We start from the raw sequence: 286,963 nt of genomic DNA, 5'->3' as shown, positions 1-286,963 counted from the left end.
ATTTTAAAGCAGCTTTTTGCTACGGTTACAACAAAAATTTAACCATATGAAAGAAAACACTACGATATGTTTACTGTCATTCTTCATACGGTCCATCATGCTTCCATGTGATCTAAGCATTCAATAAGGAATGAGGAGAAATAGAATAATTTAAAGCTATCCAAAACTACTTTATGACATGATCCCTCTGTAAGTTGGACCACACGATGCTAGGAGTTTGATGTTCAGCTCTTCCATCTCCCCCATCTTCAGGGGCTCTGAGTAACTGCAATCCTAGGCGAGGTCTGAATATTAACATTCATTTCCTAAGCTGTTTATGATGACAGAGCAACTGAACTTCAGAGTGCATCACAGAAATAACTGAAATTCTACACTAAACTCTGCCACTATAATTTTATGTTATTTCATAATTGAGAAAAAAAAAACCTTAGTAAATGATTTCCAGCCTCTTTTTTGCCCTTTTCTTTTTTTTTCCTCCTTCAAACATACCTCATGGTCTTTCAACAAAACAAAACCAAAACAAACATCCCAAATGTTCATGTTCATGCAGCGCTCTGGAGATGTAAAATACCATACATAGTTATGGAGAATCACTTTTCAAAAGGAATAAACAAAACAACCATGACCAACTGTTCTGCAAACATTCAAACTCAGAAGCCAAGTAACAGTGATGGTGATGAATACAGTACATTACAGTACCTGCCACTGGAAAAGAATGCTCACCTTCTCTTCTCCAGCGGTGACGACGGATAGAAGCTGTTGTAATGGCAGTTCGAGAAATCCTCGGCACTGTTGGAGTAACTTCTACTTTAAGTACCTTCTGGCCTTCTTGGGATGCATCAGGAGCATCAAAGGGCAGTGAGTTCTTCATGGCATTTGCAACCTAAGATGAAAGTAAAATGCTGTACTATTACCATCAGTGACCATGCTAATGACAGTACTAAATCTCTTTGCTGGATCCAGAAGGAGAAATAACCAAGAATTGTTTATTGTGTCAGATCCCATCCAGATGGACAGACCCATCCCCAAGATAACTAAGTTGAAAAGACCATCGCAAGCCTACTCCCAAACTTACAGCCAAATTCTCTCTATTTTTACTTTTTCCAAGTAAGCCATTTTGTTCTACATTTGACACCTGTACTAAGAGTAACAATCATTTTGTTCTACATTTGACATCTGTACTAAGAGTGGTAATAATCTACATTATCTACAATATCTACAATAACTCTCCATCCAAATGGTTGCAAGATAACAAGAAAAATACTGTTTGTGCAGTATGACAAGAACAGTCACAACACAGGAGACACAAGACCAGTTTCCACCCTCCATCTCCATAGGTCTCTACGGAACATAGATTAATTAGCAAAAATAAAGCTGTTGGACACAATGTTTTAAAACTTCAGAAAAAAAATGAAAGAGAATTTGCCTTCATTTTCATAATCCTATTGACTTTGTACAGCCAATCAGCAATAAACAGACATGTTTTAAACCTAACACTACAGCTTCTTTTGTGTATCTCTTGTTACACAAATATTGGACCTTCTGCATGGCTCTTAGTCTTCACCTAATGAAGACAAATAAGTAAAATAAGGAGGCCATAGATAACTAGACATAAAATAAAACAAGTATGGAAAATGTATCTAGTTAATCCCTGTAAAATCCTACTTATCAATTGTTTCTGCAATAATGTAGGTGGTCCCCATTACAGCATACAGTAATCACTTTGAAAAGTATGTTTACATTTTCTCCTAATGGATATTCTCTCAAATTAGAAAATAAAATTTAAAAATAAAACAATTTTGTAGAGGTGCAACTTCAGAGGTCAGGACGCACTGTATGACAAGAGAAACATCTGGAATACAGGTGCTCTGCAAGTCTTAAATATACACAATCTACCTGGCAAACCTACAACAGCAGGAATGAAACTATTTACAATACAAATAAAACTATAAGGTGATAATTCTGTCCACTCAAATGAAACACGAATCTGCTTTAGAATACACCACTTTGAAAGACACTCCACATTTCTAGCAAGGCACACATATTTGTTTGCAAATTGCTCTTCTGTCATCTTTAAACCTCTCTGCACTCATATCCTTGATCTCATTAGAGACTCTAACGCTCATTTCTGCTGTGCTGACCCAATGCACATCCAGCTCAATCACACAGTGGTTTGCCTTCCTATCCTCTACCTTGCTAGAGTTCCAGCCTCTTTTGAATACGTAACCTTTCTCATATACAAGATTAAAATCTGAAAATTAGTAGTAAAAGACTTTTGCAGTAGGAGCAGAAAGTGACACAGCACTTTTACTCGTGGAGCTTTTTAACAACTGGCTCCTTTTAACATCACAAATTGTACTTCTGGGGGTCAAGGAGAAATAAAATTAAGCAACAGTAAAACCTGGAAATAATCCAAACAACCAGAACGAACAAAACACAGCCCTTCACCATCAGATGGGAAAGGGGGGGAAAAAAGGGACAGAGAGGGAACCCTTTGCCTTCACCTTTCTTAATACCAAGAGCCATTAATCCTGCACTAAAAGGTGTGGCGTGTCTCGTTATAATGACTGATCAGTACATCCATAAATTAAACAAACAGCCCTCATACAAAAATACGACAAGACTCCTACTATGGAAGACCACCTAACTATTAAATGGATTTCAAAGAATTTGCTACTGCAAGGCAACTGTAAGCAGAGACTTGAACTTGCTCAAACTGGATACACAGATGATATTTTATTTGGTGCAATAGTTTAAAGTGTTTTAAACAAATACAGTTTTATGCTGCTTAATGATTTACACCTCCTGGAGACAACAACTAGGTGAAGGGACTACAACCTTTGAAAAAGTCAGGTGGTTTGAATATACAGTGTGTGGCCAAAGGAACAGAGCAAGAAGAAAATACACAGACGTACCTGCACAAACATGCATGAAAAACTCAACAATTAGAAAGTAGGAAGGGGGTTGGAATTGGTGATGTCATGACAGCACCAAACAATGGGTTGGAGCAGCAAAACAACTGTTGTTTAAACAGACGTTCTAGAAGATTCTTAAAAGTCATCTCAAAAGACAAAATGATTAAAAACGAATAATCAGGACTGAAAATTGTCCTGTCAGCAATTGAATTATGTTCCAGATCCTCCTACACAACTTTTCAATATTGTATTTTGATAAGGTGGTCTAATTCTGCAAGTTCAATATTTAATTTAACACTTTCAATCTGATGGAGCTGTGAGTCATTTGGAAAAGGAACCAGCTGTTATAATACTTCAGTGGATACCAACCATTTAAAATGCAGGACTCTCAAAAAGCCTGTAGATAAATCTTGTAGCCAATATTAATTCATCAAGAGAATATTTTTTCTTAATTTGTTGGAGGAGAGAGTGATGCAGAGTGCCATAGGAAAAAAAAGCTTTTCCCAATCCACTTTTTTTTCTTCAGTTACGTAAAAGTAATTCAATTTACTTTTGTTATTTCAGAAGAGAACCAAATTCTGGCCACAATTCAGGGAAACTGAGATAACACTCTATTTTACTTACTTTATTTTCTTTAACATTCTTACTTATTTTGAGCCTTGTTCCTATATTCCACATAAAATAAAAACCTTCCATTCCTCCTTTTCCTTCATCAACCTACTTATCCTCCATCTGTATCCTGCACAGTTTCACCTCTTTCCTTATTTCTTTTCCTAAATGATCAAAACAATGACTCTACCGAGAACTGAAAAAAACCCAAACGACTCTAAGAAAATCACTCTATTCATGGTCCACTGAAGAAGGTAAAGATTAAGATTTCTGTAACTTAATTAAAACCTGACAATGAATCTAGATAAAGCTCCTCTTCTCTTACAGCTCTATTCTTCTGCTTTCCTAATAAGTTATTAGTTAAACCACACAGCATATTCTAAAGTCTTCTGAAGGTCTAGATGCAAAGAATACACCTTTTTCCAACCTTTGTCCTGTAACATATAATCATTCAGTTAAGCTTTTTTGAATTAGTCATCAGTAGCTGGTGCCAATACAAGAAACATTTTGATCCAACTGTACTACATTACAAAATAATAGATTTCTGCATCAACAAGTACTAGGAGATCCCAACGTTCATGCAGAAAACGCATGGTGTAAATAACTATGTTGAAAACACCAGCTGTTAACAACCACTCGCATTTGGGAATGCAGTAAATGGCCACAAAAGCTTTAATTAAGAGTCCATTTCTGAAACACTTCCATATTCTTCATAATCAAGTCCATAAATTCCAGTAGATTTTTTTCTTACCAACAGAGGTTGTGAGTAGAGTTCAAGCTGTGCTCTGTAAATTATGTCCTCCAATACCTCCTGGCCGAGATCCCATTGACCATTATATCTAGATGTAAAGAAACAGATTTATCTTCCACATCTTAGGAACTCAGATTGGCTTTTATTTTTTCCTGTCCAAATTCAGCTCATTCCTTATTTCTCTATGTAAAATGCTCATCAGTTGCATACACACCCAGACTGTTCTCTATTTTGTAGTATAAACAGGTAAGTTTCGCATTACTCTTTTTGGTATAATGAAAAAAGATGCTCCCCGTCACCTCAAAGTGACACAAAGCTGACACTAATCAGGACAAACTTAAAGAATGAAAAATGGGGTCGTAATATAAAGGTTTACTTAGTTCTTATCAGAAATGGATTTTTGCTGCCTTAGTAGCTACTGGCATTCAAGAGGACTGCATTTCATCAGGTTATCTTGGCATCCAAGCTCATTATGCTTGTTAACAGAAGCTTATCCGGTGGTAGTAATAAAAAAAATCAGGAGAAGATGAAGCCAGGAGCCTCCTCCTCCCCAGTACCTGGCGCTGGTCCTTCACCACCTACTCCAGTGCTGACAAAGATATTTTCAAATTATCAGTTGGCTGAGTGAGTAAGTAACAGAAAATATGCTAACTGAGTTAGATCCCTGTATCGTATTGGGTTAAATTCACTAATTCCAATATTAAAACAACAAGCATTGATATTTTAATTCATGTAAACCAGTCACTTCTACTACCAAAATAATATCTACTTACATAGCATAATAGACACCTGTGAGCAGCTGCACCATGAAGTCAGGGTCTAACACCACTCTACCACAGTGTTCTTTCCAGCGTTTCTCGTGCTGCCGTGGAAATCCGCTCACACACAGCCTGAAAAAATATACCATGGCACCAAAATGTGAACCCCACCATTACTTCAAACTATAAATGATTGTCTTGAATTTTTAAAGCCTGTTTTTCAAAACATAAACTCACAATGTAGAATATCTTTACGCTGTTGCTCTTCCAATCATTAAAACAGTTTAACAACAATGCCTTGAGACATAACTTGCTGATAATCCAGCGTATTATTCCCATAAAGCCATTAATTCTAGAGAATTAGAGTGGCAAGACTGCTAATATACTAGGCATAACACTCTTCCCGAAATTCAGTTAACAAACAATTTTCTACAGAGGAAATATTTCAGTGGTACAGAACAGGGTCATATCACTTCCCATTTTATGTACACTGCTGGTTAACAAATATACCTTATTTTTGAGTTACTGTCAGCTGCCTTCTATTACAAATAAAACCAAAATCAATTATGGCCCTTGACAAAGGGCCTGCCTCGCCACATACTGCATAGCATTGACTCTGCTGTTAAAAAAAACAACATACCAGATACATTTATTCAGAACTCTGACATTCAAAGCATACGTAGAACATAGCAACAATGCATGGATATTAATACATTCAATGTAAATGTATTATTTGTTTCTCTAATCTAGTAATCCAGTACTGCATACATTAGTTTTCTCCTTTAAAACTGGGAAAATTATTGCATAGACTCCAAGAGCACATACTGACACCAGGCAAAACAGAGAAAAGGAATGAAAATACCAATTATCCACAAAAAAAAAAAAAAAAAAAAAAGAGAGAAAGCAACCGAAAGCCTTCAAGAGAAAAACAAAAGCACAATACAAATAAGTATTTCACTGTGTTAATTGTGCTCTTATCAGAAAATGACAAAAAATGAAAGCTAATATCTAAAAGCTCTATCAGCTTTAAACTGAAACCCATGCAACCTATTGTTTTGAAATATGTTCTGCTGCCTCAGTAACAAAAGTTGTGGTCCAAGTTCATTCTGGAAAGCAGACAGTACCACAGAGGGAACAATCTGCTGACTAGGTATAGTCCAGTCTTTCCACCAAGGCACATAGACCAAGTAAGTATATTGATGGCTTTTTGGGCTGCACTGCAGACCAAGAGCACCAAAGCTTTCAGAAGAAACCACAAGGTGAAGCTTGTATGCAGTTACACAAGGTGGATCCAGGATGTTTCCTTTTCAAGATCATTCCACTCTTAGTGGAACAAAATGATTCCTGCTCTGTGTGTCCACAACTTAGACTATAAACCACTATAAAACTAGTAAGAGTAATACTCAGTTACAGTGGAGTTTACTGTACAGTTCCATCAACATGTGCTCAAATGAGCAACATCATTATTTGTTTTAGCCAAATGAATAAAGCTCTGGAAAGTTAAATTTAGAAGGTTAAGGGAAAATGACTGCAATTTATAATTCAAGTTGAAATGAGAATGTTGTATTACACATATTACACAACTGTGATGGCAATGATGGAAGCACGCTGAGAAGACCAGCTCCCATCATAAATGTGACAAGAGAAACAGCCATTCATCTTACCTGAGTGTGTGTTACTACAGAATACACGTTTGTCAGAAGCTAGTCTGATCCTTAATAGTTATGTAATGGAACTGCATGTAATTAATTTCTTTCATGGCAGTATTGTGTTGAAGAAAAAAGGCTAAATTAAACATTTTTAAAGAGCTCCGTCTGTTTGGAGATTGGAGTGAATTGATTTCACTTCAGGCAAAATTGCTGGGAGAAACTGGCAGATGGGAATATCAGAAATACTTCAGATTTTTCAGAGCATAAAGCAGGGATCTTTGCCAACCAGATGCTTTTATGGCTGCTCAAGCAGAAGATTATATAAAGGACGTGTGTAAGAGACTGAGAAATCACAGCACCGAATTCTCCAGAAAATGGGATATCTTTACTGAGGAGGACAAAACAAGAAAAAAAAAGATACATAACCTAAAGCATGGAATACTGTGCCAACACTTCATACAACCTATCCTGAGGAACAAGAGGTCAATATTTGGAGGCAGAAGAAACTAAAGGTATCCCTCACAATATTTGGAAGCTAACCATACTGAAAAGTGGCAGAATGACACATAAATCCAATAAATACAAATCAATCTGAGTAGCTTCAGAAGATTTTGCCCTCTCCCCCCCCCCGTTTTTTTTTTCTCTCCACATAAACAAAAGGCTAAATAACTGGAACAAAATCCAATGCAGAACTAAGATAATCCAAGCATGGCATCAAATTTCCAATTAAGTTGCAGAACTGACCAAAAGTTGCATTTAGTTACTTAAAACATGTAACAGGTTTGTTCATTCTTTTCTGCTGCAGGAATATTTAGAAACCTAGATGCACCCTGCAAGACTTTCAAAGGCAAGTGTCTCACCTGGAACCCATCCTACAAAGCGATTGGTAAGAAGAGGCAGGCATATAGACAATAGCAGAATTGTAGCACAGCATGAGAAAGCTCAGCACCTCAAACCTGAAAAGAGACAAGACCAAAATCTTGCATGGTTTAAATTCTTAATATTCCATCCAAAATTTAAAATATATCAAAAACCTCTACAACTCACTTTGAAAGTCACCTCAAAAGAAAAAGTGCCGGAAACAAACACACAAATCCAGAAACCCTCTTGCACTATAATTCATTAACTTGAAACGGAGTATTAAAGGTTCACTTTAAATTATTACTGATATGCAGAAATTGTCAAGGAAATGACAGGTCATAAAATTTGTCCAGGCTGCTACAGAGCTGGACAAGTCTGCAACATTAAAAATAAAATAATTTATTAGGTTTCCCAGAGCCAGTTCTAAACACAGGTAAAGCTGAGAGTTGCCAGAACAGCAGAGCAGTGAACCACTTCAGAATCTGCTCTTCACTGTGCAAGAGACTTCACTAAAAAGGCTGGTTGCAGTTACTATTAATGAGTAAAGCCCCAGTCTACATGTCTTCACGCAGCAGAAACAGGAAATCTCATTCCTGAAGTTTTTCATCCTCACTTTTTTCTATGCACTTGGCTCCATCTTTTTCTTTCTTGTGGCAAAGGCAATGCCAGACTTTTGTTATGCTTTCGGTAAAATTCAAGTTGACAGGCATAAACTCAAAAGATATTCCTGACAGACACAGAGATGACAGAGAAGTTATTCTCATCTGAATGAACTAGTAACACACAAAGTTTGAAGCAAAACCAAAAATATTCCCCAGGTTCACCGGTCTGCTCTCTATCTTTACTTCCACACACAAAAAGGACTGACCACAGTCTATAATGTTTAATCACTTTCTGACTGTCTAGTGAAGCACCACAAACGTTACAATGCATCCAACCTACCTGTTCTGTGCTGTGAAAGTTTCTCTTTGAGGATGAAGATCACTGTAAACTACTCTGATGAGATCATGCTGACACAGAGCTCCTTCAGTTAAAGCCATGGATCCAATAGTAGAGGGCTAGAAGTACATGATGAGAGGGAGGAGAAAACAAATCATAAGTAAAAGGTCTCCAAAAGCATTGAAACTCCTAATAATAGAATCACAGTACGGTTTGGGTTGCAGTGGACCTTTAAGATCACCTGGTTCCAGGCCCCTGCTATAAGCAGGGACACCTCCCACTCAAGGGGGCATCCACAGTCTCTCTGGGAAACCTGTTCCTGCATCTCACCACCCTGACAGTAAAGAACTTCTTCCTCAAGTCTAAATCTACCTCCTTCCAGTTGAAAGCATTTCCCCTTATCCTGTCACTACCCGCCCTTATAAAAGTCCCTCCCCAGCTTTCCTGTAGGACCTGTTCAGGTAACAGAAGGCCACTATAAGGTTCCTCCTGGAGTGTTCTCTAGGCTGAAGAGCCTCAGCTCTGTCCTCATAGGGGAGTTGCTCCAGCTCTGTGCCCATCTTCATGACTAAACCCATTTCAACAGCTCCATGTCTTTGATCTGCTGGAGCCCCAGAACTGGACACAGTGCTTCAGGTGGGGTCTCACAAGAGCACAGAGGGGAAGAATCACCTCTCTCGACCTGCTGGTCAGACTTCTCTTGATGAAAGGACCCAGGATACAGTTGGGTTGGCCTACTGGGCTGCCAGTGCACATTGCCAGCTCACGTTGAGTCTTTTATCAACCAGGACTCCCAAATCCTTCTCCTCAGGGCTGCTCTCAAACCATTCTCTGCCCAACCTGTATCTGTGTCTGAGAATGTCCCAACCCAGGTGTGTGACCTTGCACTTGGCCTCAAGTGTTGTCGACTGCACTATTCAGTTTGGCGTCATCTGCAAATTTGCTGAGGGTGCACTCAATCCCACTGTCCACATCACCCTTCAAAGATGTTAAATAACACTGGACGCAGCACCAATCCGCAAGGAAAGCCATTTGTCATCCATTTCCACTTAGACACTGAGCCATTAACCACGACTCTCCGAGCGCAGCCATCCAGCCAATTCCTAAACCAGTGAGTGGTCCCGCAGATCTATTTTTCTCCAGTTTGGCAATCAGGATGTCATGTGGGACAATGAACCAAATCAAAATACACGGTTGTCTTTTAAAAATGAAAATAATGACAAAATCTAAAAACACGACATAATTGCACTATCATAAAAAGCATCAGAGCAAATGAAAGTCATTTTCAATTTTGATTGTTGCATAGTCATCTGAAGGAGGTTTGTTCTAATTGCACAGGCCTTTTGTATAGCAACAACAGAGAAAGAAAAATGAATCCCAAGTTCAACTTGTGTTACTGAGGAGTTACAAAAGGAGATGGGCTACTTTTACCCTAACACTTAAGAGGCAACCCATTTGCTACTGAAACAGAACTAACAAAACTAACCTCTATACAAAATGGGCACTGTCAGCAGTCATTTTACAGCATTTGAACTTCTACTATTGCTACCGATTTAGATTAAACCATTGTTTGAAGAAAGTAACACTGAAAAAAGCATGCATCAAAATGGACTGTTGCTCCAAATGGATGCAGTTTTCATTGCTCTGATAGACCCAAGTCTAACTTACCACAGCTGCTGTCTTACCTCATGATATATCGAGGGTTTAGATAATGAAGGGATGGTGAAAGATAAAACTTTGTTGTTTCCATCTTTGTCAGCAATTTCCTGCATTTAAAACAAACAAAAATGGAAAACAGGAGAGAGAAAATAAAAAACAACAATAAACAACTATGAAAAAAAATACACCAAAAAACAAAACAATGAAAAAACGCAACAGAACTAAGATAGGATCTGGAAAACTCACAGAACTCCTAAAATGTATTTAGAAAGTAAGCAGTTAGATGCTCTGATCTGATAAGACCTAATGGGAAAGACCTGCATCATTGACTGTGCTTAGAAAAGAAAAAAAAAATAAAAAATCACTGGTTCCTTGATCTTTATGGCTTTGTCCAAAACCAAGAAGTTTCTCTAGCCCAGTATTACATTATGACATTTATGTACAATAGAACTGCATAGCAGAGCAATGCTGAACTTTAAACCTAAATCTACAGATGCATGAGGGCTGATGAGTCACTTACTGACAAAGGCAGTACTTCAAAATTAACATAGTACAGAAAAAAGGTGAAATCAAGGAGTCTGGTGAAGTCTCCTCAGGAATTCTATTAGTAAGAAATACACAGTTTTCTCAAAAGGCTTTCAAACCAATTAGATTTTATGGTTGACAAGCTACTTACTATATAAACAAAACCAGAAGTTTTTAAAGCCAATAAACTAAAAGCAGTCACACAGGAATGTACAAGAAAGCAATCTAAAGTCATGTTGTGGTGGGTTTTATGATTTGTGGCCAGTATTCCACTTGATAACACCATGCAGTGCTTTAAACTGAAAGGAGGCAGATATATTGTTGTCCTTTTAAAGGCTGAGAAAATAACTTCACTCTTGCAGTATCTGCAGATGAGCAGAAAAATATCAACAACAGAACCAAAGAAAGAAATGGAGCTAGTTATTGTCCATTTTGAGATCTCTTTCTTGAGCATCCCTAAAGAATATGAATCATGGGTTTCAAAGGAACCACCATAGGACTTCTATGAGAAAACTGATGCCAAAGATAAATATTCAACCTAGCAAACAGTACTGAAAATCAACACAAAGAACTGGACTTTCCAGTTGTTAGAAATGATCTAGATATATAGCACTAGTTAATTTATTTTTAGAGAATCGGTGTCTCATCAGTCTCATCATAGGTACAAAGAAAATACAGTTAAAGGAAAAAGTTTACTACAGTGTGTAGAGTGAAGGACAATACTTTGGTATTAAAGGCTTTCTAGTTACATAAAATGGAAATTCCTATCAAGGAATGCCTATTTTAGCTATATTGCTGAATTTGCTGAACAACCTCTTAATACAAGACTAAAAATTTGCAGGAAAAGGTAAGAATATAATAGAATTAATAGAAAGGACATAATAAACAACTGTTAATTCCAACAGCCAAACCTAATCACCTACAGTTTCTTTTACTTACTTTAAATTTGCACTTCCACTCAAGACAGTGCCTACCTCAGAAGTACATCTGCATCTGAACACTATAGTAGTACAACTACTGCTCAGTAGTTTCAGCTTCAAATTGCCATTAAAAAATAAACAGAGTAAGACAGGAGGGAATAGAGAACAGTGCAGGAGGACTGACCAATTGCATAGCAATATACATGTAAAAATTGTATGTTTCAACATTTAAGAGGGCTACTTCATCTTTGTATGCACACAAATATGCAACACTAAGAAAAGCCACAAAACGATTCTTTTGCTTGAAAATGTTTGCTCCAAGTGAATTTACAATCAATAACAAATACTTGTGCAAACATGCTTTTGCTGAACCTTCACAACAGCACACTTCTAAATATGCTTTCATGCAGTCATATTACAATTGCATGTACACATTTTGCTCTAATAATTTTATTCACATCAGTCAGCGATGCAAAACTTCAGATCAAAGCTTTCTTCAGCCAACCCCCCTCACCTCACTTACCAAGTTGTAAATGCCAAGCAGCAACGCTTCAATGCAACCATTACTTTGCCTATCCCTGCTGGCAGTAAGACGCAGATATACCCAGATGAGCTCTGGCAAAAATTGCAGTGTGAATCTCTTCAGTCGAACTTCAGAACTACGGTACAGTTCAAAGAGCTGGTGGCAAACAGGCTCCAGGAGCTATGAAAAGACAAAAAAGGGTAATAAGTTACTCTTAGGCTTCTCTAATGAAAGAAAAGACAACATCAAATATATGGGCTATACAATGCAGCTGTTGTAGTCAGTAAAGACAACACCCCTCAATTTCAAGTAAATGAATGAAGTAAAATAATATTTGTGTTTACTTTAAGGAGGTCTGTAAGTATAGATTTGAGAGGAACTGGTATGCAGAGTTGGGAAATGTGGCCTTACTACACAACCATCTTGTTCTTTAAGAATACTGTTTTCTAGGTCTGTGAGTATGAGATTCGTATACAGACACTAATCTGAGGTATGTGACAGATTAACGGCTTGAACTACGTGGAGCACAGAAGTTCAATGGCGCTGTTAAAATGTTTAGAAAGGTCCAAAGGTTTGAGATTAGTAGAAGCTGATGAAGACAAGTCCACTGATAGAAGCACAAATTAATTTCTTACCTACTCCTTTTTAGTCTCAAGCCCAACAAGTACCTGTTTGCTCAGTATAATACAAACAACACAATAATTTGTCTAGTCATCTGGATCTTAGCACCCAGAATTTCATACAGAATCCACCATAACTGCTCAGCTGCACTGTACGAAGAAAGACTTTGGCTTGTTGTGAACTACCTTCTAAAACCTTTTTAACAAGTCCCTTGCTACCAGCAAAGGTTAGGGAGAGGCCTTCCTACTTGATCTGAATTTTGGACAAACATACAATGCCATGAATCCGTACGACTGTAAAACTTAATGTCTACCTGTTTAGACTTCAATATTTTACTCCAGTACACCACAGACAGCATAAATTTTGACAGTTTCTATCAAGATAGCTGCTTTAAGAGCAGCGATTTTACAGAGTCCAAGAAAAGGTAAACACAGTTCCATTTCTAAAACACAGTATCCTGGTCAATGAAGCATGCTATTTACATTACTGATTATGTAAGTTGTAACATCACATCTGAGTAAAACAAAACTTTGCTAGCAGTCAAATCTCTTATGCTTGGTGTAAGTACCTTGTGTAACAAGGCTTCTGGATGGACAGCCTGGTTACTCTAACATAAAAGCCTGTTTTTACAGCAGAAACAAAGGCAGACTCCTTAAACAGGGGAAGAAGAAAGCTGACACTAAGATTGCTGATAGCCAAGTTCAGTAGTCTGGAGCACACAGATTTTTCTTGGCTCTAAATGTAAAATGCCTCAATACTACATTTTTTTAAATTATTATTTCAGATCTAATGAAAATATAAGCCTTCTACTGCAACCATTTGGACAGGACAGGCCCTAGCATTCTTATTGAGTACAGATCAATTTATTTAGTGTATTTATTCTAGCATTTCACACACGCACAGCACCTTGAGTTTCAAAGATTTACAAGTGAATTGTTCTAACATTTAGATAAGCATTTGCACTGAGTAAAAGCAACACTAATTATTAAAAGCATTTGTTAGAGTAGACGTTTTAGTGCCCAAAGACAAACCATATTCTCATTTTATGAAAAGTCTATTGCTGTTTAGATGCTCAATCAAACAAAAAAGAGAGGTTAACAAATGATTCAGAGCTCACCGAACACATGCTTATGTTTTCTTTAAAAGAAAATAGGAACAGGAAGCTAGTGTTAGAAACAAAAGAGGAATCTCTATGGAAATAAGAAATACAAATGCATCTGTGAGGAGGTAACAGGTGCAAGACGAGCTAAACAAACATTATCAGAAACTAGATATATACAGTGGCATTGCTATTAATAGTACTTCTATTAGATTAGAGATGACAGTAGCCCAGAGCTGTTTCCTATTTGAAATTAGTCAGTCTAATCCAAATATCATTAAAAACAGTGCAAAAGAGTAATTTATTATAGATGAAGTCTGACCAGACTTGACCAGAGTTAATTCCACTTAGTTACTGAGTTAATTCTACCTCTCTTCCAATGAGAGCTTTATCAAATCAGTCTTAATTTAGATCGTGCTGCCTAGAGAGTTACAGGAACATCCCAGTCCGTGATACTGCAAGCCTGTAAATACTCTTCATATCTCATCACTGTGACATTAATTGTGCAAAAGAGTTAACAACTGCAGCAAGGATTTTTCAGCAAATTCTCCTAGTCCAAAGTTCAGAAGACTTTGGATAAACAGAGGAAATGGAACATTTGTCACCAGTAATGAATGTATAAATGAACAGGCATAAACTTTTTCAATTCCAAAAGGTCTTTCTGTACAATATTAAAGAAAACTGAATAGAATAGCTAAACAAGCAGAAAAGTCTATTAGAATCATCTCTCTTTTCTGACAAACCAAAAGGCTCCATTAGAAGAGCTCCCCTAGTAGCATAAGGAGCAATTAGCATAACAAACAAAAACAGAATTTCTACAAACAAATATAATAAGTGGCAATGATGTGAATTGCAGATCTCATTTTTGCACCTCAGGGAGATGCACACTAGTTGTGTTTTAAAGAAGCTGACTATTCACTTTCATGTTTGGCTTGTTTTACAAGGCTATCAAATCTTAAAGAGACATTACCGTATCTTGAAGTTCAAAACTCAGTATAAAACGCATGACAAGGACTGGAAATACTTGCTTTTTAAATTAATTCAGTCACAACAGAAAATACAATGCCCATATGAGGTATAAGCATATGACAGGGAATGAAATCAGTTGTTATTCGAAAAGTACTATGTTGGGAAAGTGCTTGGCATTGCAATGGTGATCATTTTGTTCCAAGGCTGAGCTTTCCAGGTTAAACTGAAATAGCCACACATGAACAGTCAATATTTGAACTTAATTACTACATTAATTTAAGATTTCTATAAACATAAGCCAATTTTAAAAACTAAGGAACTATATGAAAGTAACAGTACTTCAAAACTACTTTATTCTAGAAGGCAAATATTAAGCAAAAAATAAAATAAAATAAAAATACAATACTCAGTTAAATGAGCCACTCATGAGCAAAAAAAAAAAAAACACTCATCTTTAACTTCCTGTTCCAACCATTATCTTTATAATATTAAGAAACTTTCCTAAGAGGTACAAACTAACAGTTGTATTTAACTTGACAGTTCACTTGCCTTCAGTTGTTAGCTCTGAAATTGGTAGACAGGTAGCAAACAAGAAAAAAACCTTAGTTGCTCGCTATGGATCTTAAACATGCTGGTTTCATGCTGCATCAACAGTTCTAGCCTTACCAAGAAAGTATGAACTGATATTGGCAAAATTCATATTTGCCCCAAACAGTAACCAGCCCCTTTTCAAAGCTTTTAAAGTAGGTCAACTTTACAATTCATTCGTACTAAAAAGCTTCTTGTCCATCATGTTTAAAAATCCACAAGTAGTTTTTGTAGTGGTTTACCCCATAAGTACCTTATAAAGCACCTGAGAAAAAAATCTCACTCAAAGCAAAATATTACCACAAAATTACACAAAGTAATGAATTTATTATATACTTTCGTGAGAGGTTTCTGTGTGTGGTTGTACTCCTCACATGTTCAGAACTACATACTGCCTTAACAGGGAACCAGAACTTGAAGTTAGCTGCCAATTTGGGATTGTGCATCCTATACTTGAGATCAGAATCAGGTCCAAACAGCACGAGCAGCTCCAAAGAGTAGAATTAGACACCAATCAGTGTGCAGTAGCTTAAGATCACTCTCAGACCCTTAAGAATATGTTCTTTTGACAAATCTGGTTCTTTGTAACATAAAAAGTAAACCAAACGCTTATTCTCAGAGAAAAGGACAGCACTTACATACTATGAAGTCTACGGGCACATACACGTGAAAGCGCATTTATGATGCTTGAAAGTAACAGTAGCAATGGTGGCTCCATTTCAGAGAGTAACAGTAGCTTCAGTACAAAGAAAAACGTCACTATGCAAGTTATTTGTAACACCGAAATGACCTTAATACCTAGGAAGTGAGGCTCTTTTTGCATGAGAATTGTTTAACCTACTCTAAGCTCAGTCAAGCATTCAGCTTCCTAAAACAGCTGAGCTGTATTCAGGAAAATAAAAAGCTTCCTTATTGTGCATGATTGCCATTAAATCTATAAATACACAAGAGATCACAGATGATAATCAAATATTTGATCTGAAACAGTTTACGCAGCAGAGCAGTATACTTGCTCAATTCATTTAGAAGATGCATTTCAAACACTTTTCCAGCAATGATCGTAACAAAAGCCATTGGAATGGAAAGCATAGCTTTAGCATCATTTGCAAAATGAATTATAGACAAAGGAAATATTTTTTTATTGTATATATTTATATTCTGGGGCCCTGTTTCTGCTCTTGTTTACTATACTGTAAACCAAGTTTCACAAACATCATACTAGTATAAGCAAAAGACCTGCTTATTTTAACTGTGTATGGTGAGTAATACACCAGTTCTTTCTTCTACTCTAATAAGTCACTGGATATGATGCACATCAGAATACTCAGGTTTTCACTGCAAGTCCTACTTTGTTGCACTTGAAAGGTGCTTTTTGGCTAAAGAAGCAACTCAGGAAGTCAACTGTAACTGTCAGATGTGACAAGTAAAATTTAGCAGACAGTATAAACTGTATTTTGGGGAGATGAGGTTGTGCCTTATCAGAAAAGCACGGAAGCGAACATCAAAACTGAAGAGAATAATAAGAGGGATAGCACCCCTGTCAGATCACATCAGAGAGAACATTCTTCCTCTCCAAGTTCTCTACGTTGATTTATAGAGGTGGAAGCCATACAACAGCAAACGAATGTTTATGTAAGTCTCCTACCTCATTATTTGGATCTTGAATGACTTTATAAAGAGCTGGTACCAGTGGTTTTTTTCGGTGCAATGTAGCTGCATAGCTGGAAATCTGAGTGTCAGGTAATGCCTAAAGAAAAAAAAAAGTTTCTCTGATAAATCAGTATTCACAAGTACAGATGCATTTGTCATCATCCCAATTCCTGACCTTGAGTAAATTTTGGGACCTGTAACCTAATTCATTCAGTACCATTTACAATGCATTTAGGGGCAACTCAGCGACATTCAGGGTAATCTTCAACAGCAGTTTCAGATGTACCTTTCATAAAGATTATTTGATCCCACTTGAACTGAAGACACTGTGTTTTCTCAGTATTCCTTATTGAATGGGCACTTCTCAAAGACTTGATTAGTCAACTATAGCCTAAAGCTCCACCACAGAATTATGTCTGTACATTTTGCATCCCTGGCTCCTCAACAAGTTTCCTAATAACACTGTATAATGAATTTTTAGGTATCAGTGATTAGAAGAATTAATATTAATTTAAATAACCAATAAATATTATATCAATCACGAAATCCCATCTGGCCTGCTTATGCATTATCCGCTACTTCATCCAACATAATTATAAACATACAAAACAACTTAAAAATACTTCAGATTCCTCTTGATAAAACAACTCATTTCATGCAGACTATGGGAATAAGCAGCAAACAGCTTCTTTAGTACTTTAAAGGCAAATTAAAGAAGTTGCTCAAGCAGAAACATAGGTAGCATTATCCACCTATCAGTTACATTCTGTCAACTTGATTTACACTATCAGATATGCTTTAAAAATCCCACTGTTATAACAGGCTGTGTTTGACTGTGTGATACAAAAAAAAAACAATTAAAAAATTGCTATCGGGATTATGCATTGTATATAGGTACCAGCTGACTTATTTACATAGATCTTTGCATGTGTTATTACTTATAAGAACTTGAAAGATAAAGTAATCATAATTAAAATGTTACCAACGGTACAGCTATCGTTCCTCTCAGCTCACCTTGAATTCCGACAGCCATTCTTCCACCACACCCCGTTCTGATCCCAGCATTTTCTTACTTCTGTATCTGTCCTCTTACCTTTCCAAGAAAAAGGAAAGAAAAATAAGAATTCCAGTACAAAAACATGGTTCTGTAAAACCCTAACACAATGAAAATCCATTAACAAATTCCCAACAGACTTATGTAATATCCAACAAGATGAAAAGCGGCACTCCTGACAACCAGCCCCATTTTCAAACAATGACAAAAAACTGCTACCTTTGGATTCTTCTTTTAAACTACTGCACTATAACAGAGGAGAGGGAAAAAGAGGGACTTGGTGCTTCAGGCCAAAATGTACATTATTTAACACAAACACATCATGCCGTTCTTGCTCCCTTACCAAATATAGCACAAAGAAAAGAGAAGCAGACCAAAGTCAATAACATCATGGAACAAACGATGTGAGATGATGTAAAGATAGTTCTAGACGCACGTAGTAAAGCAGTTTCATAATAACAGTTATTAGAATTTCTAATAGTAGAATTTCACTCCCTAAAGCTTATTCTTAAAAGAAGGGCGCAGCTTGAAAGAAAAGCTTCAAGGTTTAGCTCTTCTAAAAATATGCTGGAATGCTCAGGGAAAAAAAAAAAAGAAATTAAACTGTCAAGGACAATTGCTGCTATTGTTTGCCATTTCCATAATGGTAGAAGTCTAAAATGGTTCCAGTTTTCATAAATTCCTGGCTTGCTTTCTATTTTTTCTCAGTCATATTCTTACCGGCTCAAACCTACTGCACATATATAGCTTCTCTTGTAAAAAAAAACCCGCTGAGAAACCTGTCCTAAATGGGAAAACATAAGTGTTCTGCTAATACACAAGATCAACACAGTAAACACTGGGCCTAAACCATCCTTTCTTCAAGTACAATTTGAGAAAGAAACTCAGTTTCCTTAGTTCGCAGCAGTATTATTGCACAACTTAATCCAAGAAACCAGCAATATCTGTTCTGACTACCTTAGAGGCAGAACAAAAGACATGAGTAAAAGCAATCCTTTGGCAATCCTTCAGCTCTTCATACTGTGCTGCATAGGAGAGCCTCTGTGTGCACGTACAGAGAAAAACACCAGGAAGAGCTGTGGTCAGGAATAGCACCTGACATCGGCATTTAGAAGACCTTCAGACCCAACAGGCAGCAAACAGAGCAGATAAAGAGAAATGAACTGTAACAAAGATGACGTTATTCTATCTGTACACATAGCTCCCTTCCAGTGTTCTGTGCTGGGTGATTAATTTGATGATCCCAGCTAAATAATAAAGAGTTCTCCCAGCTCCTTTAGATTACTGATTAGATCTTAGATTTTGATGTGGCATACAAAGATCTTGGCATTCTGATAACCAAGTAAAGAAAATACTCAAACATGAAGAAATTGGAAGAGCATCTTAGAGAGAGAAAAAAAAAAAAAAGACTGTTACAGAGGAACTACTTTGTGTATGTCTACAAGTTAGCAGGGTTTTCTGTTTGTTTCAGGTTTGTTTTTTTTTAACACTGTAGTGCATTCCTAATCACATAGTTAATTTCATTAGTTATATTCTGGAAGTTTGAAACACATTTAATTCTTTCTCCTGGCTTTACTAAAATGCTAAGAACCTAACAGGGTTTTGAGCTGAACCTAACAGGGTTTTGAGCTCATTGCGTATATTAAACAGTCTCCTTTCATCCACTGTTGGTGGGTCACAACAAAGAGATTGGGTTAAAGCTCTTACCCTGAGTATGAAGTGACAGGGAAAAAAAATAAATCTTAAGGGGATTGAAGCTGTAAGGAATTCAGATGGACTTAAATTACATCTCCAATCTACTGAACTTCTAATTGCCCCAAACTAGGAGAGAAAAAACAAAGAAAAGAACACAACAACTACTTTTCACGCTCACAATTAATTATTGCTATATCCTTCAGAGAAGAGCTTTGATTTGCTAGCCAAAGGACAGAGGAGAGCCAAATAAATTGCTATTCAGAATGTTCTGAGGCTTTTCAAACTCAACTGGCAACACAACACGCTTATTTCGGTAACCTTTCATCCAGAAAAAAAAGTTACAGAAAACTACTTTAAAGTATCTAGTCACAACTTAACTAGTAATGACAGCACAAAAACTTGCAAGCAGGTCAACCAGAAGGAAAACCTCAAGAAGAGTGTCCTGAAAAGGGAAAAACTGAGGAGACAATAAAATGTAAGGACTTCTTGAAGCCATATTAGACACAATACAGTGATTCTTAGTTAAGGTTCATCAAAAGTTTGGCTTCTTTAGGACCAGCAATTAAACAGCTGCCTGAACAGAGACAAGTAAGTGAAGGGACACTGTGTTTTCAGACATATTTTAGTTACTTCTTTGTGTTTTTTTTAGAAGATGATCTAGGAGTACAACAGTCACGTGCAATAAAGCTGTCACACATTGTCAGATATATTTATCACATTTTTCCAAAAATCTATAAATAACCATCAACTCCAAGGCATTCCTTTTAAAAAGTAACAATCAGTAATAATACACAAACTTCATTTTTCACCTTTAATACAGTCACCTTTCTCTGAAGTTTTTTCAGCCTGAGATGGGAAGAAAAGAAACCCTCCTAGAACCAGTTCAATTTTAGCTCACTTAGTCTTGAAATAAGTCTACCCAAAATGCAACTTCCAACTTTACCTCTCTTTAAAGAAGTCAGTTTTCTAAAGGAGGAAGAGGAGGAGAAACACAGCAGTTTTTCAGCCTGGGATGCATTTGTCAAGCCTTCAAATACTGTCCAGTCTTCTGAAAGATGAAAACAAACCGATTATCACAAAGTAAGGAGAAATACAATAAAGCAACAGCAACGTGTAAACATGATTCTATGTTTTTTCAACTTTTAATTTTATTTTTTTTTAACAATTTTTATCAAGCCTATGAAAAACAGGTAGGTCTTCCTGTAACAAAGCAATTTGCTCCCAAACAAAAACCAAATGACAACAATAAGCTCTCAACTTTTGAACAGGGGGAAAGAATGAAAGAATTGCTTAGATGAATTACTAAAAGACATCTTCCCTATGTGGAAAACCTTTACACCTTAGCCAGTAAGGCAGTAGTACAAGAATACTACAGAAGGAAAACTGAAACATTATTTCATACAAAGAACAGTGCCAGAAAGATTCGAGACAATTGAAAAGAGAATTACATTATGAAAAAGTGAATGGAATCAGTTTTATGACCTGAGAGAACATACTCCTCTTAAAAAGGTCCAAATCGTAACTGGAATGTATTAGACTCTTCCTTACTGCAACTGTTCTTAATACGTATTCCCTACAGAGACAAAAAATCCAATTTCATTGAAAAAAATCTTACACTACACTAATATTCACATTTCACTGCAAGACTCCTTCATGCTGAGCAAAAGGTGAAGAGCACACAGATAAGCACAGTCTAAATCAGAGGATTTCAGTGTCTAGAGACCTCTAATAGAAAACTGAAGTATACAAACAATGAGTATATTCCATTCCATACTGCTTTTCCAATTAATTACTTTCCAGCTATGAAAAAGGTCTCCCCTCCTCCCCCTTTTTTTCTCCATGCTAACTAGAGATTGGTACTTTCTGTTAGCCATTCTTTTCAGACTAAATTGCAATTCAGATGCAATTCAGTTTCTGGGCTGCATCAAGAGTCGTGGCCAGTAGAGGTGGTTGTTCCCCTCTACTCTGCTCTTGTGAGGACTTGTTAGGAGTACTGTGTTCAGCTCTGGGGCCCTCAACATAAGCAAGCTGTGGACTCGTTGGAGTAAGTTCAGAGTATGGACATGAGGATGACCAGATGAGCACCTCTCCTAGAAAGATAGACTGAGAACTGGGGTTGTTCAGCCTGGAGAACAGAAGGCTTCTGGAAGAACATGCTGTGGCCTTCCAGTACTTAGAGGAAGCCTACAAGAAAGCAGGAAAGTAACTCTTCATCAGGGTATGCAGTGATAGAACAACGGGAAGCTCTAAACTAAAAGAAGGGATACTTAACATTGGATACTAAGAAGAAATTCTTTACTCAGAGAGTGGTGCGATACTGTAACAGGCTGTCCAGAAAAGCTGTAGATGTCCCATACTGGGAAGTATTCAAGACCATGTTTGTTATGGCCCTGAACAACCTGATCTAGTAGAAGGAGCTTTTGTCTGCAGGAACTAAATGACCTTTAAGGCTTCTTCTAAGCCAAACCATTCCACGATTCATTCCACATCTATTTAGCCTAACACAAAATCCCACAATAGCTGTTTGCAAAACCAGTTACATTAAGCTGAAAACTAAACCCATGTAGGTGTCAAAATTCAGGTGCAACTTCATATTAAAGTTAAGCTCATCTAGTGGCTAGATTCTACAAAAATAGGAAACGTCCACCTTTCCCACCAGAATCCCACATACTTCTGTTCCAGAGTTTATACCATATATCTGACCTTTAAGCAAGCCCTGTTTGGGGGAACTAGTTTAGAGCACATCAGCTTTACAAGCATGGCCATGCCTGCTGCCCAAAGGCAGGGGCTGTCTCAAAAGTAACTGCTGCAACAGAGCTCGTGCCATGCCCTGCAAAAGTGATGCCAGTTACGAAACTCTATCTGTGATAGGGTAAGATTTTAACAGTTACATTAAGCATAGAAGCACAGTGCTTTTTGTGCATTCATTTATCCTAGGAGAATGGGGGAAAAAAACAACTTCACATAACAGACCTTTTATTGCGTCATTTCTACCGTATGGTCCATCCACTTTCACTCAGTGAAAATTTCCTATGCTGCCTCAAGTGGTTGCTTCTATAATAAATACAGCCAGTTGTTCTGATCCTGCCAGACTGTTTTAAACAGAACACACATTAAAGACAAATAATATGAACTATATCCCAGGATGTAAAGCACTTGATCTATACACCACTCTCACAACACATTCGCGAGAAAGTGTGAACACAAACCATTTGTTTCTCCAAGGCTCCATTTGCATTCCTCTCAGAAGACTTCTTCAGATGTTAAGACTTGCTTTGCTCATATGACTTAAAAAGGATGCAGACAAGCAGTTCTGCTGTATCACTTCAGAGTAGCCCACACCTGTTTCAGCTAGGATTACTATGCCTTAGCACAAATGAGCTTCTCCCTTCAAATGACCTGGATGTTACAAACAATTGTGTAAGGACTTGAATTTTCGTACAAGTCAGCCAGGACAAAGCTTTACAGCTCTGACTTCCTATGTGAGCAGTGAGCAAAAGCTCAGTGCCCAGTGGCTGTCCCTCCCCACCGTCAAGCCAAGTTGCCCTGGTGGAGCAGCAGGAACTTCCCCATTCTACTCAGGCACCAGCCAGGCTGCACGAGGCATACTTCGTCTACAGAGGAACACATGCAGAGCAGTTGTGTGGCTGCTGCTACATGACATGCAGACATGCTTTTACACCAGCATCTGTAAAGCATGCCTCACAGTTAAATTCACTTCTAGGCTTGCCGTGCACAATCTTAGATTTGGAGAAAAATAAATATATCAGACACCATGGGGTGTGTCTAAAATAAACTGGTTCAACAGCATTAAATCCAGTGCGTATTTATTCAAAGGTGAAGCAGCCTCAACTAAGAGTACTGAATTTCACTTCCAGAGTGTTCACGTCTCTCCCAAAGCAAACAAAAGACATGTTTGTTTTAAAAGAACTCGTACTTTTCCTACTATCACTCAAAAGTCCTTAAGCAAGAGTCGCAATATCTAAACAGAAATTTAGTTATTAGGAACTGCATTGACTGAACATACTCAAATATTTTGACATGGGGACTGATTGTTCAGATTCCTTTAATATCACACAAACAAGCAAGTTTGAAATCACATTAAAGCAGAAAAGTTCTAGATGGAAATACAGGCACTTGATGTTAAAACCAAACAAAAATTAATTACTGAAAAGCTTCCCATAAAAGCACTTATGATCATCATTATCATCTTCTCCTGAATTGGTTTATTCAGCATAAAAAATGTCAGGGCAGGACTATGGCTATTCAATTAGACCTGGAACCTTCAACACTGAAGCTACAACATTCTGCTCTCAAATTAGACCCCAATTACAGCTGGGATCTAAACAGCATTATATGAAGCCAAAGCATTCTCCAAATTAGCCCACACTATGCACAAATAATTTCAAAGTAAGAATCCACGGCTCCAGTCCTGACATTAATACATAGCAGCAGACAGATATTTAAGAACTTAACTTCCATTGGGATATATGAGACTGCGCTTCACAACTCACACCTTGCCAGATACTCTCACAGTGACAGTTTGCAGAGGATCAGACTAGTTATAAAATACATATAAAGCAAGAGACAATGAAAATGAGGTTATCAACTGACTGAAATGCCATGAGATGATGCTATTTCTGTTCAAATGACCATCCTTCTATTTACTTACATAGAAATAGGTTCCCATTTTAAAGAGTCCCTTGTCATCCTCTAATCATCTTGAAAATATCACAGCTGGAAATAGAGTTGATTACAGAAATACACTATTCAAACAGTGAAATATAAAACAAAGGTAACTACCTAAAAACTTTTTCATTCCACTTTGATGGAAATGAGGAAGAGTTTAATGAACTTCTGTCATCAGAAAGCATGCGTTTCACTTACATTTGAAATACAAACGTACCAACTCTGACTACGCTACTACTTGCAAGTCCACTACAACACTAACCAAGATCTATTTGCAACAGAAGAAAAATTACTCAAATAATCAGAGCCAACGGCACTGGCACTACAGATGAAAGTAATTTTCAGAAGTGCTACCAATGAGACATTAGGAATTGTTGCCATCTAAGAAGATGTGACTACTCAAGTGTGGAGGATTTGGGAAAGGCTGTTTGTAGGTGTTCTTGTTGCTGCTGTTTTTTTACTTATTTTAAAAGGAACCTGGATTTTATATTAGCTTCAAAACAAAGGGGGGCACTTACATAAACAGGACATGCATTTCAAAAAATGAGTATATTTCTTGACATTTATATGCTAGATGTCACAATGAATGTAATCTATTTGAGTCACAGCTGCATGATGAATAAGAAAATTGTGTATTTTGACCTCGAGGTCTATGACTAGAAGATTATGCAATGAAAATCTGGAGCAGGGAGGAATCTGAACAAGAGCAAAGCCTTCAGTAGTATGATCCCTCACCAGTGCCACTTATGCAAGAGAGCATTACTGTCTGATTGTACGCCTACTAGAAAGAAAAACAAATATCATTACAGATTGCTGTTCCAAGCTATATATATACACTCCTCTCATACATATAATCCATTATTAAACATGGAAAGAAGTGTACCTAAAGGTTTTTCCATGCTACACCTGTAAGAAAGTAGCATGGAAAGCATCAACGCAGCACCTCTAGTCTGAAGTAAATCTGCATGAAATTCCCTGGATTCAGAATAACTTCAGAACTAATAGCAAACATCCTCCATTCCTCCCTCCCCCAACCATAAAGCTGTAATGAACTCCTGAGAAAGGAAACGGGGCAACACGCTGACAAATACAGATAATAGAAGCCAATCTGAACTTCTCATGTTGAGTTACTCGAGTGCAGAGGTTTAAAAGTCTGAATGGAAAAGAACAGATAATACACTCAACTACTTAATGAAAACATCTGCCGAGGAATTTAAAAGCAGCCGGAAAGACAATCAAGCTGTTTAACAACACAAGTGGTACAAAGTAATTCTGAAAATAGCTAAGCAGAGCACGCAAGATTGATAACATCGTCTTACTTGAAATACTGGCCGACATTTGATTCAAGAAACCTGAAAAAAAAAACACATATATTGAGCAGAAAAGTGTTTAAGAAGCAAATCATGAAGAAAATGAGAGTGAAAAATAACTTCTAACCTGGTATTAAAGGTATAGGATTCATTTCAGATACTAACAAAAAAGACACACTCAGAATTGAGTGGCAGAGAAGGCAGAATGGAATTTTGTAAGAGAATAGTACAGAATAAAACAGTAAAACATAAGGTAAAAACAAAAACAAAAAAGAAATTAAGGCTCCTAACAGTGCACTGTTCCTTATACTACAAGCAGGGACTCACAATAAAATATCATGAATGCAGCAGGAAGAGATTTTACATAAATATTTATAATACCTGTTCTATGCAATTACTTCTTAAAATATAAATAAGAAGAAAGTAGAAAACAATGGTGTAAGCTAATACTTCACCAATTTGCTTCACAAAAAGTTCTCCACGGGCATCTCCTTCCTTAGTTACTCAGCACCAACATCTGCATCCAGCTGCTGTTGGATTGACAGACTGATTTGAACAACCACAGTATGCTCTTATTTCCACAATGGAAAAAGGACAGTGTGATACCAAAAGAACCAAGATCATCCTTTACAAAATGGAGCTGAAATGCCAGTTTGGTAATGCCTGATGCGATCAGCCACAGGCCTCTATGCTGAGGATAGTTTGTGGATTACTTCTCATATTGATTTTGAAGTGTATATATTATTATAACAAACATATAAAAATAACATTATGATTGCCTTCAATTCACCTACATAAATACACTACTCTATGGCAGTTGCATTAAACATACACTTATATAAGCTGTCATTTTGATAAAGACATCAAAAAACAAATTCAAATCCTGTTGTAATCAACAAATCAGAACCCTGTGCTGGAACCAGTACAGAACTCTCTCAGTTGTAACAGCTCCATCGCACAGAGCAAAGAAAAAATTCAACAAGGTAGAAAATAGATAAAGGCCAGAAGAAAGAAAACATTCACTGGACAGCTAATAATCATCAGCTTGAGTCTTGCTTTTTGTTAGAAAGAGTCCCTCTTCCAACTCCACTTCTTAGGTAATTTCTCAGCTTAGCAGACAGATGCATTTGAACACCAAAATATAGACTCTGTGTATTCTACACGAAGGATTTAGGCTGCCAGCCTTATTAGATGAGCCTCAGTCTCACAAAACACCCAGAGAAGACATCAATTCCAAGCTTGCTTTGATACATCAGCAATATCCAGACTAAACCAGCATGTCATTGCACAGTTTTAACCCAACCCCCACCCATAAATATAAAGCTGATATTCACACTGTATTGCATAGAGCAGTTATAGAAAGCTGCAAAAGTGACTTTAGAGGAAAAAAAAAAATCTTATTTGCCTCTCGAAGTCTAAAGACCTGAGGGAAAAAACAGAAACTAACAGCCATACCTCGTGCACTTGCAGCTACGTCTCTCTCCTAGGAATTCATGCAACAAATGTAGCAGAAAAGAGTTGAGACAACCCAGGTTGTGGAAAGAGACACTGAAAGTACTGTTCTACTTTATCTACTTGATTTTGGTGACAACAATATACCAAAGGAATTATCCCGCACTCTTAAATACAGCAGCACACGTTAATTTTTCTATTATGAAGACTGAACATATTAAATATACACACACACGTAGGCTTGCCGTAGAAATTTCACCTCATACATCCTCTCAGCAGTAGTTTCCTTAGAAACTACTTGATACAGTCATCCTACACTAAATCCTCTTCTCAGGACCCTGTGTGATAACCCCTCCTGTGCTAAACCATACAGTCTTCTCCTCTACTAGCATCAGTTCATATGTAGCAATTCTTCCTATGCCACTTTGTCTGCAACTCATGAATTTCTTCACATATGAAATCATTTCATGCAGATTTCTTTCTATGTAACCGGACTGCCTTGCTACACAGAGAACAAGGAAATGTTCTCTAAAGACAGAAAAGACAGAGTAAAAATGCAGCCTAAAACAAACAAACAAGATCTTATCTAAATCCTATGCAACACAGACCCATTAATTGCTGCTTTGACATGAACAATCCACGCAATTGACCCAACTGGTCAAGGTGACTGTCCTGTCCAAATGGATACTCGTGACCAACCCTACTAACTTCAACAAGATTCCTCCAGAACTGGAAGTTTATTTTTTGTTGGACTGTCCCCCATGGAAACCTGGCAAAGAAACGATGACTCTAAAGAAAACACAACTTTAATCACCATATTTGAAGTCTTCATTAAACTGAAACTCAGCTTACCATTTGACCATTCTGCAGCCTGTCCCATAGAAGTATATGTTAATTCCCTGAGAAATAACTTGATGGGAACTAAAACATTTCTAAATACAAACAAGTGCAGCCTCTACAGGAGTTTCCTCTTTTGCTTTGGTATGAGTCTAATTATTAATCTTCAGTGCTGACTAGCTAAGAACAATGCACGTTGTTTACACAGCTGTTATTCTTTTACTCTCCAGCTAATATTAGAACGTGAGCGATTGACTGGTCAGAAGAAAGGATGAGCTCGCATCTTAGTGTGAAGCAACTAATTTCTTCTTCCTTTTTCTTTTTTTTATTAATAGTGAGGGGCACAAAGTTTACTTATTTACTTACTTGGGTTTAAATCCAAAACTTGTCTTTTTTATGGCAAATTTTTGCATGCAATCTCTTCAGGAATGCAACCTAAACCCAGCATGACTGAAAGCAGCCGGACCTTCTGTGTGCTCTGTTAGGCAAGACTTTCCACAATGCTTTCCATTTATCTAAGCTAGGAATCAACACCAAGGGGAGCAAAGGGGAAAACGGGACTTCCACAGGCTTTCCTGATGGAATACAAAGCAGTCAAAGCCTCAGTGCTATCAGCTGAAACACACCACTATACGTTCCCCACATCAGCCACTGCTCAATTTCATATAGGAGTGATGGTGAAATAGAGAAAAGGGGCACGACTGCATATGACTGTTTCTATGCACACCTTCCACTCACAGCCTGAACAAAGTAAGTTTTTGTTAATTACTGTCTTCCAGAAGGTAGGAGGTCTTCCAAGATTACAATAGCTACAGGTTTAACTGAAAAACCACACAGCTTCCCATTGTGGTTGGTACAGAGGGAAGAACTAATTTTACAACGTTCTACAATTTCATACGTACATTTTCTTGTTAATAACTTCTCCCATCCAACCCTCAAAAACAACAACAGAAATCCTCGCTGAGTACTCAATGTTCTAAACTGAAGCCATTTTTTGCATAACCTCACCCATAGACAGCAAAGCTCTGGGGCTTTGTTTGTAATACTAAATAGCTTTCCTGATTAAAACCAGCTCCAAAAGCAGTCAGTAAAACGCTGTTTTTTTTTCCCTCGAGTCTCCTGAGCAAACTCACCTTTGGAAGAAGACCAAAGATGGCCTTAAACGCAAACACGTCACAGAGTTTTACTCCTGCTTTTTCCAACATTAATCAGAAATGACCTTCCTTCAGAAGTTCTATTCTGCTCTGCAAGTAGCAATGGGATACGGGTGGGAAGGTTCAACTTCTACAGCCATACCCCCAACATCCCACAGTGTGAGACAAAAGACTAACATAGGAGGTGTTACTTTCAAAGCAGCCCTCTTACACCCACATGAAATACACCCACCATATACAGGGCACAATTCTTTGCTGCTTCTTCTTTTTTTTTTCTTTAACAATAGTAACTATTGCTGACCTCACATTTTCTTTTTGGAATAAAAAATAAATAAAAAATGTTGGCAACAGGGCAAATTCAGCTCATTATTTTCAAATACATCAGCAAAGAAAAAAAAATAATAATCAGAGCCTGATTTTAATTAAACAGCCTTTCAAATGTCCCACTGCACTGCTTCCCTATGGATCTGTGCCAGCAGCAATCAGGAGTATTTACTGAAGCATGAGCACCAGGCACTTGAGATTTTTTGGTTCTACACTCGTGGTGTAAGGAATTATACTCTTTTAATACCCTTGATACACACCACGCTTCAGAAAACAAATGCAGATGGTCTTTCAAGGGCAACTTAGACAGAATGCTTAGGATTGCTGAGGTTAATGGCGTGCAGGCAGCGGACCTGCACAGCAGCCTCCTGAAATGCAAGGCTGACCAGCTGCACACACATGGACACCATCACCAAAAGGAAACCCACACACTCCACATGTGACAGTTTCAGTGTGCAAGAAAACCGTTCTGAATAAAACACAAATTTAGAACCTGCAATTATCTGCACGTTGGTACTTAAGATGATTATTCAGTAATTATTTCTTATCAGTGAGCAGCAGGAGTTTCATACTTGGGGCAGAAAAAGCCCTCGTGCTTTTTGCATTATCTGACAGCTGACGTATTAAGACTTTTGTAACTGTATTTTAATTATTTTGTTTCCCAATCCACCCTGTTTCATTTGAATAATTAAAACCAAGAAATAAGATTCTAATTTCAAACATTTCTCAGGCAATGAAAAAGTAAATGCTAATAAAACCCTTTTTCGTTTCTCATAGATGCAAGGCACATGCAGAATTTACTAATTGCAACATTATGCATTTCAGAAAGCTGAAGGCCCTGCATTCGTGGAGACAAAAAGATAATTATCACCATCTACAAAGCTGTTCAAAGCCCACACACATTGCTAAGGCAGAATTTCCCACTAGTTCACAGAAATAGCAGTAAATAACTATTACGAGAATCCTGCGTAAAGCCGGGTGATGCAGGAAAAGTATTTTTGTATGTCTCAGTCCGTCCAATGGAACATGAGTTTGAAATACCTCAAAATTCGCTAAAGATAAGAACTCTCTAAATCGTGATTAAGGCTTCCTCATTAGCACAATAACATTCTTCATTTAAGATCTGTTAACTCCTCTCTCCCGCCTCTCACAAGGCTGAAAATGCTGTATTAGAAGAAGTCAGCAAACACAATTTCTGGCACATTACATGGAGCATCATGGGCAGAGATGAGCAGTTGACTGTCAGGCCCACACGTGCTTCCAGCAGCCAAACACGGTGACGCTCCTACAGAACACTTCAGCAGAATGGCACACAGCAGTGCTAAAGGAGTTACTTTCCAGCAGCCGGCAAGAAAAGCATCGCAGCATCCTCACTGACCAACAGATCATCTTACAGCTTTCTGCAGCAGACTCCAAACCTTGGCTTGTTAGAGGAAATAAACACCCAGAGCCATCCCCTTCTCTGTATTTCTCTGAACCTCCTCCTGTTTTTCTCACATCCAGTCCAGCGCTTTGGTCTTCACAACTGATAACCACTTGCCAGTCAGAGAAGAAGGGCACAGAGGAAACAAACCAAAACCAACCTTTGCACGCTTGGTTAATTATACACTGCTAAATAAAAGTGTGCGGACAGGACAGAGGACACCCAGCGATGATCAGCACAACACCAACCGCCCCATCTCAGCAGCAGTGCCAACCAGTGCCAGCCAGCGACCCCTAGCTCAGCCTGGAATCCAGGCACAAACCTTAACCCGATTAGGAATTTGAGCGCAACTATTGTGAAATCCTATAGTTGCACATTTATTTTTCTGCCTTAGCATCACCAGGTTTACGCAATTAAATATTGAAGTAGCTGGGGAAAAAAGAAAACAACAGAGCAAACGTAAAGTGAGCGTACAAACATTATCATGGAATTGACAGGTTTTTGTTCAGTTGGTTGCCTTCTACATTCCAGACTTGAAATTTGAGCTAGCTCGACAAGTTAAAGAAACTCGGTATAAAATGGCAACATTTTAACTCCAATTACAAATGGAAAACTACTAGTGCAGTCACTGTAATTGCTTTCTTTTTCATGTAACCCGTAAAAATTAATTGCTAAAAACCACAACAGACCTGTAAGCTGGGCAAAAGTGTTTTACCTATACAAAAGGGGGGAAAAGGGAAGCACTGCTGGGTAAAGAGCTCACGCAGTGACTCCTGGAACACAAGGTACGCGTGTGTAACGCTGCTGCCATTTGAATGACTTCAACACCCAGACGTCTCCAACACATTTTCATCTTTCTCTGGCTGAAGTGACTAAGGATCCAACAGCTTTATGTTTGCGTGCACAAAATGACTGCAGACGTACTTTCACCGCTGATGCAGAAAAAGCAGACTTGGGGATAGACGTAGCAGGTATTCTCACACAGATTGCCATGGGTATTAATAGTCCACTCAGCATCTGTACAAAAAGGGGATCTGACTTATTTCTCTAAGTTGCCCTTTGGAGATCTGTGGACAACAGGCTGTGTCTGAGATGGATGCACTGCAGCAATCAGATGAACAGACTAAGCTAACAGTTGGGGCAAAACATTTTCCAAGTTTGATTCTCTCATGTTCTAACATCAGTTTTGGTGAGGAGATAACGAAAATCTTGCTTCAGTTCTCACCCATGAAAGAAATGCCCCATAGAAACAAAAAGAAAGCCAGAAAATTCTCCTCTTCCATAGCTAAGCAGAGGTTGCTCAAACTCACCTGGTGTTTACAGTTACCTGGGTGAAGGCAAAGCTGAAGAATCGCAGCAGATGAAGTGCAGCAGTGCACAAAGCGAAGCAAACAGAAGAGGCAGCAGCCTGCTCCTAGCTATCCTGCTTGCTGGGAAACGCAGGCGACACTTCCGAATGACAAGAAAGGTTGCTGTCACAGAACTGTTGAGAAATTAAACAGCCCAGAAAAACAGTCATGTACCCTTAACTTAAATTACTTCGGTATTCCAGGTTTTACTTTGCTTTCTTCGTTCAACTGAGCCTCCAGCCCAGGACTCCCACCCCTACTTGTGTTTCCAAAGGTCACACTGAGCTGTTTAAGAGATTTCCATGAAGCCACCACTACTCTGACATGGCAAAGGTTTGTGCTGCTATCTCCTGCAGTTCGTTAACGTGTATTCAGTTATAAGAACAGCTCACATGAAGCCGGACAAAAAACAGCATCGCGTTCCGTTATCTACCCAAGAAATTGCCAGAAATGTAGTTCAGTAACTTCCAGAAACATAAGGATGTTACTATTTGCAACTATTGCGCAGATGCATCATCGACAAGAGCAGCTTACCACACACCCTGCTTTGTCAGTTACACAATTGCTAAGCAGAATGGGCACATAATTAACAATCTAGAAGAAGCTTTTGAAGCCCGGCAGTTTTGACTCAGGCCTGCTTTATGCCAAGAACAAGAAGCAAGTAGCTTAAAAACAAACAAACAAACCGGCATTAAAGCTGCTCGCATGTAAGGAACTACTCGTTTTTCCATTGCAGACCTAAACTCTCGCTCTCCTCTGTGCCCATATTTAGCTCTCGTCTCTACGCTGTTCCGGCTCAGCTGAATTTCTTTCTTTAAAAAAATAAAAAGGAAAGAAAGGAATGGAAAGATGTAGAATAATTCCCCCTACCCTCAACAGTTACCGAAGTAGGGCAGAAGAATGGAAGACAACCCCAACTTCGACATTTGAAAGTTCATAAACTGCTAAAAAAGAGAATAGAAATAGAAGGAAAAAAACACCCCAGACCCCAAGTGTTCCAGCATTGCCCTGTATGAATCAGCAAACCACCATCACACAGCCTGCGCAACCAGCACACCTCACTGAAATACTCCTGTGGAATAGTGATGTAGAACTGCTTAAAGAACTCACAAACCATACACGGTGAGTACTGATAAAGAACACCTAACTATTACAACTAACTGAAGGATCACAGTAAAACAAAAGCATAGCAAGAATAGCCAAATTACTGAGATTACACAGAAGAATGTAGACTTGACACTTCTGGGCTGCAAATATCAGTAAGCCAAGTTGACTGAATACACGTAACACTACGGAATAAGCACACCGTCCTGCAGTAAGACCCTCGAAAATAAGCAGGAAGAGTTCAGTCTTGGTAGAGAATTTTAACAGGCTTGAACTGTTGCAACTGCATCTGTCAGGACCTCTGCTGAACAGTATTGTGCAGAAAGGGGATTTGGCAACGCCCAGCATTCAACTCTGGGAGACAGACAGACAGACAGACAATGCCTTTGCAACATACATCCATCTGACACTGCAGTTCACTACCCCAGGGAGAATTCCTTCCAGATATCTGTGGTTCTTTATTTTCCACTCTAAAGGAACATCATAAATTTCAAGTATAACATTCACGTTACTCTCCAGAACGATACCAAGGGAGCAAACTGACACAAATGCTGGGAAACAGGGGCAAGCCACACAGACCACAGAAAAACAGAATGAAATCAAGGAAAACAACAACAACAACAGACTTGTCAATGACTACTTTAAAAATCACATGAATTGTGACTCCTGGTTACACACCTGTTGAAGCAAATAATAACTAATTTTTACTGCCACGAGCACTTTCAAATAGAATCCATAATGTGAGAAACGCTGGATTTGAGAGAAAAAGACCATTTCACAGCATCAAGGTAACACTGCTATAGAACTCAGCTTAATACTCCAGAACGGCACAGGAGATCCAAATTATATTACACTGGTATAAAACTAAAAAGATGCCAATGAGTTTGATAGTAGCTCCATGGTTTGTTAGACGTATCTTCAACCAACACATAACTTATTTGTAAGATGCTATTAATGAAGAGAAATGTCATTCAAAAAACATCTGTAACACAAGTTTTCTAAGGCTCTAAGGAAAACAAAACACATAAAAGCCAATGCCCAAATTGTTTACAATCGACAGAAGTACGATGCTAACAGAAGAATGACTAAGGGCTGCACTGCAATTCTTCTTACAACACGAAACTTCTATCAATTATTGATGACCTGCAGCACGTGTTGGAACAGTCTGCAAACTGTGTGTTACCTTACCCAGCACCCGATCCTCATCTAGCTTTATACCTTCTCTTCTCTGTTGTGCCGCTGGCAACAGACACTTCTGTTTTACTACATAACAATGTTTTACTTTGTCACAAGTTGCCCCTCTACCCCTCCACCCTGGATTTCAAGTTTAAAACTAAAAGGTCAGAATTCCATTGGAGAGAGAAAGTGGCTCCCAGAAGTACGGCCTCTGATTAAAGCTGCTGGTTTTTTAAAGAATAATAAGAATTAAAATTATATATATTAAAAACAAACAAACAAAACCGATCTGTCTTGTTATTAGGAAAGGAAAAGAGAAAAATGCAACTATTTGAATAGTTTACTTTCTGTTAATGACGCAACACAAATTCAGAACACTGGCCTGCTGTCCAAAGAAACTGCATCTGTCTGGTCACATCAGAATGTAAGAAATTCTATTTAAACATCAGTAAAATCTCCTCCAGGGTGAGAGTATTTAAACACTAGGACATGTCACCCAAAGAGGATGTGCACCCTCTTCCTTTGGAGCTATTTGAAACCTAAGGAACCTGCCCTAGCTGACCCTGTATTGAGCGAAGGACTTCAAGTACATGATCTCAAGAGGTCCCTTCCAGCCTTAACCAGCCAGTAACTCCTTCATTTACTAATCTGCATTTCTGCCAAATAAAAGTGATAGAAGAAAGGGTCAAGAAAGAAAACAGATTATTGATACATGACACCACCTAAAGACATTTGTCCCTACTTTACTCTTCCTTTACACCCTACATGAAATGTCTGAACAAGCCTACATGACGCAGAAGTGAACGTTTTCTTGAACACAAATCCGCCTGAAACTTTATCTACCATAAGGAAATAACTGCAAAGCAAGCAGAGTGAAACGCAGCACTAAGTAGGAATTACTTCTTGTAACTGTACCATCCGTAAATGAAAATACCTGACCGAAGCAGCAAGTCCAACTCTGACCAATGACTGCACGTGCTCAGATCACTTTCTCTGCCAGAGTCACAAGACTTCTACCTAAAAGATAATTACTATGGCAGACAGCCTTCACTAGGTGTCAGCTGGGGAAGCCTTCAGCTCCACTGCCAGATACTAGTTCATATCTTAATATAAAGGAACAAAGTCTACAATTATTTTCAAGCCCATATCAGTGTTTGACTGGACACATTCGCCTGATTCTGAGCTCATATCAGTCTGCTTGGGAAAAAGCCAAACAGTTCTGTTCCTCCTCCTGCAGAAGACAGGGAGTATCATATGAAGTTCTCAGATGACACGTTCAGAACAGAGGAATGACTTATTCACACAACATGAGAAGTTCAGTGGTACCTGCTGCCAGAATGGCGGTCGATTCCAAAACAATGCACAGACTCAGGAGTTATAAAGAAAATTAGTTACATCCATGGAATAAAAAGCCATACAAAACATCATCCCAACAGAGAGACTGGGAGAGCTGATCTAAGTAGTAACCCAATATGCTTGCCTAGAAAAGAGCACAAGAATAGAGCATCTGCTGTCAACTACTGCTTAGTTGTGCGGCACAAGCAGGATTGCAACAATGGTCCTGTCACATACCGGGATCAAAGAGCTTTATGGGGATTCAGGATGGGATGGCAGATGAGTCCAGCAGTATAGTTCTTCCTGTGGAAAATGATCTCTGGATTGCCAAAAAACACAGAAAGGAACAGTGCTGCTCCAGCACACCACTTCTCCTCAATAGAGGTGAAACAGTGGTTTGAGACTGTGATATAACCCATAGAACATTCAGCTCAGTCTCAGCTTGAGAAGATAATTTGCTTCCCCATCTTCCATAGCAGTTCTTAAAAAATAAAATAACATATAAGATCCAAAGGAACCTAAGCAGCTACTGGAAAGATCTTTAATTGCAATTTAAACAGGATTGATCATTTCATTCAAATGACAACAGGCTTCTAGTGAAGTATAATTAACTACTGATATAAAGCCTGAGAAAGTAACACACAATTGCAGGAGAAAAACACGCAGCGTTTTACTTCAAGTGGCTCAAATATGTATTAAAATAGCAAAAATAGCCACGGAAAAAAAACAAAACAGAAGCACCCTCAACACTGAGAGTACTTCAAGGCACCGTCAGTCTCACAGCTCTCTAAGGTAGAAAATAGTCACAAAGAGCATATTGCTAAACACCCATCGCTGACATGGAAACTACTAGCATGCCTATAGAAGAACAGTAACAACGATTCATCTGGTAACCTAGAATATGTACTGCCAACTATTTCTGCAAACACAGGTTTCTGAAAGCTGTCAGGAAAGCCCTGCCACCTTCCTCCAGCCTGACATCCACAAGCAGGAATCCCAACTAATCCTAAGTGCCATGGCTAAGCACGTGTTAATGTAACTGCAGCCTGGGACCTAATTGTCAGAAATTGCCACCACCACAAATAGTACAAAAAAAACCACCACAAACAACTGAATAAACCATAAAGAGCACTGATTATTTTGACACTGAATCCCAATGACCTTCTCTCCCCAAAGGACATCCAGTATGTTCTACACAAGATGGAAACTTCTCATGTTTTAACTCCTTGTGCATATTATTGTTACAGTCAGAAAAAAATAACACCAAAAAAACCAAAAAAGGTAACTCGGTAAGGTAAAGTTTTCTTCCTTCTCAATAACAGCAGGCTACAACAAGACCATAAGGCCCCTTAAAATTATCCAGACTCACTTATTTGGTGATGATGCAGCTTTGGAAAAGCTCCCTACATCACTAGAACACATCCCCCATGTTTAGAGCCTTTTATTTTGGAAAGAGAAAGGTCCATGCTGAAATACAAAGCAATTTAGAAAGCAAGATGTTGAGCAACCTCACTGCAAAAAGTTTGCCCCATTAAGAGGTTTTCTGTACTTAGTTTTGAATAGCTGTTCTCCCCCACCCTTGTTCAATCCTGACATTCATAGAGTGTTTGAAGGGGAATCTTGCAGAGTGTACTCCTCTGTTATAGCCCTGTTTGACCACAATGGGCCCCACAAAGTCAATCTTCTGTGATCAGTACTGAACACTGAGGTTGATAGACTCATAATATCAGTGTGGCTTCATGGATAGCTCACCGGGCCACAAAAAATACCCAAGCAAACAAAATGAAACACAGATCTAGGAGACCTCCCCCCCCCCCCCCCCCCCGCCAAAACCACCATCCTGTCTGGTACCCAACAAGTTCACAGCTCACTGAAAAAAACATTCTGAGAAAAATATCAGCATTCCACAGCAAAGCGGAGCTGAACACATACTCTGCAGCCTTCCACCACCGTGAGAAACAAGGAATACTTCACAGGCATCAAATGGAACTTAATTACCCAATAAACAGAATCTGCAATCCTTGGTATTCAACAAATAAAGAACCCATCCCCGGTTCCACCTCCTTGTTGCACTGAAGAACTATCGCGCCTTCTCCCCTCCTCACACTGGACCTCACAGACTGTCTCACAGGGAAAAACATTCGGTGCTGAGACCAGACAGAGGCAGTCTGGGTGAAACAGATGGCACTCCAGTTAGCACAATTCCACTGTTCATAGCCCGATAACGGCACTCTTTCTGGAACACTTCTCGTCATCTCCTAATATCACCATAAAAGCTCGAAAACGAGAAGCAGCTTCACACCAGGTATTAGTAAACCAAACCTGCAGTCAGTCCTACTGAAGCAGTACCGCGCTCCTACGGAAGCACACAGCGCTGCCCTCTGAGGACACACCCGCTGTCAGCCCCCCGGCTCAGCCCAGCGTGCCGCTCCAGCTCCCGTTCCCCGCCGAATGCAGCCCCGTGGGCAGGCAGCGGCCGGGCCCCAAGCTTACATAAGCGCGGGGCCGCCGCCGCCCGTCAGGTGTCCGGGAGTTACCGTTGGAGAGGAGAAGGAGGCGGCGAGGAGGGCCCCAAACCTCAGCGAGCGGCAGCGGCGGTTCGCGCCCCCGCACGCAGGGACCCTGCGGGCTGTCGTCCGTGCAGGAGCCGACGGACAACGGCCGTACCGGAGGGAAGGAGGCAGCAGGAAGCGAGATCCCCCCGCAGCTCCCGCCCGAGCCCCGCCGTCCCGCAGCTCGGCGCGCACGTTCCCGCCAACCCCCCTCACCCTTTGGCTCCGGCGCCGCCGCCGCCACCTCCAGCCGCCGCTAGCCCGCAGCCCAACAACGCGCCCGCCCATTGGGCCGCTCCCGCCCCAACAAGCCCCGCGCTGATTGGCCGCGTGCGTCCTCGTCCTTCGATCATCCCCCCTCCCCCTCTCTCGCACCTCCGCTCGGACTGTCGGTGTCGCCGCGTGTGCGCGAGCCGCATCGGTGAATATCCGCCAGCGCAGCGCAGCGGGAACCGGGGAGCCGAGGGCAGCATCAGAGCTGACACTTGTACAGGGCGGCGGTGGGGGGGGTGGGAATACAGCGGAACGGAAGTTACGCGGAACGCTTGTGCCCGGCCGCACTTCCGGTCGCGGCTCCGTCCGCCGAGCCCTGCTTCCGGGTGTCCGCTGTGTCCCGGCGGAGGGTCGCGGAGCAGGCAGGTACTGCGCGCATGGCCGGGGGGCGCGGGGAGGAGGCGGGACCGGCCCGGCACAAGGACAGCGCGGCCGGGGGAACGGGGCCGCCCCGGGACGTGCCCTGCCAACACGGGTCGTCCTGCGTTCCGTGCCCTGCCGCTGAGCCCTTCGCGTGCCGTTAGGCCGCCAGTTGCACCGACTCTGGGCCGCGGCCCTTCTCGGCGCAGAGGGCGCCCGGCTAGTGCCGCAGTGCGGGGCTGCTCGGAACCCTGCCGGTGGTAAATGCCGGTCGGACAGCAAGGCCGGGGAGCTGCGTGGCAAGGTTATGGACAGATGGGGGTTGTGTGGGGTTTATTTATTAGTTATTTCTAGCAGCAGGAGATGGTTCTCAGGCAATGACAGTTAGTGCTCGTCCACAGACATGCTGTTTCATCCCTTTGGGTCCCCACAGCCGTTGATGCTGTCACTTTGGCACGGTTGCATTCCAGGCAATTCTCCTAAACACCGGAGCATTCAGGCTGCTCTTTGCTACCAGATACGTGCTACATTGGGAAGCTCCTGTTGAAAGGAGCCTCGCTGCATTGTGACAATAAAGACTTGAAAGCCATCACTGAATAAAACTGCAATTATGTGAGAATCTTACAGCAGAAATGAAGTTAATGCCTTAAGAAACGTGTCTTTAAACGGCTTCCAGCTTACATGCCTTGTACAAGGGAACAAGATTGCTTTATCAGAGGGTAGTTCAGCTGATGATCCTTCTGCTGGATGTGTGTAGTACAGTGTTAGGAGTCAATGATATAATGATGCTAATCTGTGAAGTGTTCGATGTGCTATTATGGATGTTTTCAAGCTAGTAGTTTTGCCCATTTTTTAATATTATCAAATGCACATAAATGTTTTTAACAGGCTGCCATTTCATAAGAATTGTAACATTAATCTAATGGCCTTTTCTTTTGTGTTTACATTTAGATCTTCCTCTGTTGTTTCTTTTTAATTTGACAGTAAACTGCAGAGAATAAACGTAGATTCAGTTACACTGTTTGAGTAATTCACAGCTTTTCACCTCTTGGAATTCCAGTTATTTGAAGGTGCTGCTTTAAGTATAGCAGTATTCTATAAAGGTCACCAACTTGAGTTTAATTTATGTTACATTCTGTACAGTGACTCATAGCCATGAAGTTGTCTCTACCTCTCAAGCCACATCACTATTTATAAACTCTAACTACACAAATAGGGATATTTGGTTGACTTAGCATGAGGAAAAACCCATAACATGGTTTCTTTATTGGTATATTAAATAAAAAAGTCTGGTGTGGAATATTTAAATGATTAGTCAGAGATATTCATGTGTAACACTATCATAGCAAAACTGTGTTAATGCTGCGTATTTCAAGATCTGTGTTAATGGTCTGTCATTATTAGCAAAAATTCTGTGGGCTTTTTTCTTTCCATAGATAAGATATTATTATTTCTTTGGAAATAGCTTTATGTAGAGACTCTTGCCTTTAGACACATGGCATGTTAAAGAAACCATGCATGATTTCACACCAAATAACCAACTGTTGTTATATATGGGAAAACACTTAATAAAATCTAGCACAGTTTGCTTCTCTATCGCCAACATCACAATGCAGTATAAAGTCTCCCAGCACTTTTTTCAGAGGTGCACTGTTCACAGAGCAGAAAAACACCCTGTGTGCAATGTTATTGTTTTGGAGTATGTTTTGTATCCACCTCGCTCTTCCTGTACAGGATGTTGGTCCTTCTGAGTGTGTGGAAAATAAGCTGATACTCCCTGAGAACTGAAATTTATCTTTGCTTGTAGGTATGGGGCATGGGAGTGAACACGGCCATGGACATGGCCACGGCCGAACAGAACTCCCTGACTACAGGCAGTGGAAGATAGAGGGTACTCCACTCGAGGATGTCCAAAGAAGGCTGGCTAAACGGGGTCTCAGGGACCCATGGGCTCGGTAAGCACAGAAGCTTCAAAGTTAGTACTGATGTGTCATCTTACCATAGTTGTGTTCCCCCCAACCCCCCATTAGGAACTATGTAAACTTTGCTCAAGTACTTTTCAGTTTTGGTTTCAGAGTCAAATCAGAAGATCTAACAATTGTGTAACTAGTTTAAGGAACTGAGTCTGATATGACATTGATGTTGCTTGCATCTCCTGTAAACTGTAGCCGTATGAAGAGTTAAGAGCCGCTACTGTTACTTGAATGTTTACATGATAGAAATGTTACCATCTCAGCGCACATTCAGAAATAACTTCAGTTTTTTTCCCAGAGAACTTTTAATCATGTTTATCACGCTGTCTCCACTGATCCTATTTTATTCTTTTGGTTTTACTTGCCTTTTAGTAATGAAGCCTGGAGGTTTATGGGTGGCTATGCAAAACCTGTCACCTTAACAGAAGTCTTCACTAGGGGACTCAAGTGGGGATTTGCAGCTTTCGTCGTTGCTCTTGGCATCGAGTATGCCCTGTTTCCCCCGAAGAAGAATGGAGGACATCACTGAAGATCAAACATGACAATTCTTTTCACTACTAAAATGTACAAAAGCCTGCTGCCCACTGTACTTATAATACGCTTATTAAAGTCTATCACAGGTAAAAGCTGTCTTGCTTTGACTTTATTATACTTGTGTGAAAGGATCAAGAAATGTAACCAGGGCAATTTCCTTGACTTCAGTCTAGGGAAGGAAAACAAGGTATATATACTTTTATATAAACTCATACATATACATGTATGTGTATATATACATATATACACACACACACACATATATACACACACATATATATGTATATGATGTATATATATATATATATATATATCAACGTCCTGCTGAATGAAATTGAGAAAGTGTGATGCTTTTGAGAGAAAAATTCTACTTTTCTTCTTACAGATTTAGTAGCCATTATTTGCTGGTAAGGGATCTTGAATTACTCGTTATATTTTAAAAGTATAAGTAACCCACTTTTGTCTCTCAGTGAGAAGAAATGCTAATTTAAAGCTTTAAAAAGTACCCCAAAGTTACCGAAAACTGCCTAGAAGTGTGTGAAAATACCAAAGCTTATGCTTAATCATATTGAAGGCACTAACTTACAGATAGCATACACCAAAATTATCTGTTATTTGTAAAATCCAGAAATCAAAACTCATGTTTCTACTGCATTTACTAAGCAAAGCAGTGTAGGTTTCACTCAGCAATAGCTGTACCTTCTCTCAGTATGACCTCCAATATACGAGTGTAAATTAAAGAAACTGTGAAAACAGATCAGTTGTTTTTTCTAGTATACAATTCCAGTTATAATTTTGCATCAATACAGCTTTCTTATACTATTTTTAATTTTTTGTAATATTATTTTTCTTTGCATTATTCCTCCTGCAGTGCTTTTTGGATGCCTGGGGTGAGGAAACAGTAAAAAACAAAACAAAAAAGGGCCTTTTGGCAGTGCACCCTTTGCAGAGCTAGGAATTAGCACTGGCTGGATGTCCTATTTTAAGTCTTTGTTATACCCTCAGTAAGGACAGAAAAGGCAGTTATACTGTCTACGTTTTCAATTCAGACAATAGAGTAACTGTGTCACTAAAAAGAAAAGCAAAACTGATAAATGTTACATACCAGTAGACAACTACTCTCGTTCACACTGCTGTGTGTGCTGACACAGCTTTCCACTGCCTCCCAGTCACGCTGCCACATTGCATATCGCTTCTGCAAACTAAGCAAGAGATGCTCTTGATTTTAGTTTCTTGTAGGTAAAACTTATTTTCATACTGTTCTATAGGTTCACAATTTATTGGTGTCCTACACTGAATGCTTTGGAGTCTGAAGCAAGGTAGCTGCAAGTTCCTGTGGGACGAGTCTTTTAAAATATTGCTCCTGCTGTTTCATTGACTCTTGCAAACAAGTTCACCTTTAAAGGCCCCTTCCAACTCAACTGATTCTACTCTGTGATTTACAGCAGCTGAAGAGATAAGTTTTGTTTTCTTATCACTAGCAGCTGGATGCAGACTCAGAAGTTATGGTAAGCACGTTTTCAGAATGTGTAACATCAGCGCACTGCTTAGTTTAACTGGGCAAAAAAATGGTAAAGGACAAAGATACAAACTAACATCTTCCTCTATACCTTTTCTTAAGGGATCATTTGGTTTATCAAGAGCTTATCACAGATGACCATCATTTTACATGAGCATACTAGGCATATCAGCTGTCACGCTGGACTAGCATCAGTGAAATGCCTGAATTAATGAATCACCATGGGATCATTCAGTGATTCAGGCAGCATTTCGGTCTCAGCCCTTATCAGCTGCCTTCATTCACGATGAACGTATTTTGTCAATTTTGCGGAATATAAAAATACCACACGCAGACAACTCCTATCATAGATAGGAAATAAAAGTCCGTATCATAATACTAAGCTTTCCCGGCAGCGGGTTCCTACCTGCCAGCCTCTCGGACGAAGAACCACGAAGGTAAATCTCGGTCGGCGTCAGCCTCGCGGCGCACTCGCAGCAGGAGGAGCCGGGATCCTTTCCGCCAGCGGGAGGCGCCGCGTCCTTTCGCACGGCCGCGTCCGTTCGGACCGCCGCTCCTTTCGTATCGCCGCGTCGCCATCTTGGTGGACGGGAGGGGGCGGGATCGCGCAGCTCGGTTCGCTCTCCCGAAGGTGACGGGACCAGAAGGGAAGTGTTTGCCTCGCCTCGCTCCAAAATACACAATAGCCGAAGTCACGATAAACCGTGAGGGCTGACGAACGTGGCGCGGCAGAGAATAACAGAGGATAAGGCAACCGGCAGCGCTGCCCTCGTCCCCCAGCGACAGGGATCTCGACTTTGCACGGCTATCCACGCTTTGGGAACTATGATGGAAAAGCATTTAAGTCACGCTCTGACACATAGAAGGGCGTCCCTCGCCGCCCTACTCGAAGCCTCGCCCGTCCCCATTCCGGACCCAGCCACGCTGCTGTAGACGAGACCTTCCCTGCTCGTTCGGGTGCGTTATACCTCCCGCTCTTCCTTTCCCCGTGCCCTTCTTTCCGCACGTCCTGCGCGCTCAAGGCAGGCGCCGCGGCGCCGTGCTCTCCCGGAGCGGACCCTCCCCTGCCCCGGCTGTGGGGTGCGCGGCTGCCGGGGAGACGGGAAACACAACGCTGCCTGCTCCGGCAGGGTTTGCCTTGGAGATTCGGACATTCCTTTCGCTTCGTCTTTCCATGTGATTTAACGTGACTAGTAAGACAGCGGAGCGGAAGTCTGCGTAAACTCCCTGGAGTAAAGCCAGCTTGACTTGATGAGGAAGACTGGGGTACTTGCCGTCTGTACAGGGAAATTTGAAAGCCAGGGAGAAGAGTAATTTTTAAACACTGAACAAAGCCAGACGGCAGATTTGAAATGTAGGGGCTTCCGCATGAGCTCATCACATGAGGGAAACAAAGAGCATTTTCTACATAAGCTTGGCACCGATATCACATCCTGTTTTTGCTTCCGCAGAGAAGGTTACGAAATGTTAACGAGACAAGCACTGTCCGAAATAACAGGCTTGCTTAGACCTAGTTTAGAGCATGAAAATGCTTCTTCGTTTCTTTTGAAAGGCTTTCACGCTGCGAGGCTTGAGATACATCCGTGTTCTGGTTAGTGCGGCACGCTGTTTGCCTTGCTAATCGCACCAATATTTGAATGTTGCACAGTGTTTGCGTTGCAGTCATGGGAGCAAAGGGTCCAGCACGGCGTTAAATCTCAGAGTCAACTTGCTTGAATCTTGTACAGACACAGCAGCTCCTGCTTGTTAATGCCGGCAGGGAGCGACGGTAGCCTTGCGTCTGAACATTTAATATGTTGTTACTTGCTGTATGGACTGTGCACAGCCTGAAAAAGGTCAAAAATAGGAGTATGATTAAGCTTATTAGCATCAAAGAAGCTGATGAACATAGCAGTGGGGTTTCTGGCTGCTTGTCTAGTGTGGCCTGGAGATGACTTGTGCTTTAAGGAGTAAATATGTTTGCTTAGACTCTGAAAAAGAACAAAAAAAGCCTGTTCCTTGTTGGCACAGTCACAGGCCGGCCTGGGCTTAGGCTAATAGAACTGTCAGCAAGGTGGTTTCCCATGCAGTAGGTGAGAAATTAACCAGTAGGTGTCAACTCTGCTTTGAAATCTTACATTTTGTTCAGGGAAGCCTGAAAGTTAATAAAGACCAGAAATCAGCATTCAGGTGCACTTGGATGTTAACCTCCTTGAGTTTTTCCTCTCAGCCTTTTTAGGGGACAAGAGGATTGGTGAGGCCTAGAATTGATGGTTTTATTTCTGGAGATACTACAAGTATTAAAAGAACCATTTTTCTGAGAAAATTTGGAGTGATAGCAAACTAAAAGAGCCAGATTTAGAGAAAACCTGTTCCCCCTAGCCCCACGATTTGTTTTCCCTTACTGAGCCTGGGGATTTCCTAGCTTATTTAACAGGAGGAAAGAAAATTATTTCTGTGCTCTGTGTAGGCCAGCGACTTTCATTTACCACTCCCAGCATGACCTTTCAGTATCGGTGGTGATGTTAGCCTTGAGCTATTTGGAATGATTAACCATCTTCCTGCTCCAGAAGCTTTGCTTTTACCTCTTTAGCACAGCCCTGAACAGAAAATTGTTCAGTATTTTGTTGTGGCAATATTGGCAAATCACCTGTGCACAAGAGCATGCAACCTGCTGGGGTGTCTATGAACTTTTATCTTCCATGTTGATAAGATCTACTGTTTTTTTTTCCTCACCTCATGTTTTTGAATGTAAAAATAAAAATGCTGTTTCAGATACTGAAGCTCTTCATGTTGCTTTTAGTCTTCGCCCACTGAGAGCCCTCAGGGAAGGGGTGCTGTTAAGTCATATATTTGACTTCCTCAAGTGCTTTTGAAAGTCCTGGCTATAAGTGCCTGGGGGTTGCTTTCCTGTAGGAGCATTTTGTGCATCCCCTTTCTGGAATAAACTCCATCTCACAAAAAAAAAAAAAAAAAAAAAAAAAAGTTTGATTTTTGTGTGGGACATCTTACAAATACTTGATGCTAGTTTTAAAATAATCAGAAGTTAATGGCAAAAATGTTTTTCCCCAATAGAACAGTGCACAATACAGATTACAGTTCATGGGAGTGGAATTCTTGCTTATGAAAGGCCTGAAAATTTTCTTATCTTACATATAATACTAAAATAGGGTGACAAAGTCTTTGGCTAGAGCATACAAGAACAAGCCCAAGTGCAGCAGCCACACATGCAGAAATCAAGTAAAAGAACTGCTTACCTTTGAAAGGACACAGGTAGGCAGGGATTTCCAGCATGAGATGCTTTCACCTTCCCTGCCAGCCCTTAAATGAGGTCTGGAAAGGGGTGGATCCTGACTCCATCCCTTCCGGTCATTCAGGTGCATTGCATTGTCATTACATGCACCTGAGCTCCCTGGGTTGACCCTGTCTTCCACTAGGTGCTCAGGCACTGCTTCAGTCCATGTATTAGCATTTCCACTACAACTGTGCTTCTCCAGTTATACCAAACAGATCCTTGTGTGAAACAGCATGTTCAAATGTACACTCATTTTGTGTATGCAGCTTGTTTTTGTTGGAAACACTTTAATTACTTTTCAGCTTGTTCCTAAATGGTGTGATGTGAAAAAGAACACCGTGCCTGTCTCCTTTGGGGTCTGAAGAACAGACTCGTGTCTGAGGATGTTCTGCTTTTTCCTGGCTCTGTGCTGTAGCAGGAGCACCATAATCATGCATTTTCTCTACGTGTTTAGAAGCACGTGTTGAACACACATGATACATGGTACATGTAGAACTGACTGTTCAGGAGACTGATGAGCAAAGGTTATCCGCAGCCTTGTTACTGTCAGATGCTTTTGAATACTCTGTGCTTCTGAAAATGAGCTTAAGTGGCCACGATGACATTTGGAGTATTGGAGATACATTAGGTCTCATTGGTGGTACAGAAGCGTAGGAGTTTTTAAACTGAGTAATACTTGGGCCCTCTAATGTGGTGAATTTATGGTATTTTACAACAGAAACTTCTGTTTTGCTTCTGAAGGCGGCACCTTGGGGTCATACACATAGCAGCTGCTTGTGTTAAAATCCCCCAGCGGTTTAGACATGTTACCAGAAAGATGGTTTTTTATGCTTTTTATTTGTTTATTTTTAAAATTCTTTAAATAGTGATGTCTTTTCCTGCTATTGTGCTGTCATAAGGTGGAGGAAAAATCCACTGCAGTCTGATTCCATGGGAAATGTGGCTCACAAGCGTGTATGTAGATAAAACCATATGCAGTGTATTAACTGAACTGCTTATAAGGGCTAAGATTTATCTTCAGATTGCTCATTTCATCTTTCTCAGTATACGTAACTGGGATCAGAGAGGAACGGATAGAATTTCCACAGTTAGTGGCAGTGGAAATTGATCATAGCACCCTAGTTACTTTGTTAATCATGAGGGTTTTTGTCTTCCTAGTTTTGAATTTTTATTTCAGTTTCCAGTACGGGTATCACGTGAAGAAAGAGGCGGTCTGTGGCTTATCTGTGCCTTCAGAGTTAAACACTTGACATACTGAAGGCTGGAATTTTTTCTTTGAGTGGTTCTTTGACGTTATTGAGCGTGGGGGAGGAAACCTTCGAACCCTGGTAACTCATTCAGAGTGGAATCACTTAAAGTGGTACTAATAAATAAGGCAATCTGCACGTTCCTGAATTTGAAGGTAACTAACATGTAAAAATGTTAAGCTGTTTTTTTAAACTTTGAAATGCATACCCGATAAGCGTTTCTGTATGTGGTTTGTTGTTGCTTTCATTGTTTTGTCTACAATGCGTGGTGTGGTTACACTGCCTCTTAACTCTCAAAATGCTTACTCTAAAATGTCTTGAGACGTTTGGGCAGGAGCCTGAGTGGTGGGTTGTTGGAAAGAGATCAGGGCTTTAGACTTCAATTGCAGTGGAACTTAACTCAATTACCAACTTAACTTCATTACCAGAAACCCTTGAAATAGAGTCTTCTCATCAGCAAGCTGATGACTCTTTGTTTCACTTCCTATGGAATTCACAGGCTTGTATCAAGGTAATTTTACTTTAAAAGAACTTCCATTTTTTTAAATTTTCTCTTCTGATTAGTATGACCTGCCAAGTACTTCTTGTTCTGTAATGAACATTTGGGAGAACCCCTTGAGAGCAGGAGGTCCATATAAACTAAGTTGGCATTTTAGTTATAACTGAGGTATGACAAATATGAGAGTTAACTGTGATCTTGTGCAGTAGACTTAGAACCTTTATTCCTTTTCCACAGATTAATTACGTCAAAATGCATATAGTTATAACTGAACACCAGAGACGTGCTGTAGCAGAAATGGACTTCATGTCATGTGGGCCTCCTGTATGAAAGAAGGAAGGCTGGCCATTTTAAAGGGACAGCAAGAAAGTGATGACCAAGTGCCAAGTACCAGCCGCCCTTATTCACCAGATTGAAGAAGAATTGGATAAAGAAGAAGATGAGATGATGGTTTTCCTGTGCCGAGACCTTGCTCCTGACTTGGCTACTGCTGGCCTTAGAGAGATTTTGATGGCTTTGAATGACAGGGATAAACTGTCTCTTCTTGGTTTGTGTGAGCTGTTGTACAGAGTTAAGAGGTTTGATTTGCTGAGGAGGATCTTGAAGACAGATAAGACAACAGTGGAAGCTAACCTTACCAGGAATCCCAGGCTTGTCCCTGATTACAGGTACCTGCTTCAGAAAGCACTGTATTTTCTTCAAAATACACGTTTGTGCACTGTTTTTGGTTTGTTTGTTTAAATTGTCTTGAGAGTGAAAGAAAAGCAGAAAATAACATCATATAAGAGATACAGTGAAAAGATTGTCAAATTTAACCCCTAAAGTAAACCTTAGTAACTTCTTGACAGTCAGGGCATTGGAAGCACCTACCTTTAAAGAGTTTATTTATCTTAATTTATGAGATCTGTGACAATTGTGCCATTCTGTATTAGATAGAAATGATGCTCTATGGAAGTGTCACTAATTAGATATATTGTTTTTTCTAGCTTACTTTGGGCACATAGCCTCACCATAGCTTTTCTCAGGTGACCTGTCCCTTACTGCTCTCTTTAGCTTTAGTAAGTTTTAATTAAGAGAACATAGTGATCTTCCCTAAAAGATTTCAGAAGAAAATATATACAATTGAAAGGAAGATTTTCCTATGGAGACATCTCACTGAAATAAAAACCCAATCATTACTAACTTTAAAGTCAAAGGGGTGTTATATTGTCCTGCATTCTCTTTCTTAATCTCTACTGAAATATTAAGGAGACTTTCTCCAGCAGTCTGAAGTAACACAGGTGCTGACAAGCACAATAAAGTGTTTTGTAGTTGAATATTGGAGCAGAGTAGTTTTGTGTGTGTTTGTTGTTGGTTTTTTTCCATGTTGTTGATCTGGGAACGTTACATTAAGACTGGGACATGGGAGAGATTGGGTTGTTGAACAAGGGTAAGATCTTGTTAAAAACCAGTCCTTTAGAAATGTCTCAACTTTATTTCAGGGTACTAATGGTAGAGATTAATGAGAATCTGGAAAAAGAAGAAGTGAGTTCTCTTGTTTTTTTACTCAGAGATTTTGCTCCTCGAATGAAAATGGCAAAAGATAAGGTAATACCTTTATTCTTATCTTTTCCTCTAGAGCAAAGAGATTAAAGTAAAAAGGGAGGTGGCTAGAAGAGGTTCTACCACAGTGGATAGCGAGTAGAAGTGTGAAAGGAGAAGTGGCTTGTATTTCATTCTTTTGATGTTCTTGTTTTTAATGCAAGAAAAGAAGCTGAAGAAATAGTTGGAGGGAACTCAGAACAGTTTCTGTAGTGAATAGGGTTAGCATGAATCTCACAGGCAGAAGACACTAAAACCTTTCTTCAGTGTTACTGATCTGAAAATTCACATCTGTGAGATCTCAGACCATCGATCGTATTAAATGTGTCTTGATGTATAAGATCACTTTTTATGTTCGTGCTTTCATTTACAAAGGAATAGTGTTTTCTAAGTAACATCATTCTTTGTATATGTGCATTCTGAATATTTGTTCCAAGTGTCAAAGAAAGTGAGGATTCAAAAAGCTTGACCACTGTGCACAGAGCACTGAAGGCTTCTTTTGAATGTTTCATTTTAACCAAAGAATGGGAGAAATCCTGGAAATTCCCTAAATTTTTTCTTATCTACTGCTCTGTGGCATGTGAAGTGACATTTTATGTGGCTGGCCATGTAGTAACAAGGAAATGGGAGGCTGTGTCCTCAAAACCTTTGAATTGTTTTGAAGTCTATCAATCTCTAATAATAATAATAACAATAGTAATAATGCTAAGAAAGCTTTAATATTTTCCAGGTAATCTCTTCTTAGTGTTTCAGCAATATCATGCCTGATTCCTGAAAATACAACCTTTACCACCTGCACATACTATTTAGAGTCTACTTTTTAGTGATAGAGATCGAATGACTGATACGGATTAGGACTTGAGAGAACAGCATGAAGCTGTGTTGGTGAAGGCTCAGGCTACGTGTTAGGAAAAGGTTGTTCACTGGAACACACTATGCAGGACAGTGGTCATGGCACCAGCTGCCTGAGATCATGGAGCATTTGGACAATGCTTTCAGAAATATGGTTTGGGGTTTATTGAGGGGTCTTGCGTGGAGCCAGGAATTGGACTTGGGAACCCAGGATATTCTATGATAACAATTTGGTTTTCTGTTGTTGTTACAGAGTTTTCTACGTCTAGTTATTGAACTGGAGAAACTAAATTTGGTGGCTCCAGATCAACTGGATTTGATAGAAAACTGTTTCCGAAATATTCACAGGATAGACCTGATTAAGAAGATTGAGAAGTATAAGCAAGAAGGTACGATACTTTTGCACTGCTTAGTTTTGATAGTAAGGGTTAGATGCAGTCTTACTAAAGACAAAGTTAGAAGTCAGACTATTTGCATGCTCCAAGGAATTGTCTTTTTAACACATCCTATATCATCATGTATTTCTGTGTGTTCAATTTTCAGCTTACATATCCTCCATTCATTCTCAGCCTGTGTATGTAAATGCCCTTCAGGCATCTCTCCCTAATCTCAGTCTGATTGATCCTCCTTACAATTCAAGGGTAAGTATATAATAATTCAGATCCTTTATATCTAAGTATTACAAGAAATTAAAAGAGGATTCATCATTGCAAAGCCTAAGGAATGAGAAATGGCTAGTAACAAGAATACTGTTTGGGTTATCTTTATGGTTTCTGTTATGTACCATGTTTAAGGCCTGATAGAAATTATCAGATAGTCAGATCTGTTTTTGGTAACTTCTGTGATTTTCATTTATATATATTTACCTATTAAGAATACAAAATCTTTTATTGTAAAAGTTTTTTTCTACTGCTCTGGGGAGTTAAGGGTTTTGTTTTGAGTTTTCTTTGCAAAACACAGCGTTCTGAGTATTTGTGGGCTTGGCAGAACCCAGGAAAATAAGCTTTTAAACTTTAGAAGCAGAAAATTGTGGCTTGCTTCAGCTGTTTTCTTAGCTTGTGTTTATTTTAATCTGATTTTAACCAAAGTCTCTCAATACATCAAAAGTCACCCACTCAGTTACTTCCAGTCAAACCATATTGTGTGCAGCGCTGTTCATGTTTGACTTAGGTCCAATGTTGTAATAATAATATTAACCTTTCTTGAAGTCTTTAATCTTGCATGGAAGTGTTTTCTGATATGTGTTTAAAAAAATATCTATCAAGCTTACATTCAAAACACCATTGATCCAATTTGCTCTTAAGAACAAAGCAACAGCTAATGGGAAAGAACTTGCACTGAATTTCATAAAATTCAAAAGGAAATAATACTATAATTTTATAATAATATTATCACAATATGGAAAGTTTCTACTTTCCACTACGTAGGTAAGAAAACCTGTATCCTTAGAGGGACTTTTATTTGTTTTACTACCATAGGAAATATCTTTCCTTTGCTGCTCTTAGAGAACTGATAACTTTTTGGGGAGGAAAGCATTTTTCTCTATTTTTTTTTTTAAAGTTATTGTTTTAACATTCAAAGTAGGGGATAGGTTTGAATCCAAAAAGCTGTAATCCTTTTTTTGAGGAAAAAGAAACATTACCACGTGGTATTTTGAAAGCATGATTACCAGTTTTGAAAGCAGACAGGGAAAATAAGACTTTTGTTCATTTTAGTTTCAGAATGTGAACAAAGAAAAGTCACAAAACGGAGAAATCTTCTTTCAGGGTAAGAATATTTTATCTAATCTTTGCCAGATCCTCACCATTTGTACTGTATTCCTTTTTGGGCACTCACAGTGCCTCTCAAATAAGATTTGAAGTTTTAAAAGCTTAAGTTTGTAAAGAGACTAGTTGACTGAATTGTCTCAGAGTAGGGGAGATTGTTTTTATTGCTTATTGCTGTGCTGTTCTCTAGTCATAAGTAACATTGAGTGAAATCCAAATAATGTTCTAGTGTGAACATTTTTGTTGTTTTTCTACCTCAGTACCATACATAGGAGGACTAGGTGAGAGAGAACTTGACCAAACTATATAGGTTCTTTTTTATCTGTTTCTATGTCAAAGAAATAGCACCAATGCCTACACACTGAAATTACTTCTGTATGTTTTAACCACAGGAGAACCAGTCCACATGTCCATTCAAGAATCAGGACCAGCATCAGATAAGGTAAGTGCTTTAGCATTTGTGATGCATGTATGCACGTAAGTTAAAATAACAACAAAAACTAGTAGATATTTGCCTTAGTTTTCCTTAGGTTTTAACGTTTCCTTTAACTGCACACAACAAGAACTTTATGTACACTCATAGCTGCATTGGCAATGAATAGATTCTGTGAATTGCTCTATGCAGTTTTAATTTAAAATATTTGCTGCTGATATTCAAGCAGTAGCGTGCAAAAAGCATCTATGTATGGCACGCACATATAAGCAGAGTAAAACCTGTTGAAAATAAAACCTCTTGTATCTTCTTTAGAGGTGACAGGGCTTCTTTGTGTGCAGTAAGTTTTGTTCTTGTTCTTTTTCATCCTCCTTATCTCTAAACAGGACAAACACTAATACACATGGTTTCTGTAGTAGTGCTATGGATTAACTGCTGTGCTGTTTTCTAGCTCTGTTATATATCACAAACAAGGAGTTACCTATAGCAGATCGATTGTTAGCTCGTTAAAGGAGAAAGGAATTGTGCAGTCAGTGTCCTGCTACTGTGTCCAGTTCTGGGCTCCCCAGTACAAAAAAGACAGGGATTTCTTAGAAAGAGTCCAGCGGAGGGCCACAAAGATGGTGAAGGGCCTGGAGCATCTCCCCTATGAGGAGAGACTAAGTGAAGTGGGTCTGTTTAGCCTTGAGAAAAGAAGGCTGAGAGGGGATTTGATCCAGGTTTATAAATACCTGAGGTGTGGGGGCCATAGTGGTGAGGCTGGTCTCTTTTCAGTAGTGCGTGGGGACAGGACTAGGGGCAATGGGCTGATCTCTAGAGGTCCCTTCCAACCCCTACAATTCTGTGATTCTGAATCATTGCAGATTATTGAATGGAGGGGCTTTACACAGTGGGACTAAATAGGGAAATGAATATTGTCTTGACAAGCAGTGTCTACTGCATCCCTACAGATCACAGAAGTTATCTACTTTTACTATTCCTAACGTCATGTTCACAGTAACACTTCAGGAAAATAATGTAGAAGTACTGCAGGGGGATCATTGCGCTCATAGGTCACATCTTTAAAAAGTCTCTTTACCCCATCTCCACTCTCAAACTTCCTGCTTTCATTTGTGGTCCAGTCTTAGTTTATGGGTCATTAATATAATAAGATAGAATAACAGAAGGTGGAAATTAAGGCCATACAGGAAATAGGAAAAAAAAAAAAAAAAGAATCCATATCTCCTGAAGTTTTGTTATATAGGTAAAAACATATTGAATTCCAGTAGATGTGCTTCTACTCTATGGAAAAGCAACAGAATACAATTGAAAGATCTAAAGTGATTAAACTGGACAAAAGAATCAAGTCTATAAGCCAAGAGAATTACATAACAATTTGGTATTTATCTTTTGCTTTCCCACAGGTGTACAGAATGCAAAGTCATCCTTTAGGAGTATGCCTGATTATAGACTGTATTGGTAATGACACTGGTAAGTCTCTGGAAATTAAAGTTTTACTGATCTCCTTATCAAAAATAAGAATCCAAAAATAAGGTCTTTACATAAGCAGAAAAAAAAAAAAAGCAACTCACAAAAAACAACCCCACCCTTCTTACCACCCCCTAAGAAAATCATTGGAACACATGAGGCTAAAATTAAAACAGAATGCTTGCAGCAAACTTGTATTAACCTAGGAGATACAGGAGAAGATCAGTGAAATGTCTTTTTTCTTTCTTATAAGGACCACTAGTGGACAGATCAACTACAACTATTGTTGCAAATAGTGAAGAGAAGTCAGTGCTGCACACAAACACAGAAAGTAAAGTCTTGCTGCCTGCTTGATAATGTTTTAGGTAACAATATAAAAGAATACAGTTTGCCAGTTGGGTACAAGAAACTGAAAATAATTCAGGATCCTGCCAGGCGTGGATGAAGGACAAAGGAAAACACTAAATCACATGCAACTGGAAAACATCCTTTGGAATCTATCTAGCTGGGGTAGGCAGAAAGTTTGTGAACTACCTTTGTAGCAAAAATAAATAAATTTAAAAAAAAAAAACTGCACAAGAATGTATTTACCATGTATAGAAACAGAGCTCTTCAATCTAACATACTTCATTTTACCCTCAAAAAGTGTTATGCCAACTTTGCCCCAAGAAAACAAGGCCTGCCAAGAAGCGAAGGACAGGGTGAGGGCTTTTGTGACTTTAAATAAACAAATAAGTAAATTCTGCACTGTGAAGAGGCCTACTTCTGCATTTCTCCATTCTTCTCTCTTTTATGGTAGCTTTAGTGAACAATCAGACTTTTTGATGCAAGAAAAATATTAGGCATCTGGAAGGCGCTAAGGTATAGTCTGCTCCAATACCAAAATTGGTTACTTAAGAGTTCTATTTCTTTAAAATAAAAGTATTGCTTGAGAAACGTCACTACAGGGAGCTGAAGAAAACATGAGGTTTAAAAATGGTCTTGTTCACAAAGGTACCTCTTCAGATTTCCTTGTAATAGAATGTGAGCAAGAATTGACCTGAATTATTAAAGAGGAATATTTTGCTATGGCAGGCCTGAGTTCTCTAAAAGAAGTAAGTATAAAAGCAGAGAGGGCGCAGATGCTTCAGAAAACAGGTAATAAAGAAGGAACTACTACGTCAGTTCACAATCAGGGGTGCATAAATTTAGATCTACTCATCATTTGAAGGCACAAACCTTTCTTACTGGCAACATAGACACCCTTGATATGGTAACTACAATTAAATACAAATACATGCACAAAACCCACAATGTGCTGTTCTTGTGCTCATGTGAGCACTTCAGTATTTGTACAAGAACAGGGAATGTAAATACGAATGAGAAAATCCTGCTGTTTCGAAAGGACAAAAACAGATTATTTGTTCAGCGGATTTACCTGCAAATAGTGGATTTTCTACTGTTGTGCCTGAATTACCCAAAGCAAGCCTTATTGTGCCTCTGTCTCCATTTGTCTGTATAGCACACGTAAGGAATTAAACCATGTCTATGTCTCAGATTTTTAAAGTTGCCAGCATTAAAACAAGGATTTTAACATGATAGAAAACAAGACAAGCACTGACATAGATTACTGTTTGTGAGAGGTGGAGGCCATCTAACATTGTTTCAGGGTATGTTTAGGAAATGCGTTCGCTACTAGAGAGTTCTCACGCCACACTGCTTCTGAAGTCTGAAAATATCAAAGAGAGAGAAAAAGACAAGGAGGATGTGAGGAATTATCTGTGGCATGCATTCGAGTCCACAGCTATCCCAAGATTTAAACGAGGAAGCTGAACCAATGATAAATGCTATGAGATCAAGCATCACAATAATGAAAAACAGTCGGTACAAACTGTGTGAATTCATCAGATGCTGATGAAGTTCAAACCTTAGTTGCTCTTGTTGTTATTAAAGCAGTCATTGGTTTCTCTTGACTTTTTAATTTCCGTTTGGACATCAGGTTTTATCCTTGTGTTGTAAACAGAGGGAGAGAAAGGTATTTTTTTTTTTTTTATGTAAAGAAGGAAACTCCTTACATTTCACTGGTGGTTTGTTGGGGAATTATTGCTGATCTGGGATTGCTGCATGTAATCTCTCATTTTATCTTGCCTCAAAGTGAAAATGCTGTATCTCAAACTTGCCATATATAACTTCTGATTCTTTTTTAAGCACTAGTATCAGCTTTGACAGTTTGGGTAGATTATTTTTAATCATGACTCCTGGTGTGCATGTATGGTCTGTATAGTTGGAATAAAATAAGGGTATACTTGAAATTATAGATTAAATAGATAGCCAGAGATACAAGAAAAGACTCACCAATGCTGAGGCTTTCAGTCAAGATGGATGCTCACCAATGTTGAGGCTCACCACAAAAACTCCACAAAGCAGCAACCTCCAGAAAAAAAGCTACCCTAGTGGTGGTCAGCCCTTAAATAGGATCTAGGAGAGATGGGAGTCAAGCTCCATCCCTTCCAGGAGCACAGCTGAATTACCTTCACCTGTGCTCCCGCAGCTGACTCGTCACTTGCCTCAGATGGTTAATCAGAGGTTCAGGCTGTGATCAACAGTTCCCCTAAAAATGGTCCAAGGTGCTACCAATGTTTGCATCTTTGTTTATGCACCCGGTAGTAAGATGAAAAAATTAAGAGCTCTCCCCTTGCTGTATCTGTCATTTTGCTTATGTCCTACTGCCCTCTAATGGATGAAGTGCTTCATCAAGCACATAACTTCTGAATGGTACTGAGTCACTCCAGGGTAAAAATATCTTTTGAATTGACCATATCTTCCACCTGAATTTTCAGAGCATATTTTATCATTTAAAATAAAGCATACTTCCCTTTCTACTTAGAAACACACAAGTCTAGAGTATTTTTGAAATACTGTACAAAACTGAATCAAAATAAATGGACTGGAACAGAACCCTATATGTAGCTCCTGTTCATCACCTCACTGTAGTGCACTGTGTATTTCTACCCTGTATTTCTTGCTTATGTTTATTAAATCTCTTTCCTGTTTTCACTATGTGCTTTTTGAGGGCAGCAGTGTGCTAGTGCAACTCCTGCTTTGCTGCTGGTGACCTCTGAAATTTTGCTAATAAGCCTTTGCTAATTAGGGATTGTTAAACTTGGGAAGTCAGAGGACAGCCTAGCATTTTGGGACTGTGAGGCATTTTACATTCAAGTGGTACTTGTTACATTCCGTCACAAATGTCAGAAACTGCATGTGGGCAATGTATATATTATTCCTATCTAAGAATTCAGTTCTACAGTTATAATTTGTAATAATAATAATCTGGTTTTCTGAATGCTTAAATACATTTGAACTTAACCAACACGGATCTGGTTTCACTTCTATATTAATAAACATCCCGAGTAGTTTTTCAGAACATGGCACGCTTTCCTGCAGCAAAAGTTAACGTGAGTAAAACAGACATGTATAGTCTGTCTACAGTTTTAATTTTTAGGATACTGTTTAGCAAGTTATTTCTGAAAATACCACTTTGTTGTCTGGCTTGTCACAGTTCTCCACTTGGAGCTCATCACTTTAAAGTCCATCTTATATAATAGTAAGCATACATGAATGCAGTAGGTTCACTTCCGACTGGTGACTGGTGAAACCCTGTTGAATGACGTACTTCTCTAATAAACATTCAGACTAATTTTGAAAAGTTAAATAGCTGAAACAGACTTCCCTTGCTATCCAGCACGTGCCTTTTCATATCAAGAATCTTCCACGTGAAGCATTTTCTAATGTCCTCCTGCCCGATATTTTAAGTCCTAGAAACTTGGGCTACTGGTTCTAAGTGAAAGCACACTGCAGTCTGTGGAATTTAGAAAAAATTGCACGCTACAAAATAATGCCTTTGTCAGGAAGTGCATAAATCATACCAAAAGACAGTATACATATAGGATGGTATGTCATGTACTGTTTGACCAACACTGAATACTCTTGAATTCTTTAAATTACTGTGATGAAATAAGCACCCTATTTCTAGTAATGAAATATTATAAATTCTGTAACCCTTAAAGATGGACTGAGTCTTGGTATTGTGACTTAATCACATCTTTCATTTTCCAGATGTGTTGGAAGAGACCTTCAGAGGCTTAGGCTATGATGTTCATTGTCACAAGCACTTAAATATGACCACCATGAATGAAACATTGCTTCAAGTCGCAAGGTTACAGAAGCACAGGACTTGTGACAGCTTCGTTTGCATATTGGTCAGCCGTGGAAATGCTCAGAGCATCTTCTGTACGGACCGCACCTCTACTGGATTCCCTTTGGAGCAAATAAAGAAATACTTTATGGCAGATTCATGTCCTGAACTCCGAGGAAAGCCAAAGCTCTTCTTTATTCAGAGCTACATTGTGCCAGAAGATGAGCAAGAATGTACTAGTCTGGAAATTGATGGAAATGACAAGAAAATAATCTCTAATGCAAAAATGCCCTTGAAAGACACTATTCCCCAAGTTGCAGATGTCTTTTGGAGTCAGTGCAAGGTGGATGTATCTACAGTAGAAAAATCTCCAAGACCATCCTCATATTATCTGCATTGTCTGGCTGAGCTACTCCGCGATCCTCATAAAAGGTGAATAAAATCAGGAAAATGAACCTTTTTTCTAGGACAGCCTACAGTCTTAGATAAAGAGTTCTGCCTAATTTCATCCTTTCTGGTCCTGAGAAGTGCCTTCGGGCTATGTCATAAGTTAAAGGACAAGCGTACATGGTCCTGGAACAATGTCACAGGAAGGCAGTCTAGAGTGAGAGTGAAGCGTCAGATTCTAAAGGGTAAAATAAGTTTGTTATGGCGCTGGGATTTGTAGAGTAAAGAGGGAAGAACCTGGGTGTAAAATGTATCAGTGCTGTAGAGTTGAGCGCTTTAGGCAGGATTTGAAATCAATCTTCTCCAGCTTACCAAGTACAAACCTGGCTTCCTGTCAAATTGAAGATTGCCTTTTAAATTATTAAGAATGGCCTTGCTTGCAAATAAAATGCCAGTGTCTGAGTTTACTCAGGGGAACAAAAGGCAGTTGGGAGGGAAGGATTTTGTTCTCCATTTAGGTATAATTCACCCACTCTTTAGGAAGCCATGAGTTTTTCCATTTTATGATGTTGAATGAAAACTATCAAAGACATTAGTCTGTCCAGAGAGATTATCAAAAGAGATTTGGGCAGAAGTCAAATATGCTTGGATATATAAATTTACCAACAAAGGTTTTCATTGCCCAGTTGATCTACGAGAGCTAGCAAGCGTTTTTCAGTGTAGTTGTGGGTTAATATTTAGTACTTTTCACAAACCTTGAGATCTTGTACAGAAAGCACAGATCATCGTTTCGTTAAAATCAATATCACAACAGTGATTTGGGATGTACTGAATTTATCTACAGAATGCATATTCTATCCATTTTAAACTTTCTCCTCACTGAGCCTATAGTTATCTTCCATCTTGTGGATTCTTAAATAGCATCTTGCTTCTTTGTCTAATAAAAAGCTTTTACTTCTGTTGCTGCAGGAAACTCTGTATATTAGATATCCATACGGAACTGAACAGAAGAGTCTATGACTGGAATAAGACAACTGACCCAAGTCAGCAATACTCACTTCTGCTCCAGCACACATTGAGGAAAACACTTTTTCTCTCTCCCAGTTAACTGCTATTGGAATGGACGTGTCTGAAGTAACTAATGAGTAGTACTTCCTCTGACTCAGTTTCAACCACACTTTTACTTCAGACATTATTACAGCACATGTGCCTATTGCTTCCAAACCCAGGTATTTAGAAGCAGTTCATAGTGTTTAGGCACTGTAGATTTTAATATGAAAGACTGAAAGCCCGGATGGTAACAGCAGCTGTTGTATAGAATGGCAACAGATCTTACAAGCAAGTGCAACAGGTAAACAGTGTGGAAAGAGCTCTAAACTGTATGGTTGTTGGATTTTCCAGGGTTCTGTGTTTTTATTGTTGGGTTGTTTGTATTTTAGCGTTCTTGATATCAGCGCACTGAACAAGGCTTTTCTTTTGTTGCTTAAAACAAAGACAGGCTGGCGCAAATCACTGAAACTTAGTGTGCATACCACTGAAATTCTCTGGGTACTTCCTCATCACTTAAAAGATGTCAGGAGAAGATGCTTACTCAGTGTAACTCCATAGAATTAAGCAAAACAGAAGAGAGGGGTGATCTTTTTAAATAATTTTGATTCCGTCTGCCTTGTGTATTAGAAGATTTGGGCCTCTCGATGCAAGAAAGACATTGAGGCCCTGGAATGTGTTCAAAGGAGGGCAAGAAAGCTGGTGAGGGGTCTGGAGCAAAGGCCATATGAGGAGAGGCTGAAGGAGCTGGGAATGTTCTGCCTGGAGAAGAGGAGGCTCAGGGGAGACCTCATTACCCTCTTCCTGAAGGGAGGTTATAGTGAGCTGGGGGTCAGTCTCTTCTCTTGTGTCATTAGTGATAGGACCAGAGGGTATAGCTTCAAGCTACGACAGGGGAGACACAAGCTGGACATTAGGAAGTATTACTGCTCAGAAAGGGTGGTCAGGCACTGGAATGGACTGCCCAGGGAGGTGATGGAGTCACTGACCCTGGGGGTGTTCAATGAAAGACTGGATGTTGTGTTGAGGGACATGGTTTAGTGGCAGCTATTGGTAACAGGTGAATGGTTGGACTGGATGATCTTTTAGGTCTTTTCCAACCTTGGTGATTCTATGATTCTAAAATCTAATTCATACAGAACCCTGCATTGTCAGTACTATCCATAGCACAGAAGGACTGTGTGCTAATAAATCCAACAGTCTGATGTGCTTTGTGCAAAATGACTCTATTTGTGGCAGGGTTTTGTAGTAGTTTGTGCAGTTGAGAAAAATAAATAGTGGGATTTTGGCAGGTGTTCCAAGGATGCTGAAACACAGTACACTGGGTGGTACCAGGCCAAGTATAAGTTTAACACATTTGAACCAAAATGTAGCAACTGCTGCTATTAAGAGCAAATGAAATTATTCCCATGCACACCTCTTTTAATTATGGAAAAGCTTTGTCAGTTTATTAACTGATTTTGTTTTTGTTTTTGTTTTTTAAGTTGCTCTACTCTGTAAAAAAAGGCAGTGGTAAAAGTGTAGCTTTTTTTTTTTTTTTTTTTTTTTTCCCTTCAAGAGAACATATGCCTAATACAAAAGGTTCAGCTGGCCTGCATGCTATGTAACAGTGTAACCTGGATGACTTATACTGGAATTTATTGATGAGTTTATAGCATTCTCTACCCCCTTATATAGCCTACTTGCAAACTTTTAATACTACTACAGTTTCCTATAGTAGGAAAAAATACCTTTTTATTTCTTAATATTATGTTGTACTTCCAGATGTTGGATTGACATCATTTTTGATAACCCCATGTTTTATTTTTTTCTTTTAAATTAATCTTCTTTTATATTAATTCAGATAAATAGCAAATGAGTTTTCAAGTAGCTTCCATAATTGAAAGTAAAGTCACATTTATCTGGCATAGTAGATGTCTAACTCTATTAAGCTCACAGAAGTCCTTCCTTGTTACATGGTATAGGTCCAGTTTCTTCCTGGCTTGAGAGGTTCCTAAACTGCTGATTGAGGAGAAACCCACTGAACAGGTTTTACCTTACAGTCTTTCTTTAGCCATCTATATAAGATGTTAAGATCACAATCTGTATTTATTTGTATTAATATACAATTTTGTATAAGATATATAAAGTACATTTTATGCCATTACTTTGAAGTCTTTAGTTGTTGTCTTTTTAATTTTGTAAATTTTAGAAATCTGTTTTTGTATTCGTTTTTTTGTTGATTGCAGAAAATGAAATATATGATACATGAAATACAAGGAGGGCAAGAAAGCTGGTGAGGGGTCTGGAGCAAAGGCCATATGAGGAGAGGCTGAAGGAGCTGGGAATGTTCAGCCTGGAGAAGAGGAGGCTCAGGGGAGACCTCATTGCTCTCTATAACTTCCTGAAGGGAGGTTATAGTGAGCTGGGGGTCAGCCTCTTCTCTTGTGTCATTAGTGATAGGACCAGAGCGTATAGCTTCAAGCTACGACAGGGTAGACACAAGCTGGACATTAGGAAGCATTACTTCTCAGAAAGGGGGGGTCAGGCACTGGCATGGACTGCCCAGGGAGGTGGTGGAGTCACTGACCCTGGGGGTGTTCAAGGAACGACTGGATGTTGTGTTGAGGGACATGGTTTAGTGGGAGCTATTGGTAATAGGTGATGGTTGGACTGGATGATCTTTTAGGTCTTTTCCAACCTTGGTGATTCTATGATTCTATGATTGTGGTGAAGAATGTTTGCACAAATTAGAAAAATATTTTGCTGTATTACAGACCTATGTATAACATTATCTTTCTACTTAATAAGGTAGTTTCCCTTTAAAGAAAAGTATATGAAAACATTTTAATGGCTTTGAATTGAAAAACATTACTCCTAACTGTACCTTAAATTAGGGGTACATGTATTGTCAGTGTTATTGTAATTTTATGTAGGCCTGGGTATAAGAACAAAAATGATAGTGAAAGCTTGTTCACTGTAAGCATTAATGTAGAAAATACTAAATCTGATTTCATTATGTCGTAGGTCTGGAAATAAATGCAGTTTTGAGAGGGAAGGTCAATTCTTCCTTTCATTTTCTACTTTAAAATAAAGGGCCTGTTAAACCAGATCTTTACATACACTAATTCTAAATTGCTTCTGTCTTTAATGCTAGTTTATGTCTTTAAAAATATGTTCTGATGTATTTCATGCACAAAAGTAGAAAATGTTAGGGCTTTGCATCAACAGAAGGGTCTATATTGTATATGTCAGTTAATAAAAATAGCCTTCACTTTAACTCTGAATATTTCATAACTTACTAGATTATAATAAAATACAGCATGAGTATAATTTTGAAATTCTGCCTTGCTGATGTTCCTTTCATAAAGTGAGAGAAGGATTAAAAGGTGACAAATTTGGAGTCTTACTAGTTCCTACTGTGACTGTGCAAATGGTGTGGCAAAAAAATATAGACTCTTCTGTGGCTGTGTAAATCGTGTTTGATTCGTAATTGTCATATATAACTATGAGATATTAATAAGTGTTATTTCCTTCACAAATTAACTTTATTATTCTCCCATTTTCCTTACTAGCTTTTGCAAGTGATGAGTACTTCTGCTGCCATATAGACAACAAATGTAGGGAAAATGGAACCAAGAGGAGACAGAGAGATGAGGGAAAGAAATACTAAAAATTCAAGCAGAAATGAAAAGGGGAGTGGTAGGGATAACCAAGAGAAGAACACGTAAGGAATAGAAGATACGGAGATGTACAACATCAATATTGGAAAGAGAAATGAGAAACGGTAGAGAGGAAGTAAGAATAACAGTGAATATTATTACAATATCTGGAAACTTTTTTTTTCTTTTTTTGATTGATGCTAAGTCCAACTATTTAGTAAAATATTGGCAATAGAATATATTCTGTTTCTGGAGAGTTTGTGGCATGGATTTGTGTTGAAGGTTGAGGTGTATTCTCTGCTGTAGTGTAGTCTCTATCCCCTTTCTTAGGAAACAAAGGAAGAAGCACTGTTTTGAAAACAGTGGAGATGCCTGTAAATAACCCTTGTAGTAAAGAAAGGAAAGGAGTTTTTTTGTGTTTGGCTGCTTAGATCGGAATTGATCACAGTCCTCTAATGACCAAGGTGTTTTGGGGACAATGTCCTGTATGGTCTATCTGAGTTCCATTCAGCAGATGAAAGAAAAGAGGGAAAACAATCCTGGATCCATCATAACTGTGTTAGCATAGGAACACAGAAAGTGGCAGGTGCCAGTGGAATTTAACATGCTGCTAAACATCTTCTTTTCTGAACCTGCTGTTGAACAAAGATAAGCAAGTTACACCTCCTCTGCTCCTGGCATAGTTTTAGTTTTGGTTTCTGAGAGCTGGAAAACAAATGTAGTGTACTTCTGTATGTGTTGTATATGTGGAATGGGGAAAAGAATTATCAAATATGAATGATGCTTTCCTGTTGGATCAGAAGATGTAAACCTGAAGCAGGAGATTCTTTGGTGTTTTACTCCAGTCTTGAGTAGCATGATTTTTCTGAGCTTAAAATCAAGTTTACTTTATACCATTACATATTTGTGTCCTGAATTACAATCAGTGCCAACTCATGAGTCAGAAAAAGTTGTACTGAAGAAGAACTTCACAGTGCTCACAGTTGAGGATACACTACCCCGTCTGATACCCCTTCAATTCTGCATGACAAGTAACAGTGACTCCCATTACGTATGTTTGAGTCAGAATCTTCATATGATGCTTCCTGAGAAATTTTTTTTGTGATATGCTCAGCTTTAAATTTCTGACACGCAGCATGACGTTGCTGAGAAGATGCTGGCTGTGGGGGGATGATGCGCAGACTGTCTGCTGTGTATGTAATTATGTTCTATTTAAACTGTACCTTCTGTGCTGAATTATTTGACAGCTTGTCTCTGTAGTTATTACTGAAGAATTATGCATTAATTCAGCCTATATCTGTAGCATGCTTTCTCCTAGCGGTGTGCAAGTGAGGTGGAGCTATCCCCCTAGCACCAGGGTGTATGCGCATCACTCATTAAACATACCTGCTTTATAACTACTTTGTGATTATGGAGTTTGCTTCCGCAAGTCAGTGTGCTTTATTTTTCGTTTGTGTCACCCTGATAGTGTATTTTCAAGTTTTAATTTATATAAAGAATGTAAAGATAAATGTAATTTCAGCTATTGCCGTCAGTAAAATGCATGAGATTTTTTGGTCTCCCTTCAGCCCAGAGTACTTCTTGGAATTGTTGGCCTCTTTTAGACCTTTAGTGCTTGCTAAAGATGTCTGTGGAGTTACCAAGGTTCTGTAAAAACGAATTGAGAGCAAGACGGCCAGAGAACCTGTTTGTTTCACAGAAAATTCACCTCCTGGCTGTGTGCTGGTCAGCAATACGCGCACGAAGGACTCATCCCGGAGGTGTGCAGTGGCACCACGTTACGTATGAAGGCTGCGTTGGGCAGGGCACGCTTCCCGTCCTCCCAGCAGCAAAAGGCTGGAGGGACGGCCGCGAGTAAAAGTTGCATTGAAGCCGTCTCCCATTGAAACACTGATCTCCAGTTGTACGTGCGTGAAAAACACGTCCTCTGCTCCTTTTTTTTTTTTTTTTTTTTTTTTTTTTTTTTTAATGTAAACTGTTTTAAAAGGGTCTTTATACCAAAAGTGAAAGCAGTTAAAGAGTTACTTCCCGCTTCTTATACTCCGCCTTGGAATCGTCGCCGTGTTTTTTTTCCCTGATTATTTAGCATATTTCCTGGGCTGGGGCCAGGGCGGGGAGTTCCAAAAGTCCCGAGGCCGACTGCGACGCGGCACCGGGCGGAGGGCGCTGCCCGCGCGGCTCCGCACCCTGCGGGGAGGAGAAAGGGCGGCCCGGCGGCCGGCTGAAGCCTCCGGAGCAGAGTCGCACGCTGGCAGCTCGTCGCGCGTCCCCAGAGGCTTCAACCTGTTGGCTTTGTCCCGCTTCCCAGTCCCGTTCCTGGGAATTCCGCCCCTCCTGCAGAGGGTGCAGGGGCCACGCTGCGGCGCTGTGACTCAGCACGAGGGGCACAGAGCGGGCAGCGCTGCGCACCACGCGCACGGCGGCCCCCGGGAGCGGGGACGGGCGCGAATTTCTTCCGGAGGTAAGAAAGGAGAAACTGGAACGGAGGGGGACCGAAAGAACACGCCTTCTTCCCGCTGTTGCGCAGCTGCCGCCGGCGGCCGGTTGCTCCCCTTGTTTGCGGGGCCGCGGGCTGAGCTTTGCTATTCTTCTGCCGTTCGTGGTTTTGCGTTCTTATAAAATCTTTAAGTCAGGCAGTGTGCCGTTCTCTAAAACGTAAGAGGAAAAAAACCCCACTAATCTGATAAGCTTCATTGCTTATTCTATGTGCTTTTCCTTCCCTATGGATATTTTGCAACACGTAGATCCGAGCGGCAGTTCCACCACCTTTCTGCTTGTGTCAGTTTTGTGCTTGTTAGCGCCCTGCTGGCCGAGCGGCAAATGATCCGGTGAACCGTGACAAATCTGAGGAGGCCCCGGCCCTTGAGTGTTGCTTATAAAATGCATAAGCGGTAGAGGGTTCCAAAAACACCATTGCTGTAAACCAAGCGGGGGGGTTCCAGCAATGGAGTGGTGGTGTCTCCTCTTCCAGTGTTGCTAGGAGGGAGGTCCAGGCCTTGTGATGGACAGAAAAGGACTTATAGACAACTGGTAAATTCAGCACAGGTTTAGTGGGTTTAGTGTCTGTGAGGATATTCTCAACTCAAGCAGAAAGTTTGGAGTGAAGGGCGTTCCAGAGTGGCAGCAGCACATACTTGAAAACTGTTGTAAAGGTAGATGAAGGGATTTGTTCTGGGTCTTGCTTCAGTTTGATGAAATAATTATGTACACTTGGGCTGTGCACAATTTGATCCTCTTCCCCTAAAGCTATGATTTATTATCAGCTTTAGTTCAAATCATTGGCTCCTAATTACAAGTAGTCACTATTGAGTTTGAACCTACTTTATACAGGCTTGCTGACATAGGAAGAAATCAATTTAACCTAAGTTACTCTGCTAAATTTACTGGATTAGAGCATCAGAACAAGTTTTAGAAGTAGCTTGGCTAAATTGATTTGAAGTCTAATTTCCTGTGAAGTGATACAGTTTCGGTGTATGTGTCAGATCACTGGCTGACATCCAGACCTATTTGATAGTAATTGATTTCTTAAGAAAAGAAAGTTTCACAACACTGAGGAGGATTGTGAAGAATAGTTACCGAGCTATTAAATTCTGAATACAGAAAAAAGTGATCTGAGGTTTTGTTTGTTTGTTTTCACGTGGTCTTTGACTCATGACTAAGGGACAGAAGAGTGTGCAGGACTCCTGGAACCTGTCAGCTTTCTTACTTGAAACGTAGATGATGCTTGTATCCTAGCTGGGTGCCAGGACTTGGAATTACATATCTATCTGTGAACACAAAACTGCAAAAATCTCTGTGCCCCCAAGACACTATGATATCCTTTGTGACCTGCTGAGCTGCCGTCCAGCCAGGTGCTTCAACAAATCTGAATTTGGAAGCTTTTCTTTGCTTGCTCTGCTTCCCCGACTTGTTTTTTTCCATGTGCTCTCTTATGTAGAAAGCTTGGCTCATCCCAGCTGCTCTGAACAAAAGACTAGGAACCCACCTGCCTGTTTGGGCAGAAGAAAGGCACTGAAGCTCTTTCTTAAATAAGCTTCCCTATACAATGTTACACAGGCAAATAATAACTGCATAAGCTGCATGAAAGAAGTTAGTGCATAAAAGGATGATTGCTCTCTACTGGAAACTTCAGTAGGATTAAGTTGCTTGTACAGAAGCTTTCCTGCACGAAATGCAAGTTTAGTAGTAGATCAAGGAATACACGATTTCGCTACATTCTCCTCTCTGAGAGTTGCAATAAGTAAGCAGGGATTGTTTCCACCCACCAACAGTGTAAAGAAGCGCAGCTCCGAATGTTAAAGATGATAGAAAGAAATAAAAGAATTTAGATTATAAGGGATCTCTTGCGGTCATCTAGCACAGATTTCTGATCAGCACAGGGCTGACATCAAAGTTAGACAGGGCTGTATAGAGCACCTGCCAAATCTGCTCTCTGTAGTTTTATGTCTGGAGAAGAAAGTATGTTTCAGATTGATTTAAAAGGAAACTTCTCTTTTGCAAAGAATGCAAGTCTTTCACACCTCATTGGATGAAATCTTATTTATAATTATGAGGATTGCTGCAGATTTGACTGTTACTGACATTTAATTTGACTTTCAGGCAGAGATCAGCAGCAGCAGCAACATGGAGGACAATGACAGATGGCAGTTTCGTCAGCTGCTCCTGTTCATTGATGAAAAACTGGGGTCTGAAGATGTAGCAGCATTAAAATTTCTCTGTACTGACTTGATCACCTTCAGAAGACTAGAAAGTGTGCAGTCAGCAATGGACATTTTTCAGCTTCTTATAGACAAAGATTATCTGAATGAGGAAGACACTTTCCTGCTAGCTGAACTGTTATACAGAATTAAATATCACTCCTTGCTCAGTAAACTTGGCTATACCAAGGAGAAAGTGCAAGAACACCTGCATGAGAAGGGAAAAGTGTCTGCATACAGGTAAGTATGTAATGAGATTCTGTTCTTTTCATTACTGCCATCTATAACATCCTGTTTTCCTTTCCTTTAATTTCTCATATTGCTTCTAGTTTCTCCACCATCCGTTCTACTTTTGTCTCACTGAGTCTCTCTTACAGACAGATGCTGTATGAACTGTCAGAGAACATTACCAATGAGATGTTGCAGGAAATCCTATTCCTCCTGAGAAACCATCTTCCAAAGCGACGTAGAACTACCGTATGTGGGGAGAGAAGCAAATATGCATATGGAGGGGAGGGAAGAAGGTCGGAGTGGAATAGGAGAAGTGTTAGAAGTCTTTGGCAGAAAAGATGGTGTGTGACTAAGCTGGTCAGTGTTCATAGGGTTAGCAAGAAGGAAGCACCCCCTCCCTGTGATGTAAAATTGACTGTTTGGACTTATTAATAAGAGGCAAAGCAGACAATAGTGGGATTATTTGAGATAGGCAGGGCTGAAACAAATGGTTTTAAGTTCTGAAGAACAATAAATATATTTTATCATTTTCTTCATCAGTCTGCTTTGGAGTTGCTGATTCTATTGGAAAAACAGGGTCTTTTAACTGAAAACAATGTGCAGACACTGGAAGAAGTCTTTACAAATGTTTCACCTGATCTCCTGCAAACAGTAAACTGCTACAGAATGGCAAAAGGTGAGCAATTCAGAGCCAGAGAATGTACTTGCTAAAATGCTGGAAGCTCTACGAGGGTCTGGGCAACCCAACTTGAAAGATCTATGTGTGCTTTACTAGAATGGGATTGCTCAGTATCTTCACACACAAGTTCGGCGTAACTGTCCCTAACTTGCATTACATCATTATCCCTCAGTAGGAACGTGCTCAAATATTTGATGCCACGCAGAGCAGTCCAGCACATACAGAACTGGCTGAGAAACTAAACATAGTTGTGCCACACTCTTCAGTTTCTATGTGGGTAGCACTGTGATGATGATGACTATCCTATAAAAGGCACTCCATGATTCATAAACGTATACAGCTACAAAGCAGTTGCTTGCTAGTAAGCAGGCAAAGCAAGTTGTGTGTTTGTCTGATACAAGGTAACTTAAATTATTAAATGTGTGATTGGTGTTCTCAGAGGGGTTGTACTGCAGAGTGTGACACGCTACACATAATGTCCCATGGAGTGACTATAAGCATACTGGGGAAAGGCTCTACTTCTACTTATTTTAGCAACGGCAATCAAATTCTGGGAAGTGCAAAGCTATGTTTTGTACAGGTGAGAGGGCACTCAATACTTCCAAGAGATCCAGTCCCATATGCCTCCTTTGTGTGTTTCAAAGTTGTTTTCTATTTCAGTACACCTTTCATTAAGTATAGATCTGCATTTGCTCTAATGTGCAGGTTGATAAGAGATTTACCTAAAACGCATGTGATTTCTCTCACTCATTTTCCTTTTTTCCCCTCTTCTTAGTGTCTCTGCCTCAGCAGGAGAATACTCTGCCAATCAAAGAATCTTCACCATCTGACAACGCAGACAGAGTGTTCAGTTCCCCTCAGGTACACTGCAACACACACTGCCTACAAGGGTTTTAGAGTTTGGGGTTTGGTTTTTCTTTGCCTTCACTTTGAAACCATACTTGGTTGGCTCTCTGTTGTTTCACTAATCCTTTCCACTTGATTTAATAAGGGGACAAGCATATTTGTTCTGCATAAAAGAAATACAGCTGCATATAGCATCGAATAGTTTAGACTGAAAAACTACTATTGCTCTTGTGCAATTGGAGAAAAAGATAACATTAGGAAGATAAATGTGAAAGAGATATAAGAGGGCCTTCTAGAGAATGAGGCATGAATTGCACATTTTTAAAGTTTTGTCTGATCATCACTGAACTATCTAGCTCCAAGGATTAACAACATGTATTGACAACCAGTTCAAATGTCTGCTCCCATTTCTTCAGAGTAGCAGTCATTGCTGATGAAAGATGAAGCAGATTAAGAAACCTAACTTGAATGGCTTATAGCAGATTTCTTTTTAGGGAAGGGATTTTTATTCCAGTTTTGAATGAGGACAGCAGTGGTCTTTTTGACAGTACTTCCCAGAAGTGCAGTCCTGGGAGACAAGAGCTGAGGAAAATGGGTTATTCAGTATCAAAAGGGTTTATATTACTGCAACTTTGAGTTATATTTGCTCTGCTTTCATGCATGCCATTTGGCATGGTAAGAAAAATGAATTTCATAGTACAAAAACATGGATTGAAAAAAAAAATTAAGCACACTACCCAAGAGAATTGATAGAGGGCAGTGTCAGACTGCTTCCTTTGTTTTTAGTGATTGCCCACCCCTATACTGAAAGATCATTTGGAAATGGAAAAAAAAAAAATTGCTCTCTCTTGATCAATATGGAAAAAAAAAAAAATGGTTGCTTGGAGCTCTATGAGATTTGCAGTAAGTGAAAAAATTCTTTTGTAGTTTCATTATGCTTGCTGCTCTTAGGAACTCAGTATTTTTCTTACCTGCTACTTAGAAAGCTTTGGCATTTACTAAGCCTGTCTTGCTGTAAACACCATGAAATATATATATATGTACACACAATATTTTTAACATGTGCTTTCCTCCACTCAAAAAATAGGAGACCTCAATCAGATCTGTCAGTTCCACTATCCATGGTAAGACTTCCCAAAACTCAGTTTTGTTACTTTTATGTTTAATTTTATATACACTTATTTACTGTAGTAAATTTGTAACAATTAGTTTAACGCAAAACACTTACCTTGCTGTCTTACTTGGAAGGGTCTTCTGCTTTCTGCACAAGAAGATCTGAAGGATTTCTGCTCTTATGTAAATGTGTGAAAATTGGCAAATCCCATGCACTTTGTTAGTCATTCACTAGAAACTAACTTGCCTTTTTTAGTAAGTGAAATTAAGGTTGGTCAGATTAGTAGCAAAAAGATTGTTTGTTCTTCCTGAGAAGAAAAAACAAGTGCTCTGTTTAAATATGCCTGGAAGGAATAGATCACTGTGACTGTTCACAGAACTGAACTGTTGTAGAACCTGGGAGCTCATGGGAACTTACTGGAAAAGTGAACTCTGTTCCTGGAAAGCAAGGTTTGTCTTCTCTTAGTGTTTCAGTGTTACATTATTTAAATTTCAGGCAGCACAGAATAAAATGTGTTATTTAAAAGGACCACACCAGTTCTTGTAGCACTTCCGCCATACCTTTGGGACCTTTACAGAGGAAATGAGAAGATGCACTGGACTTCATGCCTCTCCATTCCAGCTCAGGAATGCCAGTTGTCTGGGATTTCTTCTCAGATACTTGCTGAACAGCTGTTAAAATAAGCAGAAAATAGAAGGTCTGAGAACAGAGATAAGCAAGCAGACAAAAACTGGTTTAGTTCCTGGCACCTACATACACTAGAGAGAGCATAATAAATGGAGTAAATGTTTGCACATCTTCCAGTGCCTTTCTGGAGAAGTTAGTAAGATTACCAGTTCAGGAAGTCACCAGGTGTTATACAGTGGGTACTGATGTTTTGAATGCATTAAGTAGCCTAAGACAGGTATGAGAAGGAGGGGAGAGCATGTTCAAAAGGAAACATAAATTAATTAGCAATGAATCACAAATGGGATCAGATCTCTGAAAGGATTCTGTGGAAATAACAGTGGATGGTATGTATACAGCTATTTTTGTGACTCCACAACATACTGGCCTGTTAAAAACTATCACAGCACAACCTGCTGTTTTCCACTTTGAACTTCTTTGAATGCTGCTTGAAAACTTGATCTCAGAGCTATTATGGACCACTCAGGAACTAAAAGTGTTCTGTAATGGGAGCTTCAGTAGTAAGTCACACATCCTTCTTACGGTGCAGTTTATTTCTACATATTTCTAATTGAAAAATTAATTTGGCTGTTGCAGATAGAGTCTATCATTATGCCACAGATATCTTTGTTCCCTAAAACCAATGCAAGCAGAAACCTTGCCTTTGTCATGAAAATACATAAAATAACGGGAGACATGTTCAGACATGTCATGCCTTGTATGTGACAGAGCTATCTCATACAGAAAGAATTATTCTTTTTGATGTATCACTATTTCAAATATAAAAAGGGCTGTACTGTAATTAAAATCCTTTTTGCTACATACACCAGTACTGGATTAATACTCATAAATATTTATGCTGTTTTTTCCTAGATAATGTAGCACCTAATCTTACACAAGTCTTCTCTAAAATGAACCTGCAGCTGTCAGGAGGATTCAGTGGAGCAGAAAATGAATCCAAGGTTTGAAATAATCTCTTAAATGATTATTTGTGAATCACGTGTAGGTATGTAAGGTCTCCATCCTTGCAGTGGCATGCAACAACACGTGAGATTTCTCTGTGTCTCGTGAAGCTGGTTGAGCAGCCTGATGAACCAGAATATTTTGGAGGGTATTCTAACCTTGGAGGTCAGAAACTAACAGTATTGATAGACATGGTACAGGCAAAGCTGTCACATTACTTTGGTGCTATGCACACACTATTATCTCCCTGATACAGGGAAATCATCTTGCATAATCTTGAGTTGCAGATTTTGGAGATGGCATCAGAACGTGCCTGTAGAAATAGAGAAGACAAATATATCTTCACAGTTCTCTCTCTCTAGATGTGGCTTAGAAAAAGCTTCAGGGTGCCCTGAAATAAGATAGGGTAGCGTGCAAAGACTGCATAAGAAGGATAAGAGAAGACAAGTATGCTCAGTAATCATGGACGTGTAGTGCACCAGGGGTCTTGGTTCAGGGGAAAAGATGCCTTTTGCGAGGTATCTTTTTAGAAGTTGCGTGTGTATTCTTTAAGCTTGCACAGCAGAGTAACTGATGATTTCTCCTTGTGTCTTTTTCCTTATGATAAGCACAGATATTGAGGGAGCATGTTACTGCATTTGTCTATACCTGTTTAATTTCTTTATGTTCTGTGCCATCAACTGATGTTCAGAACGCTCTAGCAAACACTGCTGTCTGCTACTCTTGAAGGAGTTTTTGGAGTGGTGTCTTCATTTCCTTCTACTAAAATGCACAAAATCAAGGTGTTTTTCATTGTTCTTTCCAGTTAGCAGAGAGGAACTAGAATGGTGAAACTCTTAATTTTAATCTGAGGTTGAATTTGAAGAGATAATATTTGAAGTTCTGGTGACTTCTTCTATAAAACACTGTTTCTTAAAAAAGGATGGTAGTTTTTAGGTCTCAGAAAAACTGCTAGTGTGGCAGGTTTATTCACATGTGAGATCGTTGTTCTCATTGCATCCCTTTACAGAACCACCTGCTGTAGGCACTCAACAGTCCTCACAAAATCAAATCAGTTGTCTAACATTGTCAAGTTTGATGGTAAACCCTCTGCCACTTCAAGTTAAAATCTTTTCCTGACACTGCAAGACTGCTAACCCCGACACCAGTTCAGATTGCATACAAGTCACCAACTCAGTTGTTAAATCCTCCCTCTGCACTTAGATAATTTTGGTGATAGTGTGCTTGAGACTTCATCTGTGCCTCTTCACACAAGGAGGCATCATGAGTTCCACCTTGTCAGAAATAATCCCGAGTCTTACACACCTCTAATGTTTTGGTTGCCAGTTTTTAAACTTGTGAAGGAAATATCACTCCTAGAGATCACACATCCATCACTTGCGCTGAGTAAGGTCACTGAGGCTCTAAGCTGTTTTTCTTGTCCTTTTTACAGGTGTCAAGTTACAAAATGGATGGGCCACAGAGAGGAATCTGTCTTGTTATTAATAATGTTAAATTTGATGGGGATCTTCTAGAGAGGAAGGGTTCTTATAAAGATGCCTGTAAGTTCTTGCAATAAGATTTTTGAAGGCTTAATCTATTTCCCCATGCAAGTTGATTGTCTGGTATTGCTCTGTATCTTATTCTATGTGTTTCAGTAAATATTTTTAAACAGTAAAATTTTTGATAAGTGTTACATCACATGTGTATCCTTGCAGGAAGCACTAAAGACTGAGAAACCACTGCATTTTTCATAGAGTTAGATTGTTCTTTAAACATTTTGAGAATTCCTTTTTACTTAGTTTTAATTCTTTATTATATTATATAAAAGATAATCTATATCTATGATGTGTAACTCCTTAAGCAAATAGCTCCATGAGCTTCATGAACTCCTCGAGCTAACAGCTCCCTTTTCTGTTTGTCTCTTATTGACAAAACTCTGCAATAGTCAAAACTGCAGTTCTAAGAATATATCAGAAGAGATCACCTTAATTTACAGATGTAATTTTGAACTCAGTTTGTGATTGTACACTGTACATTGTCATCATATTTTGTGAAACTTGTCTAGAAGTTACTGTATTTGAGCTAATATAATTTTTATTAACTTTCAGTTGATAATAGTTTAAGGATGAATTTGCAGAAGGATCAGTATATGAGGTCTTTCACAGTTAAAATTAGCTTGCACGATGACCATAAAATGGTTTTCTTTTTATCTTTAATTACAGGGGAATTAGAGAGAGTATTCACATGGCTTGGTCTGGATGTGAGGACTTACACAGATCAGACATCTGATCAGATTAAAGAACTGCTGCAAACATGGCAGCGTTCAGAAGACCACAAGGGCAGGGACTGTTTTGTTTGTTGCATTCTATCTCACGGAGAGTCAGGAGCAGTATATGGGAAAGACGGGAAGCTCGTATCAATCCGCACAATCATGGCCTACTTCACTGCCAAACAATGTCCACAGTTGACTGAAAAACCCAAACTATTCTTTGTCCAAGCATGCCAAGGTAAAGAGATACAACGTCCTGTCTACATAGAAGCTGATGCACGAGTCCCTGACTACTCTTCTATACAAGAAAACATTTCTCCTTCTGAAAGTATTCCCGAAGAGGCTGATTTTCTCCTAGGCATGGCCACAATTGATGGATATGCCTCTTTCCGGCATGTTCAAGAGGGTACTTGGTATATTCAGGCCTTGTGCAGCAAGATACAGTTGTTGGTACCAAGGTAAATAATTATTTACTTAGTTCTTTTATGAAAAAAAATGAGAGTAACTTCCTTCTTTTGTTTTTCTCTAAAGGCAAATTCAAGTAGGAACACTAGTCCATGTTTTAAAACAGGCAAAATCAGTGAAACAGCTGGTTTGATAATTCATCTCTGATAAATTTACATTAACACCAGTAATAGCTTAGTGTTAATCAGGTCAATGTGAAGTTTATTGGGGAACTAACCCTCACAAAACAAACAGAAAACAACCCTCAAAACCTCTGAACTTCCTATCTGTATCATATTAAATGGAGCCATCCACTTTCTTAAGTGGAGTTAGATGAAAATATTTTGCTCCATTCTTCTTCATTACTGAGTGTCAAGTCATAGAATGGCTTGGGTTGAAAGGGACCTCAAAATCATGAAGTGCCAGCCCCCTGCCAGCAAGTAGATCAAGCACTTAAAGTCAGAGAGAAAAGGTTTTTCATTTCTAATATGTCTCAATGAGATCAAAAGAAAGGAAATTTGGGGGAAAAAAAAGTGTACTTTGTTTTAGTTTTGTTTTGCTTTTTGGTTTGTTTTTTTTTGCTTTTAAATGTTTATATTGTAGCTTCTAGATTATCTGAGAGGTGTTACACGGAGAGATTGTGCCATCTGCTCAATAATAAATTACTGTTTGCTTTTTTTTTTTACTTTCTTTTTCCTGCAGGGGTGAAGATATTTTGTCCATCCTTACAGAAGTTAATGAAGATGTCAGCAGGCGGGTTGACCGTTATGGGACAAGGAAGCAGATGCCCCAGCCAGCATATACTCTAAGAAGAAAACTTATATTCCCAATACCTAGAGACCCTCCTCCTTCACAGCAATATTGAATTTTTTTTTAATACAGCCTTTTATCAGTGTGTCTCTTTTAATGCAATTCACAGCACCTGTTTAAGGCAGTTACTCAGACTCCTGAGGTTTTCTTAGTGTCAAGGCAAGGCCTCTTTTTTTTTTGTTCTTTTCTTGCCAGAGAAACTTTGAAGCTGAGCGAGAAGAGATGCAGTTAACACAATCCGTGTGCCAGTTATTTATACCATCTATATATTCAGAGTTTTCAAGGTTGGGAGAAGCAAGTTCCTATGATGCTAAACATTTTTGCACTGGCACAGACTGCAGATATAAAAGCATATTTCAGTCAGCATAAGGATTGCATGTGTAGCCTTCTATATGTTCCTTCTCAACTAAACTAGGATTTTAACAGTCTGGTTTAGGCTCTTCAAATTTTATTTTGCAGACTAATAATGTTTAACCCTACCTCAGAATCCATAAGCTATGTTCACAGAGAAAGGCAAGAGCAAAGTTATGAATGAAGAAGAGAAAGTTTAAGTAGCAGGTGGAGAAGGATTTATTTGATTTCTAATTTAAATTAATTATAACTATTTGTATAATTGGAATAATACAAGTGTACAGTTAAAACCACAGAGTAAATGAATAGCCAGAGAGTATCTAAGAAAAGACTCACCAGTGCTGAGGCTTTCAGTCAAGATGGATGCTTGCCAATATTGAGGCTCCCCTCAAAAACTCCACAAAGCAGCAATCTCCAGAAACAGACACTGCTTTTAGTCAACCCTTAAATGGGATCTGAGAGAGGTGGAGTCAAGCTCCAACCCTTCCAGGAGCACAGCTGAATTACCTTCACCTGTGCTCCCGCAGCTGACTCGTTGCTTGCCTCAGATGGTTAATCAGAGGTTCAGGCTTTGATCAACAGTTTCCCTTACACTACTGAAATCACTGATTTGTCACTGATACCCTCTAATAGTTAAATGGACCTTACCTACAAGGAGATCATTCCAAAATCGAGTATGGAAAAAATGCTATGGTATTCCCTCTGTGAAACCTTGTTAACCCTCATTTCCACATGACTTGTAAGAAAAGATAGGGTGGAACAGTTGAGCACTACAGAATGATGATTTTCAGCGTTGTATGTGCATACATTGATCGGACTGATTAACTTGAAACATTAAATTTTCTGATTCCTTATTTTAAGATCTAAAATGCGTTCATGTGGGACACAAGACTCTTTATTAAGCTTCTAACAATGCATGTTTTAGAGTTAACCAAAATAATGTAATGTTACTTTGTTAGAGACATTTACTATGTTTATCTGTGTCGTTCCTGTTTGTCTTCAAAGATCATCTTGTCCAATTGCCTGACTGCTTCAGGGCAAATCAAAACATAAAGCATACAAATGAGGGCATTATCCAAATGCCTCCTAAACACTGACAGGCATGGGGCATCTCTAAGAAGCCCCTTCCAGTGTTTGACCAGCCTCACGGTAAAGAAATTTTTCCTAATATTCAGTTTGAACCTACTCTGGCACAGATTTCTGCCATTCCCTTGTGTTACACCTTTATTGGGCTGTATGAATCAATGGGATTTTTACTGCTTCAGGACATAAGCCGAAGTGAAGCTTAGTTTATTTCAACAAAACAGTGATTGATATCTATAGTTACTAGCTGTAAAATAGCTCGAGACTTGGGGTGAAAAAGTGAGACAGCATGGACCTATTCTGTTGGAAACAATTTTTTGTTTGCAGTATACACGATTTTTGGGAGGAGAGTTTTGCATCATCCAAAGCATTAAAATGCAGGCCATCTGCCTAAACACATTTGTTACTTTTTGTCATTATGAATTAACCTACATTCTAAGTCAATTCATGACTGCATTCTAAGTCTTCTGAATTAGTGTAGCTGCTACACTTGAAGTTCTGTTTATGTCACAGGTAGAAAATATTTTCTCTGCTAACAGAAAAAGAATAACGTTATAGTAGAATCACCAATTATCTGGCTCAAAACCAGTGTTCAGATTTGGTGCACTCCTCTTCTGTATGTTTAGGCAACAATGAATTTTATCAGAACAAGCACTGACAGGAATCTTAGAATTCATAAGAGTAATCTGGGTTGGAAGAGACCTTAATGACATTCATGGTGTAACTGTCTCAGTGGACAAGGGAAAAGCTGCTGATGTCATCTGTCTGGACTTCAGTAAGGCCTTTGAAAAAGTTTCCCATAACATCCTTCTCTCCAAATTAGGAATATATGGATTTGACAGGTGGACTGTTTGATGAATGAGGAACAGGTTGCTAGATCATACCCAGAAAGTAGTGGTCAATGGCTCAGTGTCCAGATGGAGATTGGTGACAAGTTGCATCCCCTGGGTCAGTACTGAAACTGGTGATCTTCAACAGTGATGCTCACAGTGGGATGGAGTGCACCCTCAGCAAGTTTGTGGACAACACCAAGTTGTATGTTGTGATCAACAAGCCTAAGAGGCCAGATGCCATTCAGAGAGACCTAAATAGATTTGAGCACTGGGCTTAGGTGAACCTCATGAGGTAAAACAAATCCAAGTGCAAGGTCTTGAACATGAGTTGTGGCAACTCCCACTATCAATGCAAGCTGAGGGACAAATGGATAGAACACAGCCCTGACAAAAAGGATGTGGAGGTACTGGTGGTTGGTAAGCTGGACATGAGCCCTTGCAGCCCAGAAAGCCAGCTGTATCCTGGGTTGCATCAAAGGAAATGTGGTCAACAGGTTTTACTGCATCTAGATGTAGAGTCTTCAGTGCAAAAGAGATGTGGACATATTAGACTGTGTTTAGTGGAGGGCCACAAAAACATTCAAAGGATGGAACACCTCTCCTATGAAGACAGGCTGAGAGAGCTGGAGTCGTTCAGCCTGGACAAGAGAAGACTCTGGAAAGACCTGATAGCAGCCTTTTGGTATCTAAAGAGGACTATAAGAAGGAGGAGAGAGATTCTAGCAGGTTTGTTTTAATAGGACAAGGGGAAATGATTTCACACTAAAAAGAGGGAGATTTAGATAGAGCATGTGGAAAAAGATTTGTTATAATTCATTTATAATTTGTTATAATTCATTATAATTTCATACAATTTATTCAGAAGATCTTTAAAGTGAGATTTATATCATTGACAAGTCTTGTCCATACGGACAGTTCTTTGTGTAAGAGTGGTTTATCCTGGCCTTTGCCAGTAGAGGCCAGTCACTATGCTGAATAGTCAGTTCCCTCAGCATTTTTCACTTCCTTGAAGCCAGCCTTTCTGGGAGACCTGAATTCTTGGTGGGCTGCTTTACAAGGAATTAATTGGATCATTGAGACTGTTCTTGGTGAAGCTGGAGGAGCAAAACAGGGCTGCAGAAGATCTGAGGGAAACAGGAACGACTACAGGTCAACAAAAGAGCAGGAATATTTTGGGGAAAGAGAGAAATAAGAAGTGAAATCAAAACCAGGAAGAACAGTACCAGAAGGGGTGTACCCTGGAATGACTGCATGGTGGGAGAAGTCTCTGTGTGGAAAGAACTATCTTAGGCTTCTTGTTGTCTGCAAATATTTTTCATACTTTACTGATCACGGTATTTTGCCTCTTTAAATCTGCAACGGGAATCTTGAACACAGAACTACTGATAAAGGAAGAGAGACAGTGAAGCGTTGGATGATGTGAGATAGAACTGTTTCGGACTCGAAGATCAGATACTGCTTGTTCTATCCCTTGGTGCCATTTCTAACCTTGGATTAAAGGAAGACTCATGCCATTGAATGCCAGACAAATTTTCTGAGTTCTTACAAGATTGTGACCTTTGGAAGAAGTTTGTAAGCCTCAGCCTGCTGAAGGGTATGTTATAATTTTGAGCTTATAAAGGTAGGTAGGTTGAAATCAATGAAAGGTATTTTCCATTATGAGATTTTAATATATTTCTGTTCTCCTGTCTCTTTTCATAATACTGACTCTGAGCTTCAGATATAGATGGAGGGGTTGGTAGTTGTACTGATTGTCATATATATGTTTCCCAGTGCATGGAGTATACCAGTGCCCAACTGACCATTCTTGGAACTTTATCACTAAAGGCAGAGTTCTATGCATCAAAGAGGATGTAAATGCCAAAACTTAAATAATGATTAAACTCTTTTGCAAATGGGGAAATACCAAATAATTTCAAAGGGACGTTTAGCCTTTCAGTTTCCTGTATGCACCGAGTACTGCTACTGGATATGGTGCTGATATGTCATTTTAGGAAATAATCTTCCATAAATATGCTTGGTAAAAGTAGGTGAGTTCAAGAGAGACTTCAGAGAACGGAGGTAGGATGTGAAGAATCAGCTGACACAACAGGATGGTGGAACTGAGATATTTTTAAATGGGAAGGTGTAATTAATGCATGTCTACCACTATCTTTTAATTAGGATTCATAGTTAATTACCATTTAATGAGCAGAACCATATGCTACCAAATCCTTGCTACGCTGTTTAGTGTGTACTCTCAAAAGCTTCGGTTACTTTTGTAGGTTTACTAATTTTTCTCACAACCAGTCTAACAATTCTGAATCCAGAAGGGTGAGAAGCGGAGAAGGAAATAGCAGCAGATTTATCACAGCTTTGATACAACTTCCGTTTTGTAAGTCATATGACAACACAGGCCATAGTTCATCCAGTACTTTTCCTGAAACTTCCAAGACAATTACTTTCACTTTTCAAAGTAGTTTCAGCAATCTTCCAGCTCACCTTCTCATGTAAGTGCATTAAAGCAGCTATTTATGGTGTAGAAGAAATAGTTTTGCTGTTGTATCAATTGTTTTTATCTTATTCAAGTAAAAGACTGATGCAGTTAAATATTGTGCTCCTGTATTTACAGACAGGCTTAAAAACAGTGTGTAGATGACACATCTGTTCTAGTTGCAGTAATGTTGTGGGTTTGAAACTTGTTTTCTGAACTTCTTATTGTGCTCAAAAGCTGGATGTACAAGTCAAATTTAATATTTCTAAAGCTAATGGAGTGGCAGGTGTTAAGTGGTGGAGGAGGAGGGTGATATTTGATGTTCAGTGAAATAGAGGTGCTTTGACAAGAATTCTCCTGGTCTTTTTGAAGAGACTGACATGATTCATATTTGATCTGAATATTATTGAGAGATGGGGACTGAATTTTACTTTCTGCAGATGAACCAAAACAGGAAGGGGTGCTTTGTTCACACTGACCAAAGTCAGAAGCAGTATACTGAAGCAGCTAAATAGCTTAGAAACGTGCTCATATGGGCCCTTACCTTTGTTAGGATGTAAAACCTTTATCTTTGTCATACTGCAAAATCTGTCACTCTTATTTACTGTCTATAATACTGTCTGTATTTCAGATTTCAAGTGACTCTTGCTACCAAATGGAATAATAAGAAATAACAAAAGAAACAACATCAACTTGCCAGGACAATACATCTTACATACATATCAGTACATCATCATAGTATCATAGTATCATAGTATTGTGCGAGTTGGAAGGGACCTTAGAGATCATCGAGTCCAACTCCCGGGATTCGAGCCCTCTGTGTAGCAGAGCGGCACTTCTACCCCCTGCTCCACAGGGGGGGATTCGAACCCGGGCCCCCTGGTGTTGCAAACGGGAATTCTACCGCTGCGCCACCGGAGGCACACATCCTGTCATTGAAATACAGCATAAGAAGTGAGAAGAATCTGTGACTTTCAGTCATTTTTATTTATGTGCAGTTTTTGATGTTCTTTCTTAAGTTCAGAGAATCAAAAGGGCTAAACATCAAACCTTTGTTTGCAGGACAGCCTTTGTCTACTGAAGTATTTTTTACTACATATATTTATCTCAGACTATTCTGCATGGTATGGTATCTTTTATAATCATGTAGTTGCACTATGTGTTACTGACAAACCAAATCAAATTCTCTCTGTGTTTAGATCAGAATCTTAACGTGAAATGAGTTCAGACTTCCAGAAACTTCTTTTTGACATTTCTGAGGCTTTGGCTACAGAAGAACTGGCAGCTCTGAAGTTTCTCAGCTTGGAGCATGTCTCTGTGAGGAAGCAGGAAGATAGTGAGGAGCCCAAAGCTTTCTTTGAAGTGCTGAAGGAGAAAGGGATGATCGAGGCAGGGGACCTGTTCTTCTTGAAGGAGCTGCTCTACCGGATCAATCGGATAGACCTTCTGGCTTCCCACCTGGGCTCCAGCCGAGAGGAGATGGAAAGGGATCTCCAGGTCCCAGGGAAGGCAAAGGTGTCAGACTACAGGTAAGCACAGAAGTGGTATGCTTTTGCAAGCAAAATGTACAACAGTTCTGTTGTCTTTCTTCTTTCCTCTTTACAGAGTTATCTTATGAATAGTTTGGCATAATTGTATTTATTACAGCATGACTACTTGACATTGTGAGTTTGGAGACTGTGTTTTACACTTTGCCACATTTACTCCTTGTAACTTTCTTAACCAGTATTTCTCTGTCCTTTAATGCCAGACAACTACTATATGGAATTGCTGAGGACTTAACTCCAGAAGATGACAGTAGTGTAAAATTCCTGCTGCAAGAAAAATTATCAAAGAACAAGCTACGGGATAATGCTGTAAGCAAAATGATCTTGATAAGATTATTGCAAAGCTAGCTCAGAGTCTGCCTATTTTAAGACAGTAGGAGGGAGAGACCAGTGCGCTCATGAAAATTCTGTTCAAGGATTTGTGATGGTAGCCAACAGGTGCTCTGTGACAGCACAGACCCTATTTTCTCACTGCTTTTTACTCCCCTGTTCTCATTTTGTCTCCACTACATGACTCTTCATCTCTTCTTCTTGCAATATTTGTCATGCTCTTCCTTTCATCTTTGCTTGACACTTGTAAGGTGTTTGTGCACATGATGTATCTAATAAAAGTTTCAAACATCATAAAATGAGCTCTCAAGAGAGTTCCACCACAATTTTTTGTGTGTTACTGGGTACATTTTCTTCTTCACTGTAATCTGGAGTAACAATTTTGTTAATTTCCTCATAATTGTACTAGGAGGTTTGATGAACTACTCTAATACCTGTTTTGCAAATAATGAACAGTGCTTTGAAAGTATTTGGTATTACAAAGAAGCATCCTTAAAAGTACTATTTATATTGTAGCAACTATACCAACATTAGCAGACTTACCTCCAACTCGGTGGACTAATCTGCTTTAAATAATAAAGTCATCACTGAAGACATTTCCTGTGATAGTAAACACAGTGGTGCAGCTAAATGGCTTACAGTAGTTCACCTGAATGCAGAAGCACAAGAGGATGCTGTGTTATTATCTGCTAGAGTGTTTTGCACTGCTGAAACATAGCAGGGTAGCCTAACCATAGGCAATTTCTACAGATCTGGTCTTTATCGTAGTGATCTGTTTCTTCATTCACATTGCATCCTGACCTTTGTTTTAATGAAGTTTTGAGGAAAAATAAATTGATATTTAGTTGATTGTTCTTTGGGAACTGAGAATGTTGCTTTCTCCAGAAGTGCCTGATAATGCAGTTATTGAAAGTCACTGTATGATTTTGGGTTATTCTTTTTTGTTGTTGTCATTCTATTTTTTTTTTCTTTCCCAGTCAATGTTGAAAGTATTAGTGGAAATGGAAAGAAATGGGATGATTATGGAAGATGACCTAACAATATTGAAGAGTATATTAAAGCCATTTAGAACTGACCTAGTGAAAAGAATTGAAAACTATGAAGAAAAAAGAAAAGGTAAATCAATTAATCAGCTGTTTAGGAGGGTAACTTTTTTTTTTTTTTTTTGGTGACTTTTATAGCTCTATCGTCAGGACATTAGGAATCTAGGGATGATGAATCCCTAGGGATTAGGGATTAGATTAGGGAATCTAATCTAGGGATTAGATTAGGGAATCTAGAGAGTCACTGAAGAGAAAGGAAGTGACAGACTATTGCCTTGGAGGAACTCATCTTATGCTGGGAAGTGTTCAGCACTGTTTCCTGTTAGCCCGCCTGTTTTCTCCTTAAAATTGAAGAAGTCAGTGGAGACTGGCTGAAGTTTGACCATTTGCTTTCTATACAAAATATGAAAGTTCAAGAACTTCACTATATCTGCACTGTTGCAACTGAGGTGATGACTTGTGACACCACAGATGAGCCTTACGCTGGGACGCAGGATATGTTAACCACCAACATCTGAGATATATTAAATGTTTCCCCAGAACCTCTTTACAATTGACTCAGTATGGTTGTGTTTCCTTAAACACATCTGTGCAGCCAAGGAATTATCAGGGAAGAGACTCATTAGTTTCCTGTTGGCATGCATTTATGCTGCTGATCTATCCTCACGTCTCTACAAAAGCAGAAGAAAATAGCTAAGGAAAGCCAGGATAAACAAGCCCCTTGTCAGAAGAATAGCTTTTTAGTACTATTGGTATGGTATTTCCCCCTTCATAAGATGGAAAGGAGCACATTGGCAGATTTTGTTTTCCTGACAATAACTCAATTTCAAAGGAGTATTGTGATTTATTTTCTTGTGTGGAATCCTGGGTGATGATTTATTTACTTATTCCTGGCAGTTGTATTTAAACAGACGTTTTCTTGCTTTGAGGAGTTCTTCCAATATGCTAGTGCTTGATGTGTCTACCAAAATAAAGTCCTCTAGAGAAGGGACAATAACTTCAGAAGTAAATGAGTTGGCTGCAATGTATCACTATAAAAATGGGTTTACTCTTTTACTTACATATCCCATAGTGGAGATGCTAGTGAATGGCTTTCCTTCAGTGACTATCACATTCACACTGCTATTACTTGGACCTTGCTACCAATAAAAGAAGAAAGAAATTAATCAAGGGACCGTCGCTGTGAGAATGCAGTGCGTGCCATCTCCTGTCTCATGCTGCTGTGCGTGCACAGGCCCAGAATTTCACTTCTGCTAAATAACCATAATATTATCTAATATGGGTTGTACAGTCTTAACACAACTGTATGATTTGTTCCAAACTCTGCACAGATTCATCCTCTTTGTGTTTGTTTTTGTTTGTTTGTTTGCTGTTGAAATACGCAAAATGGAATATTTATCCTAAAATGCTCTATTTTTCTCCTTCTTAGAAAATGATTCTAACAAAAATCTGAGCTTTCCGGTATGTGTGTCTACGCATCTACCAGGACAAGGAGCAGCCAACCTGGTGAGAAATAAAAGATTGCCTTTGAAGTATTCATCTAACTCTTGGGAGAAGGGGGAATACATTTTTAAAGCTAACTAATTGGAAGAGCTAAAAGAGAAGGCTTCTGGTTTTTATGTTGCCCTTGGAAGAGTTCCTATTTTCAAAACAAGACCCAAGCCTTGTCCATTAGTGAGGACCTGGCAGTCAGCAACCTTATAGACAATAAAGGTCATTTTCCTATTTGTCATGGAAAGAAAAGCAATCTTAAAGAGACTAGGACAGTAAAGTCCTGTCCAGGAGTATCTCAGACAGGTGTGAAAGGACCAGAAGCATCTGTTATCTTGCTTGAAAGTGAAGTGAATGGTACAGTGCAGGAGTTTTTCCTCCATGTGTGCAGATTGTAGTTAATGGATACTGACTTTCTCCCATTCCAAAATCATATCCGAACCAAAGAAAGAGAGGAAGAGGGTTTCAAGAAGAGTATACAACTTCCTCTCACCCGTACCTGGGGCTGACTTGAACTCTTCAGCTTTTTTTCTTGTAGCTTCTCCCTCAGGACTTCTTTTTGTGTGTGCGTTTGGACATGGAGGAGCACCAATCTGTACATAGCATATTTCTTTCTTGAGTGATTGTCATTGCTTTCTTACGTGGTTTCTTTTTTTACAGCTTGTGGAATCATATAAGATGGAAAATAACCCCCATGGTTACTGTGTGATTCTAAACAACTACCGTTTTAAAAATCCAGATGAAACCAGAGAAGGAACAGTGCAAGATGGAAGTGCGTACTTTTTTTTTAATCCAATGACTAGTTCGTTCTTTTGTGTCACCCTCTGAAAGAGTTATTGTTACTGTGAAAAACGATTGCTTCCACTGATCTCCTTTGCCTCCAAATCAACTGAAGTGACAATCAGTGTAGAATTTTGAAATACACCATTTCCAACAGTTTGGCTGATGACTTTAAGAAGGAACATGTTTATGTTATCACCATGTTAACTGGTCATATGCAACAAAAAGTGAAGGAGATATTACTAACCCACACTTTCACTTTCTGATTGCTTTTAATTTTTACCTATCATAGAGTAGCATTTTTGAGGTCCTTAAAATCTTCCAGTGTTTTGTTTGCATTAGAAGATATAGCTTGGTCATGGTGCAAGCTGAGAAAGCATTCCAATTTAGTCACTATTGACACCACTTGCAATAATGCTCAAATAAATATAGTTATTTTTCTGCCTCACAACTTTCCTTAATGCTCCTTTTCCTTCAAGAATCGCTTCTTTAACATAGTAAACTAAAATCAGTTTCATGAAAGCACACTTCACTGTTGTTTTAACTCCACTCAGCCTGTCTACATGCTTCTTTCTTCCCAGCTATTTGATCTCTCCCTGCACAAAAGTCAAAATTTGCTGGGAAGTCCATGTAGCAGTCTGTCCTTGCTAGCATGTCAGCAGCTTACCCTGCCTTCCCTCTTGCTGCGTTAATCATTCTCACAGAATGAGGAATCCATTTCATTTAAGTATGGTAGTTCGTTATTGTGAAGAGTTATTTCTTCCTTAACTATTTAAGGGCTGTTCTTAAGCAACTGAGATGGCTATGCAAATAGTGAAAGCCTTCTTTACAAAAAAAAAAGGTGCGCTTCACTAAACTGTACAGATTACTTTTAGGACAGTCTGAAACCTGCATTTGTTTTAAATAGTAACGTTGAACCTGATTGTGTAGGGGTGCTTTGGTTTTTTGTTTGTTTTTTATTAAAAAAAAAAAGAAAAGAAAATTAGGTCATTTTCTAATTAGACTTGTCAGGCTAAGAGACAGTCAGATGAACTTACTGATGGGCTCTAAACAGTTTCGCTAATACCTGTTCTGCCACAGATAGCCTGATGTTTATATTTAATAAATACTTCTGACTTCTTTTTTTTTCCCCAGATGCTCTGAAGAGAGTATTTAAATGGCTTCAGTTTGAGACAATTGAGCACATGAATCTAGAAGCAAATCAAATCTTTGCAAAACTTAAAGAATACAGCAAAAAAGATCATAGCAACATGGACTGTTTTGTTTGCTTCATTCTTTCACATGGTGAGAAGGACAAAATAAAAGGGGTTGATCGTGAACTTGTAAACATTAAAGATTTAGTCTCCTGCTTCAGCGGATCTAATTGTCCTTCTCTAGCTGGCAAGCCCAAGCTGTTTTTCATACAGGCCTGCCAGGGCTCTGTAGGTCATCCAGCTGTCACAGTAAAGGAAGACTGTTCTGATCATCTTGAGACAGATGCTGTCCCTCTGCATTCTATTCCTGACCAGGCTGATATTCTGGTTGGCATGGCTACTGTGGAAGACTTTGAGTGCTACCGTTCTGCAGATACAGGCAGTGTTTACATTCAGTGCCTCTGTGACAAGATGGAGTTACTTTGCCCACTGTAAGTCTATTTTTAACCTAGGTACAGATTCAGGGTTGTAATGCTGCAATATTACAACCCTGCTGTATAGGTAGGTGTGTTTATGTGTGTGCATGTTCTTAACATTTTTTTTGACTGATTAATGATCTTTCTTCCAGAGACATCTAATGAGAGGCAAATTTGTTGGGCTAGTACACAGGCAGAAAATCAGTATTCTTTTCTCATAAACTTGATTTGGAAGATGGAATTTTTCTTCCAGATACTACCTTCTCATGATGTTCAGGGGGGGCTTGATGAATATGTAGATTGGTTCTGTTTCATATTACTGTGCTAATATGAACACATCCAAAGTAGAAGGCTGTTTTATTTTGTAAGGTGATCCTACATGGAGGTTGCTTTCATTCCCCAAAATGTACTTAATTCTTTGGTTACACAATGGAATGTGCAATTTTAGTTGTGGGCAAGGTGAAGAAAAGATAATAACTTTCTGAGATCTCACTTTATTAGAGCAAATATAAATCAATTTCTAGCAAGGACCACATACTGTGTATTTTAATGTAATTTTTCTTCATTTTTGTTCAAGTCGCAAGAATCTCACAACCATCCTGACAGAAGTGAACAAGGAAGTGGCAAGAAAAGTATTAAATGGGTGCAAGCAGATGCCAAAGATAACATCAACCCTACGAAAACAATTTATCTTCCAAATTCCATAACGCCAGTCAATTGAAAAGCAGGAAAAATAAGAATGTCATCGATTAGGAATAGCTTCTGGAAAGGATTTCCACGGGGAATTTAAGAGAACTTGCAAGAGAAATTGTCTGGATTTGTATTTCATTTCTGTTTGGCAAGGAGCCATCTGACCTAAATTTTTCAAATGCCATGTTTAATCAGTCTTCTCAAACTTGAACTGGTAGGTCTTCTAAGGCAATGGAGGAATAAAGACTTGCTTTCCTGCCCTGCAGAAGCAGTGAGATCTGTTCAGCCCTGGCTTTAAGTAAGGAAGCACCTCCAAGTATGATTTTTAAGTGTTATATGCCACCAGAATTATCATTTCTATCTGTTGAGAGGGTAAGTCCTGGAAATCTAAAGAAAAGAACAGGAAGATCCAGTGTGTCAGATCACTTCCCAGGGAACTTGTGCAAGGTTATACCTGATTTACACAAAAGTGAGTAACTGGGTATCTTTGGAAGCTGTGTAGTTTGTAGTTTGTCACAGACAATAATATATCTGTTCTAAAGTACAAGAGAAAAATGATCATTATATATCTGGTTCTTTTCCTTCACTTTTTGTTGTTATTGTTTGCTTTGTTACTAATCTACGTGGTTGGGCAACATTGCTGGTTAGGATTTTTAATAATGAGTTCCAATTGTGCTTTTTCTCAGAGTGCTTGGAAAAAATTATGTTTCGAAAGATTGTTGACCACTGGAAGTAAGGTCCCACTCCATGAGACTCACAATTCCGAGATGCTGTCACCTCCTGGCAACTGGCTGTAGCTTCTACAGGCTTCTAATCTCTCTTGTAATAAATACTGTCGGTTGTCACATTGTCTGTGGTGTTTTCCTCTGAGGAGCTGATTGAGGAACAGTCAGCACAACAAACCTCCTTTGCTTCATCTGAAGAAGTTATTCTTGTTTTCACTGAAGTATTCTATGGCAGACATCCTGAGGGAGGGGTGGCATTTTGATATTCTTTCATTAGCAAATGGAGAGATGGTAGAAAAGGGTAAACTTAAAGTTAGGACATTCTTGATAATGGGAGCTGATGCCAGTGAAGCTGTTCTTACCTTGTTTCTTTAGCAATGCATATGTAGTATCTGGGAGCCATCTGGAATTCTAAAGGCTACATCCCCTTATAACAAGATAAAGGATCAATGTGAAACACTTTATAATTTCTGCTTTTTAAAGAACTTTTAAAATAACTTCCTCTTTTTAAAATCTGGACTTCTTTTGAGACCTGTGTCGAGCTGTAATGCAGGGGTTCTTTATTCAGCCCTGTTTGTCTTCCTGAAGTGAGGCTTCTTTACTCCTAATTCCTCACAGTATGTTGACAGTTGCATGACAATTCACAACTTTATAGCATTTTCTTAAGTGAGACCTTGCTATAAATGTAGTAGTTAATTTTTGTACGTTGCTTTTTAAAATTTATGTAAATATAGTTTAAATGAAATTGCTGCTTCCTCTAGGAGAAGCTTGATGGAAGTTGGCAGCTGCTCCAGTAGAATTAAGAGAAAACATTACTGGTATTAGTGAAGTGGTGAATCTACAGCATTTCTGTTTCTTTCTATGTCTCTGTGCCAGAGTTTTGTCCTCTCAGACTAGCTTCTTTTATATACTCTGCATGAGCAGAATTTAATGTCTAATATCAAATTTACTTGTTCGGTGTTACTTGAGTCCTTTCAATATAGTAATATTAAGCATAATATCATAAAATATGAGGCATGACTTTTGGAGAAGCCCTTGCACTTGCAAGTAATTTCAGGAAGAAGCCATACTGTGTGCTGATAATGTGGCTCAGTGAAGGAGAAAATACACTTTCATTTTTTGTGGTTCTGAGCAAAATAAACACACAGAACCCCAAGGCTGAGAGGCTGTGATGTTTCTGACCACATTTGATGCCCTCTACCAGAGCTGAGAGCTAGGAAGGATACTTGACAGCTGTACAATTTCCTGTTTCTTCTCTGCAGCACAACTCGGAGAAAGGAGAGGAGCAATTGCCTCTCCATTCAGAAGGCTATAGTTAGTCAGCTAGTTATTCAGCCTGCCTTCCCTTTTCTTCATGTCTGGAAGGCAGAACTTTGCACTCTAACAATGCTGGCACTGAAGTCTGTTATGTTTTCAGCCAATGGAAGCATTAACAGCAGGCAGTGAATCACAGGCTTGACAGGAAGGAGGCCGAGTTAAGTCCTGCAGAGGTAAGCTAGAAAGCAGCCAATCAACGCGACGCTGTGTGGGAAAGAAAATTCTGAGAAGAGTGAGGGAGGGCCGTTATCTGCTTAGACGGAAACAGTGTTCATTCAGAGGCACGAATGTCTGCCCTTTGATTTGCATCGCCTTTTCCTATTTGTTCAGTTGAGCATCAGTTGAACGTCAGTGTCCCAGAGATGGTGATGCCAGCCTCCCCTGGGAAGTTTATCATTCTCTCAGTTTTTAGGGTAACCTGGTAATCTGCTGATGCCGGGGTGGGACGTATTAGGAGCCTGCCTGCTCACTGCTGCTTTCTCTCTGCATGGGCTGCTGTAAGTATGTGCCTTTCCATTACCTCCATAAGGGTTCACTCTTTTCAAAGTTTTTAAAGTTCTGAAAAGTTTGACTGCAGCGTATTTTTAATTTATTTACTTATTTACATGTAACTGTTGGCTAGGTCTGTTGTCTACAACATCTCATACAGGAAACCCTGGAAACTCACGGGAAGTGGAAACAAACTCCACATCCTTTTGAAGATCCAGTTGTGCAGCAAGGAGTCCAGAGCTAGAATGTTCTCAGGAAATGTTCATTGTTGAGTCCTTGATGGCCATCCTTTTTATTTTGATCTCTAACTTACATGGGCACATGTTCTCTGAAATTATTCAAATGTACCTTTTTCTGCTAAAGAGGCGTAAACTTACAGAGAACATGTTTAGTTCGGTGGTTTCTGTGCAGTGTACTAAAACATAATTGAGATCGTTGGGAATTCCCAAGTACTCATTTGTGTTTCCTTTCTGAAGCTGTGCCTTTGCTCACTGCTGTACTTGTTCTATGTTTGACAACCACGGGAATTCCCCAGTCACATAATGTGGCTGCGCTTTTGCAGTTCTCAACCGTAACACATTCCTAGCTAGATACAAAATTATTCTGCACATATCTTTGGAGCTTGGCCTGGGTCTTTTACATCAGATGCTCCTGTAGCTACTTTGTGTTAAGGCTGCTCTGTCCAGACATGTCAGTGCAAACAGAACAATCCATGCTTCCTGCAGTCTGTTTACTAGGAGTTTGTTTTAACAGCTCTTGAGAAGGTGTAAACTCATAAACTGCTTGAAAAAAAAAAGTCTCACTGCATTCACACACCTTCCACCTTTGACCTAATCTATATGCAGGCAGTAACCAAATACCTTTGAACACTGGTGACTTTTATGACAATAATGTAAATATTAACTGCTGTGTTAAGGGGTAAATACCCAATTTGACAGATTCTTTTGAATATTGATAGTGTGAATAACACAGCTCTGAGCTATGGAACACCTCTATAGAGATTTCTGTGTTTCCCAGGGGAGCACTTGATATCTCACCCAATATGTGTCCTGGTGGGGGTGGGAAGAGAGGCTCAGCCCATTGACTGGTTCTGGAAGTCAGCAGTGTCCTCCCAAGTTGTCCGCAATGTATCTTTCCCAAAAAATCCTTTTTTCCTTTTCCTTTTCCTTTTCCTTTTCTTTTCTTTTGTACTATTTTCTTACTTTCAAGCGGAGCTTGAGAGACTAATAGTACCTGACTTTGTTGTGACTGGTGCAACAGAAAACTGAAAAACTGCTAACTCAGTTTGACTGCTATGCAGTTCCCTAGTACCACCGAGTTCCCATCTCTGTGCTTAGGGAACTGTCATGGAATACACTATGCATATTTACTGCATTCCACTCCGGAGGTGTCTACAATGCTTCTCTGCTTTTGAGAAGGGAATATCCCAGTAAGTGACTGCCAGTAATTAATTACTCCACATAACTGATCTCATGACTACAGTTGCTCAAGACTCACAATATTCAGAAGGAACTGGGGAGGGTATGTGCAGCCTTGTTATGAGGATTAGAGCTCTGAGTCTGTTCACTATTTATAGGGTAAGATGATAGGCACAGTCATAGTATGTAGCAGAACTGTGTTATCAGCCCTGAACACAGTGTTGGGTGTAACAGCCAGGCCAAAGGAGGAGGTTGGAGGTGGGGGGGAAGCACTCCCTCAGATTACTGTCTACATTTTTTTAATATATATATATATATTTAAAGAGAGAAGTGGTAGGAAGAGGTTCTGTTTTAAAATCAGTGCTGAGTGCAGCTCTCCTGTCAAGGTGTTAACGTTCAGTTTTAGAACCATGAAACTCCAACCAGTAAAAACACCTCCCTTCTTCCTCCTGTTGTTATTTAATACTATCTCTGTGTTAGAATCCATAACAGAGGTGATGCACCATCCCAAGGTCTCACCCCATCATGTCACTTCCTGTGGGCTTGCTCCTGCTGCTGAAAGCCTCCAGCAAATCCCAAGGGCTGGGAAGGGAGTTGGTTCAGTGGCTCATCAAATACCTGGACAGAGTGTGCTGCGTTTCCTGTCAGCAGCATGGGGGCGGCTTGCGAGGAGGAAATGGTGTTCTGAGACTCTTCCATCAGTACTGAAATGACAATGAATTGTTAGTGCCCTTGGACTGTGGAGGTGTGACTGCTGCAAATGCCCAGGCAGAGGGAGAACTCCTAACCTGCACAAATAAGTTCAGTTTTCTTAAGATTCCTTTTCATGCCAGAAATATCCTTGGAATGCATGTGAAGATAATGGTGTGATTTGAGCTCAAACTCTTATTGGAGAACTCTGAGGACCTCTTATTTACTATGCTTATCTACTGAAGTGCCACTCTGGCAATTGATTTTCACGTGTGTCTGTGTTTCTTCTGAAGTACTTTAGCACAGCGGCAAAGCTCTTCCTTTTGCTTCCCCCACGTTTCCGCTTATTGTTTTTGCTGAGTGGGTGTATGAATTTTATGAAGCAAAAAGGGAAGAATACAAAAAAGGAGGGGGCGGTGTTTATGTAAAACAGCGCAGAATGCTATGTTTTGCATGTAATACAAAACCAGCCACGTATGTAAAATTCACTTTTTCCTGTCAGTAGCATGTGTGTTTGAAGTGAGATGAGAAAGCTCTCCACTGGAAAAAGAGCAGCCATCTGCTATTGGCTTTTTTGTTTTGTTTTGTTTTTTGTTTTTTAGACAGTAAATTGAGTTGTATTGGCATTTCACGGTAAGAGAAGAAAAGGAAATACGAAGTACAGGGTCGCCCAGGCTGAAGGAAGGAGCTCAGCATTTGGACAGCAGTGACGCCTGTGGAGGGAGATGGGGGGTGGGCGCTGGTGAGCGCTGACCGGCCCCTGTGCTCCCCCCAGCCGTGCCAAGCGCACAGCAAGGATTTTCTACTTCTTCAGCCCCTATTTTTTTATTATTATTTTTTTAAACAGTGCTCTGTAACAGTGAACGGAGACGGCCTCAGCTGTGTCAGAAAGCTCCCCTCAGGCAGACAAGCAGTTTCTGAGTTGAACTGCGGGTTTTTTAAGCCAGGAATCCAGACGGAACTACAGCTCCCAGGAGCCTGGGCGCTGCCTCGCCAGACGAGGCGGGCGGAAGCACAGAAGCACGGGTGCACGAGGAAGTGGCGCCCATCCCGGTCCAGGGCTGGAGCTGCTGCGGGGAGATGGAGTTCTCCCAGCTGCTCTACGTGATCAGCGAGGCGCTGGACAGAACTGATCTGGCGTCTCTGAAGTTTCTCAGCCTGGAGCACGTCACTGTAAGAAAGCTGGAAGATATTGAGGAACCCAAGGCCTTCTTCCAAGCGTTACAAGAGAAAGGGATGATCGAGGCAGGGGACCTGTTCTTCTTGAAGGAGCTGCTCTACCGGATCAATCGGATAGACCTTCTAGCTTCCCACCTGGGCTCCAGCCGAGAGGAGATGGAGAGGGAGCTCCAGGTTCCAGGCAGGGCACGGGTGTCTCCATTCAGGTGAGCAGCTGGCAGTGTGGGTTCACCATGGTCCTGGGGGTGAAAACCTGGCAGAGCCCGACCCTGGAGTTGCTCTCTGGGGATCAGTTATCCTGCTTGGGTTGGTAGTTGCAAGATGTTTACTGATGAGTTAGCACCAAGTAAGGTTTGGCAAAACACAAACATCTTCATTTTTCCAAGGAAAGCGGGTATAAGCAGTAGAGGAAATTCCTGTCCAGTAAAAGAGAGGAGACTAAGCTTTCTTCCCAGAAAGAGTCGTGAGGCACGGTAAGGGACTGCCCAGGGGGGTGGTTGAGTCACTGTGTCTGGAGATATTCAAGAAACACATGGATGTGCTACTAAGGGGCATGGTTTAGTGGGGAAATATTGGCAGTAGGTAGACAGTTGGATTACATGATCTTAGAGCCCTTTTCCAACCTTGGTGATTCTACACTTCTGAGATAATTGGCAGACTACAAAGGCCTCCCCACTTGGGTGTTGTGGGTTGCAGTCAGTGACTGGGTGTGACTGTCTTTGCCCTCATGTCTCATGCAGAAACTCTCCGTGCAACTCTGATTTTGGGAAAACAGATATTTTTAGTTGCAGCTCAGAATGGTTTGACTTCTGTCTGTTCTGGGACTAATGTCCTCAGATGAAAAGGAAAAAAGCTGTCCCAGAAAGGCAGCTGGGGGTGCTGAGGGGATGGTTCAATGGTACAGTGTTAAATTGTGCTAAGGAAAATGCTAGAGAACATAACGAAACTGTCCTCTGCTGTTCCTTCTAGGTATCTGCTCTTTCAGTTGTCAGAAAACATCATCACAGATGACATGAAGCGTTTCAAGTTTCTTTTGGGGAAAGAATTACCAAAGTGCAAGCTAAGCCCTGAAACTGTAAGAACTGTTTGTTCTGTTTTTCTTTTGTTTTGATTTCTTAAATCATTGCTAGAATACATAGCAGCATTTAGGTTGCACTGAAGGGAATGAGTATTGTTTTTCCATAAGGAAAAGAAGGGACCTGGAATGGTGCATAGAGGACTTGTTGCATGCCAGTGTTATGTGTAGCTCCAGCAGTACTTCTCCAGCCCAGAAAGAGCAGGCCAGCCCTGGGCCAGGCATGATGCCTGCACACCCAAGCTCTGTATAGGATTGACTGTCTTTCTTCAGTAGAAGGCTGAGCACTTCCATTCATCTTTTCCAGCTGGTTTTATTTTGGCTGCTTTCTAAATAAGTCATTAACAAATTAAGAATCACCCACTAGGGCTATTTCTGTAATGTTTTGGTTTCTTAGAAGAAAACCCCAAACGGACCTAGGCTGACATCCTTAATAGAGCTAAGGCCTACGAGCTTGGAGTTAACTTACATAATAGCAAGAGATCCAGCTGCTCTTAACACTATGTCAGCCTGCCCTTTTGACTGTTAGATACTTTGTTCTGCCTAATGAAATTTCTTTTAAAATCTTCCCTCTTTTCTTAGAGGATAAACTATGCCTATGCAGTGGTGGCTGTTCTAGTAAATCCATAGGTGACCCACTGCGCTCTGGCAAAAGCTTCTGTGCCTTGGGTTCTCTCTTTCTTCAGAGAACTCTTTATACCATATTTGCATGGTTATACCCATTTTTGCTACAGTGATGTTTGTGTTTCAGTCAAGGGCACAAAGTTGCCACTGAAAGTCAGGTAAATGATAGGAATCATTTAAAATGACACTATTTGTTCCTGTGTGATTACTATTAACTCTCCTGGGTTTGATCTTATTAGCTCTCAGCATCTCTGAGCAGTGGGAAGGAAATAAGCGTGTTTTGGGAAGATGGTTTTAGTCACTGTACTCCTAGCTTTTGTCAGCCTACATTTAATTAAATCTGCTTGAGGTATCGACTGAGGCAGTGAGACTGACAGTGGCTTACTTGTGTTGTCAGTACACTAAAGCCAGTTTGGGTGCACCTAAACATGCTGCAGCTTCCTTCTCAGTAGCAGCATGGGTCTGCCCTAAGAGCAAACTACCTTTCTGATTGCTCAGACAATGCTCGACGTTTTCATTGAGATGGAGAAGAAGGGGATTTTGAGAGAAGACAACTTAACTGTCCTGAAGAGTATTTGTGAAAAAGTGGACAAGAGCCTGTTGAAGAAAATTGAAGAGTATGGATTTAACTCATTTGGTAAAACAAAACAAGGCCTCTTTCTCACACTTCTTATTCTTGAAGCCATACATAAGGTGTCTTACAGGACTAATAATGAATGCTTTTCAGGTGAAGGAGAGATGCTTGTAACAGAGGGGCAAAGCGGCAGCACAGGAGCCCCCAAAGGTAACTGAAACTCCTTCAAAAATGAATGTTTAGATCTTTTGCTTTTTTCCAGCTTTTGGAATCTCTACACTGCTTGCATCTTGCCTCTTTAAGCATGTGCCTAACTGAGAAGTGATTAGGCATCCTTTTGTGTACTAACTGATTGCAGGCTTTAAACTCCCTTTTAATTGTTTATTTATACATGTTCTGTGTGTGTATTTAGGCACTTCCATATGGCTGGCATCATCTGTGGCACCTGAATCTCTGGGCAACTGTGATCAGTCTTCACAGGTAAGTCAGTTTGTGTCTTAGAAATGTCACAATTTTGTCTCAGAAGAGACCATTCCTTTATGAAGTACACTTTAAGTATTATAAGCACAGCTGATAAAGGCACTGTCTAGAAAAACAAAGATGCACTACTCTGTAATGTCCTTTACTTTGAAACTATGTATCAGGCAGAAGCTGCAGCGGCATTAAAAATTAAGAAATGTTTTTAAGGGTAGAAGATACCCCTGACTCTTAATACCAGGAGACAGGTAGCAGGCAGATAAATAGGCACAGAGAAGTGGGTGAATACAACACTCCTTGTGCGCAGTGTTATGGTGGAGGCTGCAAGAGGTGGGTTCTGTCTTGCTTCAAGTCCTGGGAGCAAAGCTGTATGGGGAGAGATGCTCAGATAGAAAGCTAGCTGGCTTTTTACCCTCTGTGACACTACAGGGGGTTGAGAAGCAGTCACGAGAAGTCTTTCTTTCCAACAGCTTGAAGTTTATAAAATGACCAGCCGACCCCGTGGAGTTTGCTTGATCCTGAATAATCACAATTTTGCAAAAGCCAGGGAAGCAGTGCCAGAACTCAGAAAGATGAAAAATCGGAATGGGACAGATAAGGATGCAGGTACAGTGAACATTACAGATGAGTCAATATCTTCTTAAGATGCAGGTACTACTTAAATACATTGACAGAAATTTTTAATATATATATATATATACACACACACATACACATAAAATAAATGTATAATATACGAGCAAAGGAAAACATGGAGGTAAATGTATGTCAATTTTTTTAGCTAGTAGTAGTTTAATCAATATACTAACTTTGTTTCTATTGAATGCATGATCAAGCTGTCCTAGGGGAGGTTTAGATAGATGGTAGGAAGAATTTCATAAGGATGAGGGTGGTCAAGCACTGGAATGGGCTGTCCAGGGAGGTGGTAGAGTATCTACCCCTGGAGGTATTTAAGAGCTGTGTGGGCATGGCCCAAAGGTGCAGGATTTAGTGATGGGATGTGGTAGGTCCGGTTTGTAGTTGGATTCTATGATCTTGAAGGTCTTTTCAAACCTAGGTGATTCTAGGAGAAATCATTCCCATCTATCTAGTGTTGAAACAACTGGGGAAAGGAGTGGCACTATTTGTTTGACACATGTTGCAAGATGCAGAGAGAGACTAGCTGTAAATTGTGTGAGATCTAACAGCTAGGTCTGCACACTTCCTTTGCAGACAACACTAGACAGCAAGATCACAAGTAATTCTTTTAATGAGAGATGAGGGAATGTAATACAAATATGACTAGCGATCAGGTTATTTTCAGAGAAAGAGTGTAAATACCCAGATAGTAGGGTGGCAGGATTTAAAGGAAAAAAGAAAAAAAATAAAAAATAAAAAATAAAAAAAAGGGTTTATTTGTAAGAAGTGTCCATATTTTAGAAAAACTGCTTAATTCCCCTTGGTTTACTTTCCAGAGGCTCTGAAAAAAGTCTTCAGGAATCTTCATTTTACAGTAGAAGAATTCAAAGACTGCACTGCAGAAGAAATCCGTAAGATAGTGAGCAAGTATCGGTGCATGGACCACAACAACAAAGACTGTTTTGTTTGCTGTATTCTCTCTCATGGAAAAAAAGGCATTATATATGGTGTTGATGGGCAGGAAGTACCTATCCAGGAACTGACCAGTTCTTTCACTGGGCAAAATTGCCAATCACTTGCTGGAAAACCGAAAGTCTTCTTTGTTCAGGCCTGCCAAGGTGATGCTTATCAGAAAGGTGTAACCGTTGAAACAGATTCTAGGGAACAAGATTATTCTCTAGAAACAGATGCAAGATTTCAGCTGGACTGCATCCCCTCAGAGGCAGACTTCCTCTTGGGCATGGCTACTCTGCAAGATTACGTCTCCTACAGAAGCACAAGCCAGGGGACCTGGTACATTCAGTCACTGTGCCAACACTTGGAGAACAGTTGTCCTCGGTAACTATACTTCCTAAGATACTTCTTTGCAACACCTTTATCTTCCTTCTGAAGGACACAAGTTTGATTTGGATGCAGAGGTAGATAACATGCAGAGGGAGTGATCACTCAGAGTGAAAAAAGCAATGTAGAATAGCAGTACTGATTGTTTGAAGCAGCTCGCCCAACTGCTTTAAAGATGGTTTAAAGGAGGAGCCATTAGCACTGGGCACAGGTCAAGGTGATATATAAGAATGCATTAAGTTTTATGTGCAAATACTCTAATACAAAACCGTTTGTATTTTTTGCAGAGGAGAAGACATTCTCACCATACTGACAGCAGTGAATCAAGAGGTGAGCAGCAAGATTGACAAGCAGAATGCAGGGAAGCAAATGCCACAGCCCAGTTTCACACTGAGAAAAAAACTCATATTTCCTGTAAACTAAATGGGAGCAGAGGTAGAGAGCACTGCAGTAACCTGGAAAGCACTCATCTCAGTTAAGAATTCAGTAAAACATCAGTCTACTTTTAGCACATATACAAATATTTTTAGTGATAACAAATAAGGAATAAAATCTTTACGAATATAGGAGTTAATTTGTATGACACTTTTTTATACTTGAAAGCACCTCAGAGCTGGTCTCCAGTTTGCAACCTTACAATAGATTGAATGCCCTTCCTGATGTACCACATGTTGCTGTTGTTTTAAGATACTTTTCAAATATAAATTCATATAAAGCCTTGTGTATTTTATGTACAACTTTTTAATAAAATAAAAGGGGACTGCATGTTTTAAAGAATGCATCAGCTCATGTCAGCATTTTCTTACACACCCACCTACTTTAAATCATTTGGACTTAGTCTCAGCCCTCCTCAAGTCAAGAACTTGTCCTCCAGCATCCTGAGCTGAGACCTGCATTTCACAGCATCCTTTACCTACAGTACTCTTAACATTCCAATCAATAAGCATAGGTGCAGCATTATGCTTATGTCAACTCATCCTGTGTCCACTTACCTTGCTGACCTTCGAGTCTCTGTTGTAGGCATAGCAAAAAAAAATAATAATTTACTAGCTAAGTGAACAACTCTTTAAAAACATATTGCCTCCTTTGATTATTATGTGCATGGTTATGATAATAAAGTAGGTGACTATTTAGCTGATTTTAGATAAGTCTTCAATTGAACAATTTCTGGAGCATAAGTACTTCCCTGGATTCCTCTGCTGAATATTTCTTCATTCTTTGCTACCAGTGTGACCTTGTTTACTTTGGATTTTCATCCTAGATTCTCTTTCCACACATACTTTTCAGTACCTTACCTTTTACATCACACCTGTGTTCTTCTTCTACAGAACATTCTGTTCTGTACATACACCCTAGACTCCCTACCTCCCTTGCTATTCTAACTGTCCTGCTTGCCACACTGCAGATCAGCCAGTTGGGGACCAGTTACAGCCAAATGATGAGTCGCACAGTTCCCTTTCCCTTGGGTGAAGGCTGAAATTTCTTTTATGTTTTTAATGTTGACAAAATTTAAGTGAGCCCAGAGATCTGAAGCCAGTAGAATCTGAGAGCATGCTTGCATAGGCAACTCTTTAAGAATTGGAAGAAAAAAGCTACAGCAACTACAGTTACCTATTCTGAGGGAAATAGTTTCCCCAGGAGAACATGATGTAAAAAACATGGGGGGGTGGGGTGGGGAGTTCCAGCAAGATAAATGCATCTCATAAGCAAGGTCTCACTAGCAGTCTCCTCATATAATGAGTTTGGCAAGCCTTCCTCAAATAGGTATTAAATCTGTGCCCTTTCAAACTCTTACGTAATTATTTTCCTCTTATAAAGCAATTATCTCACTGATTCACAAAGAATCCTAGCAGCTCTGCAGACTAATTACACTTATTCACATGAAGAAAATGAAATTCCCTCTACCTCCAATGCTCCTGGTCTTGTAACAAGTATGTAAAGCAGCACAACCATCAGTAAGACTTAAAAGGGTCTGCATGTGTTGCTGAGGCAACCCTCCCAGTGGGACAGCGCACCAAGCAGTTACAAGTTGGCAGCCACAGAGAGGCCACAGCACACCCAAAAAGGTAAACATCTGCATATTTTAGACTAACTCTCATTGGTGTCAGTTATTTGCTGCACACTAATTGCAGTGCTTACCTTAGGGTAACATTTTCATCACAGAGATAAACTGCAGTTAGCTGGTGGTTTCCTTCAACTGACGTAATTTTCTGCTTGATGCTTCTTTCAGCAGCAGGTATTTTGCTTTCTTTGCAAAGAAAAGAAAAAACTCTGTTTTTTTCTTTCATAAATCTGAGCAACATCACAACTAGTAAATACAAAAAACAGCAAATTGTTAAGGTGACTTCTGACAAACAAATAAGTACTAACAAATACCAAGGACAGTTATCTTCACTCCCTCCTTGCTTCCCTTGTTTTTGTTTTGTTTTTTAATTGTAAAGGAGATTGTTAGAACCATCACCCAGGACTAGTTCAAAATAGCCTAAATTTCACAGAGAGTTAGGACATTCTTTTATCCTCCTGTGCATTTGCAGGTTATACTCTAGTAGTGCAGCTCTACCTAGATCACCATTTATTACATAGGCATACAGCTTTCTAGCTGCACAAATATGGTGAATATTAGGCAACAATGTAAGTTGTGTACATGCTGGTGAAACAAACTTAGGGAACTTTTGCAATGCAGATGCTGGGTTTCTATCTTGTGGCTTGACAAACAGAAGGTACCTACAGGTACAACAGCTGCAGAGACTTGTAGGAGAAGAATCTCTCCACAGGATGGCCTAATCAATCTTCAGCATATGAAATAGTGAGCTAAAAAGTCAGCTTCAGTCAGACGAGGGTTCCATTTCTTTGCCACCCTCTCATGTCAGAAAAGAAAGCAAACTAAATAAATACAGGATACTTACCACACGATAATGGTGGTTCCTAATTCCTTGAGATGTTTTGCACAGACTGCTGAGGAACCACTATCAGTTATTAAATTAGACAAATTGAAGTAAAAACCTGTTAACTGCAATAGATACTGTTCCCATTCTGTACCATGAAAGTAATTAAGCATTTTCAGGAAAACATTCTGAGCCTTTCTGTCACAATAGCAGCTGCGAGGACATGTGTCAGAGGTATGTACAACTGCAGGCAAAAATTGGGCACCTCTGTGCCCAATTGGAATTGTGGAATTTCAGTGAGACCTGCACAAATGAATATTCATAAAAGATAAGTAGCTTGGATTCAGTCTCTGCTTCCACTTTATCACAGACACAGAGGAAGGCTAATGGAACTACAGTTACTGAGACAGGAAAAAAAGTGTAAATCACACACTTGCCTGTAAAAAGCTCAGAACAATCTTCCCTTGAATGTCTGAAGAACAGACAAAGGAAGAATATATACTTTCAAATAGGAGACCATAAAATAGACTCAAACAAAGCCACTGACCTAAATGGATACTTAATTGTTGCAGAGTAGTCCAAATCTCTTTTTCTTTCTACTTGTCACAATAGTGCTAGAAGAATGCAGCATCAGCTACTGTAGTACCAGAAAGCATAAGCATATTGATTTCAATTGAGGCTAACTTTCAGATATTCTGCTTAGAAGTTAATGAGCTCTTTGTGATTTTATGTGAAGTTTTATCACTTATAAGTAAAATGTTTTTCAAAAGGCTGCAGAACATTCTAAGTGTTGTTTTCTGGATTCAACTGTCACACCTATACTGCAAAGTCTGACCACAACTTGTATTGCACATCTATATTTCCTTTAATTGCTTAAGTAAGAACACAGCTGCAAATAGACTAGCACAGCCTGATCAAGCTTTTGAATCAATTTCTAAGAGAGCTTTTATATGCAATACTCATGCAGATACCAATTCACTAAGACTGTACACAAATCGCTAAATTCTAGACAACTGTCAAAAAGCTCTAATTCTAGTTTAACTGAATAACATTGCAGAACAGATGATGACATCTGGAAGAAACCACACAAGATGACCAACATACTGAAAAAGGCCATGTTATACATGTTTATTATGAAATTTACATTCTACCATGAAACAACAGTAAGTGCAAAAAGCAGATGGAAAAAACAAACAAACAAAAAAAAACAAACGTTCCCAGACCGTTCCAACACCGTGTGTAATTTTGTGTAACAGCCAAAGGAGGCTCAAACTTATTATCCTCATCCCCTTTGTGATGCTCTTTGACTGCAGTAGACTTTTGACTTCATCAGCCCACAGGTATTTTAAGTGTGAAGGTATCTCCTAGTTTATCAAACACAGTGAAGCTTGAATTGTATGTCTGTACAACTAGAAAGTTATAAACTTGTACTTGATTTAAGCCAACCTGAATAAATGTAGACGCTACAAAAATTTCCTTCCCAGTGTCTTCAACTTTCACAAACATGGCACTTCTTTTCTTTGTAGCACCTATTTTTTGTCTCAAATTTGCAAGGTAGCAGAACATTTTCCAACCAAGTACAATTCTCCATCAGTTCACTCAATCAAATCACACCTCTGCAGGACAAAAAGATCTTGAGCAAGATCTCAGCTACCTAAGTCATCCAAGTTCATTTCCTCTCTTGCAGGAGACTGTGGAACCCAAACGTGTCCCTAGAATGATGGCAGCTTTAGCATGTTATCAGAAATACACGTGTTTGTCTGCTTGATTCTGGCACCAAGAAGTAAGCTTGGAATATGTAGCAACTTTCCCTGTTGCTGCAAGCTAGGCACATGTATACAAAATGCTCAACAGAATTTTAAAAGTACTGTAGCACCGCATCAAAAAATTGGATGAATACACACACAGCAGTATTCAAACTGTCTGATCATCTTCCTGCTTGTGTAAGTATCTGATGATCCTACAGAAATCAACCGACCAACCCCACAACATCTGTCATATTGTTTGAACGGAAACAGTTTCTATTGCTAGGCTACAGAAAAAGGAATTGTCCTGAAAAGAAACATGCCTTTAATTAATGTGCTACTACATAACTTTTAATGGAAACATAGTCTGCCAAAGGAATTTGGAATTAATTTATTTCCCTTTTTTCTGCTGAAAACACACACAATGATCACAAGGCTGGAGTTAGATAAGGAAGCTAGTTAGAAACGCAGTGAAATGCCATTAAAAATTATCTGTCTCTTAGATGCATTCCTATAGTAAGCGTGCATAAAATAGACAGACTTCTGACACATTATATACTTCCCTGTTTATACCAAACTATCTAACCTTTTGTCAAGTCATTCCTTAGTTCACTGGAGAGCAAGAATATTTCCCTCCAGCTCTTTCATTCTTACCTTATGTAGCTAGGTAAGGCCCAGTGCACAGTTAAGGAAGTACAAACATAAATATTTACATGAAGGAATTAAATATTTTTTATTTAAAAAACAAATTAACCCGTATATAGTATTTCAAATAAAATTCACCTTTCATAAGATTCTTAGAGAGCAAAAGGCAGCTCCAGGAGTTCCTGAATATTTCTGTGCGCTGCTGACAGACAAGTTTCTGCTGAGAGTCCCTGTGCAAGTTTGAAGTGGTTAATCCTTATCCTTTTACAAAAAAAGACTGCTCTATAAGAGTCATCATGAGATCCATAGGGCTGTAAAAGCAGAAAGGCCACGTTATAAATCAGTTTAAGAAGCTTTCTTTTCCTGCCCTACTCCACTCAATCCTGCAGCAACAAGGGTGTGGATGTGCCATATGCCAAATGCAAATCAGTGTAATTATGCCAGTGCTTCACACCACGCATCCAGAAAGATGCCAGCTATGCCCCACATATACCCTAACAGCCAAGGTAAACACTGGCTGTTCTAACTAATTGTATCCAAACTTGAAAATCATTGAAATATGTTAGGTACACTGAAAAATAATAATAATGAACAGATTTAAGAACCTGTTTCCATTCTGATCACTTGCAAAGATCTATTCCCCCCAGAAATGGAGGACAAATCTATTGTAGATTATGCAGTTAAGACTAGAAGCTTGTTCAGGAAGGAATTCAAAAAGCAGGGCAAGCAATACTACTTTGCTGAATGCCACTCTGAAACCAGATTTCTCCAATAGTGCTCTCTTTTGAGAAAAAAGTGATAATTCAGAATAAAGGTGAGAGCCACTTTTCATCATTCAAACACAATTTTAACACAGGCCAAATTGATCTGCATTCAAAAAATGCTACAAAGAACACTAGCTTTCATCTTCCATTCTCTGAATACAGAACAATAAATTTTGATGTTAATGAAATCTAACAAAATCCTTCCTAAAATCAAGAATATCTGAACAAAAGGCATGATGTTGCTGCCAAACTCTCCAATATACAGAATGTCTACCTGTCAAGATCCAGATTAGTGATTTCTGAAGCATTTAGGCAAATGCTCTCTGCTTATGCCAAATGAAAACAAATTCTGAACCAAGCACCTAGTTTTTATTTCCTTTTGCAATACTGAGATTTTTCTTTGTAAGTGGGGAAGAAAAAAAAAAAAAGTTTTCTTAGCTTGGAATTTTCACCCTAATACATACTTTTATGCTCCTTAGTTCTCGTTCATTGCACTTTCCACTGTGTGCTTCAGAAGCTCTAGAAAGAAATTAACTTCTGTGAGTAACTCACTAGCACAATTGCACTCTTTCAAAAAAACAAATCCTGATCATTCACTTTTGTGCTCAAATATCAAATTAAAGGTTTTCACCTCTGCTTCTCAACATGGGGAGTTCAAAAGAGTAGTTTCTGAGCTAGAAAATACTAGAATTAAAGTAGTTCCAAGTTTTTATATTTGCTACAGAGAAGAACCTGGACAAATGATGCTGGTCAGACTGATTATTGTCTTAACATCATATTCAAATGATACAGCCTGACTGCTAACAAATTATAAATACTACAGTCATATGGTAGAAAAAATAGAACAGCACCTGCAAGACAGTTCTACAAGTACAGTTTAAAAGGTTAAAATACTGAAAATGTCTACAGTGGGTCTTTTACTTAAACTAAGACAGATGCTAGAGGAATATTAAAACTAAGCTTTGGTTTCTTCTTTCTTGTCTTCCACAAAAGCCTCCTTCCCCAGACTCAAGCAGTGTTCTTTTCTTCTTGATCCCATCACTTCTCTCTCCCCCCTCTTTCCACATGCACATGCCTTCTCCAACTCTTCTGTAACACACCTAGCCATTTCCATACTGGATGTTTATCCCTCTTAAATTATTTACTACACCAATGTCCAGAGCAATCAGTCCTCCTTTAGGATATTCATTTTTGTTGACTGTGTGCAGACTGGGGCCCCTAATGCTCCAATCATGGCTGGAAGACTCTGATTTCTTCTCAGTCCTGCCATTAAGTTGCTACCCGCATTTAAAAACACAGCTGAATCTGGCCTCTGCAAGCTAACCTCTGCCCCCTGATTCTTCTTGTGGTCCTGCGTATCAGGGGGCTTGACAACCCTGGCAATACCCAGCCTCTTCAGCCTGTCCACCAGGTTCATTTTCAGCTGGCCTACATCTGGAGCGTTACGGGAGGGCTTTAGGCCATACATTTCCTGCAAGAATGTTTCTGCTGGTCTTGAAGCCAGGAAATTTTCTGAGTGATGCACTCGAGACTCAAATGGTGGAGGGGAGGGACAAGGTGAATGTGAAGGAGAATTGGGCGGAGTAGAAGGAATGGGTACTGTACGAGGGGGCTGTAGCAGAGGCAGTTTATCTAACAGGGGGCTATCATAAACCTTGGCAGAGATGCCTCGTTCTTGCAAAAGTTGAGCCAGACTGCTGGTACTGCTGAGGGTGGTAGTTGAGTCTCCTCTGTTGGTGAGAAATTCTCCAATACTAAACCTGTAAGACATTGCTGGAGTGCTCACTACATGGTTTCCAATGCTGTTCCCACTATTTCCAAGTGAAAATGGGGCAGATGTAGAGCTGAAACAAAAGAGAAACAGAGAAGATGCATGGATATATGCATTAAGAGTTGCTTGGCTCTACATTTGCCTTTTAGTATATGAAATGCTCAAGGAAAAGTAAACTTGCTGTTTTTGACAGTTTCAGCTTTAGTGGATTTACTATTAGTGTTCTGCAAGACATCTAGAAGGTACCAGTTGACAAAGAGGTTTTGATGTAAGTACCAAACCATTTATCTTTCATATACAATTTTTAATGTCTGAACATGTAGAAAGGAAACAAAAACAAGTTGTTACAACACTAAGCAATAACTTAGTTTTTTTAAAAAAGGACAACTAAATAAATAAATAAATAAATCTCTTGTTTTATTCTAGAGAATTTCAAGTTTCCCCTTTGTAATTCCAACCCCTGTAATGAATATGATTTTATGTGTTGCCTAACTATCTTGTTTTTTGTTTTTTGTTTTTTTTTTTAAAACTTGTCGGTATACCAACAGCAAGAATGCAACCATCTAATTCTATGCAGCAATTCGTAGCATGTCAGCAGTCATCATACCTGGGAGTAACTTGGGTGACATCAGATGGGTGAAGGATTCTACAGGTAGTAAAAGTAAATGTGGAATTTGTTGAAGACAGACACTTGCCAGGATTTGATGCTGCAATGTGGAGAATTTACATACCATGAGGTTAAAAACAGAGACTGATCATGATTAATGAAAGCAATGTTTAAGATGGTGTTATCACTGATAATTTTTAGCTTTTTTAAAAGACAGCAAAGACATTGTTGTCTCAAAGTCAGCTATTTCAGTTGAGAAAAAGATACTACCATTAGTTTATTTTAAAATCCACTTACTTTCTGGCTTTATGTTTTTTCCTATTTAAGATGAGCTGAAATTATGCTTTTCAAATGTCAGTAACATCAATAACCACAGAAGCTAACTAGCAGTACAAGAAATATGGACATCCAACTTGAATCAGAAAAGAAGGTACAAGCTTCTATCTAGCCTTTATAAAATGCTCTGAAGATGAAGAGAACTGGAAGAAACTGTACCACGTGTATTAAGTCATATTTGAACTAGTGCTTTGAATTACTTTAGTATAGAATTCTGCAGAGAACTAAGTTATTGGAGATATATTTCTAAACTAAAATGAAACCTAACAAAAAGTGGACTCCTGATAAGAAATTGCAGTCTGAAATCCCACACTGCAATCAGAGAGCTCAGCACATAGACAGTGATGAAGCCCATGCGCCAAGAGAAAGCAGGGATGTTTTTCCCATTCTCTGACAACAGCCTTCCTTAGGAATTTGTATTTTGGCAAAAATAAGATCAGCGTTTGTAATAGGTAATTTAATTTAATGTAATACAAATTTAACATTAGGATATTCATCCTCACCTTTGTGAGGCACTGTTTTCCACAGAATTTAAGTTTTATACCTTTTACTAACACAAGTAGCATATTTTTGATAATTACATGGAAGATATTGGTCATCTTCAATTGTTTTATAAGATAACTGCTTAGCATATAGTTACTCAGATTTAATCTTATCTCAGGTAAATTTTCCAGCAGTGTTGTACCACCTAATTAAAAAACTGACATGGAAGACAAACATCACCTACAACTCCCAGCACTGTATTTTGTAACACGTAGATGAAATTGAAAATTTCTCCTTAACAAATTTACTGCAGACTTGAATGCGGAAGACGGGCAGTTTGTAAACAGCTAAAATGATCAAGGCATTTAGTGTGGGTTAAAACCTCAGAAATCAGCATACAAAATGAGGAAAAAGTCAGTAACTGTGCTTCTTACCAATGACTGGTACTGCTACTGAAGTAATAGGTGACAAGAAAATCCCTGACTCTGGTTCTGCCACTGCAGACTTCTTTTTCTCCGGGAAGGATTGCTGCACTTGAAATGTTATACCTCCTCCCCCTTCTTCATCATCCTCCTCCAAGTCAGAGATACGGTGCACAGAATCATCAGTCAGAGGGGTAAAACCTTTTGTAACAACACCTGGTCTTGGGTCAAGTATGGTGCCTAGGTTGGGTCGAGCAAGCTGCTGCCAGTGAAACAGGGTCTGAGATCCTGGTGTGACAAAAGAGAATGGTTTCAGAGCCAATACCTACTATTACATCAAGTTACAAGAAAGTTTGATCACAACAATTTCAGCCAACTGGTGCTGTTGCTGAAGCAGACAGTGCACTTGGGTGACAATGCCAACAGCCAGAAAATGCCTAAATCTTAGCACCATGTAAGAAAGCAAAATACAAAGTGATATTTTTTCCCTATTATCATGTCTGTCTATACACATGAGTTAGTTGGCAAATTAATATCAGATCCTTTTCTGATGATAGAAGAAGAAGATCATCTGCTTACCTTCGATGGGCTTGACGATTTGCAGTTTTTCTGGTAGAAGGACACGGAGGTTACTGGAGCTGGCAGAGAGATCACTGAATTCTGAGTTTGTACCCAAGGAAAAACAACTTTCTGCTGGTGTACTACAGCCACTAGCCCCTTCGTTCTGCTCAGTCAGCAAATTCATTTTTCGCTCCCATTCTTCCTCAAAGAACTGTTTCTCACTCAGATAGTTCTGGTGACGGAGGGAGAGCCTGTGCAGAGCTGTGACTAAGTCATTGTCTCCAGGAGTTCCTGGCTGCCCAGGCTTATGTCTGCCTCTGTGAGAAACAAGAAATAGTAACAGATATGAAGACCATTAAATTAAATATTTTTCTCTTACATAGCAAGGGTACAGTGTGGAATTAGTTTTAAGTAAATCAGTTTAGAAAGACAATGATAGCCTGTTTCCTACTTCAAATTCCTCTCAGAGCTGCTCCTCTGGGTCATCTGTGCATGGCCTTCCATCTGTAATCCAGACTGAAAAGGCTTTGCTGTCATAACAACACTTGACCTATTAGATCCAGGGATTGGTAATGGAGCAGGAAAAGAAGAAGAGCGGCCACGAGTAACATTAGCGACCCTGACAGTGTCAAATACTCGTTTCTGCTGACTCCTGCAGGAAAAAAAACAAGGAAACAAATGTGGGTTTCAGAAGCATTTCTAAAAGGATAATAAAGCTTTGCACAACTAATTTGCCAAAGACTACAGAAATCTGACTAAAAAAATTTAAGCCCAGAAGAACAGAATTACCTAAGACACTCCTATTTTAATATTAGGATAATAGCTTACTTCAACCTGGAAGGACAAAACTGTCTACTGATAACCATCTGAGAAATTTTAGGAGTTTCTCTTTTAAACTCTTGCTCAGAAGTGTGGTCTTCAGGAATAAATGTCCAGACTTTAGAAATTGTTATCAGTGTTTAAGCTATAGTATCATTAGGCAAATAATTTTTCTATAAGTAGTCAAAGTGATAAAACTAGTGCTGCCTGTCAGAGAATCGGCATCAAAAATCTCAGAAACTGAAGAATGAGATAACATTATTCTAGCAAATTTCCAGCTTCTTCCTGGAACCAATTAAGAATAATATGTTTCAAAGCTGAAAAGTCTACTAGCTAATAAAATCTTTTTTTTTTTTTTTTTTTTTAAAAAAAAGCTATCTAGAAAACATACTGTAGAATGAAAGTTCACACAGATTTCTAGAACTCAGTTCACCTTATCTAATATAAACACATGGAAAAGTGCTGAAATGTCACAAAGATATATAAAAACATACTTTTGCTTGGATAGGAGAGATTCATCAACCTGACTCAATTCCTTCCGCATTGTCCCTTCAATTTCTGCTGCAAGGGAATCCTAGAAGAAAAAAGAGAAGCAGAAGAGTTGGCAAATTAAATACAATAATTTTAGCAGAAAACATTTTTCAAAATACTTGAACATTTTCAATTTTTTTTCTCATTGTTATGTTTCACACGGAGTGTAATGCATAGACCTTCTAGTGTCTGAAGGGAGGGAGAAATAAGTTTTACACCATAATAACACATACATAAAACTGTTCAGCTTTCATTACCAAAATCTACTTGCTTGGTAATCTTGGTTTCTTAAGTTAAGCTACACTTGGTAAGAGCACTTCTTAAAAGATCAAAACATACATGTGGGTTTCTGTATAAGCAGAATGACCAATCAAAAACTGACAAATTCCCAGCACGGCCCAGAAGTTTGTGATACACTGATCAGAATATTCCTGATACTAAGGAGAAGAAAATAAATGCTTTTATCATTTTCTCTTTTCCATTGGTTTAGTTATCTTCAGCAGTGAGTCTAACACATTTCTGATTATGCTTTAAATTAAGCATTTAATTTCCCAAGATAAGGAGATAAGGACATAAAGGTACATCATAAGTTACTTAAAGGAAAAAAATGTTTTTTGAACTCTTAAAAAAAAGGTTTGTTTCTTTAATATCTTCAAGTTATAAAACTTAACAATATACTAGCACAACTGAACATATCAATTCCTGTACTTAAAATAAAAGTCAAATAAAAAGGAAAAGCCATCCTAATATCGTAAAATAGCAAGCAAATGGTTAATTTAATAAATATGAAATTCTCAGAAGTGTACACCTTAAAAAAATGAAAAACCTCAGCTCCTTTGTCTATATCAAAATGGTTCCTGCTGCAGTGCCTGTAATAGCTGTTTACTCCAGGCCATTTGTGCCAGCAGGTATACACTGTAACAGCAGTATTTGTTACCACAGGAAATGCTCCACATGCCTGAGGGTGGCAGAGACAAGCAACGGAGCTGGCTCTGCTACGCAGCAACTTCACTTCTTCTTGAGATTCATGCAACATTCCCAGACACTCTGCATTCCGGTCTTGCAACTCATGTAACTGAAAGAGAAAAGATTACATGATACCATTAAGCTTAAAGAGAAGCAAAACAAAAAGACAAGGTGAAACTGAGTTACTTGTACAGATGGAATGGATTCAGTACCACATTTCTACCATTACACAGCACATGCTAACAACTAAAATTGAAAGCAATAATAGACACAAGAAAAACATGGAGTTCTAGGAATGGGTCCAGATGAGGGCCATGAAGATGACCAGAGGGTTGGAACACTTCTTCTTCAGGGGCAGGTTGAGAGATTTAGGTATCCTCAGCCTGGAGAAGACAAGGCTTCATGGGAACCTTATAGAGGCCTTCTGGTACCTGGAAGGGGCCTACAGGAAAGCTAGAAAGGTACTCTTATAAGGGCAGATAGCAGAAGGATGAGAGGAAATAGTTTTAAACTGGAGGAGGGTAAATTTAGATAAGAAATTAGAAAGAAGCTCTTCACTGGTTGTTCAGTGAGGTTGTGGAGGCCCGCTCAAGGCCAGGCTGGATGGGGGGCTATGAGCAATCTGGTCTAGTGGCGGTATCTCTGCCAATAGCAGGGGGGGTGGAATGAAATGATCTTAAAGATCCCTTCCAATGCATACCATTCAGTGATTCTATGATTACACTCAGCATAACACACCAATTTCAGTGGTGAGGGACAAAGTCCAAATTAAGACTCAAGGGAGTACAGAATTAAAACCAAAGTACATAAAAAAAACTGCAAATACCATAACTACAAATGCAAAAGAAGATCGAGAATTACCTTAAGCTACAGTGAGCTACAGCACTGTTGATGTAACCAGTAATATTCATACTAAAGCACCCTTTTTCATAACAACTAAGGAAAATCTATCTACTCAGAAGACCCTCTTTGCCTTTCAGACTCCTATGAACAACAAAAGAATTTGTGCAGACTTAACTAAAAGCAATTACTCTTTTCCTCTGACCATTTGGCTCCTACTATAATGAAAAAGGAATGAATAAATAAATTATTTTAAAATAAATAAATAATAATTAAAAAGAAGAAAGTTCTTGTTATCATTTAGTTTTATTGCTCTTGTATTCTGTCACACACACAAATGTACATGTTCACTTTAAGTACCTCAGCTGTAAGTTGTCTCTGAGCATCTTTGGAGGCTTGTAAGTGAAGTTTCAGCTCTTCCTTCTCAATCACATGCTGAAAGCACAAAAAAGGTGTCTATTATTTTCTTAGCTGATTTCCTTGAGAGAGCAGATCCTCTACCATACTTTCCTGAAACAGTCACAGCCAACACCCACCCTCCTCCCACGATTGTTTTCACCCACTGCAAGCACACATGTCTGCTTGCATGCGAATGCACCCATGCACGCACACTTCATCAGCACTCCCTTACTTCTTTGAGTTTATGCTGAAGATCAACAATCTGAGACAAAAGGGATGAAATCTCTTCCTGGTAGCGAACCACCTCCTCGCTCTTCTCTGACAACTCCTCTGTTATTCTGGAAATCTGAGCATTTGTTTGACCTACAAAATATAAAAGCAACTCAATCAAGGGCTTTAAGGAATAAAAAGGAAGAGGAAAAAGTTAACCACAAATGTAGGTATAACATGCTGAAAATTGAGTATTCAGAAACTGATACACATAGCAAAGATAGGATTAATGACACTAACATAACCAAGACAAGCTGCTACAAATTATTTCAAGTGACACAAGGACCTGTAATCAAGACCAGATTTATTGGAATATGCTGAAGAAAGCAGGCTCTGAGTTGATCTTGTTATTAACTACCATTTTCTGTGAGCAAAGACTGGTTCCACACTTTCTCAATACAGCATACACCTCTTAATCTATCTTCTTATTCTAATCACTATCTGCTCCCCAAAGACCCACTGCACACAATTGCAGTGGTTATTTTCATTTTCTTTGAACACTTCCTAAAGAAAAGTGCCAAAGCACCTCAAAAGGCTGAAGTATTTTATACAGATAGCTTTTTGCTATGCATTCAGGGCAAGCGTACAAAAAGTATGATCTATATTACATAAAAGGTCGGACTACAGATTTAGAAGCATAATCTTAGAGCAAAAAATGTCTTATTTCTTTAAAAAAAATATTCATCAGTCTTAATGGAATTTGAGTTAGAAAAATGATTCTCTAGAATTCCTAAATACTTATCTCTTAAAGCAATGTAAATTATCTTTAACTGATAGTGATTATTCTATCTCACAGGTTTGCTACAGGATAAAATCCTGTCCAAGGGCCTGTAGGCATTTGATCTCATAGTTAGGATCACTTTACAGAAAATTCAAATTTTAAAGCTGCAGAGTAGGCATTCTGTGGAAGAAGATTCTGTGAGCCTAAAATGGCTAGTAAGCTTGCACATGCCATGAAGTTAGACAAAACAGAACTCATGGAAATTCTCACTCAAGGAAAATAGGAGAGGTTCCAATAAATATCCTTTGCAAGTAGATGCTAATAAGCCTCTGCAGACAAAACAGTAAATTAACAACTAGCTAAGTACCAATTCATATTGTTTCATGGTTATCTTAAAGAAGAAGAAACAGGCAGCCAGCCTTCTTAACGGTAGTGCATACAAAAATAAAAAAGCAAACTTAAAATATGGGCTTATTATGCACAAAAGAATCAGATCATATAAAATGAGTACCAATTAAAAAATAAAATAAAATTATACAACCATCAAAATAAAAAACAAAAACACCAAAATATCAGAATAGCTGCAATTCTCTGCAAGTAAGTACTCCTCAAAACGAATTTGAACAACTGGTCCAGACACATCAAAACACTGGCCAGTTTAAATTTATCTATTTTCCTGTGTCTGTAGTTTTCAGTTTAGGTTTATGAATATGAGGTTTGGTGCTGAAGTTGAATACCACAATGAAGCTTCATGGAATACAGAACAAAAGATGTTTACACTTGGTAAAAGAGTAAAACTCACATAACTGGCAGAAATTACTGAAGCTCGTATTTTAATTCAGGGATGAATAAAAGTAAGTTTAGGCAGCAGGTGTTCAAGTACTGTTTTGCTATTGCAAGATACAACTTGGATACTCACGGAGCTCTCTGACACAGTCATTGACTAACTGCTGTTCCTTCTCCTCATACGTAATGGTTTCTGTCTTCAGATGGCAGGCCTTAAAAAATATATATATATATTAGTTTTCCCATTTCAGTTTACATATACATGAGTTAATACTACAAATTTTAGTTTGGACACTGCTGCAAGTGAAGAACTGCCCTCTCTTTGTCTTCATAAGGATTTATTTGTTTATTTAACCCTCAATATCGAACTAAAATGTAATCTCAACACAAAGGAATTTCCAAAATACTGCTACTAATTGCAGTCAGATTTACACCAGAAAGGTCACAAAAACTCAAGGGTCTGATACATCCACATTCTTCAGCTGGGTGCTCACAAAGATTCACATATAACATAAAGGCACTGTGAAAGGAGTAGAGGTCTTTGAACATTAACAGTAGTGAAGAAAACAGAAAGATGTGGAGAGTGGAGGAAATGTGGTTGAATATGATGCGTATCCAGTGAAACAAAACTTATATGTTTAAAGAGAAGCCCAGATGCTGAATTTTTAAACAGTTCTGATTTATCTCGTATCCAGCATACATAGTACATACTAAAACTCAGTTATACCTTTGATCGGAGAGCAAGGTTCTCTTCCTCCAACTCCCTGAGTTTATCTTGCAAGATATCCAGCTGCAAGAGACCTTGTGATATGCTGAAAGACTCATTGAAACGAAGTGGTGTGGAACAGCTAGAATCTGTTTCACTTTCCTCAGAAGCAATTGAAACAATACGAAGCAGGTCATCCTTCTTTGACAGTTCATGCTGGAGCTGATTAACCTAACACGAAACAAGATTACCAGCTTGTGAGCTACCGTTTAGATAAACACTATTACAGTGTATTATTTATGCAGCCTCTAAATTCTTGGAATATCACTGCTCTACTCTACTCTAAAATGAGATTAAAAACTGCTCACAGGTCACCATCGATTTATTTATATTTGCATACAAGATCCAGGTCCTGTTTATCCAAGAGGAAGTTCACAAAATCATAGTTCGAGCACTGTAAGGGAGGCTGAAAATGTAAGGTAATACAGGAATGGACAACACAGCTTACTTTTTTTTTTTCTTTAGGACAATTCACTTTGAAATAATTTTCCAGCTGCCTTGTTATATCTCAATGAACAAGCTAGTATCTTTTTGCTTATAACTATTTTTCTGCACTGCAACTTCCTGAAGAAAAGAACCAGTAGATATCTGTGTATGTGTACAGAACGGCCCCCTCCAGTCCATATAGTAAATGAATTGTAGGACAAAGAATAAGAAGAGATAAGGCAAATCTCAAGTTAAGACAAATTCCATTTTGCATATTGGTATTTTTGTGTGGATAAATAAGCTTATGCTGGCCTACAGCTGATCGTATGTATTTATTACCAGCATAATAGCAGCTGAAATAATTTCACTGTCACTCAGCCTACATGTATTGTCCCCAAAGATTAAAAAAATACGAAACAAAACATGGGATACCTTCTAGGTTAACTTTTTTTATTTTATTTTTTTTAAAAAAGCAAGAATAATCAAAAAAAGATTAAATAAGTAAGAAGCACTTAAAGGAAAAAACTGAATGAAGAATGAAGGTATAGAACAGAATTCTCTTCATGTTTTTGGTTTTTTTTTTTTAATTTTATTTTATATTTAAGTGGACACACTCCATTTAGTCAAATCATTTTCTGACTGTTTCTTCTCTTCAGAAGTTGCAATGTAAAACTTCACAACAGATGTCAACTACATAGTTTATTTTTACTTATATTATTATATTCTTAGTTTAAAATCAATATATTAGACTGATGGTCAAAACAAACACTTTAAAAATGCAGTTTTGCTATAAGTATATCATAAATAGCTCCTAACATCCTCACAGTTTTTCTTTAACTACCATGTGCAGACTACATAATAAATCCTTGGCCCAAGAAAGTTGACTGAACTGTGACAATGAGGAGAACAATTTCTATGTACACTACATAGTTTCAAAGCAGCAATCTTGTGTTCACAATGAAATAATATATTTCTATTAATCCTGTTTCTATCATCATACAAATAATAAAAAAAAAAGAAAAAAATTGCTCACTTGATCTAGAGTTTGTCCTAACTGTTCTTCTAACGCTTCATTCTTTTCTGTCAACAGATGGTTTCGCTTAAGCAGAGCTTGTCCAATTCGTGCTGCCAGTTCCAGGTCCCGATCTTTCTGCACATAAAAAGAGAATGAATGTCTACTTTTGATCAGACAGAGAGTGAATTTGCAGTAATTTTGATTTTCCTAGATACTGTTTAATGCATCACCACTTTGAGATGCTCTCTCACTCTCACATGCATTGGTTCTGCAACATTATTTAAATAAATAAATTAATTAATTAATACTTCATTTTGATCCAGAATGCATCCCTAACTGTGTTTCTCTTGCATAGTCATTTTCAGTAACAGGAGGACAGCACCTAACCTAGGTATAGTTTCGATAAGGTTGTGGGCTCTAGTTGTATCATTCTAAGAATTCACATATGCCTAGTTCTGTTGTCTTTCAAGTAACAACTTCTCCAGAACAGATTGCATAAATGGAACAGTGATGAGAAGGTAAAAGCCAAGAAGGAAGCTGCTTATTCCTTGTTACTTGCCAGCACCTGTGAGGCATCCATCCATAGTTTAGCTAAATTCTGTTTCTGAGATGATACAATTGACTAGGCAGCTTCTCATGACCCATGTGTTTGATAAGCAGCTCATGAAGACAACTGAATCAGGATTCCCGGTAGCTGAATAATCTCTTCAAATACATGTCCTCAAATATATTAACACAGCATTACAAAGGTGAACATACCTCAGCTAGCAGATGTTTGACCATATCAGCATCACTGTAGGTTTTCTGCTCCACATTATCTGTACCTAGAACTGACAAGACAAAAAACCACACTTACTGAAGGACCTTAATTTAAAAGAGGACTGCAGGGAACACAGAGAACAAAAACACAGCAGAAACATAGAATCAGTTGAGGAAACTAGCAGAGACTTATGAAAATGTATTTTAACTGCATAAATATGAAACTTATATGAGAGACTGATCTAATGAGATATTGAGTACTTGCAGCTCAGCAATATTAGCTAGAAGCTGAGGTGCTTGCATACACTGTAAAATTAGAAAATGGTGAAGAATTTTTAGATCAACTTTTTCAATATAGCTAAACTATTAAATCATCCACCAGGCTGGGGAGAAAGGGAGAGTAATTCATATCCAAATACAGCTGAAAACACTTGAAGACTTCATTCAGAACAAACAGAACTTGAAAAACGGGACTTTAGGGCATGAAGAACATGAGAAAAAATGCAGTGCTAAAGTGTAAACCCCTATCCTGTTCTAGGATAGGGAAACAAAAGATGTTAGTAAGAAAAATCTTAATTACCTTGTGAAAATTTGTAAGATCCAGACAAGGAGGAGGGAGGAAGTTCAATAAGAGCTATAGTAACAGAAAATGAAAGACAGAAGAAAGAAAAAGAAGAAAAAGAATTAAAACTTAAGGCAATAGTCTGCTGGCTGGGATGGAGTTGACTTTCCCCACAGCAGACCATACACTGCCGTGCTTTGCACTTGTAGCTAGAACAGCACTGATCATTGTTATTGCCTATTGCTAAATGGTGCTGGCACAGCGTTAAGACTTTTCCCTCTGAAAAAAGCCCAGGAGGCAAGAGGTGGTAAAGAGGTGGGGAGGGGACACCACCAGGGCAGCTGTCCGGAACTATCCAAAGGGAAAATCTGTACTGTATGATGCCATGCTCAGAAAGACAAACAAACAAACAAAAACTGAGGAAATGGAAGGAGAAGGGGGAACTTCTGTTATGAAACTGTTTTCCTGAGCAATCAATACATGTACTGAAACTCTGCTTTCCAAGACATGGCTGAAAGTTGTTTGCTGATGGGAAGCAGATCACTGTTATTTTTTCCCCATGTTTCTTTTGCCTGCTGGGCTTAGGTTTGTTGTTGCTGTTGTGTTTTTTTTGTTTGTTTGTTTTTTCCCTTTAATTACACCGCCCTTATCTCAACCCAAGTCCCTTTTCTTCCATCATGTTTTTTCACCCATTCTTTTGACGAGAGCAAGTGAGAGAGTGGTATTGTGGGGTTTAGTAAGCAACCACAGCAAATGGAATAGTTATTGACATATATCCTCCACCACACAAAAAATAAAGAGATGTGTAAAGTGTACCTTTTTTCATTTCTAAAACTTCTGTGGAACTTTTAAGAAACCATTTAAATATGATTCTTTTCAAAACTAGAATTATATATCTTACTTACAGGTGAAGGATGTTTATGCCTTTTAAACAGAAATTTGCTATTTTCACTTATTGAATAATGATCAAGAAAGCAAAAAAATGCAGTAATATAAAATGAATAAGTATGGAAGTGTCTGCTTCAGCTGAAGGTGTAAATTAACCTGTTTTAAAACTAATTCCATCACCACTGCATCATGAAATTAGATTATGATGGCATTTGGTCTAAATCTACTTCTGGTAATTTTATGCCTTGTTTAAATCTGATTCATACTCCAAGTATGTCATAGTATTGGTTCTGAGTGTTTTTGTCTAAGTCCTTATTGAGGGCTGCTGATACAGTTATGAAACGATGGAGCTACACTGAAAAGCACAGTAATTTTACTAATGTATGTTATGTAAGCTATGTATATCCTTTACAAAGGTAATGCACATAATTAACCTCAAATAACGTAACACTAAGTTTGTTCTTCAGAAAAAAAGTTGCATTTTAGCATATGAAGAAACTTGCATTATCTTTAAAGAACAGAAAGAGCAATATAGAAGAGTACGATTTACTGAACAAATCAAACACATCTTACCAAGTAGATTAGTAAGAATGAAAAACCAACACACTATATCCAAATATTAACAAGCTTTGAATGTCAAGCATCGATATTTACTAATTCAATTTTAAGGTGAGGTGAAAATAGAAAACTAGCTTCGCAAAATGTAAAGTACTTACCTGTGGCAAAACATGCATTTTGGTGGACAGTTTTACTGTGTCACTTCCACACTGTTTGCCAAGAAGGCACTTACCTTGCTTATTAATATTTTGAAAATTCAACTGCACACAAAAATAACTATCAGCCCTTATAGGCAGAATATTACTTCCAGCTCTCCTGTGGTTAGGTGTTCCCACCAGAGGACTTCAAGTGGCAGTTTCTACCCATCGTTAAATCAACTTAATAAAGATACATGCTAAGTACCATACAGGGTTACTTGGATACATAGGTTCCCAGAAACAAAGATATCTATCCTCTCTGGTAAATGAAATCTCAAAATTAATAGCTTTGAAATTCATCTCCATGCAACCTTTGTTAATTTCCTTCAGTACAGAATCAAAATTACACATAGGTATGTTTTACCAGTCTCTTATGAGCACACATAACTGTCCACTCACCTCGCCACGTGAAGGCTGCAAACAACTCTTCATTTTGGTTAATATTCTTGTTATGTTGTGCCATGTCCCTTTATTCACATATATGAAGTAATGCTAAGAACAGACACTTTCTAATTCCAGGTTTCTTTGGCTACCACAGTTGAAGCAGAAAATACTCCTCTGTCTCAAAGAGAGCATTCTTCCACTTCACTGGAAACTAGGTGAGTGTCAGTAGGAACTCACCCAGTCACTGGATCAACCTTCAAATAGCTGGCGGCTGCAGCCATAAAGAGAGGAGGAGTTCTAGCAAAGTAAATAGCATTTTGCTTTTTTTTTTTTTTCCCTTAGATATTGACTACAAAATGAATCAAATCATAACTTCACCATTCTTTTTAGGAAAAAGCTTCTACAATGTTTTGATACACATATAGAGGGAGGGAGAGATATACCCATTAAAATCCCCACTTATGTTTTAAGACTACGATCACTGCACTCCCAACTTCAGTCAATTGTAAGAAAGATGAAAACCTCAGCTAACAAGTAATTTGGATGCGATTGTAACTAGATTCCGATTTGTGTTCCTGTCTGCCTGGGACCATCCCAGTACCTTCCTGTAAGTTATTAGGCTCAAAACGTCTCATACGATGACTGCTCTTTGGACAGTTTCTCAGAGAAACATAAGCTGTATTTATCTTGAATTTATATGACTTGGCAGTTTCAGTAGTGTACTTAAATCATTATGGTAGAATGGCTTGGGTCCAGTTCCAATACCCTGCCATGGGCAGGGTTGCTACCAATCAGATCAGGCTGTTCAGAGCCCAGTCTGACCTTGAACACCTCGAGGGATGGAGCATCCACAGGTTCTCTTTGCAGCATGCTCCAGCACTTCACCACTCTCTAAGTAAAGAATTTCCTCCTAAAATTTAGCCTAAAACCACCCTCTTTTAGTTTAAAACCATTCCCTCTTATTCTCTTGCTACCTGCTGAAATAAATGACAGAGTTAATCCTGTATGTTAAATCTAACTACAATGTTTTAAATTAATGTGCTGAATTTCCCAACCAGGTTGGGTAACCACACTTGAATACTGCATACAGAAGTGTCTACATAATCCTAGAATGCAAAATTTTAAGATAGACTCATTCAAAAGATCCAGTCTGAGACAGAATTTACAGTCAGTGTTATTGAGCACTTTTGAGAATGCCAAGAAAAACTATGGCAGCTGTTCCAAAGAATTCACACAAGCAGCTCACTATTTTCACAGAACACATCTCTATAGCTAAAAGGAACTTTTGCTGGGTGAAGGAGGAAGACAGCAGTTTCTGTAATATTTTGATAGCAAAACAACACGACTTGACACCCCTGCCTCTCACTGACTGGGGATACATGCATTGACCAGACACACATATGATGTCAAGTTGCTACCAGCACTGTCAGACTTTGATCCCACCTCTTTATAAATAAAACTTCGAGGATAGTACACACCCCACTGACTACACACAATCACGTCAAGTGAACTATAAAAGTGTACATTCGAGTCAAACTTCATTTGTGTTTGCAGTATTATTATCAGAAACAGGCTGAGCAATAATCATTAAGAGGCTTTCAGTATACTTTCCACAACTAGAAAAATTCCAAGAATGAAAGTCCAACTGATAACAAGATTGCTTTAAATCATGGAATACTGTATTTGCAAAAGGCAATGTGTTACTTTTATTTAATCATTTGCTATACACCCTGGGTGGAGGCTGAAAGCACAAACAACAAAAAATCTCTGTTCAGAGGTGGCAAGTATGTGGAAGAGGTAATCATTACAGAGAAACAGTAATCCAAATACTAAGTTCATTCCCCCAGGTGATTCCTTCTAACATATGGAATAAACAGGACTTAACCATTTGCAGAATCACAGAATCCTTAAGAGTTGGCAGGGATCTTTTAAGGCCATCTAGTCCAGCTCCCCTGCAGTGAACAGGGGCATGCACAGCTAGATCAGGTTGCCCAGGGTCTGATCCAGCTTCACCTTGAAAGTCTCCAGGGATGGGGCATCAACCACATCTCTGGGTGACCTGTTCCAGTGCTTCACCACCCTCACTGTAAAAGACTTTTTCCTTATATTCAGTCTACTCCCTTTGAGCTTGAAGCCATTTCCCCTTGTTCAAAGAGGGTATATTTATCTAAAAGCACTCAGAATGTTTTCCTCTTTTTACATGAACACTTGAAATTACAGACAAGTAAGTATTTGGGGTTGGTTTTTTGTTTGTTTGTTTTTCTCCTGCAACCTTTTTACACCATTTGATTTTTAACACATTAATGGTTTCTCCACATGATCTGATCCACCTTCTTCTTCATGATGTGCTAGCTTTAAGAACTGCTGTAATCACAACTGACTGGTTCCAAAAAATTAGTTATTATTGTCAGATCTAGTACTGACCTACCTGGCTTTCACACAATTTATACCCCCAGAAGAAACAACTAACAGCATCTTAAAAGCAACACTGACAAAATACATCAGGGCAAACATCATTAAAAAAAAAAATAAAAAAATTTAAAAAAAATCACAGCATCATTAATGTTCCTGAAAACAGAACTGCTGCATATGCTGTACCTCTTATATTTCATGTAATCTAGCACAATTTTAGGTTCTCCCTCATCATGTTTCTGATCTTGCTTCTAAAGGAAACCCAATGATCAGGGAGCCATGTGACATGCTAGCTCAGCTCTAAGAATGGCAGTCATAATAAAATCACCTCCTCAGAACTCAGCTTTTTGTTCCACTTGTGCTAAAATGTTCAAATTTGAACATTACACTTTTAACATTAATCAGTTTACAATTACATTTTTCTCTTAAATAAATGTCAAAACAAACAACAGCTTTAGGCCCAGATATACTCACTCAAGTAACGGAAGGTGTCCTCATCATGAACTGGAGAAGAGACATCAGGAAGATGACCACGGCGGGTCGGAGACTGAATCCAGTCTTGATTTTCATAAAGATACAGAGAGTCCACTCGTAATTTGTAATCTGGCAACTGTTCTTCTAGCATGCTCACCAGCTCTACCTCAGGAAGGTCCTCAGTGGAGCAGACATCTAAAAATGATTAAATGCCAGTAAAGAACAGGACTGTAAGATATGCCGTGTTTATGCTGTTTAGTAAATGCAATAGTAGTACTGATTCTACTTATTATACTTTTATAAATCTTCAGTAGATTTGAAAAGAATTATTCTGTACTGAACAAATGACCAGAATGCATATTGACTTAATACTTAATTGATATTACAGTATTTGCAAGGCCCACATTCCCCCGAGTTACTGCAAAACTTCCTGCAAAGCAGTTTTATCCATGGCTCCCTCTGACTTCTTCAATACAGTATGTGTAATGAGTTTCAGTTTCTATCTTTTCCTGCTTATTGAATTAAAACAGAGACCTACATTTTCCCAATTAATTTTGTAAGATTTCATTGGCTTTAGCATGGTTATAGTTCCCTTTCCTGAAGGAAATTCATTTTTTTCCTGTTTCTTCCATTTATGCTTTTGTTTGCCAGTTAATATAAGTTTTAATAAAGTGTCTACAAATAGCAACCGAATACTGCCTTGAAATCAGGTAACTTAAGTATACAATTCTGTTATCACCCATCTGGAATCACAATTTATGTAAATACAGTATCTAAAAATTCTGAACAAGAAATTTGTTCTTCCTGCTTTTCCTCCCCTTCAATATTATTGCAAAAAACAAAACAAAACAACAACCAAACCAAACCAAAAAAAGAAAAAAAACCCACCCAAAGCATTAGGTTGCTAAATACTGCATATCAAAGGTATATAATTATTATCATTTGAACATGCCCACTAAAGATGAAGGCTGAAGGCTATCTACAATAACTTCCAATAGAAGAAATGCCAGTAATTATCAATGTGAAATGCAAGGCTGTTTTCAGGTTGGCAATCTATAAAACATTAACATTAATTAAACATTCAAGATTTGTACCAGAATTATTTCCCCAACTCACCAGAGATGCTCTCCAAGATCCTGCGATCAAAATTCATGAGTCTCTTTACAGTTCACTTCTTTGGAAATTGCATTCTGTAGTCAGATTGTGCACTGACCCTTTATTGCTTTGGTAGAAAGATGGCTTTGGTTTAGAGACAGAGTAATTGACAGCCATCAAGCTACCCAGACACAAACAAATCTGGCATTGGTTCCCTTCTGTAGACTGGTTCTTATTCCAAATCTCTTAGGACATGCTCATTTCATCTGAGGTACTCATCAGCACAAATATCTATAGGTTATTTCATAGAAGCTGCATAAGATCCTCAGCTCAGCCATAACCTAGAAATAAAGCAAAGAGAGTGCCAGAATTTAAACAGATGTCACTCTTCTAAATGAGACAGCTCGATTAATATGACCTCATTTTTTTTTCAGTCTATTTCTTCTCTGTATCACCATTTAACTCAAAAAAATCCAAACACTTTAATCCTTAGCTTACATATTACATATTTATGTGTTAAGTGTGGTGTCAAAAAAACTGCCTTCTCCCCACACTGATAAGATTCTGCTCTGAGCTTTCCACCTCAGCTCTTCTCATGCAATAGATGCTCCAGTTCTTTAACCTCTGCAGGACCCATAATTATGTCTGTCTCTTGTACTAAGAGCCTCAGAATTGAACACACAACTGTATATGTGTCTAAGCGTGGCTGAATAGAGGGGAAAGATCACATCCTTCAACCAGCTTGTGATCCTCCTAATGTCATGCAAGATGGCTGTTGACCTTCCTTCTCACAAGCAAACATTGCTGACTAATGGTCTACTTGTTGTTTACCAGAACTCCCAGGTCCTTTTGAGCAAATCTGCTTTCCAGGCTGTCAGCTCCTCACATGTACTGCTACACAGCTTATTCTGAGGTGCCGGATTTGGCATTTGCCTTCACTGACTAAGAGGCAATGGACAAAAACTGAAATGCAGGAGATCCTGTCTGAACATTGGAAGAGGGTTTTTTCCATTGTTGTTATTTGTTTGTTTTATTTTATTGTGAGGGTAACTGAGAACTGGAAAAGGCTGTCCAGACAGACTGGAGGTTCCATCCTTGCAGACATTCAAAAGTCATCTGGAAATGGTCCTAAGCAAGCAGCTCCATGTGGCTTTACCTTGAGCAGGTGCGTTGGACTGGATGGCCTCCAGAGCTCCCTTCCAATCTCAACCATCTTATGAGTCATTTCAAGTAGCAATGCATGTTCATAAAAAGTGCTTCATGTCATCAGATTCTTTAGGTTTTATTTCTCAGTTTAGCAAGTGCTTAAAAAGTAAAAGCCTCAGAGCAGTTCTCACTGTGCCTATGATGTAACCATGCTTGATAAAAGAAACAACCACCTCACACGGCAAAGTGGTTTTGTTCTCTGTTTTCCACCAAACATGACAAGGTTACATTCCTTTCCTTGCAGGTCCTTCTTAGGGACTTCAATACACTATTATATGTTAATCAGAAGGAAGAAAAACATAGAGACCCAAATGTTTAATAAATAGTTCATATTAGCAGATAATATTAATAGAGAGATGCTTGCAAACAGGCTAACTAGAACTGCGTAAAACTGAAAAATTATTTTTTCTTCTGGTTGTTCAAGCTTCAATCCTGACAGATTGATGTATAAACAATGGTTATGATATCTACTCTAAACCATATTAAAATGCTGCTAATTAAAACATACCAATAACTTTAAAGGAGAAAAAATCACAGACAGTAACAAGACAGTGCAATGTTACAGCAGTCATGACTACAGTTAAGAGTCTGAGGCTAGCAATAAATCAGTTTGCAATGGCAATTTTGCCTCACAAATGGGTTATGCCAGCATCCATACGCATGGCTTACCCCTACATCACTTGTGTTGCATTACTAATGTATACAGTACAGTTACACAAGGTACTAAAAGCAGTACAAACAGTTGGAAGGTGTCCCAGAAAATAATCACCACAGGTCACATCAAATAAATCCTATTTCTAAGCAGAACTCCCTATGCTACCAATAAATTCTTAATCTTCAATAAATTTTCCAATAAACAACTTAATTTTATATTCCTTTTACATGGACATCTCATGGAAGCATTGTACACCCATCATATCAAAGGTCAGAAGCACATATGCCTGATAAAGTAGACACACCGGGCTGTGCCACCTGCATATACTAACAACTGATTTTTCTTGCCATCTTTTTTTTTTTCCCTAACCCTGGGACAAAACTCATATTCTTGTCCAATTTTGAAAAGACTACAAGGTGGAATCCTTCCTTAATCTGGAACTTTTGCAGTTACTGTTCTCAACATTTCCTATAAGCAAATGTGAGTAGGTCTATATGTGTATTTGTAAGTCATCTGCCTTGAGTTTCAAAGACTTCAAATGATGTCAAATGTGGCACTGACTAAAATCAGAACACGAATAAAAATAATTTGAAAATTCTTCCTGCATGTAGGAACTAAATAAAGGGCAAAACAGTAAACAAGGTTGCTTACTTAAACTGAAAACTGTATCAAAAAGGGGAAAAAAAAAAGTAAGAAAATGGTTAACTTGGGAAAATAACAGCTAAGCCATTTGTAACTTGACTGCAGCTTTGTCATCTATGCAGCAGCTAAGGACACCTGAAAAGCAGAATTGGACCATAAACTTCTCTTTGATATTTTGCAATACACAACATCAAGCTACAGAAAAGCAGAAACTTATATTAACCTACTTAAAATGATCTGTGCAGTTCTTCCTACTTTGTCTAATACGTCCACTGAAGGCCCAAAGGAAATAGTACTATCAGAGACATGGAAGAAAACTGTCACCTGAATTAAGCCTAGATGTAGTTCTCTTCACAAACACAATTTATTTTTTGTTCAAATTTGAAAATGAATTGTCTAAAAAGCACGTTTGTTCAGTGTGTAACAACAGCTCTGCTGTCATCTTTCATCTCCTGTCTCACAATTACATGACAAAACTCGAAGCACTGTAATACTTCGCTGATACCACCTGCTCTCCCGAGCAATTTATCCTTAGAAGAACAGCTCTGACAGACCTGGTGTTGCCTCTGGCTTCAGTACTACACTGCAGTGTCAAACTGCACACCTAAGTGTGTTCTTGCTGCAGTTTTCTTTGATTAAATATTTTAAATTGTGAATGCCAAGTGCTTCTCTGTATATTTTATGATATTCACCATGTAGCCACACAATGCTCACTGTAAAATCGGATTCATTTAGTTGGCATATATGAATTTTGTCAGAAAGAAAGAATTAAAGTTCTTTAAAGTTCTAATTAAAGAATTAAACAGTAAAGACATTCAACGACATTATTTACAAATCAAAAGACACTTCCTGTTCTTTCTTATTTTGCTGCAGAAAAGACAGCCCTAGAACTTCTTCCCTTCTCTGTTCCCTCTTTCACAGCCATACATTCCTTTATTTAACCACTGAACAGTAAAAAATGTAAACTAACTCAAAGGAGATTTCAACAACAAAGAAAGCAATGCTAAAGCAACACTACCTTCCCAAAAGAAGCCAAACGAACAAGCAAGTTATCCTAGAATGCCAAATGTTATTGTTACATTCATATGTTAAAAAAAATAACTATATCAAGTCATTACACACACTGCTTTTTATTACTACAATTGGAATGTTATCAAGTCAGCTAATATAAAGAAAAATGTTTTGCATGTCAAGGTTAATGAAACAGTTCTATTCTTGTAGTGAACATGACCACACTGAATTGCAGCCAAAGCATTCCTGCAACTCCTGCTGAGAAGCAAAAGCCAAATCTTCCAACAGTATATAGCAGGTGATGGAAGACAAAGGAACATACACACCAAAAACAAGTATCTGTGAAAGTGAACTTTTTCAATCACAATTACCGCTTGCTGTGTACCTCACACCTCTATTATTTTCAGCCACTAGTATCCCCACAGAAGCCTACATAATGCTTATTTTCCCTCTCATGTAAGAAACAGAATCATTTCAAAAAATAGGCAAACACAATCCTAATAACAGATACTCAGATACTACTAAATCATCATAAGCAGTCCTGTATCTGACCATCAGCTATAGAGAGCAACAACTTCCAGAAACGAACATGGGAGAAACAGAACAAAACCAGAACCCCACATGTATCTCCTGGATGTTTGTTAAACTTGGGGTAAGGGTTGAGAGGGGATGCTGGAGAACATCTCTCAGAAGATGATACATATCAAAGAAGTCAGAACACTGACCATAACAGTTCACACATGATCTTCGTTTGGCCTTAAGCCAAGCTGGACACTTGCTCCTTGTCAGCCCTGTATCTCCATACAAAGCAGAACTAGCTGCTAGTTCAGTATATGCTTACATGCTTTGTGCCTACGTATACATGAATAGTGCTAAATTTCATAGCATTATTTCAAATTTTCATTTCAGTTTGAAATGACCAATTTTAAAAATGCCTACATGCATGGAGGCTGTCCATATCATCCTTACCACACAGTGTAGAAATAACATATGCTTAATTGAATTCTACCTTTGGCAGAAACTATGGGTGCTATGTACATGAAATAACCATACAAAAAAGAACTGGGAATCAATAAAACTTTACAAATGCACAGTCATAACATTAAAGTGTACACATCCAGGTAGATCTCCAGTGGCTTTTTTAACTCTCTTTCTTCAGAGGGAAAAAAAAATAAAAGAACTATCCTCTATTTGTTAGTTAGGGAGTACAAAAATGTCATATACACTCTTGAAGCAAGTGCTGTACTTGTATTTCATTAAATGTTTGTTAGAGGCTTCTTTAAAAATCGAAGCTTGCTGTCTATACTTCAGATGAAGTTAAAAAATATTTTCCACTGAAATCACTAACACTTTCAGGTTGATGCACAGTTGGATTCAGCCAAGTAAGTGGTTTCAATTTCTTAATGCATATCCTAGTCAGTGCTCAGAATTTTAATTGCTATAATTCCATACTTATTAAAACAAACCAAACTGATCAATGTGACCCAGCCATCAGAATACTGCTAGCAACCTAACTAGATAAAAGGACCTGCCATCTCTTTTGTAAACATCTCTGCAAAAATGCTATTTTGGTAGCTTCCTGGAAAACTTATCAATGAATCACATGCTCATCCTTCCTGAAACATTGCTTTTCAACAGGCAGATGCAAACTAACAACACAACATCCAGACTTTCCAGCATTCTGCTTCTTAAATTACAGTTTCAAATCCTCATTACAGAAATTTGATGAACTGATACAGATCTAATAGAGGACACCATCACTAGAGAGCTCTTAAGTTTCAGGTATTCATAATTGTTTTTTTCAAGTTACTTTCATTGTTAGAAATATTACAAGATAATAGAAATATTACAAGAAAAAATCTTAAAAATGTATGCCTTCAATACAAGAATGAGGTAAACAGCCTACTTAATTGCCCTGAAATGTATTTATACCAACTGCAAGAAAATAGAGATTGAAAGCACAGGCAACGCAGACAGAAAGTAGAGGAGCAGAAACAAATATTGAGCTTATTTAGCCTGGTTGAAAAGCATTACATACTAGTTGTCGGATGCACATTTCCTTTTTGTTCCCTCAATTCCTCCTTACCAACCTTCCTCCAAATAAATCCATATAGCCTGGCTCTATCAGTACAGACTGCCAAATGCCTTCGTACATCTGAGGTATCACACTGACTCTGTCTGCACATCTAGTCTGGTTGTATCACATGTGGGTGGGAACTGGAAGCGGTGGAAAAAAGAACAACATGCCCATGAGCCTTGGAATTAATGAGATCTAGCTTTCCATGCATTTATTCTACTACTCTCCTTTGTCATTTGTCCATCATAGGTACGTTAAGACAAGTGGTGGAAATGCACGTAAAGACAACAAATTAATTTCAATATTTTCTACATAGTATTCTTAGCCAACAAGCATAAGAAATGAAATACAATCAGCTGCAGGCTTTAGTGCGTGCCTATTGTTACAGCGAAGATAAAAGTCCCAATAAATGCTAACAAAATAAATACTTTTAAAACAGAAAGTACATGAAAGGTAACCTAAAATTCACACTGTTTTAAGAATTATTTCATAGTGTCTGATGTATTTTAGCCACGTTCTCATTGCCAGACGACAATAACTCTGAAACATAACAAAAAAGGAATGTTTTCAACAGCTCACAGTTGAAGATTACTTTCAATAACAACAACAGTAAGAACAATAATACAGGGGTGCAGCTCCATGCAGCATTTTTTCACTGGGTGGCCAACAGGAAAAAAGCTATTACTGCATTTTACTCAGAAGCTCAGAATGCAACGCTATAATTAAAACGCTGATGGAAGCCAGTCACCTTGCCCTGAAGTCCATACAGAACCGGAGACACAACTGATATTTCGCCAAGCTTTGCCTTCTGTGAGCAGTGACACAGCCGCCGCCACCCCTAACCCCCCCATGCGGAGCCCATGTGGGTAAAAGCACTGTTACCACGGAACGAACTTGGCGGCACGCTGAAGGTCACGCCACGCACCGCCTGCGGTCACTGCCATCGCCGCAGCAAAGGATTGACATCCAACCAGCCAGATACGTACATTCTGGACGCCAATGATACGTACATCCTGAAAGCATAGAGCTTGGCATCGTATATATATCTACGTTACCGCCCGAAAAAGGTCTTTGCCAATCTCACTGTAAGAACAGACGAGGGCTGCCGCTTGCCTCCCGCTCGGATCGGAACAGCACGGAACAGCGCAGCACAGTGTAGTGCAGCCCACCCGCAGCCACAGGCCCACAGCCGGGGCCCGGCCATGCCCCTGTCAGCTCTCGTGCTCCACGGCCACAACACGCACCCACTGCACCTCAGCAGCTTGCACTGAGAACTCACAGAGCGCCCCCAAAGCGGCACAGCCACCCCCAAATCGGCGCCGAGCAACGTCTTACCCGAGCTCCCTCCAGCGCTCCGCCTCCCCGCCGCCACCGCCCTGCGCCCAGGGCTGACAGGCAGCCGTCCGCCCTACAATCAGCCGGAGACCGAGGAAGCGCGGCGATGACTTCCGCTCGGCCGTCGGGGAACTACAGGCCCCGGCACGCCGCGCGGCGCGGCTGGGCCACCCGCCGCCAGGGGCCGGCACCGCGGCGCAACGGGCCGCTCGTTGCTGAGGCCCCGCCAACCCTCGCAGCTCCGCGGGGTTCCGGGCTCGCGGCGGCGGCGGCGGGTACGAGCGTGCACTTCCTCACCCCCGTGGGGCTTCCCGGCAGCACTGGGGACCGAGGGGCTCCGAACCGGCCGTGCCTCCAAGAGTGGGTGTCGGGGAGCCTGGCGGGCCGGGAGCGGGGAAGCGCTGTCCCGGCCGCCGTGGGGCTGAGGGAGGTGGGGGCGAGTGGGCGCTGCCGAGGAAAGGTACGAGCTGGAGGGAGCTGAGCTAAGGGAGGCTGGGGGCGCTTTCTCGCGTACCGCTCCTTTTGTCAAGGACTCCGAGTCGGTACCTGTCAGAGATCACCTAACTCGAACCTCTTCAGCCACTCAAACCCTCAAGTAAGAGCTACAGCCCCGCGTCAGCAGAACAGCAATAACACCGGTGGTACCTTCCTTTAGGCCTCTACAGCTCACGTCTTTCTGGAAATCGATAGAACTTGCATCCAAAGCTTTATCTGGGTTGCGATGATGGTCAGCTCGGCTGTGCACCGCTGTCACAATCTGCAGTAGAAAGAAAGGCTTAGGTTAGGTACTTGACCCAAAGCTATAATGAAAATGGACACAATGTTAAACAGTGGAATTTAAAGAATTAAATGCTGCTGTCTGGTGGTACTCCTGCACAGCTCCAAACAAGCTCTCCAACGATTTTACTTCAGCACGCCCGAGCGACTAAGACAAAGTCACCTTAGCTTTTGTGGCTTAGTGTCCCAAGCAACAGAGTAACTAATTTTGTATACAAAATGAAACAATGTTTCTTTTCCAGGTATAACAAGGATACTGTAGCTGTTATAGAAGTGGCCATGTCTTGAGGTATCTGCATTTTTTTCCTACCCTGCCACAGACCTCTTCCGTGAAGTGGGTAAGTCAAGCCCTGACCGCCTAACGGAGCCAAATATCTATTAAGGATCTCTCCATTTTTCATGGAGATTTTGGATAATTTCAAAGGAATTGTAGCATGTCTTCAAGCGTTTTGTTTAGGATAAGAATAGTAAGGATTACTGGTAGCTTAGATATTTGGCAGGAGGTGGCTGGTTGCTCACTTTCCAGTGATGCCTGGATTAAAGAGCATACATAATTTTAATGAAGGATATAATCAAGTTTAGGTCCTTAATTTACAAAACTATTGAGTTTGGATGTAGTAGTTCACCTTCTGAAGTTAACTTTCAAGCAGTAATTACACACAAACATAGAACAACCCCCATGGCTGATTTTCTGTCAGCTGTCAAGTAGGATTAATTCAACACAGTAGAAGACTTCCCTGTGGATGATCAGGTAGCTTGAAGTGAGGTAGTCCCACATTATGCTAGAAGCTGCATTTTAGTCATAACCTTATTATTATTGATTATTAGACATGACCATCTCTCTTTGTCCTCACTGTGTAAGCTTCCAACATGTTAGGCAGAAAGAAGTCTGCTGGAAGACTTGCAGTGGTTCTGATCTGTGAGGGAGTTTGAGTGCTGATTCTGTGACCAGTGATTTGGAAAAGATCAGTTGTTTCCCCTCTTTTTCTTATTCAGGTTCCCTACAATAGTATTTATTCTTTCAGTTGTGAAATGTAAAGTGCAGTAGCTTCTGGCTGGGGTTTGTGAGCTAGTTCAGCTGCACACAGCTGTGCTTCTTTAAAATAAGTTTTGTTTTGTTTTGTTTTTTTTCTTTCTTATGAACTGCTAATGATGCACAAATCCAATTCTGTTTTATGTTCTGCACTTATGCAGTTGACTTACAATTAAATTGTTTGTTCAGAAACAGTAATAAAATCTCTAAAACCATGAATTAAAAAGGAAATCTTTAAGTTGGAATGTACGTGGCATGTACTTGGTTATGGAATTTGTCATCCATAGGCTGCTTAAAGGCTTAATAGAAAAGCAGGCCTTCCCAGCACTGTAGAAGTTCCAGTGCATGACATAACTAAGAGTAATGTGTCGATGTTCTGAGTTATTAAAATACTTACTTTTGTCATGGGTTCATGTACAATCTTACACTGCTACTTTGATTGTTCTAGGATCAATGGGTGTATATGACTTTTCACCTCATCTAAAGCGGTTCCATGTCGTGTTTGGTAAGTTAATATTTGGGAATCCTTGATAGTTGTACCTTGTTAACCAGTGATACCTTAAAGTGAAACAGTTCTGGTGACATTTTTTGTTTAGGGGGATTTCCACAGTTCTGAGTTGTCGAAACTTCCTTGTATTGAATTTGATGGAAGACTGTTTAGTTCCCAGCCTACTATATGCTCTATGCTGTTTTTTAACCTCCTGCATGTCTGACGTGTAGCTGAAATCTTTCTGCATTACTGCTTGTTAGGGTTACTCATGTTTTTTTCCCACTGCCTTGTTTAATAAATTACAGCAAGACCAGTAACAACTCACTTGTTTCTCAAGGACTGTTCCTGTATTCTACGTACACCAGTTGAGTCAATCCAACCAGAAAAGCAATCTCAGAGCAGCAGCCATGAATCCCTGGTAAGTAAAGAAAAAAAAACCAAAAACAACCACATTAAAAAAGCATTAACTTGCAAAGTTCAATACAAAGTTGCACATGTGGGGAAAACAAAACAAACAAACAAACATTAATTAGCAAGCACTTAATAAGATTCTAAGAGGAAAAATAACAAGAGTATTTTGGGGTTTGCACTTCAGAAGATGACGGCAGTTGACTAAATATTACCCATAATCTTCTACTAGTTTAAAAACAAAACAAAAGACCCAGTAGCTTATTTAAGTTAGTCTCAGTGTACTGGCAGAAGCACCAGCTTGAATATTCTGACTTCAGTACTTAATCATGGCATTCCAGTTAATGCTATTAACGTATTAACTTTAAACAAATATGCACACAGTAATTCTTAATAAGAACTCTGTTTTTCTCCACTGTTAGGCTGATTCTGAGCTAGCCTGGATTCCCCCATCTAAAGGAGGGAATGAAATGATATTTTGCTCTTCTGATGTCTCTCACTATGAACTCCAGGTGGAAATAGGTAACACAACAGTGCCTTAAAAATATTTCTGGTTCTTGCAGACGCATTCTCCCTGTAGCTATTGCTAACTGCAGCAAATATTAAGTTTGGAAAATGTATTCTTGGCTGACTAAAACTATTCTTGTCTCTACTATCCTCTATTCTTGAGAAAAATACAGATCATCTTGTTTCAGTTAGCGTGTGCTTTAAAATATAAGACAAATTAACAGTTATCTGAACTTTTGATGTTTGTGCACTTGGACATAATTTGCCTAAAATCTGTGGCATGCGAACAATAAATACAACATTAAGTAACATTATAACCTGTCATTTGGCCACTTGATTTGATTGTCTTAATGATGGCTACACTGAATTTCATTGTGCAAGCTTTGAATCATAGAGTTGTTTGATTTGGAAGGGACATTTAAAGGTCACCCAGTCCATCTTCACTGCAATGATCAGGGACACCTATACCTATATCAGGTTGCTCAGAGCCCCATCCAACCTGACCTTGAATGTGTCCAAGGACAGAGCATCCACCACCTCTCTGGGCAACCTGTGCCACTGCCTCATTGCTCCTGATTTAAAAAAACAAACAAAAAACAAACAAACAAACAAAACCCTTCTTCCTTATGTCCAATCAAAATCTCCCCTTTTAAGTTTGAAACCATTTCCCCTTTTCCTATCACAGTAGACCTGCTAAAGAGTCTGTCCCCTTCTTTCCTTCCTGTAGCCCTCCCTTAGATATTGAAAGGCTGCTATTGAGTCTCCCTGGAGCTTTCTATTCTCCAGGCAGAACTGCAGCTCTCTTGGCCTGTCCTTGCAGAGGAGGTGTTCCATCTCTTGGACCATTTTTGTGGCCCTCCTCTGGACGCTTCCTAGCAGGTTCACATCTCTCCTGTTTATTCTAATGTTTGTGCTCAAGGGGCTGTTAACGTAGATACATTACTGACGCTGACAAATGTTTAAATGTCCTTTGTTACTCTAAAAATAGCAGAACCAAGCTCTAAGTAATTTGTGGATATATTTCACCCCAACTACTTAAGTTGTTGGTGTGCTTAAAGACAAGACCATGCTGTTATCCACTGCAATTTCAGAACTGCAAAGTTCTCTAACTATAAAGAAAGTTATATGGCGACTTCCTACATTTTCCAATATTCAAGTATCGACTTCTGGTTTCAGGAAGGAGATTCAACAACTTAACTTCAATCTACCTTGCACGGCATACCCCTACAGGCATGCAAGTTGCCGTAAGGATCACAGACCTAGAAAGCTGCTCAGAAGAGCATCTGAAAGCCTTACAGGTAAAGCAGCAGTACTTCCAAAGCCACTTTTGAGCACGTAAGGGTTTAGTAAACTAGGGTAGCCTTCATGCTTTTACTGGGTGATTGAATTCAAATTTTCTCATCGAAGGAATAGAAAAAGCAAGTATGAATTTGAAAGATTGCTTTCTAAAGAAACTGTTGACAAGTGTTTTAGGAATACTCACGGAACTTTACAACTCTTCCTTTGAAACACATTCTGTGCTCTGCATTTAGCAGCATAACTTACGACTAAACAAACTAGACTTCAGAAAAATGCAATCACTTACAAGCTATTTGGATATCTATTGCAGCTCTGCACATCACATGCAATTTAGTATAAATACACTGGACATTTTTTTTCTACTGACACAATTAATGCTCTTAGTAAGGCAGTTGCTTTGTGATTAATACATACATTTTCATTTAATTCCACAGAATGAGGTGGTTTTGTCCCACTTTTTCCAGCATCCCAACATAATGACGCTTTGGACAGTGTTTACAGCTGGTAGTTGGCTTTGGGTCATTTCTCCATTCATGGCCTATGGTAAGAACTGGTAACTGCAATTTTGGAATAAGGAAAAGGACTGATGAAATGTAGGCTATGCAGTTGACAAGTGTTACTTTTTTTCTTTAAGAATCTCCTGTCTCATAGAGAAGGAGGTGGCAGGGGGGAAAAGAAAGAAAAAAACCCCAACAGACACACTTTGACAAACAACTTGTTTAGATAAGTCTTCTGTATATCATCTTCCTCCCCAGAAAAGATTGACATTTGATATGCATTAAATTTCACTTCGTCCTAATGCCCACAAAGTATGGAGTAATAAGGGAGAGATGCATTTGACCTTACACAATAGAAAACTTGTCGGTTTCAGTGCAGGTTTGGCATAGGCTTTCAGTTAGCAAGCATGACATAAGTGCAATCCTTGTGATTGATGGATGCTTCAGTTGCATCCATGTAAGTGCTCCTGATGCACCATGGTCAATATAAAGGTGAGAATACCTCTTTTGACAAACGTATACAATGAAAGAGGCATAGAAAACAAGTTTAAGGTAGCTTGTTTGGCTTAGGATATTTTTTCCCCCTGCTCCCAGGTTCTGCTAGACACCTGCTGAAGACTTACTTTCCTGAAGGAATGAGTGAAGCTTTGATAGGAAACATTCTGTTTGGTGCAATCAGAGGGTTAAATTACATGCACCAGAATGGCTACATTCACAGGTAAAACAATGTCAATGCCATAGGCAAGAATCAAATTACAGCATCTATTTTATTAGAAATTAAGTTTCACTTCAAAACGTATATTCTGTTCAACTCTTGTCTCCTTTCCTTTTTCTATATATTCCTTATGGCAGATGCAGATACAGTGCAGAAGCAGGTTTTTGTTTGTTTTTGAATAATACAGCAGGATAGCTAAATTCTTCCTTACTTTACCCTCTTTGCAGGGATGGAAAAATCCTTCTTTGATGTCTGGTAGCCAGTTTTTCTTGCCAACCATCTCTCAGGGTGTATTAAATAGACAGCTCATGCTAAGTGAAGACCACCCATGAAAACAATCTGCTAAACAGAACTGTGTGTAAACCCCTCAATAGAAATTAATGAAAGATTTTCATATTTGTACTTTAATAGTGCTTTGAGAAATTTGTCTAACTAAAATTTACCACTTTTTGCTACAGGAATATTAAAGCCAGCCACATTCTGATTTCGGGGGATGGACTGGTTTCTCTGTCTGGCTTAAACAACCTCTACAGTTTAGTTAACAATGGACAAAAGTCAAAGGTGGTGTATGACTTCCCTCAGTTTAGTACATCTGTGCTTCCTTGGCTGAGCCCTGAACTACTGAGACAGGTCAGTGTAAAATACACCTCATTCTTATTATTCCAAGTTAACAGGAAGTACTTGACTTATATCTGTTTGTAGAAGTGCAATAGAAGCTGTTGAACTGCAGCTTAAAAACAAAACAACAAAAAAACCCAGATGAACTGAATTTGCAGTTTCCCTAAAGAGAATAGGTTTTAAAGCTGTGGTGGTGCTGACAATTCAGTCTCTGCCTGATTGTCTTCCTGTAAACTAGAGCAGATCCTGTCTTCAGTGCAATATCACATTTCCGGAAAAAAGCCTGTTTCAGTTTGTTAGTTGCCTCAATCCTGTGTAGATTACAGAATTTTAGAACTGTGTCTTGACACTGGTATTTGTGTTTCTGTTTGCACTCATCAATGGCTTCTGTGGTCCAGTAAAGTTTTATTTCTCCCACAGGATTTGTCTGGGTATAATATGAAGTCTGATATCTACAGCGTAGGAATAACAGCATGTGAATTAGCCAATGGACATGTTCCATTTCAAGATATGCCTCGCACTCAGGTATGATGCTAAACTCCATTTCTACTTCAAAGGACACCAAGATATTTTTTTCTTTTTTTAAATAAAGCATTACTGAGATAAACCAGTGCTTTTACTGATGAAATGGTGTCCGCTTTTAGTTATTTCAAACATGCGTGGTTCTTGGTAAAGTAAATAATCCTTTCTTGTAGATTCACAGCATAGCCTGAATGGTCTGTGGGTGGCACACTGCTTGTAGATGTGCTCTTCCTTTCTATTAGATGCTGCTGCAGAAGCTGAAAGGTCCCACATACTATCCTTGGGATATAAATGCCTTCCCCCATGGGGAATCCAGAATGAAGAATTCCCAATCAGGTGTTGATTCTGGAATTAGCGAGAGTATGACACGCACAATGACGAGTGAAAGACTACAAAATCCTGTTTCCAAAACATTTTCCCCTGCATTCTACAACTTGGTAGAACTTTGCTTGCAACAGGACCCTGAGAAAAGGTAATGCTCTGGTGAAAACTAATTTTGTGTCATTTTAGTCTTAGATTAAGTCAAGCCCATAGTTTAGGATACAGTTAATTAGTTACAATCAGAATTTCAGACCAGAATTACTACACAGAACCTTACACTTACCTTTGGTCTTGTCAAATAAGACAGTTCTTCAAGAACAAAGAGACCATGCTTTTAAAGTTTTGTTTGACTCCCTCTAGGCCTGAATTATTTACTGTATGAATCTATCTTGGATTGCAGTTAGACAAGTAAAATTAATTTTAAACATGCACTTTGTCCAAGAAAAAAAAAAGGCAAAGTTAAGTATATACTTTCAGTATGATGCCTTTTCTGAATGAGACATAAAATCCCTTGTTAAGCAAAAAAGTAAAACAATAAAAAATAAAGTTTCAAAGTAAACTCATCTCTTTAGTAGTGCCATCATTACAAACTGTGACACAGAAAGTAGGAATTCTTTGCTGCCTTTCTCATGAATCATGTTTGATCACATGCATTAATAACAACACAGCTTAAGCTGTTTTGTCAGACTAGCCCCTTTCCCAAGAGCAGTGATTTAACTTTGCAAAATATAATTGTATTGTTCATTTTATGATGCAGGCCATCAGCAAGCAGCTTGCTTTCTCATACGTTCTTCAAACAGGTGAGTTCACTAAATTTTTATCAAATGACACAGCTACAGAAACAATCAAAGTACTAAAGTTGGATTACAAAATATTTAGGTCAGCTGGAAGCAAAAACCATCATGTAACAGCTCATCTACTTCAGACAACTTTTATAAAAGGACACATAATTAGAATAATCTATTTTCCCTTTGGTAATGCTGGTTTAACTTAGGTCAGCTTAACTTATGAGAAAATTGGTGAATATTTGGGATTTCAAGGAGAAGAATTCCATAGCTAATGCAATAAGTCCTGAAAGATGAATTCAATTTTCTGTAGAGAGAGGAAAGCTAAATCTTTTCAATACTGTAACACGCAAGAAGATGGCTCTATGACTTTTATATGTTTTTAATTAAGTCAGGCACAATGTTGTGCAATCTTTTTTGAAGCCCTCTTTTGATTAACTTTTCTTTTCCACAGGTAAAAGAACAAACACAGAACTCGCTACTTTCCCTCTTACCACCCCCTGTTCAAAACAACAGATCAGAGTTCTTGGCACTGCCCTCAGCAGCAGCTGGGGCTGAACTTGGATATATTGCTGCAACTCAGCACGATACAGACTGGGAATTCTAAGCAGATACCAAACAATCATACCTCTCCTGTGTTTCAAAGAAGGAAAATGTGATTTCTACTTGCTGCTTTAGTTTGTATGGTTAACATACAGTTAGATGCGGTATACTTGAAAATGCAGTTAAAGTGACTATGTTTCATTAACTTCATCATACATTTGTATCAGGAAATACAGAATGCCTCATTTTTCAGATCACAAGCAAAACTGCATGTAGGAACAACTGAATTCTTATCTCCCTCTTTTGAAATATTTCATAACAAATGTGAGGGTTCCTGCTGTATTTTTACTTTTTACTGCACTTTTTAGCTCATATTACTGCAGTCCAAGTGCCTTTCTGAATTTAGGCTTTGTCTTTTGTCTACAGTTTTTCTCCACTATTCTATTTATCTTTCACTGTTGCCTACATTATCTTAGTGAGGAGGAATCTTCCATTTTCAAGCCTAAATTTGAAACTGCAGAAATGAGTTTCTTATACAAACATTTCTCATTCCTGCCTCCCAAATGGTGTGTTGTCCAGTTGACATGCTGTTAGTGTTTGCCCTGAATTAGCTATCCATCAAGTCTTTCCTGCAGTTTCAATGCTGCATGTTGACCAAAGAAGCCAGTTGAAAATGCTCTTGCATTTTTCTGTGTTCTTAGTACAGATTTGTGCTTTTGCATCTCCACTTACTGTTGCATCATCTTAGCAAGCAATTCGAGAACCTCTTACAATGTAAAGCAAGTCTTAAGTTATAACACCTATGGGTTAATTTTGAAGAGCCGTTAAATGATCTGAAGTCACTGTATATGTTTTTGTTTATACTGTGTACCCGTCCCCCACCAAGTATTATCTGAATCTAATATTGTTTCCTTAAAAGTTACAAATCACATTAAGCTTCACCAGTGTTGCTGCTTGCAAACATCTTCTGCAGTTGGATTCCCATGATTTGATTCAGCCAGAGCACAAAGTCACAAGAATCCGAGCAGTTGTCTCTTCCCTGATCAAAACTGCTCTTATGCCCACAAAATCACCAACTTCTCATCTCACACACTACACTGAGCAACTCAAGCGGCATTTTTTCTTAAATAAAAAAAATTAAAACTGCAACCTCATTATGTTCTAGAAAAAGCTGTGTCCCGAGCCACTCCTACTTGCTGATATATGTTCTGACAGTAGTGAAAATGTATAGATAGCAAATGGATACATTTCAGTTTTTCAACACGCAGAAATTCCACCAGCAACCAGCCCTGCAAGTGCTACTGCTTTGCAAGCAGCTTCTCTTCAAAGCCTTGAATGCCAAATGACTGGAAGGTACAACCGATTCTAAATAATCACACTGAAGTGTTAACAAAATACTTGACGCTACTCATTATGCTGTGAAGGGAAATCATAGTTCAAAACGAAATAGGTAAAACTAAGCTTAAGAGCCTCTCAATAAACTTGCCCTGTCTGCCTCCATGTATTTCTGTAATTCTTGTACTCCTGTTTTCACCACAATTCAATCATACTAACAGCTTCTTGTTACTGCAAGAAACATTTCAGAAACATCAGTCATTAGTTAAGAAAACAGTTGTCTAAACTACTCAGTTACTCTTGTTAATCATACAGATATTAGCTTGTGGGCTTGTCAGAGAAGACATCAGTCTCACACAAACCCCATAATGTTCTCGACCCCTACCCACTGCAAATCTTGATTGTTTTAAACTATGTAGCACCTACAAGTATTTTAAAGTAACATGTCAAATAAAGTCAAATAAGTGGAAATAGGTCTGAAACTGCACATTAGAGATGTCTGAATCAACATTAGTTCACTGTTGTTTCTTTGTTTTTAAGAAAGCATGGTGCCAAACCTTTCAGGCAGCTTAAAGTGTTTGCAAGTGTTTACTAGTGTTTGCAAAGCTCTACTGGAAATAATGGCACTGTGTAAAAATGAACCTGAATACTAATAACAAAGTGAAGTAAAGCAGAGACTAACTTAAACAGCCAAATATTCCCACAGAGTTACTATGCTGCTAGCTAGCTCTTTCTGTAGAAAAAACAAAATTGCTTTTTTTCCAAACACTGGGCCAGTTCATGCAGTGACAAATTATCAAACCACGTCCCATTTTCTCAAAAAGCTCATGAAACCTCATGGTTAGAATGACTGAATTTTCAAAGATGTTTTCAAACAAAAGCAATTAAGAGGCACTGTGACGTCTAGAGATGACTAAAGTAACCAGAAGGATTTGATGCTGGTCTCTGGATTAAGTTTACAGAGAGATTTGTTGCAGTTCTGCTCATTCACCAGCTGCGATACTTTCTTCTAAGGAATAATGTAAAATGTGTTAGCACAGAAATGTGCATCAGTTAACACAGAAAACATGTAACCATCATAGTGCTGAAGAAGTTTCAACTGCCTGGCATTGAAAAATCAAGTTCTCAGAAACTGAAGTACATTCTACTGAAAATTAGATGCAGAGCTATGAAGAGGTTTTTGCACACAATTTGTGTTCTCAAAATCTGACATATGTGATCTGCATTGTTAAAATGCAGGTTAATGGACTTCCTATTCCAAGCTGACACACTTCTAAGCACAACAAAGCTCTAATTTGTCAGAACATGCATGTATTAACCCTTACTCACACCAATTATGTGTTATTAGCACATGGACTAGTGCTGAAGTCAGACTTAAAATTTTCAGAGAATCTTGTGTTGGAGCTCTGTGTGGGACATTGTAAACATTGTCATACATTTGCAAAACGTTCTCCTGCCCTCTGGAACAGAAATTAATAGATGCATTACTTCTGCAAGTTTGACATTTGTAGCAATAGAACACAAGGTGGTGGGGTTTTTTGTTTGTTTGTTGTTTGGTTTTTGCTGCCATCTTTCTCCTTTTTAGCATTTAACGCTATGTAATGTAATTTAAAACTTGTCACAAAAGAAAACCTGTGTTACGTAACATCATCCTGAATATATCCATGCTATTGTGTTTCCTACTGTCTCGGTCTGATGACAGATGCAGAAGTTTGTGAATGTCTGAATGAATGAACATAGGATAAAAATGTGATACAGTCACAACAAACTTGATGTTTTTTCTATATGAAGTACTTCAATAAATATCCATTGGAGACATGACTGTTTCTTCCAATTGATATCAATTTACAAAAGCAAGCATTAAAAAACATCACCTTGTTTTACCTTACATCTCCCTTCTCCCTACCCTCTTTTTCTACTCAAAAATGCTGTAAGCAATTTTTAGCCCGTGCAATCACGCAAAAAATGTTTAAGAAAGACTGTTCTGATTGTCTCAGACAAGAGAGGTAACCAAAGTAGGTGACATACATGCCCTATCTTTAATGCTAGTATGTAGCTTAGCTAAGGTACATTAAGTTCTCTAATAAACTGCTAAAACACCTAAGCTAGCTGTAATGACTTTTCCTGATGATGATCTTCCCTATCCTGTATGGCTGAGGAAGAAATACTAAAATTCAGAGATCCTGCACAGCACAGCCTGTGAGGTTGACATCCGAAGAGCAAGGGTATAAACCATACTGTGAAATCAAATTATTTGGTGCAACAGTGTACCAGGTTTGGAAGAAAAAGCACTGAAAATTGAGTTGGTCTACTAACAGGTAGCAGAATAACTTTTGGTAATTAAAATAATTAAATACGTCCAGAAACTTGAGATTTGATGAAGGAATAAATACCAGGTTTAAACTCGTTCCTATGGAACCTCCATGACTCCCCAAAGCAAGAACCTGATTCTATTCCACAGATCAGTTACTTAAACAGGCTAGTTATCAAAAAGCCCCACGAAGTTTCTGAAAAATGCAAATAATACGAATTAGCTGCAATTGTGTTTGGTTTACTTTTCTCTAAAGTTTTGCATGCTTTTGCTTAATGCAGACTTTCATTTTATTACCTTGTTTAGCTGGATTTTATGATTGTCTTGAAGGAAATCATGTAAAAGTGGCTTTAGACCGTTTCCAAAACTCTCCCTACAAGAGCATATGAGAAGTTCTGGCTGAAATGTGCTTTATGTCTGGTTTCTGCTGGTTATGATCTTGCCCTGCCCTGGGCAGCCATGCCTCCACATCCATCAGCCATCTGGCTCTGGTCTCTAGTGACGGATTTCATGAATACACTGCTTGCATCAACTTCGTTTCTGAACAACTTTGCAATGTGAACCTTTGTAAGCTTTTTCAGCGCTTCCTCAGACCAACCCATCGCCACACCTTCCCGTGCTTTTCCGTAACCGCTTGCAGGCACACTTCTAAAGCCAAACCCACCCGGGCCCAACACGCTCGTCTCCCTGGCTCCCCCCCTTCCGCGACACCGCCCATACCTCAGAAGCCCACAAGTTTCCTTTGGCTCGGCCCCTTCCTGTCGAGAGACTCCAGCGCCGATTGCCCGGACAAGGAATGAAAGGCGGTACTTAAGTGGCCGCACCGCCTCCCTCAGGCGGAGCCAAAATGGCGGCAGTGTAGTTGCACCGGCGCCGTTAGGCGCGCGCCGGGCGCCCCCTTCTGGCGGGAAGGGGTATGATGGCGGGCCGCGGGGCCAGGCCTCTGAGTCCCGTCGGGCGTCCCACGGAACTGAGCTGCAAAGGGGGCGGGCTGCACTTCTTCACAGAATCACAGAGCTGGGATGGGCCCTTAAACGCCATGTGGTCCAACCCCCCTGCAGTGAACAGGGACACTACGCTAGATGAAGTGCTTGGAGCCCCGTGCAGTCTGACCTTGAGTGTCTCCAGGGACGGGGCAGCTGTGCTACCTGTGCCATTATCGTTATAAAACACTTCTTCCTTAAGTCCAGTCTAAGCAGCTGGAATGCTCCTGATGCAATCCAGATCTCAGAAAGCATAGACCAGTGAGCCTACTCGCTGGTTCTTGGGCTTTTACAGAGCTATTTCTGACTGCAGAAGGCCAGGACAGTGGCAGGAGCCTGCTGGTGGAAAGACAGCCATTACTTACACCAGTAATGGAAACAGACTACAGAAAGCAGTGTTTGCCCATAGCATCTGCTCAGAGCTTGTATACAGTAACATAAGGTTAGCATTGAGGAAAAAACAAAGATAGACTGTTTTATTTTAAACAAACTAAACAATTGGAAACAGTACAAAGTAGTAACAAGCTAATATTCATTCAGACCACTTCCTCACCTGTTTCAGATACTTAAAAAATTGGCACTAACTTCTCTGCGATTTTTTCTTGGACACAAAATATTGTATCGAAAAACATCGTAATGAAAATGCACAAGGACATTTCAATTAAGGCTTCTACATATACTGCATGTTCTGCAATTACACATTTATTCTGTAAACTTTAAGATGTTCTAAAATTTTCCAAGGATCTACACACACACATACAAAAAGCAGTTAAATTCCATTGTGAGGCTTAATGGAATGAAAACTACCTTGTAAAAGAGGTAATAAGCCATGGAATTGTTTATCTGTGATTCTGAATGGCAATCCTCAGACCTCTTTCATTCATTTAGGTTTAGTTATTAGGTGCTCAAAAAAAGGTACAAACTAGGAAGGCAAGTATGGCTTGAACTACTAATTCCATTAAGTCAAAAAACTTCATCACTGCTCAACCATCAAAACCAACTATTTTCACAATGAGAGCAAATCTGGTTCCTGGCTGGCATTGCTTCATTTGTGGGATACTTAGAAGGCCAGTTCCTAGGAATAATTTCAGAAATGAAATCAAGCAGTGATGTCCTTCATGTTTATATTGACTAGATGCCTTTGCACTGTTGTGTTTAACCTCTGTACCTTACAAGAAAAGTTATACTTTTTATCACATGCCAAGATGACAGAAGCATGAAATGGCAAATAAAATCCACTAACAATCTCATCTTCAGGAGCTCAGCAATTCTGTAAATCAAACACACAACACTCAAAGAAACCGTGATGTGCATTTCCTGCTTTGCAAGGAAATTCCTGTGTGGAAACCTATGTGGGAACACTAAGTCGTGGCTTCATCTCCCATCTCCTACAGCAAATCACAAGGACCTCCGATGTAACACTGATGGGGAGTAGCATCCTGAATCTCTTTGTTATAATGTACACCTCAGCACCAGCTGTAATCGAGCTCCACAGTTTTACAAGAACACATACACATCATAACAACCAACTAAAAAGTTAAACAGTTCCTTCCCACAACCAAGTGGATGCCCTAAAATAGAACCAGCACCTACAGAAAAGTCCAATAGAACTCTTTTTTCCCCCCTCTCTAGAATGATGTAATTACTTACTTTCTAGAATTACTTAAATTTGCTAAATAAGCACACTAGAACTCAAGTTCTTGACAAGGCAGAAGCTGCCCTAGTTATTCATGTTCCCATTCTTGTTTTAAACCAACTTAGGCAGCAGTATAGAAACTTACTAGCTCTTTAACATCTCCCTTTCACTCTTTCATCTGGCTAAACTCACCATCACTTTTATAAAACACAGTAACCTCCAGGAAACTTTGACACTGCACTCCTTTTAAAACCACCTTCAGATATATTAAATAAAATACTGCAAAACTCAGTACATATTAAATAAAACATAAAACTAGTCTTGTGTGATACCTGCATGAGAAATGGATTTCAGACTAGCTCTTGCCCATGTCTGCTAAGGAGACTGCAGGACGTCTGCATTTATTTACTTGAACTGCTTTCTTCCTAGGATTTGTTTTCATCTTTATGGAATATCTTAGAAAAAGGATATACCTCAACTGCTATCAGCATCAGTAACAAAACACAGATTAATGATGACAATATCGCACTGCTGTCAAACAAGCACTGAACAGCAGATCTTCAGCATTCACCCACTTCCTCTGGCTGTGTAGGTAGCAATGTTTACAAAAGTAAACACTGACTTTATGTACTAAAGATAACCTACTTTACAAAACAAAGAGAAGACATATAAAAGATTTCAGACACATTTGAAAAATTAAAAATTAGCATACATAAAAGACCCATGAAATATATACAATATAAAAATACTTTTTTTTTTTTTTTTTTTTTTTGCTTTATGAAAATTATAATACATGGTTAAAATACAGAAGTGTTGAGTCATCAGTTACAGCTACAAGGTGCACGTTCCGCACTACGGCTGGACCCTGGGTATGATAACTCCCTGGGGAAATTCCTCAATTTCAGTATGAAACATCAGTTCTGAAAGAAAGAGAAAAGAATACTGGTTTTATTGAGCAAGTTTCACTTGAATATTGATTCATTATACCAGAAAAGATCTCTGGAATTTCCCCAAGCCTCCTGCTTTTCTTCGTAGCCCTTGTATTCAGCAATTCAAGACCCACCACTGTCTTTAGTAAAACTATAGTTGTCCCCCTAGGTTAACACAACTAGCACTGACATTAGCAGCTGCTTATAAGAAGTAGGCTTCAGCCTGGACACTTGAATTTGTATTTGAAAGTAGACTGATGGATTGTTCCAGTTTTGAAAGTGTCAGAGCCAAGACTGAAGATTTCCTTTTAGAGACCTGATCATTTGCTGTCTGCCAACAATTGGTCAGGGTGGCAAAATAACACAATCTGTACGTGCAGCACTGTAATTTTCTCCACTCAAGTTTGAAATCACACACTTCTTTTTGTTTTGCCATTCCATTAACATTTCTTTACTACTTGGGATAAATCCTAACATATTTTTTCTCTTGAAATTGCTGAAGCATATTATGTAATTTTAGTTGACATCTGTAAATATCTGAAATCTCATCAAAGCCTGGGCTACATCATACCTCTGTCTTCCTTGAATAAGCCTTTTACTACTTAAAAAATGACTTGTAATTACAATTTAGATATCTACTGTAAGTTTTACTTTCAGTAATAGTAAAAGCTGCCAACTAGTTATGTGTTTTAAGCTAATTGAGTTATTAGAATTAAGCAGGATAAACTGGCAGCAGCTGAAATATAGAAAGCTGTGAATTAACATTCTAGAGTAATCTGAAGAAGCACGTTTAACCTTCTTTGGCCTCCCAAACACAAATCTGTTCCTCAGTCATAACATTTCTCAGTACTACACCTGAGCAGCCAATGCAGACCGCAGTAGATAGAAGTCTGAACAAATAAGGTTTTGCCAATTAACATTTCCTACCTTCACTGTGGTCCAGCTCTGGTCGATAAGACAAGAAGATCCAACTTGCCCCAACCAGAATAGATACTACCAGATTCACCACAATCCATGGCTGAATAATTTCTTCCTCCATACCTGCAGTCCTGGGAAAAGCACATCAGCCAATTAGTCAGGGTACACACCAGTATGCACATACTTACAGTAATAACTTCAGCAGAATATCATAAAAAAAAAACAAATAAAAAACTTGCTAAGTCAGATGTAGAAATATCACTATCATCATAATGGTTTTGCTTTACAAAGATCTGGTAAAGAGAGTGTATACCAAAGATAGCAACTCAGCAAAGAAACCCTGTCAGCTCACAGAGAATGTTCACTTGGAGATTTCAACACTACATTCCTTTCCCTGGCCAAGAAACAGAGAATAAAAACCAAAATGTACTGCTCAGTTTTACTATGGTGAAAGATATATAAAAAGTCATAGAAAGTCATCAGTAGATCTTATTTTCATCACTGCTTTGTGGGGCAGCAGGACAAATGAGCAGCAAGTCAGTGAAGTCTGTCTGGAACCTTGTGCAAGGACTTGTAGACAGAGGCTGGATAAGATGGGGCTTTAGGTACATGTTAGGATTTAAGTTGACTGATACATTTCTTACTGTCAGCAGCAGGTTGAGGTTTTGTTACTATAAACCAGGTTTTTCAATAAACATCTCAATAAACTGTTGTAAGAGCTCTAAAAAGGGAAAAAATAGCTAACTGCATGCAGCAAAAGAGATACTTAAAGTTTCTATCACACTTGATGTTCTCAGCATCGTTCCAACAAGACCTTCTTTGAGTTATGACACATTTGTGACCAACATGACTGAGAGCAAATATGAGTTCTCATTTCTGAGAGGTTTTAGAGATTCAAGACACGCTCAGACAAAAGCACATGAAGTAATGGAATTCTTCGTTAATACTTTCTTATGCACATTATATAACCTTCAGAATTCACCAGTTTGACTAAGGTTCACAAGTGAGCGATGTTACAGTTCACAAAAGACCTTTCTTAGGTTTCCTACCAGATGCTGCCATTTTCTGAAGGCGGTGTGTAGAGGTTAATTCTGTCACATGTCATCTGCTGACTTAAGGATAAGATAAGAGCAGTGAAGTACACTGGAAGAAATAAAATTAGTAGTGTCAGGTATAAAGCAAGTAGAAAATGCTGCCCCATCATGAAATGATAATTATCACTACATCTTCTTTCATTTCACTTTACTTCCAGTGATATTGCCATCTTTATTGCATTCTCTCTTTTTCAGTGTTCTTCTCGAAGTCTAGGTATTCTGACCCATCAAAATTAAGTTTCTGCCCTTTTGCAATCTACCATCTACCTCAGAGATCCCATTCTAGTTTTTGCTACTCTTGTGTTTTGTGTTTGTAAGTGGGGAAACAGCCATCCCAGCAGTACTATCACTATTGCTACTACTGCAAATACTTTAAAAATGCACAAAGCGTTCATAATCCTTGAATGCAATTTTCAACAACTCCCCAAGTCACTTATTTTAGAGTAGGTAATAACCATGGAGGAAAAATCCACTGAAAACAGAATGCAGGATTTTTTCCATTTACTTTCTCTCTTGAACCACATCTTATTCACTTCAGGATACTTACAGAATGAAGCCAGTGCCGCTGGGTCTAGGGTAAGAAAACCCCTCAGTGCAACTGATGCTTTTGCCAAATCAATCCTGATTAGAAAAACAAGAGTCATTAACACAGCTCAATAAGATAGCAACATTGTTCTTCTAACGGTGTTTTGTTGCTTTTACTTTTAAGATACATTTTCCTGCCTGTGTTACATTGCTTTAATAAACTACCATGCTGCATACACAAGCATAATGATCCTCATTACGCCAAGCTCCAGAACATCTAAAATTATGGTTGATGTCCCATGAGTTTTGTAGCTCACCCACTGCAGTTAGGGAGAGTGTGGAGAGATCTGCTGCTCCCAATCCTTACCATTCATTTCAGTGTCTGCACCACCAACACAGTTAATGTTAATAAAACTACTTACAAAGCTCACACTGGTACAGGACTTAATTAAGTCAGGACTCCTCTCTGCCACCACTTATTGAAAAAAAGACACAATTCCTTCCACGAAACAGACTCCTCCCCTGGCTTACCATGCTGCCGAGGAAACAATACATCACTAAAATAAACTTCAGTGAAACCACTCTGCTTATGGCAATTCTGCCCTCTTTACATTTGTTCCTGTCATTGAGCCACAATGCAGAAACTCAGCCGAGCTGGGAAAACTATATAGCTATGTTGCAAACTTACCTGGATGAGGGATTCACATGAAAAGTAACATAACAGAAACAGCAGCTGTTCTCAACTCCCCTCGACCACAGCTCTCCAGTTTGGTTCACCTCTTGATTACACAATCAGTACCCAAACACTGATACATGGCAGCAGGTAATAGACAGAAATGAGTAACAAAAGCCTGAATATACAAGCACATCTTTTAACTGTACAACCAGCTATGTGCAAAATCATTCACCAAGAGTACTGTATTATGTCATCAACAATTTACCTATCAAAGGCTGAGACTGTACTGATAGACAGCAACAAATAGAACAAACTTTGAGCCGGGTAGGCCAACATCTTATACTGCTGGAGCAGGTTAGAAACCGTGGTAAGCTGATTTCCTGCCAAAATGTAGATGACAACGATGTTCCATACAGCATAGCCAGCAAGAAAGCCATGGGTAAAGAGTCCGATTACCCTGAAGGGATAAAAGAACACTGAGAAGTTTAATGCCTTGAATTAGAGAAGAACTACATATGAAAAGGCCTTACTAATTCACCCCTTCAGTCCTGTTGCCTGTGATAGATTGTTTTCAGGTGTTTTTTTCTGATCTAGTTTTAAAAAACCTATGCAATTGGACTTCTGCTTCCTCCCCTGACAGACTGCACCAGGACCCGAGCACTCAGCCAGGAAAGTGTGGGTATTCTGTCTGATCCTGTTGCTACAACCCTTTACTGCCGCTGCAGGAATCAAACACTTTCACTCTGTCCGCTCTCCCATTTTACCTGTAGCTCCCCAAGACCACTGCCCCTTTCATCAACGCAAGGCTCTTTTATCTGTCCTTTAAAGTCTTTCTTGAACGTCTTCAAACTGTAATTGCCTTCCTTGCTAACAAAAAGCTAAGGGTCAAGCACAGGTTTCCAGGTAAAATACAGGAAAGACATGAAAAACTCGTCGTATTTCCATCACAATAGAACCACAAATGAAAAAAAAAACAACTATTTTTTTTACTTCTGTGTGCCAATTTCCTTTTTTACAGGACAGCGTTCAGACATTTTAACTCTGCTCATCTCACAGCTGATAGGTGAATCTCATTTTGCTTCTTCTGTAGGTCCCTAGTATTTCTGTTATCATACATATCTCTTTCTATTCATGTTTCTTCTGAATCTTCGCAACACAACCTTCCTAATTAGCTTCAGCTTCTTGTTCTTTTTAGAGGCTGTATTTCAAGTGGGTGTCTTGACTGTGAATAGATATTACTGTCAACAGAAAAAAGCTAAAGCACTTACACCACTTTCATACCCAACCACCACCTACTGGAAGTATCCAAATGAAGATACATCACAATGGTAGAGAAGAGGCACTAACACCTTAAAGGTAAGAAAGAAAAAAAAAATCAACAGCAGAATGATTTCTGCTTATTTACATCAAAACATTAATCCATCACCTGAAACTTCGGTGCACCGAGAGGGCAACATCTCTGGTGGTCCAAGATGACTTCACATCCAAAAGTACACTGATATTTTCAGTGGTTTTAATCAATTCTGCACGGTCAGCTGCTTGAAAACGCCCTAAAAGGATGAAAAATTTATTTTAGAGAGTACCAATAACTTTGCTCAACATTATTACATTAATGCTCGAACTTCCTACAAAGAAAAGACTGTGGGTGTCAAAATTTCTATCAGATTTCTTCTCCCTCATGCCCCTTTTTCTGCCCTGCCAGATTCCATTCATATCATGATGCCTCTGTCAGCGTGGTATACCCTGACAGATCAGGCTATGGATTTATGAAAGCACAGCACAACTGGATAAGTACTCAGTGTTATGAACTAGAAAGGAGAGAAACAAACCAACAGAACAAACAAACAAAAAACCAACAAAAAACCCCACCTTCCACATGAAAGGTTTCTTGCAACACAGTAAATACTTCTCAGTGTTGTGACAGTATTAGGTCACATGAGCTCAGTTCTGTACTATCAGGTTTTTTTCACCCACAGAACTCAGAATTTCAACAAATCATCAACACTGCAACCCTAGCATTCACTGCTGAAAGATTTTAATGTACATTTCTTTTCAAGTACTTTTTTGCTGGCAAACTTCCATTTTAAATTCTGCCCAATAGCAACATACTTGGATTTTAAATACAACTGTGTGTTCTCTAAATGCAAGAATTTATAGAGGTTAAAAAAAAAAAATCACACAATGCACTTACGATTTTTTTCAACAAACACCTTGCTGACAGGCTGGCTAGTTCCAGTAGGAGCAGCAAACACTGGCTGCTGATCTGGGCTCCTTCTGTGTTCATCTTCAATAATGTCATCCTCCTCTACCTCCAGCTCATTGGAACTGTGCGTTTCTGCTGGCCGAGCCTTCCTGTTATCACAAGTCATAGAGCGGTGCAGAAAAAGAATAAGAAGAAAAACTTAAAAATTGAACCTCATTGATACAAACAGACCAAGCTACTGCCTGGCATATTATCCCCATTTATACATTTATAACTATAATTCTCACTAGAACACTAACACTAAACCTGATTTGGGGGCTTTTATTTCAATTAAATACCTCCTTGTGTCAAAACACTTAGTTGGATAGAAGTACAGGCCAAGAGATAAACAATTAGGGAAAATATGTACAAACCAAATACAAGGCCGAGAGAATGGATGCATGTGGTAGGAAAGGCACAGCTCTTTAAGAAAAGGCCATGCAGCAGGAGGATAATAAAGCAGCTGTTTCTCAGAAAATTAAGAAGAATACAGGAAAAAAGAAAGAAAACAGATATGCATTTTAATTTTTTATGTACTGAAACAGTAGGCTCATGCTATCATACTCTGAATTGAAATGCATTCAGACACGCATAAAACAAACATGTGAAGAAAGTGAGATCTTAGCCCCGGACATGAGTGTATGCATACAATTTGCCATGCAAGATAAATGCTAATGTGAAGTTTTCCAAGACCCTATGACTCTGCAAAGTGACACTAAGATATTATTCAGCTGCTTTTACTGCCACAGATATTCTGATCTATGAGCTATTCCTCTCACTTGGTTCTTTTTCTCTGTTTGCGGACCACTGTTTCTTCAGCTTCAGGAACATCCACGCCATTTCCATTCTGAAATAAGGATGCAATGTTCTGCTGGGTGAAGGAGGTCTCAGAATCTGGAGATTTAAAACAAGCCACATGAAAACTGTATGCCCCTTATGGGATTAGAAACATATTACTTAAATACATAGTTATTACATAAATGTGGCAGAAATGGCAACTCTAAGCTATCATTCACCCACAGAGTAATTCCACCTGTTACGAGAGCACTCAGTTTGGAACACTTTAAACCAAAACCCAAATTGGCCAGTCATAATTTTGTCCCCAAGTTTTATACAGCCCTCTTTGCAGCCTACCCTTGTCCACATACCAGGAGGCACTTTCTTCTTCTTGCGTTTCCGCTGAGGAGGGACATCCTGAGGTTCGGGAGTCAGGGGCTCGCTGCTTTCAGACTGCCGACGAACAGTTGCTTGGACAATGTCATCTGAAAACCAGAAGAGAAGCTCCAGCAATTTCAACTCAAAGCCGCTGAGAAAAAGGAAAGAAAATGCTGCTATGTGTTATATAGTGCAGAATATTTGCCTTTGCCCAGCTGAGGTGAAAATATACTGGCTAGAATATGTAAGAGATGGGAAGCACATGTGGTAATAAGAATACACAAGATGAAAAGGCACAGTCTTCATTTCACCATAACAATTTCACGTCTGGGAGGAATGCAGGTATCCAGGAAGTAGCACAATTCCCATTCAGGTGTACAACAGCGGACTGACAGAATGGAATGTAATACAGGAAGAAATAATAGCTCTGTATTTTTCCTTTCTACGTGCAAAGACAATGACGCAAGGGACAGAAAAATTAACAGTGAGAAGTTGATTCAGACAGACAGATAAGTGCGTTAAGGCAAAAATGGTGTAACATCAAAGGGAAATTTAAATTAACTGCTGAACAAACAGCACAAGAATCTAGGAGGGACCGATAAAGAAAACAATTCTGAAGAAAGATTACTCCAATCTGAGAGAAAAACCGCTCCGCTCTGGAGGAACTACCTTTCCATGGCGGGTCAACATGAAATCTTATCAAACATTCTAGCATCAATTGGTATCTTTTCATACAGGAGAACAAGCCTTTTTATAGTGCTTTCAAGTGCTGCAGTTTTTATCAGTAACAACAAAATCTACTTTTGTCTTCACTTGAAGCAACAGGCTTCTCCACCTTTTACACTGTTTTACTGTGGTAAAATGGAAAATCAACCAGCAAGTTAATGGCCAAAGTCAAAGTATGCTTTGCACCATCAATCTGCTTGCTGGAATAAAGTCACAAAAGACGAACAGTACTCTGGAGGAGGCGGAGGGGGGGGAGGGGGAAAGCACTTGACAAAAAATCAGTTTTGACAAAGAAACTGAGAAGAATACTATTCCAAAACAGAGCATTGGACTGAAGAAGTTGTATTTGTCAGGAGCTTGGCTGCTGCACAGGTATCACTCAGGATTACAAACAGAGCTTTCAGTCTTGGTGGAACCTTACCTAAAGGAGTCTTTCCTTTGGGCTTTCTTTTTTTGGGACGACTGAGTGGAATGTCATCTGCAGAAGAGAAACATAAGTCAATGTGCACAGCATGGAGAAACATCCACTTCCCTTTTTTAACAACCACACCATTCCAATTAAGAAAGAGAGTTCTTTTTACAAGCAAGGACATCCTTCAGGTGACAATTCACCAATTTTCAGAAGCAGGAAAAGTACAGCAGATAGCAGGAAAGCAAAATAACTAATATGTCTTATGTGTAACAGAGGCTAAATATACATATGCACATGTTAAGTGAAAAACTGAATGATACTCTGAAGAATAAACTACTTCATCAGAGCATAGTGACAACATTTCAGTTGCCTTGACTCAGAACTGGTAAACAGAACAAAAAAAACACCGGATAGTTCTCACAACAGCAGCCCAAATACCCATGCAATATAAACAATTATCAGCAAGCATTTAGGAAAAGCGTAAGGATCAATCCTTCAGTCCTTCCGGGCAGCCTGGTCTAGCAGTTGGCAACCCTACACATAGCAGGGGGGTTGAAACTAGACAATCACTGTGGTCCTTTTCAACCCAGGCTATGAATCATAGACTCATACTATTATACTATGCTATCATAGAATCAACTATGATTCTATAATTCAAGAGAGGATAAAATGACACCATAAGGAACTATAGATGTTTACAATTCTCACTGATGACAGAATAACTCACCCTGGTTTCCACTTCACGTTTAATGAGAAAAGGTGTTGAAGAGCAGTGCCAAAGGAGCAAAGGTAAGAACAGAGTTAGTTTTTTATCAACACACAACAATGATTCTCTCTACTTTATTTCATTATTCCTCTTATTCCCATTCCCATGTCTATTTATTGACAACTGTACATGTACACAAAAGGGTTAAGCGTACAAAGCAATCATCCAGACTCAACACTGTGTCTGTGACTGTGCAGTTTCTTGATTGGCCAGCTGTAGATCAGATTAAAAGCGATAATCACCTGGCTAATTAAAACTTGCCTGACATGTAACAAACTAACGGAAGTTATGAAACATTAGAACATATACATGACTAAAAATACACTACCTTTATATGCTGCCAATCATGAACATCACATTTGCCCTAAGGTACTTTGAAGGAATTCTGACACATCACGCCATAAAAATCTGTAGAATTACTTCCCCTTCCACACTGCTCATTAAAACGCTGGGGAAAAAAGCCCAGATTTGTCTGGATGTGGTTGGACTCGATGATCTATAAGGTCTATCCCAGCCTGAGCAATTCTATGATTCTATATTATGTCAAAATGATAAACACCTGTGCCTCCATTTGACAACACCCAGCTTGATTTCAAAAATCCCTGCCCTGAAGGATCTGTGATATAAACGTACCAAAGAATGTAGAAAAACAACAGCAACAAAGGGTTAAGGAAGAAGAAAGTGAAAAGAGAAACATCAGTAAAACTGAAACAGATGCTAATAAAACTGAAGCTGATACTTGTCCAAGACTTTAAAAGGTTTAATCTACCTGAATATTAAAAATGAGGTAAACCAGTAAATTTCTCAGCCTCTGAAAACATTAAATGCTTTATAATTCTTGTAAGGGATTCTAGAACAACAAAGCAGCAAGAAAAGAAAGTGTTTAAAAAGCTACTGTGACTGCGCAGATACTCAAACTCATTTTCTTTCATTTCCTTGCCTTTCAAAACACAGCAGTAGAGAACCACAATCAATCCAGTAAAATGAACTGATCTTACCTTGGCACTGGGGGGAGGGCACGAGGAGGGCACTGAAACATAACGGAGAGACAGAAGTCAGCTTCTGCCAGTGCAAAACCATCCTGAGGTCTGTTAAACCACTCTACAGAGAACAGCTGCTTCCAGAGGCAATAGTGACTCACACTATCTATGTTTTGCTACCTATCCTTCCGAAACTAGGTTCTCATACATAACCAAATACATAAAGAGTAAGAAATACATATCTCCTATTATCAGCCTGAAATGCAATTCTTGCACTGGATGATTCCCACCTAGATAAGGAGAGCAGTTCAGTTGCTGATTTTGTATTATATAACAATATGTAAGAAATACAGCGTTAAACATTTCCCACATTCCAAGAATGAATACCAGCAACACAAAAGGCTGCCTGACCAGTAAGGCTCAAGGGCCCCCAACTTACCACTTGTTTTTTCCCCATATCATTGGAAGCAGTTCCCTGGAAGAGGCACTGTGAACAGTTCTCCACTCCTGACGTCGCTCACGCTGAACCTCTGCTAATTCTGAACTAAAAATAAGCTTCTGGCAGCCTGGATTAGCTGGCTGTAAACCTCCCTGCCCCTGGGCCAGGGCCCAGCACTATTCCTGCTAGAATCAATGGTGGTTTGCTCTGGCAGCAAAGCTTGTCCTAAATGGCACCTGCCCCTAAACCCCATTGCTCCACGTGCTGGTAAAGGTTCAGGTGAGCTCTACTCGGGGATTTTTACCTGCCAAGTGAGACCCGCTGCATGAGGAAGAAAAAGCTTAAAGCGAAGTTTAGCTCGGGGCTCGTTGCTTTCATCAATTCCTATGTTTGAGTGATAGCTATCGTTAATTATCTAGGATAGGTCTGAGATCTGCAGCCCTTAGCTGCAGCAGCCCAGGGCCCGGAGGAGCACGCCGCAGGCACACAGCGCGGGGGCGGCTGCAGGAGATGGGGCCATTCGGAGTCGCCACTCCGCACACCGCGCACTCCCGGCCCCGGTGCTGTCCGGTGAGCAGCCGCAGGGACACCGGAACCGTCCGAGGAGGAGACGCACCCACGGCCAGGGGGCCATTCAAAGAAGCAGAGCGGGAGGTGCAGCTCCGGTAACTCAGCGCCAGCAGATGCGCTCCCCTCACCGGCACGGTGACCGAGCTGCCCCAGCGGCACAACGGGGGCCGGTTCCTCAAACTCGAAGCTTTACGAACACATAACACTGACGAACTCTTTACGGGCTTCACGCTAGTCCTACTCGTTATCCTGCGAACGCAGCGAGGGCTCTCAGCCCCAGCGCGAACCAGCGGCCCCCCTCCCACCGCCGCACCGAACCGCCTCCAACGCCCACACCGTGGCCTAGCCCGGAGAAGGCTGCAGGCCCGGCCCCCCGCCATCCTGCTGGGGAGCCCCGCCGCGCCCTCACCCGCTCGAGGCCCGCCCGCGGCTCCGCCATGCCGCGCCCGCCGCCGCCGTCCCGGACCCCGCAGGGAGGAGCCGCCGCTCGCTTCCGCCCCGCCGCTCCTCGGCCCGCTCCTCGGCGGCAGAGCCGGCTGCAATGCGGGCTGACCGCCGGGATTCCCAGGAGAAAGTGAGGCCTTTTCCAAACCGGGATTGCGGCTTCCTTCACCTTGTTATGACTGACGCTATTTGATAAGCTCTAAATGGAAAGAAAATAAAACTGCAAAGGGAACGAACACCCGATGCTGTGCTTTTCTGGCAGCTGCTTTTCAATTTACATCCCACTGCTGCGAGGGGCAAGAACCAGCTCATGCACCATCCCTTCTCCCGCTGCTTGTACTCACCCCATTCCAGGGCCATGGTGGGCTCTGCTTTCCAGTGTTTCCTGCCAAAGACACTGCTCTGACTTCACTGTTAGCTGGCACAGCGCTAGCTGCAAGAGCAGCCTTACTACATGAATAACCTCTCTCTAGGCAGCGCAAACTTCTCCAGTAGATTTTCTCCAGGAGGAACTGGGCTGACAGGATAAGCTGTTTCCTCTGGGTCCAATAAACCTGCAATGTGAGATGAAGAGAGGAACTTGTTAGCCATAATCACTGTTCTCCTTGGTGAAGAGAACACACTGCCTTGCCTCAAACCAACAAGAAAAGGGGCTTTGGATTTGATTTTCCTCTATAATAGACCCATGTTTTGTCAGTTTTCAGTCACTTGAGTTGATGGAGGAAAAGCCATCCACACAGAGGATGCAGCGCAGTGCTAACTTTTATGTTATAGCAAAAAACTGCACAGTTTGATACATTAGCTGTACACAGACCAATGTACCACAAAAAACATGCATCCATGTTGCCCTCTTTGACACAGAAATTGGAGAATAAATGTCACAATTGCAAAAAAACAAAAACAAAAACAAAAACAGAAAAAACAAACAAAAAACCCCAACAAAGAACCATGAATATCTTGATATATTTATGACTGTATTTTCAGTTGACAAAGATGTATAACCTGCGAATTTCCAACAGCTGCAATCAGGCATTCACTCCAAAGAAAAGTCTGGTCATCATATCTCTTTAGCAGGCTTTCTTAAGCCCTCTCTTAACACGTGTTAAGCTTCACTAAAACAAGGTCACATATCCCATTGGTGTCATGCTTTCATTGCTCTTTAAGAAACAAAGAAAGTTTTTATTAAAACATTGACACATTTGATTTCTTACACAGTAACCATACTGCATATTTTATGAAGGCTGCTCTGAAAGTAACACCCCTTATTTCATTATGCTGGCCCACAGTGTCAGAAGCGGATGGTGGTGGTATGGCAGTGGAGGTGAACCTTCCCACCAGTATTCCATTCCCTGTTGTTGCCATGTGACAGAGAGCAAATTGGCATCTGAAGCAAAAGCATCACTGAATTCCTCCACATGGAAAAAATAGCATCTATTGACTTTTGTTAATGCTTGCTGAACATGAACGGAGGCCAAATGGGATGAGAACATGGTGGGGCAGCGGGTGGTGCATTTCAGCAACGGTGACAGTGAGGCATCCCTGCTGCTGAAGGTTTTGATGAGCACAACATGTAGACTCTTGTTCTTCACTGACAGAATGCACAGCTCATGGTGGTGATCACAGTGAAAAATAAATTCTCAGCTGCAAAGCACCATTTAATAATGTTGTTGTGCTCTTTTTATCTGCTGTAGTTTCCACAGAAGTAAAATAGGAGTCATTACTCTCAAAGCAACCTCTGTATATGTGGCTCAACACAATTCCTCTTCACTCAGTGTGGCCCAAGCAAACCAGAAGGTTGGACACCAATGAGTAAATTATACATGCAACAAAATAGATTTATTTATTCTTGTAGTGGATTGCTCAGTGTTGCCTTTTTGTACAAAAAAAAGTGCAATTGTAGCATAAAAGCTAAACAGTTACACACAACATAGTATGATTATATCTCCTATAGCGGCTTCTTTCCTAATCCTCTTCCAAATCCCTTGCATACGAAGATAAATTCTCACAATCCCGACATGAGGATTATTCTTGAAGTAAAACATAATCTGTAATCTTCATGGAGCTGCCTGCCACTCTGAATTATGTCTGAGTATCTGAGCATATCCATATTGCGGGGACCCACTGGGGCTCATCCTGTGCATGATGGACTGCAGACAACAGCTGAGCAGATGCTTCTTGTAAGTTGTCATTCACAATCACTTGATCAAAGAACTGACCAAACTGAGCTTCCATTTTCTTAGCAGAATCCTCCATCTCCTGTAGATCTTCTTCCTGTGAGACACAACAAATCTCTAAAGCTCTAGTTCTGTAGATAGAAGCAATCTACATGCATCTGCAGAACACCCTGCGCCATGCAAACAAGGAGTAGACAAGACAATGCCAACGTACATTATTTCAATTTACAGCTGCTATAACTGAAGAATGTTGGCTGTGATCAGCTCCAAGCTTCTGAAACAGTGGATTGCCATTTGTTTCTCAAAGAAGTACCTTGAATCTCAGTGTCCTCCACTTGTTCTCTTGCACACGTTCTTACTCTGCATTTTAATTTACCTTCTCCATTTTTGTATTTCTTTCTGTCATAGCAATTATGATTTATTTCCATATATGCTTATGCACTGAGGTCTCTAAAACATTAAGATGCTAAGCTTGATTATGATTTGCATGGAAACAGTGCTGATAAATGCACTACACATTGTAAATGCAAGCTATGTGTTTCCTACAAGCAGGATTTGTGTTCTATCCATAGAAGTCACTATGGAACAGATGTCAGTACTCACAGTAATACATTATACAGCATTTATGCACAATACAGTGATACAATTACATACTTAAAACTGCATGAAAAATACTTTATTACATCACTGAATGAAGCACATTTCATCCATACATTCAATGCCTTGTCACAAGGCAGTTAGTTAAAACTGAAGTATCCCAAATAGTCTCCTCGTATAAATACATATGACCCAAATGCTTCAATTCCTTATGCACAAATCACAACCCTCCTACTTCAAAGCAAATTTGGGGGGGGAATGAAAAAAAGAATTTAGATCTGAACCTCAAGACACAAACTTGTTGAGATGGATCAAGTAGCACAGCAGAGCGCATTATGTTCTAAACACACGACCTCAGGGTAGCAAGTTGTTTCTCTTCCATTCCCACATCTCACCTTGAATTTCATGTTCACATAATAATCTGTAATGATTCTGGCATTTTTACGAGTTTGCCTCATGCTGCTGATGCTGGACGGTTTGATGAATATAATATAGGGCTTTAATTCATGTGTCCGGGCTATTTGGATGCCCTGCAAAGTAGGAGTAAAAATAAGTATTTCAGGTGTATTCACTGGAGCTGTATCCCAATAGAAAACCATTTGTTTACACCGTGCTATTACCTCCAGACCTAGCAGTAATCTTTTCCATAAACACCTACTTTAAAATGACCTCATTGATAATCCCTGGACCAGACATTATTAAAGCAAGCATAGCACACCAGTCACTTAATTCTGCTTGACAGCCTTAATAGAAGATGCTTTCAATGTTAGTGAGTATCTGGACAGAGTCTTTAACAAACTGACAACGTTAAAGAGGACTCTGACTTTAAACAAACAACCACCAAAAAACTATTGGGGAACTACCTTTGGAGAAGGCTTTTTGGAAAAGACAAACATTGCAGCACAAGAGAATTATACTGACCTGAATGTACTTATTGCAGTAGTACTTTTCCCCTAAGACCCATGCGAAGACAAATCTACTATTAATAAACACCATAACAGGAAATTCAAGACAAAGCATTTAATGGTGTTCTAGTAATTCATGAATGTATATAGAATTATTTTTCCTTCCAGCTGTAAATTCCCTGCCCCTTTACAACTCACATGTGGCTCCAAATCTATTACACAGATCTTCCCTTCATTGAGGACTGCTCTCACTGCATCAATGCTGGTGCCATACAGGTACCCTTTGTATTCCCCATATTCCAGCATTCTGTAACAATAGTGAGAAAGAAAGAAAATGAAAAAGAGCTTCAGTCTCTAAAAGGTTCCATTTAAGTGTTGAACTTCCCAGACTACTACAGTGATTAAGATTGGGAGATAATAAAACATAATGAACACCACCACACTTTTACCTTTGTCCTTAACTGCTATACCAGGCACAAAATCAGGACTACTATAGCTAAAATGAATATATTTTTTACTTATCTTTTACTTATTTTACAATTACAAATAATGTGTTTGGGGGTTGGATTCTAGTGACGAAAAGCCATTCAATAATATACACAGTACTAATAACTTCATAGAGGAGAAGATCACAAAGCAATAAAGGAATGGTTTTTAAAGTATGGTCCTTATTGCTGAGGTGCTTACATGGAGACGTTGTCATTACAGAGGTTCCACAACAGAGATGTAGGGTAGGGACAGATCTGACCTACTCAATTTTGAAAGCCAGACCTGTTTCTAGGAGGGCTTATATCCCTAACTTACCAATCATGCCAGACAAGCTCAGGACTAGAGACCACACCTTTAGAAGGATTCCATCATTAACTGTAGACAAGCTTACATGCAACTGCACAAATTGTTTTTGAAACATACTCAAGATATACACCAAACTTAAATAGCACGTGTAAGCCTAGACTGAAGTCCTAACAATGAAGCTATCAGCTCTTGGATGGTGTTATAGCTTACCTGTGGCTATATACCATGTTTTCAAAAGTTTCCTTTGATACATAGTGATATTCACGACCATTCATCTCATAACTCTTCTGAACTCGAGTGGTGTCTGAAAGTAGAGATAGGGTAGAAATCAACTGCAAATAAATTCTTGCAGTGTTATAAGTAAGAGCGCTTTCAAGAAGGCATATAAATAATATTTGTATTTGTAAGTACTAAAATTAGCAGTCTTCATTTTTAAGTCCAGAGCAAAAGCCTTGTCTACTCTACTGGCTGACCAATTGAAAATCCCTGAAAACTTGCCAAGCTGTATTTTTTATGAATGGAAGAAGTGCAGCTGTTTGCATTAAATCCATCAGGAACTTCTTTGGAACTAGATGCATAATTGCTTTTCCTCCTCTGAGGTGAAGCTGATTTATGTTCATCCCAGAACATTCTGCAAGCACTTTCACATTTGCACCTTCCTCATATTTGGAATCTTAAACCTTAAGGAATTCCTGAGTTTTCAACAAGCTTCATATTGATACATTCCTCTTCAGTTATCCAAATCACAAGAACCAAAGAAGCAAAGGTAGAGACAATTTCTATGATTAAGTCAAAAGTTAATCTGTATAAGTCTCATTCGAGACCAGAAGGCTAATAAGGAAAGCTACAAAGCCTATTAAGCACCATCTTCAGTTGCCTTCACTCTCATACCCGATCACCCAAATGCTATGAACTTAAAAATAGGCCTAAGAAATACTCTTTTTATCTAGGAAAAGAAAATGGCAAAGATTATCAAAAGTCACACAGATTTATTGCTACATGAAGTTTTAAGCTTCCAGAAGCTGTAACTTAAACATGCCTACAGCTGATCTGCCAAATTAGAAAGATGGTCTTTTAAACCAACTTCTATAAAAGCAAGTGACTATGGTTGATAGTACAAAACAGTCAGATGGCAAAGAGCGTATGAGTACACAAAGTACCTGACATTTCCTTATCACCATTTTTGAAGGGGGTGGGGGAAAGAATATTACATACGAGGCACGGCGCTTTGAAACTCTTGTGGGTTGCTTGCAATGAGCCTTCGCCTTAACTCATTCACACCCACTCCTGCAGGACCTGAATAGTTGAAAAAACAATTAGTGTTACTAGTTGCCCAAGTAGTACTACTAGAGGCACTTTGTGCCCCCCCACATTTTCATGGAGTCATTAAGGTTGGAAAAGACCTCTAAGATAACCACTTTCTAATATTTTGTACATGCACAAATAAACTGTAAATATGATAAACTTGTATTTTTAGGTAATAGGCAGTGACCTATCACCAGAATAGAAATCAGATTGCTACTTGTGTTGAAGGATTATTTAGCAGCAAGTAATCACTCTATAAGTTTGATCTTGTGAACTTCCTGAAAAATAAATATACCAGATATGACTGAAATAGTTTGATGGATGAGGGTACAAATCACTTCCCAGCAATATAGTCACTCATAGAAAGTAAATCAGCAATACCTTTTTAAGACAAAACACTAAATAAACTTCCAGAGTTGGAAAGGACAAGTAACCTGCATTTACTCAGTTTGCTTTTTCAGGAACATGGAACACTACAGAAAACCAGGTTTCTTTCAGTCATAATGAGTGAAGAGAACTTGAGAAATGGCAGCCTGTTTAATACAACACTTACTACAGTAACCACAATTAAAGACACCTTTTTAGCTTTCCCTTCCACCCAGGATACAGATTTTTCTAGTCCAGAGTTTTTAAAACCTTCTTCTTCCTGCTGCCATGCCTGTGTATTTTTAATTCTAGTTGTACAAATGCCTGCATGTACTTATGTTTTCCTAGTGAAATAGAACTGTTTTTAATCCCTTTCATGTATCAGTCCCACCTGAATATAAAACTGAACCATCTCTCTAATAAAATGCATTTTCAACCAGAATTCACAACCATATGGTTTCTTCTGAAGACTTTGCTTTTTCATTGGTTTGTTTTCTTAGAGAATTGTCTCAAGTGAATTTGATAAATACATTAGAATGTAAAATCAACAGTGGAGAAAAGTTACAAGAAATCATTCTTGATATATTGCTGCCCTCAGCCACTGTCTGTCACAATCAGCAGCAGGAAACCTCAGTTGATCAGACACAAACTGACCATTTGCTCCCCTCCATTACAAGCTATGAATGTTTCATCAGAAAGTAATGACAGCTTACCCACTAGTACAATGAGTCTGTTCCGATCTCCTGGGTGCCGCTGGTACCTAACCACCTCCTCATATGGAGCTGCAAAAGTGCTACAGCAGCTGCTGGGACACCGAGCGTAACATGACTGCTGGTTGGCCCGGGACTTCCTGCGACACAGGCGCATACTTCTGCGGAAACCAGCTGTAAGGGACAAAGGCATCAACACTAAAAGCTGCAACTAAAATGCAAGCAGGTAGTTCTGACGCCTAGAGCGTCTCTTTCTAAACTAAATACCTGCTGCATTTTTTAGCAGTGTAAAAGTAAGTTAATTTCACTAACGTATTTGGTATATTAGCTTCATAGAACCTCTGAGCATTACGAGATAAAGTCTCATTAAAAGTTACCTAAAAAGTAGGCCATAATTAAAGACCACAACAGTATGCCCAAAACCAGCCCAAAGAGAAGTTTATAATCATATCAAGTATCAATAGGAACAGGTCAGCTGATTTTATTTTAAGGTCCACTCTGCTAAGGCAAATATTGAACGTTTGCTACAGCCTACAAAATGAATACAAAATTTTATAGAGAATGCTATGGTTTAGTATTGAGGATAAACTTATTGCTTCACTTTAGTATCCAACTCTGAGAATTTCATTTTTACATTTACTTCTCTAATGAAGGCCCTCATCATGATTCTTGATGCATGACATAACAGAACGATGTTCTAATAAAGATAAGCCTGAAGTAAGAGAAATACAACAAAGACAATATAAATGGTGGCCATGTCTTAGTAGAAATTTACTAAGAATGGAGGTTTAGAATGGAGAGAGCATGTATTAGCATGAGGAAAATGGCTTCTTACAGTTTGGAAAACAAGCAGAATTCAGTTCAGTAACTCTTTAGGTGAAGTGAAGAACAAATAATTTTATTTAAACTCCACACAAACATTCAATCAAGATCAAGCCCTAAACATCTTACTTATCTTTAGTCACTGCGTACCAATGAAAACTCGTTGACCAAATTCACCGAATTCTTCCTCTTCTGGAATAAGAACAAATACTCATGAAGGGGAAAAAAAGAAAAAAAAAGAGAGCGAAAGCTTAAAAGCTATGCTGCTAACAATTATTTCTGATCCCATAAGAACAGCACTGCAGAAAACACAAACTAGTATTACAACTAATCTAGTTTAAAAAGCACACTACACAATAATATGAAATATTCAGACATGGCCACGTTTTCTGTAAGAGCTTGGAAATTAAGCTTGAATTAATTGAATTAAGCTTAGAAAGTTATGGTTTTTTCTAAGTTAGATCTGAAACCTCAGTGTTTTATTTGTTCAGTTTCTATGATAACCACATGCCAACTAATTTAAGCTTTGCAGGTGAAACCTGGCTTACAAGAATTCTTCAGTTACAACACTGTAATGACAATAACACAGCAGCTCAAAGGCAAAAATAAGATATATAGAATAACCAGACAGATCAGTTTCTGCCCAACAGCATGTCTGGAAAATGCAATGCACATCTAGTCAGACTACTTGGCTACTCCATTTTTTCTGAAATCACCTTTGGATCAGGTATTATCTGTACTCCAATATTCCAGAAAAATCTGTTTCTTCCACAGTTCATTGTGTCCCCATTCTCGTGCTGTTTCTCGTAATGGTGTAAATATTTTGATAAGTCTCCTAAATCTCTACGTGCTTTTTTTTTTTTTTTTTTTGCTTTTTTTAAATTAAGTATCTTCTATAAAGCTCAAAAATATCACTTTCCCCAGAAATCTGTGTTCCAGCCCAACTATTTTATTGAGGTGACTGGAAAGCAACAAGAAACCTAGTGACATCAGTATTTTATTTCTCTTCAAGAAGGGCTCCCAATTTTTCCCTGATCACACGTATAGTTATTCAAGCTGTGCATTCCCTTTACAAAGGCTTTGCTAAAGCAAGAACAAGATACAGAAGACACAGGCATATCTTGAATTGCTTTGCAAATGAAAATTATTTTCTTGTTCTGGAACCAATACTATAATTAATGTCTAATATTTTAGAACTTGTCAATTGACTGGTAGCTGTCTCATAAGCAAGCAGATCGCAAAACAAGGTTAGATGCGTATTTTTTGGGCCTATGCACTCTGCACTACTTATAGCTTTAAAAGACATTTTGTTCCAACTTCCTACACATACTAACAACTCCTTGTTTATAACTGAAGAAAACCCTACTTGGCACAGATCTGCTTGACTACAGCAAAGTTCAGAGTACTGCACAGCTCACCTATGCTTATAGCCTTTCTATCATTTATTTTCAGATGTTATTCTAATGTTTTTGAATCTACATGCTTTATCTACCTGATCCTTCTATAGTACAGAGTGCAGCACAGAAATCTACAGGGAGCAAGCATATCAGCTATCAGATATTGTAACAGGATTATAGTTTCTTATCGTACAATATATCCTAATAAATTCTAATGGACTGCTGCTTACAAGAGTTAGGGAGAAAAATGTTTGCATTACCTTCTTTAAGCTCCTCTGAGGGTTCAGACAGAGACAGACAGAACAATTAGTATTGGCTGCTTTCTCAAAACTAAAATGAAGAAAACCAACCAGCAAGGCCCTCTGAATTTAGGAAATTTGGAAAACAGGTACGGCAAGCTTTAAATCCAAAATACACCCAATGAAGCATGGAGCATGAAAGTTCAGAATGAGCCTCATCTACACCATCTATTCCAGTATTGTACTTGCAAAACAAATCACAAAGAGAGCCAGCTAATTGTTTAGTAAGACGTAGAATAGGAATTACTTGCTTCCTTATTGCTCTGACTGCTTAGATACAGCAGAGAGCTGACTCGATAGTGAATAAGGAATAGGATTTGCAACAGTAAACCCCAAATGCAGTGATCATGTGTCCTAGCCTGAAAACAAAAAACAGACCTGTAGATTTGCCTTAAGAGATTTGGGCTCTGACTGAGAGGTGGAAGAAAAAAAAAAATCAATGACCCGTGATAAAAGAAGATCCTACTGGCAAATGCAGAAGAACTGCAGGAAAAGGGAGTTGGAATGACATTTTCTCTATAGTACTGCCAAACACCTCAAAGAAATTTAATAGTCAAAGACTTATTTTAGTGAAAAACACATTTGTTTAAGACTTCACGTTTTGCAGAACTCTGAACATGCAGTAGATGGGTAGCTGTTATCTAAGAGGATTTGCTTGATTAAAAACAAACAAACAAAAAAAAGAAACACCCTTACTGATTGACTTATACACAACACATTCATTTAACAAAAACCTTTTTTTCCCCCCTATATATTCTTGACTATGCACACAATAGTGTGTGCTATTCAACAGCTTCTACAGGTACCATAGACTCAGAAAGGCTTTTAAAGCTAAAACAGTATTTTTGATTTTCTCAATTGCTTATTTTTAAGCCACTTGCTTTTCTGTGGACAGTCATCTCAAAGCAAAACAATATCGAGGAATTCAGAGTTAGCTCAGAGGAACTTACCAGACTCAAATGTTTCTTCATCTTTTTAATAATCCAGTTAGCAAAGATTAAAATAAATACAAAAATTAGTTATTTTCCTCTTATAGAATTTTGGAATTATAACTGAATTTTCCATCTCCCATCAGTCTACTTCGTATACATACCCTTTACTTGCTCCTACACTGAGGCCATGCCTGAATTAATAGCCTAATCTCTCTCCTACGAATCTCTTTAGAAAACATTTGTTCCCCAATAGCAATGTGCTGGAAAGTGGACTGGCATTGGAAAACTCTTCGCATGTAGGCTGTCTTCCATTTGTTTTGCCTTGATGTGACAGCAAATTTTTGTACCTACTTGTGTTTGACACAAAGACACTTTCAGACCCCTCTAATGATGCCGGAAGTAACCCAGGCAAGTACCTGAGCATCTGGATAAGGGTGTGACAGAATAATATGTGAGGTTAGGTGAGATTAAGGGACTTTGGTCACCATATTCAATGCATTTTGCATGCATGCACTAACCCTGTGATGAAACAGGCACCCGAAAGCAACAAATCTAAAAGCATTTAGGCGTTGTGATGCCTTTATAAACAATAGTACTTGGGGGCAATGTCTCAATTTCAAACTCGCATTTCACAAATTTAACATGATACAAGTAACGTGCTAGCAGTTTTCCATGCTTCTTAATGCAATCCAGATGTGGACTGTAACAACCGCTTCAGAAAACTTCAAGAAGTTCTGCAGCAGATACTTACAGAATCACATCCTCCCTTGAGAACTCTCTTAAACACCTCAGTGGAAGGAAGAGTGAGCTGTGCCATTTCACTAAGTGCTTCAAGTTCATACTCTTCACATATACTATTTACCTGTGAAACCCTATACTTGCTCAGTGCCTAAAAACACATTCACATCAACTCAAACTCTTGACAATTAATTGTGTGTGTTCTCCAAGATTACAATGATCTGTGGCATTACAGATGCAAAACTTATGTTGTTGTCACACAGTTCTAAACCTCAATCAAAGATATTGGTTCTCATTCAGATGTTTTTGGAGCATTCCCTCATTTCAGCGCATTTCACTTTAAGCAGTCATTCACTGTACACCAGAACTGCAGATTGCTCATTTTCATACAGTGACATGTTACCAGAGTAATATACATAGGAAATAAAATCAGTTTTGACTAGCTAATACCTTGAAGCAAAACAACAGTCTGAAGTCAATTCAGTTACCTGTTTCCACACACTTCTCATCAATCTGCATGTCATCCTCTGCAGACAAATCAACACACACACACAAAAAAAGTTATCTGAATCAGGAAAAAAACAGGAAGGAAAAAGCCTTACACATAATGAGACCAAACTCAAACAACTGAAAGAAGGGACTTGGAGTTCAGCTCAGCTTTAGACATTTATGGATTTCAAGCACTGCAACCACATCTTCTTGATGATCTTCATCTTTAATAAGCAGAGCAGTATGCTCCTGCTCTGAATGCATCCAACTTGACTTCTCTTTTTGAAATAACAAAAGTTATTTCAAAAAAAAGTTATAAAACAAAAATAACATGATAGTTGCTCTGCTCACTCAGTGAAAACTTATTAAATATTACCATTATAGAGTGCAATTTCCCACTCACTGTTTCCTCTCTGCATCATTTAGGTTATGTTTTTGTTACGTTTCACGCACAGAAATGGCTTTATTTAGTTGATCTTATTTTCACAAAGAAAGAAAAATAAAACATTGATTCAGCTTCCTCTTTATGACTAGATCACATCAATTTGTGTCCTTGAAATCCAATGTCATTAATTTGGGCAACCCCAGGTTTGCACATTCTGCTCGTGTGTTCTACAGACAAGCCCAGCAGGAGCTATTTTCCAGCTGACCATGTTCCAATCCCAATAAATTCCTGCTTCCATTCTCAGTATTTGCCCAAAGATATCCTTTGAAGAGGTACACTCCCAGAGTTGCTCACATCATCTGCTGAAGATGGAAGAGAGGAAGGAAAAAGCTGCCTTTCCCTCCTCTAAGCACCCCAAACAAACTCTCAGCTCCCCATCAGAGTGTGCACAGCTTAAATTATCCAAAAGCCGAAATTTCCATCACTTCTAGCAAACAAAAAACTTGCGTGCAAAAATGTAAGAACTTCACAGATACACAGAAAAGAAACTCAAACTACCTTAATTCTGGCAACTATTACAAAGCCTAGAAAACCAAGCGCTATCTTGATTCTAAGTACAGAAATGCAATAAGGTCCACACACCATCTCCTACCTTCTTCCACAGTGCTTACTATCCACAGTATATCCATTGAAGCAGTTAAAATGCAATAAAATTATGGTAAAAGAGAGCTCTAAAACAAATCATTTATAGTCAGAAGAATCCTATGCAATACAGCACTTAATCTAGAAGTTATCACAGGAGAAAAAAAGAATATTATACAACTATAAAGAACCATAGAAAAGAATGGAAAGAGAAAACAGGATGAACGTTCTTTGTGTCTGGGAATATCTACAAGCTTACTGAAAGTTAAATTACGTAGCTGGAAGATGTTTCTGGATCTCCCATGAGCAATGTAGCTTAACTTATATTTTGAGGAAAAAATAGTCCGTTCAGTTCTAAAAGTATCGTGGGTCAACTTACAGTAAAGAACTGTTGTCTTTGGCTCTGGAAGGTCATAATGCTAGCACCTAATGTGCTCCTAATGCATAAAGATTCTAGAAAGAACTAAATCCACAGGTTCTCTCAGTCAGGTATCAAGTACACTGGAGATGACTGCAACTATCACCAGTCCTCCAAATACAATTACCATGAAGTAATTACTTTCAAGAGACTACTTAAAATGCTTCCGAAGTTACAACATGGCTCTAGAAATACTGTCTTTGACTTAAACTTTGTATTAGCTTGTCATTTCTGTATCCCTGGAAGCAGGGACAAGATTTTTCCTTCCTGCTCTATCATTCAAATAACTTTTTACTCACACATTGATGACTTGAGACAGAGGTGGGGCTGGAAGGGCTGAGTCCACCAGAATTCACGCTGCTTCCTGCAAAGAAAGAAATAAAAGCACAGTTAAATTTAGAAAAAGAAAGAAAAGAAAGAAACCATTCCACAAGGGCACGATGCTTCAGCCATATTCACTGAATATGTTTAATATTAATCACTACTGAGCCGGTGCAAAACTTCAATAGTGGAAATCTTAATAATTTTTAGCCCAATCCAGAATTCTGCAGGAAAGCTACGTGCTGTCAGAACTGCTTAAATGCAATTTCCAAATCAGCAGCACAAAAATATTCTGAGTCAACATAAGGACAGACATATTAGCCATTCTAGTCTATAGATTTGTAGAATGAGAAGAGAGCCATTTGCTTCCAGCTTGTCACAACCTAGTGCGATTTCAACTTCTATTATAAAAACACAGGTAACTGAATCCTACTGCTATGAATGGTGAAAATTTATGTAGCAAGACTTAAATAACTGGCTTTTTTTGTGTGTGTAACCAGAAATCATAAAAATTAAGATAACTACCTTTTAAGAAGATGGTTTGAAGGTATCAGTCCAGCACAGGCACTGAGATCTGATACTTTCCTAGCCTGCCACCACAGAGCATCATTCTGGTCCACAATCTGGAGTATTTCACCTTTCTTGAAAGGCAAACCTGCATCAGCACATGGTATGGCAGGATCTTGTAGTGGCCAGTAATCTGCCATTGCCCGCACATATAGCTGGTAAAAAACAAGCAAACAAAAAAAAAAACAAGATACAGCATAACCTTTATAATCACAAAGCCAAGTATGTCTGCTAGTTAAGTCTGTTAATGGTTAAGTTGAGCTTCAAAAACAAGATCAAGCTCTGAATCCTAACAATTCATTAAGGAGGAGAAAAAGAAGAGTAGCATAGAGAGAAGACTTGCAAATTATGAGAAAAATTAACCTAATTAATTAATTAAATTATTATTATTTAATTAATTTAACCTATATGTAGCTCTAAAAATGTCTTCACTATCTGAGACAATTATATTTCAGCTTAGTCTATTTACTGTTTCAGCAACAGCATGTAGATGTTAGCTGAGAGGTAGCCAGCATGGCAAGCAACATTTTAGGGACTGCAGTAAACTTGTAAGCAACACTGCATCCTTGCATCACGCTATTAGACAAGCATTATCGTAGCAATTCTTTGCAGCAGCAATATAGAAAAAAAGAGCAGCTCTTACTGTTGTTTGATTGCTGACAGGACGATCAGAAACCGGAATCAACTTGAACATAATTGTTCCTTGGGAAAGAGCCTAATGATCAAAGAGTAATAAAATGTGACTGGCATTCAACACAAGTTACCAAACTTTGTCACTTAAACTTAACACATCTTTCATGTTATTACATTACAAACGGAATTAGGTAGACTGAGTTGATACAACTGTATTATTTTTTAAGAAGTAAAATCATGAAGGAAACTTCAAAATCTTAATATTTTTAGTTCACTGAAAAGCTATGTTCTGTTATAAATATACTCAACTTCAATGTGAATTCCAACCTAACTTTTCTGTTGAAATTTAATCTAAATTAGTGACAAGTCTGATTAGACAAGTGATATAAAGGGGGAGGAAAAATATTTTATATTTGAAAACTAAGCATTTCATTTTAAGCTAAGAATTATCTAGAAATAGTATGCCCAGGGCAATAACACACAAAGACTTGAAACTGATCACATATAGCACGACCTTCCTCACTGGCACTAATACTCTGCAGTGAAAAAACCCAAAAGATTGTAAGCAAGGTCAGTAAGAAAAAGAGACAGACCAACAAATTTCTTCAAAATAATTTGACAAGTGCTTTCATGCAAGTGAAGTCATACAACTCTCAAGTTTACTCACTTCATGTTGCTTTAAATCATTTGGTAAGGTGGAATTTTATTGGAATAGTACCTTGCCATTACATTCTTGTAGAAGATGACCTGACTTCCAAGGAAAATTATGCATCAGCAAAGTCCGACTAAATTAATAAATTAACATTATTATTTTTTCTCCACACAAGGCCACAATAAAGTTAGATTTGATGCTGTTCCAGACACGTGTTGGATTTTTAGGCTTGAATTTGCACCAAACTTTGATTTTATAAGCAGCTGTGAATTTCATCCATTGCAATGAAACAATCTATCTAGGGAGTAGAAGGCAGCACAGGTAGGGAAAAGGAACAGTACACTGTTACACTCAAAATATAAAGATTTAAAAGAGATTCAGTACCAGAATATTAATAACTTGTTCAGGCTCAAGTCCATCAACGGAAACTCCATTTACTTCCACTAATTTGTCCCCAGCATAGAGCAGTCCTACAGTAAAAACAAGGGTGACAGTAGCAGCAGAAGCTTTATCACAGTATGGATGATCTTGGTGGGGGATAGGGAACAAAGTTATACCACAGGTTTAGATGTCAGCTGTAGAGGTTTCCATACACTAGGTACACAAGAATACACTATATTGTCCCCATATAATACCAGGGGATTCTGTGAGACATGAAAACTTTGAGCACTTCAGTTTTCTTATTTAGAATCATAGAAACATTAAGGTTGTCCAAGTCCAACCATCAACCTAAAACCATCATGCCCACTAAACCACATCCTTCAGTGTCACATTAATCTTTCCTTGAAAACCTCCAGGGACAGTTACCCCACCACTCTTCTGGGCAGCCTGTTTCACCTCCTTTATGCAATATGCTATCTACTGATGATTTGCCTTAGAAGTATACATAAACATTTTAATATAACATCCTTCCTTAAGGTAATTTCCAAGCATCTTAATAAACCATGAAACCTGGAATGAGATTTCTAGAAATTCCTAATTGCTTGAGTACTGAAAAATTAAGAATATCAGTTTCCTTCAACTTAAAATATTAATCAAACTAAGAACATAATCAGCTACCGCCTACAGTGCAGGTTTTCTTCTCTACACAGAAACAAGAACTACTAACAGAAACTTTGATGACTACATATAAGTTTCATTTTTTATGTTTTACATTTTAGTTACACTTCCCAAGGAATACAGACAGCATATAATTCTAGGATGACAAAGCAGTAATGTTTCCAATGAGAGTCTCTTAATTTTGCTTAGAAACTAATACTACCAAAGTGTTTAATAGACCACTGCTGAAAGGTGTTACAACACATTCCTTAGTGCCCTTTATCTTATACAAAGTTACCTATAATTCTATTTCTCCATCAGAGAATGAGTTGCTAGCTTTATACTACATCAGTTTTGGTTGTTAATGATCAATTTTATAGTAGATTTATATGACTTTGCTTCCAACATCTGAATAATGAAAAACTGGATTTGTACCTCAACACTCTCAAACATATCATGCTCTAACAAAGATTAAAGCAGAATTGAACTCACTCCAGTGCATCGATGCATACAGTGCTGTACGGTGTACACATCTGCCTGTTCATATGGGAAGGCTAACTGCAGAAGTAAAGCTATTATCTCACTTGAAAAATATCTTAATTCAACTTGAGTTTTTTTTATTACCTTGATTCAAGTTATACCTACCACTTCTGTCTGCTAGCCCACCATGGATCACACGGGCAACTGTTATGTCACCTGTTATCTCGTGCCGTTTAATAGTGGCACCCTGGCAAACAAACAAAAAAAAAAAACTGAACAGTTTTGCCACCAAAGATCACCTCAGTTTTCTTTCAAATTACAGGTCTGATCTTTTTTCCAATAACATAAAGGCATTAATGGTTAAATATATTTTTTTAAACTCCACATGATGTGGGAAGAATGTATCACTAGTACTATGCAATAGTGCTACTAAGTCATCCAACATCCTTAACTCCCATCATACTAAATTAACCTCAGACTCCTAGAAATCTTTTCCCAAGCTGAACAGTCAGAACACTGACTATAAGCACAAACAAACCCTTTATTCTACCCTCCTTTCTGTCTTTGCTGTTTTGGGAATACTCTCAGTCCTATTTACATTTTAAATTTTACGGGATAAAGGCATCTGCCAGATGTTCACACCCTGACTGGACCCGGCCATGAACAACCTTCTCTAGCTGTCCCTGCACTGAGCAGCACCAGATGGTCTCTTAGGGCCCTTTTCAATCTTAATAGTTCTTGTAAATCTTCAGTTCTATAAACCTCAAGTACACACAATCTGCATGACATTCCTGGAAATAAACCAATATGCATGTGATGCATTATCCAGCATTTGCGTAAGCTGTAGTGATTTGACAGATATCAGTAAACTCTCTAACCAGAGGCTGGTTGTTTTTCACTAAGCAGACAATCCTCATGGCTTCCTCATTATCAGGTATGTTGTCTGGCAGTGGTGGAAGTGTTGGTTCAAAATCTTTCTGGGCCACAGTATCATGAGCAGATAGCAAGGCCTGTTACAAGCAAAAACAAATAGAGAAACCAACCTATCAGCAAGGTTCATACAACAAAACAGATTTATTTACTATTAAACAGTTGCTGGTCAGGAAACAGAAATCAGAGGTTAAGTTCCTAAGTGGACACAAGTTCCTTTTACAAGGACTTTCTTCTTTCCATTTAGCAATCCCAACTGAAAAAATTACAAACAGTTCCTCTCTGCACTTCCTCAAGAAATCTTACAGAAGTTGAAACATGTTATTTGGAGGATAACAATGCAGGTTTTACACACAGTATCAAAGAAACTTGGATTTTACATGTCTGCATCAACTGCTCAGAATTTAACTTTTAAAGAAATAATTCTAAAAAGCAGTTGTTAATAAAACACAGCCCAGTGCAGGTACACAGCCCCCAGATGAATTCTCAACTAGGTTTGCCCATGACTAGGAAATTAAGCTTCTTCTGGCTTCTTTGCTGATTCCTGAGTGCAGCTGGTCATCTGTTTCCATCCCCACTGCAGACATCACTATGAACAACTTTGGTTTCTTAGGCAGTACTTACCTTTAAGTGAGGAGCCCTCAGCAATCGTCTTAGCTCTTTGATATCTCCAGATGGAGGGGCTTCATACAGCATCTCTACCACCTGATAAAAGTAAGAGTAAGCACAGAGACCAATTCTGAAGGACAACTAATTTAAAGGAAGTTCTAAGTTAAGCTGAAGAATGCAACATGATAAAACTTAAGTCTTGAAAGTTATATGACTAAAGGCATACCTATACTGTTTGCTCTGAAACTGGACCAGAATAAGTCTGGGCTGCATGTTGTGCAAATGTGTAACACTTAGTTTGGTTTAGAGCACGTGGCACTGTGCCTGAAATTACCTTTTTCTATGCCTCATCCAATATCATCACTACTGTCAGTTTCTCCACTTAGTCATTAATTCTCACTATTTAATAATCAGCAATTAGAAAAAGAAAAAAAACAGCATTTAAAAAAGCTCATGTCAAAGTGCTTTATTTAACCACAGTGAGATAAGAAATTACACATGTATACAGTCAGTGGTTAAAACAAACAATTAATGATCCAATATGGCCAGAGCTTGTGCAGTCTAATGATTACAGCCATACACATTTCCTTTCCCTCTCTTAACACAGTAACTTATCAGCTGTTGAATAGGTGAAGAATCCTTCCAGTTTATATAGTGTATTCAGATCTGAGACAACAAACAGTAATAGAACATGGATTTCTGCAGTTAAGCTGACTAATCTGGTACTAGTTAGTAAAGAAATACATGGCCTTACCTCACGATTCAACGCACGTGCCTGCAGCGTGACAGGAACTGGTCTTTTTGCAAGGTAGTTTTGGAGGCATTCATAAATCTATTGCATGCCATGACAGACAAGACAACTCAATGACAGCATCATCTGTTTTCTTGTCTATATAGATACATATACAACATACTAAACACAATGCTGTATTTCTAGGAATTTGTCATTTCAACTAGAGCCAGAGAGTTTGTAATCTCAACCTCCAATGCCTTCTACATCTAAAATTTAGTCTATAAGTAATTGTTTTCCCATATGGTCATTCAGCTAGCCAGTTATGCTTTGGTTTTCAATTTCCCAACAATGAAAGCTGATTAGACTGGACAGTAGCAAGACAGTGTCAATTCTGACTTGTGGCTTGCTTCTTTGTCCTAGCTGAAGGCCTGATCAACAAAATAAATTTAATATCAAGCAGCTGTATTTAAAATAGCCTTAAAGGCATTCTGGATTTATTTTTTTTTCGTATTTAAATTTTAAATGTCTTTAGTATCCTCACAAAACCAAAGCAAAATTTGTACAGAATTTGTTTTAAGAATATAGTTGATTCAGACATAAATACCAGGCAAAACTCTGTTCTATAACAACACACACCATCCAGCTGCATGTCAGATCATAAAAACCAAGGAGTATCACGTGATCAGTACCCATACACCAAGCAAAGATATATAACCAAACAGACACAGAAGAGTGGAAAGAGACAGCTAAGCAACATCATATTCAAATTGTGCCTCTACACCTCAGCCTTAATACAGATGCATCAAGTAGAAGAACTTTTGTCTCAGATATAACAAAAAAAAACAAAAAAAAGCTGGAAACATTCATCTTCAAAGCTGAATATTGTTTTACCTTTAAAAGGGCTTGCAGCCAGCGAGATCTGAGCAGGTCATATAACACGCCAACACCATTCACATCTCTTTTACAGAGCAAACTCAGTTCTTGTAGCACTAGAGTCAGAACATGAGATAAACCTGAGCCCAAGAAACAGAGAAGTGCAACACATTTCAGCACAAATAGATCGACCAAAACTAATCAGTGACCTCTGTCTGCTTTACTTGTTTTTTGCAATGAATTCCGCTGCATGAGAGCTTTCTTCAGTTATTAGGTTGATACCAGCAATTTTAAACTGACCTGCGAGAAAAACAAATAGGGAATCCCACAGATATCAAAGTCTGGGTTCAAGCTCAGATCTCCTACTGAGAGTGGTAGGCATAACAAAAACCTGCCTTGCTCATTTTATAGACATTTCTTTTGGTTGACCCGCAGTATGGGCCAGGGACCTGGTCTCTTTCCCCACCGTATCCATTAGCGTTTTTAAAGAGACCATTCAATTGACTCTTAAAGACAAAACAAAGTAGGCTCTCTCTTCTTTTGCTTCTTTTAACTCTGTATTAAGTCACAAGGTCTCTCTGCTTTTTAAAGCCAAATGACCATAACTACTAGATTTACTATGTAATTTTGTTGTTGTTTTTAACAACATTAAACATGTTTCAAGGTGCAATACCAGAAAGATGTTGAAATAAAAACAAGACACTAATAACTTATAATTGTATCAAAGTCAACACAGTAATTTCTTAAAACTATGGCTCATCATCCAGCAAGCTTAGAATAACTGAGTACTCACTGCTGGAGACATTATAATCAGCTGCTATTATCCAGCTACCACACCTAACTGAACATAGAAACCAGTTCCTATTTCTTTCCTGAACAATTTTTTTTCACTGACAGTTAATTGTTCCCTGTTCCCTACATCACCTCCACACTGTAATGATGACAACGCATATGATCAACTTGACTTACAATGAGCTATTTTCTTTATGCAATAATTTATACAGGTACTTCCACACTAAGCTTCTCCAGATTACACTCTTACCTCAACCATCAGGCAGAATTATTGAGTGTCCCAGACTGGAAACCTGGAAATGTACCTCATTACCAAAGAAACCATCTGTTTCAGGAAAACAGACATCTAAACGCTTATAAGAATAAATAATGTTCTATGAATTCTGTGAACCCTGACTGTAAGCCCCACAGGGAAACGCATCTCCCAAAACACAGTGAACTTTAAAGGATTATCTGCTGCAAGAACTGCCTACTGACCAAGAGAACGCTGCTTAAGATCTCTTCCACATTATTCATTGCCTTCCTCTGCGAGAACTTGCATTAAGTATCTTCAAGAATGCAGTCCCTACCTACTTCGAGTACAAAGTAAGCTCAAAGCAATATACTCTGCCGAGAAGTAAAAGTTCTGACATAAAGAGAAACATTTACTTAAGGGGGGGTGAAAAAAAAAAAAAGAACCCTCTTACAATTAGAATCTTCTCATAAAGAAATCCTTGACTTTAAGCCAGGAACAAATGACAGTAAATTCTCTTCTGACACCCTGTAAACTACCTACCACCATTAGAGACCATAAGTCACTTCCATTATTAAGTAGTAAAACAAACAATTAGTCTTTCTCACAAGTTACGAGTCACATGTGCACAGAATAAAACTTTTTTCCAGTTTTCTAGGAAATAGAAATACAAGAGTTCCAAGTACCATTATCCTGACTGCAGACTGCTGCCATCTCCATTTTTTCTCTCATTCCAGGAGATTCCATCTATGTTTTTGACTACAGCATTCACTCCAAGTAGGGTTCACAAAGACAGATGCTGAACTAGGGAAAAAAAGAGTACATTCATGCTGGAAAAATCAAGTACATTAAATCAATACAAAATTAGAATAGAAAACAGCAGTGACAATCATTTTTATTTTTATACATGCAACAACAGGTTGCAAGCATAAACTGAAGACATGAGCTGCAAATGCAAAGTCAGTTACCCACCAATACCCAAAATGCAGAGATAAATCTCAACTACAAAATACCATTTTATCTCTTCATGGAATTGTCATTAGCTTGCTTTATTAAGCTGTCTAAAATAACAACCTGCTTGTATAACTTCTGTTCCCCAGCTCTAAGCATGCAACCATGGAAAGTTATTTTCCAAGATTTTAGAAGCTTGTTTTACACAAAACAAACACATTTATGCATTACCAGGAAAATAATATTCACAGAACAGGAAGTTTCACAAACATTTTATACTTTCTTCCATATTCCCTTGACATGAATTAAGCAAACAAAAATCCCACACCTTACCTCATCTGACTCAGGCATTTACAGCTGATTACACTAAGTGACAGTGTGTCCTTAGACTAGAAGTGGAGGAAGGTTTCCAATCTATTTCTAGCAAGAAACAATGCAGTAGGGGACTGCCTTAGAGAATGCTCTGAGTTCTTCACTTAAAAGCTGCAACAAGCACTGAAATTCCTCCGGTTCCTCATTATTTTCTCTCATCTACTGTCCTGCGCTTATTGATTTCCCTATTTTTATTTGTGAAATAACTTGGTGTGTTTCTACACCAAAGTATCAAAAACCCATGTATGAGAGATGTAACCAAGATGCTGAATTACTACACATCTTAGTTGATACAACTTCAAATCACGTATGATACAAATTTGAAGATCTTGACACGATTGCTGTTTATTTTAAGATTACTCTTGCTGTTTATTTTAAGATTACTCTTGAAGAACGACGTATTTGAACAGGTCACATGAGAACTTTTATAGTACAAGTTAAAAGGTCTGCAACACCAAATATCTGAGCACATCAGCCAATAGCGAACAGCACTATGACACAGTATATACAGAGAATGCCTTAACGAATTCTGTTACATACATGGTAGCTTACATCCTAGATTAGCAAAGCAAAAATGCTACCCTTTCCCTCTAAGCTGTTCTGTGGACAGAACACATAAAAGGCCACTGAACATATCAAAGGCAAAAGCAGGAAATGTATTACCTTGATCTGCTTATAAAAGCAGAAGGCATTACTGTCACTTTTACTGCACATCTCAATACTTATTTTTAGACCATTTGTCCTTTCTTCTGTGAAATCACAGAGCTGTTTTCAAAAGGCAGTGGAACCGAAAGGAGGAAAAAACAAAAGCAGAAGTTAGGGAATTCTGATTGAAACATTTTATTGTTGAGTATTGGTAATTCATTATAAGCCACCTCCACAGGATGCTCAGTTATGCGCCTTGCTGAAATTCTTACACATAGGCCACTTTCACAACGATGATTTCTCCTTCCAAAGTCCAGCAAATACATAGTTTGACCTCCCTCTACTACCCAATGCAGCATTTCCATTTAATTGCTGCATTATACTACATAGCTGTTTTTCCACCGAGGAAAAACTATTTTTCCACATTTTATCTACGTAACAATTTATGTAACACTGAACCCTCCTACCGCATGCTCAATGGCAACTGGGTTTTGAACCACAATTATTGTTTTTACCCCCCAGCATTCTTGAGTTCTGTTTCTTTAAGGGTTTGCCTCCTCCTCTGTTAAGCTTTCTTAAATCCATCAAGTAGGCAGATCAAGTAAGTAAGCAGGCCATATAAATCTAGCCATGAATACCTGTTTCTTAATTACTGAAGACATTAGGAGTAGGCCAAAAATCTTTACTGTGGAATGGTTTAGACAAGCAAAGAGGAATCCATACACTGCAAACGACATTAAGGAGATCATACCCCGGTTTTCACTGAGTATTAATATTATATTGAAACACAAATCCAACAAATACATCTCAGTTTCATTGTTCTGACCCACCATTTTGGCGACAAAGAGAAGACTGCTAGCTTGCCAGTTACTGAATTGCTTACGTAAGGGGAAAACTAATGAAAAACACCACACCTTCCTTTCTTGAGACATATACACACACACACTATAAGGGCAATACTTGGGGTTTCCTGTACAAGCTGAATGAGCATTTTTAATAAGCAAAACCACTCAATTTAAATCTGTCAGAACTGTTTGGAATACTGAAGACTGCAAATTAGCTTGAGGGCAGAGAACACCCTTAAGCTTTTGTCATAAGTAAGCCACCAAAAGCCAGTAACTGCAAAGGCAAATAATAAAGATAAGACACAGCATCTTCTCATAATATGCCCATGCAAAACTTTTTTGACCTGAACTAAATGAACCTAATTAGTCCCTCCGCTGACATAGGTCACTCTCCAGTGAGTGTAAAAAGAATGTCTTGCTTTTGTACGCTTTCAGTACTTGGAAAGTGCTTGAACTTAAAAAGCCACATGAAACACAAACGGAAGAAATATATATTTTAAGCAAAGACTGAGACACAGTTTAAATCCACATACATAAAAATGAATTATTACTGGAAGTCTGAGGTGGCACAGCTGTTGGGCTTTTTTTGCAAAAGAACGTTCATTCAGTAAGCCATTCTACAGTATGTAGATAATCACACTTGTATATGTAAAGTTGCAAATTAAAAAAGTATGTTACTACTCTTTGAAATTAGATATATCTGATGATATGTATCAACCCCCTTTCTTCTAAAACAAAAGCATATAGCTAAACTGATGGTGCTATTATCTTGTTTACATGGTGGTAATGCCACTAAAGCATCACCTCCTAGAAAAGCAGCACATTCAAAGAATACTTGAGTGCAACAAACCATAGTCATGTGAAGCAGGCAGCTTTACTTCCAGCTGTTTATTGCCAGCAACCTGGACTGAAAGCAAAACTGACAAGATGAGATCACTAAATCAACTTAAACAGTACAAGGTTAGGGAGTTCAAAGATAGAATTATTCAGTCACATCCATCTTCTATGGTATTTCTCACTACACAAAAGGCAGTTCCCTAGACTGTTTTTAGAACAGGAATGGTTGTCAAGTCTACTTACTTTCAACAAAAAGAGTCAATGTACATAGCACCTGGCATTGGAGTCACCTAATCCTCACAGAATAGTCTATGAGGAAAAACTGTCTTTTTATTTCCTACTTGCCCATTCCTATACATCTCTAGTATTTAGCTGGTGGGAACTAAACACCTACCACAAGTTTAATTAGTTTTGCCATAGCTATGAAAAGACATTTATTTCACAACTGCCTGTGGGAAATGCATCTGTGTAGCACAATGATTTCAGTACAGTACAGAATTTCTTACCTGCAAATAGTGTAGAATATACCATGTTCAGCTCTTGTAGAGTTTCTGGAGAGAAAGAATATTAGTTGGATGTTAGTAAAGCAAGTATCCTCACTGCCCTAGCTAATCTATGGACATCCCCTCCTTTCTAATCCGCAGAAACCTAACCTTAGAACTACTCATTACCAGGGAGAACAAATCCCCTTAACCCTTTTCTTGCATTAAAAGCGCAGTTTGCCTCTCACTTAAGTGGTTTCTTATTCTCAGCAACTTTCCCCCTTAATAGGGCATCCAGCTTTTCAGGTCAGTCTTCAGTTACCATGCCTACAAATTACAATGCATAACACCATAGCCTCGATCTTCCATTGTTCCTTACCAGACTTCCACTGCAACACAAGAAACAGCCAGCTTTCAACTTAAGAAAAATAAAGATGAGAAAAATAAATTACCATGATGTAGCAGAGATGGAAGTCCTACAGGTTAACTCGTTCCTCGGTTAGCAATAGAAATACAAAAATCAAAGCTGCTGTGTATTAATTTCCTAATGCACCACAGACCATGTAGGCTGTAAACTGGAATCTGTGTCAGAAACGCATTTAATCCGAGGATTCACTCCAGCCAATAACTAAGCTATATCTCAGGAAGGCAAAAACAAAACAAAAAAATAACACAGCCCAGGCTTGTAATAATCAGCAAACTAAATTCGTAAGTTACATCATTGCTATTTCCACAATATTTTGTGTACAGATACAAAAAGCAGATTTGTTTGTTTGTTTAATTCTCAAGTTTGTTTCATTCACAGTAAGTTCAAAGTAAAGTTAAACATGTGAAGTTGTAACATTTGTAGCCACACCATCTTTTTGAATGGTAGGAAAAGAATGGAAAAAACATTTCCATCTGCAGGTGCACTCTCAGCTTAAGTCAGAAAGGCAGTACGTAAAGTCATACAGAAAAGGGTTCTTCACATGTCAAAGCTTATGATTTTAACTGTTCTTCTGAAACACCTAAGGATGAGGATCACTGATGCTGAACAGTTACAAGGAAAAAAAACAAATGCCTTTAATGATTGGCACTCCTACATAAAGTGAAATAATTAATAAGTTTACCTTTGCAGGTGGAAAGTACTTTACCTGGTTGTTCAGTACAACTCCTATTCAAGAAACAATTCTGCTCCTGCAGTTTCCATTTAAACATTTCTGTACATTGAGTTCTAAGCGATGACTGAACGGAAAGATACTTTGCACAAAAGATAAAGCATTAAAACTTGTGGGTTACACAACAGTATACTCTCCACCCTTTATTGCACATCCTTTTTTCTCCCAAAACTCTACACTTGATAGCTTGCCTTTTAAACATATTTTTGTTAATATGTCATCATATTATTTGGTATGATTTAAACAGAAAATTGAAATAGAAAGAGTTTGTTCATGAACACAAAGAGGTCTATTATCACTATTGGTTGCAAGAAGAACAAGTACAGCCATACTTTTAAGCACTGCCCTCCAGAATGATTCTCTACCTTTTGCTGATAATGCTAAAAATAATTTCAGAATGACCAATTTTATTTTTTTACTTTATTACGAAAACTTCTACATTACAGTCACTGTTCCAAACAGTTCTTTGACATGGGGTTTCTTTCTATTTAAGTGCCAATACACAAGCCTTGATTACTATTTCAAAAATATTATTAGCATTATCTATGGTAGTTCAACATATGTCAAACCATTGTAACATTCTATTATCAGTTTCCCCCACACACACACTCATTTTTTGTGCCAGCCACGGTGAAGAACAGTTCCTACAATACCCAAATTATCCATCAGTGTTATTCATATAAATTAAGTTAACCATAAGCCACAGAAGAACACACTCACACAAACCCCCAGGGAAATTATTTGTTCTCTAAATGCTCAAAAATGCACCAAGGTGGTCTTTTTTTTTTTCCTGATCCTTATATTTAAGTGACCAAATAAGTTAACAAGCAGAAGTCTCAAACTTAATTCACTGTCAGGTTGCTCAAGAGCATGTTTTCATCATCTTATCACATGGGCTTCTAAAGAAAGTTTGTCCTTAGACCCCTGGTTAATTAAACTTAACACTCTTCAGATATAGCAATTAATTCAGTGCCAGAGTTTGAATTGGTCAGTGCCTCTTCAATCATTTCATAATCAGAAAGCATGGTGAATGCCTGTACATAATTCCGGTAAACAGGCAAGTCCATAGTAGTGTGATTAGGTCTAAAATAGTACGTTAATACTGCATTCAGTAGCTCTCTTTTATAAAGATGCCTCAGAACTTATACAGCCAAAACACACTATGGGATATTCATTATAAATACTAACATTTCTATTCTTAAACAAACAAATCTAATAGATTAATCAGGAAGACTGAATGGTTCTATGGTGCAACTCACCCTGTTTAAACACCTCTGTTGACAAACCAGGAATAAAAAAAGAAACCTACTGCTTCAGAAGCCATGCGATCCAGACTTTTACACGTACTCTATGTAGATGCCATGCCTTTTTGTAGTATTTTTAATTTAAAATGAGTAAATGATCTGTTAGATTAGGAAACTATTTCCTCTTGGCAAATACTCAGCAAATCAAGTTCTGATCTTCATCACCACTTCACAGACAGCCTCTGGCTGCAGTTTTTCAATATTAAAATTAAAAGTTCAGGTGTAGCTCAATGTTTTCATCTGTAACAACAGAACTGAAACATCAGAGTATTCTCAATTTTAAGTGTCATGTCAGGAAATAAAGTGGCATCACTGAAGTTTCACTCAGCAGGTAATCCCAGACACGTCATAAATGCTGGTCTAGGTAAGCTTTTCATGTTGAATCTGGTAGTAGCATGCCTAAATTAAAACAAAAGTCATTTCAGCATATGTACCATCTCTCGGCGAGCTAATAAATAATCATATATAAAAAGGTTGATTTCCTGCAACCTGCCCCAAACCCTTCCTTCCTGTCCAAGAACACAGGACTAGGCTTTCAGCAAGCACGTACAATACAGGAAAACTGCAACACACAACAATGCTCTGATTCAGCAAACAACCAAAAAGAATAAAAAAGAAACAGGAGCTTTCAAATTACAAATTATATTCAACTCTTTCTTAACAAAGATAAAATATGGCACACACACACTCCGAATAAAGTTGTTTCTCCACTTTGTGAAAATGAAGTGCAACTTCCTTGGCAGTTTCTATAATTGTTAGACTATAGTAAGCTTTAAGTTACCTTGTTCATCCTAGATAAAAATCAGACAAACTTAAACCCTAACATTCACACAATTAACCTAAGTCAATCATCACTGCTTAAAGCTGATTAATTTCCAAATACACGCATTTTATAATGCTGAATAATTTCATACCTTCAAAGTGGTAAACATGATGCCTTGTTCCCCATGTTGCAGGTAAGGATCCATCAGGTCTTCAATTAAGTGCACCTCAGACCCCAAATTCCTTATCCTACCACATGAGGGGTGACAAAAGAGGACAAGTGAAGAAACTACAGTACATGATACACTGGGCAGGAAATAGTCATTTTCCTAACCCCACTCTGAGGACACAGTCATCTCCATTTTGACTCCCCCAATATTTATTTAGGTCAAAGCAAACAACTAAATCAAAAATTTTACTAGCCTACAAAAAGCTTAGAATTAGTCAGATAACGAGAAGCTTGAGAGGTTAATATAGGCATGAGTTCTCAAACAACCCATGCTCAACTTAAGCCTGATGCCAATGCTAGCGCCTACCTGGCTCGTAGCACCACGTAGAGAAAAACGGGAAAAAGGTCATCCATGGACCACAGAAAATCTTCCTGAAGACTCTCAAGTACATTCTGAGATATCTCTTCAAAAGTCTGCTGGATTACCTTGAGTTTGTCAGCTGGAGTAAACGTGGTACTGTTTGGAGAGCAAAAGCAAAACATGCTAACGGTAAGAAGCAATGTATCTGCATCTAAATTTGGAAGACAGTAATTAACTGACCTTCCCCCCATGCAAAAAGCTAGATCACTCATTGCAGTACACCCTTGGTCTATAGTCACTGGTTCAAAGCATACTGCTGCAAACAAGACTATCCTCACAGTTTAAAAATGGTTAAACACTTTGGAAGGGTGGGGGAAAAAAAAAAAAGAAAACTTCACACATTTGATTAGATATCCTTCTGCTTTTGAGTTTAAATATCTACAGACATTTCTCAACAGTCACCTTTACAAAGCTATATGTCATTCCCCATCAGGAGAATTTTTAACATTTGTAGTAGGAACTCTGAAACTTCAAGCTTGCCTGGAAATAGACCTTGCCTATCTAGGCGAACAAAGATAAGGCAAGAAATAAACAGTCACAGTTAAGTAGATGCCATTAAATCAAAAACAGTAAAAAACTAAAAGCTTCAGCAAATTACCTGATTTGCTGTAAACATTCAACTGCAGAGGCAAAGCAGGCATCTTTTGTATTTGATGATACCTGTGTAAACATGAGAAGGTTTGTCATTTAAGTTCAGCAACACACTACTCAGGGAAAGAAACAGCATATCATGCAACAGTGTCATAAAAGACTTTCAGATTCCCAGTGCAAAGAGAAGGGAATGCGGCCAGAAGATTAAGTCAGGAAGCTGTCCGTGTATTACTGAGTTTCTTCAAAATTCAGAAAAGCCTACACTGAACAAGAGAGCTCACATAATTGTGAGCTCTTCATAAAGCAGCTGAGCCTACAGATTTCTGAATGATGGAGAGAAAGAATAGACGGATGCGGAAAGACCCAGAGAAATTCAAAGAAATAAGGAAACTTGATGAGAGAAGCAGATAAACACAATGTCTTGCTGAACACATCCTGTTTAATAGATTGGAAGACCACAGCAAATAAGGTAAACAGTTGCAGATAGCATCAAACACTGTGTAATTCAAATACGTGTTGTGTAGTACATGTACATGGTGGAGGGGTTCTGCGCTACAGCAGAAAAAAAAAAGCAACCCTAAACAAACAGATGGGTAAAAATTAAATAAAATAAAAATACACCGGCTCATAAACGGATGTGATGCAAAATATATTGTAAAAGGTTGAAATTGTTCAAAGTCATGATTATTGAAATAATTATTACTGGAGCACCAAAACTGAGCACTATATTACCACTATTTAAGACCAGTGTTCAGCCTCTGTCAATATTATCACTAAGAATTAATATAACTCAGTTCTTCTAATCAGAATGCATTCACAGCAGCACAGCTTTCAAACAGCTTGAAAATTTATTTGGTAGATGTTTTTTCCTTGTGTTTTCATAACCAGAGACCAAGTAACAGGGTTTCAAATTTCTTCCTGTAAGAGCTTCTTACAGAGTAAAACAGTAAGTGACAAAACTGGACAAAGAGCTATGCTAAAAGCTACATCAGTGATTTCTTAAGTAGCAAAACTTTTTTAGGGATCAAGATAATGCAGCGTCTCTTCCAGAAAGGGGTTTATCAAAAGCTCTTCAACCTATTCTTTATGACTTTGACTTCTTTAAAGAAAACTGAACAAAGCACACTGTAAGCCAAGGACCAGTGAACATACCTTTCTACTCTCACCAAGGATGGATACAGTTCCTGGCCAAAATTTCCTGCAAGAAACCCAAATTAATCTATTCAGATAGCAGAGCCTATTACCTTAAAGCATTATTTACTTTATGAAAACAAAATTATGTTCTTTTCTGAGTCAGAGCATCTCTTCCAGCAGGTAGAGCTATATCTAGCACAGACAAGTGAAAAATACTCAGATTTGAAATGCGTTATTTTATATACATGGTTCTGTAGCGATACCAATCTTCCTTTCCCTTCCCTCCTCCCCACTTTTTTTTTTTAATAAAGAGAAGCTTTGATTCATTCTCTCAACCACAGTAATTAGTTTGAAGATACATTTGCATGTATTTTAATCAGAGAAACGCACTCCAGACAATCTTAGACTTGCTTTGTCTAATTACATGCCATAATCTTTCAGCGAGTTTTTAGTGTTGAAGCATACTTACGCTTGCACTCCAAGAAAACTCAGAAGAGCCATATCAGTTTGTTTGTTCAGACGTAAGACGCACTCCCAGTAAACATCTTCCTCACGCTCATTGTCTAAGGCATATAACATAAACAGAGGTGGATAGAGTCGTGGCAGTAGTACAGGGAGTAGCAAGCCAAAACTGGTTACCACATAGCTATAACAAAAGAAGAAAAAGAAGGGGTGAAGAGAAAGATATTTAAAAAAGAGAGATAATTATAAAGATAAAATGAAAATAAATCCTAATTGAAAAATAAATTTTTAATCTAGTATGAATTTATTCTATGAGGAATGAACAATACAGAAAGCACACAAAAAAAATCTATGCTAAGAAATACTTAGCAGTAACTTTCTTTTACAGTCCACTCACAGAACACTCACTGTGGAGCTGTATACTATATTGTAGTTCAGTTTTATCCGCATATTCAAGGAAATTATTTGGCTCCCATTCTGAGCCACCCCACTGATAGCTTAACTTAACCTTTAAAACACTATCTAAAAATCAGCAAGTTAGTTGACCTAGCTCCACATGCTCATACACCATGAATTCATGAGTTTCTTTGCATCAAGCCATAATCTTAACAGGGAAAGCTGGATGTAGGATACCTACTAATACCATCTACGCAGATAACTGGGGCCTTTCTCACAAGGTTCCCTCTGCTGATCCCTCCTTCCTTCTGTTGCCTCCACCCAAAGTGGCTACGAACAGAACAATGGTGGAATCAAGGCTGAGCTCCACATGACATTTGCACTTGACCTGCATTAGCCCAATACTCATTTAACAAACACTGTTCTGAAATCTAGGCCTAAGTTTGAACTTGCTTCTAAATCTGTCATTAAAACCAATGGAAAAATGTATCTGCTTATATCCACCAGTTATAAAGGGCTTTTTCTGTTTGTTTTGTGGTTTTTTTTTTGTTTGTTTGTTTGTGTTCCCCCCTTCTCAAGGTAAAACTGTCAACAGAAAATAAAGCAAGGCCTTCGTTAGTTCACAAAGGGGTTTTTTTTTGCTCGATGTACCCTGGCTCAGGAGATTCTGATCTGGAGTCAGATTTCCCACTGCAGAATGAACGCCTTCCCTTTATTTCCGTCGGCTGAAATGGAATTGTGCTGCCCTCTTCTGGAAGATCAGGGAACAGGAACCTAAGTGGTAACAGTACAGTATGAAAATTCTTAGAAATTTCCACTAAACACAAAAAGAGATGAGAGAAGAAGAAAGAAAAGACTTCTTAATTGCAACATGGTATAACTAAGGCAGCACAGATAATGTATGTACAGTGCCATCCACCTGGAAGAAGACTTAGAAAGACCATACCCTCATATATCAAAGAGACCTTGGCCACTCTGATATTACCTCCCTATAGATAAGGCTAGATATAAGGCTAGATATAGATAAGGATATCTATATCCTTATAGATAAGGCTAGATAAGTGGTTACTAATTTGGATCCTGCCAATCTGAAATCAAAAATATTGCATTTAAACCTGCAATTGCTCTGAGGAATCCAAGCAAGCATTTCATATCAAAATGAATGAGCCACATTCCTAATAACTTTAATGAAATATGCTGCAATTTTCTATTCTTGCTACTCTTCTCAACCCTTTGAACACTGTTCTCTCACAGCATGCATACTCTAAGACACTAAACTGGAAATTTATACTGAACACTCCATCTGCATTTCTAAGTGCAATGTGGGATGTAAGCTTTTACTATTATTTTGACAGAATATTGAAGACTTCTCAGAAAGTTTAAGGAAATATAATCAATGCCCAAAATAGCTTGGACCACATAAACACTAGACTATATCAGTACTTGTGGGATTTTTAAGTAAGTCAGCAGTAGTTTGACTTGAACATTGGAATCTCATTACCTAACCAATTGGAAGATTCGTTTGAGGTAGGACTTAATCTCTCTCACTGCCTCCTGCAGTAATCGTCGATTAGCTCCTACTCCAACATAAGTCATTCTGTAGACAGCTACCAGTGTTTCCACAAGCTTGCCCAAGGGATGGAGAGGAGTATCACATGCCTGATGTGAAAGATACCAATTGCCTGGTCAAATAGATCACCCTGCTAGACAGGTTGAAGAAAAAGTGCAGAACTAGAGATGGATCAGAAAACCAACAACGCAATTTGAAACAAAATATTACAAACACATCACTAAATGACCATTTGAATTATGAAATATATGTATTAGCTGAATATAGGCTCATACAGTGGTCAAGACAGTACAAGAACGTGCCATTGCTTGAATAAGTACTAAACTTAATATGATATAATCAGCAAGTACTCCAAAATGCTCTGCTGGGATCCACTGCATAAAAAAACAAAACTCAAAACAGCAACTGAGAAGATGACTTTAAAGGAAATGTTAATTAGATAGACAGTGATTTTAGTTATCTAATGGTTGTCGAACTCAGTGACTTAAAGTTATAATTAAATATGAATGAATTCAACACTGACTATAAACATGCAAACATTAAAGTAGTTCAAGGAAGCTCTTACATAAGTTATAGTTCCAATGCATTTAACATCATGCCTTGCAAACAAGCTACATGAGCACTCGATAGTCACAATACCTTTATCAAATATTTTTTGATATTTTCATATTTTTCCAAGGTGAAGGCACCAGTGTGTTGCGGAATGAATTCCAGACTTTCCAGTGTCTGAGTATGAGAGCGGCTCAGTAATTCTGGACTACAGTTGTAAAGAAGACAAATAAGTACAGATTATTGGAGACAAAGCAGGGATAAAAACTGAAGCAAAACATGGACGTTACCACAAGAATGTAATCAACCATAAAGAAAAAGATGGTAGAAGTACACATAGGAAACTAGTCAATCGACTGTTCCCTTGAACTTTCAAAGTCTGAGACCTTCAGCCTGAACTTCATCTCCCACACCTGTTGCACAAAAATCCTGAAACTTCACTCAAGCAAATTGAATTTTAACTAACGTTGTGGAAATACACACCTACAGACTTGTTTTACTACAAAAACACAAATCTGTAAGATCAGGAACATGGACGATGCTACCTCCCACTCTTGACAGACATTCAGGAATCACCAGAAACTCGTCACTACACATTTCCTGGACACCAGCAGTATTTACTTACTGCTTACTATTTACACTACTGTTTTTACAGTAAGCTCTTTTACACTAAAAGCCAGCTTCCTGCATTAATAACTTTTCTTTTAACAGCTATTTTTCTCTTAGCATAGTAAAGTCTACTAAATGAGCCTCTTCTGCAATATACTGAAAAGTTTATCCTTATTTAATTGTGTTTATTTGGGTAGGTTCGGTGGTGTTTGGTTTTTTTTTGTGGATTATGTAGCTGTTTTGTTTTGGTTTTGTTTGTTCTTGGTTGTTTTTTTCTTTTCAAATCTCATGGCAAAGATTTTTATCCAAGAAATCTTTTCTTCCCAACCCTTTGAATCTGTTCACTGCATTTTCCTGATTTTTCTGCACTGATTTCAATTGTGACAACTGAACATTCCCATATCAGGCTACCTGTACAAGTTGAAGGTCTTCTGGTAGTAATTAGCTAGCATCATATTTACACATACTGAATAATCTAACAAACAGTAACATCAGAACTAATCCTAAACATTGTATCCCTGAAAGAGGTGTTTGTATTAGGAGTTCCATTTTGATATTTTGTTACTGTTGTTTTCATAACACACGTGATTTTTAGTTAGTTTCTAGACTAGAGTACAATTCCAGTTTCTTTCAATACTTTATCTTGCAAACTACATTCTCTAGGAACCAACCTATCCTTGTGTTGCCGTCGGTTGGTGGTTAGAGCCACTGCAATGTTGTCCCAAGCCTTCCATCTATCACCCTGGCCTGGGCTCTCACAGCCAAGCTGGTTCCAGCATTCTTCAAATACGGCCTTCCATTTCTCATCAGGAGGCACTGCCAGGATCCCAAGTTTCCGCCTAATAAAATGATCAGTTAGTTTGTTAAAAATCAAATGCTCTTGAAATAACACATTCAGACGTGTTTTTCATAGCTAATGTCAACCTAACATCTCAAAGATCTTTACCAAAACCTCATATACTTAATAGTTTCTTACTGTTTATCACTAAGAATAAACCCAGTACTTAAAATAATGTCTTGACTTAAAAAGAGGTTAAAGAAACTTGTATTCATACGTACCATTCTTTCAAAGCTGTTACTCAGCAAGAAAAATATACATTAATCCATGCAACAGATTATAAAGTCACAGGATTAAAATGCTTTCAATGCCTATGTGTGGGAGCAACTATGAATCTGACTACTTTATGCATATCAGTCTTAATCTTTCTTTTATTTTTCCAAGAAACATCTTGTTTAAACACAAAAAGTACTGATCTATTTTCCAACAAAACAGGACAGTGTGACTGACAAGGCTTATCTACATCACTGGTGTTTATTCAGAAGATTGGATACATTTGCATAATAAGAACATCCTACAAAGATATCCCAAACATCTCATGATGTTGGAATGTACTAATAGCCTGCCTACACAGACAAAAACATAAATACATCTATGGACTCCGTCCTAGAAGTATCATCTACAGATAGCACTGCATCATACTAGGTAGGTATGAGGTGGTAGAATGTAAAACAAGTGCAGGCATCTTTTCCCTGACAGCCATTGCTCAGGGATTCTCTATACACAAAAACCAAGAGCTGTGGCCAATCCATATTCATAGGAAATAAAATTGAATTCAGAGCTTCAAAAAGCTTTCAGAAAGCAAATAGAACTATTAAGTCTGGTAGTGTTTTTCCTCGAATTCATTCAAGTTTCAGAAACTGACATCTTTCATAAATACTTTTTCCCCACCAAATTTAGATGAGAACTAGAAACACTGACATTTCTCCATGCTTCCAGTTTCACAAAGCAGAAAAAGAAGGCTTTCAAGGTTTCTCATAAATGATGTTAGAAGATTTTCAGTCTCAAGAGAGACAGAAAAGGGCTGTTGAAACCCTCATTTCACAAGCTATCTTCACAAATATGTACATACATTTATTCATAGATTCCCTACTGAGGCAAAAACAGGCAATTGCTAAGGTTGTAAATGCTCAGTACAGCAGGGAGGCCTGTGTAGCATCACATCCCATTGTGGGTGTCAGCACTGTCAAAAGAAATCACCAGTGCATGCTTCAGAAGCATATCAAGAAGTAATCTAGGTTAACAGTTGTTTCCCATTTTAATCTGAAATTTCAGAGTAAGCTTCAAAGACACTGAATTCTGCACAACCAATACTAGTACTGCAGACCTGTACACAGTGCTACTAAATGCTGAACTTTCATCTGCTGCTTTTCTTAAAATTTACTTTAAGTTATTCTACTTAAAGATCTCAATTGTGATTTCAGTGGAACAAGTGTGTTCTTTCCAGAGGTGATACAGCTGCTACAAGCAGTATTACATATCCTTTGCAAAACAATTTGTTAAAAAGTCTTGTTTTACTTTTGGCAATTCAGCGACTCAAGCACTTTGAATTTCTGCCCTGTTTGGAAGAGTTGTAGCATTTAACTAATTCCATCCTAATGTACCCTTACTGGCATTATTAAGTTACCATCAGAGTCGTTAGCAGAAGGTAGAACATGCTGTGAATGATTTAATCCCCAGCAAATGCAACTTAGTCTCACTCACAAATATAATCATTAATCACTAGATATAAACTCAGGTTCTAACAGCCAGTCCAGACATAAATAAAAAATACAGGGCCTGCTGTAGCTTAGTAGCAACATGTCAAGTAACCTGTAATTTTATAGCGTTACTCAAGTAGTAATGAATACCACAACAGCTATGAAATAGGGTTTTCTCTTATTTTTTAGAGAGCAGAGAAAAGGAATCAAAAAATCAAGAAGCATCTTCTCAAAATCTCATTTTTTTCCTTCAGAAAAAAATAATTTAACCAGCCTCTGAAAAAAGCCAAGGGTTACATTTGAGAGCATCACTGAACCACATCAGAAATTATTTCGTATTCAACACTCACAGTGCTTTAGGCTTATCCTTCTCACTCTCATATAAGCTAGGTTTAAAGTAGGTTCCTGTGATTTTTATTCCAGATCCCCATTCTCCACTGAAGAGTCCTTCAATATAATCTCCATTTGGCAGTGTCAGTGTTCCCTTAGGAAAAGACAACAAAAATTGAATGGAAATTCATTAGGACTCGAAGTACAAGACTGCCATTATTTTAAAGGGAACAGTTTACAAATTGTTGTGATATCAACCTTTCCGCTCAGAGTCCAGTTATCTGAAAATTCCCCTTCATAAACAGTATCATCCTCAGAAAGCAGAATGCCAGTCCCCTACAAAGACAATCATAAGAAACAGCACTGTTATTATAATAGAAGGCCAGACTTCAGATCTAAAGGTACACTGAAACACTTGCTACTAATTCTTAACTAATTATTATTCTTTTTGAGCAATTTCTGCAGCAGTCCTAAGTAAAACCAAACTGGAATACAGACATTTAAAAAATAAAACAAACATCCCAACAGAAGGTTAGAAGAACAGAATGTTTACACAACCTAACAGGTTATATATATAACCAGCCATCTAATCCAGAAAGGTACCACATCTGGAGGACAAGTCACTGTAGCACAAATCCTAGCGCTCAACTCACCATCATTTTGTTAGTGCTGAAGGCTCCTTCATAATACAATCCAAACTGAGTAACCACAACACCATTTCCTTGGCAAAGGTCATCTTGCCACATTCCCATATACTTTTCTCCTCTGAAGAAAGAAAATGAAGTAGAAATAATGCAGCTTAATATATACCTTCTCTTTCTATGGATTTATTCCAGAATTTCACCATCAAAAAAAAAACATTGAGTTATACATCACTTGCTACAAAGTATGTTAATCCAGTTTTCTCTAGATTAAAGAGAATAAGATTTTTTGATAGAGAAGAATCCTAAAGAACTTCCTTTAACAAGAGACATTACAGATTGGCTATATCCAAGTGAGCTGTACCTGAAATAGCTGAAGTCCACTTAAGACCAATTTCTACCTAAAGGAACCCAAGCTACAGTTACAGCAAATAAGAAACACAGAATCTTGAACCTGATCCAGCTCAGCAAACAAATTATGCTTGAAAAGAGATCTTAAGCTTCATTAGACATCTACCTGACGTATTTGACAGTTAGTTAGAACAGATGCTATATGCTTACCTTAGACAATTTGTTTCACCTTCTTTACCTAAGCTACATGACTCAAATTGAGGGGATAATTAAAAAAAAAAAAAAAAATCAATGTTCTGTGTGGGGAGTGAGAAGGAGGCCTACAAAGTCACCTGACACTTGAAAATACCATTAGCTCTGTTACAAGAAATGCACACATACTACTTTCATCTTCAGTCTTCTTACTATTCTGCTTTGTAAGTGGGTTTTCAGTCCAGTTATACCAAAACTAGTTTCTTGAGCTCCAACCCAAAACCCCTCTTTCCAGGAACGAAACAGAATTGATTGGGTGACTGTAAAGACAAAACTATACTGATCTGTGCTCAGAAAGCATTTACTCTGTGTATTTATTTAGTGCAATCCAGAAACAATTCTATTTCTGAAGCCATCAATTTACCAACCTGCTCTCTTAAAGGAAATATCTTCCCTTCATAGCGCTGACAGAATTAGTCTATGGAATATCTGAATCTGAGCTGAAATTTAACTTCGTCTTGTTTAGCAGGTCACTGAACAACTCAATCTTACAGATCTGAAATCGAAGAATACTCCTCTCATAACGTTTACAAGGCTTCCAGTGCTAACATAGTATTCCTTACTGAGGCACTATATTCAGCACTAGCTATCAGGCAGGAGTATGACAAGAAAGAAAGGCAAAAAAACAGACTCCAGATACAGCAAGAAAAAGAAACCTCTACATTCATTCTCAAGATTATCAATACTAAAAATCAAGTGCAAGAAAAGTGCAAGTAAACAAGACAAAACAAGACACTGTTGCTAAAAGAGTAAAAGAATTTGATCTGGTAGTAGAAACAGTATTAGCATACACACACATTTGATCAGTGCTTAAGAATTCAAGTAACTCAAACATTACCTTGTAATATCATCAAAAACACCATAACCACTCTTCTTATCCATTGTCCACTGTCCAATGAACATACTGGGAGAAGAAGAGGTAAGCTTCCCACTGCGCAGCAGGCCATGGCCATGACGCATGTTATCCTGAAAGCATCCTTCATATACTTCACCAGTAGCATAGCTATGAAGAAAAAAAGAAAGAAAGAAGTAAGATTCCCACAATTTGCCATCCCCATTTTTTCTTATAAGAACTACACTGCAGTCATACCAAGTAAAAACTACAGTTAAAGTATATTCAGGACATAAGCGAGCTTCATTGTTTTAAAGGCAACTTCTCCCCAGCAAGCAGAACTGTTATATTTTACTTGTCTCTAAAGAAAAGACTATCACGAATTATTGAAAGGTGGTAGCAACTGTAGAATAGACATTAATGACAGAACTGAAAACAAGTGTAATTGCAAGCAATTCAAAGTAAAAGCAGAAAATAAGCTAACAACACACCTACATACATGGGGCTGGTTGGTAATGGAACAGTGAACCAGAATATCAGACCCGCTCTCCCTTCTGCAGCGACAGCAACACAAATGCCAAATTACCTGTAGACTCCATGCCCGCACATTTTGCCTTCCTTCCAGTACCCCACGTAGTGGTCATCTTTATTCAAGGCTTTATTTGGCACTCTGTATTCACCGTACCTGTCAGTGCACAAACATGGAACTCAAGCAGCTGTAATACTAATGCACTTAATCAATAAAAAGAAGATGTAACATCCATTCTAAAAATCAGAACGCTCTATGTTTTCGTGCATCCCTAGCTACAACAGTTACATGCTTATTGATGTAAAGAGAGGAAGCAAAAATTTCAGCATCATTAGGTCAATTTAGTCTGTACTGCTTCTTCTGGTGTTGGATTTTGACACTGCTCTAAACTTTCCCCTCTCTAGCACACTGCAACATTCTTCTCAACTTTCTAAAGCACACAAGGCTTCTCACATCTTGTGTCTACCTTGGTTGTCTTCAAGACTCGATAACTCAAATGCACCATTATTCCAAGGCAAGAACTAGCTTCTAACTGTGCTCAAGCAGATGAACAGAATTGTTCATATTATCACTCTGCCTAAGACAGCTTATCTGTAGGACTTGCTCTTACGAAGAGATTAAAAGTCTGTTATAAAGATTTTCCTGTAAGCATGTCTAGCCCCACAACATACTACTGCTGAATGCTGATTACACAGAGTGCATGCTGAAATGCAAGTATATGCATTTGATTGTCACAGTAAATAATGCTAAATACCAATCTACTTATATGTGTTGGTAATTTTTATCTCTAAGAAAGCCAAAATAATCGTGGTTACGTTCACAAGTTACATGAGGGAAAACTATAAAACCAGACCAGAGCTTTAACATACACCAATAACTAAGGCAAATGTTAACAATCTGCCTGCAGCCTGATCACATTTCAATTTCTCCTCTGATTCCATACTTTGAAAAAACAACTGAAATTCAAGAGGACTCCTGAAATACTTTAACTCCCCTGTACAGACATGTCTGCTCACAAGATTTGTATAAGAATGAGTTTGGAAAGAAGTTAACCTCGTAGCCTCAATAATGCCACATGCAGACTCTTAGCAATGGATTAACTCAAAGCTGTATAATCAACTACGAGTTTACTTTCAAGCGGTCTCACTTGTTTCATGAGATAAATGGTTAATATCCAGGACTCGCTCCTGTTCATCCTACTTTCTAATTCCTCTGACCTTATTATCTTAGTCACCAGGATCATACGTTCATACATTTTAAGAGAAAAGGTTTATTTTAAGCCTTCATCTCCATCCAAAAGTTTTACACCCCCCCACTCCACAAGGAACACTGCAAGAAAAAAAGTGACAGAAGTTGCATCACTACACTGTATGAAAATTATCACCTTTCCTAGGAGAACAAATATAACACCAACTGGACATTCTGAAAGAATGCTGCAACAAAGAATGTTAGATACCTATATAAAGAAAACCTGACTGCAGAGTTTTTAACTGAGTTCCTCTGCTTAGAAATCCATGCCACTTACTCTCTCAACTGTTTCACCACTCTCTCTCTCCCTCCGTGCTGCAGATAACTACCCCAACTGGCTCCAGTTTTATTAAACAGCAAGTTTTTAATTGCAGTTGCAGACTGCAAGTAAGATGCACATGGACATCTTAACATTCACAACCCTGAGTCAATGAGAGTCACTGCAAAACCTTTTAATTAAAAGATTTACAATCTTATTAACCCTTGCTGTAATTTATACCAAAAGCTACTTCTTGTCCTGTCCCTTCCATAAGTAGTGGGGGATCTTACCCATCCTCCAGTCCAGTTCGGAAGGTCCCCGAGTACATTCTTCCATCGGCCCACTTTAGGATCCCTCTGGAAAACATACAAAGTCATACTTTGTATACAAAGACATGTACCAGATAATCAGTTCACTTAGTGCTTCCCAAATAACTTCTGTGAAGCCTACTTACCAATTCAGTAACTACTTCATTTTGTTTTCAATTGTTACGTTCAAATGCTTTTACCTGCCATGGGGTTTTCCTGAGAGCCATCTCCCGTCATAAACAGCATCTTTAAATCGAGGGTCCTTATAGAAGGCGTATTTGGCACTGCGAGAAATAGGAGGTTCCTGTCTTGGAACATTCCCACCAGCTCCATATAGAATTAAATCAGAAGTCCCTTTAAGGGCCTGATCCACTGCTTGACTTATTGCCCTCAGCCACTTAGTCTGAAACAGAGTTTTAATCACAGAATTTAGCTAGCATCTGATTTTGCATTGAATCTCTCTCCCTTACAGCAACTAAAGCCATCTCCTTTGAGCTCTGCAGTACAGTACTGCTACTTCTCCCTGTTTGCTTTTACAGTAGGAGGGAAAAATCTCCTTCGTATCACTGAAGCCACAAAGAATTTGTAGATATGCCTACCTTTTCCTGTGGTGTTGAAGAGAGCAGAACAAATTGTTCTTCTGGTGTTGTAATCTTCAATCCATTCCTACAAGGAAGGCGGGAGAAGTATTTTAATCCAATGAAATTTCATCCAAAAAAAGAACAAAGTTTCTTAGAGCATGTTAGACAATGAGACTACTGGCTAATCTCTTGATTTTATCTTGTTGTTCTTAATTTTTATACAACTATTATTATTTTTAAAGACAGAAATACAAGAATACAATCTGAAAGAAAAGGGGCAAGATATGATTACATCTCATTCCTCTCCTAGTTTACAGAAACTGTTTACAAAGCTCTAATCCTCCCACCCAAGACATCCGACTATTTCAGCATCACAACACAATAAATACTCATACTCACACATTACCAGCTTCTTCTGAAAGAGCTTCTACCCACAGTGTGGACAAAGCAAAAATATGGTGTGTTGAAAACTGAAGGCAAAGAAGAGGGAAATTTCACTGAGTACCAACTGATTCATTACCCCTGCCCCATGCTTTTTCTGAACATATATTTTCTTCTCCTACAATCTAAGGAAAATGGTATTACAGGCTCCTCATGCACACTTTCCTCTCTTAAAAAAAAGGCAACAGAAACCATGCCAACCACAGGGCAACACCAAACATACATTCAGAGAAAGCATTAGTAGGTAATTTCAAATTCCTTAGTCAGCATGAAAAAATATCACTTTGTGTTAAGAAATATTGTAGTGAATAGTGCAAAAAATTACTTCCACTGGACAAAGAATGAGTCACGTTGTTTGAAAGAAAGCTTTGTTCCTGGATGCAAGATAACTTACCTGAGCATGCACCAGAGCATCATTAAAGAGGATAAACCAGTTCACAGAGAATCTTCCAGCATGCTGTAGGGACAACCCCCTATTGCTGCTTTCACAGATTAAACGACGGTCTGGCTTCCGCAAAGAATCCTACAGGCAGAAATAGCCACAGAAGTTTACTTCTCACCGACTGTGATTTTTCATACTGTATTTCACAGGCCAAAATTCTCTAAAACTAGGTTACTTCAGCAACACAAGCCAGAAAAAAAAAAAATCTGCAACCAAGAGTAGCAGAGGTAACAGACAGAATACAAAGTTTACAGCAAGACATACCAGCTACCAACAGAATGACTGTTGCCATCATACCGTCATTTTCCCAGGAAATGTCTTCCAGAAGCTAAGCGTGTACTCTGCTTCCTTCCTTTTTCTGCCAAGATGGACAGCAAGGCTCTCATAACAAGAGCTAGAATCTTGTAGCTTCTGGTATTCTGGAGATGCCTAGGGCACAAAGCAAGACAGATCTGACAGAACTGCTGAGGGCCCGTACCAAAAACACTAACCAAGATGCAAGACATTTTATTAAATTAGCACCAAGTGTATGGCAGCTAATCTGGTTACTAACACAGACAGCAGAAGCTAGGTAATTTCCCTGCTCACGCATTCTCTTGGCGTGCCAGGAATTTTTAGACTGCAGAAGTACCATGAATGCTAAAAGCAGAATGATTAATATCACATGATTTACTTTCTCACAGCTTAACAAGTTTTAGCAGAAAAAAACGCTAATAACTTCAGGAGTAATGCTTCTAATAATCACATGGGGATGGACATAAAAGTAGCTTTTGTTCCTGGGTAGTCATCTATTCTTTAAATAGCACGCAGTTGTATACATCTAAATATACAGTAAATGTCTATCTAATTTTACATGTTGTTTTCAATAGAGTGCTAAAGCCAAGGATTGCTGCATTAACAATGCCAAATGGAACTGAAAAGCAATATAAAATCATCAAAATAACGCAATATAAAATTTCACTTCAGCACACAAGCCCTAGCAAGTTCTGTCAGGGTAACAAGATTCTACTTATGTGATCCTTGCAAGTGTGGCTTATGAACGTGCAAAGTATATGTGCATGATCTTTCCCTGTAGCAAACCTGAATCCAAGGTAGCTTCACTAAGGGCTAAGCTACTTCTAATTACCTGGCATCTGCTTCTCCCTGCTACTTCCAAGCCAAAAGTTTTGTGTGCATATTTTTTTGAGATTTAGACAACAAAGACACCTTACCACTTCAAAGCACGTGGCAAGCTTTAGCAAGGTTCTGGCATAATCATGAAGTCGTCCAAATGGCATGAAAAACAGAGCATTCAGAACATCCACTAGCTGCAGGCTTTCCTCGTTGTACTCAGACAGTTTCTGTAACAGCTCCTGATTTTTACTCAAGAAGTCTCTAAGTGATAGGACCGTTGTGGAACAGAGGAAGGAAAGAAGAATGACAGTAAGACATGAGTGATGTTTTGCATCATCCAGCACTGTACTAGCACAGAATGCACCTCTTTGGATTTTCGTAGAACAAAAATAACAAAGGCAAATGCATGCTACTTAGTAATCCGTTTCTAATTTAACTTAGGCAAGTATTGCAATAAAATCACATAGCACTCTACCAACCGCAACACAGGACTTCAGTTCTGCTCTCACAAGCTCAGTCATGCTGGCTGAAGAAAGCTGAATTAGTTGCCCCACTTGGAGAATAACTAATTGCCTTTTTACCCTCTCACACATGATCAGTAAAAGCGAAAATAAGTGGAACGTTTTAGCCTTGTCCTGGTTATTGTTAAGGTAGTGAGTTTCTACCAGTGTTGACTCATACAAGAAGGCCTGAATGAATCTTAACTTTGCTCCAGTACACTTTCCTAAATATAGCCAAATAATCTCTTCCCCACCCCTGTTATTCAAGAAAGCTAAACCGTTTTCCCCCTAACTAGAAAAATTACATCCTACCTCAAAGAAAGGCAGGAAATCTGTTCAATCCTCAGTCTGACTTCCAAGAGGGAGAACTAATCTAGTTCAGAGAAGAAGAGGGAAATGATTCTGAAGACAATGCATTAGCACACAAGACCAGGATTTCTTCATCAAAATAAAAACAAACCTGCGTTTCCCTCTCCTTCACAGTATCTGTGTGCACACGTGCTGGCACATGACATATCTGCATTAACACACATCCAGCTGGGAAGCATTTAGACCGCGAGGTGCAAGAAACAGGTGAGGCTGAGAAAGCAAGCCCCAGGGACAAAGAACCAGATCTGAGAATTGCACAGCGGGCTCCCTAGAATTCTACATGATTAATTTGATATGTGAAATGACATCTTATGTACCTTGTCCAGGTCTGCTAATGAGATTTAAGAACTCTCTTGTTCAATAAGCATTAAGGAGAGGCCTCTTTAGAGAAGACTGTATTTTTAATTGTAAATATAATTATTTAACTTAGTTTAAATTTACAGTTAAGTCAACCACTTAAATGGATAGCTCGCATTTGTGAAGTGCTTTGAGATCCTCACATGGAGGTCTCTCAATAGGAAAGCATCAAATAATAATGGTAAGTACATACATATTCTTACCTATATACTACATGCGTATATAACTAAACTTCCCTCTGAAGCTAGCTAGCTTAAAAGTTAAGACTACTACTGCATCTGTTTATCTTCTGGAATACCCAGAAAAGACACCGACATGATTAACCATTCACTGAGACAGTATTCCCTGCAAAAACACAATCGTTATCAAGAAAGATGTTCTTGACTTCCCTTTACTGGTAAGGGCCAAAACTTGTATCACACCCGATCCCTGAAGTCTCAGAACCCTTCAAAATTGTGGTTCACCTGGTTGCAGTAGGCAAAGCTGTGATACTGAACACTGCCAACCAGTGTGAAGAATCTGGTACACATAATTACAGCATCCAGAACTTGTTACTGCTAACAATAAATAAGTTTATACTTGTACTCGGATTTCCTGCACGTCACCCTAAGAATCCTGACCATTGTGGAAAGATTCTCAATGTCTCCTTGCAGTGCTATTTTGTATTCAGTCATTGACACTGGTCCTCAGGTGCAGCAAATTCCCTGTGTTAGATACCCCAATATTTCAGAGAACATCTGAAATACCATTGCTTATGCTGCATTGCTACATTCAAAGTGTATCATAATCAGCTGTAACAAAATCATGTCCAGATGAGACTTTAGGAAGGAATGAAAACTAGCAATTCTTCTGGGATCAGTTAAAAAAACAGAACAAAGCCACCCTCCTGCATTACAACAATTAACTCACAACGTTAGAATGAAAGTTGAACTTCATTACTTCAGCTCCTAGGCAAAAATATCATTTAACCGAGAAAAGACTGCATTGTAAGATCTAAAAGCACAACTCCCTCTTCTTAAAAGCATCTCTACAATAAATAAAATATCTCTGTTGCAGAAGTAGCTTGCTGTTCTCCCAATTGCTTAGAGAGCTTCCATATACTTACAAGAATATAAACATAAAAGAATTTAAGCTAAACTGAATTCACAATATCTACACTCACTGACTCTTAAAGAAACATTTACTGTTCTGTGTATTCTAGGGAACAACACCTGAAAGCATCAAATACTGACAAATATTGAATAGATAATGAAAACTTAACCTCACACCTAAGCTTTCAGAAATTACTTGAAATCCACTTAGGCTTCTTCCAAAGAATTTGCCATCATTTATTATCTTTTTCATCCTCTCTCCACACCTTGATGTTACAGCAATTGAGCTAATTAAGCAGTATTTTAACATGAATTGTCATCTTAGTTGAAAGGGAGAAAACTTTTCTTCATCTAATGGAAGATTAATTAATGTACTCAAATATGCTGAGGCAATGTCACCACGTGCTCATTGCAATACACACAAAGGCACACACATACTTTAGAACATTCTTTACAAGCTGACCAAAAGCTCCACGTAATGGTAAAAGTTTGCTTACATTGCAGGCTTAGCGAGAAGCATAAATCCTCCCATTACCAGGAAATTTGTTATTGAAGTACAATATCTAAAATGGTAGAGAAAAGGAAACCTTTAGTTCCAAATTAAGAACAATCCTGGAAATAGTGTCTGTTGTAGTTTCCGACAGCACACCAGCAAGATCTGCATTGTATTACCTGCTACACAAGTAATCAAAAGTCTAAGGGCTTGAGAAAATACCAAATACCAAAACACTCTGTTAGCAGAACACTGAGCATTCACTTTCCACATGAAGGATAGGATATGCATAGGTTTGATACCATACACAGACAAATATGTAAAGAACTAAGAAAATAAAGGGGAAGAGCAGAAGCCATGCAAATAGCAAAGAACAGATATTAGACATTGCAGTGTTTGAAAGGAAAGAAGTTCTCATTATTACTAGAATTTCTAATTCCAGATATCCAGGTTAAAAGGAAAACTGCAGTCAGAACATGGATGAAGTAGAGAAAATCCTTGGTCACCCATTTGATAAGTAGAAATGGAAAGCTTGTTTCAGGGTGATATGGCTTAATTTTATCGCAGACCCAGTAGAAACGACAACTCGTATTTAAGAGAATGGGCAACTAATCGTGCATTCAGAAAGCTACTGCAGAACAAGAGAAGCTTTTGAGTTTACACCCACAAAATTTTGTTCCATCAGGGATTTTTAGATATTAGACAGACTACATTCAGACAGGGTATTTTTAGACTCTTTTCTCTTAAGCCAATATTTTTTACAAAGCCCATAGATCCTAAGCTTGAGATTTCTGCAACACATTTGGATGAAGTTATCCAACAAATGCAGAACTTATTGAGGAGAAAGACAGCAAACAATTCAACTGCATAGACTTCCCCTCCAAGAATACTTAAGAAAACAATAGTAATAAAGATAATTCAGACCAAAGCTTGAGCACTAATGCAGCTCTGTCTTCTAGGTGTAAGGTCAGCTATTAGCAGATACCAGAGAAAAGAACTGGTCTTCTGGGAAACAGTTTAGTTAATGACTTCTCAAAAGACATTTGGTAACCACAGTATATTCCAAAGGTACTTTTACCTAGTGGTCAAGTAATAGCAACCGCAAAGCATGACATATTTGTTACTTAATTGTTAAAGACATCCTAAAATAAGGCAGTACTGTTCTACATTCAGCAATGAATTAAGTGTTTGTACAGAGTTTTACATCCCTAATGCACTCCTAACACCAAAATTGTCCAACGTGCACACCAACAAAGTTTGAAATACAAAACTCACTACAAAATGAACTAGCTTGCAAAAAAACTCCACATGAAATTTAAATCACAAGAATGTAACTTGAACTATAGTTTCTTATATAACCTCTCTTAGGATCTATTTTCTCCTGATGCATGGCTTGCTGTGGTTAGTAGATTAAGCCTGCAGACACTCAAGATGAGAATCAGACACTTACTCAGTGTAACTATCCAAAAAGAGACTGGAATGCTTCAAGATGGCCAAACTCCTGGCTTCTTTAACTCCATGAAGAAAGCTAGTTAAAGAAGCTCCATGTTGACCGATGAGATAGCACAGCTTGCTGAACCTGCTTGCCATTTCTTGCAACAACTGGATTGTATTTGCACTGCCCAAATTATCTGCAATAAATAAGAAATTTAGCTTACATTACAATATTAGAATACCCATTAATAAAAGAGAATTACCCCAGTATGCTGTTTGGATGTTATATCAGCCCATTTCACTTCCTGACAACATCAACCATAATCAGGAATTCAATGATTTTACATCACATAATGGTTCAAACAATTATTTCAGATGAAACAGTTTGGAAAGCACAAATACCAGTAACACTGTGTGGATATCAAACTGCAGCTGTGTTTCAATAGTTGAATCAAACGAGGGACAGGAAAACAATCTTGGCTCTAATTTAAAAATATATAACGACGTAAATCTTGCATGAAGTACTTTACTGTAGAACACAGAGTAAATTATATCAAAGAAATTAGTAAAAAGTTTTTACCTAAACCTAGAAGGGGTCTAAGAACCTGAGATTTGATCTCACTCAGTCTGAAATAAAACCTTCTCTCAGTAGAAGCCAACTCATGCAAACTGGCAATATATCCCATTATGTTTTTGTCTACCAAGACCAAACAGTTGTCTCCACCAGCTATCACATTGCTTATATATCCTATCTGAAAGACAAAACAACAACAAAAAAACAGCTAACATTTGAAAGTAAAAATAAATAAAAATTAGGATGATACAGAATAAAGGCTATTGTCATTAGCATCAAGCGTCGCTGCAGGCAGTTAATAATTAAGGTCAAGCAGTCCATTCAATGGCTTGATACAAAATTAATAATGTAGGAGAAACATTTAAAGTTGATGTTGTTCATTACACTACTAATAAAAAAATAAAAAAACTTTTCAAGCAACATTCATTGTTTATTTAAGAGACGATGACATTAAGTTTAGCCTCTTTAGAATATGCCTATGCATACAATGTTGATACCAACACAAGACCACATCAGCTATTTTTCCCTATTAATTAGGAACAGAGGATAACACAAGTTTAATGCAACTGTGCTCTGAACTACAGTACATTCTCAATCTGAAAGACAAACTTATTGATAAGAGCAATATGACAGTATTAACAAACTGGGCTAACACTAATATCTGCACCAACACCACTTGCAACTCAGTTTTTGGAGAAAAAACTCTAAGGTCAGCATGTGTATCACTAATGCACTGTGGTTCCTCACTAGTTCTAGTTCATACACAATACTATATCATAACTCAGTGTTTGAACTCCACTTCCCTTTTCTTTTTTTGGTTAAAAAGGATTCCTTAGAAATACACACATATGCATATTGGGTTTGTTCGTATGTATAAATCCATCCCACTTCAAAACCTCTCTCCTATTGCTTTTCTGCTAGATTGAGGGATGAAGGATTGAGACCCAGATTAGCTGAGACAAAAGAGCAGCCCTCTTCCCAAAGCATCTCCTTTTTACTACCTTAAACTCAAATTAGCCTGAACAATACAAAGAGATTGCAAAGACATGGGATCAGAGTACACACTCCCTCACCTCAAGCCAATTTCTTGGTAGCTACAGTGAGATTCAGTTAGAATCAGAGTGATTTGTACTACCTTAAAGGAAATGTCACTCACCTTACTACAGGATAGTAACAAAACTGGACTCTTACTACAATTATTTTCACTCAAATTTTTATCTGTTGTTGTCTCTTGACCACAATAATATAATCCAGGTTGGAAGTCTTCCTCATCTGCTAAGAAGAGAGAATAATCTGATCCTGCTGCTGTACTCCAAACACCATCACCACACACCTGAAATTCACAAAGAAGAAGAATGAGAAGTCATCTCCAACTGGAAGGAGAGTACGTACAGCTTATAGACACGTATGCAAGTAATACACCTGATAACAAGCTAGCGTATTACAATAACTGGTAATTTTTTAACATCAGCATTTTATAACAAGTGCATTTTCCATTCTTTACTGAAAATTCTCTCCACTCTTCATTCTAATGGCTGCTTCTTTTAACCTCTAGATTATAAACCAATTTTTATTTTTAGGTGGCTATCAACTGAGTTTGATGAAACTCCTCTCCATTTGGCTGTGAAATAGATAATTACTGGAGAAAACTAACATTCTGTACATGAATTTGCATTTGGCCTAACCAGAAAAACTCTGCAGCTAGTTTTCTGGTGCTTACGTGTCTTAGTGGAAAACTGGCAAGGATCTGGTCTGCAAGGCAGGTTTGGTAAGGAGACAAAACAGTCATGTCTCAAAGTATTAGAACTTTAAAGCAGCCAAAAAGAGTGGAAGTACACATATGAAGGATTTCTTGGATACCTTTTTCAAAAGATTATCTAAGCACAACAATCACTGCGTAAACCAAAGGAATCAAAGACTCTGCTACTACGTAGCATGCAGATCTAGGAAGGTCATTTTTTAGAAATTACTTTGCATTCACTTTTGTAGGAAGAGAAAAAAAACAGAAAGCAAAATACCTTCGCAAGTCGAGGGACTGTTGTTGGGGAGCTTGTGTGACCAAGCTGACCAAAGATATTGCTGCCCCACGAATACACCTGTAAGAAACAGCTTTATATCAGTATTTAACAACCAATATACACAGATGAAATCTGAATTGTAGTCACACAATGCATTGAGTGTGCAAATACAAATCAAAGGTATACAGTGCATGTACTAAGCTCTTCACTAACTTTAGGTGTCTTTCTGAATGTGAGAAGACATTTTGAATAAAAATATAAATGCAACAGGTCATTCCAGTCTCCGGACATAATATTGATGGCCCATAGAGAACTTAAATACAATCACAGTTTCATGAGGCACGCCGCTTCCAAGTCTCCTTCCACAAACAGAAACCAGAACTTACAAGAAACACAAACCTAGAAAGCATTCAACATGACAGTAATTGATAACAGCAATAAATGATCCAGTAACAAGTACCTGGGATTTGGCAGTGAGTGCTAAGGAATGATGACCGCCAGCAGAGAGCTGAATCACTTCTTTACCATCTAAGCTCTTCACACATAGTGGCTGAAGCCTGTCAGTTTCCAGAACCCATAAAAAAAAGAGGTTAAAAACAAAAAAAAGTTCTTTATTCCCCTTACCCCACTCCCACAGAACATTAGAAAAAACAAACATATATTAAATCTTTTGGCAATAAACCAGCTTAGTGACAAAGGCCATATGGCGCAAAAGTAGACAAATGTCGCCCTAGTGTGGGCGACACAGTCAAAATATCACCAGAACTCCCAGTAATTGCATGGGAAAAATTCTAACTAACTGAAGCTCAGTAACAATACAGCATGAGACATGTTTCGTGGAAGAACTTAAGTCAGAACACCTCAAAAAACAAGAACAATGCAAGGTAGGTGACCACAATTAAATTGGATACTGAAGATTTTCCTAGTGACTGAATAAAGAAACATTTATCCAAAATCTCACCTTGGTAGAACATCACCATGTCCCAGCTGTCCATCCTTCCCTCTTCCCCAGCTCCATACCTCTGTTCTTAGAGATGGTAAAAGAGCATCTGCCTCACCACTGTAGGTTGGAGTCAGAGCTACAGTCCTCATTTTTGCCCGTCCTACCTTCCGCAAGAGCCTAGGAGAAACTGAAAACATGCCAAGAGAAAAAAAAATTAGCTCAATTTTAAGTACATCACTTTCACAGACGTGTTACTCAGTATTATGCAAAAATTGAGGCTTTTTCTAGGAGTCTTAATTAAGATTAAGAGCAAAGGCAGATGTGCAAGAAGATAGGTTACTGACAAGAAATAAGCGTATGGGCTAAAAGCAGATGGATCCCAAATAATTTTTACCAGCTAGCAAAGTTAACAGGCATATGAGAAGAACACAGTGACACTGAAGCAAATGTGCCAAAACAAACTTTATGTAAAATAAGTATACTTTTTAGGAAAGTATACACTTGCAGCAAACAGAAATAATCTAATCCCTAAAATTTCTCCACAGATACAAGACTGATACAGGAGTAAGCTGCATAACCACATTAGAATTACATTCAGAGTAATTAATATCACAGAAGCCTGTGGTGGAAAAACATCACCAGCTTTGAATACTGGTGGTGAGAACTGGAATACCTCAAAAACCATTGCTCAAAAGCATCACAGCACAGCAGGGATCAGAGACCACAGATATTTCATCTGCTACACAATCTGCGTAGACAGTCACTTTGCAAGATGATGCTTAGACTAACACAATGGGCCCATCTGATGAATAACTGTACATTCAGTAAATACCTCATTTTCAGTCATATTCATGCATGTTACTATGACTTTTCAAGTCTTTTTTCCCTTTTTTACCTTGTGATAACAGGCCAGGCAGGGAAAGCCTTCGACTTCCTCCTTCTGATTCCTCCTCCCTAATATCTACTAAACTGGAACTCTTCTTCCCCTGCATTGATTCCAGTTTGACCTGCTCTTCTCGACTGTCTTTCAGAGTTTCAGGCCCCATGGAACCACTGCCAGTCTGAGGGCTTGGTTCATTTGAAGGTGTGCCATAGAAGTTCATTACTTTCTTCAGAGACAACGCTCCAGCTTCGTATGTAGCAGCTACTCTCACACCAACTGCTGATGCACAAGAGGCCACCAGGCTGTTTAAGGCAGAAGCACTTGTACCTGGAGGACCAGGGATACAAGCACCAACTTGTTCTCCTTGAGAAGGCTAAAGCAAAAAAGCAACAGTCAAATATTATAAAGACAGCATGTAACAGTGAGCTGATTTTAATCAAACTAAGAGCTATATTGAACAAGACATTATAAGACAGGTTTTTTTAAATACTCTGGTGTAAACTACTACTGATCCTTGGAATCACAGGTTAAGACTGAGCACCATTTCAATGGACACGACCAAAACCACCCCCAAGTGTCTTCTGCACTTGCCACATGAACTATTCTGCTATAACATCAATATAGTACACTTGAACTATTTTCTGTATCACTCAAAACAGAATAGTACTTCTGTAATTACTACCCCTGTTTATCCATTCATGCCACCTTTAGCTGATTAATATTATCAATAGCTTTTTATTCATTGTTTTAACATCAAGAAATTAAACAGATTTGTGAAGAATCTATTTCATGCAAAGTGAAGGAAGTTTTACCTTGAAGGTAAATTTGACAATTTCCACACAAGTGTGAAACCCATTCAACATAGAAGGGCTAGAGTAGAAAACAGCAAATAAACTTGCTTGCTTTTGATACTGTGGAGCACGAAGAGTTAAGACTATAGCACCGCCACCACTACTTACATCAAAGGGTTACAACCCAACAAGGACGGGTGGCAAAATCTCTTCCACTTCAAAGCTGAGAGCCACTGAGTGATGAACCACGGCCCCATTAAATTATCTCATTTGTGATAAGAGCAACATCAAGCGTAACACATATAACAGGAGTTGCAGCACATTCAGAGCAAGCTGCTGGCTACCAACCTGCTCAGATTCTGTGCAGACATTTTTCTCCAGGCTCTCATTTAATGTGTGATCAGATAAACTGATTAAGTACTCCTTCACTTCTTTTTTGTCAGTACACAGAATATTTCCAGGGCAAGAAATTCCACTGTCTTCCTGTCCATTGTTGCTAGAAAGTAAACTTGCTCCATCAGATCCTAAAGCAACCAGCGCGTGTTCTTCCCCAAGAGGTTTCTTACAGTCTTCACTCTGGCTACCTGTTACACTCTTTCCTTCCAGGTTTTCCAATGAAGAACAGAAGGCATGGTTTTCTGTTTGTTTATCAGCCAATGCTACACCCAGTGGGCAACAGTGACTATCAGAAATTATTACATGATCTTCCTTGTCCGTCATGGTAATGAGGAGTTGACTGCAATGATTGCACCTCTCTGGAATAGGCTTCATCTCCTGCACAGGGAGACACTGTACCAGCGCCAGGCTGTGGTAGGCTCCACAAGCAATCTGGAGCACAACACGTCCTGCCAGGTGCTCTACCTTCTGTGGCTTTGTCACAGGGAAAGTTGTTGTTATAAGACCCAGCTGGCAGCCGCTCCCCCAAGCCCATATCTCTCTGCTTAGTGATAGTGCTAGTGTGTGTTCTTCTCCACATGCTAGCTGCAAAATCCTTACTGATAGCAGAGGACTGGTTTCAGAATCAGAAATACTGATAGGCTGTGGTTCTGGCACATACGGTTGATTAGCAACTGCACACTGCCCAGAAGAATTGTTCCCCCACATGTACACCACACCACCTTCTGTCACAGCTCCATTATGGAAGCTGCCAGCTGCCACTGTAATAACATGCTGCCCCAGCAAGGTATTTTCTAAAATGGGACTATTAGCACAGAACTCCTGTGGTCCTGATCTCCAGGGCAGTTTCCCAAAACTGTAGACCTCACCACCTATTAAAAAGAAAAAAAAGAAGAGTCACAATTCTAATGAAGTTAAATCAACACAGCAACTTGAGAAAGCATTATGCTAAATATCAATTTTTAGCTTAATCCCATCTCAGCAAAACTGCAGTAATTGATATAGCAAGACCACTGTTTGCTCTCCACTACTGCTAAGTTCTATGCCCCTTTTAATAGGAAAACAAGGCTGCTAGAAATCCAGAGAACTTCTTACTGTAATGTCTTTTCTCAATGGAATATACTGCATAAACATCATTTTGAGTTAAGACAGTTCAGACTATGATACCACATCCAAATGGAACATCCAGAGCCATCACAAAACAAACAGGAAAGAAAACACTAAGCTCTACTCCAACATGGTTTTAAGGCATTTATAACTAAAAAGGAAATGCTGGCAACATTAAAAAACACCTTGAAAGTTGTACGTGAGACTTGCAGATGTAATCAATGAAACATTCTAAAAGAAAGGTTGGCGATAGTTCAAGTTTGCTGCAGATACAAATCTTAAGCATAATTACTACCTTCTGTTAGAAGTAAGCCGTGATTTGTACCAAGGGCTGCTTGCAGTACAGTCTTTCCACAGAGGCCTGGAAGCCTTTCTGGAGTTATAGAGCAGGAACCAGCCCTCCAGGTATAGACCAGGCCTCTTTCTTTGGCTCCCTCTGCCTCTTCTGAGCTACAAAAGATTGAAGGAAGCACAGAATGGGCTTGAAATTTTCTGTGGTACTGCAATAGCACAAAAGCTTGCTTTTCACATATATTTCACATATATATATGTATATAAGGAAAAACTTACAAGTTCATATATTAGTTTTAAATTCAGGATACCAACAGATCTCATTTACAATTTGGTAATCTTAAATTAAATGCTACTTAAATTAAAAACAAAAATCTTTTAATTGAGTTCATTAGCTTTTCATTTTTCCTTTACTGCCCTCAAAGAAAATGTTACCAGCAACCTTAAATACATTTATTAGCATGCAGTACAACTAGTTACATCTTGTACTTGTTGCTCACAGCAAGGAGACAAAATCCACGCACAACTTCACCACTGTGGGTACGCTGGGGGAAGTAGTTGTGTCAGTTCTTCTAGCAACTCTGTTCCTGTCTACAGTGAGATTTACATGAATTCTTTCCACATTAGAAAACAGAAGGAATACTTCTGGATTGTTAGGTTTCACTCACATTTTGTACTATTTAAACTGGGGAAATTTAGATGTAGAAGAAAAAGACATTCTAGATTTTTCAATTCTTAGTGATTTTCTCAGGTTCAAACGAACCAGTCATCTATATCAACTGGAGCAAGAAAAAGAAACAAGCCTGAAACATGAAGAATCTGGGCTCACAGATATGACTGCAGCTACCCAAAGGTTTTTTTAACACTTCCACTCCAGTTTAAATGCTCAGCCAGCAACTTTTCCCATTCAGCAAAAAAAATTCTCTGAACTTTGACAGCAAGCACACTTTTAGTAAACTATGAAGTCACTTCGTATTCTTAATAAAAGTCTTTTCAAACATCAGTAGGTATTTCCATATTAAATTGCTTTCTTCAGATATTCAAATTCATATACAATAGATGCTTCACCACCCTGCAGGAAAAGTAGGCTTAGCTCTTTCTTTGGCAACTGTCAAGTCAGTTACTGCCTACGTAAAACAGTTCTTGCAGCTTTGCATGAACCTGAAGTTAAATACAAAAAGGTAACGAAAGAACTTCGGTAAAGTAGCAATGTTTGAGTAAACCAAAAAGCATAAAATAACACACATAATCCATTGCTGAAGCAAACTCAGCAGAAGGAAGTCTGGGAGGCTACACCGTGGACAACTTCTAACACCCAAGAAGCACATTCAAAAGCCATAAACTCTATTAAAGAAGGTCACTGATTTTTTCTAAACTAAGATCTGCTCACTGTGGTGCATCAGCCAAACAAAACCTTTGCAGTCTGCCTTTGAAATGTTTAAACTGAGAGTAACTAGCACAAGACTGAATTACATCTCTCAGCTTCAGTGCCTATCCTCAACCTCTTCTTCCATATAAAGAAGAAAAAAACTCTATGTTGATGAACAAGAACTATTCTGTGATTCAGATACGTAATATAGCACAAATGACACACATAATATTAAAATGCAGAGTCCATCCTGCATTTTAGATGCGGAGAACTTGAGTTTAGAAGAAAAATACATTTAAAAAGAACTAAGTAACAAAGGCTGAAAAAAGAGGTTAGGGATTTGATGATCCCCAGAGCTCCCTTCTAAACCCCACGATTCTGTGATTGTGTGAAAAATCTAACATCACAGTTAGGGTACCTGGCTAGAAATAAGATCATGGATTCTATTGAGATCAACAAAGCACATATTACAGTGTTGTGTTCTTCGACAAGAGAGCTTTTGTCAGCATACCGTGCATTCAATTTACTTTACAGTCTTATACCTCAGATTTTATTTATTGATAACACTTAGATCATTGGGTGGATACTTATATCCCAGAATTTATTACAAGATGCTAATTTTCCATCTCAGGAAAAAAGGATTTTACTGTTCAACTGGCAATATTACTTTTAAGTTCCCACAAGGTTCAATAAATAACTGACAAAGAATTATCTGTTTTAATAAGTTGACTCTTCCAGACATAAGTGAAACTTAAAGCTATGATACACTTTGCTTCTTCACCTTAGGTTACACACGGAGTATGCTGACATTACTCAGTAGTTTCACAGAGCAGTCATTGGCTGGCACATTTGTGGGAGCCTCTGTGGCTCTACCTAGCTGCTCACTCATTCTCACCTTCTTTCCTGTGAGTCCATCTGTCAGTGGCAGCACTCCATCACCATCAAATCATCTCTTTCAAAAGGAGCAGTCTCTCCACAAACTGTAAAACAAAACAAAAAAATACACAGCTATTTAATTGCAAATAATATTAAGCTGACATAATAATATTAGTCCCAGAACCTCAATAAACAAGAAGCAAAGTGTTAGATCCCACATGTAAAATCAATAATCACTTCCACAACACAAGGATGGTTTGGTTTACTGACACAGAGCTGGCAGACAAAGCTAAGCAGTCAGACTTGTTCTACCTACTCCTCTCACACTAGGCCCATTGTAAGGGCAGACTGATCAAAATCTAGTTCAAAGGCAGAAAAACTCTCAAATTCTCTGCGCACACAAAAAAAATATTAAAGCAGAATAATTGATTTGTTTTCAGTTTAAGGATCCTATGCTTAAACAAAACGTGCAAGGGAAATATATTTATATGAACAGATAACAGGAATTCAATTCTTAATCCTGAATCAAGCACATTATCATATGTAACAGAGCACAATTCTATTAAAGCCTACACAGGAATGCAGAAAACCAATGGAAGAATTCAAAACATTTCCTCACAGAGCCTGGTAGCAGACTAGCTATATGATGAGACCACAGAAGCCAATGAGGAAAAAGCAGTTGCTCTATTTAATGCTTTTATCCTTTTCCATTTTGAACTTTGGAAGTTTACGCTCACACCTTTCCACCTTCCCAAAGATGCCTTTGCATTACTTGTCTTGTAAGAGAGGGAACATCACAGAGAACATTTGTTTCTTATAATCTGTTGGGTAGAGAGAGAACTGTATCTCTCCCTCAGTGCACTGCCTGACTAAATGCAGACCTCAAAATGTTAATTCCATTAAGGAACACATGTGACCACATTTACTGAAAGAAGTTTCAGACAAACTTTTACAGCCATTTTGTCTCATCTCAGTACAGCTGCTGTCTGAGATCTGCTGTAACAAAAACAGGACAATATTTTAATGTAACGGCCTTTTAGTACAGCTCATCTCCAAAGAAAAAACTAATCTAGAACATTTAACCCTTTATATAGAGAAGACAGACAAAGTATGTCCAGTCTTGATCACAAGAGATAACATACACAAAGCTGTAAACTACTCATAGAAAAGTTTCAATTCACAGTCAGAAAAAAATGCTCATCGTGGTGACAAATAAGTGAAATAACTCCTCCAAATTCCAGCACTTCCCAGCAATAGGCTGCTCTGAATAATGAGGTACCAGGCAGACCTTCAAAGACAGACCACCAAGCAAATGGTTTTGTTACACCAGATACAGGACACCAAAATAGTGATTTGGGCTTCTGAATTGGCAAAGAGCAGACAAGAGTCACAAAAATATACAACAAAATACAAAACTAAAATAAATAAATAAACAAATCAATATGACAAAATAGCACTGCAGTGAGCCACGTGTACTTTGCTCTTAAAAAAAACAAACAAACCACTATTTCAGACCAGACTTTCTAGGAACAGAAAGAGTTGCATTTATCATCAGAAAAATACTGCTTTCAAGGCATTTCTTCCTCAACAACAAGAACAACCAACCAAACCCACTGTCATGGTTTTGCAATGTTGTAATTTTGCTATCAGTATTCCACATCATAACATCATGTTAAGCATGGATAATTTTGACGAATCTGCTGCTCACAAAAGAAGACTGAATGTCCCAGGGAGCACCACGGTCAGTCATATGACCAGGACTATATAATCTCACTTCAGTGCTGGACTCGCTCTCTTGGATCCTGCCAGCCAGGGGGAGAGCCGTGTGGGAGCGTTCCAGCCGTTTCGCCTAGAGTTACAGTAGGCCTCTTGGTTTCGGGACTCACTCTCTCTTATTTTATTTGATTCGTTAGCCTTAATTCCAATTATAATGCATTATATTGTGTTATTCTGTATTCCGATATAGCATTTAGTAAAATAGTGTGCCTCCTTAGATCGTTGCCGCTGTATTTATTTTCTCTTTCTCTGTTTTCTTTTCCTTTTGGGATAGTGGCCCTGCAGGCCGTCTATACCCCTGTCATTGGTGCCGGTAGATTTTAGGGTAACCTGTGACATTATTGGTGGAGAATGCGGGCAGATTGCCAGCAAAAGTGGGCATAATTTGGGCAAAAGTAGGCAAAAACTGCAAAAGCTGCTGTTTTTCCTGCTGTTCTTTTAGCTTTTACAGAGCTACGAGTTTTTTTTTGTTAAGGAGTTATCTAAAGTTTACGTTTCTGCACCTGGGAGCTTGACCTTGAAAGTCCAGGCAGACGGCCAATACCCCAGAATATTTTGTAAACTTTTAGCTCTGCTATCTCGTTATTGAAGAGAGAGAAAAAATTGTGTGCTCTGTTAAAACTGCTTGTAAAACTGCTTTTCAGGGGACTGCATGCTCCTCGTCCCTTCCCTGAATCCATTTTGCAGTTTTTGAACGCCCATTTGACCACACTGTTAATTTCCCTGAACATACTGTTGGTTATTTTATTCATCTCACTCAGTATCTGGATTTATAACATTCTGAGGAAGTCTTCCCCAGAACCAGAGAATACTGAGTGGCAGGGAGTGTGGAGAGGCTTTGAGGAGACTTTAAAAAGACAGACATCTTCAGTGTCATGGAGCTTTACTCCTGAACACTTGAAGAATCCCGAGAGTTTGATTGCATATTTGAGGCAGGAATGTTGCGGCACAGGCAGATCTCAGGAGGCACAAATGATTTGGGACCTGGCTAATGCTTATTGGGCCTTATTCAATTTTGAAGCTGAGAGAGAGAGTCTCAGAGCTGAGATGGAGAGTCTCAGAGCTGAGAGAAATGACCTCCTATATCAGCGTGACACCCTCCGGTCCGAACTTGATGCTTTCTGGTCCAGGCAAGATGCACCCCAGTCTGAGCGAGACGCCTTTTGGTCTGAACGAGATGCCCTCTGGTCCAAGCGTGACACTCTCCAGTCCGAGTGTGACACTCTCCAGTCTGGACACGACACTCTCCAGTCCAAGTGCAACACTCTCCAGTCCGAGTGCAGTGCCCTCCAGTCTGAGCACGACGCCCTCCAGTCCGAGTGTAACAACCTCCGGTCAGAGCAAGGCTCCTTCCCGAGCCCAGGCGAGGCATACTGTAGCGGAGCAGCGCAACCCCAAGCAGACGACATCGGTCTCGGCTCCCCTGGTGGGTCTGTTCCGTATCTGGAAGGGGTTGGTGCGCTTCCGGGCTGAGCAGGCGCCTGCTGCTATGGCCACGGAGCAGGAGGCCGCGCTGCCCCTGGTCCAGCCCGCTGGAGGCCCGGCCATCCAGCATGAGGGGTGGCCTTAGATGTGGCTGAACGGGAGAGGTGGCCAATGCTTTATCTTTATACTGACTCATGGATGGTGGAAAATGCCTTATGGGGGTGGTTGCAGCAGTGGGAACAAAACAACTGGCAACGACGAAGAGGTAAACCTATTTGGGCTGCTGAACTGTGTTTTGCTGCCCAAATAAGAAACATTGTTGTAAAGGTGCGCCATGTAGATGCTCACGTGCCTAAGAGTAAGGCTACTGAAGAACATCAAAATAACCATCAGGTCGATCGAGCTGCCAAAATTGAGGTGGCTCAAATAGACTTGGACTGGCAGAACAAGACTGAATTATTCCTAGCTCGGTGGGCCCATGAGACCTCAGGCCATCAAGCAAGAGATGCAACATAGAAGTGGGCCAGAGACCGAGGGGTGGACTTAATTATGCATGCTATTGTTCAGGTCATTCATGACTGTGAAATATGCGCCATAATTAAACAAGCCAAGAGGAGGAAACCTTTTTGGGGGGAAGGGTGACAGCAAAAATATAAATATGGGGAGGCATGGTAGGTTGATTATATCACCTTGCCATGATCTCGCAATGGTAAGCGTTATGTGCTCACCATGGTGGAGGCAACCACTGGGTGGCTTGAAACATACGCAGTACCCCATGCTATCGCCCATATTAGGGCTGGAGAAGCAAGTTCTATGGAGGCATGGTACTCCTGACACTGCCCCAGCAGTTCCACTCCTATCCCTGTCACCTGGGCATGAAGCAGAAGCCCATGGTGAGGATGGTGTGGATGTGCCAAGTGAGCCACCCCGCAGTGAGGGGGGTCATCCTGCAGCCACGAGGCCTGAGTTCGCTGTTCCCCTACGAGGGTTTGGAGCTGAACTCTCCAGGCCAGGATGTGAAGCTGCTGGCACAATCGTGTGCCCCGGTGGTGCGGTGGTAGAAGTGCCACTTGCAACACCGGAGGCCCGGGTTCGAATCCCCTCTGTGGCGCAAGTGGTAGAAGTGCCGCTCTGCTACACAGAGGGCTCAAATCCCGGGAGTTGGACTCAATGATCTCTAAGGTCCCTTCCAACTCGCATGATACTGTGATACTGTGATCACCTGCTGGGGAGTTTCTTGATGAGCCTCTCCTTGATGCTTCTGTTTCACTGAAGGGAACAGATGACTTGGAGGATGGCCATACCACCAGCAGTGATGCTGGTCTGCTTCTCCCCTCTGCTTATGCTCTGGGCTCCTGCCTGACATCCAGATTGATGGAGACAGAGGAGGACAGTCCCGAGAAGTCCTCCGTGCAGCAGCCCTGTAGCTTAGGGAAAGGATGAGTGCACCTTGATGTGGGGGAGGCCCCACTAGTGCTGCCTTTCCCCTTTTTTTCCCTCCACCGTTATCATGTTCCTCTTTCTGGCAGTTTTGCCATTTTCTCGAGTTAGTAAATAATAGTGTGTTAAGTTACAGAGTTTTATTTTCAGCTTAGGGATTTGCATGAAATAGATATAAATTGTTAAGAAAATAAGGTTGCTGATTGCTCACAACTATATATATGTGTGTGTGTGTAATAAGCATAATGTAATGATGTAAAATAAGGGGTGGAATGTCGTGGTTTTGCAATGTTGTAATTTTGCTATCAGTATTCCACATCATAACATCATGTTAAGCATGGATAATTTTGACGAATCTGCTGCTCACAAAAGAAGACTGAATGTCCCAGGGAGCACCACGGTCAGTGATATGACCAGGACTCTATATAATCTCACTTCAGTGCTGGACTCGCTCTCTTGGATCCTGCCAGCCAGGGGGAGAGCCGTGTGGGAGCGTTCCAGCCGTTTCGCCTAGAGTTACAGTAGGCCTCTCGGTTTTGGGACTCACTCTCTCTCTTATTTTACTTGATTCGTCAGCCTTAATTCCAATTATATTGCATTATATTGTGTTATTCTGTATTCCGATATAGTATTTAGTAAAATAGTGTGCCTCCTTAGATCGTTGCCGCTGTATTTATTTTCTCTTTCTCTGTTTTCTTTTCCTTTTGGGATAGCGGCCCTGCAGGCCGTCTATACCCCTGTCATTGGTGCCGGTAGATTTTAGGGTAACCTATGACACCCACGACTGTCAATGTATACATTAACAGAACAAGCCTCACAAAGATAAAGAAACCATCAGTAATGCAGCTGTTGATGAAACATCAGAAGAAATGGAATCATTCCCAGAACTTCTGCTTTTGTGGTGTGTTCTTGCTTGGAATAAGTCAATTTAGATACAGTTCTTAGAATTTCTTCTATTGAAGATGCTGGCACTTCTCTGCAAAGGGCTGGCTAAACATACAACTTCCTAATGGATTCTATGAAGCTTTGATAGAGTATCAACAGTTGTATCACTTACATCATAAATATTTAAGATCAAAGAAGTTAAACCTTATTATGCTTGGCTTCTGTCACTGAGGAATTTATTTTTAATGGCTCAAAGATGTGTCTTTCTCACGAGGTTCAACTGTACAAATATTTACTACATTACTTCTAGTAACAAGTTCTGATTATAAGTTGAAAGTTGTTTTCTCATGATCAGAATATGCTATTTTCTATTGAGCCTATCACCTACTTTCATTTACATATAAATGATGCAGCTTCACAAATGCATTATTTCACCTGAACTGTTACAAGTAGCAAAGTTTAATATTCACAGAAGTGGGGAAAAAACCAGATACCACATATCATTCCCATGGTACGAAAGACTGCTAAGTTATCAGCACCTGCACCGCTCTGCCCGCGTGCTTACTTTGTACATTTTCACTTCAACACTGCAAGAGAAAAACTGCAAACACTGCCAAACAGAGCCAAGTTATGAAATGGATTGTTGTTACAAACAGATGGTCACTACTGAGACACTGATGTCACCGCTTCCACTAGCGGAGCAGGCTGCTAATTCCAGTTCTGCAGAAATCAAACACTGCCATGCTGTAACAACTGCTACTGCAAGGAATGACCTGGTGTAAACATTCATCTGATTACTACAGGACTACAGCCCTCACTGGACATTGAGTACTCAGTACCACAGACATAAAAATAATCCCATACTCTAAAGGCTAAACACAAGCAACCCGTACACCTCTGACTTGCAAAAATAAGGCAACTCCCCTCAGCCTCAAAAATGTATAGCCACCTGGTGATTTATTCACCTGCTACAGTTAACAACAAATAGGTCTCTAACTTCCCCATAGGCTGTCTTACAGCTACAGAGCTGTAGAGCTGGTAAGCACGTAACTAAGACTCCTGCAAGTTTCTTGCACAACGTTATCTGCACAGCTGCTGAAAAAGGCTACCTCCAAGCTCCCTAATTCAAAGCTTGGAGCTGTCAACACCAGTACTGCCTACATTTAGGCACACTGAGCATTAGCCAAAAGAACTAGGATGAAAATCACCTGCTGTACCAGTTAATCAATAATTTAAGATCTACTGAATCTACTGGGGCTCCAAGACTCATAAGCATCCTTCAGCCCTCTCTTCCGAAACCGCACCTTCTTCACTCAGCACACCTACAGATGCCTTTCCTCCTGAACCAGACAGCTGGTAACCACCGTTATTTTCATTAAGCCAGCGTAGTGCGGCACTGGCAGCAAGGCCTTCACTTCAGAGAGGACCGGTCCCTCTACAACTACTCCAGTTGTGTTTCGCCACCTGTAACGGCCAGCACGGCCAGGCTGGACTGCCACTAAGGGACTCTGAAGGGTGAAAATGTACTCAGCCCTAAGAAACCGAGTCATGCGAAGCGAAAGTGAAAACAGATAACGAGGTAACTTCAGGTGACCTCCTCGTATCGAAAGGAAAAGGCTTTTAGGAACCCGCAGGAGCGCAACCCGCCGCAGAGCCCCACGAGCCGCCATCCCCCTCAGCGCGGCCCGGCGGAGGCCTGCTCCGGGCTCACCTGCGCAGCGCAGCCCCTCACTGCCTCCCGCTCTACGGCCCGGGAGACGCACGGAGCTCGAGCAGGGCACCTCAGCAGCGCGGTTCCGACCAGCGCCGCGCTCCAGCCCCTCTCCGACAGCGGCCGGCCGCTTCTCCCCGCACCTCCCCGAACTTCCCGCACCTGTTACCCTCTCGCCACCACAGCGGCTGCCGGAGGGCCGCGTCCCCTCAGCCCTCACAGGCTCAACCGCAGCCGCGAGACTGTTGGCGGGAAGACCGCGAGCAAGCAACAGCCGCGCGCCCCGACCCGCGCTCCGTCTCGCACCTGATCGCACCGCACGCTCGCAACGACCGCCCGCCCACGCCGCCGGGGCGCAGATCAGCTGGGGGCCGCGGGGCGGGGCCTGTGCCGCGCAGCGGGCGGGGCGGACGAGCCGCAGCCGGGGGCGGGCTCAGGCGGCCGCGCCGACGGGTCCTTAGCAGGGACAAACGCCGCCGTGCGCGTTTTGGACGTTCTGCGCTGCCGTGCCGCCCTCGGCGCCGTGCGCGATGCGCGCGTCGGGCTGCGCTGTTAGCGCGAGTCTGGCGGCTCACGCCGCTGCAAAACCGCTCCGGTTGGTTGTGCTTAAATATATTTTCAAAGCTCGTCTGCACCAGCGTGATCGCAACGCTCAGAAATGCCTTCCTGCATGGGAAGTCTTGCAGCGGCACGCAGCCAACTCTTGCACAGCTGTCTGTGCGCTGCTCACCAACGCCGCTCGGGTAGCTCAGCATAAACCTAAGGGCATACAGAACTGTAGTCACTACGGACACGAGGAAAGTCACAGTCTGTCCCTGTGTGAAACACATCAATTACCTCATCTGTTAATTACCTGATCGATCACGCTGACAGCTACTTAAGTAAAAGAGTTTTGTACAAGCAGGTTTGGATTGTCTATTCTTCTACCTTTTTTAAATGAAAATATGTTGGATGTTTTTAGAGGATGTACCCAATGAGCTTAAGCCAACGGAGCTACTGCAGGCATGAGTTTGGATCGCCATGTATCCCACTTCAAAAGAAAAAATGCAGAAATCATAAGAGTGCTTGAGGCAGAGGTCTCATGCAAGTCATAGGACCAGCTAGAGGAGGGAGCAAATGGGAAAACAGGGAGTGCTAGCAGGACTCAGGACAACAAGGCAGACATGCTGTGTGTGAGTGCCATCAGGGCACAGTGCTGCCGTTGCTGCTCTGAGGGAAGGGGCTCCCAGCACAGCCGAGGCCTTCAGCACGTAGAAGTGGCATCTACAGAAGAGGTATTTAATATTGCCATACAATAATTCTGCACTGTGTGAGATTGTGCCTGGGCTCCTCCTCTTGTTGTGGAAGTACAGATGTTCACATTAGCTTCTAACTACGCAGCGTCAAACTTTGTAGCTTCAGGCTTGTGAAACCACTGAGGGAGCTCTTCATGCCTTACATTGCAAGTAAGTTCCCTTGATGTGATGATCTGGGAACAGGTTGCGCTTCTGTAAGCTCTGTGACACTGAGAGAGTATAAAATGTAGCCAATGATCTACTGTTCTGGAGGAGGCATCATACCTTGGATTACAAGTCCTGTTGTGTTTGAAACCAACGATAATGCAGGCATCCATCCCATGCAGCTGCTCATGAGGAGCCTGCAGGCTGCCTGCTATTTGTTACTACTGGTTTTATGGCATATAGAATATTGGTAATCACAGCATGAACCTCTAATTACTCAGCTGAGGCAAGTGTCAGGTCAGTTGTGGGAGCACAGGTGAGAGTAATCCAGCTGTGCTCCTGGAAGGGGTGGAGCTTGACTCCACCTCCTCTAGACCTCATTTAAGGGCTGACCACCACTAAGGCAGCATTTCTTGGAGATTGCTTCCTGATGGAGATTGCCTCTGTGTTTCTCAGCAGACTGTAGTCTTCTACATGGGTGAGTTTTCCTTGTAAGTAACCTTTTGGCTGTTTACTACTGTCTTTACGTTATTGTTGCTGTACAAGTGGTTTATGGCATTGTTATGCAATATGGATGTCTGGATGAGGAGCTCCAAGATATGGTTTAGTTGCTTGTTGTAGCAATACTAATGAGAAGATGGTTGGACTAGATGATCTTGTTGGTCCTTTCCAACCTTATGGTTTTATAATGGGCCCAATTACTGGGCTTTCTAAAGCATACAGTGGTGAGAAAGGCTTAATGTAGCATGGGGGAGAAGAAGAAGATGCATACACTTAGACCTTTTCAAATTTTACTCCTGCATTTGTTTTTTATTTCCTACCCCAACAGATTACTGTCTGGGAAGGAATTAATCAAGGGTAAGATAAAATATCTTGTATTTAGAATGATATGGGTTGAAGTTCCTTCAGTAGTTGCAGCAGCTTCATCTCTGTGTGTTCTCAGAGTGAGCGCTGACTTATACCAAGACAGAAATATACAGACAGTTTCTTTTCTGGATGCCTCAGAAATCATCACTGTAAAACATGAATGGTGGGGAGGAAATCAAAAATGAAGTGCTTAAAGCCAGTGGAGTCAAAGAGAAAAGCAAGAACTACCCCACTTGAATGCTTGTTGGCTGCTGATATGGTTTGTCTTCTGTTCTTGTGCCAGCTGAGGGAAGTAACCAGAGCAGCCCTTCCTGTGCCTTCACAGCAGTCACAGCATTTCCATGCACTCCAAAGTCAAAGGTGCAGGCTGTGGAGGCCTTGGACTTACACCAATCCTTTCCAAGGGCAGGATGTTGTGGAGACTTTTAAATGGGTGAGTGTGCAGTATCCACAAAGACAGATTTTCATCCTATGATTATTCCAACTATGAATCTGTATTTAATTTCTGAATGACATGCTGGTAGCTTCTAGTTCTTCATGGCAACCTAACATATATACCTCTTTTCTTCATGAAGCAGAGGCAAGGCATCCCATTTGGAGCTACCACATCCTATGTACATCTGGAGAAGCTGTGTGAAGGGTCCTCAGCAACAGTTTACAAGGGGATCAGCAGGTGAGCCTGGACTCACTGCGCTGTTAAATGCATTTCCCAGTGACTATCAGTAACAGAAGTCAGAAGAATAAGCTTGAAGCTGGGCAATTTTGAGTACTTGCAGGAAGGTAAAGACTAATAAGTTGTCTAGCTTTGCTTTTAAGTGGGATATTTACAAAGTCCCTCTTCCTTTTCAGCAATGGAGTCTCTGCCAGCGCATTTTGCTGCATGGTAGCATGTCAGGGAGGCCAGAGATGAAGCAAGGGTTTTCCTTGGAGTGAGGAATTCCTGAATGACAGCAAAATGGTGGCTGAGGGCACACTGCTTTCACATGGGGGCAGGAAAGCTATGAGAGGCAAGAGTGGGAGCACTAAACCACACTCTAGCAATACCTGCTCTGTCTGGGTGGGCTGGTTCTGTTCTGCTGCTCAAGAAGACAAGAGATTTGCAACTCATTTGTAAGTCTGGCCTGGGAGGGAGAGTGAACCCTAAATGCTTTTGCTTGGGTGAGCATGAAGCACCTCAGAAGCCTGGTATGTTGTCATCACGCCAGGCACTGAGGTGCGCTGTGTGACTTTCTGCTCTGGCCTGACAGGATCAATGGTCAGTTGGTGGCACTGAAAGTTATCAGCCTGGAGACAGAGGAGGGATTGCCCTTTACAGCCATTCGGGAAGGTAAGAAATGAAAAGCCTTTTCAAGCACTGGTGTAGAGTGAAGGATATCTTTCTTGAAGAGTACTTGTTTTATTCTGAATAAAACTCCATGTGACAGCTTCCTAACTCCTTTCTTGCTGGCTGAATGTATGCTTCTCACAAATCTGTGTCCTTATCCCCTCATGAAGGAGATCTTTGTGTTGTAGGAGGTAAGCATGTGATAGAAGAAGGGGGAATCTGTTGGTGGGTGTATTCCCTCATGTGACAGATAGAGCCAAGCCTATGATAAGGACTGGCTGCAGCCACAGCTTGTCTTTTGCAGCAGTATAGGACCCACTCACACCTCCTGCCTGCAATCCAGGCTGCTTTCTCACTGCTATTTCTAAACCCCTCTGGCAGTGGCAGATCAGACTGACCCGCATCTTCCAAGTGGGGCTACTGGATGTGAGACAGGTTGCCTGTAAAGATGTATCGGATACACATTGTAAAGCTAGGGGAGAAGTGACAGAAGAAGAGTAAACAAGTCTTCTGCCTAATGTGTACAGCTTGATGAGTATGCTCTGTGATGAACTGTTGTTCTTGTTGCAAAATGATTAGGGACACAAGGTTGCTCTTCTCAATGAGATTATCGCCACTTCCTTTGCAGCTGAGGCACTGAGAAAGAGCAAATATCTTCTGCTTTCTCAAGTTCTTTGAGAAAGAAATGCTTTTAAGTGCTTGATTTTGGTTGAATGCATTTATATGTCCCTACAGACACAAGTTCACAAACTGTCTGCTTGATTAAGCTTCTATTTTCATCTGTGCAACTATCCCAAGAGGACCATAATCCAGTTTCTTCCTTTTGCAGAAGTATGTAACCTTTGCACCAGTCTGCTGTCTTGTGTCAGTGAGAGCTATGCATGTAAGAGGCCACACGTATTTTGTTTTCTACTTCTTACTGCAGTTCAAAACTAGGTTAGACTTTGTTGCTGCTGAGATGGAGTGTCAGAGGCCAGATGTGTCAGCATTCAGAGCAGCCCAAGCACAGAGGGACTCTCACATCAGACAACTCTATTTGAAACTCAGAAGAAACAGAGATGTCAGTGGACTTGCTCCAGGCTCATACCAGTATAATTAAGATAAGAAAGTTAAACTCCTTAGCTGCTTTCTGAGTGAAAGCAGAGAGATACCAAAATATAGCTCTTTACAGAACAGTTTGTGCTATACAGTTTGCATACTCTCATTTGCTGTGGTGTTTTTGCTGTGTTTCCATTTCTAGTCCACCAGTGACATAAGCCTTAGAAGCTCTATCTATGTAGAACTAACAATGTTCTAAAGATCAGCACCCCTCTAGCATGCTCTACTGTAGGACAGGCTAAGAGTCTTCATTCAGCATGGGAGAAAACCAGGGTGATCTCACGAAGGGTCCATTTTAAATGGATCTTTTGTGTACTGCTCAGCTTTGCAGCATCTGACACCTCAAATTTACATTGTAAGTCAGTAGTGCAAACAAAGCACCAGATTTATTCATGTGGTGCAATCTCAGCTACCCTGGGGCACACCACTGACAAAGAACCATATCACCCCAGGAAGCCCCACAGAGCTAAAATGCATTTTAAGCCCATTTCCAGCTGTAGCAACTGACATTGCAGCAGGAGGCTGGAGAAGCAACCAAGTGAGGAGCAGTTCCCAGGGGTCTGATTCAGGCACAGGGGCTGAATTCTTAATTTCACTGTGGACCCTCTATACTGCTCCTCTGGAGCAACAGGTCAGTCTGGCCATGTGGGATTTTCAAGGTATCACACAGCCAGGTTAGCGGTCCCTTGTGATAGCAGATAGGGTCTGGCTGGGGTACAGATAGAGTTTAATTATTAGGTTCACAGGCAATTAGGTACAGTGTGAAGCATATTTAAGGTTCATACCATGGTGCAGTACCAGTAGGAGTTCAGCTCCAGCAGCACTAAGCTCCGTGCAAGAGCAAACTGACATTGTGTTGCTTCCAGCATTTACCAAGTATCTCTTTGTATGGGAAATTGGTAATGACAGCCTGAACCTCTGATTAATCAGCTGAGGCAAGTGTCAGGCCAGCTGTGGGAGCGCAGGTGAGAGTATTTTAACTGTGCTCCCAGAAGGAGTGGAGCTTGATTCTACCTCCTCTAGACCTCATTTAAGGGCTGACCAACACTAAGGCAGCATCTCTTGGTGATTGTTTCTTGGTGGAGATAGTCTCAGCATTTCCTAGCAGGCTGAAGGCTTCCATATGGGTGAGTTTTTCCTGTAAATAACCTTTTGGGTATTTACTGTCATCTTTACTTTATTGTCACCATATGCCCTTAATGCTCAGCAGCAACACTATTGTCATATGTTCAGGCCACACCTAGCTATAAGGCTTCTAGAATGAATCTAAACTGTTAGGTCGAAACATTCAGAGTTTGTATTGCTAGTCTAAAATCCTTCAAATGTTGTTTGTTAGCATTGTTTGAAGCAAACTGCTGGAGCAGCTCTGAGGCTATGCTGATAGTCAGGTCAATAGACAGAATGTGCCAGAACTGTATAAATCACTGTGCACTCAGTGATTTCATCTCTGTTCTTTGAGTTTAAAGCTGGAAAAAGTTACCAATATAGTAAAAGCACCTAGCTAAATTCAGCTTAGTGTAGACTGATTTCTTATGGAAGCTTTTGCGCCAAAAAACAGAAGCTTATGGAAACCTCTGTTTCCCCAGAAGTCTACTATGGGTCTTTCTGAAAGCATGTGCTGGGAGGTGGGTGGCAGAAGGAATGTGAAGCTCAGTGGTGACCCAGCTCTGCCACCCTCTGGCACTGGGAGCTCCCAGCCACTTCTTCTCTCAGCATTGTCCTGGAAGAAATGATTTCTTGTTGGCTGAGAAGCTGACAGCTGAGGACTGCAAGGTATCTCAGAGAAGATGTGCTCTGGGCTAGGCAGGAGCCCTAATTCCTGCTTCTGTAAGGAGCTGTTCTATCATCTTCTGCATTCAATATATGCTGCTGTACAGAAATGCTGAGATTGGAATAGTTCCCCCCACGTTTTATTTTCTGTTGAATGTTGGGTCTCCTGGAACCTGCTGAAGCAGTAGTGAAGTTGATCTTACTTTTATGTTTCTCCAGCTTCTCTTCTCAAGCATTTGAAACATGCCAACATTGTGCTGCTCCATGACATTATCCAGACCAAGGAGACCCTAACATTTGTCCTTGAGTACATGGTGAGTTATTCTTTTTTCTGGCTTCCTGTAAAGCTAGCACTGGGAAGACCAGTGGCTGCATAATGAATTTGCTGCATTTTAAGACATCAGCAAAGAAACAAATTACAATCCTTTACTGCAATGACTGATTTCCCTTCTTGATCTCCTGCTTACCACATGCAATTTTCCTTTTTTCTTTCAGTGTATGCAGCAGCTGTATGCAAAAGTGATTCCATATCTCATCTTCACGAGAGTGGCAGAAACTATTTATGTCCATTTCTGCCTTGACAACATAATAACAGTACTGTTCTTGAGCCACAGCAAGGACAGGGAGTAATGATGCCAGCTCACATCCTGGTATTAAATTTGGCCATGACCTCATGTGGCTCACCAAGACCAAGCTGCATGTTACTATCATGGGTAGGGCAGGATGCCAATAAATGAGATCTCTGCTTGAGCTTTACTACTTCTGTTGCTTTTGCTAACAGCTATCAACACAGTCATGAGAATGTTTTATTTTTTCCTCCAGTTTTATGATTAATTCTGGCACAAGTATGAATTCTGTTAACTATCATCTTCAGGCCATAAACTGCTTGGGGAGATAACAGGTCAGCCAGCCCCCCTGATGTGACCAAGCACTTAGCGTATCCTTATGTGCTGCAACAAATGAGATGTTCTCCAAGGTCAAAGTGATATCTTCATAATGGTTGTACGCTTTTTTCTATGTACATAAAAGACACAGTTGCTAAAAGCACTTTACTCTCATAGATTTGCCTCAAGTTATCTGCTGTTATTTAGCACACAGATCTGGCACAGTACATGGCCCAGCATCCAGGAGGACTTCATCCTTGCAATGTTATGGTGAGTTCCTTAAAAGGCTCACATCCCCTCAAGTATGAACAAGAATGTTATTTTCTTCTATATATGTTGACTGTAAATTGCTGCAGTGCTTCAAACATCTTTAAACTCTTACTAACATCTATTTGTCCCATATTTGACAAGCACTTTGGAGAAAAGCTGACTGGCAAAGATGTAACAGACCACCCCTTGGTCTCCACAGCCTTTCTGCAGTTAGTTCTTCCAATGTCATAAGCCTAGTTCGCTTTTGTGGACAATTACATCTCGTGGCAAGCAAATTTGTCTTTATACAGATTTGTATCATCATAGAATATTAACCTCTCTAGTTAAAAGCTCTCAAATGTCACTCTTTCTTCATCTGATAATGTCTTCATGTTTACAGTCATTTAAGCCTCTTCTGTTTCTGCCACAGCTTTTTGGGATAGGTTGGCTGGAACTGAGCAGAACTGAAGATGTACCATTACTTTGTAGACTGATGTTATAATAGTCTCTGACTCTCCTTCATATACATCTTCACATTTAATTAACTTTCAGGCTTTTTGCTGCACACTGACGTACAGTTTCAGTGCAGATGTCCTCGGTGAATGCCTGGGTCCTTTTCCTGAGTAGTGTCAGCTAATTGATCTTACAGCTGTCAACAGTAACTTTGTACCTTATCAAACTGCCTATTCATCTGACTTTGTCAGATCTCTCTGAAGTTCTTCAGTGTCACTTCTTATCTTGGCTAATCTAAATACTTCTGTCATCTTCAAATGCTGCCACCTTGTTCTCATCTTTTTTCAGATAGTTGTTAAGCAACACCAATTCTAATGTAGTTTCTTGGGGCTCTGATTTTTAACATCCTTAAAGCTCAGATATGTCCAAGATGTGGTGCTGTCTGGCACAGATCTCCAGGGCTTTACTACCAGGCAGGCTTGTCAAGCACATGGAGTACATGGCTGCAACATGTACTGCCTGGCATTTGTGTGAGTAAAACCAGCCAGCTGCTCCTTTCCTGCCTCAAGCCCTCACTGTCAGCAGAAATCAAATCACAAAAAGGATTTTCTGTTCCTTTAGGGGGTTGATGTGGTTTATGTAGTTTGTTTCATTCTTTGCAGGCAAATGTTTTGTTTTTCTCCTCTGAGTGGCTCCTATTGAATGTGATGCAAGTGTGCAGAATATCACAGGGATGCTTTTCTGGTATGAAAAATGACCTATGGGTGTCACTGTTCCGCTTCAGGTTAAGCTTCTAGTGAAAAATCTTTTCTCTGATAGATTCTATTTATATACTTCTGTTGCATTTTGTTTTCTAACCTCTATCCAATTTCATACCTTGGTTCTACCCAACTTGTTTTACTTAAGGCTTATTTATACCACCATAGCGGTAGGAGTTGAAATTTCTTTCTAGCTTGTTTTCTTACTTGCTTTTCTCTTTTCTCGATTCTCCCAGCTGGAAGATTATAGCTCACATTGCCAAACGAGTCAGTTCGCTGGTCAAGCTTGGGCTGGGGAGAGGCAGTGTAGGTGTGAGAAGCAGCCCCACAACTCCCTCTGCTGGTTTAACTTGCTCAACTGGGAAAACTTTCCAGCTCTTTAAACCTTTATGGTGCTTAGCTTTAGGTCTTCGTTATCAACACTGAAGTCAGAATATCTGCTGTTGTGAAAGGTTAGGCTGTGTTTTGCAATGTAGCTCCTGCAGTCAACGCTCCACTTCTAGAGAAAAGCTGAATTTCCAAAATGTGCACGTAGGGACAGCATTATAGTTGTCCTTGTGGAGAAATATTCCACCTGAAAGCATTGGGGTAATCATACCCTGCCATAGTTTTATACTTTTTTTCCAGTTTTTTACTCCTTTTTCAGCTGCTTTGTCTCTGCTTTATTCCAGGACTTATAAAGTTCAGAGCTTATGCATCAATACAAATTCACACCAAATCATCTCAGTTTGTTTTTTGTTGGCTTTTTCAAGCTCTTCATGTTCCAGCTTTTGCGAGGCCTGGCATACATCCACCACCAACATATTCTTCACCGTGATCTGAAACCCCAGAATTTGCTCATCAGCTGTCTTGGTGAGCTCAAATTAGCTGACTTTGGTGAGTTCCAATTTGTATACTGCTAATATATCCACTCAGACTGAAGCTTTAGCATGCACACAGATCTGTATCCACAGCCAGTTACATCACAGAAGTGTAATCTCTTACTGAACTTCAGGAACGTATTTCTGTGGTCAGTCCAGCCTTTCTTGTATTTGCACTACTAGTTGCAGGGTGTAACCTCTTTTAAGGCAGAGTAATTACTGCCACATAAAACTGGTTCAAGAGAACTGAGAATCAACCCCTTTCTCATCAGAAAATCATGTGACATGTGAAGTCCACAGCCATGTACTGAACAGAAGGGCTTTCTTGGCATCAGTTTATGATGGCTGCTTCAGTCACAAATGGTAAAGCCCAGCACAACATAGAATATTGCTTGATCTGATCTGCCCCGGAGGTATCTTCCAGACACCATTTTTTTTTTTTTTTGTCAGTTGATTGAAATCTGCATTGGGACTGTTTGTGTTTATTGAACTGAGAGAAAATAATGTTCTGTTTCCAATTAATATTATCATTCTGTATTGTACTCATAGAAAGACTGTACTGTCACAGCACTCAGTATTATTTTTTTTTTTTTCTGGCAGGCCTTGCTCGTGCCAAGTCCATCCCCAGTCAGACATACTCCTCTGAAGTGGTGACGCTCTGGTACCGTCCTCCTGATGTTCTGCTTGGAGCTACAGATTATTCTTCTGATCTAGATATCTGGTACAGGCTTATGTCAAATCATCTGGGGTCTTCTGGGGGGGGGGGGGGGAATCTTTATCTGAAATAAATGAACTCAACCAAGCTACAGTAGTTACAGTTGTAGAAAGTGAGTGAGCATGTGGGAGTTTTGTACTGGCAGGGCTCATAGACATCTTGGGGGATTATATCAGTATGTATCAGCTATGGAGTTATACAAATCTGACCTGACTAGATTTGTAAAGTATGTAAATCTCATTTGGTGACATTTATGAAGAGGTTTCAGGTCTTGTGTTACCTTAAAGCGCTTATGGTTTTGTGTATATGTGTTTGGCTGAGGCAGTGGTAGCTCATGGCTACAGATATGGTTTTGTGAAAAAATGATGAATGTAGCCATGAATATGCAAGTGATGACTGGCCTTCGCAACAAAAGATGGCAGTAAAGGGCTTCTGAATGGGTCTGGAGATATAAAAGTGTCTGAGAAGTTCATTACTTCTGAAATACTTTGTCATTCATCTTAAATAACATCTTAGGCACACTCTATACTTCATACAAGAGAAGAACTGTCCTCAGTTAAGGCTTCTTATCTTACGAGCTCTACCATAAAACCTTAAAATGCATGGGAATCACAGAAAGCAAGCTATGCAATAGCAAAACTGAAGGGAGAGAAGCTCCTGAGAGCAGGTAAAATGCAGGAGAGAATGAGTGTTTCACTGGACCTTTTGAGCTGGCCTGGATGTGAAGCTGGGTCTGAGTGTGCATCCACTTTCTGTCTCTCTGCTCCCAACAACACAGTCCTAACTTACTCATGGACAATATGAATCTAATGAAGAAGCAGCAGTGTATCTTTATTCCTGGCAATTTTACCTCTGTAGGTAGTGCTGCAGCTCTGACCTCCCTTCAGACCAGTTGATGTGCATGACAGACCAGGCCTGTGCGTGTCACACTGAGACTTTTCTCTACTGCTGTGCAGAGTTGAAGGCTGTGAAAGGGTGGGAGCACAGCAGGCTGAAGTATGCATAAGAAGAGGGTTTGGTAAGTTTGCAAAGCTCCAGCCAGTATCTCCTGCCAGAGATCTGTGGCTTATTGGAGCCTCTGATGAACTAAGTCTGGAGGGCAGTTCAGGGAAACAGGAGATTTGTTTGTTAACTTCCCTAGGGCTGATGCTAATTTAATTGCTTAAAGATTTCTCTGAGGAGGAAAACCTTGCTAAATTTTAATGGCTTCCAGCTGCTAAGCCAGTCCAGAAGTCCTGACTTTTTCCCTCCCATTCCTTGCCACCTCTGCTCTCCAGACAGTCTCTCAGGAATGTTTGCTGTGTTTGAGGAAGATGCCTGCCTAACAGATTGGAGGGTTTGCATTAGGCAGATGCTGGTGGTAACCTGTATTTTTTCCTGAAAGCTGTGGCTGTCCTAAGCCCTGGTTGCACGCGGAAGGCCTGGCATTTCTGCCAGTGCAAACCCAGCATCCCCACTACTATCTCTGATCTAGTGCATTGGATGGCGACAGAGGGCTGGAAGACAAAGATCCCATCCAGCACTCCGTCCAGCTCTAACAGCAGACTACTCAGTCCCGCTGAACTACATTCACACTATAGGCACCTTTGTTATAACGCCTCCTTATAATAACAACGTTCCAAGTGTTGGCCTTAAAGAAAGATGTCATGCTGAGAGAATAGAGAGTTCTTCAGTGAGCTCTATTCAGTAACTTCCTCTAACAAGGGTCATTTATTATCTTGATGTACACTGCATTTAAGTTCAATTTTTGTCTATTAGGAAATAATGTGAATTCACACAGATGTTACTTGTCTATTGGGAAGAAAGGGGAAAAAAAAAAACTATTTCTTTTGGATACTGCAATTTACATGAAGGCAGGTCAGAATGCCCTTGCTAATGGCATGAGACAGTGAGTGTTAAAGCCTTGGTTTAGAGAAACCAATTACAACAAAATAAAACATTATGGCAATTCATGCATAGTGTGCTTAAGCAGCAATACTGTCAGTGGGAGGCACACAGGAAGTGAATGAGGCCTTGAATAGATGAAGAAAGATATAGAAGGAGTCTCGCTAGCTCTTGGACTAACTAGAAAAGCTGCTTTAATCTCTATGTATCTTTTTATTCTCTTTCTCCCTCACTATCTCTTCAAGACTTTAGAAAATTCAATTAAGGGATTTTGGGGAGACTGACAGTGTTTCAGCACGATTACACTGCATATCAGGGAGACTTTTTTTCTAAACAGTAAAGGCTTTATGCATGTTCAGTGCTGGTTTTTGAAATTCAGCTTTCAACATCACGAGTACCTGCAGTGACGTATTCCTTTCAGACAAGCTTTCCAGGTAATTTCTTCTATGATAGTTGCAAGAATCTCCCCACATGGATTCACCCAGAAAAAGAATTCCTATGTAGTCATTTGACACAGACCTGCCAGGCCCACTACAGCTTTCTGCCAGGTCTGGATCGTGTTGCCCTATTTTGTTAAACTGGGAGACTTAGGCCAGGGGCTTCAATGTGCAGCACTGCCTGGCAAGGCACAAGGTGAAAGATACAGTTGCAGCTGAATGCCAAATTGCAATTTTCCAAGGACAGAGAATCTGTGGAGAGGAAACTGCAGGATGCCACAGAGGTACCTTAGATCTTAATCCTGATGAAGGTGTTTCTCCATTGTGTGATGCAGTACTGGAGGCTGAGGAATAACTGAAGAATCCAAACCTTTGGCAGGAACTGCAGGCAGATGTGATGGGGCTGTCTGAACCAACCCTGTTTATGTTTGCTCAAATAACCAGTTCTAATTCTCCTGTTATTTTAGCTGTCAGTGTATTGCTTCACATACGTGTCTGGTGTATGCTGAAGCATCATGCCTAGGCTCCTTTCTGAAAGACATTGTGAGGGCCTGCAGATGGTATCACTGCCTGTTGTTTTCTCATGCAGGATGGTACAATGTCTGCTTAATGTAGGAGGCAAAAAAGAAAACAAACTGATCTAGGAGGTACCACAAAGTCCTTGGTTTTATTTGCAGCGATGTAACTCTACTGATCTCAGCAGGGTACTTCTGTCTGACACCACTGCAAGGGAGACCATCCCGAGCACAGCACTTCTGTCTTCCCCTCTCACTGCTAAGAACCCATTCTCAAAAATGCATCAGTCTCAGAGGGATACAGCAAGTTTAAGAAAGTAGCTGTGACTACTGAACAGCCACAAAGCAGGCGTTGAAGGGCTGCTCTGCATTTCCTCCTCCTGGCAGAATTTGCTGTTAGACCCTATCTAACTCCTCTGCAGTTTATGATGCACTCCTTGCCCTGCCCCAGTGCTTCCCTAGACTGCTCTGTGGAACTGACATGTTTTGAGAAGCTTTTGGGCTTTCAGAGGTGAGGGAACTTCAGGAATGAACACCAGAGGACTAAGGGGAAGAAGGAGAAAAACAAAACAGGCCTAACTCTTAAGAAATATTTAAAAGTAAAGGTTGTTTTTTGAACTATTCTCATTAAGAAAAGGATCTTCATAATGCTGGAAGGGCAGTGCCTGGAGCTATCATATACTGGAAGACTGAGGCTTCTAGAGAGGTTAATCGGATGTCTAGTACCAGGTCTTTTTTTCCTTAACCCATAGAAAAGTCTACCTGGGAAAAGAGGTGGGTGCCCACATGTCACTGCATTACTAGTTCCAACTATTTCTGGACTTTCTGTAAGAAAAAGCATATTTCAGCCTGGAAACACACAGGGGTAGCAACAGTTACAATTGCCACTGGTGAATCAGTGCAGTATCAAGCAGGCATTAAAGGATGTTCATCAGCTGAGTCACAATACAGGAAACAGTTCTTCCTTTCCAGCTGTTGTGGTTGCTCTGACAGCTTTGTCTTTGTAAGAGACACTGGAGTTGAAAGGCATCCAGATATTATTGGAATAAACCAGGAATACAAATGAGAGCTCTACCAGAAGGCAAATTTGTAAGAACTCAGAAGTTGTTCCTCTCCTCAAACTGACAGCTCGCCCATTAGCAAAAAGACTGTTTCATTAGATTTGAATTTTTGAACAATTTGCTCTTAAGAAATTATTAAGGGGAGCTAGAGAGAATCTAGAAAAAAATCGAGGGAATAAATCTAGGGGGGAAAAAAAGAGCCTTCTAGTTCCTACTTCCATGTACTGCTCTGCCTGGACTGTAAGCCTTCTCAGCAATTACAGAAACCACTGCAGATCTGGGCTGCCTCCCATGAACTCTGTTGCCTCAAATCTTTCATCAAAGCAATTTAAGTCATGAAGATGACATTCACAGAACGCTTTCACTGTTACCAGCCCTTTTCCTTAGTGTTGTGTATACGTCTAGATTCAGTTCAGAAAATCGCACAGCACTGTTCATCAGAAGTAATCTCTGCAGAAGGTCTAGTGGTATCTCTGACATTTGAGGGCTATATTGAATCCATACAAAGTTTCTATTGTTGCTAGTCTAATGGCCATTTCTAGCTAGGATATCAGAACCCAAACTGTGGATAAATGTCAGGATTGCTTGCTCCAAAAACACACAGAGTTGATTCTGTTCATGGCACAAATCTTAAATTGCACTGACCATATGCAGTTAGACTTGTGCAAGGGCATTAATAGATTGCAGCAGCCCCTGTGGTTGCAAAATAGGGCAAGCCATCTGAGCACATATATCAGCTGTGAAAACAGAGGGTTGTTATGGCACTGGTCTCATCAGAGCGGGCTCCGAAATAATATCTAGTGATGTGGTAGTACTGTGAAACACAAACATCTGTGTTGCAAAAGCTGTGGGTTAAGTTTCATGATAAGCCTGGATTGTGTGAAAGCACATTTGACGAATAAGGAGCTAAACTCACAAAACCCAAAGTGTATCGGAGTTTGTGAAAACATTATTAGATATGGATCTGCAAACAGGCTTGACATTACCTGAGGATGACCAAAATGAATACCAGAGATAAACTGCATGTCAGCCTTCCAGCTGACCACAGCCACATGGGAAAAGCATCTACAGCATTGGAAAAATAAGACATAAGTGCTAAGAGAGCAGTACAGATGACCAGAGGAGATTACTAGCTGTAGCTCTGCAAGTGAGAATAATACTGTCAGAGTCAGTTAGACAGACCTGGGGTTTCAACATTTATACTTGAAAGACTCAAATCTGGTATAACAGGAAGACGAAACTTGAAAAGGTGGGCCTGGGGGGTTAGTGAAAAGGCAGAAAACCTAGAAAACGTTTGGAAGGTAAAGATAAAAAGTAAGTGAACAGAGTTTTACAACACATAATACAAGACTGAAACACCTGCAAATAGATAAATCTACCCTGACCACAACTATCTAATCGTTATTCCCAGCAGGACTAATCCACCTCAGTAAAATCAAGCATTTTTTGCAGGCTTTGGTGGGTTTGGTTTTGTTTTCTTTTTGTTTTGTTTTTTAAGCTGGCTGGTTTGCTTTAGCAAAAATGTAGAGCAGAGGACAACATAAAAATAGGATCACTTTAACTTGTCTTTGCCACTGATTTTTTTATGCTGTGAAATCTTCAGTTTTCCAGAGGAGGGCTAATTGCTTCTGAAGGGAAATCATTCTGCTGGTTAGTGCTTCAGTGTTTTATCTGCATCTAGTGCATCCTTCTAGCCCATAAACTGTCCAGTAGTTCCCCATTTATTTTTCCTACTCTCATCACACAGATTTTGCACCTTTTTCTCACAGAGCAAAACCTGCTGTGCAGGCATCTGCCCTGACTATCTTTTTTAAGGTGGGTTTTTAACAGGATAGGTTGAAAGAGACCTGAAATAAAGAGTTTGCTGCTGAAAAAAAAGAAAAAAGAAAAAGAAAAAAAAAAAAGATTAAAAAAAAGATGGTATTTAGTGAGTTTCTTTTCCAAGGATATCACCTGTCTTGTTTTTCTGGTGAAGGGAATTGTTTTTTTAGTTGGCTGGCTGATGAGAAAAGCAGATGGAACCATAACTCACAGGCAACTTTGACTGTTCTATGTTATTCTAAAACATTTATCCTGGAAGGATGCGAGTGTGATGAATCTCTAGTCTCCTTTGGTCTTATTTTACTTGTTGGGTTTTTAGGTCAAATGTTTCAATGTGTAGGACATGGATGAAGTTGCTGATTACTGCAAACAACTGGGAACAAGGGCCAGATGCAAGTGCTTAGGACAGTGCTGGAAGCCCAAGGCTGTATAGCATGGCCCTTCCCATAGGAAGTGAAGTTTTTTGATAATGAAGTTGCCTGCCTAACACTGTACCATGGAAGTAGATCAGCCTTTGCTGAAGCTTAGGTACATGTATACAGGCACCTCATGTCCTGCCTTCCTTCCTATACACATGTACTAGGTGAAAAGCAGGTGGATGTGTAATATCTACACATCAGACTTGCATTTTTTGCATGAGATGCAAAACTTGTGATATTTACAACTTATGTCAGGATTTCAGAATTTACAAATCAAGGTTTGTACATTTCCATTCCAACACCTGCAGTCTCTCCATTGCCCACCCCACACTAATACTATGCATATGAAGCACATGAATGAGTTAATACCTTGGGTTTCTTGCAGGAGCGCAGGCTGTGTCTTTGTTGAAATGATCCAGGGGCAGCCAGTGTTTGCAGGCACTTCTACTGTTCCTGAACAGCTGGAGAAGATCTGGACGGTGAGTAAAATACATCCTGAAATGGGAGAGAAAGGAATCTGTTGTTCCAGCTCCCTACTTAATTGTGCAGTCTGGAGCATAGGTCCTGTGAATAGCAGAAATAATTTGGTTCGGTCTGCCAAGTTCATAGCAGACTTTGTAACCCGTTTTATATTTGGCAACTTTCTTACAGACACAAGAGTAAATCAAATGACTTTCCTTTGATGTTTGTCATCTCATCAAAAATTTAAAGCCAATTAAAGTGACATCAAATTGAAGTAGGCATAAAAGGTGTGCAGGTACTGCAAATTCTATTCCTCTCATTAATTCATTTACTTATTGTAGGATACAGAACGCTACAATTTCACAAAGAAGCACTAATGCTGCTAGTAAACTACCTTGGAAAATGGCAAGGCCCAGGGTTTTTTGGCAGGTCCTTTATTATATTGACTTGGAACATTTTCTATCAACCAGATTATGGTGCAGCCCTCGAGACTGCTTTGGCATAATGAAAAGTGTGAAAGATACTTTACGAAGGTACCAGTGAATAAAAGCAGAGAGATTTAAAAGTCTCTTAAGATGACTTTTCTGCTGGGGAAACAAGACCAATTGCTGCACCCTCAGTAGTTATTGGCAAAATTGAGACAGTTCCTGGCACTGGTGGATTCTGTATGTTCCTGACTGTTTACTTCTGACCCCACTACTGGCTCTCCAGAAAGGTCAACCCAGAGGTTCCCATTGGGTTTTGCCATAGGTAACTGCCCCTTCACATCTCTCAGGGATTTATTCTTCTGCACAGGCAGTTTTCCAAAGATGGCGTTTCAAAGCAGAAAGAGCAGAAGACTTAAAGTTGGGAAGTGGTGAGAGAAGACTTTATAACCTCAAGTTTGTCGAAGTCAAGGTTTTACTTCTTAATTCCTTCATCCTGTCAGGTTGGGTTTTCCTCTCTGCTTCTAGCTAGAATTTGTTACAAAGACTTACGAGCAAGTCTAGTTATTAGACTCGATTTCAGTTCACTCAAATAAATGCTGAATTTCTCTTTCATAGAAAGTGAATAGAGAGAGTTGTTGAGGAAAAAGAAAAAAAAAAAATCCATACTTGGCCAATTAACAAGTTCAAAATCAGGGCAGGACTCAGTTTTGTAGTGTGAATGAAAGCTATCCTTCCACACATGGCTGAAATCTCTGGATACATTTCCTGTGGTTTTACAGTTGGAGGGTTATAGCCCTATCGTCATTTCTCTGGTATTAGAACTGATACCGTGATTAATAGGATTTGTGCTATAGAAGGCAAAAACTTATTTAAAAGTCATGAGGAAGCTTTAAGAGCCATGAAATAATTAGTGCCTTTCACAGTAGGTTTTATGTTATTATACAGCCTGGAATGAGACTCTGTGTTAGGCCAAGATTTCAAAGCTCCTTAGAGGCTTTCGATGCCTAGCTTGAGATATTTTGCATAGTCGAAGGTTCAGAACGGGGATTCCTACTGTTTTTTAATAGTCAGCTCCTTTCATGTACTAATAATAGAGGCATCAGGCACTGGTTTAGAGACCGTTTGCATTTGTGTGCATGACTCTATGTCATCCAGGATGCTTATCTCCGTGCAGGATTGTTGTTTCAAACACCACATAGACATGGTAGAGCTGGAAAATCTCCATGCTGTGAAATATGTTCACCTTGCCAAACCTTCAGACAGTCTGACTGTGAATTCATCAACATTTCTTCTGGAGGCAAATACCACTCCTCTCTGTTCCTGGCTGTCTTTCCTGCCTATGTTACCCCTCACTTAGAGGAGCTTCTATCACAGTTTGCAGCCCAAGTTGCCACTGAAAGTATCAGTGGGTACCAATGCCAGTGGGCAGTCTTCAGTGCAGGGCTAGCACAGGAGGACACTCTAGAACTCTACTGTGAGAGTGGGGAGGTGTTGGAACAGACTGCCCAGATAGGTTGCGGATGGCCCATCCCTGGAGGTATTCAAGGCCAGGCTGGATGGGGCCCTGGGCAACCTGGTCTAGTAAACGGGGAGGTTGGTGGCCCTGCCTGGAAGGGAGGTTAGAGATTCATGATCCCTGAGATCCCTTCCAACCCAGGTCATTCTGTGATTCTGTGCATAGTGTGACCCTTGAGCTGGTGAACATATGCATGAGTGGCACCTGGCAGTGAAGCTGCATACACCTTCAGCGATGTTCCCAGGAGTGACAACATTAAATCTCAGCAGGAACCCTTCCGTTGTAACATGAAGTGCTAAAATGTGAATGTCATTTATGTGCAGAGGTAAATCCAGTACCACCTAAGGCAGTACAAATCTGTGCTGGGTCACAGTAAGGGCCATAATCTCTCTGAATTGAGACCAAGTTGTGCAGCTCTGCACCAATGCAAGGTACAACATACTGAGGCTATTGCTCTACTCACCCTCTTTTTTTGTTTTGCACAGGTATTAGGGGTCCCAACTGAAGACACCTGGCCAGGACTTTCCAAGCTCCCCAAGTATAAGCCAGGTAGGAATTAACTCACAGGAATATGGAGCTTTTGGTCTGAGCCACTGACCACAGTAATTTTTGGATCATTAATTCATATTAGGAAAAAGGCAGTTACTAAATCCCTAAGTTTACTACTTAACAACAGTGTTGTCTTAAGAGTGCCCTAAGATACAGGCAAAAGTACACGTATGGCAAAGCTGCCTCACTGAGATATACTGAGAAGACTTCATTGTCCCAAGTGCTAACAATCTAGTTAGTCCCCAGTCCTTGGTGCAAAGGACCAATGTCTCCTGTTTTACACTGGAAAAGCTGACAGGTACCAGGGGACACAGTTTATCTGAACTCTTCTCATTTTTATGGAAATTAGTTTGGGGGCCTTAAGCCTCAGTTTTAAAGGTCGCTGTCCCTGATTCTGATGTGGGCAAGGTGAGAATTCTGTGTGATTTATAAAGCTGGCTTCTTTTATTTCCACATGGGCTGGTAGAGAAGTCTGTGTCCTGGACTTCAAAGGGCCAGTTGTCTCTTATTTTGATGTGGGCAGGTTGAGAAGTATGCTTTGAAAAGCTAGCTCAGTCACTCTCCCTCTCCCTCTCTCTCTCTCCCCCTTTCTGTCTTTCTCTCTCTTTTTGTTTAATGTTTTCTCTTGGGAAAATATATTCAAGTGTCAGTGAGGGGGAAATGATGAGCACTGATTCTCAGCCTCTCAGCAGGATCATTCTCTAAGAGAAATATAAAAGTGAAATATTAAAAACCCTGGAATGTGAAATCCACCCATCTGCAGTCTAGCCATTCTCTCTCTCTTGTACCCTAAGAGAGTGGTGGGGGGAGTCTGTCTCTCTGGAGGGGAAAAAAAGAGAGCAGGGGGAAGAGGAGGAGGGAGAAGACGTGCTTTGAGCAGGAGGTTTACAGGTTTAGTAGAGCATAGTAACATCTTTTCAAAGAAGTGGGTGTTGCTCTGTGACCCAGTCCAAGATGCCCCTCCTTTGATTCTGGTGCATGAACACTAAACAGCTCCCATTTTCACATGGTAGCCACGACTGGCTGAACAATAACCTGGTCTCACAGTCGAAAGAGCTGGAATCCTTCACACAATTAGCTGAGACACATTAATCAAACCAGCGTGAAATGGGAATGTGTCGCTGTCCACAGCAAGTTTAATTTGGATAGGGAGTGAGCACAGAGCAGACAGCCGGAGGAAGCACATTCTTCTCTAACTTGCTGAAGGCTTGGTTGGGTACTCTACAAGTTTTGAAGGGAAGAAAGACCTGCTCAAGCTGGTTTGCGACAGTGCGACAAACTGGTGACAATTTTTTTTGACAGCAGTCATCTCTGCATACAAGGGCAAAAACTCTCCTGATACTGTATTGAGGGATACTTGAAAAGTGGGAGCACCAGTGGTAAACTAATGAAGAAATTAGAAGAGACAACACAGAATATCTGGCTTGTCCTGAGCAATAATTCCTTCTAACACTCTTTTGCCTGAGCAGCAGCACTGTCCTCTGTCACTGCAGAGGATGCCAGTGACAAGGCTGGGAGGGGCAGACATGCACCTAGGCAGCATGGAAATAGCTCCAGTCAGTATAAGCAGTTTTCATTCTTGAATTGCTTTCAGACTGGATAGAGTGCTTTGTTAATGGACTGCAGTGGGCCAGAAGTGCCCTGTGCTGTGATGCTATGATGCTGGTGGCATTTGTGGCTGGAGCAGACAGAAATGCAGGAGTCAGTGCAGGAGAGGACACTCTCGTGTAGAAATGTCCCACCATGTTAGCAAGAATATGGAAGAGGGGTGCTGAACCACTGTTTGGGTCAATACCTCTGCCAGCTGGATGGCCAGCATCCTTTCCCTTCCTCAAAGCCTGCTGAAGGAGCTCCGAGCTGCTCCAGCCACACAGAGGAGCCAAGCACCTGGCTCAGACCTGGGATGTAGAAACCAGCCTGCTTAGAATAAGGCTGTGCATATGTTCTATGCTCTAGTCATGAAATAAACCAAGTCAGTTTTTGATGAGGCTGCCAGTAAAAAGGCAAATCAGTCTCTTTGTTTAAAGCTATTTGCTTTAAACGTGCCCTGAGTACTTCCCCCCTCTTCCCTGAGGCACAAGTGCTGCTGTCCCCCCAGGACACACTCACCAAGTGGAAGCTCTGGAGCTGCTTGAGGAAACCTTCCCTCTTGAGGTTCTTCCCAGCCCAGTGGAGTGAATCCCACTGCCTGGGACAGTTCAGATAAGCAAACAAACTTGGGAAGCTTCCCCAGATCTGATGGCTTGAATGCTTTTAGCTAGTCCTATTGATGTTTGCAGTGAGCACAGGCAGCAAACAAACAAACAGGTTCCTGCCTGAGGCAAAGCACGAACACGCGCAAAACAAAGCTCTGAGGTGTGATCCTATTCTCATTGAAGTTGATGGCAAAACTCCCACTGGATTCAGCAGTGCAGGCTCAGCCCCAGACTAAGATTGTTACTGGAAGGGTTCCTGGGCCAGGTGGATTAGTAGGAATCTTTGAAATGAAAGCTGGAAACCTTCAGATGTTTTCCTGTCACTACTGTGGGCTTGAGCACATCCTGCTGCAAACCCTGAAGAGGAGACACAGAGAGTGTGAGAGTCAGGCACACACAGGGCAGCTGCAGGAAGAGCAGCTCCCCTAGCTCCACTGTGGAAAATTGGCAGGGGAAGAACTGTTCAAAAGGCAATACCTGTCCACCTGTGTCCGTGCCCCTTGCACAGAGAAATTCAGAAATGGTCCCCATGCCCATTGCCTGAAGCTTGATGAAATCTCAGCCCACGCCCAAACCTAGGTGAGCAGGGAGACAGGCAAGAAACTCCTCCTCCGCCAGCCCTGTAGCTTCTGATCTCCTGCTCTCTGTCCACCAGAGATCTGGGGCAGTGAGTTATGCACAGCCACGGAGCCTCAAAGCATGACATTCTCCCAGCCCTGGCTTCAGAACTGGCTCCTGCAGAATGTGCAGGGCTGGGAGAGCTCCAGCCCCATGTCCCAGTGCACTCACTGGCCCTCTCCCCAGTTCTCTGTGCTTAGGAGCCCAGCCCGTAGCGACAAGGCTTTGCCCTGTGTTTGTTCATTTGTTCTGTTCTCCTCATTTTGCTTTCCCTGAAAGAGGCAGTTGTAGCTCTGTTAACACTATTTTTGAAAGCTCTCATGCTGTGTGAGCTCAAATCCTTGCATTAATCTACTGCTGTGTTCATTTCACTGCACTGAAAAGCAGGGAGTTTAAATCCCCTCTAAACACCATTGGTGACACCAGAAGGCCAGTGTTTTGATCCAGCCCCATTAATGGTTACAAGTTTGAATCTAGACAGCAGGGGTCAAGGGCAGGAAAGGATTAAGAATCACAGCCCATGACATTAAGCTAGTACTTTTGCCAAACTGGGAATACTGGAGCACCCAATGCATCGTTTTATGCCTCATTTTTCTGACATTCAGATTGCAAAGAGGGTGAGCAGTGCTTATTTGTTTATAATGCAACGAGCTTCCTGTGAGCTGTAACTTGCTGTGAGTGTGCTCTGCTCCTCCATTTATCGCACAGACTATTAAGTTTCCTGTGCCAGGTAATATCGGCTCCCTTTGCAGGCTCATGGTGCTCACTTGGCTTTTTGAGCTACACCAATCGTTTTCATATTAATCCTCGTTTTTCAGATGTCTGCAAGCTTTGCTATGCCGAATGAGATTTAAAAGCTTTCCAAAGTGAACTCTTCCTCCTGAGAACATTTTTAGCATCTCCTGCTTTTCCAACATGCTACCGGCAGATGGAGGCAACAAGCAGCAGGCAGTGGAACACAAACATCAAATGGCATTTTTGAAAATGCAGATGAAGCCTGAACTCAGAATGCTGCTTTTTTAATCTCACTTTTTTATGCTGATGCTTCATTTAATAAATTGGATGGTTGGAAACTGAATTCTAAAATGATGAAATCCTTACTGCCATTATAAGCTGCATACTGCTTTGATCCCAAAAGGAAAAGCTGTGCTGCAGCCAAGGCGCAGTATATGCTGGCCAGGCTGAAGGGAAACTCCCTATCTGCCTGGCACTGGGCACAGCCTGCACTTTACAGCCTGCCACACGGGCAGAGCTCATCCTGTCCCGCAGCCACAGAGATTTCACTAATGAGAGAAATTTTCTCTGTGAGCCTGCAACCTCAGCGCCTTCATCCAACAGCACTAGGCATCCTATTTCTCTCTCTTCATCAATTAGGAAAGTTTAACTTTTGTCCTCTGGCTTGCTTGCCTCATTATCGGTTCATTAGCCACTTCCACCTGGGTTTTCATGTAGGGAGGTATTTCCTCATTAGCACACACTGCACTGCATACTGATAGAAAATAACAAACCCAAGCACTACCTTTCAGATCTACTCATACCATTAAAAAATCCAATCAGCCCTACAGGATCCCATCATTTCATGTGTGTATCTATCATCACTGTAAGGTAATTAAATCAGTAGTTCATCCACTTTTTTAAGTGGTATATCTCGCCTTTAAGGAATAGCTGTTTACTCTATTTTACAGTTTGGGATTGGTCTTAATCTTTACAGTAGGGAAAATATTTACTGCTCCGCTCTCATCCTGCTCAACACAATGGGGTCCCAGAATTCTCTGCCGCTTTGTCTATATGGGGTCAGTCAGGAGATTAATCTGAACTGATTTAAAGTGGATTAGTTAACTGCATTAAATCTTGAGTAGAGACACAGTGTTTTCTTACCCATATCTTCCAGTTATAATCAAAGCTCTGTCTACTCAAAGTGGCAAGTTTGGCTGTTCTTGCTCAAGCAGAATTCTGCACTGAGAGATTTGTTTGGACTGGGACAGCAGTAGTTGGCTTACTGACTCTTATATTACCCCTTATAGACAATTATAAATCTCTGAGTTATATAAATGTTAAATTATAGTCAAGAATCTTGCTCAAGACATAGCAGTTTGAGTATTAGTCACAGTTCCCTGCAAGTGAGCTGGTATTACTATCTGTAAGGTAAGGAAAATCCAGTTTCCTCTTTGATTCACACAGACAAAGTAATGTTCCAGTTAGATTTCACTGAGACCTTTTGCCCTGCCATTAGCAACTGAACTTGCATTTTTTGACTTCTATATTAAACTCCTTAAAGAATATTAACATTCAAAGATTTCAGTAAAGTACAATATTTAAGTAATTTCCGCATTTTTGTTAAATATTGAAGGGATTTGATATATTTCCATGAAATGTTTCCATCTCAGTGAATCAAAACTTTCTGGCAGAGTGTGGCAGCATCTGAAAGTTTTAGGCCAGCTCAGTGAAGAAGCAAACAAAAAAAAAACCCAAATCTTGCCTCACAAAACAAAAAACAAAACCAAATCTTTCCAAACCATTTTAACTCAATTCTCTTTTTCCTGGAAACTTTATATCTCTACTCAGTACAGACACTTTATTTCTACACTTTTATTACAGTTTAAGGAGAAAGGAGAAGGAAAGAGGACCTAGAGAATATGCTAATAGTGATCCAAGAGGAGCATTCTGCCAGAGTTAATCTCAGTGACTGACCAGGGAAGAGGCTTACTAAAGACATATCACTTCTTTATAACTGTGATAATTCCAGAGCTCTGGCACCTAAGCAGTCATGAATCGGTCCCCAGATTCTACTGCCATTTACCACTTTACAAATTACCTTACTATTTGAGTGTAAGAGAGTGCTTCAGCTGTGACCTGTTACTTACACTGTGATAGACAGGTTTAACAACCTGCTTGCATTGCTTAATGGTGAAAGATTGCTGCTGGAAAGGTTAAGTGCTGAAAGTTCAGCCATTTGCACTTCTTCACATTGTCTGTGCATCAAGTCAGACACAGAGTGACCCAGCCCCAGGGCCTGCTGCTCTCAAAATGGCTGCACAGGTTGAAGGCAAAGGAGCCTCCTGCTTCATCTGCAGCTGGACACTTCTGTCCCTGAACTGTGTGGCTGAGTAGCGTGGTGTTCTCCCTGGCACAAAGAAGGGCAGATGCTCTAGGACTTTGCAGGATAAGGCCTGGTCAAAATTAGAGGGCGTTATATGCCAGTAAACCAGCAAGAGAGCAGTGGTGCTTGCCTCCAGGTGGTCTTGCTGCTGTGGGGTATGCTTATTCAGTCCCCAGCTGAAGAGAGGGCTACGCCACTCTTGCTCCCTTTGTCATGACTAGGGCACCTTTCATCTCTGCTGTCAGCAATGGTGCTCAGGAAAATGTAGCTGAGTATAAGTTACAGCTTTTCTGATGCAAGAAAATGTCTTCATTAATCAGCTGCAAGGAGAATCTTCCGCATGCAAGCCATTTATTCATATCTAAGCTTGAGAAAATTTGTGTGTTGTAAGAAAACATCTGAAGAATGTGTTTCTCCACATATTTCATACTGTTAGGAAAGTGTCCTTAAAGAATGGCAACAACAACACAGCTTTCCAAAGCTGCAAACTCTGCAGTGTTCCAGTCTGGTAGAGATGCTTGAATCAATAAGGACAAAGCATGCATGAAAATGGTTAACACGATGAATGATGAACTTAGTGAGGAACTGACAGCAAGAGCAGTGGGCAAAAACAGGGTGGGATCCAAGTGCATGTCCACAGTCCTTCTGCCACATCCATGCAGGAAAGCCCCATGTACCCATACGGGAATACATGCATCCTCAGTAGCCCTTGTAAGTAATAGCTGGGAATGCAGACCTGCAGACCTCTTTCTACTTCCTCACTGTGAAGGCTCTGGGGACTGATGCTGCATTTACTGAAGTCAAAGCAAAGACCCTTACTGTAACAGATGGAGGCCCAAGACCTGTATTCACAATGCATGAAAGGAAAGGGTTACAGAATTGGAACAGTCTTATTAACATCAGTGCTGGTACCCAAATCCTATAGGAATAATGTATATTAATAAATATTAAGATGACAGATTCTATGGGGCCCTTTGAAATTCTGAGCACGTGTTTTTGTAAGGGCTCAAAGAATGAGTTTTGGCTTGATTTTTGATTCATCTTGTGATTGCATATTGCACTTTCTAGAACTCGTTGCTTCCAGGAGACCTCAGAGACTTCGAGTGATCTGTGACAGGTAAGCTACCTGTAATGGCAATGTCAAAATGGCCTCTGGGTTTATTTGTTTCTTTATGCAATCATTTAACTTGAAATGAGCTCTTTTGGCAAGCTGAGGAAGAACAGGGCGGCTCTGTAGTAAAAAGTAAATCTAACATCAGTTAGGCAACTGGTTTTGAGAGACCTCAGTAGAGGTAGGCACATAGTAGGGTTATTATTCTCTGAGGAGGAGGGATTGTTCTCAGATAAGCAGCGATTCGAGGACATTATGTGCAGCTTTTTGTGGGGCACAGTTTGATTCAGAAGGTCCTGCTTTCCCAGGCCCTCTTGTCTAGACCAAAGACAGGCTTTGCACTGTCTCAGTTTTCATTTCTAGAAACATGCTGTAGGAACATTGCTCAGCAGTGGTAAGGAAGACATACCAGGGCAGCATTACACAAGACAATGAAACAATCCCCTGATTAGTTAGGAGAGGAAAATTCACATTCTTCAGGAGCCAAAATCTGCAATACTAGGGCCTTGGTTACAGACCTCAGCTTGAACAGTCACCTACACCATCAAACACTCCTGAGCTTGTAAAGGAGAGGAGCATTTTTCAAGCACTTATAATGTGCATACACACACAAGCATAGATGCATGCATACATATATATATATATAAGCAAAATAAATGTACCAGCAGGCAAAGTGCCTAACAACTTAGAGCCATTAACATAGCATTTCCCATACTGATTTTGACAGCTCTCTCACACACAACAAGCTTCACAGATACATAGGAAAGTATAGATAGGATTCGTCCTCAGAACTCAGGTCAAGAATCAATTATTCTTTGTGGATGTAGCCATATTTTTCATCATTGGTGTTCATTATCTGTTCAGCTCATCACTTTGGATTCACCACTGCTCAAAGGAAATATGCTGTCCTTTAGAGCTGGGTTTTTCCCGCTGTTCTGAGTTGCTAAACAAACTTGCTGAAGTTTTCAGCAAAGCATAGGTTGCTGAGATGCCAGCCACTGTCACACACATCTTCAGAAAGACACAAAGCTCAGTACATCCCAAGCCCCGATAACACACGTCCTAGAACAGAAGAGACCCTCTCTCAGACTGAACAAAGAAATAACTATATTCCTTGAAACCCTGCTGTACTGCACTTCTGCTTTTTGGCTGTGGGCCCTTGACAGGCTCCCTCACTGCTGCATGCTGACGGGCCATGGCAGAGCTCTGGCAGCGTGTGGGCTGGCCCCAGACCTGTGAGGCATCCTAAGGCCATATTAGCACTCTTGGCTCTTGAGAAGGAAAGAGCTGCTTCACACAGACTGCTCAGCCATGACTCTCCATGGCCAATTAGGAAATCAAAGGGGTGCTCTGTGCAGAGCTTGCCTGTCACCGGGAAGCCTGAGCAGTGGTGGGAGGCTGCCAGGGTGGCAGTTTGCAGCAACTAGGTTACGGGGCAGCAGGGCTCAGGTAAGACCCCACCATATCCTGGGTGGCATGGATCTAGTGAGCACCTCTGGATGCATCAGCTCCCTGTCTGTCCCTACACCCCTGTCTGCTCAAACTCAAACTGTTTTGCAGGAGGTAAGATTTCAGCCCTTAAATACCACGGTACCACAGTAAGCTGGATACCTTTTACAAAGGCTTCTTAGACATTTAATACCCTCAGAACGAAATTGGTGCCGTGTCAGATGCCTTGCAGAGGGAAGGGAAGCAGAGGGGTGGGGGATCCTGGCTGTGGTCTCATGGGGATGGGGCACTGGAGGCAGAGGGTTGAAGCCCAGAGGAGTGGGCGCCGTGGGCCTCCTGGTGCTGAAACATGATCAGAGCAAACAAACAAAGTAAAAGCTGTAAAACTAAATGACTGTTTTTATTTGTTTGCTTGTTGGTTTGTTTTCTCTCCTCCGTTTCCTTGTCCCCAGCTGCGTGCTCCTCTAGGAAGCAGCTGCTCAGCATTGGCATCTGCTGGGCTTGGAGATGTGTGTTGCATCTACTTTAATCTCTCACCCTGTAAAGCAGACTCAGCTCCCTGAATCCCTAACACATTTTACAACCAGATACATGACTGGTGCTAGGGCAGAAGATAGGTATAGGTATTTCCTTTAGTTTTTCAGTTTTGACCTCCGATCTGCTCAGTGGACCATTCAGGTAATTCTGTGCATTTGCACTTTTCCATGTAAATTGTTAATGTTAACCTTTGACGTTCCAGTTATGCCATGTAAGATGCAATTCACCCAGCAGCATTTTCCCTTTTACTCACAAACAGCTTTAAAAAAAATATCGATTAATTTTCAAAACTCCCCTGAGAAGATAAGCTTGAGCTGAGATCCCGAATATATTCCTCAACGTAACCAAGCTCACGTGGCAAAATAAATGTCCTAGGAAGCCATGTATCTGTGGTATACAGCTCCTGTGGGTCACTGTCTCTGCATCAAGCTCTGAGAAGGGCTGGGTCTAATTCTGTTCTGTCCTTCTGGCCTGTGCTCATCTCCTGCACTACTTTTCTCCTGTTTTGCTAGGCTGAGCAGGGCGCCAGCTGCAGAGGACTTGGCCTCCAGAATGCTCACAGCCTTCCCTCTGGGGCGAATCTCTGCACAAGATGCCCTTCTTCATGGCTTCTTCAGCCCTCTGCCTCCTCAGCTTTATCAAGTGCCTGCTGGTAAGCTGACCCTTGATTCCACTTCACCAACAAAGATCTACTTCAAATGGCCATTCACTACAAGTTGCTTCAGTACTTTGGACCTGGACATCTTGTTTCTTCCTGCCCTCCCTCCTCCCCCCCCCCCCCCCCCCCCTCCCACTCCTGTATGCTACTAAGTTTAAATGCCAGTGCAAATTCCATAGCTTGTTTTTCCATTTTCTTCCACTCGACCACAGAGTTAACAACAGAATTGGACCTGGATGGGATGTACCCATGCTGCACTTTCAAAGCTGAGGTCTATGTGCTTTGATGGGCTGTTTCTCCCCCATTCTATAACCCCAGGGGCCCTGAGCTTTTCCTCAGGCTGGCTCATGCTGTGTATTCAGTGTAACTGGCATGCTGGTCCCTCCTGATGTCCTGAATTCCCAGCTGCTCAGCATGATGTGTTAGCCCCAGTTCCCTTGGTCTGCTCCTCCTGCTCCCTTTGATGTTTGGAAGCAACAGCTGTTCCTCATACCCTGTCACACCAGTTCTCCCTCAGTTTTACCTGCCTTATTTTCTTCTCCCCTTGCTGCCTCTTCTTAAGCACGCAGCTGCATATACACGTCACACACATCTGCCTTTCCTGCCCTGAGCTGACGATAAATATATATAAGGTCTCACAAGCTATAGGTTCTGTTTCTCAGTGGGAAGAGCTCCCTTCTACTGGGAGACAGGCCAGAAAGCCCCGGCATTCTCTGCTGTCTTCCACGCACCAGCTATGCTGGTTTGTTTTCCGGTGTTTTTCTTTTAAAGATAGGTGCAATTAAGAAGAAACCTTCTTAGACTGTGTTGTCAAGCTATTTGAAAACTTAATTTCTGGCTTCTGTGACATATCCCAAGTGAAGGAACAGCCAGCCGGCATCTCTCCCAAACTGCCGCCCTTCTGAAGGTGCTGTGTGTGCGTGAGCAGGAGTGAGAGACATCTGCATTCCTTTTCTGTTCACCCAGCCACAGAGCACAAATCTACTTTGACACTTTTAGAAAAATGAAAAGATGGAATCTCGCAGGAGCCTGCCTGTGCCGGGGGTGGGGGGTGGGGGGGGGGGAGGAGGGGAGCACGCACAGCAGGAGGGAAGTTGACTTTTCTTTATACATATAGGGTTTTTTCCATGCAGAGTTTAAATTATGCCTGATAAAAGGAGTTTCGTGGATGTTTCAGTTCTTTCAAACCCTCCTGGCTTCCTCCCAATTAAATGAGGTTTGTCAAAGCCACAGGGCTCTGCTGCTGCCGGAGAGGCGGACAAGCACTTCCCGCAGTGACATCTCCAATCCCCAAGGGAGAAGATGAAAGTGTCAGTGCCACGAGAGAGAGAGAGTGTGGAAAAAAACAGGTACAGAGACAGACAGTGTGAGAGTAAGGAAGAGAGTGAGGAGAAATAGAAGGAATGAGAGAACAGATTGGCATAATGTGTCAGTCTCTCAGACACATTTCCAGAGATTCATTTCACCTGGGTTTCTACACAATCCCATATTTATTATCCTCCATATTGCAGCAAGAAATACCTTTTGGACAGGCGACTGCATGGCAATAACTAGGCAACCAATGTACTGAGGGCAGAATCGAAGTGCACAGGGCAGAAACCAGCGCAGTACGGTCATGCAAGACCATATTCATGAGTGACTCATTAAGCCTGTAAAAATTAGGCAATTCTGAATGATTTCCCACGTAGCCATCCCTATTGCCATAAGACACTTGTTCTCTTGTGTCATTTTAGTATCACACTATTTCAGAATTTAACTGTATCATTTTAAAATTCTGGTTGCTATGATAACAGTGCAGGTTTTAAATATATTCTGTTCCTACTTTGTTCTGAAGGATGCTGGCTATTAGTTCTCATCCTCTGAAGGAGAAAGTTAAAGCAGAAGGGCAAAGAATGAGTTGGAGATGAAAGGTGAGAGGAGGAGGAGGTTGATCCAAGGTGTGTGAGAGTAAGCAGGAAACAACATTAGAAAAAAATAATGTTCCCATAAGAAATTATTTTCTATTATTATGAAGTAATTGTAGACGTAACTGTCCTTTTTATGAGTTGCTATGACAAGCTGGAAGCCAGAGGATATTTTTCAAAGGTCAGTTCCTGGGAAAAAATAATTGGAGAAATCAGAGTTTCAAAGAACCCCTCCGAATAGCATCTTTCTCATTACTGAGGAGAATGCGAACGGCCAGACCCTGGCTGCTGCCCTGGGAATGGGGAGGGGAGCAGGGGGCTCTTTGCTTCTTGGTCAGCTCACAGAGTGGGGAACAAGTTGCTGCTGCTTATGCTCATTTGGATGCAAAGTGCTAGGAAAAAAATGAGTAACTCATGCTGCAAGAGAAGACGCTGTCCCCTGAGAGCATTTACTGTCCTTTTTCTGGCCTAAGCCAATCCTGAGACAATTATCTGTGCAGTATAGCCCTGTACTACAGCACCTCTGATAAAACTTCAGCCTAACCTTTGCCACCTGCTAAAGCAGAATGTTTTCTGTCCAATTAATCACTCCTGGAAGAGAGATGAGATTCTTGAATCAAGAAAGCATGATCTGTGCTCTCAACCCAGTTTCAGTCCTGAAGTGCAGAAGGCTTTCTGAGAAGGTATTTTACTCTGCTGTCAGATCAGACACAATAACAATTGCAGTTTAGTATGCTGAATCATAAACTTGGTTTATTTCCATCTGGTTTGGCCACAAATGCTCTAAAGCAGGCTGGTAGGCAGGGAGGGTGAACAGTGGAATTTGGAGTTAGCACCAGTGGGTTGCCAACAAAATGCATTGTGAGAAGAGCTCTAGCCATGAAGCTGCTGATCAAACTAGGCTTGCTCCTTTTGGGTACAGGCGGGCTCCCCAGAGCAATTCAAGATCAGTGTGCCAGGTGATGGTAACACTTTCCTGTTAGTCCTAAAACTTCCCCATATTTATGCCTTCAGAGACAAATATTGATTTTTACAGAGAACTATTATTCTAATGTTTGTTGTATCTAAGCTTGCACAAAGCAAGTTTAGGCAATGGGGACGTTAAGGCTGCAAGCACTGCCTACCAAAAATCCCATTTCCATTGGGATCAGCTAACTCTGGTAGCTGTTAACACAGGGCATATATAAAGAAGAGCTGGCTTTCACAGACAGCTTGTTTGGGTTGGCTGCTTTCCCTGTGTTCTACATAGCTGAAAGGTTTTTACACTCACTCACATTTTTTGGCTTGTGCACTTTGCCACCTCTGTATACAGAAAATGGACATCCTTCACTGAAAATCAGATACATACACCTAGAAATTGACATTTCCACCAGGTGTATGAATCTGGTTTATAGCATGTCTATAAGGGAATAAACCAAAACTGGTGTTGAGTAGCAACTCAACTGTCACTTCTGAACCAGAAGCAGTCTTTTTCTGTGAGCTGATAAAGCCAATCTTCACTTAACTCAAGCAAAACATCCCTCAGCTCTTGTGGCCTGATCTCCACAGTAGTGGCTTGTGAAAATACTGGCAGGACTCTGAGGTTTTATACTATGTCGTTTTGTCACCATCCTCAGAAAGAGACACTACAACCTTACAGATGTTTCCAGGCAGCAGCATGCCAAGGACACGAGCCCCAAGCATACTTTCCTGCTTAAGCTCTTCCCTGGGCATTGTCCTGGAGCAGCCATAGTGCTTGCAGGTTCAGGAGCACAGGGCGACAGAGAGGACAAGAAGGAGGGTTTCCTTTGCTCACTCCTCAGCTCATGCTCTTGCAAAAGGATAACTGGCACCAAGTCTGGCCCACATGACTTGGGGAAACAAAGTCCTACAGACATGGATCAAATGCTCTGACTCCCATTGATCTTTAGCCAGAGAATCTCTACAAAGGTCCTATTGTTTGTGGTGATGAACTGCTCTGGGAGGGAGCACTGCTAATACCCTTCACAGAGGCAGACACTATTGTATCAGAGGTTGGCAGACATTTTTCTGTTATTTGTCTAATTGCAAAGCTATATCTAAGGTTTCTTTAATTTCTACTTTCCTCTTAGTGCTCTTGATACAAATCTGAGAAGATTTAGTTGTTTTTTTGTGAAAGACATGCAGACTGGAAGTTCTGTGTACTTATTTCCCATCTTCAGGTGCACTTCTGCCTTCAGCCAGTTATCAGCAGAAAAGAGCAAATGGGGATGCAGCGATCAGATTTCTAAGGCACAAAAGTTAAAGCTAAGTTTGAGATTGTGACAGCAAGCAGCCATGAGCCTAGGAACTCAATTAGCCTGAAAGACAACTATCTCATTATCTTTCCTAAAATGATATAAATACATAAGAATATAAAAATTTAAAATAAACTCACTCTCTATTGACTGTCTAGATGACTGAATTTCACTGCTCAACTTCTTTAAACACCCACTTTAGTATTTATTTATTCTAAGCGTGAAGCAGCTACGATAATTAGACTGTCAGATTTGGTAAGTTAATGAGGAGTCACTGGAGTGGAAGGTTTTGCATTTGTGAGATTGCTGAAGGAGAGAAGCTCCCTGCCTTTGCTCTATCTCTTTTTTCTTTTTCTTTTTTTTTTTCCTCCTCTGCTGGGTGGGTAGGAGAGAGCTTGGCAGCACGTAGATCCATTTGAATCCTTTTGATTAGTGGATTGCATTCCCACCACTGTTCTACCAAGTAATATTTCACTGGATGCTCCAAGGAAAAGAAAAAAGAAAAGAAAGCATAGATGAGATTTCTAGAGAAGGGAGCCTAGATTAAAGAAATCCTTTTCCAAAAAAAAAATCAGGAGGAAAGGAGATGTGGAAAATAGGATCCTGAATTAGTTTATACTGTGGGTAATGTTGCAGGAGATTATTAGGAAGGTAGCTCAATGTAGGAAAAGGACCGTTTTGCAGCTTTCTCCTTAACCTGTTTTTTGTTGGTGGTGTTTTTTTTTTTTCCCACAGAACAATCAGTGCTCACAGTTCCAGCAGCGAGACTGCAACCTGAAATCTGTGACCTGTTTACTTCTTATCATAAAGGACATCTCTCAGAAAGTTCAAGCAAGTTTTGGTAGAAAGCAGAAATGACTGGCTACTTCATTGGTAAATATGTGGTTGCCACTACGAAAGCCGCTGCCATCATCCTTTAGCATACAGATTCTTTTATGCATTGAAGGCGGTTGGAAAACAGAACCAATACCCACAGCTGGACCACCACATCCCAGGCTGAGGACAAAATGGGAAATCTTCTCACATTCAGAGAGAAGAGGTCAGCAAGCTAATGGCCCCCAGTGCACAATGCACAGAGGTATCGTGGGAGGTCCGGGTTTGTTTTGTCATATTCCCGAATCTCAGACCAGTGCCCTTTCCTCTGATGCCTCCCCAGTCAAAATATGGTTTCATTTCCACATTGCTTAAACTGACCAAATTGCTTTGTTTGCCTTTGTCTATGTCTATTGAATTCACATTTTATAGCCTACTTGTTATGATTTAACACACAATGGAATTTGCTCACTGAAGTACCAGAAATGACAAAGAGCTCTCCCCAGGGGGGAAAAGAGCAGTGTCGCAATGGATGCTATGGCAATGTGTATTCTTCAATTGGAGTGATGAAGCCATAGCTCCACATTTCTCGGGTTCATCCTGTGTCATAGCATCCTTGGGTTCATCCTGTGTCATAACATCCTGCCACAGCGAGGCACTGATCAGCAAACTGGAGTTTGTCATTGGAGTCTTTTTTCCCTCAGAACTCTATGCAACGCTGTGGCTTGAAGCCACATTTGGGTATTTCTGATGTGATTTGGTTCCTCTGCTGCAAGTTATACTTTGATTTCATCTGTATCACTGTATAAGCGTAATGTTGGACTAACAAAAAATCAATGTGCCTAATTTTGTGATAAAATGGGCTTCCTATGCATGTGCCAGCTAGGAAAAATCCCTCCAGTTTGTAATCATCCATGATTTTAATTTATCTGTACCTTAGTATGAATCACTTTAGAACGTTATGCTTTTGTTGCCCACTTCTTCTTATGTTATAATAAAAAATATTAAAAAAAAAAAGTTCTTTTATTCATATACATTAACTCTATTATATATTTCATATGCACCCAAGGTAATTCCTGTTCACTCAGAACAACAGCTCAGGCAAAAAAAGAAAGCTTGGACACCCAGGATGTTGTTCCAGCACCAACATTTGTCTCCTTTTTGTTACAGAAAACCTCTATTAACAGAAGATCACTTAAAATCACCGTTAATGAAATAAATTACAGGAAAATACCCTGACTCTTTGTTTATTTTGTGCATTTGCTAGCAGCAAGTGTTCAGTTAGTGTCACCAGCTGAGTCTGTGCTTGCAGGGCAGACGTGGAAGCTGGCATTGAGACCAAATTAATTTGACTCACTGTCTGCAGCCTGGATGTGATAACAGGACAAAAGTCAGCTATACTCCTGTGTTTCTAAATGCATGTAGATGGTGTTTACTGCTGTGAGGTCAGGTCCCAGCACCCAATGCCTGGTCTTATAACCATGCTCAACCCCACCTGTCCTCGTCGTGTGGACAACAGCAGACAGGACAGCCTTTTGAGAAGGAGCCAACATAGCCAGCCTTATGGCCAGACTGGATTTTGGATTTTGGAGGCAGCCTGAATTCATTTCCTGCTCACCTGCTTGGCTGAGGGCAGGCAGGGCAGCCGTTCCCTCTGTGTCATCAGAGAAGAACTAATCCTGCCATAAACATGGCTGTCAGTTCCAGTAAGGCTTCTTGGACAACTCACTTGAGGAGGGCATGCATGCTTCAGTGTTTACTGACTTAGCTTTGGCCAATTTAACCTGATTTTGATGACACTTCACAAACACAAGATTTAAAATAGTGAAACTATGAAAAAAGTAGGAGACGCTCTTTAGTGATTTTGTTTGATTTTGTTTGTTTGTTTGGGGGTTTTGTTGTTGTTTTTTTGTTTTTAATATTAACCTGTCTTCAAAGTGATAATGTCCCCTTTTTTAAGCAGCTTACAGAACGAATTAAACAAACTTAAATGTCAGCTCAAGTTTTTTTGAGCTGTTAGCTACAAGAAGACATTCTGTAAGTGATGTTTTTCAGATTATTAAACTTTTCTTTTTTAAAAAAGAAAAAGGCATCTGGATTTAGACATGCAAGCAAGGTTAAGAATGAAATGGTAATTTTTTTGTCATTTTAATAGGCTACCAATGGAAAGCAGGGGTTCTGTGTGCTTTATCAAATCTAATCAGAGGTAGATAGGCATCTAAGGCTCAACAGCCTCATGCTGCTGCATGAGAGAATGGAATTTCCTGGGAACATAATGAAACTGGCCAGTCTTCTTTCACTGGCTAGCCTGAGTTAAGTTATAAAAATAGAGAAAACTAAACAACTAAACATACCAGGCTCAGTCGTGAATCCGTGCTCCCTGAGCCACACAGCAAGAGACAAAACAGCATCACAGTTTCCTCCTTGTTCTCCATCTGGTTTCAGGAAGGGACAGGATAGTGCCAGGCATCTATACCAGGGTGATATACGCTCCATGCCAATACATCATCTATCTTCTACTCTGTTCCACCTTTTTCCTTCTATCTGCTGAGAAGAAACATACGGATTGTTGCAATCTGCTTGCTTTCTCATGCAAAAAGAAAGGAAAGTAACTGAAGTCACCAGCCCTGCAGAATATTTGGCATTAGGATTTGTTTGTCCTTTTGATTCAGAACTTAGGCCCTGTATTTTTATGCTAACAGAATTCCTCTGCAACAGGAGCAGATTCTATACCCCATCACAACAAAGACCTTTGAAATAAATGTTCATATTGATGAAATGAAGCAAAATCTTTGCCGGTGTAAAACAAGGGCAGAGTCTGGTCCAGGGTGGCTTATTTTTTAAGATCACCTTTCAGCAGAACAGAAGCATACAGATGCCCTGCCTGTTGTTTTTCCAAAAGCAGCGTCAGAAAGATTGACTTGGCAACAAAGATGTAACCACATAGTCTGGACACTGGACTTGCAGAATAAACGCAGTCATGTGTCACTTAATAGAGAGATCCCTGGACCAGAAGATCGTTGTACAAACAGGACAGATGGGGACTGACAATTGAAAGAATGTAGAGGCTGATCCAAGGCTTACAGAAACCTGTCATTCTTTGGGTTTGCCTACAATCTACTTCAACAAAAGAACTCCTGAGGGAAGGAGGGGATTAGTCAAAAGTTGAGTGAAGTCTCCAGGGAAGATGGCTTCTTGGATAAAGTTGTCAACAAAAGGAATTGTTTAAGACTATTTGTTATAATTTCCTAGAGGGAGCTTCTGCCATTGCTAACAGGATTACCAGCATACTGGTTCCACACCAGCAGAGCGTTACACACATGTCTTGCAGACTGGCTGCTTAGAGATGAATTTGGGGGTCCCAAGTGTGTGCAGGTGCTGGAGAGCAGAGGGGAGACAGCGAAGAATTAAGATGAAGCCAAACACAGAACATTTTTGGTCCAGCTGTTGCAGAGTCCTGGCTAATTAATGAGTTACCAGGGTGTTTTAATCTCCTTGATCTCAAGGGCTGCTGACAGGCTATGAGAAGGAAAACTAATTTGAGGTGAGTTCTGATCAAGATACATGGGGAAATGAGCAGGAGCTCTTTCCCAGCTACAGTTACTGTGAAATTCCTCATATAATCTGTATTGGAAGAATCAGAAACAGAACTCACCGTGTTCATGTATTAGGGTGTTTGTCTCAGTTATCTGGGATACCTTCTCTTATTTCTGGGTCCTTAGAAATCAGGTGCCTCAGTGTAATCTCACAACAGATCTGGGAGAAAAAGAAAAATCAAAGACAAATGATTGTGGTGTAGGCATGCAGACTTTCTTGAATATTTCTTATTCATCTGAGTAGTGCACTGTCAGTACTGGGGCAACTTTTCTGATCAAGAATTATGCAGGGCATTGAGGTGTTAAGACTAAACCCTTATGAAGGAATGACAAGGCACTGGAGAAGTGGGTGGCAGCCACAGAAAGAGATGGAAGAGGTCATTATGGGTTAAACGAGCTACAGTTCCACTGAGTGCTGACTAAGCACTGCAGATATAAGTAGACAGCAGCACAGCTGTTTATGTTCCCCTTCGCCTTCGCTGTATACATAATTGCAGAGAAAAAAGTCATATTCTGTGCCTCGATAAAAAAGCCAGCTATGTTCCAAAAATTCTTTCAACTCTGAAATGTGTGGATCCAGATCTACCAAACACCAAGCACTCAAAGTGAGTACGGATGCCTGACCTCACTTTGCAACACTGAAGAGAATTTTGTGTCAATATCAGGACTTTATGCATTTTATTTGTTTTGCAATTAATATTACAGTGACCTCACAGCAGTATAAACAAAATCCAACTGGAGCCTGTAGAGTTCTACTTGGGCACATATCTCTGCGTCAGCTTCCCACACGCAGGTTTATTTGTTGAGAGCAGAGCAACTGGAATCTCTTTCAAAGCAAAGCAACAGTTCTTAAGCACAAAAACTTCTAAAAATGCTACAAATAAAGATGTCTTTTAAAAGTGAATCTGTGTTGGTTAAGAAATAGCTCTCCAATTCTGAGTTACATTGCACTGTAACATGCATGTTCAGAGAGTCTATAAATGATGCCCACATTGGGGCAGGAAGTTCTACATTCCTTTTGCTCTGTTGGGGATGGCAGAGAAAAGCAGTGAAGATGCAACACCTATATAATTAATACCTGTCATAGTTATGGCTGGATATCTACTTCAAATTGGAAGAATAACAGTTCAGTATATGTTAAATGAAACATTTTTGTTTTGCAAGGGCAGCAAATGATCTAATGATGGGAACTGGCGCACTTTTCCTCATAGTGTCTAGAATGGCTGTGTTTTCACCTTGCAGCTACTCCCATTGTGGACAAAGCTCTTATGCTAAATTGCAAAAAGGCCAAATAATGCCTGATACCTTTGTATCTGGAGGGCAGGAAAGCCAGGGAGACCCTGGCAGAAGGAGATGCTGCAACCCAGCACTCTTCATCTGTTCATTAACCCAACATCTGAGGCCCGGTGCCTTAAATACATCAGACCAGAGAGATGATCGCCCCAGAACCACCCGCCTCACACACTAGCAGATACTGTTTATATCAAGAGCATTCATTTCAGCAGATTCTCCATCCCCTGGCCTGCTCAATCTCAGGCACAACAGCTCTCGGAGAAAATAGATGCTGTGTTGTAACAAGTCAGGAAGAGTGAACAAAAAACACGCCTGGATCCACGGACCAAGTTAGTGCCAATCAAAATGTGGTCATTATTCCCCATTTCTCTACCTTCTTGTACTGCCACAGTCTTTCTCTTTTGCTCTTTGATGCTTTCCTAAGCCCTAGAGGAGCTGACTTACTTAACTTACTAAAGTGGTGGAGAATGATTCACTCTTTTGCTAGGTTAGTTTTTCATTGCTTTAGTGAACTGAATCAGATTACAAAGGAGTCCAACACATACTATGGCTCATGCATGGCTGAACGTGGAGTGGGAAAGGAGTGGCAATGAAAGGCCACGAAGCTCTGAATCTTATCTCCAACCTGCCCACATCCAGTTGGGATGTAGCTGGTCACCCCTTGACACATCTGGATATTTCACGTTCTGTTCTGAGGTAATGACTTAACAGTTGCTGGTGAGTTAGTGCTCAGTACTGCTATGATATATGTGTGCTTGTCTCAAATCTTCATGTCTGCTGGTGAAGACCTCACAAAAAATCCCAGACAGTGGTAAAGACTGACCTTTCCTTTTCCCAGAACAAACTTTTCTTGGCAGATGCAGGATGTCTTGGTAAAGCAGGTAAGAGTTTATAAGTGCAAGTAAATGGAGATTTTTGTTCTTGAGGGTCATCAAGCTGCTTCTTCTCACCACCTAATAAAAAATTGAAAACAAATGTGAGATTTTGGAGAAATCCTCTAATTCAGAGAACATCATCTTTTCTGTAAAGAGAGCTTAACAGCAGACTTAAATATTTGCTTTAAAAACATCCTGAACTAAATGCAATAACTTCACTCCTAGGCCAAGATTCCATTTTCCTTCAGGTCAGAGCAGGTCTGTTGGCCAAACTACATATCCCCAGGAAAAAAACAGAAGGCTTTAACACTGGGAGAAGCCTGTCTGTAGAGGCACAAGTGGGCAATGCTCTTTAAAGGGGAAAAATAAGCACCAAGAAAATCTCCCGCACAAACCCTGAATTGCATTTGGGGAGCAGAGATGAAAGCCCTGATGTGGGTCATGTGACAGGTGTCACTTCGGTAATGATATTGGGGCAGAGATAAAAGTCCTCGCCGGTTGGTCATGTGACAGCGCTTCATTACTTTCACAGCAGGTGGTCGGAGAGTCTCAATGCTTTTCTTTTTTTATTATTTTTTAATTTTCTTTTTCTTTTTTTTTTTTTTTTATTCTGTGATAATGAGAAAATGTTTAAACTTCCATCCCTGTGTTTAAACACTCCTTCATGCTGACAGCAGCAGGAGATCCCTTGATCAGCTGTCAGATCGGAAAGTGCAATTTTTCTGGAAAGTAAACAGCGTGTTTGCCAGTTGGAAATCATTTTCTGTTTGTTGGGCCTGCGAGTGGCAGAGTGATGGAGCCGTGTCACTGCGTCTGACAGCTCGGGAGCGGGGAATAGAGAAGAGCCTGAAAAATGTTTTTTAGACTCTGATAACAGCAGCCTGAGATTTCTGACACTTCCCTGTTGTTATTGTGTGGAAAAAAAAAAACCATCATTTATGGATTGCTTCTGAAACTTCTGAAGCAGCGGCACTGCGTCAGCATGAATACGTGGGACCTTCTAAAAGAAGCTCCTGCATTTAATAAAAACTTTCAGAGGAGAAAAGGAAACAGGATGCAGTGAGCAGGTGTGGGGACACGTGGTGGTGAAGGTGGCCAGATCTCACCCTCCACGGGCAAGCAAAAATAATAAAATCCCCTTCTATTAGAAAACGTTTCTGTCTGATGTCACGCAAGCTCAGGGAAATCAGTGGAGGTTTCAGGTGAGATGAGGAAGGGAAATGCGGTCCCAGGATGATGTCAGCAGCCCTGGGGCTGGCCAGGCCCAGCTGCAGGCGAAGTGCAGATTGCACTCTTCTTCCCAAGCAGCTGGAACCCAGCTACGTGCACTTCACAGGTTAACCACTTCAATTTTGTTTCCTATTAGACAAACATCTCCTCAAAGTCATTCTCACAAAGAACAGGAGATATGGATATAATGCACATAATTTTAATTTAAATTAAGGTTTGAATGTGCATATGCAGAGGCATACAAAGCATTTTTCCTATGCAGACAAAGACAACATCTCAAATGCAGAATCAACAAATCAACCTGATTTCAACACTGGGAAAGTTAATTACTCAGAGCATGGCTTGGATCACAAATTATGTATTTGCAGCAATTACGTTACGTGGAGCCTTGGTAGTCTCCCAACCAACGCTTCCCTCTGAGGGCTGTGCCGCAGAGTCCCACAGGTGTGTTCTCCCTCTATGTGAAGCTCCCCATTAAGAGCTTCCTGCACATTACCTGTCAGGAAGATTTGCCTCATTAAAGCAGAAGGCTTGATGACCTATTGCCATCTCACTTGTCCCATCCTGAGCTGGTGCTCTGCTTCCAGCTCTACACTGTGCGCAGCTCTGGGCCTCAGGTCTGTGGAGCCTGATCCCCGAGCTTAGGCAGGGTGGGATAATCAGCAAAAATGATCCCAAGCAAAAAGATCAGATCCGAATCTGGCCCTTTGTTAGCAGTCATTAAAAAACATAGCGCTTTTAATAGGAGCTTATTCAATTAGCAGACTAACAGGCTCCATCAGATAAGCGGGGGATTTCCCTGGGAATCTGAGTCACTATGGCACATAATGCTGAAGCTGCTCCAAACCGTATGATTAACCCTCTCCACACTGAATCAGATGAAGAAGCCAGGTCTCAGGAAAGGGTTCATTTTTGGCTTCCTAAGGGAAAAGGAAAAGCTCTCTGCTCTGCCTGCACACCCCAAAAGGAGCCAGTGCTGAGTGTGACTCACACAGGCGGAAGGAACCCAGAGGATCATGGCACCAAACTGTAAGTGCTGCAGACAGGAGACTCGCCTGATCTCTGATAAACACACTGACATTTGGCAGCCTGACAGCTTCACAGTTCCATAAGAGGCTTCCTAATTAGAGCCTGGGTGAGAAATAATCCACAACTTGAAGTTTGTCTCTAGCTTCCTCGCTGTACTTTTTTTTTTCTCCTTTTCTGTGCGCTTTCTCCCATTTCAGTGTTTTCTCTCACACATTCTCAACACATCCCCTCCCTGCAGGCGGAAGCTGTTTGAAACACCAGACAGGAGGAAGGTTAATTCTTGCCTGTCCTCTCGTCTCAGAACAACTCTCAACAAAAGCACCTCTCTTGCATTCCAGTGTTGCCCTTGAAGGAGACTGGGAGATAGCACAGGGAGAGGACAGGACATGTAGAAGTTTATAATGAGGCAAAGTACAACCAGTCTGGAAGAAAACCAAAGCGGTTCCATTCATTCCTAGTAAGACTTGTAGCAGCAGAAGAATGGGGACTCTGAGCCAGGATCCAGTCTTGCATTTCACTTTGCTCCTGTTGCCCAGCTCTGCAGCAGCTGGCCTCAAACAGTGCCTTACGACAACTCGAACATCAGCTGCATCCAGCTTCTGAATGCAGCACCGCCCTTAGGACTTAAAGTACAGCGATGCTGCCATATCAGAGCACAACACTGGCCCTGATGGTCTTACAATGAAGTACATCTTTTAGAGATATGAACTGTTACAAAGGCTGATCTTTAAAAGCTAAATCACATTCCAGTCTTTTACTCCATCACAGCCATGTTCCCCAAGTAGTCCCAGAAACACGTCAAATGCAATAACCTCTGAATTTGAGATCATATTAACAAGCAACATCTGCTAGGACAAGTATAACTCTTCTACTATATTTACTGCTTAGGGGGATATTTGCTGACAGGGGGATTGTTTGCCCTCTATTAATACCACAGTGTCTCTTCCAGACTAATAGGGTGGGTCACAAAGTTGTTCAAAGACAACAGCCAGTGTGCAGTCTGCAATAGCTGGGATACAAACATAGAATCCACTTTATGTTGGAGGGTTGCTCTCATTCACTGTTCTCAATTAATACAATACTGCCTGGATAGCCATGAGAAACAGGCAGAAATTTGGGATTTTCCAGATACATTCCACAGGACAGTTATATGTTACCACCATTCTTGACAACGGTATGAGACATACAGATATGTAACTACTAGCTCTCTCCAAAGCAAAGAGAGTTCACTCACACTGTGAAGCTGTTTCCAGGGCAGGCATATTTGTTGCTGAGAAATACTGGAAAATCAGCCTTATCCAGAGGAATCAAGGGTCCTTGAGGAGCATGTTCTTCTGAGGTTACCATTTCTGGGCTTTGTTATAATTGCCAATGACCAAGTAAGTGTTTCACATGCTGGAGATGTCTGTGAGAGCAAATACGGACTACACCTCGGTAATGAGGAGAACAACCCTACATGAGGACTGGAAAAGTCTGCAGTGTTGTTCTCATCTGTAGTGCCTGTACTTTTAAGATACTGAGGCTGAGAAAATTGTCAGTTAAACTGATATTTCCAACAAACAGACGTCTATGAAGTAAGCAGGGCTGGTCCCCGAGGTTCTAACAAATTCCCTGAATAGACTGTAGCTGTGTGTTTTGTACCACCCCTTTCCATAAAATGAAGCATGGCTTGGTACACTCTATTTATAGAGTGCAACCCTCCCACTTGCTCAAAGAACCCCTGAAGCTGAGGGAGATGAAGCTGTGTTTGTAGCCTGACACAGCCCCCAGGGATCATGTAGCATCATATTAAAATTCTGCCTTGCAGCACAGCAAAAACCTTGGGGAAAAAAGAAGTTGTTCTGGACCCACGATATCTGGCCCCATGCCAACCTAGATATTCTGCATGATATATCAGTATAGATATGAAGAAGGAAGATGTGGGGAAAAGCTCTGTGAAAAGATGATAGGAGGAGACAAGGCAGCGCTGTGGTGGGCAGCTTGACCTCAGGTCCCTGCCCTTGGGTACTGCCTTTCTGGCACTGCAGAGTGGCACTGGGGTCAGAAAAGCAGCATCTTGCACATGACTGAGCCCTTGATATGAATCATTTTAAAATTCAGAAGAATCAGCCACCATGGAAAATCAGTGAGGTGACAGTGCGATATCACAGGAGAGAAGGAAAACATTGAAATACTTTTAAATTAAACTCCGTTCTTTCGGAATTTCAGTCATTTAAATCCATTTTAAACTAAGTGCTGGAATACAAGCTGGCAGGCTGAAGGAATTAATGCATATATGTATATATATATATATATAAAGAGAGGGATTCACTCAAGTTAGATATAGTCTTTTTGTTGTTTTCTTATTATATTTTTATTATTATTATTTTGATGGTTTCAGACATTTAAAAAGAAATTTAAAATAAACAAAATCCAGCTGAAAATTTGGCAAGGGCTGAACCCTTTGGGATGAATTTTCCCAGGAGAAGAACAGATCTCTGATAAGCGACAGAGAAGACGCCGCATTTCGCAGCTGCAATGCAGATCTGCGGCCTCTCTGGGGACTCACACAGTCTAAACAGGGATTTCTTCAGTTTAAATGCCAGATCCGCTGAGGTCCCAGTGGAACTCCGGAGGGGCATTACCTAGGAAATGGGGCACGTTTAATCCAATCCATCATTAATGCAGAGAACAGTCTCAATATTTTTGAAAATCAAAACCATGCGTTATGAAAGGTTCTTCATGTCTTGTGTAGATTAAACATCACACACTTCCCTAGGCAGCTGGGCCGCCATTTGTTTACAATATATGGGTCTTCCTGCATCTGTATGTAAGCAAGTGAGAGCTGGAAAGACGGCCTGACTGGGCAATTTCCTGAAGGATGTGCTGGAAAGTTTCGTTGTTTGGTAACCACAGGTGCAAAAGGAAAATAACAGCTTTGAGCAGCGTGGTCTAACTTTGATTGCAGCCCTTTCACTGGGAGCTGTTGTTTCATTTTTATTCTCTTTTTTTTTTTTTGGTGGAACCTTCCCTACTAATGAAATCTGAGGCTATTTTACATTTTGACTGGAATTAAAATTGAGAGGATGAAGAGATTCTATGGCTACTGAAAAGAGTGATTGAGTTCAGTGCCATGCGGCAGTACTCCCAAGGCCAGCTCTCCCCCTAATGAATCTGGGAACAATCCTTGTGAGAGAAATGCAATGCTGTTCCATCTGTCTCTGAGTAGTGCCTGTGTGGATGTTGGTGAGCCATGGGTAAGCAGCATGAGCCTGCATTCTGCAAGCATTGAAATGCCATGAGACAAACTACACCACACTGCTCTCAGTGCTGCAGAGGACTTCTCACCCAACTGCCTGCTGTACACAAAACCACCTCAAAAGCCATTCAGCTGGACACAGTCTTGGAAGATTTTGTTCAGCTGAAAGCACACGGTTTGCAAGAGGCCTGTAAGCAGAGATGCTGTTCCCACTGCAGATTCTATGCAGAAAGAGCCAGGAGGCAAGCCTGAGGGCAGTGGCGAGGCCCCATGCTCAGGGCCGTGTCTGAAGCTCCTGCAGGCAGAACAAGGAGATTGCTGTGGGGCTGGGCGTCAAGGCAAGCTGAGACCCCAGAAAAAGCAGCAGCCCAGACTGCAGAGAAGGGACCATCACTGCTTGGGTGCGAGGAATGAATGCAGGCAGGCCACGAGCCCCAAAATGTCCTCAGAGAGCTGCCTGCCTGTGCTGGGGTGCAGCACAGCCAGTGGGAGGGGAAGGTTCTGCTCCAATTGGTACCACCTGGGGAGAACACTCGGCCTGGAGGGCAGCATGCTGTAAGCAGATGGTGCCTTGGGAAGCTGGGGAGCAGGTGACCCGAAAGGGATTTCCTGAGGCCCATGCCAGGTGAAAACATCCTCTGAATGCAGCCCCACTTGTTCTGCCCCTTCCCTGCACAGCAAGCTTGGATAGATGGAGTTCCCTTCAGTTTTCACCAGCAAGGGAGGGGGAACATGGCCTCATCATCCACATGCTGCCCACCTCTCCCATGGCTCTGGATGAAGGTGGAAGGACTGTGGGTCAGAGAAACCCATAGCTGGTGTCTTTGTGGGCAATGCCCGTGCAGGGAGGAGTGTGGTGCTTTGAGCACCTGACAACAAGAAACACTCTCAGCCCTTCCTCCAGTGGTGCCCACAGTCTCTGCTGCTGGCACTGAGGAGGACAGGTGAGCCTCAGGCAAATGTGTAAATCCTCAGCACAGTCGCTGCATTTGCCAAGCATCCAAAGCACTTTCAGGAGTCTGAATGTATCCTTCACTGCCAGTCTAACTACAGCTCTAATGAGATTTGAAGCAAGCCATTTCTTCTAAACAATGGCACTACCTCATTCTAACCCATTTAGATGATAATCTGCTCTTCCAGATATTAATATTTTCATATTAATGTAGATCCTTTTATCCCTGTAGCTTAGTGCTGGGTTCTGATTTATTAATAGCTGGCTCCCTCTGGACCGGGGGAGCAGGATGCTGCATTGTGATGAGCTTAACAACTCACTGCTCCCCATTAGTAAATCACAGACCAGCACTTCAGATTTGCAGAGAGAATTGGGTTGACTTTCCCTCATCCCTTGAAGCATCTCAGTTCTGTTGTGCAAAACTCCTGGCTAACAATCACTCTTAAATGAGCCAAGTGCTCTGATTCAGGTTCAGCCCACTCGACTGAACTTTTAACAGTATTTCAGGGAGCAAGGGCAAGAGCAGAGCTAACAAATTTCCTTGGCTTTCCTGTCAAACGGTGCCAGGGCACTTTTCTGCAGGCATCGGCAATATAACACCCAGAATTAATGTATTTATTATTTTAGAAGAACTCATGTTTTTTTAATGTCTCCCAGTTTGAAGGAAGGGTTGAAAGTAAGGGCAGCCTATTTGCATTGTGAATAAAGTTATCTGGCTCCTCCGCCCCCGGGAATATGCAGAAATAAATGCCTTCTAATGAACCCTGGGGGGCTCAAGCTTTGATATGGATCTTGCCGGGGGTAGAGTGGACGGGAGGAGTTCTCGCTAGACTGAAACCCAGCGTGGCATGGGGGTAGGCAGCCTTCCTCAGAGAGAGAGGGAAGGAAATTGGATTATCTTGCTAGCAGTTGGTGTTTTTCTGTCTCTGAGAACTTACAGATGAGAGGCCCCAGTCGGGAAGTTAAATTCAGCCCTCTGAAAACAATAATGGTTTTTCCCTCATCTGAATAAAAGAGATGTGGCTGTCCAAGTTCTGCAAACTTGATTCTCTTGCTCCGGCTGGATGCGGAGCAGGTGGGCAGGTAAAGAAGAAACACTACAGGATCTGAATGTTGGTTTGGTGGCTGTATGTGTTTGTAAACACAGATTACTCTCTGAATGTGACATCTGGCTTTGAAGGAGCTCCCACAGCAGGCAGAATCACAGCAGTACACACTTCAGTTCCCTCAGACAAATCTATTGTAGGACAACGCTTTGCAGTGTACAGCACACCAAATAAGCACACACACACACACACATACACAAAAGAAAGGCAGCTGAAACCCCTTAATAGAGACAATCTGGTTAAATGGGTTGTTTTCTGGGAACAAATTGTTGAATAAAAAGAACACCCTGGCAATGGGAAAGTTTTCTGTGTTGCCAAGAGGTTCCATAAAAAGACCATTTTACAGTGTTAACCCATTCACTGTAAAGCCAGAGCTTAGCACAGAGCAACCCATGCTGCCTGGGAGGCAGCAGCAGAGATGAAATTCAGCCACCATTGACAGGAATGGTCAGTGTGCATCGGGGGGTGCACGTAAGGGTGGGATGGTGCTGTTGTGATGCCATAAGCTCTTCCCTCAGGGGGCAGACGCAGTAGCTTCCTAACAGAGGGCTCTACAGAGGGGTGCTGAGCAAGTTCCTGGGAAAATGGGGTATGCCAAAGAAGAGGCAAAGAGCAACGCTGTATTTCCGTCCTCTTCCGCAGGAGAAAGACAGAAAATAAATGACCCTGGAAGATAACTTGGATGGACATAAAGTGCTGCTGCTGTTGTTTTTCAGTGCCAGGATGCCGCACCAGTAGGGTTCACAGGGTTGAACACACCCTTATGGCCGCATCCTGGCTCTGGCAACGCCAACTTCCGGGCTGGCAGTGCAGGTCTGCACCCCATGCTCCACTGTGGGCTAAGAACACACACGGCAAGCCTGGGCTGCCCTGCTGTACATGGGTTAGCTTTAGCACCCACCACTGTGGTACCAAAAGGCGTAATGGAATTTTAATGACCACAGATGGCCACAGCTTCTGTTCTATGTCTATCTGAGCCCCCACCCCCAAATCACCCCCACGCCACCACCACGGTCCCTTCCCAACATGCTGGGATGGGGCAGTGTGCCCCCAGTGCTGCTTCTGCTCCACCTGGGTTTCCCTACCAACAGAGACCACAGTAACTGCATGTAAATACAGGCAGCAGAAAACTCTGTAGGTGAATGTCAAGAATAATGCGATCCACCTCCTTCAGAACATTCCAAATATGTGTCCTCAGGGTCTCAAAGACACACATTAGCTGGAACACTTTGGTTTTGTACTGGAAGATTAGATTCCCACATTTTTTCCACAGGCAAAGGAAGCATGCCTAGGTACAGTTCATAGCAACCCTGCACATTCACTGTAAGTAATGGCCAGATGTTGGCAAGCAGAAAGTGAAGAAAAGCGTGTACTATTTTTTCATTTAAGTATATAGGAAAATGGATCCTCCTACCCAGCTGTGAGCCTTTCCAGAATACATCCTGGAGTACAGCTGATGTATGTGCCTCCCACAGCTCGCAGGGTTTGATGCTGTTCCAGGCGCGCTTCATGGGGAGTATTCCATTCAAAATAATTATCAACTTGAATAGAGTATAAGTACCAATCTATGCAAAAGCCACTTTGGCTGCTGCCTGGGAATAGATTACAAAGTACATTTGGCTATTGTGTTCATCCTTGTAAATTTTAAAGTGCTGGGTGAGAATCCGAGTCTGGAGAGCATCAGAGGATCCGGAGAGCAGTAATGAAATGTGGAACCCAAATCATTTTTTCTTCTTCCTCTCAGAGAAGTCCCAGTCTCCATTTGGGAAAAGTCACCACAGCTTCAGTAACTCCTAATTAATATTACACAAGCTCCAGATTTGGGGATCCCACACAGGAAAAACCTGCTCTCAGACTCTCATCTCCCATCTTGGTTACATTAATTTCTCCTTGTGGTCATTTCTTGACATCCAAAATGCTCCACCTCCAGCCCAGATAGATCAGAGCGGCTCAGATCTGACTCACACAGCATTGCCATGACATTGTTCTCTCTACACCCTTCCACTGCAGAACCCTGTGCATTACACCATGACGCACAGCTTTCAAGCTTCTCTCTCATCCCAATTCTTCTTATTTACCTGTTGTTATTGTTTTTTTTTTTTTTCTCCACTGCCAGTAGTACACTCCTCCAAGGCCAGCTGTCTGTTTGCCTCATTTGCTTACAATTCCCACAACTGCCTTCTTGCTTTTTTCACCCCTAAGAACAGGCCAGTCTGTGAGGGTCTGAACAGTATTGCCTTGGTTAGACCCTTCTTCAGTATCTTCAGTATTCACAATCTGCCCAAATCAGTCCCTGGCCTCTATACTTCATATCTCTGTGTTTTTCTTTGGGAGGGACAAGGCCAGTGGTTTCTGAGGTGCACCTCAGTGTAACAGGTGAGACAACATTCCGTGTAGGAGCACACAGCAGTAGCAGGTTTGAGAGGTGCCCCACTGTTCTCTGGACACAGAGCCAGCTGAGGTGCAAACATGGATTAGCCACATGTGGTAGAGGTATGCAGTCTGGACCACAGAGCTTCAACGTTTAGGCTGAGGTTTGAGTATGAAATAAATCTAACATAGTGATTCCCCATATTATATAAAAAATGCCACAGCCTTATGACATGGAACATAGATCCAGCCTGAGCCTGCTCCGCCGAGTGCATTTAGAAAACGCATTTAGAAAATCTAGACGTTATTCTGAATACTCTTAAAAATTCAGACCAAACGGTTTGACAAGGCAGGGCACTGCAGCAGGCCATGTACACCCGCCTATGGCAGCTCACTCTTCCTGCCAGCTCAGGTACAGGCTGCCTACCACAACCAGTCCAGAGCTGACGTAACAGCACAGTGTAGCACACACTACACACTGTGTGCTCAGGCTGCTTTGACAGAGATGCCGTTGTGTGTCCACAACCAACCCAGGTGAAGTGGAGGCTGCCGGGTGCTCTGTTAGTGCCCAGACCCACACTGCTGGTGAAACGCGGGCCTTACAAGTGCTGGAGGACACTTTCCTCTTGGACACAGCAAAATTCTCTGTGTTTGCAGCTGTGTGGTTAATTCTGCTGCAAAGATTTCATCAAAACCTGAAGCAAGAAGCGCTGTATGGACAGCAGGCAACTCCAAGACTCCAGTAAGGACATTAGAGAGGGCAGCGGATAGCACTGCCAGCCATCCTTCTGAGATGAACACTCTCACAGGCAAATATTGACTGCACTAAAGCGCATCCCATACTGCGAGTGAAACTGTACTGCCTGCAATAAAAGTGACTGGTAACCAGTCACAACCAAGCCTAAGAGTTCAAATGTTTCCTGCACGTGGAAATGAGCAAAAGCGGCATGGGGCGCTTAATCCCAAGCATACAGGGTTAGTGGGATGGGCTGGGCCGGGGGAAGGGGCACTCGGGGGGTGCTAGGGGCATAGGGTGCCCCTTCTCCATCCCTGAAGCTCTGGGGAAGATTGTGCAGCTACAGAGAGCACTCGTGGACATAGAGGAGGGAAGGGGTTAACCGGATTCGGGTTACGCCCCTCCTCCGTTGAACTCATTGATTCATTTTCTCTGTTCCTATTTCTTTCTCTCACTTTCTTCTTCTCTCTCTTGCAGACTGATTAAAAACTCTTTGAGTTTGAAGGTTTTTGTGTCAAAACAGCTCAGCTGCCAGCTGGGTGCCAAGCGGTGAATATTCATGGTATTTAAATGTGGCGGTGCGGTAGGGGCTAAAGGACGGGCTAGTTAGCTCTTTTTAGATGGAGATTAGCTGCCTCTTTGCTCCTAATCACCGCTGTTGTTGAAATATTACAGCTTCTGTTACAACTGTTAATGTCCTAAATGAAGAACAGGCTCCTCTGAATAACATCAAACATGGAATGGTCACTTCCAATTTCAGCCTGTTTCTCTCCTCTCCGCTAATGCGGGTTTCCGTTTGCAGCTGGAGGCCGGCGGGGCCCCGCAGCGCCTCCTTCAAGCCCCGGGCAGAGACCGCAAGATCCCGGGTTGTGTGTGCCGAGGCTGCGTGCTGCGGAGAGCTGCCAGGGGGCTCTTTTACGTCCTGAGGTGGCTGATCGCAGTCAGTACCGGCCGCAAGGCGATCCGTCCCAGCCGAGCTTTCAGAATCCGCTGCTATAACTGAGGGCCTTGTTCGCAGCCCGGCAAGGGAGGGGTGTAAATGGGCTTTTTCTTGCACCTAGGAAGGGTCCGTACGAGTGCGCGCCGGGACCCATCTCCGCAGCGATGAGCAGGAGGCACAGTGCCCCATTGCTCCCAGCGCTGGTATTTGTCGGGGACAGGATGCAAACCGCAGCGTTCGGCCCCACCAGGAATATTATTGATGGTGAGGTAAGCTGGCAGCTCCCGCCTGGGCTTTGCTCAGATAAAACTCCCACTGAAGCCAGAGGCTGAATAACATTTGTGACGGGGCGGTGTGAGTTGGTCCTTTCACAGCGGTACCTGGAGGGAAGCCTGACGGAAAATACTTTGCAGCAAAAACTGCCCAGATGTCCGACGCCTGTTTGGCCATTTGGAAGCTCTCTGCGTTCATCCCCCAGACCTGCCCACTGCTACTGGGAGCATGGCTGGCAGTGTGACGGAGAGGAGGGAAAGCCCATGTGTGGTCCTCGGGCTCTGGCAAGAAACAGCAGAGCAGAACACCAGGCTATTGATTGTGTGTTTGCTTTAAAAACAACCTAAGTGCATTCCTGAAGCAAGGCTGGTCTGGAAGCCTAAATAAAATAATATTCTTCAGCCTTGAAAACTGACACTAGGCTTCAGTGACTGCTTTAAAGTCCCGTCCCCTAGACTAGGGCCTGCACATTTCCTCAGCTCTTGTCTACACACAAAAATGGTGCTACTTTTACTAGGCCAGGTAGCTAAAGCAACACATCTCTGCCCTCTCCATCCCTTCCTCCTTCCCTGCATGAGCACTGCTACAAAGCACATTTATTTAGACAAATCCTTCCTTCTTGGAAGAAAACATGCTTTTGCCAATGTGAGTCATATTGGTATTGCCACATCTAACAGAGCTAGTGCTAGCATTACTGTTTTGGTAGCAAAACGTCACATCTGTAAGTGAGTTCAGATGGCCTCAGAGGGGATGCACAGATCAAACCTATGGGAAAAGGCAAGGATGCATCAAAAGAGGCCTGATGCATCTTCCTGCTGCTTGGATTTACATGCTGCATTCCACAGGACACAAATGACTCCATCTGAGATAGTAAGATACTACATTCAGAGGGAAGCAGGTATCTGGTTAAAATGTGTGCACATCATTTAGAATGTATGGGCAAATCAACAGCATTCAGTTCTTCGGCAGTATCAGCAAATGGACAGAAACCGCACCTTAGCTAAGCTTACTGGAAAACAAGAGCAACGAAACAACAACTAATTGAAAGCCACAATGCACCCATAGATACTAGTAACAGACTGGAGCATGGAGCCATTAGCAGTGCGAATTTCCATCAATGGTAATAGAAATACGCGGGCCTGGCCCTTTAAAATTCTTGCCTTTCCAGGAGAATAGCGTTGAGTAACACTGAGCTTCCAGAAAATAAAATATAAACAGAAACTGTTTTGTTTTTTTTTTCCTACAATATATACATGTATTCCCTTCTGGCAGGACATCAGGACTATAGATTGCGATAGATTGCGTTTGTTATTCAAGATGCTTGTGGGCTGTGCAGTTGCAGAGGAAAACCATTGTTATTTCTCAATGGTACTTTTGTAAAGGCAGCATGCATTAGACAATCATAATAGTAACAACAACAGCAACAAACTCTTAGCTTTTGTCTTGACACTCTCGAGATTTTCCTGCATCAGCCCCATTAGCAATCAAAGTGAACAGCTTCCTGAGACTCTAAATGCAGTATATGGAGCTTCACCAATTTTAGTATTCTCAGTAATGGTATCAAAGACATCAGGTGTTGAAGTTAGGATGACCTGAATTGCATTAACATTTTCCCTTGACCGGTGGTTGCTTCCTTCTTTCTAAGTAAATCTGGAGGTACTTAGCTCATACTTCTGGAGGAATTAAAAACAAAAGACAGATGGATATGTTTCCAGCAGGCAGCAGTTTGAAAACAGGGCACCAAATACATCAACAGTCCCAGTCTGTTCTTTGACATATTGGAGTGCCTCTTGCCTTCTGAAGATAATTTTCATCAAATCTGTTCAGCTCTCACCGATTCTGAGCTCCAAAGTTGTATGAAATGGGAATAATCCCAGTGCAGGCATAACTGAAGCTGTGAAGTGGCGCAGCTGAACAGCCAGAAATGCAACTAACCTCCCTCACATCCATGCAGTAACTTGAGGAATATTGCTGTGGGGTTGGGAGCCCTATGCCTAAAGGCTGGGCCACATCAGGGAGCTCTGCTCCCTGCGTGGTGGTTGGGTACCCTGCGTCAGGACAGGAAAAAAGGATAAGAGCTCTCTAGGTGAAAAGGGAACTTGTCAGATTGGCACACTTTGCAAGGGTGGACAGTGAGTCACATCCAGCACTGCTGCTTTTTAGTCAGGAAAGAAACAAAATGACAGCCTACAGTGACAGTGAGGGCTAGAAATTCCTAAGTCCTTTCCCTTCTCACACCAGCTGTCACAGAACAAAAGTCATCTAATTGCTCAGATATCCTGTCTGACAAAGAAAGAGAACACGTGGAACCAGGCACACTTCTCACGGTCAGAAAAGTCTGAGGGCATCCTCTTTGCTTTGTAACTCTTGAGAGTGGCCAAAGCTGGATTCTCACCTAATGACTGTGGGCAGAATGAACTGAACAGGCATGACCATCGTGTCCTTTTACTACTGCCATCTACCATGTAATCTCACCTGTCCCCACTTTCTAGCTCACCAAAACCTCTCTCCTGTGATTGCCTTCCCCCACTTCATTACAAGGGTCACATCTTCTGTCACTTCAGGACTTCATCTGCTGACCCCATGCCCTGCTCAGCCTTCCCCTTCTTGCTCCCTAGCTCCCTTTGTGTCTTTTCAGCTCCCAGCCTTTATCATGCTGATCTCTCCTCCTCACTTTTGAGCCACAAAGCCTTCCCCACCTCCTTCAGGGGCACCACTTCTGCAAGCGTTCTCATCATGAGTATCTCTGTTATCTCACACCTCTGGTGTGTTTGTTTCACCTGCCATGATTAGGGGACGACTAGTTTGCAGGTCAATGTCCAACTTTGATTTATGAAGTGATTGATTAACGAGGATTTTTGTGTGCCTGCTTTACCGAGGATAAGCAGGATGTGCACCACCACAGACCTTCATAGTCAGGAAGCTGTGTTAGGTCTCTACTGTCTCCTGGTAGCCCACGTAACCCAGCTAAGAAGACTTTCATGCCTTGTTTGACTGGTAGGTAGATGGCTTCTCTTCCTGCTCCAGAGTTTGCTTTGAACTGGGCACCCTGGGCCCTGCACACTGCTCAGGGTCATCCTCAGGCTCACTGGTCTGGAGCAAAGCCCAGCTCAGCTGAGAGGACTTGTGCAGAGGTCCCTGAGCTCAGGAGGATCACGGTTCTCCTGCTCCAGCCAAGACACAAACAGGTACTTCCAATGGCCATCTCTAAGGACATTATTCTAAAGTGGCCTACTTTCTCATGTACTCATTTTTAGGAGCAATTATGTGAGACATTACTAGGTGGAGGCTACACAAATTAATGTTTTCAATAATTCACCTCCACCAGATGGAGATTTTCTTCCTTTTATCACCTTGTATGTATTTCCTGTTGTCTGTTTAACATGCACCCCGGAACAGCCTAAGTAAGGCTGAGGTGAATGCTTCCTTGGTTACAGCTTATCTGAGATCTCAGAAAGGACTCTTTTAGATCAGTACATAAAATTTATGATCTTTTAGATCAGTACATAAAATCTGCACTTCTGTCTCATCCATTCACCAGCAGAAATGAAGGTACACACCACTTTAAGAAGCCAGCTGGGCAACTGGAGGAGGCATAGTAGTGACAGAAGACCTCCCAGGCCAGCAGCTTCCCACTTGCTGTCTCTGCTTGAGCTCTCCAGCCTGGCCCACTATGCCACTGTCTAGCCTGCACACCTGAGGATAATGATTCTCCATCTCCATTTCCATCTTGTTTTTTTCTTTCTGTTGAACAGATCTCTGTTTAATTACTTTCTAAAGTTATCATTCCTAGTATTTAGTAAAGATTATTATATCTCATTATGGCTTTTCTCATTAAAATATTCTGCATTTTCATAGAGGGGGGCTGACTTCTCAAGGATGCTGATTTGCCAAGCAGCATCAAGCACAAGAAGCTGAATACAGGGTCTGGGTTCTTTTCACAAAACTGCAAGCCAACTTTCCTCCCGGACAGCAAAGCCACTGCATGTCCCCTCTCCTGGACAGGCCCCGGGCTCTGTGAGGAGCCCTGAGTGGAGCAGCATTTCCAACCCTGCACTGTGTAATGGCCCAGCCCCCTGAAGCAGATCCAGCTCCAGGATCTAAGCCCTGGGCAGAATTAATTACCCAGCAAGCGGCTTGTTAGAAGCAATGCTGGCACGCAGATAAGGGAACTGTAATGGAATCAGCCAATTAACCAGCCGATGGTGCTGAACTAAATGTGACCCCATCGTTAATTGTGGTTGTTTCTCAGCAGTTTTCTCATTGCATTCAGTGCTTGGAAGAGGGGAGTGTGAGAGTGCTGGTCCAGGTGCTTAATTTATTTCTGCTCACAAACTGGAATCATGGGATACAAACTTCATGACAATCGCATGGCAGAGCTTTAAATCTTACTACACCTACTTCTCCTGAAAGAGAGGGGAGATGAAAGTCTTGGAAAAGCAGAAAAGAAGGCCTCCTCACAGTCTTCAGCAGAGTAAACAGCTGTCCAATATAATGAAGCCTTCTTAGCGCAGTTTACCTGAAGGTAAATTTTCTGTGTGAGCAGTGTGAGAGGAATTCCTCTCTGCTGCTGCACTGCCCGTGGCCCAGCTGCACCGTGCAGAATGGAGCCGGCGCTCTCAAAGCAAGTTGACATGAAAAGCTCAGAATGGCCTCAAGCTACAGCTGTGGATCTGGCTCCAGACTTCCCCTCAGTTCAGAGGTGTTTGAATTTCAGCCCCTTGCGGAGCCTTTGAGCCAGATGGAAAATCCAGGAATGAGTTTCCTTAAAGTTCAAGAGGGTTCAAGAGGTTTTGCTTTAAATCCATCTCTGGGGATGACCTAAAGCAGTCCAGTGATGCAGAACAAAGGTCTGTCTTCTTGTGACTGCTCCCCAAAAGGAAATGGTTGAACAATTCTTTGTTAGGAATTAATCTCACATGCTCCTCAACAGCTAACCCATCCCTGGAGCAGGGCTGTGATGAAAGAGCATCAGTCACAAGGACGGGTCCGTTAATTGCTAAGACTGGACTTGCTTCCTGGAGGAAGCTGAGTCTACACTCATCTACCCACAACCAGACCTGTAAGTGCATCTGCCAATACCTGGTGTGGACTTCAAATCCAAATCTTTCTGCATCCCGTCGGGCAACAGCCAGTGTGGCACAAAACACCGGAGAGGAACAGTACAGAGATTCTCCCATCTTCCTGTAGTCTGGAGCACAGCAACTTCCAGAGCTGGAGGTTGTATCTACATCCTTGATCTTAGCAACCCTTTACTATCAACTGTGAACTCATTTGTAATCAGGCCACTGTCTGAGACCTCTGGCAGTAATTTCCAGGTGTGGCTACATACTGATGAGAAAGCAATTCTTTTCATTTTCCCTTAAAAATTTGCCTAGTAACTTTGGTGCCTCCTAGTCCCTCCACTGTGAGTAATAGCACACAATAATTCCTTATTCACATCTCTATGCACTTTGTGGTTTGATGCAGCTGTTTGCTGTCACCTTTTCGAGCTGAAGAGCCCTCACTTCTTTAGCCACTCATCCTAAGAGAGTCATTCCATATTGTTGTCTCTGTGCTTGCCATTCCTGATGCACAGCTCTTCAGTGTTTTACCCTGAGGTTGCTCCCAGCTCTGCCCAGCTACTCTTGCTAGCCAGAGCCCCCATCACGCAGCCATCTGCCAGCCAGCACTGCCACACTTTTTCTCATTCCACTATATCCTCTCTGGGGGACCAGGACTGCATGCAGCATTCAAGACACATATGCACCATAGATTTATACAGCAGTATAATGATGTTTTCTGTTTTGCTGCCGGCTCTTTTCCTAACCATTTCCTCCCCCACCTTCAATCTGACTGATGCTGCACAGTTTTCCTCCCCAGGATGGCTCTGAATCTCCTTTCTGGGTGGTAATTGTTAATGTACGTACACATCCCCTTATCATTGTTTTTCTCCACGCTATTTCTACATTTATCAACATAGAATTTCATCTGCCATTCTATCACCCACTCACTCTGTATCCTGCAGCTCTCTGTTCATTACAGCTTATTACAGCAGTCTCATGGAAAAACAAGCTCATTACAGTTGAGAAACTCATGCCTTATTCCACTGACTGAGGGGTTGCCTGTATTGGAGGTAGTGCTGACTGCTTGAATTTCTTCCCAGCTATTAACAGAGGGCCCAGTGTGCACTCCCTTCCCCTACCCAGAGGGGCAGGCCTGATTGAGGCTCCTTCATCAGCCAAAAGGGCAAAGGATCACATGCACAACACACCATTATTTCTCTACTTCTGGCAACTTTCTCCCAACAGGCTACTAAGGCAGTCATCTACCCAAGACTTCCCTGCAATGCTACTTGTCCCCAGCACTGCCACTTCTCAATAGAGAACAGCTGAAGCAAGGCCTTTTTCTGCACAGCTCTTGCACTAAGGATCTAAGTAGAGTCAGGAGAAGGGAAGTGCTTTGGGCAAATCTATCAATATCTATCATAATACAAGTAAAGATGTTAAACAAAACAACAACAACAACAACAAAAAAAGCACACCAGACTAGGGAAACCCAAAACGTTATTGCAGCAGAAGCTTGGACCATTATCATGGGCAGGATCAGGGCCAAGCAGCATCCTCAAGCATCTTTTCTCCAGCTGGGTATGCTGTGCAAAAGCACTTCCCTGCCCATTTTCCTGGAGGAGACTTTTCTGCATGGTACTCTAGGGAGGAATGACCTAATATTAGTGTCAATTCTCCTTTGTAATTTTTATCTCATTATTCCCAGTTATAGTCTCTTACAGCTACTTAAAACATTCCCCTCCCTTGTGGAACTCACACCTGGCATGCACATGGACACACATCTCATTTTCTCGGGCTCCTTGCTATCTATGTTACACTTATTTATTTTTCTTGCCAATCAGACTCTCCAGTCCCACTGTACATCTTGGTGTCTTTGCCTGAATCCTCCCTAATTTATCTAAAACCTTCTGTGATGCAGCTGAGAACTGAAAGCAGCATATTTTGCTTGGGTTCTCATCAGAGGCACTGAGGGGAATGGGTGCCTCCCTCAGCTGTGATCTGATGCCTTTCCAAATGTAGATAAGAATCTCATTACCTGCTTTCTCATGCTACAATAACACACTGTAGTCTCACACGGTATGCAGTTTGCTGCCTATGATCATACTCCCATCCCTTTCCGCTTTCCATCTCCCTCTTTCAATAACCCGTTATGACCCAGCCGATCTAATGAGGCACACTGACTTGCACCAGTGAAAGATGCGTCTTTCTCTTTGGAATGCCTCCTTTTTAGGCCCACCAACCTTCTTTACGCCAGGTCAAATTTCACGTCACTTCCTGCTCATATTGCCGATCTCTGCAACTTCAGGGGACTTTTGCCTGAAAGGATTTTTGTAACTCCTTTTCTGCTATTACTTGTTCATTCCCAGCAGCAGTCTATGAGATGACCGAGTGCTCAGCCCGTTTGGTCACTTTATTCCCTAGAATACTGCCTTTCATTTCCAACAGTGTGTACGTGGCATACACATGCCATGTTCCAGTCAGCAGGCCAGGTATGATAATTCCTTTCCAGAATGACTTTAAATGTGAAGTTCCATCAACACTGTGCCTGATTTTCCACTTCCCTACCTCCAATTTCAGTGGCAGCGACCCTCGTAAGCAGGCAGGGCCCAGGAGTGCTGTGCTGAGATCTGTGAGCTGGGGTTGTCTGCGTCATAGCTTTCCAGGTTTTGGATTTCATACAGTCCCATATTGCAGGGTGAGTTCCTACAGAGCCCTTCCAGAACTAGCTCTGCACAAAATGTTGCTCAAGAGTTATCAGGATTTAGACCAGGATAATAAGGCTGATTTTAGCCTACATGTCCCTACCAGGAATGGGATGGTTCAGGAAAGTGGTCACAAGGCCAGGGGACCCATCTCATTTTGCTACCGACCGCCTCTTTGTCACCATTCATTCCACAAAAGGATGAGATGTCCAGAGGGCCTTTTACTCCCTGGAGAACTGGTATTTGCAGCTGCAGAGAACTGTTCGGTAGGGCCTCCAAGCCTCAGAACACAGTAATCATCTGGAGAGCTGCTGAGTATGGAAGGATGGGGGAGGATGGCAGAGGGGGCCAGCTTCTTACCATGCTGGCCCTGAGAAGCAAAGAGTCCTTCCTAGCCTATGTCAATAGCCAAAGATGTGCTTTAATCACCCATGCTAAAGCAACATCCTGTTCCCAAGAGCTCCAGAACATTGCATCCATGTAGCACAGCAGCTTGTGCAGACTTAACAAGCCTGCAGGCTCTGAGAGTGCGGGGCATGCAGGGAAATCAGAAGAACCTGAATCCCACAGGGTGACAGGGCAGATCTGAGAGCTGGGGCAGGTTGCCCACAGGCTTCTTTCTTAAAAAATGAAGGTCACAAGTACCACATTGGCTGCTTGCAGTTTCTGTGGAGAATGTCAGCTGGATTTGCAGTGAAAGGCCCACGGGAGGAAAAATGCCCTTCTCCAGGTTAATTCTTTGTATTTTCATTATGTCCAGGTTTAAAAGCAAGTAGATAAGTCTGTACAGACAAGTTTGTAGCACTGAGACTGGCACTTCATGAAGAATTTAAGCTAGAATAAGGCAGCATAAGGGGAAATAAAGCTGCCTTTACAGAGTCACATGCTCCCTGATCGGTTCTTAAGTTGTCAGGAGCTTTCTTGTTCTCTGCTGAGAGCTGAGGCTACTGGGGACTGGCCTCATTCATTCCTGGTCTGCCAAAGTCTCCACGAGCTCTCATAAACTGAGCAGCATCTCGGCTATATTTGCTCTACTGCCATTTCCAGGGCAAGTCAGCAGCATGCACATACCAGGGAATTCCACAGATTCCTGTTTATAGCAACATTAAAATCCCCTTTACAACAATTAGCACAGATAAGGGGGGCAGTGAGGAACTAGAGATCTGCCCCTTAGATTTTCTTTATCCCCTGCAGATGAACTTTCACACCTCACCCTACAATTCAGCTTGCTCTCAGTATCCCATAAAGGCAGTGCATGGTGTTCTTGCTCGGCATGTAGCAGAGTGGGAAGGCCCTGCAGCCTGCTGTGCTGTTTCCATACCCAGACACATCATGCTCAATCTGCATGGGCTGCGGCTCCCAGAAAGAGAGGCCCGGCTGCTAGGAGCCTTGTGCCAGTTGTTTGGAGCATGATACAACTGAAAGACCTGAGAAGTCACCTGCCAGTTCAACTTTATGGAGAAAGAAAAAAAAAAGTGAAAGAGGTAACTTAATCCTTGCCAACTCAATGCTGGATCAGGTAGCACAGCGTTTTCCAAATGTCCTCCTTCCCTGTAGCTGACAGAAGTCAGCACCATGCACTGCACCATTCAGCTACCTGGTATGAAATCATTGGATTCCCCCCTGATGCAGACATATGTTGTGCAACCTGGGGACCCAGAAGAGCAGAGAACTGGCATTAAGGAAGGTTGAGCCAAGCTTTTCAACTGGGCACCTACACACCATGATGCTGCACCAGGCAGTTTCCCCCTCCTCTCGCCCTCCCCCCCCCAGCAATGTTCACATGCAATTGCTTGGTAGCAGCAACAGGCTTCATCCCCTCTGTGATCTGGCTCCTGCCCCCCAGGGATTTAGGAGAACAGATTTTAAAGATCTTCCCGGGAGCTCTCTCAAGCTCCCTGTTTACACAGCAGATTGGTGGCTTCTCGTTTGAAGTCAGGATTTAAGCTGTTCTTTCTAATTACAAAGAGACTGAAACCTGAGAGATCTCTGCTGCTGAAAACTGAGCACAGAGACCAAAAAAACCACCAACAGTTACACCAGTCACATAGGTAGAACAATGCTACATCCCAAATCCAGCATTTGCTTTAAACAGAAGACCCTTGCAGCAAGATAGGACATATGCTCTTATTCATTCCCTACAGTCTCTTTTCATTATATCCTTTTCTGCTCATCACCTCTGCTCCTTGCAAGTTATCACCAGCACTCAAGGACATCTGTTCCCCATTGTTTACTACAGAGGATGAGGGGGGGGGGGGGGGTAGCAGAAAAATTCTGAATCCTATCAAACTTCCTCAAATAGCCAAATGACAGTTTGGCTGTTTCCATTCTCTCCAAACCAACAGCTGTCATGGGATATAATTCTATTAATACATTATAGATTGAAGTTCATTTGAACCGATCAGTCACTAATGTTTCCATTACAAGAATAAAAAGGAATCCACCATCTCATTTCAGAAAGTCCGTTAACAGTTTTTAAACTATTCTTCAGTAGCTCATGTATTTGTAAGAGATAAAACATCCTTCCCCAGTCCCCCAGTTCCTTTGTGGCTGTCAAAGCTTTTTACATACTCATCTCTACAAGAATAGAACAATGGAAGAGGAGACATGGGGCAAGGTGGGGGGGCAATGTTTGCTCCCTTGCAGTGCACCTCATCCCTCACAGCAAAAGGTTTTCAGTGAGTGGGGTTGGTTCTGTAGCTTCCAGACACCACCATCAGCTGTGTAAGATGGGATGCTACTTCAGCTTCTTTGCTGTTACCACAAGTGTGATGTTTTGGCAGTTGACAGAGGAGGCAGGAGGTGGAGGTGAGGTGAGAAAAACCACTGGAAGCTTTCCCAGCACATCAGAAATAGTCACCCAGCAGCACAAAGCCACAGCTGACTGATTCCCAGTAAACCCTGGGTGCATGAGCCAAGCTGAGAAAACATGAAATGGAAGGTGGAATTTAGGATGTTTGAAACAAGCTGAAGCACGTGGGTCTAGTCAAAAGCTGGAAACAAATCCAGTCCTTTTTTTCACCTGAGTCTCCCATGCGAAAGAAAACTGCTGTCTGCTGGCTCAGGGCAGCGCCTGTCCCCTTGGCTTACTCTGATCTGAAAGGGTGGCACTTCTGTAATCAGATTAGGAGCCTCAAACAACAGCTGTGTTTGTTCTCTGAATTAAAGGCAGAATAATTATAAACAATTGTTTTTCTGCATATTAAAAGACTGTCTCCTCTCCTGATTGCCAATTTGTTCCCTAAATAAACTCATTGCAGCATTAACAGCAAAGAATTATTGCTGCTTGGATCACACCGATCTGTGCAGACTTTATAACATTTATAATCTCTTATCTGAAAATGACTTGAGGGAAGGGGGCCATAAATCCCATTGAAAGTGAATTCCTTCCAGTATTATCCACTATTCAAATGGATATAGGCTGAATAATTGGACTTGATTAATTAAAAGCTGCAGGGCACCACAGAGTAAGACTAACATAGGTCTTCACTTAACCCTCCTTACCATTTTTGCTGTTATTTTTAAAGACAAGATGCCCACACCACCAAGGCTTCATTTGTTCCTGGCCGAGTGACACCAGAGTGGGATACTTGCAATCTGTGCCGCAGCTGCCATGTTCCTTCTGTCCTACAGAACAAATGCAGCTATTGTCACAACACTCTGTTAGCACAACCTGATAGCACTGGCTCCTTAAACAACCTAAGGGACAACTTGCACATTCAACAACATGCTACAGCTTAAGTGGTTCCTCTCCTTGGAGTTTCTAACCAAAATAATTGTACTATCAACAAAAAAATATTACAGGGACGCAGGGGAACATAATCCTTGTTTGAAGGTAACTGGGTTGTGGCTGACCTAGGGATAGGATCCAGAGCCCAGGGTGGACACAGCCGCAATACCATCTTCCTGCCCCTTGGTTTAGCCTGGGACTTGCCGCTACTGCAGAAAAAACACCACAGAAGTGGGAGGTATTTATGTGGCTGAACGAAGGTGCGATTATGAGATTTCAGTGTAAATTTTCTGCCCTACATTCCCAGTTTTAATGACATCTGGGCACCAAAAAACACAGTAAAACAAGACAGCACCAGACACAGTCTCTAAGGCAAGATGAATAATATTTGATGGGATGCAAATGAGAATTCCCTCAGTTCTCACACCCAGGTCATTATTTACTTATCATATCCACTCTCCCCTCTTTCCCTCTCGCCCGCACAACTAAGTCTCAGCAAGATCTTCAGTGGGTGTCTGATGATTTGGTGACAACTCCAGGAGCTGAGCCCTGAGGATTTGACACCAGGAGCAGAAATGGCCGCTGTGAAATATGAGACCATATTCACACAGCACAGGAGGAAAGGAGGTAGGCTGAGCAGAGAAGTTGCACCAAACCTGCAGCATTAGTCATATTTCTCCTGTTTCCAAATTAAAACTGCTGGCTTTCCAGCTTGAATATTTAGTGTGGAGCAGCAGAGCAGCAGTGAGACAGCTGCAGTGATGAACTTTTATTACTTTATTAATAGGGAGATACAGACTCTGTGTGGAAAATGGTGAATAAGAATAGCAGGGGAGGAAGAGAGGAGAAAAAGCTAGCAGATGTTTTTGATGCTGGAAAAAGGCCTCATATTGAAGGTAACAGTGTAAATTTCATTCCAGTGACACATACACCCACATTTCCCCACAGCCACTTTCTCCCCTCCCCAGAGCTTGTCCATACTTAGGCCCAGGGACAGTACCTGGAGCACAGAATGCTGCTGTAGAGTGCAACCAGCATGCCACTGCTAGGCAGCTTACTGTGGGCTCCAGCACTAATAGCACCATGCAGCAGCTTCTGCTGGGGTGATGAGGCTTGGGGATTTTTGTCTTTGCTCTTTGGATTACATTTTTTCTTTAAATCTGCTGCAGAAAATGATTCTCTTTGGCAAACGTAAAGATCAACACTTCTGTTACTGAGAGTAGCACCTGTGTCCCATCCACGGCCTGCTTGACTTTAGCTCACTGGGAACACCTGAGATAAGAACTATGTTTCTGCCACCTGAATATACCTCTTCTATTCAACAACATAAATCCTCTGCAGTGACAGTATGCTGAAATCAATGTGCTC

General features: G+C 40.3%; 12 protein-coding genes across 28 annotated transcripts in view; 7 read left to right on the top strand and 5 right to left on the bottom strand.

The window, feature by feature from the left end:
- LOC140254819 (hyccin 2) overlaps positions 1-38,793 on the bottom strand; it is a 67,021-nt gene extending 28,228 nt beyond the window's left edge. For all 3 annotated transcript variants that reach the window (XM_072341874.1, XM_072341870.1, XM_072341873.1), the window contains exons 1-11: positions 38,707-38,793; positions 20,729-20,833; positions 18,051-18,129; positions 17,032-17,133; positions 12,110-12,289; positions 10,168-10,248; positions 8,486-8,601; positions 7,543-7,638; positions 5,049-5,165; positions 4,276-4,363; positions 724-883 (exon numbers count right to left, since the gene is read on the bottom strand). In XM_072341874.1, coding sequence (XP_072197975.1) covers positions 724-883; positions 4,276-4,363; positions 5,049-5,165; positions 7,543-7,638; positions 8,486-8,601; positions 10,168-10,248; positions 12,110-12,289; positions 17,032-17,133; positions 18,051-18,101 — 991 coding nt within the window. In that variant the 5' untranslated portion in view covers positions 18,102-18,129; positions 20,729-20,833; positions 38,707-38,793. The remainder of the gene's footprint in view (positions 1-723; positions 884-4,275; positions 4,364-5,048; positions 5,166-7,542; positions 7,639-8,485; positions 8,602-10,167; positions 10,249-12,109; positions 12,290-17,031; positions 17,134-18,050; positions 18,130-20,728; positions 20,834-38,706) is intronic.
- A 13-nt stretch (positions 38,794-38,806) lies between these two features.
- On the top strand, positions 38,807-42,379 carry NDUFB3 (NADH:ubiquinone oxidoreductase subunit B3). 3 transcript variants are annotated; one of them, XM_072341878.1, is made up of 3 exons: positions 38,807-38,911; positions 40,931-41,078; positions 41,469-41,739. In XM_072341878.1, the coding sequence occupies exons 2-3, from the start codon at positions 40,933-40,935 to the stop codon at positions 41,623-41,625; spliced, it is 303 nt and encodes a 100-aa protein (XP_072197979.1). In that variant the 5' UTR covers positions 38,807-38,911; positions 40,931-40,932; the 3' UTR covers positions 41,626-41,739. The 3 variants fall into 3 exon arrangements, with proteins under 3 accessions (XP_072197979.1, XP_072197980.1, XP_072197978.1); XM_072341879.1 differs by having other exon boundaries at positions 38,868-39,125; XM_072341877.1 differs by lacking the exon at positions 38,807-38,911 and adding an exon at positions 39,008-39,129 and having other exon boundaries at positions 41,469-42,379.
- A 1,331-nt stretch (positions 42,380-43,710) lies between these two features.
- On the top strand, positions 43,711-64,917 carry CFLAR (CASP8 and FADD like apoptosis regulator). Of its 2 annotated transcripts, XR_011904312.1 has the most exons (12): positions 43,719-44,106; positions 48,407-48,837; positions 49,651-49,756; positions 50,856-50,991; positions 51,146-51,243; positions 52,318-52,369; positions 52,761-52,810; positions 54,205-54,271; positions 58,364-58,874; positions 59,799-60,180; positions 61,841-61,904; positions 63,431-64,917. XR_011904312.1 is itself a non-coding variant. In XM_072341876.1 (10 exons), exons 2-10 carry the CDS (start codon positions 48,542-48,544, stop codon positions 59,935-59,937), a joined length of 1,455 nt encoding a protein of 484 aa, XP_072197977.1. In that variant the 5' UTR covers positions 43,711-44,106; positions 48,407-48,541; the 3' UTR covers positions 59,938-64,917. The 2 variants fall into 2 exon arrangements, 1 of the variants encoding a protein (XP_072197977.1); XM_072341876.1 differs by having other exon boundaries at positions 43,711-44,106; positions 59,799-64,917.
- A 938-nt stretch (positions 64,918-65,855) lies between these two features.
- On the top strand, positions 65,856-77,536 carry LOC140254820 (caspase-10-like). Its single transcript, XM_072341875.1, has 10 exons — positions 65,856-65,978; positions 68,117-68,454; positions 68,592-68,691; positions 68,986-69,121; positions 69,900-69,985; positions 71,058-71,094; positions 72,624-72,712; positions 74,146-74,254; positions 74,918-75,422; positions 76,111-77,536. The coding sequence occupies exons 2-10, from the start codon at positions 68,141-68,143 to the stop codon at positions 76,271-76,273; spliced, it is 1,539 nt and encodes a 512-aa protein (XP_072197976.1). The 5' UTR covers positions 65,856-65,978; positions 68,117-68,140; the 3' UTR covers positions 76,274-77,536.
- A 1,948-nt stretch (positions 77,537-79,484) lies between these two features.
- LOC140254886 (caspase-8-like) lies at positions 79,485-89,241 on the top strand. Its single transcript, XM_072342000.1, has 8 exons — positions 79,485-80,079; positions 82,158-82,487; positions 82,709-82,814; positions 83,813-83,951; positions 85,308-85,384; positions 86,030-86,141; positions 87,284-87,773; positions 88,336-89,241. Exons 2-8 carry the CDS (start codon positions 82,177-82,179, stop codon positions 88,463-88,465), a joined length of 1,365 nt encoding a protein of 454 aa, XP_072198101.1. The 5' UTR covers positions 79,485-80,079; positions 82,158-82,176; the 3' UTR covers positions 88,466-89,241.
- A 1,439-nt stretch (positions 89,242-90,680) lies between these two features.
- On the top strand, positions 90,681-99,746 carry LOC140254786 (caspase-8-like). Of its 4 annotated transcripts, none has more exons than XM_072341817.1 (9): positions 90,681-90,987; positions 93,935-94,472; positions 95,236-95,341; positions 96,464-96,602; positions 96,693-96,749; positions 96,952-97,019; positions 97,487-97,622; positions 98,471-98,972; positions 99,263-99,746. In XM_072341817.1, the coding sequence occupies exons 2-9, from the start codon at positions 94,168-94,170 to the stop codon at positions 99,396-99,398; spliced, it is 1,449 nt and encodes a 482-aa protein (XP_072197918.1). In that variant the 5' UTR covers positions 90,681-90,987; positions 93,935-94,167; the 3' UTR covers positions 99,399-99,746. The 4 variants fall into 4 exon arrangements, with proteins under 4 accessions (XP_072197918.1, XP_072197917.1, XP_072197916.1 ...); XM_072341816.1 differs by having other exon boundaries at positions 90,721-90,987; positions 93,694-94,472; XM_072341815.1 differs by having other exon boundaries at positions 90,721-90,987; positions 93,690-94,472.
- Positions 99,747-103,981: 4,235 nt separating this feature from the next.
- On the bottom strand, positions 103,982-143,924 carry TRAK2 (trafficking kinesin protein 2). Of its 4 annotated transcripts, none has more exons than XM_072341348.1 (18): positions 143,870-143,924; positions 133,614-133,703; positions 131,634-131,745; positions 124,084-124,403; positions 122,968-123,162; positions 117,493-117,563; positions 116,752-116,868; positions 115,254-115,463; positions 114,660-114,738; positions 112,982-113,112; positions 112,711-112,785; positions 111,503-111,619; positions 110,508-110,587; positions 109,646-109,846; positions 109,213-109,511; positions 108,646-108,921; positions 107,393-107,492; positions 103,982-106,858 (listed from the first exon to the last, which is right to left on the bottom strand). In XM_072341348.1, the coding sequence occupies exons 4-18, from the start codon at positions 124,118-124,120 to the stop codon at positions 106,180-106,182; spliced, it is 2,667 nt and encodes an 888-aa protein (XP_072197449.1). In that variant the 5' UTR covers positions 124,121-124,403; positions 131,634-131,745; positions 133,614-133,703; positions 143,870-143,924; the 3' UTR covers positions 103,982-106,179. The 4 variants fall into 4 exon arrangements, with proteins under 4 accessions (XP_072197449.1, XP_072197451.1, XP_072197447.1 ...); XM_072341350.1 differs by lacking the exon at positions 143,870-143,924 and adding an exon at positions 135,917-136,059; XM_072341346.1 differs by lacking the exons at positions 131,634-131,745; positions 133,614-133,703; positions 143,870-143,924 and adding exons at positions 118,073-118,126; positions 130,989-131,093.
- STRADB (STE20 related adaptor beta) lies at positions 131,129-142,654 on the top strand. Of its 4 annotated transcripts, none has more exons than XM_072341352.1 (13): positions 131,129-131,263; positions 132,008-132,103; positions 133,247-133,303; positions 133,626-133,706; positions 134,119-134,218; positions 135,380-135,501; positions 135,937-136,045; positions 136,594-136,717; positions 137,173-137,344; positions 137,753-137,857; positions 138,097-138,326; positions 138,933-138,975; positions 139,415-142,654. In XM_072341352.1, exons 3-13 carry the CDS (start codon positions 133,292-133,294, stop codon positions 139,565-139,567), a joined length of 1,251 nt encoding a protein of 416 aa, XP_072197453.1. In that variant the 5' UTR covers positions 131,129-131,263; positions 132,008-132,103; positions 133,247-133,291; the 3' UTR covers positions 139,568-142,654. The 4 variants fall into 4 exon arrangements, with proteins under 4 accessions (XP_072197453.1, XP_072197452.1, XP_072197455.1 ...); XM_072341351.1 differs by having other exon boundaries at positions 133,594-133,706; positions 139,415-141,014; XM_072341354.1 differs by having other exon boundaries at positions 133,594-133,706; positions 140,669-140,882.
- A 653-nt stretch (positions 143,925-144,577) lies between the features above and the next one.
- Positions 144,578-155,248, bottom strand: TMEM237 (transmembrane protein 237). Its single transcript, XM_072341855.1, has 11 exons — positions 155,173-155,248; positions 154,455-154,511; positions 153,301-153,414; positions 152,932-153,046; positions 152,102-152,262; positions 151,337-151,460; positions 150,176-150,367; positions 149,257-149,330; positions 148,665-148,758; positions 147,625-147,746; positions 144,578-146,688 (listed from the first exon to the last, which is right to left on the bottom strand). Exons 7-11 carry the CDS (start codon positions 150,244-150,246, stop codon positions 146,621-146,623), a joined length of 429 nt encoding a protein of 142 aa, XP_072197956.1. The 5' UTR covers positions 150,247-150,367; positions 151,337-151,460; positions 152,102-152,262; positions 152,932-153,046; positions 153,301-153,414; positions 154,455-154,511; positions 155,173-155,248; the 3' UTR covers positions 144,578-146,620.
- A 2,547-nt stretch (positions 155,249-157,795) lies between these two features.
- MPP4 (MAGUK p55 scaffold protein 4) lies at positions 157,796-183,187 on the bottom strand. The gene is made up of 25 exons (XM_072341856.1): positions 183,063-183,187; positions 182,635-182,679; positions 180,465-180,566; positions 179,165-179,282; positions 177,473-177,594; positions 176,603-176,680; positions 175,864-175,944; positions 175,188-175,319; positions 174,475-174,556; positions 173,176-173,261; positions 172,150-172,221; positions 171,465-171,661; positions 170,918-170,982; positions 170,211-170,228; positions 169,173-169,211; positions 167,965-167,985; positions 166,976-166,990; positions 165,469-165,510; positions 164,500-164,670; positions 163,331-163,411; positions 162,326-162,419; positions 161,519-161,627; positions 160,811-160,945; positions 158,647-159,915; positions 157,796-158,198 (listed from the first exon to the last, which is right to left on the bottom strand). The coding sequence occupies exons 4-24, from the start codon at positions 179,223-179,225 to the stop codon at positions 159,724-159,726; spliced, it is 1,893 nt and encodes a 630-aa protein (XP_072197957.1). The 5' UTR covers positions 179,226-179,282; positions 180,465-180,566; positions 182,635-182,679; positions 183,063-183,187; the 3' UTR covers positions 157,796-158,198; positions 158,647-159,723.
- A 352-nt stretch (positions 183,188-183,539) lies between these two features.
- On the bottom strand, positions 183,540-262,231 carry ALS2 (alsin Rho guanine nucleotide exchange factor ALS2). 3 transcript variants are annotated; one of them, XM_072341741.1, is made up of 37 exons: positions 262,190-262,231; positions 260,133-260,233; positions 258,832-259,021; positions 239,252-239,377; positions 215,111-215,195; positions 212,851-213,005; positions 211,401-212,320; positions 210,274-210,634; positions 209,397-209,565; positions 208,896-208,992; positions 208,436-208,513; positions 207,574-207,750; positions 206,424-206,595; positions 205,860-206,040; positions 204,414-204,479; positions 201,698-201,860; positions 200,784-200,915; positions 200,439-200,567; positions 200,003-200,073; positions 199,622-199,688; positions 199,223-199,425; positions 199,005-199,070; positions 197,265-197,363; positions 196,685-196,849; positions 195,256-195,367; positions 194,861-194,938; positions 194,623-194,756; positions 192,406-192,573; positions 191,216-191,333; positions 190,508-190,665; positions 189,658-189,780; positions 188,618-188,794; positions 188,167-188,212; positions 187,022-187,083; positions 186,370-186,519; positions 185,986-186,082; positions 183,540-185,470 (listed from the first exon to the last, which is right to left on the bottom strand). In XM_072341741.1, the coding sequence occupies exons 5-37, from the start codon at positions 215,128-215,130 to the stop codon at positions 185,432-185,434; spliced, it is 4,953 nt and encodes a 1,650-aa protein (XP_072197842.1). In that variant the 5' UTR covers positions 215,131-215,195; positions 239,252-239,377; positions 258,832-259,021; positions 260,133-260,233; positions 262,190-262,231; the 3' UTR covers positions 183,540-185,431. The 3 variants fall into 3 exon arrangements, with proteins under 3 accessions (XP_072197842.1, XP_072197841.1, XP_072197843.1); XM_072341740.1 differs by lacking the exons at positions 239,252-239,377; positions 258,832-259,021; positions 260,133-260,233; positions 262,190-262,231 and adding an exon at positions 222,635-222,751; XM_072341742.1 differs by lacking the exons at positions 239,252-239,377; positions 258,832-259,021; positions 260,133-260,233; positions 262,190-262,231 and adding an exon at positions 222,491-222,630.
- Positions 223,492-256,516, top strand: CDK15 (cyclin dependent kinase 15). Its single transcript, XM_072341743.1, has 13 exons — positions 223,492-223,602; positions 224,918-225,067; positions 225,210-225,307; positions 225,882-225,961; positions 229,046-229,140; positions 229,918-229,980; positions 231,923-232,046; positions 232,631-232,751; positions 239,268-239,361; positions 241,774-241,837; positions 248,819-248,867; positions 251,360-251,499; positions 256,400-256,516. The coding sequence occupies exons 1-13, from the start codon at positions 223,492-223,494 to the stop codon at positions 256,507-256,509; spliced, it is 1,299 nt and encodes a 432-aa protein (XP_072197844.1). The 3' UTR covers positions 256,510-256,516.
- Positions 262,232-286,963: the final 24,732 nt, after the last annotated feature.

This window comes from Excalfactoria chinensis, chromosome 7 (assembly GCF_039878825.1).
Source record: "Excalfactoria chinensis isolate bCotChi1 chromosome 7, bCotChi1.hap2, whole genome shotgun sequence".
Taxonomy (NCBI): Eukaryota; Metazoa; Chordata; class Aves; order Galliformes; family Phasianidae; genus Excalfactoria; species Excalfactoria chinensis.
Note: the sequence above shows the minus strand (reverse complement) of the source record. Positions and strands in the feature narration are given on the sequence as shown.

Excerpts from the sequence above, each read along its gene's own strand:
- NDUFB3 (XM_072341877.1), top strand. The coding sequence starts at position 40,933 with ATGGGGCATGGGAGTGAACACGGCCATGGACATGGCCACGGCCGAACA. Across the intron at positions 41,079-41,468 it reads CTCAGGGACCCATGGGCTCG|TAATGAAGCCTGGAGGTTTA; the intron begins GTAAGCACAGAA and ends CTTGCCTTTTAG.
- CFLAR (XM_072341876.1), top strand. The coding sequence starts at position 48,542 with ATGACCAAGTGCCAAGTACCAGCCGCCCTTATTCACCAGATTGAAGAA. Across the intron at positions 51,244-52,317 it reads ATCCTCCTTACAATTCAAGG|TTTCAGAATGTGAACAAAGA; the intron begins GTAAGTATATAA and ends TGTTCATTTTAG. Across the intron at positions 52,370-52,760 it reads CGGAGAAATCTTCTTTCAGG|GAGAACCAGTCCACATGTCC; the intron begins GTAAGAATATTT and ends TTTTAACCACAG.
- LOC140254820 (XM_072341875.1), top strand. The coding sequence starts at position 68,141 with ATGGAGGACAATGACAGATGGCAGTTTCGTCAGCTGCTCCTGTTCATT. Across the intron at positions 69,122-69,899 it reads CTGCTACAGAATGGCAAAAG|TGTCTCTGCCTCAGCAGGAG; the intron begins GTGAGCAATTCA and ends CCCTCTTCTTAG. Across the intron at positions 71,095-72,623 it reads TGTCAGTTCCACTATCCATG|ATAATGTAGCACCTAATCTT; the intron begins GTAAGACTTCCC and ends GTTTTTTCCTAG.
- LOC140254886 (XM_072342000.1), top strand. The coding sequence starts at position 82,177 with ATGAGTTCAGACTTCCAGAAACTTCTTTTTGACATTTCTGAGGCTTTG. Across the intron at positions 82,488-82,708 it reads GCAAAGGTGTCAGACTACAG|ACAACTACTATATGGAATTG; the intron begins GTAAGCACAGAA and ends CTTTAATGCCAG. Across the intron at positions 86,142-87,283 it reads AGGAACAGTGCAAGATGGAA|ATGCTCTGAAGAGAGTATTT; the intron begins GTGCGTACTTTT and ends TTTTTTCCCCAG.
- LOC140254786 (XM_072341817.1), top strand. The coding sequence starts at position 94,168 with ATGGAGTTCTCCCAGCTGCTCTACGTGATCAGCGAGGCGCTGGACAGA. Across the intron at positions 96,603-96,692 it reads GTATGGATTTAACTCATTTG|GTGAAGGAGAGATGCTTGTA; the intron begins GTAAAACAAAAC and ends AATGCTTTTCAG. Across the intron at positions 97,020-97,486 it reads ACTGTGATCAGTCTTCACAG|CTTGAAGTTTATAAAATGAC; the intron begins GTAAGTCAGTTT and ends TCTTTCCAACAG.
- TRAK2 (XM_072341346.1), bottom strand. The coding sequence starts at position 124,120 with ATGAATTTTGATCGCAGGATCTTGGAGAGCATCTCTG. Across the intron at positions 123,163-124,083 it reads GATCTTGGAGAGCATCTCTG|ATGTCTGCTCCACTGAGGAC; the intron begins GTGAGTTGGGGA and ends AATCATTTTTAG. Across the intron at positions 109,512-109,645 it reads AGCTCTGAGAGGAATTTGAA|AGGCAGACATAAGCCTGGGC; the intron begins GTAGGAAACAGG and ends TGTTTCTCACAG.
- STRADB (XM_072341351.1), top strand. The coding sequence starts at position 133,252 with ATGGGTGTATATGACTTTTCACCTCATCTAAAGCGGTTCCATGTCGTG. Across the intron at positions 136,718-137,172 it reads CAGAATGGCTACATTCACAG|GAATATTAAAGCCAGCCACA; the intron begins GTAAAACAATGT and ends TTTTTGCTACAG. Across the intron at positions 138,976-139,414 it reads CTCATACGTTCTTCAAACAG|GTAAAAGAACAAACACAGAA; the intron begins GTGAGTTCACTA and ends TCTTTTCCACAG.
- TMEM237 (XM_072341855.1), bottom strand. The coding sequence starts at position 150,246 with ATGTTGGCCTACCCGGCTCAAAGTTTGTTCTATTTGTTGCTGTCTATC. Across the intron at positions 149,331-150,175 it reads ACAGTCTCAGCCTTTGATAG|GATTGATTTGGCAAAAGCAT; the intron begins GTAAATTGTTGA and ends TTTTCTAATCAG. Across the intron at positions 148,759-149,256 it reads AGCGGCACTGGCTTCATTCT|TGTACTTCACTGCTCTTATC; the intron begins GTAAGTATCCTG and ends TATTTCTTCCAG.
- MPP4 (XM_072341856.1), bottom strand. The coding sequence starts at position 179,225 with ATGGAATCTCCTGGAATGAGAGAAAAAATGGAGATGGCAGCAGTCTGC. Across the intron at positions 174,557-175,187 it reads TGAAAAACAACCAGCCTCTG|GGTGCCACTATTAAACGGCA; the intron begins GTTAGAGAGTTT and ends TTTGTTTGCCAG. Across the intron at positions 167,986-169,172 it reads TGAGAAGTGTGTGGAAACAG|ATGAAGAAACATTTGAGTCT; the intron begins GTAACTGAATTG and ends ATTATTAAAAAG.
- ALS2 (XM_072341741.1), bottom strand. The coding sequence starts at position 215,130 with ATGGACTCACAGGAAAGAAG. Across the intron at positions 210,635-211,400 it reads TCTGCACAGAATCTGAGCAG|CCTTCTCAAGGAGAACAAGT; the intron begins GTTGGTAGCCAG and ends TTTTTGCTTTAG. Across the intron at positions 195,368-196,684 it reads GTTTTTGATGATATTACAAG|AGGAGAAAAGTATATGGGAA; the intron begins GTAATGTTTGAG and ends TTCTTTCTTCAG.
- CDK15 (XM_072341743.1), top strand. The coding sequence starts at position 223,492 with ATGCTGTGTGTGAGTGCCATCAGGGCACAGTGCTGCCGTTGCTGCTCT. Across the intron at positions 223,603-224,917 it reads AAGTGGCATCTACAGAAGAG|CTGAGGGAAGTAACCAGAGC; the intron begins GTATTTAATATT and ends TTCTTGTGCCAG. Across the intron at positions 241,838-248,818 it reads GCTCCCCAAGTATAAGCCAG|AACTCGTTGCTTCCAGGAGA; the intron begins GTAGGAATTAAC and ends TGCACTTTCTAG.